Raw genomic sequence first — 210441 nt, 5'->3', positions numbered from 1 at the left:
AATAGTATAATCAAGGTATGTTTATATTTGATGAATGAAATAGTAACGCAAAAAAAAATATATATTTGTGTCTTATATTCCTGCCGAAGACTTTTATTTTACCTTTTCCTTCTACACAAGTTTGGCCAAGTAATAAGAATTTAGGGCTCTCAATTTTATTTTGACTTCTACAACAGTAAAGCTACGAGGCCATGTTTGGTATCGTTTTCGTATAAATTCGCAGTACCAAATTTAGTTAAGGTATCACATTGACACCATTCCGAAGTAAAAACATATAAACTTATTAAAATACTTTCTTTTAAACTCCTCTTCACGCTTAAACTGCTGAACAGTTTTAATTTAAATTTGGTACACATATATTTTGAGTCCCGAGACAGGATATAATAAGTTATCTCAAAAATCATCCTTTAAAGGTGTGAAATGAGGTGTAGGGGGGAATTCAGAATTGACTTCTTGAAGTTAATACTGTTTAAGTTTAGGTTTGAAGTCATGTTTTTTCATCATTTTTAACTAAATCAAAGATGTAGACCATCCCAAATTTCATATAAATCGGTTCAGCGGTTATTGATTTCCCGTACAAATTTCCACGCCACTTTTCACACCTTCAAAAGATGATTTTGGTTATAAGATCTATCCTATGTCCTGTTCCGGGACGCAAACTATTTCTATACCAAATTTCAACGAAATCGGTTCAGCGGTTAAGCGTCAAGAAGAGTTTCAAAAAAACCGGCCAAGTGCGAGTCGGACTCGCGTATTAAGGGTTCCGTACATTAAGTCCGACTCGCGCTTGACTGCACATTTCTAATAGGTTTTCCTGTCATCTATAGGTAAAGAACTATTTTGTGTATTCTGACGGACATACATACAGACGCACGAGTGATCCTATAAGGGTTCCGTTTTTTCCTTTTGAGGTACGGAACCCTAAAAAGATTTATTTTTATTTTGTGGAATGGTGTCAATGTGATATCTTAAATGGATTCAGCACCCCAGATTTATACGAAAACGATACCAAACACGTAGGCCGATACCTTCACTGATATAGATATATCAAGATAAAATTGAGAGCCCTAAATAAACTTTCAAGAGCGGATATCTCAAAAACTATTCAACATATCGAAAAAATTGACTGAATAAACTTGTAACAAATTAAATTATAGATGGTCAAGCAAATCTTGTCAGTAGAAAAAGGCGCGAAATTCAAATTTTCTATGGGATGATATCCTTTCGCGCCTACATTTTTCAAATTTGCCGCCTTTTTCTACTGACAAGATCTGCGGGCTTAGCAAGGTTATATCATATTGCGCGTGGAATCTACTGTCGTCTTTTAACGATAGTCGTATTTTTATCGTTTTGCTGAACATGGTTACGGGCTACGATAAGAATACCACGTCGATATCGTATAAAGTTATCCACTATCATTCGTAAGTGACCACGATTGTCTATGCCTAGAGTTTATGAAAAATCCATTTAATGCCTGGCTTTATTAAAATGTCGGACGTGTGTCGGACGATGTTTGAAAACGAATAGTTAGTTTTATTACTACACTTCCAAATTGAAAAATGTTTAAATGAGTGACAGCTTTATACAAATTGACTTACATTATAACATGCACGGATAATCGTGTTTTCTCAACTGACAATTCACTTGACATTGACAAGCATCGCGTACGCGCATGATTCAGTGAATTTAGTGAAAATACAAACCAAGTCGAAGAAAAATACTGATTTGCTGTGTAAACTAAAGGAAATGCCACCCAAAATGTAAGTTTCTTATTTATAGAAAAATTTCGTTTCGTTTGATCATTAACTGGTTTTGTCATGAATATGTTTAATTTCAGTCGATGCTTCGGCGCACAAGAAAATGCTAGCCAAATATATAACTCAGCATCCCCTGTTCGCCTACACCTACAGGGAGATTCATGAGCCTCTCGGAACCCAGAGATACAAAATGCAATGGTGCAGCATGTGCACACAAGTTCTAAGATCTAGAAGAAAGGATTGAAGATGTAAGTACACCTTTCTTAAACTAAAATCATGAAAAGTTTATGGTGCCTTTTAATATTATTGACACTTAATATCTATTTCTTCTCATTCTATCTATTATGTTCTACTAAGTGACAAAAGTTTGTTAAAAACCTGTTCTATCACTACTATAATTGCAGGAAGTTGATTTGGCAACAATGATGGGTTAAGAGTTACACTACAACACTACCTATGCATACATTTATTCACACTGCATAAAAAGTGCATACTTAAGGGTTCTAACAAATATTAAAATCTTTGAAACCCGTAGACCTCACTTTAAAAACTTATATATTTTTTTACTCTGTTTGTATATTCTAGAAGCTGGTTTTGTAGCAAGAATAAAAGTTTATTGAAAAAGAAAAAGACACACTTTATGCCATAAATCTAAGACATAAAGATAAAATATTATTAATAAGTATTTAGTTTTTATGCCCGTTCCGGATGTGAACTCACGCTCACTTAAACTGTAAGTCCTTCCTCTTCATAACCGTTTTATGTATGATTGTTTTGCCGTTCAGGCAACCTATCTATGGAATGCACTCCCTCTACCTGTAAGACAAGCCCCAAGAAAATTTGTTTTTTATCTGCTAAATGTCTCGTCTAGTGTCTATCATCCCATATACATATTAGTACATTTATTTTTATAACATATATGTATGTTTATGTTAGTATGTATATCTAAGATATACCTACTGCATTTGCTTTTTGATTGGTTTTTGCACCAACCTTTAGTATTTATATGTGACGTCCCACGGGTAAAGGTACCTTATGGCGGTTGGCGCTTACGCTATTAACTATTAACGCCGCTCCAATATTATTGCGGCGCTATGCGACGTAAGCGCCAGCCGCCATAAGGTACCTTTTGCCGTGGAACGTCACATATTTGTTTCTATGGTTGACTAGTAGGTGATAGATAATGCCTTTTGGCATTAAGTTCGCCATTTTTACGTAATTCTGTATTTTTGTGCAATAAAGTTTATAAATTAAATAAATAAAGTAGCCATACCCACAAGTAACTTACAAATTCCCTGCAAGAGTTAGGCCGGCGCCCCACTGCTGCGCACGCTATGTACACGACCCACGTTCCTATACAAAATTTCGTGGGCTTGCCCACGGTTTGTATTAAAACGTGGGCCGTGGATGTAGCGTGCGCAGCAGTGGGGCGCCGGCCTTATTCAATACAAATAAATTGTATTAGTACCTATTCTACTAAGATTATAAAATAATATAATACCTACTCGTACAATATTCTTACTTATAACATGTAGGTAATATAGGAATACTAGGAACAGTTATGTTAGCACTAAAGCTGGCCATATACATTTGACAGCTAAGTTTGACCCACTTCCCGATTTCCGATTGAGCTGAAATTTTGCATACATAACAATATGTAAATCGGATGACAATTGCAATATTATGATGACATGGAGCTGATCTGATGATGGAGACATGAGGTGGCCATGGGAACACTGTGATAAAACAACGCAAACTAATTGTGCTTGGTGTTGTTAGAATGGACTCATGGAGTATTAGTTGCCTGTTGAAAGAAATGTACAGTCAGCGATAAAAGCTTGTACCAAAAATTATATTTTTGCCAAAAACTTATTTATATTGTTAGGGCTTGGGAGTAGAAGCTGGTTTCTTTACTGCTGGCAGCTGGAATATTTTTTTTGTGTTTGGTAAAGTGGTCTATTGTACCTATACCTGACTATGGGAATGATTTTAGCAGCCTATGTATGTGTGTGGGTATGTTTGTGTCGTATATTACCCTAGCATAGAATATCTGAGATACATTTTGATAAATAAGGTGTTCGTTGGTTTGTTTTATGACGCAAGTGGTACAGAACTACACTTGATACATAATACAACTTTAATAACGGATAAATAATTACTAGAACAAAATTCAATTTATTTTCAATCGATAATTTGGACAACTGTAACAAAAAAATCCCCCTGGCTTAAAAACGAGAGCTTTCTAAAAGTGACATTAATTTCACATAATTTGCCAATGAACCGCTGTAAGTACTAGCCTGCGCCTGACCTCATCTAATATAATTTGTTTCTGTTTCAGTCATAACATATTGGAGGCTTGAAAGTGCACATACCCATAGATTGGACGTTAAGCTCAACGAGACCATGCGATGCATCTCAGGCACTATCCGATCTACAACCGCCACTGGCTGCCGGCATTGAGTCACATTGCCCCTCCTCACATCCGACGACTCAAGGCGTTGAAGAGGGAGGCTGAGAATATCACGAATAACCCCACAATGCCTGTCCACGAGGAATTCTGCCGCCCGACTGCCCGCCGACCCTGTGCTACAGCTGGGAGCCTGAGCAGCTTTAATATTTCGGATAGGTGGATAGCGGAATGGTCAGCTTCGGCAGCTCGGAGTTGCTGTATATCTGACCCAACTAAAAAACCAAAAGGGTTTGACCTTCCTCGGAAAATCTGGTGCCGCCTGAGAACCGGACATGGCCGCTGCAATTCAGCCACATGGAGATAGACGGCTTTCCCACTTTGCGAATGCAGAATGCAGACCACTTAGCATATCTTCCAACGCTGCCCACTCCACTCCTCCTCCACTCCTGGGCCTGTTGAGGACCTGAAGACCGTGACACCTGACTTGATTGCTTGGCTTGGCAACCTCAAGGCTACACTCTGAATGCCCTCATCAGTTTATGATATGAAATGAAATCACTTTATTGGAGCATTCCACGAGCTGTCCCGTACAAACGCATTTTATTTCCTGTGTTGCGACTTTTTTTTTCGCCATTTAAAGCAAGCGATTAATTTTCCGTGCATGTTTGACCATTTGTCATAGAAAAGGAAACTCTTATACCTGCAAATCTCCAGAAAATCTGCATTTCTACGGGACAAACGGTAGACAATTGCATGGAATGCTCCATTGCCAAAACATGATAAGTTGATGGTAGAAAAAATATTAGGAATACAAACCATATACCTACATATAAATTCTATGTTAAGTATGTACTAAGTTATTCTAGGTTAAGTACTAACTTATTGTCTACTCTATACATAGGTAATTACATTTAGCAAGACATGTTGGCCGTGGGTACCAAGCTCAGCATGTGCTAGACTAGCGTCCAGCGCTGGTTTTCAGTTTGGCCCCTTTTTGTTGGAGGTCTGAGAGGAATGTTGATCTTTTCTGCGCCGTTAAGCATTCTATTTATATTGGAAACGAAACTTATTGACGTTGGAGGGGGCACGTGCCCCGGGCGCCGTCCAAGGGGGGGCGCCAAAATGAGCTAAAGACTACCTCTCCGCCTTGCCAAAGGCAGCAGGGAAACTTTTGTCAGTCGTATTTACCACCACTGTGAAGTGTGAAATGCGGATGGTAATCTGGCCCACAGCGCAAAAGAGAAAGACGATCTTTTAGGAACTCTTTTTGCATCGAACTCGACCTTGAAAGACGACGGTAGCGCCCTACCGCCCACCATCCCGTAGTGTGAATACTCTATGCCAGAAACTTCTATCAAGCAGAGGGATATTCGGCGGGAGTTGCTATGCTTTCGTTTTATAAGGCGAGCGGGCCAAGTGCTTCAGAGTTGTGTCCAGTGTTAGCGCGTCTTACGTTAGGGGTCTCCTGTCGAAGTTACCATCTTATGGAATGTCCAATAGACTACCTATTATGCAAGTGGATCGCTAGCCCTTTGTCCGGCAGCCGCATATGAGCCGTAGTTGACGGAACCTGCTTCAATAGCTGCTGCTGCATATCTGTGACATGTTGTCTATCGACGACATTCATCGATATGTGGACTACTGAGGCTTCCTATACAGGATGGCTAAAAAATAACTACATTCCCGTTGCCAGGGAGGTTTTGGGATTATACTGAGTAACTTTTGCTACGGGACCAACCTCGAAATCGCGAAAAAAATAGTTTACCCTCCCATAGAAATTGGACCAGCCAAAATGTATGAAACAGCCAAATTTTTTTTCGCGACTTAGGGGTTGGTCCCATTTCGTTTCGGAGTGGGGGGGGGGGGAGGCGCAAATTTGGTGCCTGCCCCGGGCGCCATATGACGTTCCTGGTACAAAAGCTGTTCATACTTCATAGTAATCCAGCGATAAAGCTGCTGGCATGATGGGCACTTTCACACCGGGTACGGCAGCCAATGATTTGTTTGTACACCTACATTTAATGTGTAAATAAACTTTGTTTAATTAATTGGCAATAGTTGTTTTATTTACCCATTTATAATATTCTCTCTAGCACAGAGCCGAAATTGTTAACTTATCTATAGAGTTTAGTAAACAAAAAAGACTTGACAACACCACAAGTGACGAGAATTGTCATTCTTGTATCTACCTAAATGGAATTTAACATAGTTTTTAATATTCAACATTAGTTATTGGCGTATTGAGTCTGACCGCAGTTATAGTCACTAAAGTAGACTTATTAGCATAATAGAGCATTTAGGAATATTCTTATTTGACCTTTTCACCGCCAGACTCACTAGACGCGTCGTTAAGACGCGTCTTTTCATACAAACGTAGTCCACATTTTTCTCTCTGGATAATAACATTAAATATTTTGATACAATTTGTTGTATATCATATCAACATCAACTACAGCCATGCCCCTACGTTTGTTCTTTTTTTTTTAATTTTTAATTATTATAAGAGTTAGAAGCATTTAAAAATTTGTATGTAATCTGTCTTCCGCTCCTAATTTTTACAATAATCAAAAATTCGAACGTAGGGGCATAGCTATATGGTTAATATACATTAAATTATGTAAAAATATTTTCCATAATGTCAATATCCAGAGAGGAAAATGAGGACTACGTTTGTATGGAGAAGCGGAAGCGGCCATCTCCCTTTCCTCTTAAGTAAGAACGTGCCTAAAATGTTTTTATTACCTATGCTTTCATTGTACTATACTGCATATGAGTCGGATTTTACATTAAGAAGCTATAATATCACAAATTTTGTACGCATAAGGCTAAAATGAAAAATAAGAATAAGTGACACCTACATTGAAGCATGCCCGGGAATGGTGTTCTGTGTGAAGATTATCCGTCTTGAATGTTTACTAGTCTCTACTTGTATAGAAATATAGGTAAATTAGGTAGGTATTTGTGTGATAGTAAAACATAGTAATAGGCGAAATATGTATTTATTAAGCTTATTAAGAGCCGGTTTTGTGCATGCTTGCATGCTTAGGAAGTTTTTTAGGAGCGTCTTCTCTAATTTTTCCCTTGATCCACGAGAAGTTTTCTGGAAGAAAAAGAAGGAAATAAGTAAAAGTAGGTTCATGTGGCAGCGATGGAGTAAGTATTTTCACATGAGTGCAGTCTAGTTCACTCAAGATATATACTAAACAATCGCCAGGAATAATATCCATTAAACAAGGCAGCACATTAGAACTAGGTGCCTTAGTTAAACCTAATAAGTATTGCATTCCCAGATTATATATCCCAGAGATAACTACTTATCATACATAACTGTCAAACAATGGGTAGGTACATATCTCAATGCATAATACAGCCGCACTCATACTTATTCAAAAAAGGAAAAGTTACTAAGACAGTCCTTGTGGAAAGTCACAGTTTTTTATGTCTAATACTTAATTCAGTGCTCAAAAGAACTTACCTTCTGTTTACAGCATCTACAAACTGCTCGAGGTTCAGGCTTACAGTAGTGTGGCCAATCCAGTCAGTAGTGCTCCAATGGACAAGCCATGATCTTGACTAGTCCCACGTTGGTACTTAATTGCCATCAGCTAGCAGGTGTAACTGTTACACACCAGCAGCTGCTGCTGCTGCTGGTGGTGTAGGTGTGCTGCTGGTGTGGTGTATACTGTTAGAACCTAAAACAAATAAGTACCTAATTACAGTACCGGCCAATAATATATCACCTCCATGCTTTTACGGTATAACTTTTTTTTATATTTGTGAGTGACTTCCACAGCTTTAGGTAGTTTAGTAGTATTCCTTGTCCAGTGATGAGAAAAATTGGTCTATGTAATGATTTTTTCATAGAGGTTTTTTGTTTTAATGTATGGTCAACTTCATTATTTTTAAAGAGCTTTTTTAGTAATATGCTGAGTCTCTTATTGTAGTTCACAGTATTTCAGTATTCATAATATCTTATACCTTTAAACGAGCAATTCTTGTATATTTATTTATTTATATGTATATATATTTCGGGGATATCGGAAACGGCTCCAACGATTTCGATGAAATTTGCTATATGGGGGTTTTCGGGGGCGAAAAATCAATCTAGCTAGGTCTCATCTCTGGAAAAACATGCATATTTATATAAAATGACTAGTAAAATATGAAATCTACAAACTAACCTACTACAAGTTCATACAAAAACACACAAAGGTGATATGTTATTGACCGGTACTGTAAATCTAATTTTGTCAAGTAGATTTTCCCCCTGGAGGTTAGGATATGAATGTTGAAGTAAATAGTAGCTTAAGTAACCTCTGTTAGTAGGTTAGTAGCATAAGTAAGACAGTACATATAATAATGAGGCCGGTACCTAGTATTGAAGAGTTTAGTAGCATTGTCATTAAGACGTCTGTTTTACATAGAATCAATGATTTCAAATATAATAGGGTCTATGCATAGAATACATATTAACTTTATAAGAAACACTGCAATTTTATAGCTTTACCTTTGAGATGTTTTGGTAGGTAACCCATCACCGTTTTGAAGCTCGGCGTTAAATTCGGCACATAAGTAAATGCACTGCACACTCCTTACGCACTCTGTAAATATGCCGAAACTCTTCGTCCGTCATATTAAATGGGCTGCAAGTGTTTCTTAAAGCTGTTTACGATATTTTTCTTCAACAGCAGCCGCGAGTAGGAATAATAAAATTTGACTTCCCTGCGAAGAAAATATTGACAATATTATATACAGCGGAACATTGTAACTAATAACTCTCAATATAATCATAGAAAAACTGATATTTACCTGTAATTTATACCTTAAAATATGATTATTCACTACTTTTGCTTTCACGACAAGGCTTATCGTCATCTAAGAAGCACGTAGTTAAAATTAACTAAGTTGAACTGTCAAAATGGGACAATCTGTCAAATTATCCACATCTTATCCAACGACCATGTTATGCAAATTGTCTTCTATCATCTACCGCTGTCAAATGTGGATAACTCCATATATCGTCTGCAACCATAGTATGGATGATAAAACCGACGATAACGGCCGTTTTATCCACACCTATTGCGTGATAACTACCTTGTCGTACAACCTTGCTAAGCCCGCTGCTTGACCCAGTATAACTTTCATTTTGTATAAGTGGCCATGTCGCTGAGATGCATAGTTTCCGAGATATAATCGAAAAACCGGGCAAGTGCGAGTTGGACTCGCGCACGAAGGGTTCCATACCATAATGCAAAAAACGGCAAATAAAAAACGGTCACCCATCCAAGTACTGACCCCGCCCGACGTTGCTTAACTTCGGTCAAAAATCACGTTTGTTGTATGGGAGCCCCACTTAAATTTTTATTTTATTCTGTTTTTAGTATTTGTTGTTATAGCGGCAACAGAAATACATCATCTGTGAAAATTTCAACTGTCTAGCTATCACGGTTCGTGAGATACAGCCTGGTGACACACAGACGGACGGACGGACGGATGGACGGACGGACGGACGGACGGACGGACAGCGGAGTCTTAGTAATAGGGTCCCGTTTACCCTTTGGGTACGGAACCCTAAAAACCGGAAAATGGGACCTTCAAAGCCCCCTCTCTCCCCCCCACTCAAGGGCTACGGCCGGGGACTTTTGATATGTTCACCTCCTAACTTGTCAAACCGAGTTACGGAGTCAAAAATTGTGTTCCGAGCATTTCCCTCTACAACTTTTGGAGCATTCGTTGCCTGACCTAAGTAGCTTATTGAATTTCTTTAAAAACTTTTCTGTAAAAGGTTGACGGGTGTTGGGTGTTTATATGGTTTCGGTCGATTATTATCATTTGCATTGCCCATGATGACTTACTAGAATTACGAGCACACGCTACACTAATAGTAGTTTGACAAACCTTGGTTTTCAAGAGGTATTTTATATTGACATTTGCTGTCACAAATTTGCTGTCAGATTTAGTCGCAAACCGCACGCAAAGTGCACACAAATGTGTCGACACCTTGTTACGGAAAAGTGTAGACACGGCGACGACACTTTGTTTCGAAACAATTCTAGACACATTGTGTGGACTCTGTTACGACACATCTGACATTTAGTTACCACTTTGTGATTCTGCGACTGGAATGGTTATATGGGGTTAATCTCAATACAATTTCGCGTTTTAAGGTGGAAATTCTATGGAGATGACATTTGTCACCGTACCTAATCTGTTTGAAAAATGGTATAGGTGTACCCTATTGTCGTACTTGGTCTTTTCTACTACTTATGTCTATTTCTGCATCTCAAGCACAGCCTTAAAATTAGCTTGTAATTTTAGTACTTTGACAAAGTTTCAGTTTGAGTTTAGTTTTAATTGAAAAGTACGTAGTTATAAGTCAATGCAATATTTAACTATGTGTACGTAAAATGTTCCAATCAACTCGTTTTATGAGCTAAGATTTGAACATACAGACTTATAAAATACTCTATAATTTGCAGCTTTAAAGGTGTTACCGCATTTATCAATTCGAATCGGCTTGAACAAATTGAAACTCTTGAAACTTCAATACGTTAACTGGCTCTGGGTTCCGTCGTTCAAACGGAAACAAAACAAATGATGTTTTTAGTAACGTGTTCTTATCCTCATAACACTCATAAGACTCACGGTCCAGACTATATAGGTAGCAAGTTCGATGAAATTTAATAAATTTTCAATGAAAATAAAGTTTTATTATCGTTCAATTTTTAAACATATCAAAATGAACACTATTTCCTCCACACTGTAGGTTCAAATCCACTGGCAAAAGTGCCAAATTTTGGATTTCTTGGGCTGGACCTTAGGAGGTTATCACATGCACATAGAGCTCTATTTATCCAGAAATAGAGCTTTTTCTTGACGGCCTAGGCCAATTTTGACTTAATAAATACGGTGACACCTGTTGGCGCAATAACTTCTCAACATTTATGACGACCCACGGGTAAAGGTACCTTAACGCGGTTGGCGCTTACGCTATTATTAACGCCGCTCCAATAATATTGCGGTGCTTTGCGACGTAAGCGCCAACCGCCATAAGGTACCTTTTTCCTGTGGAACATCACATTTTACATGCTACTCAAAAGTACTAAAATTTCAAGCCCTTGAAGTCTTAACCTACGAAGATACTTAATTTATATTGTCTTACCTTTTACATTTAGCAAAATTATGAATTTGTATAATGGTTTATCCTTATTGTTTTATCTAGATTTGTTAAATCATTCTCAGAGTGATAGTAGTACTTCGTCTGTGTTATGTAAACAATGTACAATAATACAATAAATATATTTGTGATATTAAAATTTGTTTTATTGTGTCCACGACATTTTTGTAAAGTTGTGCAAATCTTCTTAGATGTAGTTACTGAAACAATGAATAAATACTAAATACTTTTTTGGCACAGATCACTTTTAACAAATTTGCCAATTTCATCAGAAAACAAATTGATGCCAATCTAATCTAGGGTCCACACAATATACACAATTTAATCACCAATATTATGTTAAAACACTCGGTGATATTTTTTTTAACTGACAATTCACCGTACGGTGTCCTTACTTACCTTCCCAGAAATGTACAGAAAATTGTCAGTGTCAGATGTCAATTGTCAAGCCAGTAAAATAGACCTGGAAGTAATTAAATGACAAAATGATGTTTAATTAGTCTCACCTCCATTTACTAGCAATTTAAGTCCAGTTTCGATTTAATCCTCGCCTGGAATTGCAGTATCCCCCTCAATGCGGTTAAATCTTTCTGCACTCTAACGGCTGTGTCTCTAACCCGGTAAGCCTTTTGTTTAACAGCTTCTTTCCAATAACCTTGATAGAAGGATACAATTTTATTTAATAATTATGGCTCGCAAAATTATAGTAAACGCCCCTATGATTGACGTGGTACCAATACTAATAAATATCAATATAACTTGCGACCCGGCGGCTTCGCACGGGTTTCACAAAACCTTAACAAATTACACATCTAAACCTTCCTCAAGAATCACTCTATTTCAAGGTGAAAACCGCATGAAAATGTGTTCAGTAGTTTTTGAGTTTATCGCAATCATACATACCTACACACAAACAGACAAACGCGTCGGGGGACTTTGTTTTATAATGTGTAACATAGTGATTCTAAACTGAAATAAATGTCATATACTAAGAAAAAGTGACCTGCCGCGATAGCAGAGGACGCTGGTTCGATTCCAGCCTGGGGCACTGGAGGCCTTGGTCACTTTTTCTTAGTATATGACATTTATTTCAGTTTATAATTTATATAGTAGTGTTTCTACTTGATAAAAAAACAAATTAAAATATTTTCTGAAAAATAATTTAATTTGTTCAAATACTTCATAGTATAGTGATTCTAATAAGAAAAATACGATATCAATGTTTGTTAGTTTTAAAAAGGTATATTGTATTAATTTAATAACAAAGTTTGAAATAAAGAAGTTTACTAAGTACCCATGTGAATAATTAACAGGTAAATACGTACGAGACTCGTCAGTAGGGATTACGGCGAAGCTAAATAAAAGTGTGTAAAAAAATACATACCCGATACCATTGCAATTAATAACATAACAATTGATATGAATAAAATCTTCATGATCGTGAATGAGTGAGTGAAGTGAGTGAACAAATAAAAGTTAATTATCTTGAAATTATGCAGCAATAAATACATGCGAACAAATTGATTATTAGATTGATCTGGGGTTACATTTAGCGGCTATTTAATTATGTACCTAATTAATTTTAATTTAACCGCGGCTTAGGAGAAATTTCGCACGCTCCGATGCCACCAAATCGTTACCAGTGGTAACAACTAGAAAAAAATCCCACTTAGTCACTTTGGCGGTAGTACTTTTGTCAGTAAATATATATAACATTAAAATATTTTATTTTCAACAACTGGCAATAAAAAATCCCACTAGCTACCACCAATAATAATTACTCAGATTTTTGAAGTGGTTATAACCACTGGGGAAATGTGGGAACCAAATCCCATTTGTTATCACTGGTGACAACTTGGTGGTAATGGTAACTAGTAGGAATAACCCAGGTTTTCTCGAGAGACTACAGTATGGAATTCTTCAGTAAAGGAGTATACCTTCAGGCTTTTAAACTGTTGCAGAAATTACAGGCGTCCATATAACCGCTTACCATCAGGCTAGCCGTAGGCTTATTTGGCACAGACATGGTTTAATGTGGAATGGGACAATCGTTTTGCAATGCACAGCACATATAACAGTGATTTCTAAAAACCAATACAAGCTTTTATTTCAGACTGTTATATTTTCTTCCTATAGGTAACTAATGTTCTTCGAGACAATTTTAATATCATCAAGCACAATTAGGTTGCGTTGTTTTATCCACGGGTCGGAAACCGGTATTTGCTCCATACAAAAATACCGGTATTATTACGTTCGTTTTCGTTCTTTGGTTTATTATTTCATTTTTAGTGGGACAATCTAATAATACGAAGTTGTTACCTAAATACATAATTCAGTCCTACGTACAAAGCATATAATAATTCAAAATATTGGGCTATTTCGGGGTTCTAAAAAAAATACCGGTTCCGAGCCCTGGTTTTATCACAGAGTGCCTATGGCCGCTTCCTGTCTCCATCGTCAGATCAGCTCAATGGTAGGATTAATATTTGTCACCTGACTTACATATGTATGCAAAATTTCAGCTCAATCAGAAACCGGGAAGTGGGTATTTTAACTTGTAAAAATAGGTAAGGACGTAAAGTGTGACGGGTTTTTGTAAAGATGCAAAAAACACGCAAAACAAAAGCGCAAATTAATTTATTTGTCGCCCTTCTTGTTGTTTATCCTTGTATTCTGTTCCAACAACATAAAATTGCATGTTTCGAATCGAATCTCCTTAGATGGCTTTACTGAAACAATAAAAAAATAGGTAGAGTGAGACTACAAGGAGTTACAAACTAACATATATATACAATAATAAAAATCTTAAATGATAAAAAAAAAAACATTTTCGTGACGGAGTTTTCTGTTGCGGCGTCACCTGCTCTGGTGTAGGATTCGGCAGATTCCCACGACCATAACTATGTGACCAGACTGGAACATGGGAAAAGATTATTTCACGAAAGGATCTCAAGTAAATTCAGAGGGCTGTACCTGGGACTACGTTTCTATGAGAAATCCGCCCTCCACTATCCGCTTAAAGGATGGTTCACGCTAGACCGGGCCGAGGTGTCCGACATATAATTTTCCATGACGGCTGATCGGTGATCACGTGGTGCTTTCCATGGAAAACAAAGCCCCGGAAGCTCCGGCCCGGCCACCAAAGAGAATATAATCACTACGTTTTAAGAGTTCCATACTAGCGACTTGATTGGTCTGTGTATATGTTTGGTTATCCAATCATTACCAACATGTACGACAAGGAACTGTCAAAGAACAATAGTACCAACATAACATACTTAAATAGTGTAGTATGCTACACGCTTGCGAATTTTATCGATATCGATAAATTGGGGAGGGTTGAAACATGGGCCACTGTCAACAAATTTCGTACTCGAAATCAGGTTAGAATCGAGTATATTTAAGTCGTATGTTATATAGTGTTCTTTGAGTGTACTAATACATGGTTGGACTTAAATGTGAACACGACTTTTATTTGTTAAAATAAAAATATGTAAAATGATTTTTTTTAATAATTTAATATAATTAATTTAAAATACATCCCGACGGTTCGACGGTCCACAGGTAACAGAGGAAAATGTGTGTTCACCTGATTAAATGTTTTTTTTTTTTATATATATTATATTCTTGAATAATAAAATTAAGTCTTCAATTACAACTTATTTGACCCACTGCCTGCATCTGAAAACATTTAATAAATAAAACAGACACACATACATTTTCTTATATTTTAGGTTAAATTCTTAAATAATAGGGAATATTACGCAAAACTCTGCCTAGGTAGCGCCACTAACACTATCTGTCACAATCTGGGGGTCTACCGCGAAACAAGAAAATCGAAATTTCGTTATCTAACCTCTCTATCACTCTTGCGTATTCGAGCGATAAAGAGGCAGATAACTAAATTTCGATTTTCGCGTTTCCGGTAGGCCCTTGTTAACAAACCACCTTGATGCATCAATGTCAGAATTTATAGTCTGTGAAAACTTGTCAAAAATCAGTTTAAGGCAGAGTATGTATAAGTTAGTCTATGAATTTTCTAGAGTCGGTAGTGCTGCACTCTGGCGGCAGAACATTGCAGTAATATCCCCTATTACTAGATTCCAAAAATATATAATATAATGTCCATTCCATTAATACACAGACGATAGATAATTTTCCACTAAAAATATTCGGAGAAATAATTATAGTCATGTTGTATGCTAGTTACCAGGAAATTCACTCATTTTATTTTATTCACTATTTACATTGATAAAAAAATAGGCTGTAGTCGATATCGATACTTCGTATCGATACTTGTAGTACATCCCTAGTTCACAATGAAAGTGGATATGAAATATCTAATTTTCGATGTGTTTATAGCCTGCTACACCAAAATAAGGCTAAAAGTATCTAAAGCAATACTTACCGGTCTTCATGTAATGGAAATTGCGCCATAAACTTCCTTTTTTGCGATTTTCGCGAGTGTATCAATTTCCACATATTTCGCACTGAAACAACTTAGTTTTCGGTGCCATTTAAACAAAATCTATAGACTCACTGTATGTTCTTATCACGTTTGACTGTTTTGGAAAATAACGAAGGCTTTTAAAAATAATTTGCAAGAAATACGTAAGTAAAACCTACGAACCGCCATGACAAGCAACAAAGCAATGTGGCTGATATGACAGATGAATAGCACTGACGTTTTATTTTGTTTTTTTTGGCTATGGCTAGGTCACTATAGTCCATACAAAACCTTTCTTCGTTCCTAGTTGCGTCAGCCTGCCGGCCACGGCCCGGTCTAGCATGAGTCATCCATAACGTTTCAATACTTTCAATAATCTCACCTCGAATTACGAACAACTTAAATCCAGTTTAGCTTTATTGCGATCCTGAAATTTTAGTATCTCCCTCAATGACAATAAATTTTGGTTCACTCTTTCGCATGTTGCTTTAACCTGCGTTGCCTTTACTTTGAGGTCGCTTTCCCAGTCACCTAGTTAACAAATATAAATATGTATAGCATGGCTCGGAACCGGTTCTTTTTCATACAAAAAATACCGGTATTATTACGTTCTTGTTCGTTCTTTGGTTTATTATTTAATTTTTAATGGGACGATATTATAATATGAAGTTGATAGGTACCTAAAACATGAGATTCAATCCTACGTAAAGAGGATAAAATAATTAAAAGTATTGTGATATTTCGGGTTTTTTCAAAAAAACCGGTTTCGAGCCCTGGTATATGATGTGAGTCTGTGCGGAAAGAGAAGAGTCATGGAATGTATTGGGGCCCCATTTCATAATTTTTGACTGGAACTTTGACAGCAACACATTTGTATGCGAGGGTGCTAAGCAAGTAGTTTTGCTAACTGTATAATTGGCACTAAGTTTGGTATTTGTACATTTTCTTTGCGCAATAAATTATTAAACTAATGAATTAACTAATTGGTAAATAAATGAAAACTAGTAAGGTTTTTACGCACCCATACCATACTATTGAAATTGTCAAAACAAAGGTCATTAATATAAATAAATTCTTCATAATGACTGTAAACAAATGCCTTCAAAGTAAGTGCACCGTGAACAAAGTCTTCCACAGAGCACAAAAAAAAGAGAATTAATCATACTTATAGCAAAAATTCACATACATCAGTGCGGATAAATTGATTATTAGATTGATTTGGGGTTACATTCAGCGGCAATTAGCGATAATACTTAATTTGAATTTACTGCGTAGTTTTATCAACTCCTCGTCCAATTACACACACACACACACACACACACAAAGACACATTACCAGAAGTCGAAAAGCGTCTGCTATTTTATATGTTACATGACATGCACCAGCCCACAAACCCGGGGTTAACCGTAACCGTTAACCCAGAGTCAAATTGTACTGATAAACATGGTTACTCCAGGTTTAACCGGTTAACCCCGGGTTATTGGGATGGTGCAAGTGTTGGAAGGTTACAGTTACAAAGTTACAGAAAAATAGCACACCTTTTTTAACTCTGCAGATAGTATTTTTATACTCTGGTAAACCCACCGAAATTTAAAATGGAAAGACAAACCTAGCTTCGCGCCTACATTTTTAAATTTGCCACCTTTTTCTACTAACTGAATTAATCACTTGCCAAACTATATTTAAGCGTTATATTTTCCTTTGGAATTATGCCTAAAACTTAAAAAATGTTGTTGTGCATAAAGGGTATCCTGACAGGTGTTAATAATGCACACAAATTTGAAGCGGAATGTCATTTATTTAATGTTGTTGTATCATATATATTATGTTGAAGTACGAGGTTCTAGGCATGTCCAATTATGTTAAATGTAAGTAGAAAATGTAGAAATATTCGCCGCAATCGGGTGAGTCGCGACAGCTCAGTTAGTAGAGCGGTAGGCTTGTGATTAGAACAGCAAGTTAAAATCTCACCCAAGCGCTAATACTCGTCGTACGCCCAGTATCTTAGCTTTTTTGATTTCTGCTTTGTGCTAAGTTTTCTCGGTATACATATTTGGTTTGTGCCTGTGGCTAATTTTCTCAGTCTTTTGCGATTCTGATTGAGTTTCTTGATGCACTCGTCGACTTTACTCTCGGTGGCATTGTGGTACTGCATCGTTTTCAACAGCGCTGCAACGTCGGCCTCTATGTCTACGAAGGCTAGGCGAACCTCCTCGAGACCTTGTTGAAGCTGAGCTGGAATAATAATAAAAATACTTGATCCACCCAAACACCAGAATAAATAATAGTACTAGGTACAGAAGGTTCACTCTCTAACAAAACGCTTATATTACGACAGATATGACCGCAAGCTGGCGCAAGCCTGAGCAGGCGTCCGTTCCGTAGCGGTGCGCGGCAACTACTACTGCTAGACACCAAAATTAGTGTGGGCCGCATGTACTTGTAGCGACGCGACGAAATCGCGGAGTGAGCCACGCCTGGTAATGTACCTACACTGTACAGTAGCGTCTATATAAAGTACCCTTACCACGAATTTCACACTGACATGTTCGATAGCGAAAGCGTTAAAACAAATGCAGTGCATCTCGCTGGCACCATGTCAGTACGAGGGAGGTGCAATGTCAGTTAGTTTACGCATTCGCTAGCGAGTATATCAGTGTCAAACTCATGGAGAGGGTATTAGAGTATTACAGCGCGATTCGAGAAATGAATTAGAGATTCACTAGATATGAAATAGTAAAGATATGTGACGTTCCACGGCAAAAGGTACCTTATGGCGACTGGCGCTTACGTCGCATAGTTTTTTCGAATATATTAAAGAAGTCAGTCGCTGGCGACAGACACGTATGTATAATTCAAGTAAAATAAGAAAGGGAAGTTTCAGTTGTTTACCTTTATTGCATGCTGAAATCAATAAACATATAATTACATCACATGAGATACATTCTTATATGAATGGTGAAGGTAAGGAAAACAATCTCCATGTATCAAAAAGTGTTCTTCAAAAAACCTTAAATAGGTGACGCTACAATACCTGCATCATATTTGATAAAAATATTCAAATCACTGACAGCGCACTTTCGGCTCGATTCGAAAAATGAATTAGATTTCTACTAGACTTCAACAAGTTACGATACGGATAATTTAAAGATATTTGTAAGACAGATATGTCAAATTTGACGTTTCCGCGATTCTGGAGGTCCTCTTGAACGATTTCGACAAGTTATGACTTAGATATCCAAGTCACATCTAGTCGATATCTAATGTAGATCTAGTTGATCTCTAAATCGTCTCAAGATCTTGTGATTATCTCGAAATCCGAATAGGCCTGTTTATTCCGTCAATAACGGCTACTTACTCTAGCCTAGCGCTGCTCGGGAGAGATTTGGAACTATTATTTAGAGCTGACTGCTGGACACTTTTACAACTGTTCTACTATAGGAGATATCACTCCTTTTACTCTATACTCCATGCATTCTTATTTCTAAAGTTTTTTTATTATTTCTCTTAAAAGAGATTCTAGGGGTAGATAAGATATTAAAACTTTGAGAAACTTCGCTAAGATACTATATGAAAAACAAGTAGGCATAATAATTTACCATCTCCATAATGAAATAGCAGAGTTATCAATAAAATTATACAGCATCGCATTTTTACTGTAACGAGTTTCACAAACTCGGAAAAAATGCGATTCAACTGCTTTTACAAAACGCAAATAATTTCTCACCATCAGCAAAATTTCTAAAGCCATTAATAATTACGTTAATTGCGAAATGTTTGCTATAATTATGATTTAATTGCAACAAGGTTTGGAAATAATGAAATACTAGACTCGATCGGCGTACTTTTAAAGTTAACAATAATTAAGGTCGCTTGCAAAGCTTGGTTATTTCATTTTAGTAAAAAACATTTATATTTGTGACGTTATATATTAAAAGGGACGTTATTGTCGATGGCGCTTACGCCATTATTAACGATGCTCCGATATAAATACAATGCCGCGCGACGCTGTGCGGCGTAAGCGCCATCGACAATAAGGCCCCTTTTCATAGATAATGCCCCATTTAATTATTCTAAACGTAAAGTTAAGTCAGGGATACACTAGGGAACAAATCTAGCGACACGTTGCTGGCTCAATATTACATAGTTCTATGTTACATTTTCAAGATAGTTGAAATTCGACGTAATGTCACTATGACAATGTTTAAATTTCAGTTCGATAAAAGTGAAACATAGAACCCTGTAATATTGGGCCAGCGATGTCTGGCGAGCTTTAAAGATTTTCGGAGCTGGCTTTATTCACCCGTCATTACCATATTAGGTAATAGTAGGTAGGTATTGGTAGGTACATATATAGCCGTCACTTCAAAAAAATATGTATGTGTGTATGTATGTATGTTCAAGAGTGACGCATGAAACGACAAAGATAAAAAAAGAGTTTCTGCCCGCGACTTTGTCCGCGTGGACTGATGTTTTTCACGATAAAAACTAGTAGGTACTCCAATTAACTCTATAAGTATCAAATTTCAACCATTAGTTCAGATTGGACCTTTCGTTCCGACCTATAGTTGCCGCCGCCACCGCCGCCGGTCGCTCAATGTTACATAAAGAGCTAACAGATTCGTATTTATGATAATATGTGACGTGCCATGGAAAAAGGTACCTTATGGCCGGCGCTTACGTCGCATAGCGCCGCAATAATATTGGAGCAGCGTTAATAATAGCGTAAGCGCCAACCGCCATAAGGTACCTTTACCCGTGGGACGTCACATATATTTGGATTGCTATATTAAGCGGATGGGGTAGGAAGTAGAATGTAGAGACGTAAGGATAGAAGAACCAGTAAATAAATAACATAAAACTACGGCATATATCAATATTTATTAATGTTTTTTTAAACACCAAAATAAAGTAAGGCAACTTTTAAATAATTTTTTTATTTGGTATTTTCTAAACCCCACGAAGTATCCAAATAATATCAAACGCTCCAATGGAAATTGCTTTGCTTGTAAAACAAAGTATTTAAAAGGGGTGTACCGTCCATGGTTTTTTCCCATAAGTTTTATATTCGTCCTGAAGCATTTCCTCCTCTTTTGAACATTTCTTACTTGTAAGTTTTTTCATTAATTTCTTAGGTCGATTCAGACAGTGCTCTAGTTTTCCGTTATTGTAGATCTGGTTGGGTATGATGTCCATGAGGTCTTTTATAGTTGTTTCTAGTGTTCTGACCATCAAGACAGCTTCATCGACCTGTGGTTTGTATTCTGGATAAAGAAGTATTAAATTAGTATAGTCACAGGCCCGTGCAGCCCAGCATACAAAATAATAGCCGAGGAAGTTTGAATATAGTTGGTTTTTAAATTAGGTTGAATTTAATTTGTTCGAAATTTTTACGAGATAAATGAAATGCTACCTTCTTTGTTTTTAATGAAGCCCAATGTATATACATGTCACCGTAAAATTGTAAAAAGCGTTAGTTTATAATCTAACTAGCGAGATTGTAAACTGTCGAAAGATTGTGTACCGTAACTTAGTGATTACAATTTTACGGATTGTTTTTCGGTAGATTATAATCTATCGACAAGAAACCGTAAAATTGTGAACTGACACACGAGGAAACGCACCTCGCACGCTGATTGGTCGGTCTTACAGTAGCCCGTTCTGTGTCCATAGAGTTAAGAATCAAACACGGGTGTCTGTCATATTAATAAAATACGCTTCAAATATTGTGATATCAAGTACCTATGTATTTGTTATTAAGAAGAGAATCAATAATTCTGATATTATTTAAGAAAACATAGTAACATAATAATAAAATCAGAAACGTCACTTTCTCGTGAAACAAAAAACATACACAATAATAATAAGAGAGTTGGTCAGGGTCTCCGGCGTGTCTTCGTTGGTCGGAGTGGACCTCAAAGGGACCCGCAGGACTCTCAGCTCTGGCTTGCCTTCATTGGCCGTCCAGAAAGGAGTCGCTAGAGCTATATGCTCCAGGGGTGGAAGTGAAAGATGCATAAGACGCGAGTTGGCACAGTGGCTGGTAACAGCCACTGGGTAGAAAGCTGCGCACACCTCTCGACACCCCTGAGCCGCTCACACCGATGTTTCCCCTGACCGTCTTTACGATGGCGCATCAGGTGCCCATCTAACGAGTGGCGAGTCATCGCCTGCCTCGATAGCTTGTGCAAGCAGTGTTATGGCAGGTGTCCAGACTTCTTTGCAATAGCCCAGTCTTTTTTCCACCCAAACTTAAACCATAGACTCTGTCCATATTCTCTACAATAGCTTACAATGCCTGCTGAAACCGGTTCACGGGTATCTATTGATGTACCCGTGAATGGGTTGCAGCAGGCGTTCTATATGACATCAAATCTCTCCAAACGGCCTCTACGTGTTGGATCTATATCCCCACGCACGCCTTATAAATGACCGGGCTCGAAAGACCCGAGTGTTTTAAAACGGAGATACAAATAATAATTCACCCGATATACGTCCCACTGCTGGGCACGGACCTCCACTCATGCGCGAGAAGGCTTGGGCTATCGTCCCCACGCTAGCCCGATGCGGATTGGGGACTTCACATACACCTACCATTTCCCCACGATGTTTTCCTTCACCGAAAAGCTAGTGGTGAATATCAAATGATAATTCGTACATAAGTTCCGAAAAACTCATTGGTACGGGCCAGGATTTGAACCGGCGACCTTCGGATTGAAAGTCGGATGTCATATCCACTCGGCCACCACCGCTACAACAATACGATATAGAATCGTAAACGTTACATTCTTAATCTTAAGTTAAGGATGACTCTGTTAGAAAACTGAATCTTGTATGTACACCCTTATAATACCAACCAATGAATGTACGCATGTGTGAATGAAACCTTATGTTCTTTAGTCTATGTCGCTACTCTATTTGCTCTCTCTCTTTGATTTCGGCTGCGTTGATGGTCGGACGCGTAAGCTTTGGCTCCCATAATTGTATTAACATATATTATTTACTAGATAATAAAGTTCATGTGCATTGTGCGAACAGTGAGTATTCTTTCTCCACCGCCCTGCTGCTGCGGAACCTCGTATCCGCGTAATAGGTTCTGGGCACAGTCACGATTGATATATATTCACTGTTCGCCATCACGCCATCCACACGTGGGTCATCATCCTATGATCGCCGGTAAGCGCATTCATCATGGTCGAGGTGAATCAAAACCAACCTCTCAGCTACTCCAACCATTCGATAGAAAAGCTACGTGGCTCGGAAAACTACCAGACATGGAAGTACCAGATCAGGATGCTGCTGACCCTGGACGGTTTGTGGGAGACTGTGGAAGGGACGGACGTTGACCCTTCGCACGTTAAACGAGCATTGGCTCGCATCGGCCTCAGCGTTTCGACCGCGTGCCTACAACACATCAGAAAGGCGACGACCGCTAAAGAAGCGTGGGATAACCTAAAAACTGTTTTTGAAAACAAAGGTTTGTACAGGCGCGTGCTGCTATTGCGGCAGCTGCATCGTATAGAGTACAAGCAATATAACTGCATGTCCCGTTACCTGGAAGCGGTGATGTCGCTCGTTCATCAATTGGCGGATATTGACAAGAACATAGAAGATAAAGAAGTGGTGGAACTTCTCCTTAGCGGACTGCCAGACGAATACGACGCGCTGGTAAGCAACCTCGAGACTGCAAATATCGCCGACACCAACCTCACCGCTGATATGGTGAGATCTCGCCTTCTTCAAGAAGAATCGAGGAAAATGGAAGGATCTTCCTGTGTAGATGAAGCCGCCCTGTTCTCCAAGGCAAGAAACACAGTACCCAGACAACAAAAACAGGTTACTTGTCACTACTGCGGAAAATCAGGCCATATAAAAAGCAAGTGCTTCAAATATAGGAAGGACAAGGTGAAGAATCGGTCGCTTCTGGCTACCGAGTCATCGAAAGCCTTTTTTGTGAAGAAGTCATCCTTTTACCTGGACTCTGGATGCTCCAATCATCTTTGCAACGACAAGACAATCCTGAAGGACTACAAGGAGCTGCCGGGCGAAGGAAGTAAAGTGACTTTGGCCAACGATGACTCTATATCGGCTGAAGGCGTCGGGGAACTGCCAGTGGGAGGCGTCATCGATAAACTTAATAAGGTATTATATGTTCCAAACTTGACCGCTAATTTATTATCTGTTAGTAAATTGTGTGATGTAGGCTATACTGTAGTTTTTACCAAAGAGAAATGTAATATATACAATAGTTGTAAAATTCATGGCAACCCTATTACCTCAGCATTTAATAGGAACGGTTTATATGAATGGGATGGGTGTAGTCAAGGAAAAGGAACTTCGCAAGAAGTGCACTCTTCCATGTTTTTGCATAATAGGCAAGATACACAGAGTGCTAATGTAGCTGTTTCTTCTCTGCCGGTTCAACTTCTGCATTCCCGTTTAGGTCACCTCAGCTTTAAAAGCATGTGTACTCTAAGGGATGATCCTGCAACTGGTATACAATTTCAGGAAACTTCTGGTGCGAAGTGTGAGACCTGTCTGCTTGGGAAGCAAGTTGCCTTGCCGTATCCCGTGGGCGAGGCTACACGTGCACACGTACCTTTGCAACTAGTGCATAGCGATGTAGCAGGTCCGTTTCAAGAAGACAGCATTGGAGGTGCGAGGTTCATGGTTACCATGACTGATGACTACACCAGGAAGTCACACATCTTCCTCATGCGTCATAAATCCGAGGTAATTAAACATTTTATTACTTACAAGAATTTAGTAGAAAAACAATTAGGATTGCCAATTAAAACTCTTCGGACAGATTTTGGGTCTGAATATTGTAACAAAAGTTTTGCTGATTTTCTTAGAAGAGAAGGTATTGTTCATCAGAAGAGTGTTCCTTACTGCCATCAGCAGTGTGATGTTGCTGAGAGACTGAATAGGACTCTTCTTGACAAGGCTAGATGTATGTTATATGAAGCTGGTCTCAGCAAGTGTTTTTGGGGTGAAGCAGTTATGACTGCTGCATACTTAAAGAATAGGAGTCCAACAAGTGCATTGTCGGGACGTACCCCTGAAGAGCTCTGGACAGGTTCTACACCAGACCTCAGGCATCTTCACGTCTTTGGCTGCATTGCCTATTCCTTAATACCTAAAGAAAATCGTCGCAAACTTGATCCTAGAAGCAAACCTTATATTTTTGTTGGTTACAGTGAAACGACAAAAGGCTATAGGCTTTTGGATCCGTTGAACCCTAAGAAAGTGATCTTGTCTCGAAATGTTGTGTTTTTAGAAGATAAATTTTACAACAATTTAGATAAATTAAGTTTTAACCAATCTGACAATGAGAATATATTTTATGAATTTGAATTTATTTCTAATGATAATGATAAATCTAGTCATAATAATATTGGAATTCCTAATAAAAATAATGAGAATCTAAATAAGAATAATGTAATTGAAATCCCTAGTCAATGTAATGAAAATCTAGTCTCTAGTGAAACTGATGTGGATTCAATGTCTATTCAAAGTGAGCAAATTCCAATCTGCAACCCAGGAAGCGAAAAACAAATGTGTACTCAAAAACCTAATGATTCTTCCATGGTGTTTTCAGATTCGGAGGAATTCTGTACCGGAAGCGAGAATGAGGAGCCAGGCTGCTCTACTTCGGGCTCAGGTGACTCGTCGAGCGAGTCTGTAGTGCTGTCGCCGCGACCGTCACATTCAGGGGAAGCCCGGCCCCCAGCTGATGCGCCGGCTATACATTCCTCGCGTCCCGTACGTACTACAAGGTCACAAAAACCCAAAAGGTATGCTGATTACACGTCAGACTACTCCATGGTAGCGCACGATGCTGCGTCTGTCCACAGCCTAGACATACCCTTATCGTATAAGGATGCTGTCACTGGTCCCCTTAGTGCAGAATGGTCTGCCGCAATGAAATGTGAGTTTGACTCTCTTATAGCTAATAAAGTTTGGAGATTAGTTGATAGGCCACATAATACGAACGTAATAAAGTCTAAATGGGTATATAAAATCAAAACAGATGCATTGGGTAACTTTGATAAATTTAAAGCGCGTCTTGTTGCCATGGGTTATACACAAGTCCCTGGTGTGGACTATAAAGACACATTTTCACCAGTTGTAAGACATAGTACAATGAGAATATTGTTTGCTTTAGCTTGTGAGTATGATTTAAGCATAGATCACATTGATGTGACCACAGCTTTTCTCAATGGAGACCTTGAGGAAACCATTTATATGGAGCTTCCACCAGGTTTTAATAATAACCATAAAAATAAAGTTTGTTTGTTACAAAAAGGGATCTATGGTCTTAAACAAGCTAGTAGAATTTGGAATAACAAAGTAAATAAATTACTGTGTGAAAATGGGTTTGTTCAAAGTAAACATGAACCTTGTATCTATATAAGTAAAGATAAAAATAGTTTAATAGTAGTAGCGCTTTATGTAGACGACTTTTACATTTTCTCGAATAACGAATCCTGTAAAAATAATCTTTTTAATTTACTACAGAGTGAATTTCATTGTAAGAATTTAGGAAATTTAAAAAGTTGTCTGGGCATCAATGTTGTAAGGGAGGGAAATGTATTAAAGTTAGATCAAAGCGACTATATTATGAAAGTACTCAAGCGGTTTAATATGGAAAATTGTAAACCTGTCTCTACACCTATGTCTGTAGGATGTAAATTTGAATCTGAAGGAGAAAATTTATGTGATGAAACTTATAATTACAGAGAACTTATTGGTTCCTTGATGTACTTAGCTGTTTGTACCAGGCCAGACATAGCATATGCTTGTAGCCATTTAAGTCAGTATAATTCAAAGTTTAATAAAAGTCATTGGCTTGCAGCAAAACGGATTTTAAGGTATTTAGCGGGAACAATTAACTATTCCTTATATTTCATAAAGAGTAGAGAATTGAATTTAATTGCATATGCTGATGCCGACTGGGCTAATGATGTAGATAGACGCTCTTATACTGGTTTTGTAATAAAGTTAGGCTCGAATTGTATACATTGGGAATCACGCAAACAGCGTTGTGTAGCACTCAGTTCTACTGAAAGTGAATTTATTTCAATTAATGATGTATGTAAAGACCTATGTTTCATCAAAAATATTTTGTTTGAAATTTTACATGTGAAACCTAACATCACTGTGTTCAATGACAATCAGAGTGCGCACAAGCTTTTACTTTGTAAAGAATATTCACATAAACGTACCAAACACATAGATGTACGGTATCACCATATAAAAGATTTGGTACATAATAATATGTTAACTGTAAAATACTTACCAACAGAAGTAATGATAGCCGATGTACTTACCAAACCGCTGAGTCTTTATAAACATTCCAAATTTATTCAAAGCATGAATATAAAGTTAAATGAGTAGGCATGTTTGCATTATGTGCATGTAAAATCATTATATAATCGTTTATATTGTTTACAAATGTACATGTGCAATCGTAAAAATAGCATGCATTCTTTCTTCACTCAGTCCATGTTTGTGTCTCGTGAAAGCATGTTATTATACGAATGTGTATATGGATAGAGTTAGTCTCTACTTAAGGCAAGCATTATTGTAAATGTTAACTAATATAATTGATATTATATTAAGTTCAAGCCTTTTATCAGGGATGTGCCAATACACATTGACAACATATGTTAGTTTTGTATAGTGTTCTGTGTACTTATGTTGTGTTTAAGCATGAGACATTTGGTCTTATAAGTGTGAGGGGAAGTGTTAGAAAACTGAATCTTGTATGTACACCCTTATAATACCAACCAATGAATGTACGCATGTGTGAATGAAACCTTATGTTCTTTAGTCTATGTCGCTACTCTATTTGCTCTCTCTCTTTGATTTCGGCTGCGTTGATGGTCGGACGCGTAAGCTTTGGCTCCCATAATTGTATTAACATATATTATTTACTAGATAATAAAGTTCATGTGCATTGTGCGAACAGTGAGTATTCTTTCTCCACCGCCCTGCTGCTGCGGAACCTCGTATCCGCGTAATAGACTCACGCTAAACCAGGCCGGGGTCGGGCCGGAGCTTCCGGCACCTCGTTTTCCATGGAAAGCACCACGTGATCAGTGATCACCGATCAGCCGTCATAGAAAATGACATGTCGGACGCCTCGGAAATACAACTAAATATAAAATTAAAAATCAGAAACCCAGCAATATTTCCCCTCTTTTTTATCATTTGAACTGCACTTCTTTGGTTAAACACAGATGAATTTTACTTCACCATTCAGCAACAATGTCATGTAGGTAACTAATTTTAAAGTTTTTAGAACATACGAAATCAATTTAAAGTAATCAAAACACTGTTTGTTTGCATTCGACAACAGTGGGCGCAGCACGGTTCCATTTTTATCGTCTATCACTATGCGCGTCCCTTTCGCACTTACGGACTTGTTAGAACGTGACAGGCATGGTGACAAGGGATAAAAACGCGACCGTGCTAAGCCGCCAGATCTATGTATTTATCGACACTAAAATATGGCGGCGCGCAGCTCACAACGTTCAACCAATCAGCGCTTGAGGCGCGTTCCTTCGTACGCCAGTTCACAATATGACGGTTTCACTTCGATAGATTATAATCTAACGAAAAATAAAGCGTTAAATTGTAAGCAGCATGTTAAGGTACACAAATTTTCGACAGTTTACAATCTCGCTAGTTAGATTATAAACTAACGGTTTTTACAATTTAACGGTGACATACATCCTAATGTACATTGGACGGCACGAAAAAAAAATTGAGCTTAATATGAGTAATATAATTAGGTACCTTTACTGCATCCTGAAAAAGTTGATAGTGTTAGAGCAAAAAAAAAGTCTGCAAAGATTTTGATAGCACACGCAGTGCAAGTGTTATTTGAAGCTTCTTTGAAATTATAACGTATACATAACATTGCAAACAATGCCTGTGCTATCAAAATCGTTGCAGATTTCTCTTGGTCTAACTCTAGATGTAAGGCGATGTTTATAAAAAAAAAACAGTAATAAAGGCAAGTAAAGTTACAGTCAGTTGTATCAGGTTGTATCAATGATACTTCAAGCCAAATTCAATTTAAACAAATATTCGAATTAAGTACCTATTTATTTATTACTGTCAGCATTAAATACGAGTAAGTACAAGCAATTTTCTCTACAATCGTTTTTATTACTTTGGAAGTTCTTAAAATACTGGTATCGAGAAGTATCTTCTATATTTTACTTAATACGAAATATGTGGCTTTCCATCACAGAAGGGTCCTTATGCATCAAGTGCAATAAGGTCTTTTTTATCTGAAACTCCATCAGAAATTCTGATAAAAAGGTCCTTATTGCACATGCATTAGGTCCATTCTCTAATAGAAAGCCACATTATGTTTTATGTAATGTAATGCCATAACAAACCAAATATTTATTTACCATTGCTGAAATGAACTATAGTACAACACAAAATTAGGTGTATTATAAGAGAGCGACGCATCTTTGATGGAGCACTTCTGCTTTCTCAATTAAACAATTACAAAGCTAGTTCCGAGATTGTGTTCAAATTAATTACTTGGTGAAAATCACTTATTAATTACAAGTACCTACTAACTCGATTAACTCTTACTTCTTAGTATTTAGTTCCGTAGGTATGGTTGTGCACAAATCACGCGAGGTGTTTTCGGCTACTTTTTGACCCCCCTCCCCCTTGGTGATATTTGGTGAGGTTTTTGGCTACCCTCTCCCCCCACATAACCTCTCGTGTATTTTTTTGAAATTCTATCCGACCGGTCAAGGCCACACGCGCTCTAAAATTTCGTAAAATAGACTCGCTGTTTTGAAGTTTGGAGTGGAGATTTAATACAATATCGATATTTAATACCATGTCTGTACGTAGGTACAAGTTGTACATAATTATTACTGTTCGGGTTCGGGTTCGAATCCTGGTAAGGGCATTTATTTGTATGATGATACAGATATTTGTTCCTGAGTCATGGTTGTTTTCTATGTATTTAAGTATTTATATATTATACTAGCTGTGCCCGCGGCTCCGCCCGCGTGTAATTCGGTCTGTGTCAGTAAGCGGCTAATTTCTAATCCTAATTTCTCTCCCTCTCCCCTGGAGGCGGAACTAAGTTGACATATGGATATGCTAGAGGACTGAAGTCCAGATAAAATATTTTACAATCTGAGGTACCACTAAATAAAACTACACTCCAAAATCAATAGTTTTATTCGCCCTTATTCAAATTTTACACGTGATTTAAACTTAGAGAATATAACCAAACGGAGTGGTCATTAACAGGCGTTCCCCTCTGTCGAAAATAGGCGACCAATGGTCAACCGACGTTTATCTGACATGGCTATAATGTTTACGTTACGTAGGTACACATTTGATGTGCCCCTCCCCCGCAAAAAACGCCAGACTATTTTGTACCGAAAATTATAGACATGGCGTCTCCATTGGTTATATTCTCTAAGGATTTAAACGACAGAGTAGTAGGTGTATATCGGACGATACAGTAAGGTATACGCGCGCGAGCGAAAGCGAAGCGGCCTGCCTGGCTAGAGCGCCACTTATCGTGGTCTTCTTCAGACTCCTGAGGAAGACCACGTGCCCCTTGTAACCTCAATGCGTTGCGAAACTTTCGCGAATGATTCGATTATTTTCGGGAAGGCATGGTAATGCGTATAAAATGCGAGTCCCAAATCGTTTGACTCCGCAAACGACCAGTGCCGGATTAAGATATTTTGATGCCCCAAGTATTTCTAGACCATGGTGCCCCCTCTGCCTAGGGTCATCAAGATTACATTGAAATTTTTAGGTAAATTGAGTGACGTTTATTGCTGCATTTCAGCTGAGAATGGAAATCAGTTATGTGACGTCCAGGCTCCGTTGTGTACTGGGTGATCAAATGAAACAACTGTTATTGCTCGTGCACTCCGCCAGCCACCCGCCTGCCATGACACTTCTCCACGGAGTGAAGCTAGCGGGTAGTTGCGTCGTACTGTTTATTGTGTAATCGTCACATCTCTCCCTTTTTATAATGATTTATTTATTTTACTTATATATTTATCATGCAACAATAGTTCAGTTTATCGTATTATCTTATACTCGCTAGGTTAATTTATTTTTCCAATCTAGGTATACTACCACCGGTTCGGAAAGGTTAACCTCAGACCCGAGAAGAACCGGCGTAAGAAACTCGGCGAGGTGTGGATGTATTCATTTTACAACAGTTAAATAATAAATATTTTCCAACACTAGCAAGCCTTTAAATCTGTAAAACTATTATTTTACTTTTACAATTTCTTCTTAGGTGTCAGTCCCTCTCCTTCTCCTATTTGCAGTTTTGAGTTTTTTATTCAATTGCTTATAACTCAAAGATTTACTTTAAACGCCTTAATTACTACATTTTCCTTTTGATGCTTACATATTTCCAGGTATTTTCATTAGCATACAATATAATATTTGCCTAATTAATACCTATTTCATGATTTAGGTACAATAACATTGTAAGCTTGCCAAGCGTCTTGGACATTAGTTACTTATTGGCAATAACTGATTGACTCTGTTTTACTAGTCTTGTATGATGTTAATATATAATTATAATGCAATTTAAAATACTTGAAGATAATCCAAGGTCAAATAAAGTAGGAATGTTACATTCGTTGTAGAGGTACCACGTCAAGTATGATTAGTTTTACTTGTGAATAGGTTAAGCAAACAATAATCTATATAAATAAATTTATATATTATTAATTTGTTAGGTACCTACTAAGATTTACCTGCCTATTTGACCATTATTATTATTAATTGCATTGCATACATATCTAATTATCGTTCTTTAATTATAATACTTGAATAATATAATCTTGACATCAATTAATCCAAATATTTATTTTATTCATTTTATTGCTCAAAAAGTAACACAGCAAATATAATATCGAATGTAATATTATTCTAGCAACTTACTTATGCGATTCTTCGATTATGATTCTTCATAATTACAATTTATGTTATGAAAATAACGTAACACTTTACTAATTGAAAGCTGATTTTTCAATTGAATTGTGACCAGTAAGTATTGTATTATTATTTCCACAATAATTACTGTCAGACTGTCACATAAATATTATTATTTGTACTTATACACTTTTCTTCGGTTTATTTCAATTACTTGCAACATATTTTATAAACCTGAAACATAGGTATACACCTTGTATGTCTGCTTCCTATATCCTGCCATTGGTAAGTATGTCATTTAATTTCAATAAACATCTTCCAACGAACCAATGGAATTCCATTATTCTAACCATGATCCCATGAAATACTGAGTACATCAGAGTACAGTTCGAATGTTTAGGTCCTTTACCATTTTATCGTTACGTTTAACGTTTCTAAATGATAAGACCTAGGTTTTTGGTCTTTTGAGTCTTAGTGCTCAATTAGTACAATAAATGTGTACTCTTGGGTAGATCAATGAAGTGATTCAAGCTACAACTTTAATCTACTAGTTTTACTTAATTTGTTAGCCTCACAAATTAAACATCAGGCAAACTGTCATTGAGAGCGATCAAAATCACGGTTAATTCGAATACTTATTGTTTTTATTTTATAATGTGTAGGTACCTACACACAGTATTTAGTTATTTGTTTCTGTTTTGATTTAATGTATCGGTTCTGAGACTATGTATAATTTCTAATGTATGTATTGTCTCAACCGCATACCTAAGCGTTTTGGCATCCTTAATTATTGTAAGTTTATGCATGTGACTGAAATAAGGAAATATATTTTCCGGTAAAATGCCTTTTTAATTACACTTAATTATAATTAGTCATCACATCACACACATCACTCGTCTTCATCTGAGTAGGTGTACCTACTACCTAGGTAGTTAAAAAGGGACTTCCTCATCTACACTGTTAACCGACAAAAATCGTATGTCTATTTACAAGACATTAGGTTAACTGCTGGTCACTAGAGTTTTTCTGTTAGTACCTTAGTCATGGTTGCCTTGGGTATAGTTTCGTAGTTTAGTTAAGTAAGCAGTGCTTCCTCACCGTGTAAGGCTCCCCGCATCGCCACTTCAGTTTTTACAGCATTGACTTTAGGTACTACATGACATGATGTATTATGACAGGCCCAGCATCTATTTACGTACCTGTTGTACTTGGGTTTGTAATTGAGCAAACAGGGCAAACCTGATTATTATTCTATAGAATCATGTATTCCGGCTCTAAAATAGATAGGAATTGGGATTTATTATATGAAATCTGGGTCATATACGATTTTGAAGAATTGTATATCCTCATCTATTTATGGGTTTTATTTGGGCAGTTTAGGCATGCCTCTGTGTTCCACAATTTCCACGGCTACTTACGCAGAATGCATTATTAATCTTATCCTGGTCACCTGCTTGTTTCTCTTAAACTATAATTTAACCTGTCTTCTAACTGTTCCAACAGGATTGCTACAACAATCTTTAACCGGAATACCGTCTAAGTCGTCGTATAATATATTTTTATATATACTTTGTTCGTTTTTATTTAAGCTGATACAGTAAGTTCTTACCCATACGAACATCTGCAAAATACAGTAAATTTATGATACGGGTATAGGTTAGAAGAAGATTAAATTGTAATACTTTACAGGAAATGTTTTCCAACCGGCGTATTTTTTTTTTTGTATAATTGAAATCTATCCTGAATCTACATTAGTAGATATGCCTATTGATGTGCCCGAGGCCATCCATCTATACCTACGCCTTAAGTTAACTGGAACAGTAGGCAGAGGCACTAAACTGCTTATTATATAATTTCGAATTCAATAAATACATTACATAATAGGAGGTCACTCTATACTAACATAATGTCAATTTATGACTATTTTGCCTCCCTATTAAGTTTTGGTGGGCTAAAGAATCCGTCTAATGGTGGTATCTAGGACATTTTGGATGACCTAAAACAAGATACTATCGTTAGTACCAACCAACACTATATCGCGTCAGTTTACTTTTAAGTACTATGTTGTACTAATTTGGACGACCTATAACAAAAGGTCCTATCGTTAGTACCAACCACCACTATCGCGTCTACTAGACTAGTTAATAGGTACATTTGACTCTTTTGGTTTGTTAGTACCAGTTGAACATTCAACTTACTAATTATTCTCTGTTTGTATCGTAGGTAAGTGTTATGATTTCGCTTATAATTTCTTTTGTTTTGCTAGTACTAGTTGAACATTCAACCTACTACTTATTTATTTTGCTAGTACCAGTTGAAAGTTCCAACCTACTGATTATTTGTTTTGCTAGTACCAGTTGAAAGTTCCAACCCACTAATTATTTGTTTTGCTAGTACCAGTTGAAAGTTCCAACCTACTTATTATTTGTTTTGCTAGTACCAGTTGAAAGTTCCAACCTACTAATTATTTGATTTGCTAGCAACAGTTGAACAATCAACCTACTAATTATTTGTTTTGCTAGTACCAGTTGAACAATCAACCTACTAATTATTTGTTTTGCTAGTACCAGTTGAACATTTCAACCTACTAATTATTTGTTTTGCTAGTACCAGTTGAACGTTTCAACCTACTAATTATTTGTTTTGCTAGTACCGGTTGAAAGATTCAACCTACTACTTATTTGTTTTGCTAGTACCAGTTGAACGTTTCAACCTACTCATTATTTGTTTTGCTAGTACCAGTTGAACGTTTCAACCTACTAATTATTTGTTTTGCTAGTACCGGTTGAAAGATTCAACCTACTAATTATTTGTTTTGCTAGTACCAGTTGAACATTTCAACCTACTAATTATTTGTTTTGCTAGTACTGGTTGAAAGTTGCAACCTACTAATTATTTGTTTTGCTAGTACTGGTTGAAAGTTTCAACCTACTAATTATTTGTTTTGCTAGTACTGGTTGAAAGTTTCAACCTACTAATTATTTGTTTTGCTAGTACTGGTTGAAAGTTTCAACCTACTAATTATTTGTTTTGCTAGTACTGGTTGAAAGTTTCAACCTACTAATTATTTGTTTTGCTAGTACTGGTTGAAAGTTTCAACCTACTAATTATTTGTTTTGCTAGTACTGGTTGAAAGTTTCAACCTACTAATTATTTGTTTTGCTAGTACCGGTTGAACGTTTCAACCTACTAATTATTACTTACTGCAGCATAGATGTGATGTACAGTTTACTTCTTGTAATTTATTTTCTTGTTAGTCCGACTCCGACTTACTACTCAATTCATTTGATGCTGAGTTTACGTGTCTACTCCTACAGTAAAACAATAACAAAGCCCTCGGCATTCATCAGTCTAAGTACGCTATCTATAGTTCTTGACTCACTTGACATCGTAACGGTCCTTGATAATTTAACTGGTCCGTTACTTGCTAGCATTGTTTATTATCATAAACAGCACATACCTATGAATATATAAATACATGTTAAGTCGACACTAAGTTAACATCGATTCATACCCATATCGTGCTATAAATAGCATTTCAATTGATTATAACTGGTTATTTTAACCGAACAATATTTCTTTTAGGACATAAGGTCGTTAAAATGTATACAACTATACCGACTTAATATGCAGGTTTCTCTATACGTTCCCTCATGTAAAAATATCTTAGTATTTAATTACACGACTAAATAGGTCGGTATATTTTAAGTATGAACGGTAAATACACAACTCATAATAATCATGATTTCCGCGAAGGTAGTTTGATTATTTACCCTTTATATCATATGAATTCTAATATACGATTTTGAGTCAGAAAATAAACCATGTACCATCTGTATTTGTAACACGCAAACCATCAGCATATTCGTTTCTGTCATTTCATGGCCAATACGTCGGTGCCACATCATAGGAATAATGTAACATGAGTACATTATTTTTTGTAGTGACCCCAATTATTGATCCATCCTGCATCGATTACACCTTTGGATTTACATTTGGCAACCAGGCTCACGCACAGTAGCCATTGTCAAAGAGTTAGTGTAATAAGCACGCGTATATTTCCTCTTTGCTTAGTAAACATTCCTCCCGAGCCACATACCATCAATTATTTACTCAATAATAGTTGTAAAGTCAACCACTGTTCTTATGTAAACAGTCGACAAAATCAACTGTGCATATACATAATTGTTTTTATTAACATTGATTGTAAACAAAACTATAAAATTAGGTATAGGTACTAGATCTACGTTTTTCCAGTAATATTTAAATTCTGCATTAGTTCCTTTAATACTCCTCTTACGTGAGTTTGGAATTTCATAACCTACTTACGTAAGTACCGCCCAACAAAATCGTTGCGGTTTTAATATTTTCGCATTATGTACAACCGTACGTCACTCGTTACACTGAATATCACCTCGCCCAAAATTTTGTATTAAGTACCTGCATACAATCGGCAGCTCGGGAGGAAATGGACAAATACGGTAGCTATTAGGTTAGGATTTCCATACCTTAGGTTTGTTTTTTTTTTTTTCCGCCACCGTTACCTTTCCTTTCCTTAATTTTTTTTTGTAGTATTTTACCCTCGTCGCCATCTGTGACGTCCAGGCTCCGTTGTGTACTGGGTGATCAAATGAAACAACTGTTATTGCTCGTGCACTCCGCCAGCCACCCGCCTGCCATGACACTTCTCCACGGAGTGAAGCTAGCGGGTAGTTGCGTCGTACTGTTTATTGTGTAATCGTCACAAGTTACATCATTTTATCACGAAAATTGACAGTGCCGCAGCAGTAAAGTTGCAACAGGGTACCTAATGCTGCTGCAGTCGCCACCCAAATGTCACCTTTATCATAATCATCCTAGAATGATATTGAAAACGCGAGCGAAGCGAGCGCGAAAATTTTTCGATATAAAAACGCAATTTGATAGACAGTTGTACATTTTTACTTTTAGTATGGAAATCATTCACATCATTTTATCACCGACCGCGAAAATTGTTCGATATAAAAAAAAACGCAATTCGATAGACAGTTGTACATTTTTACTTTTAGGATGGAAATCAGTCACATCATTATATCACTGTCGATTGAATGTCACCTTTACCATATGTTAGAAAGTTATTGAAAACGCGAGCGAAGCGAGCGGGAAAATTTTTCGATATTAAAAACGGATTTTGATAGACACTTGTACATTTTTACTTTTAGTATGGAAATCAGTCACATCATTTTATCACGAAAATTGACAGTGCCGCAGCAGTAACGTTGCAACAGAGTACCTAATGCTGCTGCAGTCGCCATCCGAATGTCACCTTTATCATATCTCAGAAAGGTATAGAAAACGCGAGCGAAGCAAGCGCGACAATTTTTCCATATAAAAAAACGCAATTTGACAGACAGTTGTACATTTTTACTTTTAGTGTGGAAATCAGTCACATCATTTTATCACAAAAATTGACAGTGCTGCAGCATTAACGTTGCAGCGGAGTAATGCTGCTGCAGTCGCCAACCGAATGTCATTTGCTGCAGTGGCCATTATTAAGTGCCTAAGGAGGCGATACGTATGAATATGGATTTGATATGGATGCGATATAATTACGAATAGGTATAATTCATGACGGTGAAAATAAATAATTTTAAATAATTTTATGCAATTATACGCGTGTTGATGTGTGTTTATTTTACCACTACCAACCACTACGTAACTATGTAAACTCATTTTTAGTTTTCTTGGTTACTTAATGTTTACTCAGCTCCCCAAAAGATGGCACTGTGCAATGAGGGGCAATTAATTTACTGTCGTTTAATTTTGTTGTATTATTAAATCAACACAATTATTCAATTAAATTTGTTGATATCCGTACGATTGATTGAAATTTTAGAAGAGGGGTCTTCTAAACTTAGAGTTAATTTGGCAAAATCCTTCCTCGGTGGCTTATTTATGTCACACCGTATTAAATTCAGCGCCATCTGTTAGTTTACCAGGGTACTCTATAGTGTTAGCAAATATTTGAAAAAAGTTTGCCCCTCCTTCCTAAGTAGCGCCATACGATTCAGGGGCAAACTTAAGTCAATCAAGTGTTGTGGCTACGCCCCCTTTTAGGGGTTGAATTTTTATAGCCTATAACCTGGCCGGGGATTTTCTCGACAGATTAGTATAGTTTTCATCAAAATCCGTTCAGCCGTTTTCACGTGATGCGCGTTCAAATAAACAGACAAACAGATAAACAGATAAACAGAAAAACAGACAAAAATTCTAAAAACTGTTGGAACGTGTTCTGTTATCAATTCTAAGTATCCCCAGCCAACTTTTTTTCAAATATCTTCCATGTACAGACTTTCGACCCTCTTCAGCTTTATTATATGTATAGATAGAAGATAGATAGATATATCGTTGTCTGAGTACCCACAACACAAGCTATTTCTTGAGCTTACTGTGGGGCTTAGTCAATTTGTGTAAAAATTTAATGTCCTTAATATTTATTTATTTTTATTTATTTATTATTTTCACCCACCCTTATTTTTTAATGAATTTCACCATTGATACTCGTAAGGGGATTTGACAACAGCAAAAAGGAGAAAAGTGTTTTTGCGACATAGGGTAATTCGTCAATTGCTAGCCACTGTTTAACACATTCACTGCCCCCGACGCACATGTGCGTTCACCGTCATACAAGTTTGTTCCTAGGCCACGCCCCCTGGCAGTGAATGCGTTAATAATAACGTTATATTCACATAAAAACAGAATTCATTTTAGTATAAGGTTGCTAGTTATTGAAGGGCGGCCAGTCATTGAAACCTTAACCCTTTATAAGGCAGAGACGATTTGGAAACCACTTAGTTAATAAACATTTACGGAGAAGAACATCCTCTTTTTTATTTAACTATAATGGTATTATATAGCGAATATATCAGGCTTTCTTTCCTCATTCATACTTTTTCGGTCAGTATTTAATTTTAGTGTAATTAATTAATCTATAGTATGTGGTCAATTTATGCACTATGCCTGTCAAAGGAAGCAAGCTATCGTCATTGTTTCCATTATACTATTAAAAATATACACGTCGCTGTATCTAATAATTTGAATTATAGCTCTTGCAATTCACGATGGCGAGTGGCGAGACTCTTATTGGTATGATGACAAGGTCTAAATCCACTCTCCATCGTGAATTGCAACGGGCCACAGGTTATAATTTTTTCAGTGATATTCGTATATTAATCCTACCCACTACAAGATACACAATAATGTTCGATTTACCGTATGTAGTCAATTAAACGCCAGTCTGTACAGAGCACCTTATGTTTGTTATGTCAATGTCAGTGAATAGGTGTATTGGAAACAGATCATCTGAAAACACAAGTGCACTAACAGGCAGAGTGCATATATTGACCACATGTTTTTCTTAATGATTTAGTTTTGTTTTGCCGTAGATGTGTTCCCCAGTGCATTACAAACATGGTAGTGTATTTAACTTTCACGTAGCATATCTGTAGAACTGGGGCCTTATAAAGGGTTAACTAAAAATGAATTCTATTCTATTCACCTATTTATAGCAGAATTCATTTTAGTATATAATATATACGGACCATGTGCCACACTACCTTCATTTATGGGCAGTAAAGTCGTGTGTACATATTTTTAGTATCTTGTCCATGTTTATAAATACCTAATATTATAATACCTTGACTGTTATAGTACCCATTGGTCTTCTCTTCCCAGAGTGACTCAAGCCTACGTCACACAGTCGTCAGTTTACATTGCCGTTTTATATAGCGCTATCGCATATTATCATATAGCGCTGTCGCATGATGACGTAGGCTTGTGTCAGTCACGTGACCACGAAAAGACGGGAAGAGAGTAGGCGGAGTATATTATTATACCATGATAGTACAGTCAACGGTAAAAATATGGGTGTACCTACAAATCATTTCAAAAATATGTCCCATAACTCTTATGTCAGTGAATTAAGAACTATGGGACATATTTTTGAGTAAGTTGTCTACACCCATATTTTTACCGTTGACTGTACCTATGAGCGGTATCGGCAGGCTGCAATCCTTGGTGTTTGTTTTGTTATAATAATGCATGTTTTTAAATAATTTGAAATACCTAGATTTTGCGATTAAAAATGGATAGTTACGAATAAAAATATTTGAATAAATAATTCATTTTATTTTGGCCCGCTTTTGTTATTCCACGTGTAAGAAGTATCTACGACTGATATCTTTTGTAAGTCTGGAGGTAGTTCTTCCATCACGGTCGTCGGTATTTTATCTGAAACAAAAAAAAAAACTTAGAACGTCAAATCATATTGAGATGAAAGTTATTCACCCTGTATATATACAGGGTGAAATTGTTATCTCTGACCATACTCTGAAAGCCACCCCTCATACACATAATATTATCCACATATTAGGTCACACTGAACAACTTTTACTATGGGGCCATACCTCGAAACGCGAAAAAATATCAACTGTTCTATAGAAAACATTGTTTCTGATTCAACGAAATGTATGAAACAGCAGATTATTTTTCGAGATTTCGGGGTTGGCCCTATAGTAGAAATTGTATGACCTACATCCCTCAGAGAATAAGAACCCTTAAGTACAATCACGCTCCGTGATTCTTACGCCATTTAGGGTTCTAGCTAAATTGGACATCCCATAGCGCAAGTATGAAACAACCAATTTAGCTAGGACAATAGATGGCGTAACAACAGGTCATAACAGGTCATGGACTTTTTAACAAACATCTTTTTATAACAAGAGTCACAGACCCCTATGCCGTGGATGTATGGAGAAAGAAGAAACAGCCTCTCACGTGGTGTTGGAATGCAGCGGATTGGTCCCATACAGAGCAAAACATCTCGGATCCCCGAGAGACCTCCCCGAGGTCCTACTCAACATCATAGGTTTGATAGGATTCCTCGAGGAGCTGGGCTGGCAAGACTAGTCCACCCCCTATCACGCAAAATAGGCGCAAGACGTCGAGTTGCGGAAAATCGCCCGAACTACAAATACTTACAAAAATACAATGGCGTAACAATCGCGGAGCGTGATTGTACATATAAATAAAACCTCACGTACCGTTGCATTCGAATTTCATTCTGTGCCACTCGATAGTTTCCTGAGAAAACGCATAGACTCCAATCCTGCCCCCTTTAATAGTTTTATCGAAGACGTTTCCAGAGTCCACTATGAGCTTGCCGAGTCTGAACACCTTTATACGGATGAGGCCGATGTGGGGCCGGTGAATGAGCTGCCAGGAATATATTAGCAAGTGCTTCCAGCCTTGTTTGTCTGGGTCTTGCCAAAGGAGTTTCACCTGTTAATGACATTGACACAGAATAAATAATACTTAGTACTAGGTATAGAAGGTTCACTCTCTAACAAAACGCGTCTATTACGGCAGATATGACCGCAAGGTGGCGCAAGCGAGCAGGCGTCCGTTCCGTAGCGGTGCGCGAATGCAAGCCAATCGTGCAGTCCAACGCAACTAGTTGCGACCAATCGCAATCAACAATCATTCTCATCGACCAATCGCGTTGTGCTATTCCACTGTTGCTCACCAAATGAGAATGTTCGGTCGGAATTATATGAACGGGCGTATCTTTAGTTTTGAAATCGTTGGTTAATGAGAAGATTGAGTTTTAATAGCGCTATATATAAATTAAGTATATTGCTGTTATAACACATGGAGAGTATGGAAGACAGGATAAGGAGGTGCTAGATTGAATAGAATAGGTGGAAATATTATTATATTCGTAAATACAAACATAATAAAATACATATAATGAGAAAAACGTACAAAGAAGATAGTGCGACGAACTGCTTTTATCTCAGCACTAGCGACCCGCCCCGTCTTCCCACGAGTATAAAACCTTAACAAATTATACACCAAAACCTTCCTCAAGAATCACTCTATTGCTAAGTGAATGAAAACTGATGATTTGAGTTTATCGCGAACATACATACACACAAACAGACAGACGCGGCGGGGGACATTGTTTTATAAGGTGTACCTAATGATGTTGCATTTTCGGGAAACGGGGTGACACTCGTACTTGTGATTCCGTATTTATCCCGCTCACAATGAGGCTTTCAAATTAGCTAACGCAGCGTACTACGTGGGCGAGCTCGATGCGAACGCGAACGCCTTGGGCCCGCCGCGTTCGCGAGTTGTTCGCTTATATAAGACACAGCGTAAAATGTTTGATAATAACCTGATCTTTAACCGACTCGGTACTGTAAAGCGCGTTCCTCAGATAGGCGCCGGGGCCCGTCGACGAGTTGACCAGCTTAATATGCAGCCCCGCATCTGCTTTCACCACGGAAGGCCAGCCTATCCAGTACTTCTCTGATTTCGCTTTCCATGACACTAAGTAAAATTGACTGTTGCTGCGATAGCTGAAATAAAAGGTATGTTAGTCTACTTTCTTTGGTACCGTCTATACGTCTCCGGTCACTATAGTAAGACATTAGAACTCGCATAAATATAACCATAACCAGACATAGAAGTTATTGTGGCAAAATAAAGTGATTGACAAAATGAAATTGACAACATGTCTGTTATCGATGTTACCTTAACTTTATCATAGATATTTATAACACTGTATAATAATATAATAATATATTGTCAGTAATTTACAGCAAATAGAAGTTACATCTTTTAATTATCAATCTGTGACAGACTTATCGATAACAGATTTATCGATGTTTTATTTTCTCAAACACTCGTTTAAGCCACAATAACTTCTATGTCTGACCATAACATTACGTTTCATCTACTAGTGAAAGATCGTCTTAAGCCAATTCATATTAACATTTTGATATCAAAATAATGTCAGAATAAAGTAATGTAATATCATTACTCCGCGGGTCTCGTTCGTTCGGGCTTCGTGGGTCGTGGGTTCGTGAGATTCTTCGTGAGTTCGTGGGTTCGTGAGATTCTTCGTGGGTTCGTGGGTTCGTGAGATTCTTCGTGGGTTCGTGGGTACGAGCGAAGGTTAATCCATGATTATATTATGTAATATAAAATTGTTCCCAAATACTTTTTATATATTTGGTATATCTTACCCGAATACAATTCCTATAAAGTCATTGTCATGTTTATTCCTGACAACAACGTTTCCAGAGAAGTCAAGGCCTGCGTAGGCCTTGCACCCCACCACGAGGCCGGCGTCGGCCCGTATTTTTGACGTTATCTTCTTGCCTCCGCCGTACACCATCCACACAGGGGACCCGTCTTCTATGAAGTCTGGATGCAAATCTACTTTCATGTAGTCTCTGAAAGTTCAACTGATGAAAATACATTGACATAAGGACGGGAAAGATTCCACGATTGGCTTGAATTCGTGTGCATGACACCGCTATACTGGCCCCATTCTTATTGCCCGTAAGACCTGTCCTTAGATATATGTCAATGACTACATGAATGTTCGGCACGATTTTATATCGAGAAATTGTGTTGTTATGCTCATTCCCTTATGTCTTCTTCTTCTAGACAGACAATAAGGACTTTACATTCAAACTAGATCCCTGGACTACCTAACAGCTTATCAAGTTATAACTTATCACTGTAAATTTTAGCGCAAGCAAATATGTGTCACTTAACTTCAAACTCGGGTAAAGGATGACTCACGTTAGACCGGGCCGTGTCCAGGCCAGTGCTTCCGGAGCTTACTTTTCTATGACATGACAGGCGATTACGTGATGCTTTCCATAGAAAACAATGCGCCGGAAGCTCCGGGCCGGACGCGGCCCGGTCTAACGTGAGTCATCCTTAAATCCATTCGACACTCTCAGCAAATATCAACCCTATTACCTTTTTTTAATACCAAAATCGCATAATCTGACAGATGGATTTACCAAGTTTGAAGTTAAGCGACTCATGGGACATTTGTAGTAGATTTTTATGCATCTAATGGTAATGAATTATGGTATAGACACATCATACTGACGAACTAGATATCGTTTCGTTGCTAACGTTGGTGCAGGCATCTGGCACTTCGATAGCAGTTTCTTGGTCTTCGTCGTCTGGACATATATCTACGTCTATTCTTTCCACGTCTGCAAAAAAAATAACACCTAGAGTCTGTGCGGAAAGAGAAGAGTCGTGGAATGTAAGCCAGCCCATACATTTTACGACTCTTTTCTTTCCGCACAGACTATAGGAATGATGACGCAATTTTATAACAAAGTCAACACAACAATATTATAACAAAATCCATACTTCAAGGTAGCTTCAAGTTGATCGTGAAGTCATTCATATTTTACTGCGAACTGCAAAATGTAAAGCGCAAGCAAGGCGGCCAATTTTTAGTTCAAACATGTGTTAAATATGAAGAGGGCTCATATAGAGCCAGCGTCTTGGGAGAATCTCGCCAACTGGAATCATTGGAGGCATAACATATTATGCAGAAGCTGTTGGGCTAGCACATGATTAGCGTGATAGTATCTCGCGGCGAGATAGACTACCCGTCCCTCTTTGATTAACATAGATAAAGACGTCAATCATGTGCTAAGGTCTAGAGGTGCGTTAGTTTGAGGCTGTGCGGCGTACCGAACTCGACGAGGTAAAAGCCAGACCACCTGTGGCATTTACAATAACATCGGAGGCGTGACCTACAGCGAGTGTGTTATGTCAGTCACCAGAGTGCACACCAACAGCTCTCAGCTGTAAATCGCAGTCGCTGTGGCATAAAACAGCCAGGGAGGGGATAGTACCTACCACCATTATCTTCGTTCGATTGTGACGGATCGGTGGTGGTAGCTTGTGTAGTGGTAGTGGTACTCTTCGTAGTGGTACTCTTCGTAGTGGTACTCTTCGTAGTGGTACCCTTAGTAGTGGGCCTCTCGATGCGGGGTTTACTAGTTAACCGCGGCATTTTTGGTGTAGATTTCGGCCTCGTACGTCTTGACGGCCATGTTACGTCAACTGTTGGTTTTGGCGTTCGAGGTCTTCGGTAGTGGCCTGGCCAAAAATCACTTTCTGAAAATAGTTTAAATAACCACCCGGATTAAACAACCAATGTTAATTTATATCATATAAATCAGTTTTTTCAAACTGTGGGTCGCGACCCCCAGGGGGGTCGCGGCACTTGTCCAAGGGGGTCGCGAAGCTCGGCTTTGAAAGAAACTTATGGAAAGCAGATTTCATTTTATTTAACTTAGAAATAATCCAATCCTTTAAAATTTAATGGTCGTTAACGTACATATCAATAAAACAAATCATTATTAGATAGATAAACTGTATTTATTAAACAGTTAAATAAGTTAAGATCTGTTAGCCCAGACAAATTAGATTTTTTCCAGGAATTAACTCCCAGCAAGCTGGAAATCGTCTTAATACCTTCACTTGGTTCTAAATTAGTGTAAGAGTTTGCTCCATTCTGGAGCTTTTTTTTACCAGTGTCTGATCCACAACAACCTTGCTGGTAGTGACATTAATTTTGACGGTAGGTTCCTTCTACATCGAGTGGTTTTGTCAATCCAAGGTAAAATGTATCTCCCAAGGCTTCCAAAATTTATCCACACCTCCTGGGATGGAGCAAACACAGATTATTCGCATTTAGGACCAAATGAAGGTATTAAAATGATTTCCAGCTTGCTGGGACTTAATTCCTCAGAACGCTTTTTTGGACCTCCTGATCCGTGATAGTTGGACAGTTTAAATTTTCACAGATGATGAATTTCTGTTGCCGCTATAACAACAAATACCAAAAACGGAATATACTTAATAAATATTTAAGTGGGGCTCCCATACAACAAACGTGATTTTTTTGCTAGTCCGACTCGCACTTAGCCGGTTTTTTTTTGTTTTGATATTGACCATTGATGAAAACGTCAGCTCGCATAAATATGAAGTAGCAAATGGGATCAAAACTTTAAGGACTCCTTTTGCTAGATGGGAATATATAGCCATTCTTTTAACCCAGAACGCATCAGTCGAGACGGATACAAACTCCAATTTTAGCATTCTATCAGCTGCAAGTTCCAAAATGTTTCTTTCACTGTGGCGTCGAAATCGGCCAGCTCAACGGATTATTCAAAAAAGTATTTAAAATCGGTCATTTTCCATCACCAGTGTTTCATTTGAGAAATAACGACGTTCACGGAGTTATCTGATGATATACCTTGAATTATTTTAGCCATGCAAAGGAAAGAATCAAACTGCATGGGTACTGTGTAAAGATGTTGTCCATAACTCAAATCTTTATTTACTCAATAATATGTAAGTCGTTTATATACGGATTTTTGCTCCCGTGATAAAAATAAAATACCATCCTATAAAAATAAATATAGAGTGCGTTCCAAAACGTATATGTAGTTACTCGTACATAAGTGAATGATAGAAAGGTGCGTTCCAAACCCTGGTCTGTGGTTCCAAATTTGTTAGAGTCTGTGCGGAAAGAGAAGAGCCGCAGAATGTATGGGATCCCATACATTTCACTACTCTTCTCTTTCCGCACAGACTCTATATACATAGATAGAAAAACGTAGAAACGGGGTTTGGGGGGGTTGCGAAAAATTTTGTGGTCATAAAGGGCCGTGACACCATAAACTTTGAAAAACACTGATATAAATGACTGACTTGAGATATATTCAGACATAGGAATCCGCGGGACAAATTGTCAAAGAGCCAACGGGAGTGGTCATTTCTCCATACAAACGTACTCCTCGTTTTCCTCCGTGGTTTTTGAATCTAGAGCAATGATTTTTTCAACACAGATTAATATTGTCAATATCTGTGTCGGACTGTTTTGCTTTTTTTGATATTTTTGTTTTTTAAGGCGCTAGCCCTTCAAAAATGGCCAAAATGGCCTAATTGACTATGCCGCAATGAGAGGCGTGGCATTCAAAACTGATATCAATTAGCCAAAAAAGCAAAACGGTCCGACACAGATAATTTCATAATCATTTAGATTTCCAAATTTGGTTACGATTAGTTAAGTTTTGGAGGAGGAAACAGAGGAGCACGAAACCTCGATTTTTGAGATTTTTACGCAGGATTTTTCGCCTTGTCCTTATCGCACTACTTTTAGGTGCCGCTTCCGTTAGCGAGACGGGTATATTTACCTAAAATATTTAAAACTCAGCTCCTGTTTCGTCTTAAAGACTATTATGTTTGTGCACTTATGCTACTAATTACAACAAAATTTAGGCTGTTTTAAAACGATTACGCAATTAAAAACGAATTTTTAACTATTTTGTTGTAATTAGTACCATAAGTTCACAAACATAAAGTCTTAATTCACAATTTGCCCCGCGGATTCCTTATATGTCTGGATATATTCAAAGGAACATTTTCAGTTTGACTGGTTTTTGCTGAAAGGATTATGAAAAGTATTTAATTATCACTAATTTTATAACGGATATATTGATATTTTTTTCATCTATTTGAGGAAAAATGTATATGCCGTATGAATCTATTAATTTATGTACCTATTAGTCTATTGATTTTGTAAGAAGTATATAGGTAAATAATAATATGTGACGTCCCACGGTCAAAGGTACCTTATGGCGGGTATGGAGTTATGCATACCCCAGTAATCTACAATAAATAAGCTATCGATAACACAAAAGATCAACCTTCTAGGTTGCGTAGTTACAGAGATATGATTTTTTGAAAATAATGTTGTGAAATTAGCAACTTTACGATAGAGAAGTTTTAAGTTTAGCCGCCTAAAAAACTATGTTCCTGAAGTAAGTTACATAGTTGACTACAAATAATAATACCTTATATATGTGAGATTAAAAAAATATTGCGACTTGTTCTGTAATGCAAATAGAAACTTTTGATATCGACTGATTTATGTGTATACTAGCCAATCTCTTGAAAATAAAGTTTTATTTCATTTTCACGATTGATTGCAATGAGCTCTCAAGATTTAAATTCTATCTATTAGAAAACGACACTGACAGACAGTTTAAGCAAAAAACAATACCGATTTAGAGGTGAAAATGTATTTTCTGTGTTTTTCATATAAAATCGCAAAATAGAATATTTTTACTTTTAATGTGACACACAATCAATTTTTCTGAGCACATATGAAAGAAATTCTGTCATTCAAATGAAATAAATCCTAAAACCCCAACTAAATACTATATTTAACCCCTTATGCCACTTTAAACTTACATAACAATAACAGTATTTGCTCCATACATTTACGAAAAGGTACCTTATGGAAATAAATCTAATAATACATCACTACAAAATATCAATCATATTACAGTTTATCTTTTATGAATAGAAAATATTAATTTACATTAAACTGCCCCAAATTTAATTAGTTCTTCGTCATAATAATCTTAAAAAAGACCAATAATTTGTATGTAATGAAAAGGTACCTTGTGATTAAGTTACATGATGAGGCATGATGATGATGGAACAGTTAGGATAAACTAATAATATTTTGGGGTTAAGATGGTATAAATCGTCTATTTCTTATCAATAATATATTTCGGTTGCTATTGAAGATAAGCGGCATTGAGGTTCAATGACCTCAGATATTCCATAAGGTAATGCGTCGGGTATTGGCATTTTTCAGCAAACCAATGGCTGATTTACTGCATGCGACCAAACCAAATGAAGATTATTCTAGTTAAGAAAGACTTGACGAGAGTAACTTTGGTATAATAGCAGGCTACTTGGATTTGTGATGTCGGTCTATGTACGGTTATAATATTTGCGAGGCGCCCCAACCAGAACTGAAATTATCAAATTAGTTTTGCAGAATGCTAATACAGTTCTCTACCAAACTTCTTTTCCCGTATTGACTAGTTTTTTTGGGAATTTTCAATCTTTTTTCCATAAGGTACCTTTTCTACTAAACTCTGAGACGACATTACTAGGCTTATAACTAACTTATAACAAAAATAAAAACAGGTAAACAAACGTTACGCATTAAGGTTTCAGATCACACAATAAAAAAAAATTGAGCATTTTTTCACCTCTTTACAAAACATTTCATATCTCCGAAACTAGAAACCCTCATAAGGTACCTTTTCCCGTGGAACGTCACATATACATACATACCATGTAACATACCGGCCAGAGCAACCTTATTCTTTGCATCTGAAAAATAATAACAATACTAATGTACACTTGTCTACTTCTACAATTCTGTAATAAGTTTAGGACGACTCACGTTAGACCGGGCCGTGACCAGGCCGGAGCTTCCGGCGCATCGTTTTCTATGGAAAGCATAACGTGGTCGCCTGTCATGTCGTAGAAAAGTAAGTGCCGGAAGCTTCGGCCCGGACACGGTAATTTATTGACAATGAAGTCAATAAAGACACATTAAACATAAATGTAATAAGAATTAATTGTCAATGGACAATGGTTGTCATTTATGTTTAAAGGGAGATGGCAGGACACCTAGACAAATATTGCGAAAAGTGGCGGAGGGGGTGTTGGCCAATAATGACAGGAAACAAGGGGTTCCCTTTGCCCAGCAGTGAAGCAATAAATATAGGCTAATAAATAAAAAAACTGTTCCTATTAAATTCTTAAGGCCCCAGTACACAGTAGCTAACGATGGGCCATGACATAACGATAGACAACTAATGGCCAGTCGTCCGTTATTGTATACCATTGCCCCCTGTACACAATGGCGATGGCTTGTAATGGACCATCCTTGACCACTGTGTACTGGGGCCTTAAAGTACCAACCCTTGTCCACGTCATGCAGCGCTTCTTTGACATCCTGATGGGGTCGGTTTCCATCCATTATGTACGGTGCTGAATCGTAGCACGAATGTCGCGAGACCAACTCTAGTCCTAGAAGAGTTATATAAATTATCTGGTTGTCGCTCTAACAAACGATAAGTGACAAATTAATGTATCATTGAACATGTGTCCATGCGGGACAATCAAAATGCCAATTAGATCAAAAAATTAAATTGCGACATTCTCATCTAGTGTCCACACGTAAATAAAATGTTTCTTAGATTTATGGTGACATTCGAGTGCTCAAAATTACAAAAATTTCACTCCAAACGCATGCCCTACTCATCTTGTTGTATCAGATTGTGCGTAAAAAGGGGGTATTACTGCAATGTTCTGCCACCAGAGTGCAGCACTAAGCCAGCTAGTAAACCATAGAGTAACTTATACATACTGTGCCTTAAACTGTTTTTTGACAAGTTTTCACAGACAATAAAATATGACATTGATGCGTCAAGGCGGTTTGTTAACAAGGGCCTACCGGGAAACGCGAAAGACGAAATTTAGTTATATGCCTCTTTATCGCTCGAATATGCAAGAGTGATACAGAGTTTAGATAACGAAATTACGATTTTCTTGTTTCGCGGTGAACCCCCAGATTGTGATGGATAGTGGCAGTGGCACCCCCTACGCAGAGTTTTGCGTAATATTCCCTATTTTCCCGTGTGAACAGGGTTGGAGTCTGTCTGTCTCCACGCACGCAATTGGAAGGGACATAATATATCCACAAGTAAAGCTTATTACTACTCCACAATCTGTCAAGAATGTACTTATACAATTAGGTAGGTATACCCACTATCAGCTGGATGCCGGCACTGGTACATCCGTATGTGGCATTCACTGAGGAAGGACCGGTAGATGCCGTGGTTGCAACGCGCGCACACCATATCGCTGGTTTTAGGACATTCGTCAGGGCACTCTTCTTTTTGACTTTTCATGTTTTCTGAGGCCAAACATAGAAACACGGCGCGATTCGGGAAATGAATTAGAGATTCACTAGATATGAAACAGTAAAGATATGTGACGTTCCACGGCAAAAGGTACCTTATGGCGGCCGCAATAATATTGTAGCGGCGTTAATAATAGCGTAAGCGCCAACCGCCATAAGGTACCTTTTGCCGTGGAAAGTCACATATCTTAATATTTCATATCTAGTGAATCTCTAATTCAATTCCCGAATCGCGCCGACAGTATCAAAAATTAAGATAGGTAATATAAACCCTTTGGAGGATATAACCAAATGAAGTAGCCATTAACAGGTGTTCCTCTCTGTCGGAACTCTATGACCAATGATCATACACATTGTATAGACTGACCTTTATCTAACATGGCTATTTTTACGTGAAAAAAATCCCCCGCAAAAATCGGCAGACTAGGTTAGTACAGAAAATTACAGACAATGCGTCTCCATGTGGTTATATCCTCCAAGTATAAACCGACTGTGGTACAAAAAGGTCAAACTTAATGCACAGTCAAGGAATTTGTACTCTACTTCGTACCTTGTCATAGACTACGACCACGCCAAGTTTGCACCGTAAAGCCAATACAATACAATACAATAGAAACCAATTTCCTTGACCCTTGACCTTACCAGAAAATACCTAGCAAGTATCTCAGAAATCATAATATATGAGTACGAATTTAACGTAAGTACTGGCGTAGCGTGAACTGCAATCTATAGACCGACCGCTTAAATGAGTCCTCGCCTGTGCGGTACGGGGGCGACGGGGTAGGACGACTAAGGGCGGCGGGGAAGGTGCGGGCGCCGTACGCCTGCCGCTCCCACCTTCCCCGCCGAGTGTGGCCCATAATTTCCGAAAATCATTTTTTCTTGGAGGCAATTACTCCGTTGCCATTTTTTCCCAGTGGAATTTCTTCGCTTTATTTTATTTTTCGTGGACATTTTTTCATAAACTAAATTTTCCCTTTCTCAATTTATTCCCTTTTTTTTTTAATCCCAGTAGTTAAAATAACCAGTAGGTTTTTTTTCACTAACTAAATATTCTCTATCTCCATATTTTCTCTTATTTTTAATGCTAGTGGTAAAAATAACCAGGTTTTTTTCAAATAGGTAGGTTAGGGTTGTTTTTTTCGATGACCCTAAAAACGAAACTGCTCCCTGAGATAGGTAGGTTAGGGGTTTTTTTTTTGACGACCCTAAAAACGAATCTACTCCCAGAGAGGGTTAGGGTTATTGGCTGACAGCGTTTGGGGCAATTTTTTTACTTGTAGTTTTTGAGATTATGTTTTAATTTTAGTGTTTTTGATATTTGTTGTATGTGAAATACCTACAAGTAACAAATATAATTAATACACTATTAACATACAGTAACAAGAAAATATTATTCTAGATATTTAAAAGAACGAAAATTATAAGGAAAAGATTAATTTAAAAATATTAAAATAGGCGATTGCGGAAAAAAACCATTGGGAAAATATGAGAACGGAGTAATTGCCACCGAGTATGAATGATTTCGGGAAATTATGGGCAACTCAAAATATGAGAACGGAGTAATTGCCTCGAAGAAAAAATGATTTTCGGAAATTATGGGCCACACTCTCCCCGCCACCCTTGAAGTTAGCAGAAAATACCTAGTAAGTAAGTATCTCACAACCATATGAGTACGAATTTAACGTAAGTACCGTCAGTGGCGTAGCGTGAACTGCAATCTAGCCGTGGGCGAAAACAACATCTGCGAGTTCCTTTACAATGTGTTTCCCCAAGGTTGGCTTTGCGAGGCCCGCTAAGTGCGAGGCCGTGGGCGAAGGCCTCATTCGCCCACGTCTAGCTACGCCACTGAGTACCGTTACCTTAACATCGTAATACACACGATCATATTATTAAGCGCAATAAGAGCGTATCACATATTTTTGCGGCATTCGTTGTGTAACATATTAAACCTACTAACTTAGTTATTAAGTCAAAATTGTTACTAACATCCTATAGATCATTGATCTGCAATATATGTTTTTTTTATTATTATCAGGTAAATGTACCTGTAACTTGGTAATCTTCCTCGACATTGTTTGCAACAGGAGCCTCTCTTTTCACTCTTATCGGGAGGGTACACTTTGACTTTTCAACACTTGACAGTTTAGCTTTTTCCCCTGAAAAAAATGTACTGCGTGTTAACCCTTTTACAAGCACATTAAAACTATGTTATTTAAGACCAATAATCAGATAACCTACTATATCCTAATATTAGTTTGACAATTAATTCAATAATTCACAGTCTAAATTCCAAATTAAACGTGTGGTAAGTACCTTGACGATGGGACTCTAGGTGGCGATTCACAGACTGTCTTAGCAGATTTATTACAAATTAAAAATAAATTTAAAGACATTGGGCTGGAATTAAATTTCAATAAATGTGAATTATATATTTCCGACAATGTAGATTCTTCTTCGGCATCCCAAATTATTCAAAGTTTTAATAACATCGCGCCATCCATCAAAAATATATCTAAAGACAGTCTACATCTTCTCGGAGCACCCATCTTCAATGAAGCCATCCCTCCTCTTCTGAGTAAATCTATTTCAAAATTTAGTGACTATTCGGACCGCCTTCTCAAAATTAGGAGTCATTCTGCACTGTTTATTCTAAAATTTTGTTTACTCATTCCAAAATTCACCTACCTGCTCCGCTGTTGTCCTATCTGGAAATACCCCCATCTACTCCGACCTCTTGATCTACTTTTAAAATCCCAAATTGAATCAATTTTGAACATCCGATTTAGCGAGCAGGCATGGACTCAAGCCACCACCACCGATAAGGTATGGTGGCTTGGGTATCCGCAAAATTTCAAGTGTTGCTTTGCCGGCATTCTTGGCCTCAATTCATAGCACCTCCGATCTCGCAGGTAATATTCTCAAAGCCTCTCCGGCTACAAACTGCGAGATCGCGTGCCTGGTTGAGGCCTCGAATGCTTGGCTAGCTGGACCGAATCAAAATTTTCCGTCTCGACCGAAGATACAAAGGACCTGGGATAACATAGCATCAGTCACTACTCTAAACTCACTTCTGGACACCGCGACAGGCAGGGACCGAGCGAGGCTTCTGGCATCATCTAGGCCAGATTCAGGTCAGTGGCTACACGCGTATCCCTCGCCTAACACCGGCACCTTTATATTAGACCCAGAGACGCTTCGCATAGCCGCTGGTCTCCGGCTGGGTGTTGCTGTCTGTGCCGACCACAACTGCGCTTCATGTGGATCTGAAGTGGATAGCCTCGGCCACCACGGGCTCGCCTGCTCTTCCGGTGGCGGCCGCCTGTCTCGCCATTCCGCCCTCAATGACATCCTGAGAAGGGCGCTCGTCAGTGCCGGCGTTCCCGCCGCTCTGGAGCCCCAAATAGTGCGGAACGACGGTAAGCGCCCTGACGGGATGTCATTGATTCCCTGGAAGATGGGTCGTGCGTTGGTATGGGACGCCACTTGCGCTGACACGCTAGCGGCGTCCTACGTCCCATCGACCTGCAGGCGTGCTGGCGCGGCGGCGGACACTCGGGAGCGTCAAAAGGTAGCCAAATACAGCTGTCTCGGCGCCCAATACGAATTCGTCGCATTTGGCGTCGAGACGCTTGGTTCGTGGGGCAGAGGCGCACAAATGCTCCACAAGGCGCTCGGGAAAAGGCTGAGGGAGGCAACGGGCGACCCCCGCGCGGGCAGCTTTCTCGCGCAGAGAATTGCCATCGCAATCCAGCGCGGGAATGCTGCCTGCGTGTTGGGCACCCTCCCGAAGGCACCAAATTTTGATAGGTATTTTTAATTTTTAGTTTTAGTTATTTTAATTGTAGTTAGTTTTAGTTTTATATTCCTGTTTATGTCTTTTAGTAATTTAAATTTATATTAATAAATTATTGACCCTAATATTCCTACTATATAGGACTGTCTAAATTGTAACAGACGGAGACAATCATACTTACTGTCTTTGTCTTACGCTAGTATTAGCACCCAAAGGAAAGGGATGAGTATATAATAGTTTTCTTTGTTCTTACTTACTCACAGATTGTGTTTGTCAGACTAAGGTACCGACAGTTCGCGGATTACTCACAGTTACCTACAGGCAATGATGGCCACTGACGTCTGTTGATCGTCTGATTATGGTCTTCACTAGAGATGCCACGAATATAAGGCAACTATTCGGTATGCGGCCTATTCGGCCACTTTGCCGAATATTCGGTATTCGGCCGAATGTTTCCTACTATTCGGCCGAATACTGAATATCTATTGCACCTACCTAAAAAGAAAAATTACATAAAATAATAACCAAAAACTTGGTCTATTTAGATAATATATAATGTATTCTTGGAAAGTAGTTTTGTTGATTACAAAATATTTTATTTTTATCATGGGTCTGATTTGATTAAATCTAATTACATTCATTAACGATTCATTAATTAAAAATATATCTTAGCAAACGTTGTGGTTTGACGGCGAACAGTTTTCATAATAATTGCGACTCAAAATGTTCGCATGTCATGCCGAATATTTGGTACGTATTCGGCCGAGAGAGGGGCCGAATATTCGATATTCGGAAAATTCACTATTCGGGGCATCTGTAGTCTTCACACAATCGTACATGCCTGTACTAGCCGTTCGCTTCAAGTTGGCCGTTTCCTCCCGGCCCGCTTCTCCCCCCCCCCCCCCCCCCCCCCTTCCTCCGACGCCGCCTTAAGCCCCTGCTACACGGCAGCCGACAAGCCTACTAACCGTCTGACCTAGGTCTGTCCTTGGTGTGTGGGTCCGTCTGAGTTGTCTGGCTAGACGGTGGCAAACCACAGTGTGTTCAGAACTCGCGGACAGACAACACGTATTGCAAGCGCACAAAATGGCCCCTAACCTTTCAGAAAGTTGGCGTGGCATTAGTACCTACTCAGTGGCGTATGGCCCTAAGGGCTGCGTATGCCACCCCTGGCGGATTGCATTTTGTTTTTCTTCCTTCACTTCTGGGGCGGCAAAACTTATTGGCCGGGGCGCCAAATTTCATAACCTACCTACTCATACTAGTGCAATGACAAAAAAATATGTTTTTGGCAAAAAAATAATATTTGGTACAAGCTTTTATAGCTGACTGTACTTTTCTTTCCAGAGGCATCTAATACTCGTCGAGACAATTCTAAAAACCCCAAACACAATTAGGTCGCGTTGTTCTATCACAGGGTTCCTATGGCCACCTCCTGTCTCCATCATCAGATCAGCTCTATGGTACCATAATAAGTAATGCATTGTCACCCGACTTATATATGTATGCAAATTTTCAGCTCCATCGGAAACTAGAAAGTGGGTCTAATTTAACTTGCAAGATTTGACCCATAAAAACATATTTACATACTTACATTAGGTATATTGCAAGTTAATAAAAAGTTTGTAAAAAAAGAAAAGGGTATATGAATGAAACGCTGGCTCAAAAAACGGCATTTGTTGAATCATTTCAACTTAATGAATTCGCTGGACTACGCTACGGGGACATACATAACTTTCTGAGAATGAAGAGGAAAGTATTTGATGAATTATTAGAAATGCTACTGAGTACCCATGGCATGGCTATTAACCACACGAGCGCACACGGCGCGTCCTTCAAGCGAAATGGCCTAGTGCGGTCGGCGTCGGGCGGCTACACGGTTCCGGACCGACCGCTCAGACCGCGGTCGCTGGCGCGCGCTCGCATGCCAAGGGCGTCCGGAGGTCAAACGAAATTTTGTTGGTAACAACTGTCTACACGGTCCGGGACAGACCAAGGCCACGCGGTTTGGGGGCTTGTCGGCTGCCGTGTAGCAGGGGCTTTATCCACAGCTTTACAACTACTTTTATTACTTAGGTACTTACATTTAATGCAATTGGGTCAAACAGATCACTGTGTTATGTCTTTCGTGTAGACATACACAAGAGTTAAGGGCTATAAAGGTTAATTTTCTTTAAATAAAAGGAGGACCTTTTCACGTGGATAACGGTTAAATAAGAAAATTAACCTTTATAGCCCTTAACTCTTGTGTATGTCTACAGGAAAGACATAACACAGTGATCTGTTTGACCCAATTACACAAATTATTAAATAAAGTAAGCATTAAAAAATAAAATACGAAATTATTTTTTGGCCACAGTAGGTACAGTCACCTGCAATAATATGTTACACAACAAAGGCCGCAAAAATATCTGACACGATCTTATTTGTAGAGCAATAAGAGCGTGTCACATATTTTTGCCGCCTTCGAAGAGGAACATATTATTGCGGGTGACTACTAGAAAGACGTAATTCTAATTTAGCGAAAAGAATCCATTCTCTAAAATTTCTCATTTAAGTAAATGAATGACTTTTCTTTTAGACAGAAAATCAAAATTCTTTTGACCGATTTGTGTGGTTTGGAATGTTTGGATCCTTTTCCCTAAATCATCATCATCATCTCAGCCATAAGACGTCCACTGCTGAACATAGGCCTCCCCCTTGGACCTCCATTCGACATGGATGTCCATCACAAGATGGACAGACGACCTTGTTAAGGCCGCCTGCATGCGGGTCGTTTCCAACCGGTTTCCCTAAATGACACCCTTTATTTATTGTACCGTGTCTTTGACTTTAATATGTAACGGTCGCCGACGGCCAACTTAAAGCGAACTTGCAGTACTCGCCCATCATGCATTGAGCCATTGTGTAAACGAGCCTAAACTATGCAAACAATCTTCCAAATGTGGTGCATAATTATTTTCTTTCGTACTTTCTCGGAAACGCATATTTGTCACGCTACTTCAGTAAACCTCAGTACTTTTTGTACCGAGACTGACTGCAATAGCAAGACACGTTCGTACGTTTCCGTGAAAATCGATGGAAAATATTTATGCACTACAACTGTAACAGCTATTTTTTAGACTTACCTACTTGACATTGGAAATCCATCATCGCGCATGCAAACATTGGAATATAAGTTGCTGGTCCTTGCAGCGGTTCCATTTTAACACAAAGTTCGGTTTGGTCCCTTTCTTCCTTCGAATCGCACCTATGGGGGCATTGCAGACTTTCCACTGTTGAACTAATAATATGAATGGCTATAAAAATAAATGAAGATCTGCGTCAAAATTTCCCTGAATTATATCATTATGAAAATATTTATATTATGTTTTTTGAAGTGAAAACTTCTTTAGCGGCGCTGTGCACTTTTTGTGATGGAGAAATAGTATATTGTACAACAAGGGCATAAAGTAACCTATTTTTACCCGAGGCAATTTTTTGGTCTGAGCGAAGCGAAGACCAAAATAGTAGACGAGGGTAAAAATGGACATTTATGCCCTTGTTGTACACTCTGCTTTTCACTTCGATTGCGAGGAAAATATACAAAAAATCAAATATTTTAGGTTATTTTAACGTATTTATTCAAGACTAAAGAAAATTGTTCTTGGGCCGGTCGGAGGTGCGGGGCAGGGCTGGCAGTTTGTATGGCAGAATTTGGACTTTATTGCTAAGTCAATAAGGGTCGTAATAGATAATTTTACTTTATGCTGTAGAGCATAAAATGCGATTTTATGTCGTCTACGCACGACATAAAGGTGCACTTTTTGAGCATGAGAAGTGAAAAAATGTTAAACTCGCGACAGGTCACGTGACCGACAGATTCGACAGATTGAAAATTCGTAAGACGGACACGAGACCTGATCGAAAAACTGTTACAATGTCATTGAGTTTTCACTTCTGCCGGCACTCCCGGAGTGCAACCCGTTGTTTTTTTATAAATATTTTATTGATCGAAGCGTTAGCGAAGGTGTTCGTCTTAAACTCGGGCATTTTGCTTTCGTATGTCCGGATGTTCTCCTCTACAGGTCGCAATTCTTAAATGATGCTCGTGAAATTTTGTGACCGGATTAAATAACAATAATTTACGATACAGTTTTTGTTTTTTTTTAACCCTTAAGCGCCACTTGCACCATTCTATTAACCCGGGGTTAACCGGTTTAACCTAAAGTTACCATGGTTAACAGTACAATTTGACACTGGGTTAACGGTTTAACCGGTTAACCCCGGTTTAGAAGGACGGTGCAAGTGGCGCTAAATGTATGATTTTTTCTTTTTGCCCGGAATTAATATATGTAATATCACATAATTGTTTGTCGATTCTAGGAAAAATAGTAAAAAAAAATATAACTTCGATTTTCACTGCGAAATCAGTGTTAGAAGTTGAATTGGCTAAATCAGTGGTGGGCAAACTTTTATTCATGGGGGGCCAGAAAGCTTAGGAAATTTAAGTGGAGGGTCAGAATTGTAGCCAAAATTTATTTTGATTTGCGATAATTGTGGGCCAAAGCCCTATACTAATTATTTCATAGGGCCGGCGGCGGGCCGGATAAAATCCATTGGCGGGCCGGAGATGGCCCGCGGGCCGTACTTTTCCCACCACTGGGCTAAATCATATTTATGTAAATATGTAATTTTCAGTAATAAGTAGATATATGAAATTTTTTACTTCCATTAGAAAGGTACACTATTTGTGATATACCTATGATAAAGTTTTTAAAATATAAAATAACTAGTAGTTCGCCCCGAACCGAGAACTCGCAGTTAACCAAAAATTATTATAGAGCGATTGACTTTGTTGCACCTATTTAGGTATCGTCATAAAATAGTAGAAAATAAATGAAAGCACCACTTTCTATGTAACTGTCACATTTTTGACGTAAAATGCTTACACATGGCAACAATTTAATATGGACATTTTTGAGTTCCATTTTATTTAATTTCTACTATTTTATGTCGCACTATAGGCGGCAATGGATCAAAAATCGCCTGGATTTATTGCAAGGTCTGTGGAGCCCTTGACTGATAGATTTAAGCAAAGAGTAGTATGTATAATATATAGGACAAAGAGAGCCCTCTCGTGGGACTTTTTTGCATCCATTTTGAAGTGCCATCTGTAATTCTTAACCAGAAATATCAACCTCAATATCAGGGGGGAGGGGCATAAATAGCGTCTGAGTATCTTGCGAACGTAAAAAACTTTGACTTTGAAGAAAGGCTTCAGGATATTTAATAATACACGAAAACAGATTCGGTACTTTTAACTTGACTGTTGATGTAAATAAATTACCTATCATACACGGCTGGAATAACACACAATTGATCACGAAACACAATTACACGCAGCAGGTTGTGAATCTACCCCCAAATATTTTTCTAAATTTTTTGGTAATAAAGTTCTCAGCAACTGTGATGGCGTATGAAAACTTTGTTTCTTTTAACATTGTAAGGCTGAAAGTATTTTCATTTATCTGAATTATCTCGTAGTACCTCTAGTACAGACAATAAATGGGGTGTTATAATATTTTGAGTTTTACATTACAAAGTTGTTTTTTGTGACAATCGCCTCCATGGCAACGATGGCCATAAATAATCTGTTCTAAAAGATGTTTTTTTGTTTGATCCATGCCCTGGATATAAGACTTTTAAGACATTCTGACGAAATAAAGTGAAGCCATATTAAAAAAAAGTTTAGCGTTAAGTAATATAGATGTCGCTATTTTTTCGAATAAAGTGCCTTATATACGACTGACCCTCCCCTGGATTTAAGTCATCATAGAAATCATAGAGATTAAAATAAACTGTATCTGTGCTAATCCGAAATATTTCCTGTCAAATGTCAAATACCTATATTATGTTTATATATTATTTTATTTTTATCTTGCTAATTATTTCAAAATGGTAAATTTAAAAACGATATTATAAAAGTGCGAACCGAGCACTGTGATCATCGAGCGCCAACAGGCTATAATTCACAATTATATGACCAAAACTGTGACTAGTAACGTAATTATTTGAATAATAGGTATACACATTCATGCCTCACTTTTTCACATTAACCGTTATCAAAATTTGACTGTAGTGTAATTAACAGCAAGTAAACACGTTTGTTTATTAAAACACAATGAAAAACTTAAAGAAATTGTAAGAAAAACATTAATTACGATTTTATAAAAATCCGTCAAAATCACTATCGCGCACGAAATTCACCCAAATTACAGGTGTCCACTCCCAGACGCACCTGCCGGGCTACTAAGGGAACTGCCATACAAAGACGAATGCTATAGCATCTGCGTCACAGAAAGGGGGGCCAATTTGGAGACGTCACAGGATAATTTTAAACTTCGATAAAACTATGTAATATGGCAGTACGCATTATTTGACTCTGGTGACTGGTAGAGGAAAAGTTGGTGAATAATATTATACTGTGGTTAAGCGGATTGATAAGCATTTCAACGAATAAATTTAAAACGAACAACGGATGCAATAGCATGCGCGTCACCAGGAGGAGTACAAAAACTGATGCTATGCAATCCGCGTCCGCGAACGTGTTATATGTAGTAGATATGTGTCACAATTGAACTTACTGAATAATAAGGATGTAAATAACATCATGTTAATAGATTTCAAAATAACAATTCAACATTACTGAGACTTGGAATTGCTAACATTCAGACTAAACAAAGCGACAATGCACAATCAAAATAATTGATTCAATAATTGAATTAACGGTTGGATTCAGTTTCGTATTAAGTTAATAATATTATGATTGCTGGTTATGCTATAAAATATTTTGTTGACCATAAGTTTAGATTTAAAGTCATTTGTACGTTGAACCTTACGATCATAGCGGGATTAAGGTGGTGGTACTGGTGCTCGACGCAGTCCCAGTACATGTCATCTTGAAACTTAAGTCATTATCAATAGAGGTGACAGCAGGGTGTCATTCATTAGGCATTAGCATGTCGACCACTAGTACCACTACCTTAATCTTGGTAAAGACATTATTTACAAATAGGTCAAGTGCATGGGGTTGGTATTTTTTGGGATATCTAAATTTAAATTTTATACTTTTATCTTATGCAATAGAACTGTACTGCTAGTGTAAATTTCATACGATAGCGTGATACGCGTTGCGTTAAGTCTCTTTTTCTGTGAGATTTTGAGTTTCCAAAACGTCCCGCTTGGCGCGCTGTTCAAATGCCCAAACAAAATGAGACTTAACGCAAACGCGTACGTCTGTCACGCTATACTATCATTGCTATCGAATGAAAGTAAAGGCTTCGTCACACAGGCGCGTTTTCCGGGCGGAGCGTGAGAGGGGCGCGCCGCTTTTACATATAAAACGCTTACGGCCCGCCCGGAAAACGCGCCTGTGTGACGGAGCCTTAACACTAGGGGTTCAGTTGTGTATATTACATAATTATCTTTTTTAGGTACTTTTTAAATATGGAGGTGAGGAGGTTGAGATTGAGGTGAGATTTGTATCATATTTTGACATTCCATTGTGTTTATTCTAATTTCAAAAACGGGACGGTCGTATAACCGAAGTTAGGATATCTATCTCTAGTAGAAGAAAGAAAACGGCATATAAAAATATATATGTATTAATCTATTCAACTTACACTATGCAAAGTTACTTACAATTCTTATTAATGAACACAAAAATATTCTGTACTTACAATACTTAAATGTAACTAAGTATGTTACCTATCCATACAAACACGGATAGTCTTTAAAATAACATACGCTACAGAGTAGCGTTATTGAGAAGAATGGCCTGAATCTTCTATATTTCCTTTTACAAGTAAGATAACGCTGGATAAAGGTATAAAAAGTACCTATAGTGTTAGTTTTAGTATTCAAGATTCATCTGAACGCATTACAAAATTTTATATTTTTGGTAGATTCGTAATTGTACACTTAAAAAGTGAGCGTCTCAAAATCGCTGTATAAAGCATTTTAGTCTACATTTAGAGTACTTACAAAAATCTGATTTCTCAGTGTGATTCAATGTCGGATCAGTCTATTACAATAGGTAGGTACTATTTAAACAGCGTCAAGAGAGAAACATGATTTCTAATTTGTGACGAGTTTAAACATAACGAGTACTGTAATAAATTACATCAGTAGGCGTATTAAGGATCGCTTTATCCACGTGATAAAATAACTGAGAAAGTGACGGACACCGTTTTATCAGGCTGTCACGTAGACAAAAACGACCATCATGTCCGTACAGAACTAGTCGACATATCTTGATATACTTAACATATTTTTAGTTCTTAGGGAAGAAGTTTGAATAAATTTAATCGGTTATTTTGTGAAAATGAAATATGAAACAAAAATTAAATACAATTTAATAAAAATAATGTTTTTAAAGTACACATTTTCAAATTTAAATGTAACATAAAAATAAAAATCTCAGAGCTAGTATTTAAGGATGTATGATGTTAATCGAACGAGCGTCTACGGTCAAATAGGCTGAGTTTCAGTCCTCGCTGCCTGAGGAAGGGGTCCCGTTGGGTGGTCGCGTTGCGTTGTCAGCAGTTTGCAGACTTTGTAGCTAACAATATTTTATTTACAGATATACAAAGTTGTGGTCTACCTCGAATTTCTCGTGAAGTCTTTGAGGCAACTCCGATACTATATTTGTTGGTATTTTATCTGTAACAACATACAAAAGAAATTATTAATGAGATATGAAAGAGACACATACGCGAAATCTGAAATTGTACATGTTTAAATTGTCAACTGTCAGATTTCGCGTCCACATCAAATCAACACTTAATTTTGATTCTATCAAATGTTGACTCGATCAACTGTGGATAATATCATTTGGTACAACCCAAACTCATCAATTGAAAAAATAATTAAACCAAAATCAACTTTGTTTTATTACTAATACTACGAGTAACGAGTATACGGTTTATAATGGCTCTGAACTCGGGGTGGTCCGGTTTGGTTTGGTTGTCGCCTAACGGTGGATTGCTACTTACCTAATGTCAAATTTAGACATTGTACGTATTCGAAAACTCACAATTTTTCCCGCATCAACGGGAGATCAACACGATACTTCAAACGTCGCTTGTCGAATACCCCTCAAGGTCGATAATCGAATAAACAAATGGCAATTTTGCATACTCTGAGATTTCCAGAGTTACATCGATGCATTGCATTGCATGCTATTCTCCCTTCAGCGGCCAACTACAAGTTGCCTTTAGTGTCGCGACTAACACTATTTATGTACAGTCAGCCAAGAAAGTGGTCTACCACTTTTCGACTCTATCATCTGATTAATAGAGTCGAAAAGTGGTAGACCACTTTCTTGGCTGACCATACAATATACACAATACGAGTACAAAAAGTCAGGCCAAATAATCATCTCCTGCAAAAAACATTCCAAACTTGCCTGTCCTCAGTGTCAGATTATTTACATTTCCAAAGTCAGTCACAAACTTGGCATGCTGGGATATCCTAACTAGGCGGATGCTAATAGACTGGTGGGCCACCTTCCATAGACAAGTGGTATTTATAACCGACCGGCAAGTTTTCAAAGTTGGTAACAATTCATGACATGCCTACCTACTCATAAACAAGGATGTCGAAAGTGGACCTCGGTCATTCTCAAAAAATATTTATGCGGTCTAATTGCCGCGACTCAATACAAAATGTATCAAAAGAGTCGTGGCAATAAGACGCAGCCGCAGACATATTCTCAGAGAATAACACATCTGAACTGCAATCTGTGAAACAAAGAGACAGAAAGACTCACCATTACATCTATACACGAGGTCCGACCAGATAATCATCTCCTGCGAGAAACAGAACACTCCAAGCCTGCCTCCCTTCAGCGTGAGATCGTATACGTTCCCAGAGTCGGCCACCAGTTGATCCTGCTCGTATATCTTGAGGCGGATTAGACCGATATTGGGTCGATGGATCACTCTCCAGCGGTACGCGGTCTTCTCCTTCCAGCCTTTGTTGCGTGAGTCTTTCCATAGCAGCTCCACCTAAAAAAGTTGTTGAATATTGTATAGTTGAGAATTATTTGAAATTTATTTCTGTTTACAGTCAGATACCTCTTCAGAGCAAGGAGGATCATCGCATAGGTAGAGAAAATGATGGAGAAATCCCAAAGAGTTAAGATATTTTACCCATATGTACGGTATAACGATAGCGACCTTTCCATGCGTCAATATCTGTATCTCATCCATATTATTACGTAGTGATTAGCGTTTGTCGTCCTAGCACATGATTGGCGCGACAGTATCTCGTGTCGAGATAGACTACCCGTCTTTTGCTAACTATGTTAATTAAAGAGGGACGGGTAGTCCATCTCGCCGCGAGATATCATGTGCTAGCCCGGCTCATATCAAAAGCCATTATTACCTGGTCCGGAGTAGACTCAGTATTCCAAAGCGCGTTCCTCAGAAATATTCCAGGGCCGGTCTTGGAGTTGACCAGTTTGAGTTGTATGCCGGGCTCGGCGACCGCGCGGAACGGCAACTTCTCCCAATACGTTTGGGTCTTCTTCTTCCACATTACTACGTAAAAGCGTTTGTTGTTCTGGTAACTGGAAATCATAAACCTTAAGTAATGTTGTTTGATTACTTGATTTGACAATGAATTCTAGGGATAAGAGATTCATAAAGGAATGAAATCGATAACATCACAGGAGAACAGTGGATTTAATTGGACCAAATATACGATATAATATAATGCAAATCATATGAGAATATCTTCTCATATAATTCTCATATCTGATTTTAAATTCGTTGGCCAGCTTTGGTAAGAAGTCATCATCTCTATGTAGGTATAAGAGAACGCGTAAAACTTTTGAGAAGAGCTAACTACTGAAGACATCAGTTCCAGCAAAGAGAATTGATTGGAATAGAGAAGACAAATCTAAGGAAAAAGCGTGCCCCTTAGTTTGACATCCAAAAGCCTACTGCCAAGCACATGATTTTCGCGACAGTATCACGCCGCGCGATAGACTACCCGTCTTTTTCTAACTGTATTAATTAAAGAGCCAATCGCCAATTATGTGCTAGCCCGACAGATGGCGCTATACTGCGCCATATGTTTTGCGGTCACTGAATTGTCAAGCGTCATCTTCTGACAATCAGAGTTACCCCAAAATGTATGGAGCTGTACAGTCAGCAGCAGAAAATGCTAGGCGGGCGAGGTGTTCAAAATTACCTTGACACGCTCTTATTCTCTTAACAATAAAGTCGCGTCAAGATCATTTTGAACACCTGGCCCGCTTAGCAACTTCTGCTGCTGACTGTACAGCGCCACCTCGTTTACCTGTCAAATTCTAATCACAAAATTGTCATAGATTTTATACATCTTACCCAAACAATGTATCTTTGGTTCCAAGAATTACAAGAGTACTTTTTATAGTACATTATTGTCGAGGCTCGGAAGTAGCTACTTGCAGGCTGAGGATTCGTTTTAAACGGACGACCTTGGGAGTCCGTTTAATTGAATCCGAAGCCAGCAAGTAGCCTTCCAGCCGAGTCATATATAGTGCTTTTCTCAAAAATGGTGCAAGAAATATAAATATCATAGAAATATTTTACAAAAGCAACTTTCTTACGTATATATTTTCACAGAAAAAAGTAGAAACAATTGAAAAAATTAGCTTTGCCGCCTTTTTATTTTTTTAATAAAAAAATAGAAGTGTATTTTTCTGCCGAAAATACGCCAACCTATTTGAGACAGCTAAATAGTCGCGGTACTAATCATCTGTTTGGCTGTTTAATGGGCCTGTGCCTTCATTTGATATGGCCATTTCAACTTTTAAAAAGTTTGGAACTCGACAAATAATGGAATTTGTATGCAACATTGCAGTCCCAAAATCGAGACTGCAATGTTTTTAACTTTTTAATTTTTGACTGACCATAAACTACGCGCTTCGCAACCTATTTTTTAAACGGCAAAGTCGACTTTGCCGTCCATTTTTGAGAAAAAGATTTTTACTGTCGTAACTATAGACAATAATAACAACATTCATACCCAAAGGTAAATCCAACGTAGTCATCATCTAACTTTGTGTCCACAAACAGGGTGCCTTCGAAATCCACCCCTCCAAATGTATCATAGCCGACTGCCAGCCCAGGATCCGAGTTTAAGGTCTGGATGATTTCGGCACCATCAGCCCTGAGCTCCCAGTTGGGGTCCTGTTGGGACTCGCCTTCAGGGTCCAGGCGGACGTGGAAGAATTGTCTGAAAATTAACTGATTTTGTTGGTCTGCACCGCACAATATAAAGTACAGCCTAGGCAACTCTACCTCTCAAACAAGATTACGGGTTATAAGCCTTTATAAATAAAATACGACCTAAGTAGATATATGATTAATGTTTACCTGAAGTCGGTACGGTATATCTGGGAATTGTTGGGACAGTTGTCCTCCTCGTTGACAATGTTGTCTCCGTCGAAGTCATTTTCACATTTGTCACCAACTCCGTTACCTTAAAGGAACATAAATAAATATGGTTATTTATTTCTACTTGTGGACACGCTTCGTCCTTACCTATCTTACATTTTGACTATAAATATGTATTAATTAGAGATCAAATACTCGTTGTCCATATCCACAAGGGTTCTATTCCCAGTAGTTCAATGGGACTGATATATTTTTTTATATTAACCATAAATATCTTTTCTGCTCTCCGGCTGGAAAGCGTCAACTTTCGGCCCTTTGCGATAAACGAAGTTGCCTTTTTCCGACTCGGTCGAACAGAAAAAAGTATGCAAACCTCGAGCAGTTAAAAAGAAAGCCTCAGACTAGACGTTTTACTGAGACATTTCTTACTTTATGTACTACTAATGTTTACAGAATTATTACTATTTTCCATTTTTTTTAACTATATAATTTTTCTTGGCCAGCACCATCACCATCCATCATGAGATGGTGCTGGCCGGGGTGCAGGCAGGCCGAAAAGGAGATGGCGGGACGACTTGAACGTATTTTATCCGGAATGGCGGGAAACTACAAACGATCGAGGCCTTTGCCCAGCAGTGGGACACTAAATTAGGCTATCAAATATATTTCTTCTTACCGTTGCTATCTATTTGGTCTCTATTAGCGATCAGCGGGCAGTTGTCGTCGATGTCCCGGATGCTGTCGTTGTCGTCGTCGTCATCGCAAGCGTTGCCTTTGCCGTCGTTGTCGTTGTCCTGCTGGTCGCTGTTCGGTAGGTTCGGACAGTTGTCTAAACCGTCTTGCACGCCGTCACTAGACACAAAACAAAACAGGGGATCTCATTGGCCTTGCGACTCGGTTAAATGCGTTTTTTTTTTCAGAGGCCGTTTGACATAGATAGGTAAAATTTGGAACAATTATGTTTTAAAGAAGTCCATTTATAGGTATCCTTAAGATCCTCTTGATGCAGGGAATCAAGACAATACTCACGAGTCTCTATCAACGTCGCTGTCGCAAGAGTCGCCGACGCCATCCTTGTCAGAGTCTTCTTGAGAAGGGTTCGGGACATGGGGGCAGTTGTCGCAAACGTCTCCAATTTGGTCCTGGTCCATATCTTCTTGAAGAGGGTTGTACTTCTTAGGGCAGTTGTCAATTTGGTTGGCGATACCTGATTTGTACAAAAAGTAAGTTTAGTAGCTTTGAACCTTTACTTTACTAGTTAGTACCTTTGTTTTAAATACTCTGGAAATATCAAACAACCAACCAACCAATCAACCAAGCAACCATCCAACCAACCAACCAACCAAACCAACTTTTCAAATTATGACATTTATGACCAATCTAAGGGGATTACGTTTCTTAGAGCCATGAAGTGCATGGCTCCAGCTAATGCAGTAGGTATAATCATACTCTTAACGGGTCAAAATGGATGATTGCAACTATTGCAAGTTATCGAGTGAATATTCCTGATAATTCTGATCTATTTTGTGTTCAGTTCGGAAGAGTAAAAACAGCACAACATTACCTACTCATGAGTTAACTGACTAACTAAAACAAATATAAGGAAATTAACACAACCTTATGTTACTCGTACCATCGTTATCAATGTCAGGGTCGCATAGATCGCCAAGTCCATCACGATCTGTGTCTTCTTGGTCTGGATTATACAGCCGAGGGCAGTTGTCACAGGCGTCACCAAACTGATCGGTTCGGTCTTCGTCACGATTCATCTGGTCCGGATTGTATTTGAGCCAGCAGTTATCCTAAGAGGAATATAAGTAAAATTTTAGGTTATTCATTTTTTTTTTTTCAGAAAATAGGTACACTGTCATATAAGGCAAGCACTATAATACCCAAACAGAAAAACAGCAAAACTTAATGCACGAAAAAGCCACTGACAAGGACCAAGTACGCTTCTTGGGACTCTATTTCCTCAGATACCTCTATAGGCCTCTGGCGACTCTTTTCTTTGGAGACACCTTTGAATACAAGTAACGCATGGTATCTGCTAAGATTCAGTAGATTCTATGAATATGGTGAATAAAATGTTCAAATTAGCATAGTGTCTACAGCATTAAGGATGACTCACGCTAGACCGGGCCGTGCCCGGACCGGGGCGGGCCGGAGCGAGCCGACACAGGGGCTGTCAGGAGCGCCACCGTGACCGGGCCGTTCCGGGACCGGGGCGTCAGGGCCACCCGACACTAGTTTATTACATTAACACTAGTGCTGTCCGAGCAATGTCCGAGCCTCTAGTGTTTGTAGAAACTCGAGTCTCTTGAGTCTGAATTTGAAGAACAGATCGTTTTCACAAGACTGCGCTTAAAAATCTTCTCCCGAGTCGAGTCCTTTGTAGTCTTTTTTAAGAGCAACTCAAAAGAACTCGAGCCTCCAAATAAAGACTCCGTGAACAATTTTATAGGTTTTTCCTGTATAACAGTAAAGAAATTAAGGGTTAGTGTATGATTTATGTATGTATCTAATCTACAAGTTATACATAAAGACAATGCATTTCGACATTTTTAGTAAAAAAAACGAGAGTCCTCTGAAAAGTACTCAAGTCTCTACAAGAGACTTGGGTCTCTCTCTAGTTGAAAAGAACTCGAGTTTTAACTTAATTATAAGAGTCTGAAAAACTAAGTAGTCTTCAAGCAGAGGACTGAAAGGACTCGAGTCCTACCCAACACTATCCGAGCCGACCGGGACGTCCGAGCTGACTGTTCATGACAAATGTCATAATAACTGTCAATCAGATTGAAAAAAATGGTTCGATCGGAAGTAAGCGGATATGGAAAATAAAATCAAAATATTGGCCCTGGCTGCCTTAATGACTAATGAAGAGGCTACTGCATACTCTAGGTAATGGGGCGTACATCCACTTTGGTCGACACGTTCGGAAAAATGAGAATACACAACATGATGTAAAGAGCTTTATTTACATATGACCCAAGACTTTTTCGAAGCCGTTCACGACAGAATTAAACAACGTTTGGTAAAACAAAAACAAGATTTCAGAAACCAATATCCAGCAGTCACCGTCTGGTTCTCTGCTTAAGGTAAGATAGGCAACTTACCTACAAATAAATATGTGGGTCAAACAGATCACTGTGTTATGTCTTTCCTGTAGACATACACGAGAGTTAAGGGCTATAAAGGCTAATTTTCTTATTTCACCCTTATCCACGTGAAAAGGTCCTCCTTTTATTTAAAGAACTATGATAAAATCATTACTTACATGCATACAAGCTGTTAACTATTGCCCACAGGAGAGAAAACTAGTGTGTTCGCGCGAACAGTACATTTTTCTCTCCTGTGGGCAATAGTTAACAGCTTGTGGGCATGTAAGTAATGATATTATCATAGTTCTCTAAATAAAAGGAGGACCTTTTCATGTGGATAAGGGTTAAATAAGAAAATTAGCCTTTATAGCCCTTAACTCTCGTGTATGTCTACAGGAAAGACATAACACAGTGATCTTTTTGACCCATGTATAATCATGTGCCGAAGCATATTAAGCTATTAAGAGGAAAGGGAATGACCGGTTCTCCATACAAACATATTTCCCGTTTTCCTCACTGGATATTGATATTATTATGTCCGTCTGTCTGTCTGTCCATATGTCACAGCTATTTTACTCAAAAAGTATAAGATAACGAATTTGGAAAGTAGGTATATTTTGTAAGCCACTACTTAGTTTAGAAGTTCAAATGTATATAATAATTTAATATCTTTTTAGGCACTCCGTACCAGTGACTATATTCTCTTTGCTCCTTACATGTAACAAAATAGGTATTGTGATACAATGAATGGTATTATAAACAATTTTTTTTTTCATGTATGTACCATGGACATTCCTCGATGGCACCAAGTTGCAACCGGAAAGCGATGATCAGATGATCACTCGGCAAATCAAGACTGTAGCAGCCACATCTAAGGAGATTATGAATACCTATTCAATAATAGTTTATTTTTTGCTGTTTGATATGTAAAAATGCACGTCAATAAGATGGCAAAATGTTGTTAAGACTACGTCGACCGTCCAATTGCACTCTCATTGGGGGAATTAGGTTTTCTAATAAATACAAGGCAAATACACCAAACTTATAACACCTCCAGAGTCCGCAGCAGCAACCAGGACTCCTAGACTGCCTAGGGATCAGGCTATGGGATTCGTGTCATACTCCACAGAAGAACCACCTTATAGACCGCGGGCCAGGAGCAAATATCGTCAGTCATCGCCTCCCGCTTCATACTTTGTGATAGTTTAGATGCTATGCTATGCTATCATGAATTACTAGTAAGACCATTGGGAACTTTGTACCCAGTAGACTTACCAGTGAAACAAAACTCCCAATAGTCCTTGATAGACATTTTTAGGTAGCGTGATGAATGCTGTTCATGCCATACCTTTATGTTCATAAAAGTTCGAACATAAAAAGTGGCTGCATTTGGAGTGTTCCAGGGTGACGGCAGGAAACACGGAATACTATAATAAGGTAATATTATAACTGGCAGGAAGCCAATGTTTTTTTATTAACAGGTTGATGAGTATGTACTTTCGAATGGCATGAGTCCCCTCTCGCTACATCATCATCATTTCACGACCGGTCTGGCCTTAGTGACCCTGCCTTAGTGAAGCCGATGATCCCGGGTTCGAATCCCGGTAAGGGGATTTATTTATGTGATGAACACAGATATTTGTTCCTGAGTCATGGCTGTTTTCTATGTATGTATCAGCCGCGAAATCTTACTATCAGTAAGACTATTGGGAAGGAAATTCCCAGGAACTGGTAAAACTACTGGGAATGGCCGTACCTAGCAGAATTGTAATTTAATATTGTTAGGTACACATGCAGTATGCCGTGGTTTGATACTTCAATACTTCAGGGCTATAACCGCGAACCACTTCGTTAATCTATTTGCCTCTCTATCACTTATATATATTTGTGCGAAAGAGAGGCTCATAGATGAATTTTTTATTTGGGATATTTAGCGGTCCCCCTGACACGTTCCACGTCTTAGGATGGTATTCCATCTATTCAATTTCTTTGCCCAATGTGTATTGAGGCTCATATTAAGCTTAATGAGAGAGTGAGACGCAATGACATTGGACAAAGAAATTGGACAGGATGGTGGAATACCACCCATAGTCATTAATAGAGTCTGGCTAGCCAAAAATTGTTGACAGATATTTCGTTATTGTATCACTAATTGTCTATGATTTAAAAAAAAAGCTAAAAGTCAGTTGTCAATTTATGTCATTCATTCAAATTGTTTATTTCAAATAATATTAATAATGTCTATACTGAGTGAGGTTCGCAAACTATTATTTAAGCTCTTAAATAATTACGACAATGTGCGAAGTCGACATGTAGCGTTGTATAACGAAAAACTGCAATGTTTACAACTCCTAAACAAATGTAAACAAATTAGGAGGTTGGTGCTCTATAAATATTTTGATACTTAGCATTTAGCATATTTGGCATAGTACTTATGTATTTTTTGGTGATGGATTAATATTACGGTATTATCGAGCTAGGTCTTATTTAAACTACATTTCATTTTTCGCCTTGTTACAATGGTATATGGTGAGAAAGTGTTAACATATGTGTTTATTGTTGACTGATGGTTGACTGTACTTTACATAGTGGTAGAAATTATGTGAGCTGCTTTGAGTGCACGTCAACGTATATTTAACTTATATCCTTAAGTACCCTACGTGTTCACAGAAAATCAAAAATATTTTCTAGTATCAAAACTATAATTCCTTCTACACAAAGTGTGACCAGCCCAAGATTTTTTGAATTTCCCGCCAAACATTTGTGTAATATTTCAGTAGCCAGACTCTATACTTAAGAACAATAAAATATACGAAGAGTTTTATTGTATTATTTCAGTAGTTAGTGCCTTTGGGTAATTTTAGGCAGGAAATAGGGAATATTACGCAAAATTCTGCGTAGGGGGCGTTACTAGCACTAACCCCAGGACCTACTGCAAAACACGAAAATAAGAATTTCGATATCTGTCTCTCTGCATATCGACGGAGAGGCAGATAACGAACTTTCGATTATCGCGTTTCGCGGCAGGCAGTTTGTAAACAAATCACCTTGATGCATCAATGTCATAGTGAAAAGTTGACAAAAAACTGTTTAGCCCGCTCCACACTCGTGTGGGAATCGCGGCGCAAAGCCATACATTACTCTATGGTTTACAATACATGCTAGTGCTGCATTCTGGCAACACTTAAACTAACCACCACAACTATAGTCAGACCGTGAAAAGTCTGCAGCGGATTTGATAGGCCACGCAGTGCGAGTGTCATTTTAAACGTCAAACTTCTATGAAATTATGACGTATGAATAACACTTACACTGCGTGGGTTATCAAATCCGCTGCAGACTTTTATTGGTGCGACTCTAAACACAAAGCCTAAACATAGCCTATACATACAATAACCAAGTTCTGGTCTCAACTGAAATATGATATATGTTTGTACTCTGTGCAGGCAGATTTATAGAAGATCAGTTGAACTCTAAATTAATGAATAAAAATGTTTTTTATAGTTTGTCAAAGGGCTGTCTCATTTCAAACATAGAGAGAATCATACTATCTTTGTCTTACACTAGTACTAGCACCCAAAAGAAAAGGACGAGTATAGTTTTTTTGTTCTTATTTACTGACAAATTTGGTTTGACTAACTATAGATATGTTATTGATATATATATTTCTATGAACTTCGTACGAAATAAAAAGTATCTAAGTAATAAGTGGGAATGTGAGAAAAAACTAGTATCTTAATATTCATTATACACCTACAACTACATGCTCATTATTGAATCAGTTTTACAAGCAGTAACATGAATAGGTGTCTCATTTAATATAATCCGACTAAATTATATTTCAGCAACACCTCCATATTTCACAAAATGAATCAAGACATTATCCAACCTATATAATCTTGACGTATATTATATCAAAGACGCCTGTACCTAATATAAACCGACCAAGTAACGAATTAGCTATACCATCATATTTAACAAACAAATTTATGACGTTTTGCAACCTTCTTATTTTGGCAAATATATTCCGACACAGCCGGGCATGTATATTGTGAAGGGTGGTATTCCATCTGTCCAATCTTGGTCCAATGTGTATTTGCGTCTAACATTTTGCTTAATGAGAGAGTGAGACGCAATGCATATTGGACAAAGATCTTAAACAAGTAGAATACCACCCGAAGAGAAAAATTGAGTCTCCGGGCTGTCAGGAGCCTCCGTGACGTCAGGGCTATGACGCCAAGTACCTAATATAAACCGACCAAGTAACGAATTAGCTATACCATCATATTTAACAAACAAATTTATGACGTTTTGCAACCTTCTTATTTTGGCAAATATATTCCGACACAGCCGGGCATGTATATTGTGAAGGGTGGTATTCCATCTGTCCAATCTTGGTCCAATGTGTATTTGCGGCTCACATTTTGCTTAATGAGAGAGTGAGACGCAATGCATATTGGACAAAAATCTTAAACAAGTAGAATACCACCCGAAGAGAAAAATTGAGTCTCCGGGTTGTCACGGGCCTCCGGGACGTCAGGGCTATGACCGGGCCGGGCCCGCACCGTGCCACGTCCGGGCCCCGGTGATCACGTGATGCTCTCCATAGAAAACGAAGCTCCGGAAGCTCCGGCCCGGCCACGGCCCGGTCTAGCGTGAGTCATCCTTTACGCAGAAACTTACAGGATTATTATTAATGCCATCACCGTCCGCGTCAGGGTCGCACGAGTCTCCTAAGCCGTCTCCATCCGCATCCCCTTGTCCCGAGTTGGCAACGTGTGGACAGTTGTCAGCTTTGCAACGAGTCTCCGAACAGTTGAGTTGTTGGTCTGGATAACCGTCCAGATCTGAATCCCGTCCGCAGACGGTTCCGTTGCCGGTGTAACCCATCTAAAAATAAAAACTAGAACTGTAGATATTGTCACAGTATTCCACTACTGGGCAAAAGCCTTTCCCCTAGATCTATATACATGACTCCCGTTGTTGCACTTTTTCCGGCCAGCTACTACGGAAGGCGTCAAGTAATCCCGTCATCTTCGTCTGGGCCTGCCCTGTCCGCTCAAGCCCACCTATTCGGATTCTTACGGCAGACGGGTCAGTCCCACTTCAACCTGGCAGTCTTCTCTCTGTAAGTCACATATAAGTGTTTTTATCATCATTGGCCACAGCATCTTGACAGATGATTGTTGCAGCGACAGTTTATTAAATAGAGGCTTGTGCGCCGTCGGAGATCGGAGGTGCAGCACAAGCACACACACACACACACACGCATACGCGTTTCACCTGCGATCTTTGTGGCAGGAAGTGGTTTTTAAAACAATCAAAATTGCAGATACTTACGGCGCACACACACTTCTGTCCGTAGCCGCAAACAGCGTTGAACTGCCGACAATAGTTGACGTCGCAGTGCGGGATGTGGAAATCAGAGTCATAGCATGAGATGCTTGTGTTCACGTAGTAGTTCCCTCCGCATGGCACGCATGTAAACGAACCCTAGAATGTAAGACATTGTTAAGGTACCTACTGGTATATTAATATATCTACGTGGAATAGGGACCGTGCGCGTTGGAGGGTCTGCCATCTTGTGGGCAGAATCGGAAACATATGTGCACATGTACACTGCCAAAGCAAGTGCTACCATCTACCGTTCTCGTCGGTTTGTTTCCTTGTGCATAGTAGGGTCTGCCATTTTGTGGGCTACATCGGAAGCATAAACGACACATTTACGCCTCGCGCCAAAAATCTGACGGCTCCTATGCTGCCCCCTATAGTTCATGCACGAGGCCTATAACATTGTAGACCGGCCAACGTATTGATAAAAAGTCGTCCTCTGACGGGTAAACCTTTCGAAATTCTTACAACCATCTCCCGAGCCTTGTTAACTTAACTGATGTAGCTTTACAAGACACTTTCTTTTAGAATGTGTTCTTTAGCATGTCTTTAGCATGATCATCATTCAAGAAAATTTTATCCTTACCGGCGTATTAACACACAGCCTCCCCCTCTGACAATTCGACCGTCCCTCCGCGCACTCGTCAATATCCTCGCAACGTTCGTTCCTGCGCTCGTCGCCCACGCCCCTCCAGCCCTGGCTGCCGGTGTACCCGTACGGGCACGGGCCGCATTCGAAGCCCCCGTCGAAGTTGCGACAGGAGACTAGTTCGTCACAGGGGCGGATCAGATCGCATTCGTCCATGTCGACACAGGAGTGGCCTAGGAGGATAAAAGGAAACATTATAATTATTAAACACACGATTAAGTAAGTAGGTACGTAAAAGAGCTGAGCAGTGAGAACGTTAGGAAAGTATTTATTGTCATCCATAACTTAATCATTGTTCTTTTCGTAACGCGGACGATTTTTCTGCACAGCTGGTCATCTGCCTCATAAAGTCAAAAACTAATATCATCGAAGTTACAATCTAGATAGTGTTGGTGATCAATTACTTACCATTCCACTCATACCCCCTGCTGCAGCTCTCACACTCGTAGAATGGGCTCTCTCTAAGAGGGCTGCACCGCCTCTCGCCACACGGTCTCCGTGTGTCGCAGAGGTTCTCGCATCGCTGGCTGTCAGCTGTAACGTAGTAGGTACATTTATAATAAAAATAAATGTGTCTCTTGCGGTAAATGCGTCTTTTGAAGGTATCTCCGAAACGCAATATATTATAACAATTATAGCCATCTGCATTAAAAGTTCAGTGACCACACTTCGAACAGAGAGGGTTGGAATAGTTCTAAAATGTTCCGTTTGTGGTTACGCCCATTGGTCACTCATTTCAAATCATGACAGAGGAAAAATAAAGTAGTCCATGCTACAGCTCTCGCACTCATAGAACGGGCTCTCTGTAAGAGAGCTGCACCGTCTGTCACTGCACGGTCTCCCTATATCGCGTGCTCGCAGCGCTGGACGTCTACGTTGCCAGAGCAGAGGCCCCAACAACATCACTCATCTCTAGTCATGACTCACCATTCCACTCATACCCCCTGCTGCAGCTCTCGCACTCGTAGAATGGGCTCTCTCTAAGACGGCTGCACCGTCTCTTGCCGCACGGTCTCCGTGTGTTGCAGACGTGCTCGCAGCGTTGGCCGTCTCCGTCGTAACCGCTAGGACAGACGTCGCAACGGGGGCCGGCGGTGGTTTCTTGGCATTGGACTCCTATATTGATGCAATGAAAAAAACTTGTCAGTTTCTCTTAAGCTTGTCAAAAGGTTTAATTTCACAAGCTTTTTCCTAGTCATAATAGTCAGATGGTAAACTGAGCATTATATATTCCACTAAAAATAGAAATTTTAACATTATCCTCAAATATTTCGCTGTTATTGGTCCAAACGCTAGCTGATTTTATAAGTACCTATTTTTATATAATTTTCTACATATTCTGGTACGACCCGACAAAATAACTCTTGTTTTATTAGCTCTAAAGTATGATTCTCTAATCAATGACATTCCATTTTACTTAAATAAAGAACGTAAGCAAAAGGCTGTGGCTGTGGCCTTTGACTAGTCTTCGTGAAGAGCCTAACAAACATTTATCCAGCAATGATAATTTCAGTTGATATTATAATGATGAATCTCCTATATCCTCAGCAACTGAGAATGCAACTAAAATCGGACCCAGAAAAGTCTGCAGCGAATTCGATAGCCCACCAAGTGCAAATGTTATTTCTACGTCATAATTTCATAGAAGTTTGACGTTTAAAATAACACTTGCACTGCGTGGGCTATCAAATCCGCTGCAGACTTTTCTTGGTCCGAATCTAACCTTCAAAACACTTGATCTGTGAACACGACCTTCTGTAGCACTGCACGCCGTTCCCGTGGTAACCAGGCGGACATGGCCCGCAGCGGTATCCGCCGCCGGGCAAGTCTTGACAAGGCACGCCTAGAAGTAAACTTAGGTAAAAAAAAATCGTTTTCTAGAAGTAAACAAGGTAAGCAATACACCATTGATATAATGTTTGTGTTTTTTAAACCTGTAATTGAACACATATATTTCCATAGTTTTGTTTATATTTTAAATATTGCCTATATTGTTTGGGTATCTTTCAGCCAGAACTATAGTATGTAGATTCATTTTGGCCTGGACTGACACTGGAACTTATAGCTGTGCTTCACTATTCAATTAATAACAGTGTCCTTCCACTATTCAATTAATAACATGGATAAATTTACGTCCTTCGAAGCAGGGTTTGAAACTGCACGCGGTGTGGCAAGTTCGTCCGTCGCTGGTCTGACGACCAGGGCATCGAGCACACCGGGAACTTTCCGCCGTGTCCGTGCAATATTCATCCAATCGGTTAATACACTGTTAATGACTTACGTCTTTCAAAGCAAGGATTGGGGTTGCAGGCGGTGTGGCAAGTTCGTCCGTCGCTGGTCTGACGACCAGGGCATCTAGCGCACCGGAAACCTTCCGCCGTGTCCGTGCAATATTCATCCAATCGGTTAATACACTGTTAATGACTTACGTCTTTCAAAGCAAGGGTTGGGGTTTCAGGTGCTGTGGCAAGTTCGTCCGTCGCTGGTCTGACGGCCAGGGCAGCAGGGCACCGAGCACACCGGAAACCTTCCGCCGTGTCCGTGCAATATTCATCAATCGGTTAATTCACTGTCAATTACTTACGTCTTTGAAAGCAAGGGTTGGGGTTGCAGGCGGTGTGGCAAGTTCGTCCGTCGCTGGTCTGACGACCAGGGCACCGAGCGCACCGGAAACCTTCCGCCGTGTCCATGCAATATTCACCTAAAGTATTTAAAAATGGTTACAAAACTATGCGTTTCACTTTTTTGTGATGTGAAAGGTTAAAATATAAATTGAAGGGAATTATGGAATAAATGAATACTTAAACGAAATAACTAAAGCATCAAAGGCATAATTTTTACTTCCCGTTCTTATTCACCACCAACATTTTAAGTAAAATTTAAAAACATCGTTCCAAAGATTTTCATTCTACACCAGCAAAGCAGTTTTCTTCTATATTTTGCAGGGTCTTTTTCTCTAGGCGTTGTGTGTTGATCGAGGTGCGTTTGTGCTGCGTATTCCTTACCATTACTGCACGGTCGCCTATCGCAGGTGACGGGTCGGCATCGGCGCCCGTCGGCCTCCGTGCCGGGCGGGCAGGGCCCGCAATCTATGCCTGTGGCGGTGATCCGGCAATCCACTCCTGCCATGTAAAATCAATAAGGATTCAAACAGGTTAGGAGTGTTCGGGTAATTTCAAATACATCATGATGTCGGGTGGTTCCGTTCACTCATCATATAGACTCCATTTTCGTAATTACTCGAATAAAGTAAATGGAGGGTTTTTTGGTAGATTGCGTGCGAAGACTTATCCTCTAATAATGGTCCCTAATATGACGGTTCTATCAAGAACAGTTTTGAATAATTCACGGTTAGTTTCACTAGACTTATATCGACCGAGACATAATGCATGTGACTGCGTCGAAACATCGGGAGGTCGAAAACAATACTATTACGGTCCATATCCCGGTCGATATAAGTCTGTTGGTTCTATCAAGTATCTTTTGGTTGAGCTTAATTAAAAAATAAATGATGAAATATGTTTTTACCGTAGGTATTTTGTTCCATTTCAAACGAACTAGCTGACCCGGTGAACTTCGTATCACCTATCTATATTATGTCTCCTTTTGGCACGTCACGGATTAGCTTGACCCCGCACGCTCTGAATTTTCCGTACGGAATGACATGTGCAAGCGAGACAGCACCATGCATTTGTAGAGCGACGTCCCGTTCCCACCTGTCATTCCGTGCGGAAACCGAATGAAAATTCCAAACGTCTGCGGCCAGGCCTAAGAAAAATAAAATTGTTCTAGATATAATCCCTCTCAACCCCCCTATTAAAAAACAAAAATTCGCTCCCGAAGCAAATTTTCAACCGTTTCTTCACCATAAATTGGGGATTAATACAAACTTAAAATGAAAGGCATTTTAACCCTTAGGGAATACATTTCTAAAAACGCTGAAATCACTTTCTTTTTTCTAAAATAACGATTCGCTCCATACAAACTTTTAATCCCCGTTTCACCACCTTGGGGGTGAATTTTTAAAAACGATGGAATTACTTTTCTTGAATTCTAATATCTCATATGCTGTTGTACAAAGTTTCAAGTTCCGAGCTCAAAATAAAACTTGAACACCATACAAACTTTCATCCCCTTATAACCCCCTTTAGGGGTTAAATTTCCAAAAAAGAAGAGAATAAGTAGAACCTTTATAAGAAGTTTCTAAGCATTTGAAATGGATTACAACTTTCAATCCCTTTTTAACCCTTTTAGGGGATGAAATTTTAAAAACGCTGAAATTAGTTTGCTTCTATTTTTATAAAATACCTTTTAAAGAAGTCTCAAGTTCCTAGCTTATAATAAAATCCCATACAAACTTTCATCTCCGTTTTAACCTTTCAAAATCGGTTCTTATTACAAATGTAACCTGGTGTGCAAATGTCAACTTTCGAGCATTTGTAGTTTCGGCTCTGCATTTGCATTGATCAGTCAGTCAGTGGATTTAACGCTGCATTTTAGGGTTCCGTACCCGAAGGGATAAAACGGGACCCTATTACTAAGACTCCGTCTATCTGTTCGTCTGTCTGTCTGTCTGTCTGTCTGTCTCATGAACCGTGATAGCTAGATTAGCTAGACTAAATTTTCACAGATGCTGTATTTCTGTTGCCGCTATAACAACAAACAGAATAAAATAAATATTTAAGTGGGGTCCCATACAACAAACGTGATTTTTTGCCGTTTATTGCGTAATGGTACGGAACCCTTTGCGCGCGAGTCTGACTCTTACTTGGCCGGTTTTTTATTGGTTCAAACATGAAGAGGACTCATATAGAGCCAACGTCGTGGGAGAATCTCGCCAGCTGTCGCCATTGGAGGCATATCGTATTATGCAGAACCCGTCCCTCTTTAATTAACATAGTAAGAAAAAGACGGGTAGTCTATCTCGCCGCGAGATACTGTCGCGTCAATCGTGTGCTAAGGTCTACAGGTGCGTTAGTTTGAGGCCGTGCGGCGTACAGAACTCGACGCTACGAGAGTACGAGCTAAAAGCCAGACCACCTGTGGCATTTACAATAACATCGGAGGAGTGCTGACTGCAGCGAGTGTAGGACATTCGCTGCTAAAATTGGCTATGTCAGTCACCAGAGAGCACACCAACAGCTCTCAGCTGTAAAGCCCTTGCTACACGGTCGCCGACAAGCCTTCTAACCGTCTGACCTTGGTCTGTCCTTGGTCAGTTTTGGTCAAATTTTGTTGGAAACAACTGTCTACACGGTCCGGGACGGACCAAGGCCACGCGGTCTGAAGGCTTGTTGGCGACCGTGTAGCAAGGGCTTAAATCGCAGTCGCTGTGGCAGGTTATGTAAAATTGCTAATGGTTGCTGTGACAAAGCGGATATGCACTATGACCCACTAAATAAATTTATAATATCTGTCCGAAAATATTTCCTAAAACATAAATAATTAGAAAATAAGTTTAAATTTAGAATTTCTTTAGTTGTTTACTTATATATGTTTTGCATGCGGTGTTTACCTGTAAGTGATTGTGACATCACTCCCTAACATGTATTAGCTTGTACGTTTTAAATGTATCGATGTCAACAATTGTTGATGAACCTTAATAAAATAAAATAAATAAATAAATAATAAAACGGCTAGGGAGGGGATAGTACATACCACCATTATCTTCGTTCGATTGTAGCCGTTTCGGTATCGTTTGTCTTGGCGGCCATGGTACGTAAACTGTTGGTTTTGGCGTTCGAGGTTTTCGGTGGTAGCCCGACCAAAAGTTGCTGTCTGAAAATAGTTAGTTTAAATAACCACCCGGATTAAACAACCAACGTTAATTTATATCATATAAATGACTGACTTGAGATATATTCAAAGGAACATTTTCAGTTTAACCGGTTTTTGCTGAAAGGATTATGAAATGTATTTAATTATCACTAATTTTATAACGGGTATAATGATAATTTTTTCATATATTTTAGGAAAAATGTATATGCCGTATGAATCTATTAATTTATGTAGGTACCTATTAGTCTATTGGTTTTGTAAGAAGTAAATAAAAATGTACATACCTTGTAACATACCGAACAGAGCATCCTTATTCTTTGCATCTGAAAAATAATAACAATACTAATGTACACTTTTCTACTTCTTCATTTCTGTAATAAGGATGAATCACGTTAGACCGGGCCGTGTCCGGGCCGGAGCTTCCGACGCATCGTTTTCTATGGAAAGCATCACGTGGTCGCCTGTCATGTCATAGAAAAGTAAGCGCCGGAAGCTTCGGCCCGGACACGGTAATTTATTGACTTGATTGACAATGAAGTCAATAAAAACATAAATGTAATGAGAATTAATTGTCAATGGACAATGGTTGTCTTTCATGTTTGGGAGATGGCGGGACACCTAGACAAATATTATGAAAAGTGGCGGAGGGGGCATTGACCAATAATGACAGGAAAAAAGGGGCTCCTTTTGCCCAGCAGTGGGACAGTGAATAGGCTAATAAATAAAAGACAGTTTCTATTAAATTCTTAAGGCCCCAGTACACAGCAGCTAACGATGGGCCATGCCAAAAAACCGACAACTTCCCGATTGCGTAACACGATAGACAACTGATGGCCAGTCGTCCGCCATTGTATACCATTGCCCCCTTACACAATGGTCGGACGGCTTGTCATGGACCATCCTTGACCACTGTGATGTACTGGGGCGTTAAAGTTATAGGTACCAACCCTTGTGAACGTCGACGTCATGCAGCGCTTCTTGGACATCCTGGGGTCGGTTTCCATCCATTATGTACGGTGCTGAACCGTAGCACGAATGTCGCGAGACCAACTCTAGTCCTAGAAGAGTTAGATATATTAACTGGTTGTCTCTCTAACAAACAATATGTGACAAATTAATGGATCATTGAACATGTGTCCATGCGGAACAATCAAAATTAAATTGCGGCATTCTCATCTAGTGTCCACACGTAAATGTTTTTTAGATTTATTAGATATTCGAGGGATCAAAATTACAAAAAATTCACCTCAAACGAGCGCACGCCCTAATACTCACCTTGTTTTATCAGATTGTGCGTAAAATTGTCCCGTATGGACAGGGTTGGAGTCTGTCTGTCTCCACGCACGGGAATTGGAAGGGACATAATATGTCCACAAGTAAAGGCGTGTCCAGGCGGGGCCAAATTTCCTCAATCCGATTAAATTGTCCGATCCAATCAGGCCGTGCGGAAGCAAACGCCAATTTGGCTCGCCGAATTCAACCGCCGATTATGACCGATATTACCGATAAAATTCGGTGCGGACGTAAGAATACCGACTTGTAACACTAGTAAATACGCGATTAAGTTTCGTTTTTCAATTTAAAAATGTTTAATGATCGTGAAAGTTTAAACCAGTGTTTTGTAACACTAGTATTCACGTTTGAGGGCATTTTTTTAATTTAGAACGCTCAAATATCACCATAAATTTAATATTGGTGAACGTGGCCAAATTGGCTTTTGCGTTCGCATCACCTGATTTGATCGGACAATTTAATCAGATTGGCGAAAAATTGTTTCCGTCTGGACAGGCCTTAAAGCTTATTACTACTCCACAATCTGTCAAGAATGTACACAAGTAAACCCACTATCGGCTGGATGGCGGCACTGGTACATCCGTATGTGGCATTCACTGAGGAAGGACCGGTAGATGCCGTGGTTGCAACGCGCGCACACCATTTCGCTGGTTTTAGGACATTCGACGGGGCACTCTTTTTTTTGACTTTTCATGGTTTCTGAGGCCAAACAGACACAGTGTCAAAAATTAAGATATAAACCCACGGAGGATATAACCAATCGGAGTACCCATTAACAGGCGTGCCTCTATGCAGACCTAGAGCGGCAAGATTTTTAGGGGCGGCAGCAAGGCGGCAGTCTATAGATGGGTGCTGAGAAAGGGGCGGGTAGTATGTACTACAGGGCCTGGGGCCTAGGGCGGCCAACACAGCAAGTCCGCCACTGACTCTATGACCAATGATCATACACATTGTATAGACTGACGTTTATACATGACTATTTTTACGTGACGTGCTGCTCCCCCGCAAAAATCGGCAGACTGTTTCCACAGAAAATTACAGACAAGGCATCTCCATTTGGTTATACCCTATAAATCAAAACACGACTGTGGTACAAAAAAGTCAAAATGTATGTACACTCAAGGAATTTGTACTCTACTTAATCATACTACTATGACCACGCCAAGTTTGCACCGTAAAGCCAATACAATACAATAGACGCCAGTCATGGCAAAACAAGGATCGTACAAAAACAAAATGTAACACCTATATATACGCTTGTTTGAAGCAAATAAACATTCATTCATTCATTCATTCATTCATTGATTCATTCATTAGAAACCAATTTCCTTAACCCTTGTCCTTAGCAGAAAATACCTAGCAAGTATCTCACAATCATATGAGTACGAATTTAACGTAAGTACCGTCAGTGGCGTAGCGTGAACTGCAATCTAGCCGTGGGCGAAAACAACATCTGCGAGTCCCTTTTCAATCTGCTTTCCCAAAGTCATAAAGGTTGGCTTTGCGAGGCCCGCTAAGTGCGAGGCCGTGGGCGAAGGCCCCATTCGCCTACGCCACGCCTAATAGCTACGCCACTGAGTACCGTTACCTAAACATCGTAATACACACGATCATATTATAAAATCAATAAGAGCGTATCACATATTTTTGCGGCATTCGTTGTGTAACATATTATACCTACTAACTTAGTTATTAAGTCAAAATTGTTACTAACATCCTATGGATCATTGATCTGCAATATATGTTTTTTTTTATTATAGGTAAATGTACCTGTAACTTGGTAATCTTCCTCGACATTGTTTGCAACGGGAGCCTCTCTTTTCACTCTTATCGGGAGGGTACACTTTGACTTTTCAACACTTGACAGTTTAGCTTTTTCCCCTGAAAAAAATGTACTGCGTGTTAACCCTTTTAACATTACATTAATTAAGACCAATAATCAGATAGCTACATTCGTATTTGTCACACTACTTAAGTCGGCAGTACTTTTTGTACCGAGACTGACTGAAATAGCAAGACACGTTCGTACGTTTCCGTGAAAATACGATGGAAAATAATAAAATTATGCACCCCAGTTGTAGGGCCATTTTATTTAAAGTTGTCCTAATAGGAGAAAAAAAGTGTCCCGAGGTTTTTTCCCCATTCCGTTACCATTTTTTCATAGACTTTGTATGGCGGTTTCGGAATGGAAAGATCGAAAAATGTATGGAAATCTTGGGACACTTTTTTTCTCCTATTAGGATAGAAAGAGCTCATGATTCTGAGTAGAAATAACATAACGAATCCCAATTTTGAAAAAAAAAGTGTAGGGGACAATTTTAAATAAAATGGCCCAACTGTAACAGCTATTTTTGAGACTTACCTACTTGACATTTGAAATCCATCATCGCGCATGCAAACATTTGAATATAAGTTGCTGATCCATTCAGCGGTTCTATTTTAACACAATGTTCGGTTGGGTTCAATTCTTCCTTCGAATCGCACGTATGGGGGCATTGTAGACTTTCCACTGTTGAACTTATAATATGAATGGCTATAAAATAAATGGAGATCTGCGTCAAGATTTCCCTGAATTATATCATTATCAAAACATGTTTTCTTTTTTAAATATTTTATTGACCGAAGCGTTAGCGAAGGTCTCCGTTTTAACTCGGGCATTTTGCTTTCGTATGTCCGGATGTTCTCCTCTACGGGTCGCAATTCTTAACCGATTCCCGTGAAATTAGGTGACCGGATTCTATGATATTTTTTTTTACTATCCGATTTTTGTTTTTTTTTTCAATACTTATGCGGATATTGGCATAAGGGTCTTAAGCGCCAATAGCGTCTATGGGGTATCGTCTTGGGTCGTCCCATTCGTTTTTCGTCAAGTTCTTAAATTAATCCTATTGTGCTTTCGTCACCCATTCTACATTCTTCACAATCGTCGGTGGCTTTCAATGTAGAATGAGTGACAAAAGCAGAATAGGACTAATTTAAGAACTTGACCAAAAACGAATGGGACGACCCAATACGATACCGTCTATGGCGCTTAAAACCATTGTGAGTACACTGTGATAACGACTCATGAGTTGGGCAATTACTTACTAAAGGCAAAAAGAATAGATAGTATAGAGGGGTCCTGTCATTATTATGTATTGTAAATTTTGTAGGCACTGTAAATTTACTGCCATCTATCGACACACGACTAAAACTCAAAATGAAAACGTATATAGTTATCAAAAAATGTATACATATATATGGATAAATGATTTTATTATTTTTATATCATTTTGATCCATGTTCATTCACTGATATCCATGTGTTAAAATTGTTAAATATGAAACGGTGTCGTCACGCCATCTAGCCGAGGATAGGCTAAAGGTGTGTGCGGCATCTATTCGAGAATGACTTTTACTTGAATTTTGAGGCACGTTTTTTCCTTAGACTTTATTCGTCTTATACGAAGTTACATAGTTACATATGTCTTTGCTAAAGGTGTGACTCGTGAAACGTCATAAGTAACAGAAACAAAAATAGTACCTTATAATTAAGCTTGTATTCAACACCAAATAAACTATAGGGTACGTATTTGACTAATTCCTAGTCAAATCAGTTTCTTTTTTGGAACTGTCAAAACGATTTTGCTACTATGGAATTGATATGAAACAATCAAAATGTGACGTCACAATCAAATTACCTACTCTTTATAGTTTTATACGGGTTTTAAAATATAAATTGTGTCTAAAAATAACTGCTGTCTACGTTTTTCTATTAATCTTCAGGTGCTTTATTTCATACATGGTGTATAATAATTTATTTTAAATACAGTTAAATACCCTATTCTATTATATTCTATTCTATTTTAAAATAATTGCACTTACTGAATAATAAGGACGTAAATAATATCATGTTAATAGATATCAAAATAACAATTTAACATTACTGAGACTTGGAATTGCTAACTAAGCAAAGCGACGATGCACATGAAAATAATGGATTTAATAATTGAATTAACGGTTGGCTTCAGTTTCGTATTAACTTATAATGTTGTGATTGCTCGTTATGCTATAAAATATTTTGTTGGAATTGTTGGCCAAAAGTTTGGTTTTAATGTCATTTCGTTGAACCTTACGATCATAGCGGGATTAATCTTGGCAAGGAAATTATTTTCAAATAGGACAAGTGCATGGGGTTGGTATTTTTTGGGATATCTAACTTATTTTTATCGTATTCGATAGAACTGTACCGCTAGTGTAGATTTCAATGGCGTGACGTAACGTACGCGTTTGCGTCAAGTAAGTATATTTTTGTGTAAGATTTTGAGTTTTCAAAACGTCCCGCTTGGCGCGCTGTTCAAATACCCAATCAAAATGAGACTTAACGTAAACGCGTACATCCGTCACAGGTTCAGTTGTGTTCAGTGCAGTACGGTTACCATCAGTTTGTCACTGACATAAACGCCGTCGAGAACGTAATTTACTTTCTATACATCTCGCTCGCACTCGCATATTAGTGCAAACGGGACGTATAGAAAGTAAATTACGTTCTCGACGGCGTTTATGTCAGTGACAAACTGATGGTAACCGTACAGGGTTCAGTACGGTTACCATCAGTTTGTCACTGACATAAACGCCGTCGAGAACGTAATTTACTTTCTATACATCTCGCTCGCACTCGCTTATTAGTGCAAACGGGACGTATAGAAAGTAAATTACGTTCTCGACGGCGTTTATGTCAGTGACAAACTGATGGTAACCATACAGTACGGTTACCATCAGTTTATCACTGACATAAACGCCGTCGAGAACGTAATTGACCGGAGCGTAGCGAAGGTCTAAGTTTCGACTGGAGCATTTTGCTTTTGTATGTCCGGATGTTCTCCTCTACAGGTCGCAATTCTTAACCGAATCTCATGAAATTTTGTGACTGGATTCTATGTCTAAATATTTTTTTTTTGTCCGTCCGGTTTTTTGAATTTTTTTAAAATGGCGGAGTCGTGATAGCTCGCGCCTAAACAAATAGTGGTATCGGTACCATACGAGTGTTTTCTTTTTGAGATATGTTTATAGATTAAATGGCCAAAAATTCAGAAAATTTATTTCGCTGGTTTCGGAGGTATTCAGATATTTAATTTTAACTAATTTTAATTTGAGAAGGAGTAGCTAAATTTCGTCAACCCATCTAAGAACTATTTGGCTCAGTTTGTAAACGTTCGCTTTTTCTGTTTGCACACAGGGTCTGGGTTCGATACCCAGTAATTGTATGCTGGGATAATTATAACTTTTTGTATTTTTTTACACATAAATTTCGTATTGTTTTTTTTTAATTTACTATATTTAAAGCTCCATGTTATTTAAAGCTCTGCTCGCGAGGTCTACAGCTCACAGAGCCACTAGTTTACTTTCTATACATCTCGCTCGCACTCGCATATTAGTGCAAACGGGATGTATAGACAGTAAATTACGTTCTCGACGGCGTTTATGTCAGTGACAAACTGATGGTAACCGTACAGTTGTGTATATTACATAGGTAATTATCTTTTTCCTAGATGCTTTTTAAATACGGAGGTGAGGAGGTTGAGATTGTGGTCAGATTTGAATCATATTTTGACATTCCATTGTGTTTATTCTCATTTTAAAAACGAGACGGTCGTATAACCGAAGTTAGGATATCTATCTCTAGTTGATATAAGAAAACAAAATAGCGTATAAAAATATATATATTACTATTCAACTTACACTATGCAAAGTTACTTACAATTCTTATTAATGAACACAAAAATATTCTGTACTTACAATATTTAAATGTAACTAAGTAGGTATGTTACCTATCCTTACAAACACGGATAGTTTTTAAAATAACATACTCAGGAGTAACGTAACGCTGGACGAAGGTACAAAAAATTGTGTTAGTTTTAGTTTCAAGATTCATCTGAACGCATTACAAAATTTTATATTTTTGGTAGATTCGTTATGCTACACTTAAACAGTGAGCGTCTCCAAATCGCTGTATAAATCATTTTAGTCTACATTTAGAGATTTAAAAAAATCAAATGTCTCAGAGTGATTCAATGTCAGATCAGTCTATTACAATAGGTACTATTTAAACAGCGTCAAGGGAGAAACATGATTTCTAATTTGTGACGAGTTTAAGCATTACGAGTACTGTAATAAATTACATCAGTAGGCGTACGGATCGCTTTATCCACGTGATAAAATAACTGTCACTTTTTAACTCCGCGGGATAGAAAGTGACGGACACCGTTTTATCACGCTGTCATGTAGACAAAAACGACCATCATGTCCGTACAGAACTAGACGACATATCTTAATATAACATGTTTTATTTACAGATATACAAAGTCGTGGTCTACCTCGAATTTCTCGTGAAGTCGTTGAGGCAACTCCGATACTATATTTGTTGGTATTTTATCTGTAACAACATACAAAATAAATTAGTATGAGATACGAAAGAGACACAAATGCGAAATCTGACAGTTGTACATGTCGAAATTGGACATGTACAACTGTGAGATTTCGCGTCCACATCAAATCAATACTTTATTTTGATTCTATCAAATGTAATGCACATAGCATGTTCTATGTAATGTATGTGTGTATGTATGTAATGTGTAATGTTGATAACCGATCGGTAAGGTTTCAAAGTTGGTAACAATTCATGACATGCCTACCTACTCATAAATAAGGATGTCGAAGACCTTACGAAGACAGAGGAACAGAAAACCTAAACATCAATGTGCGGATGCGACTGGGACACAAGGTGACAGAAAGACTCACCATTACATCTATAGACGAGGTCCGACCAGATAATCATCTCCTGCGAGAAACAGAACACTCCAAGCCTGCCTCCCTTCAGCGTGAGATCGTAGACGTTCCCAGAGTCGGCCACCAGTTGATCCTGCTCGTATATCTTGAGGCGGATCAGACCGATCTTAGGCCGGTGAATCACTCTCCAACGGTAAGCAGTCTTCTCCTCCCAGCCTTTGTTGCGTGAGTCTTTCCACAGCAGCTCCACCTAAAAAGATGTTGAGTATTGAGTATAATAAGCATAGTTAATATAATTACTGTTTACTGAAAAGTCAGATACTTACCTCTACAGAGCAAGGAAGATCATCGCAGGGGAATCCCAAAGAGTTGACATATTTTACCCATATGTACGGTATAGCGATAGCGACCATTGCAGTAGCGACCAGAGCAGACGCATGGGTCAATATCTGTATCTCATCCATATTATTACGTAGTAATTAACGTTTGTCGTCCTAGCACATGATTAACGTGACAGTATCTCGCGGCGAGATACACTACCCATATTTTTCTATGTTAATTAAAGAGGAACGGGTAGTCTATCTCGCCGCGAGATATCATGTGCTAGCCCGGCTGATATCAAAAGCCATTACCTGGTCCGGAGTAGACTCAGTATTCCAAAGCGCGTTCCTCAGGATTCTTCCAGGGCCGGTCTTGGAGTTGACGAGTTTGAGTTGTATGCCGGGCTCGGCGACCGCACGGAATGGCGACGTCTGCCAATACGTTTGGGTCTTCCTCTTCCACATTACTACGTAGAAGCGTTTGTTGTTCTGGTAACTGGAAATCATAAACGCTTAAGTAATGTTGTTTGATTTGACAATGAATTCAATGGATAAGAGATTCATAAAGGAACGAAATCGATAACATCACAGGAGAGCGGTGGATTTAATTGGACCAAACATACGATATAATATAATGCAAAATATATGAGAAGATATGATTTTAAATTCGTTGGCCGGCTTTGGTAAGAAGCCATCATCTCTTATGGATAAGAGAACGCGTAAAACTTTTGAGAAGAGCTAACCACTGAAGACATCAGTACCAGCAAAGAGAATTGATTGTAATAGAGAAGACAAATCTAAGGAAAAAACGTGCCCCTTAGTTTGACATCCAAAAGCCTACTGCCAAGCACATGATTTTCGCGACAGTATCTCGCCGCGCGATATACTACCCGTCTTTTTCTAACTGTATTAATTAAAGAGGGACGGGTAGTGTAATATCTCGCGGCGAGAGACTGTCGCGCCAATTATGTGCTAGCCCGACAGATGGCGCTATACTGCGCCATATGTTTTGCGGTCACTGAATTGTCAAGCGTCATCTTCTGACAATCAGAGTTACCCCAAAATGTATGGAGCTGTACAGCGCCACCTCGTTTACCTGTCAAATTCGAAGAACAAAATTATCTTAGATTTTATACATCTTACCCAATCAATGTATCTTTTGTTCCAGGAATTAAAAGAGTACTTTTTAAAGATTTTTACTGTTGTAAGTATAAACAATAATAACAACATTCATACCCAAAGATAAATCCAACGTAGTCATCATCTATCTGTGTGTCCACAAACAGGGTGCCTTCGAAATCCACCCCTCCAAATCTATCATAGCCAACTGCCAGCCCAGGATCCGAGTTTAAGGTCTGGATGATTTCGGCACCATCGGCCCTGAGCTCCCAGTTGGGGTCCTGTTGGGACTCGCCTTCTGGGTCCAGGCGGACGTGGAAGAATTGTCTGAAAATTAACTCATTTTGTTTGTCTGCACTGCACAATCCAAAGTACAGCCTAGGCAACTCTACCTCTCAAACAAGATTACGGGTTATAAGCCTTTATAAATAAAATACGACCTGAGTAGGTATGTGATTAATGTTTACCTGAAGTCGGTACGGTATATCTGTGAATTGTTAGGACAGTTGTCCTTCTCGTTGACAACGTTGTCTCCGTCGAAGTCGTTTTCACATTTGTCACCAACTCCGTTACCTTAAAGTTAAAGGAACATAAATAAATATGGTTATTTATTTCTACTTGTGGACACGCTTCGTCTTCATTCATTTTGACTATAAATACGTATTAATTAGAGATCAAATACTCGTTGTCCAAATCCACAAGGGTTCTATTCCCAGTCGCTCAATGGGACTTATATTTTATTTTGTATTAACTATGCCCTCCAGCCGGAAAACGTCAACTTTCGGCCCTTTGGGCTAAACGAAGTTGCCTTTTTCCGACTCCGTTGAACAGAAAAATAGTATGCAAATCTCGAGCAGTAAATAAGAAAGTATCAGACAACACGTTGTACTCAGACATCTCTTACTTTATGTAATATACATTAGTATACAAAATTATCACTATTTTCCATTCTTTTTTAGCACCATAAATTTTCTTGGCCAGCACCGTCACCATCCATCATGAGATTGTGCAGGCAGGCCGAAAAGAAGATGTCGGTACGATTTGAACGCATTTTATCCGAATTGGCGGAAAACTACAAACTACAGGGTTGAGTGGAGGAAACGAGGGGAGGCCTTTGCCCAGCAGTGGGACACTAAATTAGGCTATAAAAAATGTTTTCTTACCGTTGCTATCTATTTGGTCTCTATTAGCGATCAGCGGGCAGTTATCGTCAATGTCCCGGATGCCGTCATTGTCGTCGTCGTCGTCGCAGGCGTTGCCCTTGCCGTCGTTGTCGTTGTCCTGCTGGTCGCTGTTCGGTAGGTTCGGACAGTTGTCTAAACCGTCTTGCACGCCGTCACTAGACACAAAACAGGGGATCTCATCGGTCTTGCGAATCGGTTAAATGCGTTTTTCTCAGAGGCCGTTTGACATAGATAATTAAAACTTGGGACAGTTATAGCAATTACAGCAGTCCATTTATAGGTATCCTTAAGATCCTCTTGATGCAGGGAATCAAGACAACTACTCACAAGTCTCTATCAACGTCGCTGTCGCAAGAGTCGCCGACGCCATCCTTGTCAGAGTCGTCTTGAGAAGGGTTCCGGACACGAGGGCAGTTGTCGCAAACATCTCCAATTTGGTCCTGGTCCATATCTTCTTGGAGAGGGTTGTACTTCTTAGGGCAGTTGTCAATTTGGTTTGCGATACCTGATTTGTACAAAAAGTAAGTTTAGTAGCTTTTAACCTTTAATTTACTAGTTAGTAGGTACCTTTGTTTTAAATACTCTGGGAATATCAACCAATCAACCAATCAACCAACCAACCATCCAACCAACCAACCAACCAAACCAACTTTTCAAATTATGATATTTATACCCAATCTAAGGGGATTACGTTTCTTAGAGCCATGAAGTGCATGGCTCCAGCTAATGCAGTAGGTATACCCTTAACGGGTCAAAATGGATGATTGCAACTATTGCAAGTTATCGAGTGAATATTCCTGATAATTCTGATCTATTTTGTCTTCGGTTCGGAAGAGTAAAGACAGCACAACATTACCTACTCATGAGGTAACTGACTAACTAAAATAAATATAAGGAAATTAACACAACCTTATGTTATTCTTACCATCGTTATCAATGTCAGGGTCGCATAGATCTCCAAGTCCATCGCGATCTGTGTCCTCCTGGTCTGGATTATACAGTCGCGGGCAGTTATCACAAGCATCACCAAACTGATCGCTTCGGTCTTCGTCGCGATTCATCTGGTCCGGATTGTATTTGAGCCAGCAGTTATCCTAAGAGGAATATAAGTAAAATTTTAGGTTATTCATTTTTTTCAGAATTAGGTACACTGTCATATAAGGCAAGCACTAGTTTACCCAAACAGAAAAACAGTAAAACTTAATGCACAAAAAAGCCACTGACATGGACCAAGTTCTTGGGACCCTATTTCCTCAGATACTAACACCTTCAAGGAGCACAATTTCTGAGGCCTCTGGCGACTCTTTTCTTTGGAGACACCTTTGAATACAAGTAACGTATGGTATCTGCTAAGATTCAGTAGATTCTATGATGATTAATAAAATGTTCAAATAAGCATATAGGTCTACAGCATTAAGCAGAAACTTACAGGATTATTATTAATGCCATCACCGTCCGCGTCAGGGTCGCACGAGTCTCCTAAGCCGTCTCCATCCGCATCCTCTTGTCCCGAGTTGGCAACGTGTGGACAGTTGTCAGCTTTGCAACGAGTCTCCGGACAGTTGAGTTGTTGGTCTGGATAACCGTCCAGATCTGAATCCCGTCCGCAGACGGTTCCGTTGCCGGTGTAACCCATCTAAAAATAAAAACTACAACTGTAGATATTGTCACAGTATTCCACTACTGGGCAAAAGGCTTTCCTCTAGATCTACATGACTCCCGTTGTTGCACTTTTTCCGGCCAGCTGCTACGGAAGGCGTCAAGTAATCCCGTCATCTTCGTCTGGGCCTGCCCTGTCCGCGCAAGCCCACATCATTGGCCACAGCATCTTGACAGATGATTGTTGCAGCGACAGTTTATTAAATAGAGGTCTGTGTGCCGTCGGAGATCGGAGGTGCAGCACACATACACACGCATACGTTTCACCTGCGATCTTTGTGGCAGGAAGTGTCGTGCTGTGATTGGACTTTACAGCCATAGGAAAAGTGTTTTCAAAACAATCAAAATTGCAGATACTTACGGCACACACACACTTCTGTCCATAGCCGCAAACAGCGTTGAACTGCCGACAATAGTTGACGTCGCAGCGCTGGATGAGGAAATCAGAATCGTAGCACGAGCTGCTTGTGTTCACGTAGTAGTTCCCTCCGCATGGCACGCATGTAAATGAACCCTAGAATACAAGACAATGTTAAGGTACTGGTATATATTAATTGTCATATTACTGATATATTAATGTCTACGTGGAATAACATTGTAGACCGGCCAACGTATTGACTAAAAGTTATCCTCTGGCGGTAAAACCGTCCGAAATTCCTATTACAACCATCTCTCGCGCCTTGTTATTTTAACTGATGTAGCTTTAAGACACTTTCTTTTATAATGAGTTCTTTAGCATTAGCATTCATTCAAGAAGAATTGATCCTTACCGGCGTATTAACACACAGCCTCCCCCTCTGACAATTCGACCGGCCCTCCGCGCACTCGTCAATATCCTCGCAACGTTCGTTCCTGCGCTCGTCGCCCGCGCCCCTCCAGCCCTGGCTGCCGGTGTACCCGTAAGGGCACGGGCCGCATTCGAATCCCCCGTCGAAATTGCGACAGGAAACTAGTTCGTCACAGGGGCGGATCAGATCGCATTCGTCCATGTCGACGCAGGAGTGGCCTAGGAGAATAACAGGAAACATTATAATTATTCAACACACGATTAAGTACGTAACAGAGCTGAGCAGTTAGAACAGTGAGTAGTCATTTAATTTCTACTGTTCTTTTTGTACTCGTAACGCGGACGATATTTTCTGCACAGCTAGTCATTTGCCTCTTAAAGTCAAAAACAAACTAATATCATCGACGTTACAATCTAGACGGGATATCAGATGGTGTTGGTGATCAATTATTTACCATTCCACTCATACCCCCTGCTGCAACTCTCGCACTCGTAGAAAGGGCTCTCTCTAAGAGGGCTGCACCGTCTCTCGCCGCACGGTCTGCGTGTGTCGCAGAGGTTCTCGCACCGCTGGCTGTCAGCTGTAACGTAGTCCTTTATTTTTACTTTTTAAAATATTTTTGAATAAGGTCAACCGGGATAAATGCGTCTCTTGCGGTAAATGCGTCTTTTGAAGATATCTCCGAAATGCAACATATTATTAACTATTATAGGCTATAGCCGACTGCATTAAAAGTTCAGTGGCCACATTTCGAATAGAGAGGGTTGCAATAGTTCTAAAATGTTCCGTTTATGGTTACGCCCATTATGACATAGTGGAAATAAAGTAATCCATTCATATCATCTGCTGCAGCTCTCCCACTCATAGAAAGGGCTCTCTGTAAGAAAGCTGCACCGTCTGTCACTGCACGGTCTCCGTACATCGGAGACGTGCTCGCAGCGCTGTCCGTCTACGTTACCAGAGCAGGGCCCCCAACAACATCACTCATCTCTAGTCATGACTCACCATTCCACTCATACCCCCTGCTGCAGCTCTCGCACTCGTAGAATGGGCTCTCTCTAAGAGGGCTGCACCGTCTCTCGCCACACGGTCTCCTTGTGTCACAGACGTGCTCGCAGCGTTGGCCGTCTCCGTCGTAACCGCTAGGGCAGGCGTCGCAACGGGGGCCGGCGGTGGTTTCTTGGCATTGTACTCCTATAACAAGTATGTTGATGCAATGAGAAAAACTTGTCAGTCTCTCTTAATAAGCTTGTCAAAAGGATTAATTTCACCTCGGCTCAAGATTTTTTCTAGTCATAATAATCAGATGGTAACCTGAGCATTATAAATTCCATTTAAATAGAAGTGGTAAAGTTATCCTCACTCACTTATTTTCCACTTATTTAAGAGCCACGCTGTCATTGAAGCAATCGCTATTTGAATTTTTAAGTATTTTTATTTAATATTCTACATATTCTGATACGACCCGACTAGGGATTGCAATCCGGTCCGGCGGATCCGGTAATCCGGCCGGATCCGGCAAATTTCTCAAGATACCGGATCCGGCAAAATTCACCTGATCCGGTCTCGGATCCGGTAAAGAGAATTAAAGCGCTAAAATATAAAATAACAGCTTAAAACACTGCTAAAATTTTAAAGTTCTCGCCAATATTCGAATGTTCTCGCTCGCAAACAGCAACACAAAAACTTGTTTGATAATTGACGCCAGTCTTCTAGCCGACGAAATATGTGTCGTCGTAGCGTTGAGATTTCCGTGCACCGTAAGTACTGGATTGGTTTATATTCAATTTAATGTGTTGTTACATTGTAATTTAATGTACATGTTCTTTCGTTTTACTTTGTACAAACCATTATAGCCCAGTTATAATAAGTGTTACTGCATTTAAAATTAATGAATAAATATTTATAAAACTTCAGCAGTTAAGTTAAATGTTTTGTCGAATTAAAAGTAATTAGAGGAATATATGTTGACTTTTGATGACCGGTCTGACCTAGTGGGTAGTGACCCTGCCTGTGAAGCCGCGATCCTAGGTTCGAATCCTGGTAAGGACATTTATTTGTGTGATGAGCACTGATATTTGTTCCTGAGTCATGGTTGTTTTCTATGTATTTAAGTATTTGTATATTATGTATATCGTTGTCTGAGTACCAACAACACAAGCTTTCTTGAGCTTACCGTGGGGCTTAGTCAATTTGTGTAAAAATGTCCTATAATATTAATTGTCCTATTTTTTAATTTATTATTATTATTTATATGTTATTTTGTTATTATTATGCTACTAAATAAAGCGGGAAAATGTAGTAGTAGTAGTAGTAAACACTTTATTGCAGAAAACAAGTACATAACACAGAGAGAATACAGTAAATGTGTATAAAGGCGAACTTATCCCGTTAAAAATGTTAAATGTTTTGTGTGAATACTTAAATATTTTAATGTATACTTGTATAGGTATGCACATTCATTGATTTTGTTTACTCAAACTAAAATGGTTGAATTGAAAGCACCTTTTTGTGGGAAATGTGGGTTGGGCTATAGATATTTTAAGAGAAAAAAAAGATTTCATTTGTGAGATTGATTATTGTAATAAGACTTAAATAAATAAATAAGGGGGAGGCCTATGTTCAGCAGTGGACGTCTTATGGCTGAGATGATGATGATGAAATAAATAATAAATAAATAAATATTATAATACATTCTTACACAGATTGACTAAGTCCCACAGTAAGGTCAAGAAGGCTTGTGTTGTGGGTACTCAAACAACGATATATATAATATATAAATACTTAAATACATAGAAAACAACCAAGACTCAGAAAGAAATATCTGTGTCATCACACAAATAAATGCCCTTACTGGGATTCGAACCCAGGACCATCGGCTTCACAGGCAGGGTCACTACCCACTAGTAGACCGGTCGTTAAAACTTAGTGGCTAGGGGTTAAGACTTAGTGGTAAAGTATTAAAAACGTTGACATTTTAAACTTAAAACAGCCGATTTATTAATCCATTAAAAATATCCTTAACTTCGCATATTAACGCTAAAAAACATAATAAAATACGTGACTTGATGAAATTTTTATCCGCAATACCAATCCGGCCGGATCCGGCCGGATCCGCCGGATTCAGGCCAAAATCCGGCCGGATTGAAGCCAAAATCCGGCCGGATCCGGCCGGATTCAAAACCAGACCGGATTGCAATCCCTAGACCCGACAAAATAACTCTTGTCTTATTAGTTTATAATTCTCGAATTGACTTTCCGTTATTACCCCCTTTTACTCCAATAAAGGACATAAGGTGGTGATACTAGTGCTCGATATGCTAATGGCCAATAGATGACACCCTGCTGTCACCTCTATTAACAATGACTTAAGTTTCAAGATGAGATGTACTGGGACCGCGTCGAGCACCAGTACCACCACCTTAATCAAAAGGCCTTGACTTGGCCTTTGACTTGTCTTCATGAAGAGCCTAACAAACATTTATCCAGCAATGATTATTTCAGTTGAACGATGAATCTCCTATATCCTCAGCAACTGACAATGCAACTAACCTTCAAAACACTTGATCTGCGAACACGACCTCCTGTAGCACTGCACGCCGTTCCCGTGGTAACCAGGCGGACATGGCCCGCAGCGGTATCCGCCGTCGGGCAAGTCTTGACAAGGCACGCCTAGAAGTAAACTTAGGTAGGTAAATATCGTTTTCTAGAAGTAAACAAGGTAAGCAATACACCATTGCTATGTTCGTGTTTTTAAAATCTGCAATTGAAAAACATTTCCACAGTTTTCTTTCGAAAAATCAATAATTGTATTTTACATACTGCCTATATTTTTGGGGTATCTTGCAGCCAGAAGTATAGTAGTTGCACTCAATTCGGCCTGGACTGACACTGGAACTTACAGTTGTGCTTATCCTTCCACTATTCAATTAATAACATGGATAAACTTAGGTACTCCTCCGAAGCAGAGATTGAAACTGCAGGCGGTGTGGCAAGTTCGTCCGTCGCTGGTCTGACGACCAGGGCATCTAGCGCATCGGAAACCTTCCGCCGTGTCCGTGCAATATTCATCCAATCGGTTAATACACTGTCAATGACTTACGTCTTTCAAAGCAAGGATTGGGGTTGCAGGCGGTGTGGCAAGTTCGTCCGTCGCTGGTCTGACGACCAGGGCATCTAGCGCACCGGAAACCTTCCGCCGTGTCCGTGCAATATTCACCTAAAGTATTTAAAAATGGTTACAAAACTATGCGTTTCACTTTTTTGTGATGAGTGAAAAGTTAAATACAAATTGAAATTAAATACAATTTCATGGAATATAAATGAAGACTAAGATTCTTAAACGAAATATGTAAAAATTCAAAAGCACATTCATCGTTAGCTACACGGATATTTTTACTTCTTAAACCAACCAACACCCTTTTTTTCACCCCCAACATTTAAAAAAATTAAAACATCGCTCCTAGGATTTTAATTCTACACCAGCAAAGCAGTTGTCTTCTAAATTTTGCAGGGTCTTCTTCTCTAGGCGTTGTAGGTGTTGTAGGCGTTGTGGGTTGATCGATGTGCGTTTGAGCTGCGTATTCCTTACCATTACTGCAAGGTCGCCTGTCGCAGGTGACGGGTCGGCAGCGGCGCCCGTCGCCCTCCGTGCCGGGCGGGCAGGGCCCGCAAGCTATGCCTGTGGCGGTGTTCCGGCAATCCACTCCTGCCATGTAAAATCAATAAGGCTTCAAACAGGTTAAGAAGTATTTGGGCCATTTCAAATACATTATGATGTCGGGTGGTTCCGTTCACGCATCATATAGACTCCATTTTCGTTATTACTCGAATAAAGTAAATGGAGGGTTTTTGGTACATTGCGTGCGAAGACTTATCCTCTAATAATGGTCCCTAATATGACGGTTCTATCAAGAACAGTTTTGAATAATTCGCGGTTAGTTTCCCTAGACTTATATCGACCGGGACAAAATGCATGTGACTGCGTCGAAATATCGGGAGGTCAAAAACAATACTATCACGGTCCATATCCCGGTCAATATAAGTCTAGTGGTTTAAAAAAAAACGAAGTGCGAGTCGGACTCGCGTTCCAAGGGTTCCGTACATAAGTTCGACTCACGCTTGACTGCACATTTCTAATAGGTTTTCCTGTCATCTATAGGTAAAGTACTATTTAGTGTATTTTTTTCAAAATTTTAGGCCCAGTAGTTTCAGAGATAAAGGGGTGGGGGGGGGGGGGAATGGTCGGACAGACAGACAGACGCACGAGTGATCCTATAAGGGTTCCGTTTTTTCCTTTTGAGGTACGGAACTCTAATAATTGATGAAATATGTTTTTACCGTAGGTATTTTGTTACATTTCTAAATACTTAAACGAATGTTCTAAACTTCCAAAAAATGTCTACAAACATTTCATGTGACAGATACTCCATAAAAAAAAATAACTGAAATAGGGACCATCGTTCGATGCGAGAAGTATAAAGAGCTTTCATACGAGATCTTCACCTACTTTAATACTTTTAGGGTTCCGTACCTCTAAAGGAAAAACGGAACCCTTATAGGATCACTCGTGCGTCTGTCTGTCTGTCCGACCAGGCATTCCCCCCCTTTATCTCTGAATCTACTGGGTCTAAAATTTTGAAAAAAATGCACAAAATAGTACTTTACCTATAGATGACAAGAAAACCTATTAGAAATGTGCAGTCAAGCGTGAGTCGGACTTATGTACGGAACCCTTGGAACGTGAGTCCGATTCGCACTTGACCGGTTTTTGATGTCATTAAACGTGCAAGGAAAACTCATCTACGAAATGGGTAAAGTTGTGTAATCCTTAGATACCTATATTTGATGAACTCTCACGGCTCGCAGTTTATGGTCACATAATACACACTTGGTCACTGCAGCACAGTGCTTCATTTTGCTCGTCAAATCATGATCATAAAACTATAGAGCAAATGAAATTCTTTTATTAACCCCTCGAGTACCGCGAGGCGATATCGCGCCATTGCACACGTAATTTCGTACAAAATGTATAAAAAGCCAAATATCCCTGGGACAGTGTAAAGGATGACTCACGTTAGATCGAGCCGTGTCCGGGTCGGAGCTTCCGGAGCTTACTTTTTTATGGCATGACAGGCGTTCACGTGAAGCTTTCCATAGAAAACGATGCACCGGAAGGTCTAACGTGAGTCATCCTTAAAACTGAAGACGCCGGTTCGAATCCGGCCTCACTCATTAAGGTACAAGTTCTCGTCACTCACGTCAGCGTGTCGAGCACTGGGACGTTTCCCTTAAATAATTAATAAAATTTTGTTCTTGTCTACATCAATAAAATAGATTAGAGTATGTGCGGAAAGAGAAGAGTCGTAGAATGTATTGGAACCCATACATTTCACGACTCTTCTATTTCCGCACAGACTATAATACCTAAATAATGTAGTCTTAGTGAATCACGGCTGTTAATATGCTTTAGGATATGGCCAAGTAAATACTACATTTCAGTTGCCAAACCTTTCATGAGTAAATTATTACCTCTCACTCAATCAAGCGCGTCCAAAACAATTTGAGGTCGCAATTCGAAGGGACAAATTCAAATTTGCCTACGGAGTTACCGGCCCCACTATATTTGTGACCATACATATTCATGAACTCAGGCTAATCAAGCAACTTCACGTTATTCGTAACAATTTTACGTGGGCAAAAGTACGAGTAACTCTGTAGGCAGATTCTGTAGAGGTGAAATGAAACGCGTTGTGATAAGCGAATTGTTTAATAACACCCACACAATTACATTAAGTTGCTTGATTACCTTTGTATCCTTACAGTGGGCTCATAAAATGTGGAGCAGAACTGAGAACATTGTTATTTTGAACTAAAAACTCCTAAATTTTTGAAGTTTTCACTCAAAAGTGCTCAACATTTTCGTGAGCCGACTGTAACCGTGAAGATAAATTTGAAATAAGAACTAAGAAGCAAACTGAAGAAAACACAAACATTACTTATTACAAGAAATAAAAAAGTTAAGTACAAATATAGTTCTAGGTACGATTACTAGGAATAGTAGGAATGAAGCCCTCGTTTAATGAAATTTCTCGGAGCACTTTGATCTTTTTTAAAAAATTTAATACCTAACTTTTTTTAAACTTCCTTTTAACTTTAACAGACTCGACAGACACTATTTTAAGCAAACGCTACCGGGTCAACATTAGGACATACTTAGGTTAATTTTGGTCCTTCTTTCTTTGCACTTGATCGACAATGGAGTCAATGGATAATTAATGAACACGCAAACGCAATACCTCAAAAACATAAAAAAACAATAGAGCATCACAATTATATGTCCAAGTTGGTGGAATAATGATTTGGTTTCAAACTCTAAGCTCGGAGTGAGCTATTTTTATAGATACCTAGCTGAGTCTAAACTTCATCTAACCACAATAGCAAAAGCTTGTTGCACCACGTACCTACAGTCGCCATCAAATATATGGGAGCTGCTAAGGTGTCTCGCCTCTATTGTCAAGGCGTTAGAGTGCGTGTTCAGATATTTTTGAGCACCTGGACCGCTCCGATATATCTGACGGCGACTGTACCATGAAAGAACTGACTAACGTTAAATACTGAGAGAGCCGTATTTTTTTATGCAAGCTTAAGGACTACAATGATGTTGACAGATGGTTATGTGAACTTATGTGCGGTGCCAGTGGCACAGAACCAGGTGGGACGGTGGTCCCTTAATGTTAAAACTATGATGCAGTTGAAACTGCAGACATAAAATTTGAGGACATTATGAAAGAAAAAAGAAAATCCTTTATGAAGACAATGAAGAAGTATTAACCGCGGTAGCAGGAGGAGTCGGTGCAGCGCTCAACCGTCGGTGTGGGCTGGCGATGGCAGCACTCCCGCAGCTGTCGGTTCAGACTGTCGATGGTGCCCTTCTGGTCTGCGATCTCGTTGCGTAGCTTGTTTATCGTCTGGGAGAGGAGTTCTAGCTGGCGGATCACACGGTCTGAAAAGAATGTGATACTCGAAATTAAACTTTCGTGAGACATATTTTAACCTCGTACTAACCCAGGGCAATTTTGGCGCTTCTGAATTTGGTACTTTCTTTTATTTCTATATGACTTCAAAACTCGAATTTAATTTGTACTTGTACAAGTACACGGGGACATACGAGGTTAAACTGTTTAAACGACAACAGTTTCACTCACTTGAATTTTTAGTCGCTATTGGTGACATGTTTCGGGCCCGTCGGGGGTCCTTCCTCAGTGAGTCAGTCAGTGAAATTCAAGTGAGTGAAACCGTTGTCGTCTCAACAGAATGTGATACTGTTTAGGAATAGTGAGGTATTTAGGATGGCCGCTTCAGGATGGTTACCCTCGGTCCAAAATGTACCTGACGAAATAACATCAGTGCAGCCAATTACCTACATTGGCTAATGAAGACATTTGTGTCAGATACGATTCGGGATGGTACTTTAACTTTACTTTAATTAGTGGGTAAGGGTGACAAAAGACATGTGTGTGTGTGTCATTGGTATGTGTACAACCCATAAGTGCCGAAACCTATTGCTGATTTGTTTAAAATGTATCTTATGATAGTTTGATTTGCTTTAGTTATTATGACCTGGCGTTGCCTTGCCTCCCGGTTGCTTGTTTCCGGTTGGAGCGACTATAGGCTCTTAGAAAAATGTGCCTAGTACACTGTTTTATAATGAATAAGCTCTCTAAGCTATTTAAATGACCTTGGTCCTGTGGATCTCCTCATTCGACTTATAAAGATACTTACTTATTAAGAGACTTAGATTAGATTTTTATTATTGTATATATATGTTAGTTAGTAAGGTATGTATGTATCTATGGGCCTTAGTAGCCTGAAAATAAATGCTTTGATTGATTGATAAATGTCTTGCCATCAGTAGGTATTTGCTTCTTGTTTTCCAATGTACTGATTTCCATACCTATGTATAATGACTTACGTTATTCCCTATTCATTAATATCTGATCTAACTGAACTAAATCTCTTACCATCACAATCAATATCAGTAGACGGTATGTCCCCCCTCGGTGGGCCAGGGGTAGGCAGCACGCCGTTGTCGATGGCGTTGGCCCTGTAGTCGTCCCCCAGCATGTCGTCCAAGTGTCGCACATCCACCATGTCGGAGTTATCGACACTGACTAGGGGGTTGTCGGGGTTGCAGTTGAGCGCGTCGAGAGCTGCGCGTTCGTTGCCGTAGATTTCTACTGGGGCGTTTTCTTCGTGGTACTATAAATGGAAATATACAGTTGTTATTAAAATATTAAACGCCAATAGAATGAAGAATTAAAGTTCAAGGAAACCAGAGTGAATATAGTAGTGGATCAAAAACTTGCAAAGACTATAGACAACGGACAGATGAAACTGAAGAAAAGCAACAGATGAGTACCTAAACTTGTCTATGTGTGACATCCGAATAGTCTTTCTGTGGTCTTTGTATACCTACCTATTAGGAGACTCCACCTTCTTGATTTTTTTTATTTTATTGGTATATTTATTATACTTTTATTTTATTTTATTGGTATCATTCTCTCGTTCACGGGAGTTGAGGGGATCAAGGGGAGAGGCCTCTCCCCAGCAGTGGGACACTATAACGGGCTATGAAAAAAAATTGGTATTCTGTTTGTCTGCAAGTATCTGAGGATAATGATGTCATAGATTAGTCAAAATACTCTTAGTTTTTAAGCCACTAACTCCAGATTATCGATCACCATGGAGAAGGGCATTCCCAGGAGGACTAAATCATCATCATCATCATCATATCAGCCAGAGGACGTCCACTACTGGACATAGGCCTCCTCCAAAGAGGGCCACAATGACCGGTCTTGCGCCACCCGCATCCAGCGGACTCCCGCGACCTTTACCAGGTCATCAGTCCACCTGAACTAAATAATACTCACCAATCTACACTTGTCATTCGCAAGCAGCGTCAACAGATCGTATCTCCCAGGCAGTGCATGATGATGCAGAGGTTTGCAGCCCACTAGGAGCTTCACTTGGTTCGGAGACACTACAAGAGTCAGGACGCTCTTGGTGTCTGAGCCTAGAAGCCAGGACACCGACTTCAGGTGACCGCCATATAGGCTCTCTAGTGAAACTGAAATATGAAGAAAATATTGCGATCAAAAGACATTACCAATATTATCTAGCAGATCGTCAAGTAAGATTCATCGACAGTAGAAATTTCAAGTACGGCTAGGATGTTTAAACCCTCCCCTTTGTAATTTCATTAAATAAGGTACCTTATATCTAACAATTGTATTATTATTGTCCCTAATAGAGTTAGACCAAGAAAAGTCTGCAGCGATTTTGATAGCCCGCGCAGTGCAAGTGTTATTTATACGTCATAAATTTATAGAAGTTTTACGTTTAAAATAACACTTGCACTGCGTGGGCTATCAAAATCGCTGCAGATTTTTCTTGGTCTAACTCTAGCTCTTGTAAGCACTTTATAAATGAGCGAGAGAGCTTGATCGCCTCGCTCTTTTATTTTATTTTTATTCATATGTGAAATCAGCTCCAAAGCAAGCAGCGAAGGCATAAGAATGAAGTGTGGTTGTAACCTCACTAAAAACCTTAATCAGGAATCATGATTCAGTCTCCTTCACCTTTACCCAGCTCCCTATAATTAAGAAATAAAATTGACAATAATGTTATTACTCACCCTTATGGCTCTTCCTGTTGTAATAGAGCGAGACGGAATCATCGTCCTCGCCCTTCACATGCAGTAAGTCTGCCCTCCTGATTCCTTTGGCGTGTGGTCGGAGGACGATGGCTACTTCCCCGCCGCTCTGCGCCGATAATGCTGCAGCAATCGCGTTGTTTGTGGCCTCTGGAATATGAAATAGGTTCATAAACACCCGAATTAAAATACATACATACATATAAACACGCCTATGCCCCGGAGGTGTAGGCAGAAACCACGGATTTCCACTTACTACGATCCTGACATACCTCTTTCGCTTCATTCACTCTCATAACATTCCTCATACACGCTCGCCGGTTTAGGGTGCTCTTGACCTGGCCTTTCTTCAGGATTTCCCCAATCTGATTAAAATACACCCGAAAAATTTCAACAGGGAAGACAGGTACAAATTATCGTCAACTTGGGGACCAGTGATTCAGAAGTTGAAACCAAGGGATCTATCTTCAAGGTTTGTCCGGCTTTTTATTTCTTTCCGTTTGTTGATGATTGCCATGTTGGCTTGCCCTGGTTTACGGTATAATTTGCGGATTGTTCGCCCTCTACACAACAATCTACATATAAGGGCTCATTTAGACGATGCGAGCACTCGCATGCGAGTTTCATTACATTGCGGGTTTTGATCGGTCGGTTGAATTGGACGTAACCAACAGTCCGCAATGTAACTAAAATCGCATGCGAGTTCGCGCGCCGTCTAAATCAGCCTTAATTCAGCATTCCAACATAACTGGGCTCTTTAGATTTGCCGTATTGACAGGTTAGCGCCGTGATGCGTCAACATCGCATGTCCCACCAGGAAGACCGTAGAAGGGAGGCGCTAGTTTTTGCGCGCACCGTTACGCGTCGTACGCGCACCTTTAATTGCAACTTACGGGATTCGAGAGCAAATACGTGCGGTACTGTTAGCTTTTATTTTAATTGATCAGCTGGTGGATAAACTGGTCAGAGGAAGTACCTTTATTATGTAACAACTCCATATAAAAAATGTGAACAGTATTGGAGAATAATACCAACAGCATAAACTTCCGCTAGGCTAATTAAGAACTTTGGTCAAAACCGAAAGATTTCCGAGACAACAATATACTGGGTGTCCTTCTGAATCCCTAATAACGTTTCTCCTAGTCACTTGCCCTAACTGGTTGGTCCTAATGGGCACATGCCCTAACGATCAATTTAGGTTAGTACTGCGACCCTCGCGAAAACGAACTACTGCCAGAAAAGTGGGGTAGGTTAGGTTAGAACTGCGACCCTCGCAAAAACGAACCGCTACCAGAAAAGTAGGTTAGGTTAGGTTTAGTGTTAGGACAACTGATCATTATGACAAACAATATTAGGGAATGCAAAGATAGGCCTCTACCTATTCTCTTTACAAGTTGCACCAAAAAGCTACACGATGAAATGAAGATGTCTTGATAGCTTTTTAGTATGTTATTTCCTGTACCTATTTCAGTCGTAGCTTTCGATTGTTCTCCTTATTTCAGTATTACAAAGAATCGTCAACATCGTTACCCATAACCAGCAATTATGGCCAAAATCAAAATGATCTACACACGCTCTTATTCTCTGAACAACAAACCTGTTTTGATATCATAATCACCTTAATCGCTTCTAGCTACTTTTGCTTCTGTTCTGACTTTATACGATTTCTTTCGTATAGAGCCCCACTGCTGCGCACGCTATGTACACGACCCACGTTCCTATACAAAATTTCGTGGGCTTGCCCACGGTTTGTATTAAAACGTGGGCCGTGGATGTAGCGTGCGCAGCAGTGGGGCTCCGGCCTCAATAAAAATATCTACCCAATAACAGATCCCTTTGTTTGACATAATTATTGAAAGTCATAATGTAATGATTGTCAGATTATCATTAGTCTTAATCAGTGATCGTACATTTTCCAGCATTTTTGGTGCAGCAGAGTGGTGTTAGATAAGATAAAGATAAAAGATATTTATTCGTGACGTTCACAAAACTTGAAATTATTTATACCAATTGCGTCAACACCACTCCGCTGCACCAAATCGATTCGCGTGGTGTTAACGGAATTGGTATAGATAATTTCAGCTGAAATGGTAAATTAAGGTTAATATCAACGTAATAAACGCTAATTAATCATTAGGGTTGAAATTATTTATACCAATTCCGTTAACAACACTTCGTGCACCAAAAGTGCTGGAAAATGTACGATCACTGGTCATAATACTGAAACCTTTAACTTTTCAGGATTTTCGTAAGGTTATCGTTAGGTTAGGTCTTGTTTTAATTATGGCAATCCTGAAAAGTTGCGTGTTTCTGAGAAAAACCAAATTATGACTAACGAAAATGCGGACAAACAATACATTATGACTTAAAACTGTATGGGAAACAATAGAGACCCATCCAATAAGACTCAATTAACTAACCAAGCGATTGAAGTCCCGATTATAACCACTATGTAATGAATGATCTAACAGCAAAGAAACTGAATAAAGGAACGAAGCCGCGCTGAGTCTGTGAGCACAAATAGCGGCAGCGACTTGTCCCTAGAGAATGCCCTCAACAAATCCTGGTACCTACTAATAAGTCATAATGTAATGATTGTCAGATTATCATTAGTCATAATTCTGACACCGTGAACTTTTCAGGAATTTCGTAATGTTATCCTATAGATAGTATAGATAGGTTAGATTAGGTTTGTTTTAAGGCAATCCTGAAAAGTTACGCGTTTCTGAGAAAAACCAAATTATGACTAACGAAAATGCGGACAGACAATACAATTATGACTTAAAATTTTATGGGAAACAATAGAGATCCATCCAATAAGACTCAATTAATTCTCCTAGCGATTGAAGTCCATATTATAAGAGTACTATTGATCTAACGGCAAGGAAAACTGAATAAAGGAACGAAGCCGCGCTGAGTCAGTGAGCACAAATAGCGGCAGCGACTTGTCCCTAGAGAATGCCCTCAACAAATCCTGGTAGTAATAAGTTGTGGGGAATCGACCTAATTATGTTGTTTCTTACTTATCTTTCTTTCGTGTTATGATTTTTGTTTTTATATTTTGATCTGAGGGTATAAATAAATACAAATGGAGTTTTTCCGAATATTACAGAAATTAGGTAAGTTATTGTAATTTATTCACATTATAGAGATAGAGGGTAGAGCCTTCCTGGTATATCGGAGTAAACAAGTTGGTCAAAAATGCCTGATCATGCACGTGTGCCCATTTAAATTAAGTAGAACCGTATTCAGAGGGCCCATCGTGAAAATGGAAAATCTAAATTGCGTTATCCGCCTCTCTATCACTCTTGCTTATTCGAGGGAACTGTAGGGCTTCACATTCTCTATATCTTAGAGCATATTTTTCACTTCAATATAACCCAATGACAACTATACCTACCTATAGAGGAAGTTGGTGTTAATTAACTATACCTACCGGCTACCTAACAATACGGCACTAAGTCCCTGCTACTCTGTAACAGCTGCTTTCGACTCGAAATACACTATTTTACTCGTCCAAGCACCAGAATTTTAATTTATTCCACGTAATATAATATTCAAATAAGTTTAAGACTGCAAGCAGCGCTATATTTGGTAAAGCTTGCCCACGCTTAGTTCTCCTTTCGTGCCGATTCTCTCGCTTTATATGGAGACAGCTTTAAGCACGTTAATATTATGATTACGATCGTAACGTCATACCTACAGTTGTTGATATGCAACGAACGAATGTTTAGTAGGTAGGTGTACATATTTATATAGTATGTATTTGAGAGTAAGAGTGCCAGAGTCGATTATACTCAGTGCTAAAATATGCTTAAGAATGTATGTCACTAATTAGAAGGATAAGTTCTGTACCTCAAACCTCAAAACAGAATTATTTTATAATTTGTAGATAGAAAGTTTTAAAGCCATTTAAGAAAATAAGCGTAAATTGACCGTTCTCTTATTTCCGAAACCACTGTGGCTAAAATGAAGAAAGGTTTTTCCACCTGTATGTAGATGACGGCCAAACTTATAAGAATGCCAAGAGTGAGTTGATTTTATAAATAAAAATGAAAGAACTTTGTAAAAAATATTGTGATATTATACATAGCCCTTGGGGTACGAGTCCATCTTGCATAATTTTTATTATTGAATATTACTGTCATCAACTCATCTCACAAAAATAAAAACTGCTATATTCGTTAAGAAACTTCCAAAATTTTAAATCGTTGTACAAAACCTGGTCCTTCCTCTCATGCAATTTCTCCCCTACATATTGTGGAGGTCGGTAAATGTAGTTTATTATGGTTATTATGGCTTCGTTCATCTGCACCTGTTGCCACTCGATATCCGGAACCCCAAACGATCAGTTTTCATGTCTACACAATACGGCACATTTGCCAATAATAGCATAATCTATGATCAGGTCAATTTATCTTTGCAAATCGGCATTTTCTTGGCATTTACATTACATGGTACGAAAATTGGGTAGGTAATGGGATCTATTGACACGTTCCATCGTCAACAATGTAAGTTAGAAGCTGGGGTAGGTATGTTTGCATTAGACACACATAGTTTTACTAGTCGTAGTAAACCATCAGTCTCAAACAATAACCATCAAATATGTATAGCGCGCCGTAGATTATGACTATTAATTTAAGCAAGTGTTGTTGTGTGCCGCAGAAACACATTTAACAGAATTTTGTTGTGTGTATGTATGAATAAACAGCAATTTTAATTCTTAACATTCGAGAAGAGAAGAATGAACATTTTATCGGTTAGTTCAAAAAGAACCAAGGTCAGTGCGAAACTTTAAATCCAATTAGCTCTGCACCTCGATGTGCTAATAAGTCTAATAACACCTTAATTCCGTGTTAGGTCATCGCTTGGGTGCATTACCGTTAACACATGATACTATTTTTAGATATTACACATAATCATGCGTGAATTTCTTTACAAAACTTAAAATGTGTTTGCATTTTATTTGATAGATAACATCACATAACAGGAGTATTTATGGCGTAATAAGGTCATAAATAGACAAAACTGCAACACTGCGACTATGTTGTATCTATTAATGTTGCTAGAGCTCCTGAGAGCTGGAAACGCACTGTCCCTAAGTATGTATATGTATGTATGTATATATTTATGTAAAGGGTCGGCAACGCGTTTGTGACTCTGACATTGCTGGAGATGAAAGCATCCTCAAGCTGGGGCCAAATTCGACTATTCGACCTACAACTGTCAGATTTTGCGTCCACATCAAATCAACACTTGATTTTGATTATATCTAGTGTTGATCCGATCAACTGTGGATAATATCATTTGGTACAACCCAAACTCATTAATTGAAAAAATAATAAAACCAAAATCAACTTTGTTTTATTACTATATGGTTTATTTATTTATTTATAATGGATCTGAACTCGGGGTTCGGTTTTGTTTGGTTGTCCCCTAACTGTGGATTACTAATGTCAATTTTAGACATTGTACATACCTATTCGAAAACTCACAATTTTTCCCACATCAACGGGAGATCAACACGATACGTCAAAGGTCGCTTGTCGAATACCTCTTCAGTACGGTTACCATCAGTTTGTCACTGGCATAAACGCCGTCGAGAACGTAATTTACTTTCTATACATCCCGTTTGCACTAATATGCGAGTGCGAGCGAGATGTATAGAAAGTAAATTACGTTCTCGACGGCGTTTATGTCAGTGACAAACTGATGGTAACCGTACAGGGGTATCCGTTAACTATTGGGCGGGTCTTGCGCTTGTTTCCCACCGTCGTTCTTATCGGATCTTAGCACGAAATAGAGTTAATATTATGGCGTTTGCTTTCAAAGCTGTTTTGAAACCTAAAATACATCAATCCAGGCCAAAACTCGTTTGTGGGCAAGGTATAAGTATTACCTTTAGTCCTAACTCTTAAATAAGTATGTTGTTAGCCGTAAATCTCGACGCGTGGGCGAACGCAGTGATTCGATGATGTCATATTGCAATACGCATAAAATGTGACACACTTTGTTTTCTTGTTAATTAAATGGGATCATACCTTTTTACATTTAAGGATAACTCTGGTATAAATATAGGTGAAATTAAAATAGACGTGCACTCTTTTAATCACTACATCTTATAAAACAAAGTCCCCGGCGCGTCTGTCTGTTTGTATGTTCGCGAGAAACTCAAAAACTACTGAACGGATTTTCACACGGTTTTCACCTATCAATTGAGTGATTCTTGAGGAATGTTAAGGTTTATAATTTGTTAAGGTTTACCCGTGCGAAGCCGGGGCAGGTCGCTAGTTAATTACAATCCAGTCCAAAGAAAAGATAGGCAAGTAGGTATAAAGTTAAATGTTATGCTCGCTACTCTCTATAGGCTCGATACTATCACTGTTAAAATACATACACGGTGTAACATGAGGAAACCGAATAATTTTAACCACGCATTTCTGAGGTCAAAAGAAGGAAAAAATGTAATATGAGTTTAGGTCAATTTCGCCAATAAAAACATTTTTTTTTGTTTTGTTTTTTAAATTTTTTGAATGTATTTGTACATAAAAAATAAATGTTATTGGTAAACTTAAATTTTTTTTTCGTAAAACCTACTTTTTGCATAGTGTTACTTGTCACTTTTTGACATCTATCAATAAGGATATTTAGACTACGTCCCATAGCAGCAACATCACCATCAAAAAGGCCTTCTACACTATGTAACAATAAAAACTTGTTTTTATTTAAATTAATATTATCTCTGAAACTAGGCGAATTTCAAAAAAGTTTATAGGACATTTTTGTCTCTAAATATGATCAGGAATACGCTGTTAAAATTATTCGGTTTCCTCATGTTACACCGTGTATAGGTAATATTAGTCCTGTATAATTGCACGTCCAAATGTGAAATAAAAATAGGGAATACATACACTCGAAAAACAAGAACCCTTCTTCCCGCGCTAGTAGGTAAAAAGTACATAACTTAAAGTGAGCAGCAAAATAAGAAATGTCAGGAAGAAAATTCAGGTTTTTTTCTTTTCTTAAATATGAGCCAACACTTATGACTTTGCATAATGTGTCATGAGACTCATGAGTAAGAATTCATATTAAGTACTCACTCGAACTAAATGCGTATGTAATGCTTCTTATATACCTACTCATTATAATTTACCAAAATTTAATCACTTATACAGCAACTGTCTTGTCCATATAACAAACATCTGCTGAGCGAGTTAATTTTTAATAACCAGCCTGGCGTAATTTGGTAAAACAATCAGACATTTAATAAAGTTATGATCGCGAAGTATAAGCTTCACCAGATGTTATTTCATTAGTCTACTAGCCCCTATTTTGTTAAACATGAAATAAAGAATGCTGCACAAACTGATGTAAGTACCTACTTAAAGATTTAATTAGAACTGATGCGTGTGGCGTACCGTAAATTGGGGTGAGTAGGGAGAAAACTGACATTCAAACCTCTATAACATTTTATTTTTACATATGTAAACTGACTGTAATAAATGTTCTGGACGTTTGTATTTCAGTTTATTTGTGATTTTGGGTAGTTCCATTTCATAACTTTACCGATAAACACAAAATCCCTCCTAACCCCACCTCGTAGTTGGGGTGAGATGGGATTTCATACCAAAGGTGATTTTGAAACGTTGTTGAATCGATTTTTTTTATTATGAATATTACTATAGCTCCATTTGTAATGGGAATACATTATTTAGGTAGCAGTAGCCTTTAAAAACCATCTCACCCCCCTGTCATACCTTCTCTCCCCATTCATAAGCCGACTCTCCTCGCAATCCCTACTCACCCCATTTTACGGTATCTAAGTATTACTATTTTAAACATACATACTAAGTATACGAATATGATATTAATTATTGTGCGTCTCTAGCTAATGGTCTACGTAAGTTATGGTTTCTTGGATTACAATAGGGTATTATACTGTATTTAAAATAAATTATTTTACAGCATGCATGAAATAAAGCACCAGATAATTATTAGAAAAACACAGATAGGAGTTATTTTTAAACACAAGTTCTATTTAATAAATCGGAGAGAAATATAAAAAGTAGGTGAGTTGACCGCAGAGTTGGGCAAAAATTAACTTGAATAAGAATAAGAATAAAAACAGAAATTTTATTCTTATTCAAATCGATTTGAATTAGAATAATTCTTGCACTAGTTATTTTAGAATAAAATTAAGGTGAATAAATCATGTGACTTTTATTTTAAATGTGGAATAAAAAACAGAATAATTATTCTAGAAGTGGGACTATTCTAAATAAGGTTTTATTCAATTAAAATGTTATTTAGAATTAAGTTAATTTTTGTAGTAACAATCGGTTATATTTTGTAAGTTGATTTTCACCCTTCTATTTAAAAGTCGGATTGAATTGATATTTTTTACTTTAGTTTAGGTACAGTACACATTGAAGAGTTTCGCTATACACTATCTAGTTCTATCATCCGATCAGGGTGCTTAGCCAATATGCCAAACGTTAACGGTCCGTAGAGTTGCGTATAGTCTCTCTCTATCACTCTTACATATTAGTGCGATAGAGAGACAGATAGCGTTTCGTTGTCGTAGCACAAACGATTGGCATGTTGGCTACGCACCCAAGGTGCCTAGCCAAGATGACAATTTTTCTTTTTAATTTAATAACCAAATCATTAGGTAAATTTAGCTGTTCTGGGGGCCTAGCCAAGATGCCAATCGCTTGTGCTCCGACAACGAAGCACTTTCTGTCTCTATCACTCTTACATATTAGTGCGATAGAGAGACAGAGACAGCGTTTCGTTCTCGTAGCGGCGCACTCAAGGTGCCTAGCCAAGATGCCAATTTTTGTCTTTAAATTAATAACCAAATCTTTGGGTACAATTTAGCTGTTCTAGGGGCCTAGCCAATATGCCAATAGCTTGCGCTCCAACAACGAAGGGCTTTCTGTCTCTATCACTCTTACATATTAGTGCGATAGAGGGACAGAGAGAGTGTTTCATTGTCGTAGCGCAAACGATTGGCATGTTGGCTACGCACCCAAGGTGCCTAGCCAAGATGACAATTTTTCTTTTTAATTTAATAACTAAATCATAAGGTAAATTTACCTGTTCTGGGGGCCTAGCCAATATGCCAATCGCTTGTGCTCCGACATCGAAGCACTTTTGGTCTCTATCACTCTTACATATTAGACCGATAGAGACAGAGATAGCGTTTCGCTCTGGTAGCGCAAACGATTAGCATGTTGGCCACGCACCCAAGGTGCCTAGCCAAGATGACAATTTTTGTTTTTAATTTAATAACCAAATCATTAGGTATAAGTAATGTAGCTGTTCTGGGGGCCTTGCCAACATGCCAATCGATTGCGCTACTACAACGAAACGGTATCTGTCTCTCTATCGCACTAATATGTAAAAGTGATAGAGGCAGAAAGCGCTTCGTTGTTGGAGCGCAAGCGATTGGCATGTTGGCTAGGCCCCCAGAACTGCTAAATTGTATCCAAAGATTTGGTTATTAAATTAAAAACAAAAATTGTCATCTTGGCTAGGCACCTTGGGTGCGTAGCCAACATGCCAATCGTTTGCGCTACTACAACGAAACGGTATCTGTCTCTCTATCGCACTAATATGTAAGAGTGATAGAGGCAGAAAGCGCTTCGTTATTGGAGCGCAAGCGATTGGCATGTTGGCTAGGCCCCCAGAACTGCTAAATTGAACCTAATGATTTGGTTAGTAAATTAAAAATAATACGGTTACTAAAACTATGCGACAGTCAATTTGTAAGATTTTATTCCATAAAATGGGTATAAATTAGACAAGAGACCAACTACTATTACATCTACCTAACTATACGTAATTAGTACCTATACGGTACCCAGACCACATTTTTATTCGAGGAATATTATTTCGAATAAAAATCATGATTATATTTATTTGATTAAGAATATGTTATTCTCATTCAATTTTTTCTCATACGAATTATTCCCGACTAAAATTATTTGAATATTTTTGACGGGAATAAAATCGAGATGATTTTATTCCTACAAATTCTTATTCAAATAATGATTTTATTCTTGAATGCCCAACACTGGTTGACCGTGACGTCACGATGTAATGTTTCATATAAATTCCATATTGGCAAATCGTTTTGACAGTTCTAAAAAAGTAACTGATTTGACTAGTAGGAAAATACCTTATTCAAATAACTTAGAAATTGGGATTTTGTATTATTTTCAGTAATGATGAGTAGTTCTGCTTTCTACTCATTTAATATTTATTGAATCATCTTTTTAATTGAAAAAAAAAACACAATAAGCAAGTACATATATAATTGTAGAGGTAACAGGTAAACATAAAATTTAAGAAACCAACGCAATTAAACGGATTAACCTAATTTTAATACAAAATTAAACATGTCTAAAAACCACAGCTTGAAAACCTGCTTTCAACTTTTAAAAAAACGCCTTCATCTCGTTGTGTACTCGTTTAAGAGCTACAGTGCCACTGACAGACACAAGCATATAATGGTCAAACTCACATCACCCCTACTTTAGCAACGTGTGCGATGACATGTTTTTTTATTAAATTTCAGACACTAAAACGAGAGTAAGGATGTAGCGTTAAACCAAGAAAAGTCTGCAGCGATTTTGATAGCCCACGCAGCGCAAGTGTTATTTATACGTCATAATTTCACAGAAGTTTGACGTTTAAAATAACACTTGCACTGCGTGGGCTATCAAAATCGCTGCAGACTTTTGTCGGTCTAACTCTACCTATCAGGTATACTATCCAATATGACTGGTTTGGAATGGGGTTGGCAACTGTCAAAGGTTTGCCTAGATGGCGCCATCATAGCTTGCCCCTTTTTCTATGAGATTTGGCTTAAAGAGCTGGCATCCAGGGTATTAAAAAAACAAAAATTTGACACAATTCTAGGGATTGACGGGGCAAGCTATGATGGCGCCATCTGCTAAAAACTTCCACCGGCCAACCCCATTAAAATGATAGTTGGATTAGGCACTGTATAGTAGAATGGCCAATCGAACTGCCAGCTTAGTATTAGGATATATAAATAGCATCTCTTGTCTAATGTCCAGACATCGTAAATTTTATAGCATTTTCGGTACAGCGGAGTGATGTTAACGGAATTGGTATAAACAATTTCAACCCTAATGATTAATTAGCGTTAATTACGTTAATATTAACCTTAATTTACCATTTCAGTTGGAATTATCTATATACCAATTCCGTTAACACCACTCCGCTGCACCAAAAATTCTATAAAATTTACGATGTCTGCTAATGTCTGTGTATGATAAGGATCGGCATGGAGCCATCTTTTTGCTTTTTATTCGAAAACAATTTTTTGTGCTCTATACAGCATAACCGTGGTTTGAACGCACAATTTTTGACCAGCATGACCACCACACACATAATATGAAAGACCGAAAAGCTGGCGACTTCCTCGCACAATGTATCAGCATTGCGATACAGCGTGGAAATATCGCCAGCATCCTTGGTACAATGCCTCAAGGGCCTATTTTAGATTTAAGCTAGTTATTAATTTAGTTTAGTACCCACCGTACAGGGATCGGAACCGGTTTTATGGAAAAACTTAGAAATAATCATAGTTTTCGACTTATTGTTTGCAACTCGAAACACAGGACTCAGTTGTGTATTTAGTTGTATTTAGGTTACGACTTCGTATTATTAGATTGCCCTATTAGGAATGAAATAACTAACAAAGAACGAAAAAATACCGTTTTCGTTCCCATACAAAAAATACCGGTATCCGATCCGGTACCGTGGTACCGTAAGGTAAACGTACTGGTGCTCGACGCGGTCCCAGTACATGTCATCTTGAAACCTAAGTCATTGATGTCAATAGAGCACTAATAGTACGTTTACCTTATGGAAGGTAAATTAGCTTGAGCTCAGTATTCAAGCAGATTGATTTGCATCAGTACAATTACAAGTATTGCGTACGTATAAGATCCCACTCGCCCATTGCGCTTGCGCAAGTGATGTCACTTGCCCAATACGGCAGTGCCATCTGTCCAGTGACCCACTCAAGTTATCGTAGGGCCGACTTATCAAGTGCGAACTTGAACTAAAAATGGTTAGGTAAAATTTATTCATCAAAAATGTAAAATTTAAAATCATTTATTTACATACAATATATACAGTGGTACTACTAAACGAAATTACCGTCTATAAACGATAAACTACCGTCTAATTTAAGTTTATTCTTTGTTGTAGTTTCCCTCTTATTGTATGACTGTATTTTGTAATCTGTGTTGAAGTGCGTGTTGTCACTCGTTTAGTTTTAGTTTTAGTTTAGGTGTAGATTATTAGTTTTAAGTCAGGTACCCACTGAAAATCAGCGTCATGGCTTGCCGTGGCATTATGCTGAGTGGGGATCCTGTTTAGCATCTAATTAGTTTGTGTAACCTGTTTTGTGTGTTATTACCCAGATGTTAAATAAATGTATTTCTTCTTCTTCTTCTTCTTAAATTATTAACTAGCTTAAATCTAAAATAGGCCCCTGAGGCATTAATTGTACCAAGGATTCTGGCGGCATTTCCTCGCTGTATCGCAATGCTGATACGTTGTGCGAGGCAGCCGCCAGCTCTTCGGTCACCAGTTACGTTAACCAGACGCTTCGCGATTTCTGCAAACAACTTATGCGCGCTGGGACTCCATGGACCTAGAGTTTCAACTCTAAATGTAAAATTATAAAAAAAAACAGAATGAGCAACAACAAAAACATGGCGCTAGTGCAGAGTGGGGGTAGACACGGGCTAGGTAGGGCTGCACCGTCATAGAGACCGAAGAAATGTTGGATGGGTTTGAATTTGTGCCGTGTCCCACGGATACTACTACAAATATATAATTTTGGTTTATAGGTTACTTTAATAAAGTAAATGTCTATTGAAGTTATATAGGTAATTAGAAGTTGAGTCAAGCGACATTTTAAAAACTGGACAAGTGCGAGTCGGACTCGCCCACCGAGGATTCCGTAATTTTTAGTTTTTTGTTGTTGTAGCGGCAACAGAAATACATACATCATCTGTGAAAATTTCTACTAATGAAACTTTCTATTGTGAAACTGTCTAACTAATGAGTAATATCAATATCCTAATATCAGTAACAATATCTGGGAGCACGAGCTTTGCTCGGAAAACATATATATGTTAACTAGACTAGACTAGACTTAGAGTCGCATTAGTAGTAGAGTTTGACTCTATAAATTTATATTTTGTAAATTATCTTATTCGATTTACTATATCTTTTATCTACATTTATGTTACTACATATATAATTTTCAATGCACTCCAATAATACATTTAAGAATATCTCACAGATCGAGAATAAACTACATATTTCATATATGTGCCCTGAATAAATTACAATAAATAAATAATGAAACAGAACATACCACATTCAGCGCATAGCATCTGAACAGCCTGAAGGTCTTAAAACAACGAATCCGAGCCCTATGAGGCGATTCGTCTACAGAAGTAATTGGCTAACATTACATTGCGAATATGATGTAAGTACTAGCAGAGACCAGACAACGAAATAGCAGAGAGGTACAGTAAATCTCCTGTACTGACATGATAGTAGATAGGTACAGTAAATCGGTGCCCGAGCAAATCGGTGGTGGCCGAGTGGATATGACGTCCGACTTTCGATCCGGAGGTCGCGGGTTCAAATCCTGGCTCGTACCAATAAGTTTTTCGGAACTTACATACGAAATATCATTTGATATTTACCACTAGCTTTTCGGTGAAGGAAAACATCGTGAGGAAACCTGCATACATCTGCGAAGAAATTCAAAGGTGTATGTGAAGTCCCCAATCCGCATTGGGCTAGCGTGGGGACTATAGCCCAAGCCCTCTCGCGCATGAGGGGAGGCCTGTGCCCAGCAGTGGGACGTATATAGGCTGAAATTATTATTTATATATTTTATTATACAGTAAATCTCCTGTACTGACATGATAGTTGCACTTTTTAACCCCCGACGCAAAAAGAGGCGTGTTATACGTTTTGACGCCAATATGTCTATCTGTCATCGTAGCTCTCCAATGGATGGACCGATTTCGATTCGGTTTTTTTTACGTGAAAGCGAGTTTTTGCTTTTGTTTTTGGCATACCGTAGCATAGCGTAGGGGGTTTCTATTTTTTTTATTTTGATAGTTCTATTAACTATTGTGTCATGTGTCACTCTCGCACTTACTAGGAACAGTAGGTACTTGCTAGAAAAAGAAGGCCACGATGACAGCGGCGCTTGAGGTTTTTTGCCGTTGCTGAAGAAGAAGTGACAATTATATACACTATACACGCCATATACTTGGGACATATCAACGCAAAAAGAAAATGGAGCCTTATCCTCTATTATAGATGTGACTTTTGGGTAAAGAAAATACTAATTAGTACCTACATTTGTGGTAGCAATGAGTATTATCAAAAAATGGTACATCACAGCGTCTGTCCGCAATTTTGTCTGCGTAAAATGCTGATTTCCGCGGGACCATAACCCTCTCCATACCAATTTCATCTAAATCGGTTAAATGTTTTAAGAGTAAAGAGGCAACAAACAGTAACTTTTGCATTTATATTGTATGTAAGTAGGGATTATAATCAGTTTCTTCTCATGGGAGTTTTCGACCAGTCCTCATTTTTTACATGTCTCTGGTCCTAGTGAACACGTAAAAATATTTAGGTGCTCGTCAATTCAGGCTAAGTTTCCAAGATTTACTTCGGTCTTAGATGTAATTTATAGGTCTCCATTAGGCGACCTTAACGGCTAAGTACGACATGAATTCATAAAATTTAACCTCTTAAGTCCCCGTGTACAGTCGCCATCAGATATATCGGAGCGGCCAAGGTGTTCACAATATCTGAACACGCGCTCTAACGCCCTGACAATAGAGGCGTGTTCCGATATTTGTGAGCACCTTGGCCGCTCCGATATATCTGATGGCGACTGTACTTGTACAAGTACAAATTAAATTCGAGGTCTGAAATATAGAAATAAAAGAAAGTTCCAAATTCAAAAGCGCCAAAATTGCCCTGGATTTTACGAGGTTAATTCGGGTACTGTAATTAAATACCTATTCAGGATGATTACCCGACCGGCAAAGGAACATGGATCTACATGTATAACTAATTCTTTGCTATTGCCTACATTCTAGGCTGTTGGCCAATTTATAATATACAGGGTGTCCCAGAAATCGACGTCAAGCCGTAAACGGATGATAGACCAAGTCATAACAGTTATCATAAAAATACAAAAAAAAATCCAACTTATGTTCTTTAAAAATTATGGTAAATTTAAAAAATCACAAAAAAATCCACACCCTGTAATGGTTCTTTAACTCTTGTTACTACAAATTCCATAATTTATTCTATTTTTTTTATTATTATATTATGTAATCTTGAATAATGCTTCTGTAGATTTTTGCCTAAAATTTAAAGCCAACTGCTATTACTTGGAAGAAAATTACACTTTATCAAAACCAAATTATTTAAATTTACTGTTTCGCCCAACTTTAACTGACTGTACTGAAAAAAAATGTACTACGCTAGTTTGGCAAGTAACGTTAAAAACTGGCGCGTTTAATAAGGATTGCAAAATGGTATAACACTTGCTAGATTACGTTTTAAATAATTGGTCAATATTTTTTTTGTAAATAGCCCCAGTTTTTCACAAAATTTCCATACTTCCTTAAAATGACTTTAGCTTACCTAAAGCTTTGCTCAACGCCGTTTCTTAGTTTGATAGAGACGGGAAGAGTCATTTTGGAGTGTGAGCGAGATAAGAAATCAAATTTCCACGTAATTTAAGAGCAAGGTCATGATATTGACTCAATCTTTTTACTTTAATTTAGGACCAGTTTTCTCATTAAATAAAACACAAATTATCAGATTTGAATTATTATTTTTAGTTCAAACTGCCTTCCTTCAAAAGACACAGAGAAGACCCTCGATTCTTAGAGAAAATTTTATGGACCGATGAGTCAACATTTAAAAAAGATGGCTACATGAGTTTGCACAATTTGCACGAGGTGCATGTAGAAAATCCAAATTTGATGAGGCAAGATAAGTCACAGTATCGATTTAAAGTAAACATGTGGACCGGGATACTAAATGGCAGAATAATTGGACCTTTTGAGCTGCCACAGATTTTGAATGGACAAGTTTATTTGGATTTACGTCAAAATACTTTACCAGATTTATTAGAAGTCGTGTCACTGAACATTTACAGAGAAATCTGGTTCCAGCAAGATGGCTGCCCAGCGCACTATGCCCGTTTAGTAAGAGAACATCTTGATGAAGAATACCCGCTCAGGTGAATAGGGCGCGCTGGGACAGTCTTGTGGCCACCCCGTTCGCCTGATTTAAATCCCCTAGATTTTTTTTACTGGGGAGCGGTTAAAGAGAAAGTGTACTCAAAAACAATTGAGAATTTAGCTGAGCTGCGGGAAAGAATTGTAAATAGGGGAAGATTTGCCCGGAAAATAACCCGATTTTTTTAAGAAGATGTCGTGCGTGCATTGCCGCTGAAGGAAGGCAGTTTGAACATTTATTGTAAAAAAATTAATTCGAATCTGATAATTTGTTTTTTATTAAATAAAATCTAATGAGAAAACTGGTTCTAAATTAAAGTAAAAAGATTGAGTCAATTTTCATAACCTTGCTCTTAAATTACGTGGTAATTTGATTTCTTATCTCGCTCACACTCCAAAATTACTCTTCCCGTCTCTATCAAACTAAGAATCGGCGTTGAGCAAAGCTTTAGGTAAGCTAAAGTCATTTTAAGGAAGTATGGACATTTTGTGAAAAACTGGGGTTATTTACAAAAAAAAATTGACCAATTACTTAAAACGTAATCTAGCAAGTGTTATACCATTTTGGAATCCTTATTAAACGCGCCAGTTTTTAACGTTACTTGCCAAACTAGCGTAGTAAAATTTTTTTTCAGTACAGTCAGTTAAACTTGGGCGAAACAGTAAATTTAAATAATTTGGTTTTGAAGAAGTGTAATTTTCTTCCAAGTAATAGCAGTTGGCTTTAAATTTTAGGCAAAAATCTACAGAAGCATTATTCAAGCTTACATAATAATAATAAAATTTGAATAAATTATGGAATTTGTAGTAACAAGAGTTAAAGAACCATTACAGGGTGTGGATTTTTTAGTGAATTTTTAAAGTGACCATAATTTTTAAAGAACGTGAGTTGGTTTTTTTTTGTATTTTTATGATAACTGTTATGACTTGGTCTATCATCCGTTTACGGCTTGACGTCGATTTCTGGGACACCCTGTATATAATATGAGGTAGAAAAGACTGCAGAGATTTTGACAGCACACACAGTGCAGGGGGGCATTTTTGAATTACGAACGCTCGATTTCGTCACTCGAACATCGGTGGAAAACGGCGAAATGCTAAGTTTTGAAATACGAGCGATAGAAATTGGGAATCTAGTGGTATTGACCACTGGTTTTCAATTTTATTAGTTGAATTTAAATACCTAGTAGAGGAGATATTATTGAACGAAATACTTAAGGGGCCCACTGATTAACAGTCCGCCGGACGGTATCGGCCTGTCAGTTGTTCGGAACTGTCAAATTTTTGTTCTAACTGACAGGCCGATACCGTCCGGCGGACTGTTAATCAGTGGGCCCCTTTACACGAAATCAAGTGGTCAAAATTCAAAAATTGGCCCCCAGGTCAAACTTCTATGAAATTATGACGTACAAATAACAATTTATGGCAATTTATTTTGCGTGTGTTGTCAAAATCTCTGCATTAATTTTCTTGGCCTAACTCTATCATGACATTTGTCCTAGGTGTAGGAGTGACAAAGGGTATATTATACCTTTCATATTATGTGAAAGGCTGATAAGATTGATAAAATTCTTATCAATCTTATCAGCTTAACAGCTGTTGGTTTTTTAATATTCTTTAATTCGGTTTGTTTATTGTCATAACGGTGCTTTAGGAAGTTCAGAGTGTTCAGACATCACGATATCAGGTTCAGGCAACTGAAGTGGTAAATATTAAAAACAGAAGTTCAAGTAAGTACATCAAGTTGCGAACATTTAAAAAATGTGGATAAGTTCTTTTTGTAAAATTTCACATGAAATAAATGAAGCTTATAAGCCTACTTTAGGTACCTAACGTATAACATGAGGGCAGTTTGCAACATGTTTATCATACCTGTCAGGTTAAGCTCTAAAGGGGCCCACTGATTAACAGTCCGCCGGACGGTATCGGCCTGTCAGTTGTTCGGAACTGTCAAAAATTTGTTCTAACTGACAGGCCGATACCGTCCGGCGGACTGTTAATCAGTGGGCCCCTTACGGGTTTACGTTAATTAATGAGACCGCCAGTTAAAATTAACGGGGTTTATATGTGACGGTAGTCACACAAATAAGCTCAGGTTAAATGTCAATCAACCACCCTCGTTAGCTGTGTTTGATTCAGAGGCGCCATTCTGATAGCAAGACGACCACGAGTGAAAAAAAATCATAATATATACAGGGTGATTTCTGGGTCTTGATCTAAAACCACTTTTTATGACTCTGTAAATGATCCACATTACCATAAGTATGGTAGTATTTGATTCAAAGGTAATTAGTTTTTTTTTTCTTATTTCTCAAGTAAGATTTATCTTATACTAAGTACCTAATCATTTTCACACGCACTTTTGGCATACGCTGTACGGAAAGGAAAGCGACAAGACGTCACCAGGGGTGCGAACTCCTCCCTTCGGGCAAACTCGGCTCCGCTCGGCTCGGCATTGCTCCGAGCAATTATTAGGGTTGACTACTAGTATTATATGATCTGTGGGGTTGACACAACTTGACGTCCCTTTGCGCGCACGACCACAGATAAGACAAGTAATGACCTGAATTTTGACCCTAAATAGCCGAAAGTCCCTGAACCGCTGTCGAACTTCGGTTTTGAAGGAAGATTCCTTTCTGTACGGTAGTAATCTTATTCTGTGCTATTGGATGGTTCCCGCACGTCTCCCGTCATCTCTGTCAGTGGAAAAGCCTTATGCTGACGCTATAGACACTCTTAACCAATTTCACTTAAAGTACCTCTAGATCACATTATAGTATGAATTACCTCAGGTGATTTTTTCGGGCTCGGGCCCTAATCTTCTAAACAAAAGGTATTGTTTCCTTTATGCAGTGGTTACACTACTTACTGGTCAATGCACCGTCATAATGAACGGGGACAAGTCCGTTTAAAAAGCAAATTTACCATTCTAATTATATGGTTCAAATTCATGAACAGCCCATTCGGAGATAACACGTTTTGTTATCTCCAAAAACAAGACCACCCTGATTGTTCTCTGAATGAGCTGTCACATGAATTTGAACCTTAATACTATCACGATAGTTGCTTTTTAAACGACATGGTGGCTTTGGCACGTGCTGTAGAACGCTCTTAAAAGAAATAAAGGCTTTTTCACCACACCAGCTCGGAAAGGCTTACTTTGCACTTCAAAAACTGATAGCAAAGTTGCATTTTATTCACATGTGAGGCAAAGTAATCAAATGCAAATTTTGAGTTGTTTTCTTATGTTTGCTGGTAGAATTGACTTTTATAACACTTTAAACTCTCGCGTTTTGTACACATATTTCACGAACGAATCACTGGATTGAGCTACATAAACCCAAAGTCCTCTCCAACGAGCGACACTATTATCCGCGGATCGTGAGAGAGGCGATTGAAATTAAAAAACACCCTAAAAATTTCAATCGTGAGGACGGGTACAAATTATCGTCTACTTGGGGACCAGTGATTCAAATGTTGAAACCAGCGGATATATCTTCGGACCAGTGTACGGATACTGTGAGTGTTGCGTGTCGTGCCGTGGACAATAAACATTAAACTTTAACGGGTAGCTGCAATTTCTTTGTCTACCCCGAACATTTTTATCAACTAATTTCGGGTAGTTTAGTGGTGTTTTATTAATATCTCCTAATTGACTTTTAAATGATGATTTTGGATGATAAATATTTAAAAACATTTATTTGGATTTGATATGGTTTGATTTTGTTTGATATTTTACATTAAATATTTGCTTCGGGTTGGTATGGTGAAAAATGTTGTGTTTCACTCGGAGGCAAATTTTGTTTAACCCTCGTGCTTTGAAACCCTCGCAACGCTCAAGATTCCATTTTCGAACCACTCGCTACGCTCGTGGTTCAACTTTGGGATCTTTCGCTTGCTCGGGTATCAATATTAGCACGAGCAGTTAAACAACAACTTTGCCCCCTTGTAAAACAAATAACTATTGTTTAACGGATTAGGGCCCGAGCCCGAAAAAATCATCTGAGATAATTCATACTATACACAGTTCAGAATAAAATTCGCCCAAGCTCTCACAATCAAAGAGAACCCGTTCAGCAGCCGAATTTGGTTAACCACGCCAAACAAACCGCTCCTAATCTATTTGATATGGTTAGTTGGCGTACAGACTACGTGACACGTTTTGGTGTTTATTTCACGGATAGAATTTAAGTTAAGGGACCGGGGGCCCGTTTCTCAAAAGCTTGTAACGTGTAATACAAGCGGATGTCACGCTTTTGACAGCTTTAGTTAGAAAGGGACTTCCACTTGTGTTACAAGTTACAAGCTTTTGAGAAACGGGCCCAGGACTCCGTGACGTTTTTAGTTCGCTATTTTCATAATTTTCCCGTTGTCGAAGTTACAGATGAGCTTAATTGTTTTCCTTCGTATTTTCTCGGAAGAGTTCGTATTTGTCAGGCTAATTCAGTCAACTTCAGTACTTTTTGTACCGAGACTGACTGAAATAGCAAGACACGTTCGTACGTTTCCATGAAAATACGATGGAAAATAATAATGCACTACATCTGTACCCCAATGCACTTTAGTTCAAAGAATTATTAGAAAGGAACTTCCAAACCGGAAAATTGTCACGGATGAAAAGGTGATAACATAAGAAAAATCACTTAAATAAAAATCAAGATGACGAGTAAAGTCAAATAACCATGCTTCCGTTAATGTGCAGTCCTGTCCTGATCTATTTCCAGCGGGTCGCACTAATGACCACGTAAATAGTGTGGCTAAATCAGGACTTTCCGATTTAAACGGACGGTTAGCTGTAGAGCGACAGAGCAAGTGGCGTTTTGACCTGATGCATAATTTCAATAACCGGTGAAATTATGTCTTACAGTGACACTGGACCATTTGGACCGAAATGTTCTGCAATTACAGCAAGATTAATTATACAGTACGCGAGAAGCACGGGCGACTGACATCATTTATATATCACGATGTACCTAAGTTACAATTGGCCTCCAGCATGTTGGCACGATTAAACGGATCTATTTTTATTATTATTTTATAATCTTATAAAATAGGTACCTTGATTTTTTTACTACATACCTAAACGCCACTTGCAGCATCCCACTAACCCGGGGTTAACCGGTTAAACCGTTAACCCAGTGTCAAATTATACTGGTAAACATGGTAACTTCAGGGTTAACCGGTTAACTCCGGGTTAGTGGGATGGTGCTAGTGGCCCTAACATGAGTAAAAAGTTAATGACTTACCTTTGTCCATGGTGAGTGCGTGCGCAGCCACAACTAGGCCAATAAGGATCGAGGCCCTCATGGCTGGAGACGCCATGATTACCTGCGAAAAATTTACAAATTTTAGCCGAAGAAGGTTTTTAGGCTTTTAAGCTCAAGTGGGATTGGGTGGGACATGTCTGCCGTATGCACCTGGATCGGTGGGCTAAACTGGCTACTGAATGGACACTGCGGACTAGCCGGGGCAGAAGCAGACCAAAAAAGAGATGGCGGGATGATCTCGACGCTTTTGCAGCGACTTGCGGGAGCTGACCAAACCATGATGAGTGGCGGAAGAAAGGGGAGGCCTTTGCCCAGCCATGGGACACAACATAGGCTATTAAAAAAAAAGTTTTTAGGACTTCCGAGGGAATAAAATTGGAAATTTCAGCATTCTCATTGCAATTACAGGTTATGAATTTGACTTAATTGACTTGTATTTATTTGTTATCTGGATTTGTTAGTGACGTCCCTGGTTGAAGAAGATCAAATTCGTAACCTGTTATTATAATCACTATGGGTACGCTTGGAGAATATAACCAAACAATACGCCTCCGAGTCTCAACTTGAATGAAGTCATGTACCTACCTACCCAGAAAAACTGAAGAACATCATGATCAATGATCAGATTACCTCTTCCGACTTTATAATTAATTTCCAATTCAATGCTAAGACCCACATGGAACAAGGCGTTTTATGATCAGCTTACGAGTCAAATAAGCAATACTTTTGCAGAGAAGGACCATTCTATCAGAATTTCTGTTGGAATTTCAGATAAACAGGATCTTATATTGCACTTAAATTGAAGTAAGACCCTTCTATGATGGAACGCCAAATATATATATGTTACATCATAGTTCGTTTTCTAGCTTGGCTATTACAACATACAATATGAAAATATAAAGTTTCGCACAATTAGTCTTTATTAAATTTATCTCAATAGCGGTCACTATCAGCTGTTAAGAAATAGGTAGTTCATTGGCCTTTTCAAATAGTTCGTTGAGATATTCAAGTTTTGAAGACTTGTTTATATGTTTTGAATAGATAAGTATAAAATGTTGATGTCGTGACTTATCGTGAATTTGTACCAAGAATGCTTGTTACGACTCATAGTCTAATAAAACATGGTCTTCCATTCCCAGAGTGACACGGGCCTACGTCACAACAACATGGCCGCTATATATAGCGCTATCGCATATTATCATATAGCGCTGTCGCATGATGACGTAGGCCCGTGTCAGTTAGGTGACCTAGAAAAGACGGGAATGGAGTATCAGGCGGAGTATATTATTATACCATGTTACGACTTAAATACACTGAATAATAATTAAAACTAGTCTCTCTGCTTAGAATTTCCACAAAAATTGACCTGTTTTAACTGTTCCCGTTGTGTGTAAATTAAAATTAGCCGACCAATATTGCAACACCAAACACACCAACATTGATGTTATGGAACACCAAAACAAACTGAGTTTAATAACAAATGTAAAATTAAATTAAGACTACCTTCCTAAACAGATGTTTTCTCGAATTACATATGTATTTAATGATTTTAAACAACAAAAATAACAATATAGGGTAATTCGTCAATAACTGGCCACCTTTAAAAATGAATTCTATTCATTCTATTCAGTTATTGAAAGTATTGAAACCATATACTAAAATGAATTAATAAATTAAGGTTATACTATATATAGAATTATTTTTAGATTAAGGTGACCCACAATCTCTCTGCTTGCCTTAAGGTTGACTGGTAGAGAATGCTTTTGGCATTAATTCCGCCTTTTGTACGATAAGTTTTCTTTTGTGCAATAAAGTTTAAATAAATAAGGTGGCCAGTTATTAACCAGTGGCTAGTTATTGACGATTTATTCTATTTATTTCAAGAAATCAACATTACAAGAGAACCAATACAATGATCCCCAAACTAATAGGCTCAGGCTGTGTCGTGGGAATCTAAATTTCAGAGAAGTACGTACTTATCGAAATTTTGCGGCTCTTATTACCGAAGTATAATCATTGCCAAAAGATACAATTTATTATAATAATTATAATACAATGTTGCAAAACGGAGGCAACGTTTTGATTAGACCTCGCTTATCTGCTCTAAAAAAATAGCGACTTCCAAATATATAAGTAATAAGTATATAGGTATGTTAATGATAACGCGAAATGAATGTGTATGGCTTCAATCGGTTTGGGGGGGGGGGAGCAACTATTTCTTATTTATTTATTTATTTCGTCCCATCAGCCGGAAAAAATTAGCTGCAAAGTTTACACAGGAAGGAAAAAAAATAATGGGCCCTGGATGGGAGTGCATTTTATTCACAGGGGACATTCTATTTTTTTTAAGAAATATGTATAACTGCATTCTAAGATATTATTTTTAATTCGCTAAGTCACACACGGAAAACGAACCAGCTAGAAATTTAAAAAAAATCACTATTTTATTCCACTATGCAGTTTATGCTAAGTTCAAAATGTTTTCAAGAAATATTACGTCTTACACTCGCCTATTATCGTACAAAATATTCATAAAATCGAATATTTAGTTTTCTTTTATAATTTTGAGTCTGTTCGAATTACCGGGCGAGACAAGCAAATTACAAAAAAATTTTTGAATGCAGTTTTGTTTATTTTTAAAATTTTAAAAGAATGTTTCGTTTAAGTAAAATGATAAGCTTATTTTACTTAAGGTTTTAAGGTACTTTCCCTCAAGGGCGCATACATTTTTTCCACTCTGTAGGTATATGCTTGGCAAGATTACTCATTGTGGGTTATATTTTACTACAAGGGCACGTTTAGTTAATTTCAATGAGATAAAACCTGGATTTAACCTTTAATATGTATGTGGTGGTCAATATGCTGTATAGAAAAAAAATCGTGTGCTACTCTGCAGCGGCGCCACCATAATGAATACCAATGAATTATATGATGAAATGATGTACCTAAAAGGTACATCATGTACGTATAATGTTTATGGCTGTACCTGTGATAGGAAACGAAATAATCGGCATTGAAAGTGGCGCCGCTGGGGAGCATACTCCCCAGCGGCGCCACACAGTACTCATAGATAGAAATGATATTAGCTATTTTTTTCTTATGTAAATTGATGTACTAATGCTGCTGATTACGTACCTATTGAAAAAAAGAATTATTTTGCATTGATTAGTGATTTTATTTACATTTTAATTCCGCGTTCCACCTAAACGGTATGAATTGTAAGAGAGGCGCGCGGGTGAGCGAGATGGAGATATAAATTCTTACCGCGGGACCGCGCTCCCGCGGCCCGTTCCGATTTTCAATGATAATAGTTATTTGTTTTACAAGGGGGCAAAGTTGTTGTTTAACCGCTCGTGCTAATATTGATACCCGAGCAAGCGAAAGATTCCAAAATTGAACCACGAGCGTAGCGAGTGGTTCGAAAAATGGAATCTTGAGCGTTGCGAGGGTTTTAAAGCACGAGGGTTAAACAAAATTTGTCTCCGAGTGAAACACAAAATTTTTCACCTCACCAACCCGAAGCAAATATTAAATGTTAAATACCGTCATTATAGCCAACTTTGCCACCAGGGGAAACTTTGCCCAAAACGACAATTTTAAACATTAAATAATAGGTTAAATTATTAAATATTTAAAGGAAATAGGTTAAATTTGTGACAAAACTATATACCAAACATATGCTCAACTATGCAATCGCGGTAACCGAAGACAATACATATTATAATACGTAAGGTATAAGTTAACAACTCAAAATTTGCATTAGGTAATTTAATTTTCACCACACCAGCTCGGAAAGACTTACTTTGCACTTCAAAAACGGATAGCAAAGTTGCACTTTGCTATCAGTAATTCACATGTGAGGCAAAGTAATCAAATGCAAATTTTGAGTTGTTTTCTTATGTTTACTGGTAGAATTGACTTTTAAATGATGATTTTGGATGATAAATATTTAATAACATTAATTTGAAATTGATTTGATTTTGTTTGATACCGTCATTATAGCCAACTTTGCCCGCTTTTTTTGAAAAACCACGAATTTCTCAAAAAAAAAATATAACACGTCATATTACTTTTTTTGCTCAGCACGTCCATAGTGATCAAACGCATCAGTTTAATTGAAGAAAATTTTTAAATCATGTTTTTACCCACTTTTTTTGGCGTTTTAGAGGGCGGGCAAAGATATCCGCGATTTGCGCCAACATTGCCCACGTCAATTTGGTGTTCAAATACAGCTCGTATGTATGATGATGATGTCTAAAGGGGCCCACTTATTAACAGTCCGCCGGACGGTATCGGCCTGTCAGTCGTTCGGAACTGTCAAAATTTTGTTCTAACTGACAGGCCGATACCGTCCGGTGGACTGTTAATCAGTGGGCCCCTTAAGGATTATTTAATGGTTTTGGGCAATCGTACCGTTCCCTGTTAATAACTTAGCGATAAGTGTAATAACTTTTGAATTGGTGCGCAATGTTGCCTACCCGTTTTTGGCCATTTCCATACAAGACTCACCTAAGCATTTTACAAAGGCTAAGGTTGTCACTTTAGAGAAAACCTGTAGTTTAATGGACTAAAATATGAGTTTTGCTGTAGTTTTCATGCGTTAAAGGGATAAAACATCTAAATAAAGGATAATAAGACCAATCAAATACAGTAAGTATATAATTATAAACTTGTGTACAAAACATAACTTCGCTTACTTGCGAAGTTGGGTAAATTTGTCAAAAGTGACAACCCTAAGCCGTTTTAAGTGGTGGGCAATGTTGGCATCCATAGGTCTGTAAATTACCGGATTACATTGCCCACCGCCAAAACTTTTGTGTCTTTAGGCCTTTTTAGATTAAACCTCAATGGACATAATCTATGCTTCATGTTTTATAACTGAAACTCGGAAATATTTGACAGTGTTCTCATTTTTTTTTCTACTTGCATTCATTTTTCAACAAGTTTTGCCCTCCGAAATATACCCTATATTTGACAACTCGCTGAAAATTCCCAAGTCAATTTGAGCATATGTTTGGTATATAGTTTTGTCACAAATTTAACCTATTTCCTTTAAATATTTAATAATTTAACCTATTATTTAATGTTTAAAATTGTCGTTTTGGGCAAAGTTTCCCCTGGTGGCAAAGTTGGCTATAATGACGGTATTTAACATTTAATATTTGCTTCGGGTTGGTGAGGTGAAAAATTTTGTGTTTCACTCGGAGACAAATTTTGTTTAACCCTCGTGCTTTAAAACCCTCGCAACGCTCAAGATTCCATTTTTCGAACCACTCGCTACGCTCGTGGTTCAATTTTGGAATCTTTCGCTTGCTCGGGTATCAATATTAGCACGAGCGGTTAAACAACAACTTTGCCCCCTTGTAAAACAAATAACTATTATCATTGAAAATCGGAACGGGCCGCGGGAGCGCGGTCCCGCGGTAAGAATTTATATCTCCATCTCGCTCACCCGCGCGCCTCTCTTACAATTCATACCGTTTAGGTGGAACGCGGAATTCAAATGTAAATAAAATCACTAATCAATGCAAAATAATTCTTTTTTTCAATAGGTACGTAATCAGCAGCATTAGTACATCAATTTACATAAGAAAAAAATAGCTAATATCATTTCTATCTATGAGTACTGTGTGGCGCCGCGGGGGAGTATGCTCCCCAGCGGCGCCACTTTCAATGCCGATTATTTCGTTTCCTATCACAGGTACAGCCATAAACATTATACGTACATGATGTACCTTTTAGGTACATCATTTCATCATATAATTCATTGGTATTCATTATGGTGGCGCCGCTGCAGAGTAGCACACAAAAAATCGTTCTAAAATAATGCGAAAAAATCCTTATCATACGTATCTACACAAACAAGAGGTTAAAGCACTCTTTAAGAACTTTCGAACCCGGGACCTCCTGCTTCGTAGGCAGAGTCTCTACCGACTAGTTTAGGAAACCGTTATTATTTCACAATTTTCCCATTATTGTGAAATAATTATTTCAAACCATTTTATTGGCCAAAATTTAAACTTACCGGTACCTACTGATATCGAGCACAGTCCGCGCGCACACTCGTTTCGCGGTTACCGACTCGTGCGCACAAGCGGAGCGCGCTTCGACTGTCCACTGACTGACGCGCGCACCACATGCCGCCTTATTTGGGTCATACTGGCTGGAAAACAAAACTCCTAATTTATTATTTTGGTTGCGAATAGGTATATCACAAGGAATAGTTATTTACGATACAAGTGCGGAAAAGAGGAAATTCGAAACAAGTGGCGATAAATTGACACGAGTTGCGAATTACCTATTCGCACGTGTATCGTACAACGTTTTACAGTACATAAGGCCCTTTAAACTTTTGAGATACGCACGAAAAGTGCTTTTTTACGCACTAGTGCGGGAAAATTGGACCATATGTAATGTAAAATTATTATGGGTGATTTCAAAAAATTAAATTTAAATAAGCTGATTTAGGATTAAGAAAATATTCCATAGAGCTCCTTAGCCTCAACGCCGCTACTAATTTTTGGGAAGATTATTTTTGTGGAAGACTTAATTTGTATACTAGCTACTAACCTACTATAGTCAAACCCACCCACTTTGTGAGGAGAAAGAGGCGCGAAAGAAAAATAACTCATAAAATCATTGGCGAAATTTACCGCCTTTTTGTACTGACAAAGTGGGTGTGCCAGAGAGAGAGAGAGTGGGTTTTACCATGATATTACCACATGTTGGTATAGGTTGGTATTGGTTTACCTGTTGTATTAGATATCTTTCGCAAAAAACGATCCCGATGTCAGAATTTATGACATAAAATATCATAAATACACTCACTATCACTGTCACTGTCATTAAAAATACGTAAGAAAACAAAATTAATCTCAACACAACATCACAATAAAACTTTTCAGTAAAATAAATAACAAAAAAAGTGAAATAAAAGAAGAACGAAAATGCTAAAAAAAAAATATTTTGAACTTGGCGCGCTATGCTAGTTGCCTTGCCAGCATTGAAAAATGGTAATTTAATAATTAATATTATTTTATGGTAATAATTGTAACTAATGAAAATTAATTAAACAAATATAGTCATTTTCCGTAGGAACAGAAATCAATAAAATTTATAATTTTAATTATTTCATCCCATTCTCTCTTGTGTATGTTAAAAAAGAACAACTAGATCTGGCAATAAAATTCTAGATTGGCTATAGTCGTTAATTTTTTTTTTTCAAGTTTGAGTGATTTGTCTGCAATCGTAAATGTCATAGCATTTTTGAGCTCAATATTATACCAGAATGGCAGAAAATAGAGAAGAAATTTTAGCAAACTTCCAGGTGAATACGCTATTTATATCTAAATACACAATAATCAGTGAGCAAAACTTGACTATGTTGGTTGTGATCAGGTTATGTGATTAACAACAACAGTGACTGTGAATTATTCTTTATCTCTTTGTGCTTTTCTCGTTTTCCAATAATTTTCAATTGTTATTTACCTATTATTATCCTTATAATGCTTGCTTTCGGTAGTGTACGATTGAAAATCTGACAGAAGTAAGTTTGTGGTGAAATGCTACATTTTTCTTGTTTTCCAGAATCGTAACGAAAATTCACGTTACTGGTTGTTTCCACAAGGTTGATTTGCTCGTAACTGCGTATCGTAATTATAGTTAACATATCTTTAAGGCAACATGCTTGTTTTGCACATTTCCTGATAACTTCCTTTGTGTTCTTTGTTGTGGTTTACATATTTGTTTGTTTGTAGGGAATTACAGCAATAGAAGATGTTGCAGAGGCGATATATCACTTGGACGAGGCAAATTGGGACTTACTTGTAAGTAAATGTTTATTTATATGTGCAATTCTCAAATAAGAACTATTATAAATAGTGGCATTAGCAGGATTATAGCCTTATAAACATAATTGTTTGATAAAATAGCAGTAATTTATCTATGAAACATTTGTGACACTAGTTACTGTTCTTCTTCTTCAGTCGGTCCCTCAATGCTGAGGATTGTGACATCATGTCCTTCTGTTGAAGACCAGGTTCCTCCATAGGGTTCTATTCCTTGCCAAGCGCATGGCCTGGTGCAGTTTTAATTGCATGGTGTCTCGCAGGTCCTACAATAATCCTCATAGACACTTCTTCAGCAACAGAGTGGTCAAAGCTTGGAACAAACTCCTAGAGGTAAATAAAGAGAATAATAATAAAAACGTAACAATTCTTTTTCATTCCAGTCAGCCATCAACAGAGTGATGCCGCAGGACAGCAGCCGGCCAGCGCGAGGTGACAACAACGACGTGGACGTCGAGATGATCGACGACGACATATCTGTGATAACCCCAAAAACACGCCCACCCGGTATGTATACTCCCAACCAACCATTGGTAGGTACAGTCGCCATCAGATATATCGGAGCAGCCAAAGTGTTCACAATATCTGAACACGCACACTAACGCCCTGACAATAGAGGCATGTTCAGATATTTAATTTATTACCACTCATTGCGAATTTTCTACTTTCCGCACTTGTATCATAATGTACTGTTAGTTCTAGGTTTACTAGGAAATGTTTAGGTAAATATTTTCGAAAATATTTGACCTGAAAGTAGTAGAACGTGTCTGTATATGCCCTAATCTATAGGACCTTCTGTGCCTTAAGGTGGTATTCCACCTGTCCAATTTATTGGTCCAATGTGTATTTGCATCTCAAATTTAACTCAATGAGAGAGTGAGACGCAATAACATTGGACCTAGAAATTAGACAGGTTGAATACCATACTTAACTAATTTTTTGGTATTTATCTTTTATTCCAGATCGAGAAGACAGTAGCCAAGCTTCAACATCATCGCCTAGAAATAGTTACACTAGTTTGGTAGAGCTGCAAGTACACTATAACAATAAGATGCATGATATCAAAATGTCTGGAGCAGCCACTGTCAGTAAGTATTTTCGTAATTGTATTATTTTGTATTGGTATTCCACCTGACCAATTTCTTGGTCCAATGTGTATTTTGTCTCACATTTTGCTTAATGAGAGAGTGAGACGCAATAACATTGTCCCAAGATATTGGACAGATGAAATACCACCTTCAATACAGTCATGTTGTAATAAATTCAATTTTAACTGTTTTTTTTTTCAGTTTTGTCACTGATCTTATTAGCTCTATCTCATTTTCTGTCAGTTATCTGAAAAAATAATTTTGTATGGGATAAAAAAAATCTTGCAATTGTTATTGCACCATTCTGTCACCATGCATAATTTATGTATCCATGCCAAATTGCAGCTTTTTAACACGATCACGGAGAAACTGCGGACAGACGGACATGGCGAAACTATAAGAGTTTCTAATACCTAATAATAAGTTTCTAATTAAGTGAATTTTTAATATTATCATTGTTTACCGCGATAGTTATTCATTAAAACTATTTAAACCCCCATCACCCGTTTGAGTAACCCGTTGACACTAACGCTGTAAAGAGTTCGAAACTTTGGGATGTATTTTAAATTCATTACACAATATTATAATTGATAATTAGCAACTCTGTAAATGCCATACGAATAAATAAATTACACACGATATAATCCGTTTAAGTAGTTTATTTCATAAGTGATTTTTGTCTATGTTAAACGCTAACGAGTAGGTTTTACGCTAAACCAAATGTAAGAATATATATTTTTTTGTAGTTTGCTAATATTTATTCAAAATAATAATATATACCTAATATTATAATTATTTATGAATATTTATTCAAATGTTTTACTTGTTCACAGATGACTTAAAGAAGCGGTTAGAATCGGTCTGCGGAGTCCCAGTGTGCCGGCAACAGATCTCCGGGCTGGGCGGGTCTCGGGCAACCTCAAGCGCTGCGTTAGGAGGGCTCGGTCTGCAGCCCAACACTGTGTTGCGGCTCAAACAAGCAGATGAACTCATGCCGGATGATGAGTAAGTTTTGTGAATTCGTAAAACATTACATTCCATTCCGCATACCGGAAATCTATACGAGAGTTCAATAACCGGGTGGACGAAAACCGAATCTATAGGTATTTTGCGACGGTTAGTAAATTGTGTAGTTTTTTTTTTATATGTAAGTAAACACCCAAAATATATAGTCAAGAGCCGCCTCTTGGCATGTTCTTTCCGTGTACCTTTCACTTAGAGTTGAATGACTTTAGTTTGTCCAGGGACTGTTTCATTTCAAACATAGACAGAGATAATCATACTCTCTTTGTTTTACGCTACTACTAACACCCAAATGAAAGGGACGGGTATATAGTTCTTTTGTACTCATTTACTGACAAATTTGTTTTACCAGACTTTAATTAAATGTAAATGACTTGTTCTTTTCAGAGTGGCGGAACGTCTGACCAACACCTACGTGTTGCACGTGACGCACGAAGACGTCAGCAAAGACTACACGCTCAAGTATCCCGGCACAAAGACGGTGCGAGAAGTGAAGAACGACATATTCTCACTCACTGACATACCCGTCAGACATCAGGTGAGTCCCAATACATCGTGTACTGTATTCTAACTTACTCCTAAGACCGAAAATATTGATGTGGATTAGGTACATACTGAAATAATCTTCCATCATTTACTTTTCTATTAAGGTAGCAAAATTTTACTTTGCTCCCAGTCGTTTTCATAATTTTAACTACACAGTTACACAATCATACGTCTACGAGTGTTATAGCTAACACACTGTTATTTTAGCTAGCGTTTACACACGCATTTGCTTCGCCATTCCTCTTGTCACTCGTATGAACGTGTAACTGCGAGGCAACAGCCTCGGATATGCTGCAGAAAAGTTTAATTAACAAAATGGTGGAGGAATAGAAACGTGTTCGCGTGGCAAATTCCCGCCGCGGGCTATTGAATCGTAAGAAATATGTAATTTTGAAACAATTTTTTCTCGTACAGGTGTGGACGGGATGGCCGGTGGTGACGGGGCTGGATGACACGGTTCTAGCCATGGTGGGGCTCGACATGCCGCAGCACGAACTTGCCGTGAAGCGCGGACCCACTAAGGAATATAAGCGGGTAATTACACTTTTCTCAAACAATAGTGATTTGGATATTTGAAGTGAAAACTTCTTTAGCGGCGCTGTGCATTTTTTGTGATGGGGAAAAAATGTTAAACTCACGACAGGTCACTTGACCGTAAGATTCGTAAGACGTAAGACGGACACGTGACCTGATCGAAAAACTGTTACAATGTCATTGAGTTTTCACTTCTGCCGGCACTCCCGGAGTGCAACCCGTTGTTTTTTTTCATAGCATTATAGCATCTACTCGAGCGGAACTTACTGATGAAAATCACAATATTAAACCATTATAAACTGTTTTTTTTTATGTCAATTACTTTGACTTATATCGACCGGGAACCGTGATTACCTTTTGTATTGTTTTCGAGCTAACGATATTTCGACACAGTTATAGTTCGTAGCTTTCTAATAGAGCCCGACGGCTAATCCTATTGTCTATTGTTAAGTAAAACCGCACGTGCTACTTACCTGCAAAAAAGGGTCTTAATTATTCTATTGGCACCTGAGCGCGGGCAAGTCCAACGCTCAAAAAACCAGTGTAGGTGCGCTCTCCGATAACGCGCCTTTGTTACGCATCTCGATGACACATTTTAGACTGGTTCTGTAGCGTTCGACTCGCCGGCACTCAGTAACCGAAGTACTGAGTGCCGGCGAGTTGAACGGACCACACACATCGTAACAAAATATTTATCCATTAGTTCACTTTGAATCTTATTGCAATTTCCATAGGAGTTGTAATTCAATTACCTGGGTAAAGTGAACGAACGATTTTTTTATGCAGGTGGTTGTGGCACGTGCGGTTTTACTTAACAATAGACAATAGGATTAGCCGTCGGGTTCTATTAGAAAGCTACGAACTATACATGCATCTTGTTCACGGGTAACGCGACCAGATCAACGAGTGTGAACGCGGTCCGGTGGTAACGTTGAAAGCGAACGCAGCAACTTTGACACCCACCCGCTATCATCAGTTACCCGTGAACAACATGCATGTAACTGCGTCGAAATATCAGGAGCTCGAAAATAATGCGAAAGCTGATCACGGTTCATATCCCGGTCGATATAAGTCTAGTGAAACTAATCGTGAATCATTCAAAACTTCGCAGATAGTTGTGGAGAGTTCGGACAGTGAAAACAGTTCCGTGGAAGAGATAGAAGACAGCGGTGACGGATTCACATGCGAAGACGACATGTTTGTCGAACTAGTTAACTCGGAGAGACTGCGTCCCCTTAGTAAGAGCTTTTTATTTTATATGAAAACATGTGTTTTAGCGCATCTGGCGGCCTAGCCAAGGTGACGACCGCTTGCGCCGTCGAATCGCTTTGTGTCTCTCTATCACTCTTCCATATTAGTGTGTCAGTGACAATTGCGTTTCGTTCGCTACGTAGCGTTAGCGAATACGCACACCGGGTCCACACTGAGCGACTACTCGCTCGCTCGCTATTGGCATGTTGTCTACGGGACCTGATCCGCTTATGACTATATTATCTATAAAAATGCAACGTTCTACACAGTGTACTACTCAAAAGTGGTTGTTACAAGGCCTACTTGATTAAATAACTTTTTGAGTTGACTTGTTCGGCGTCTACCGAGGATTAAACCTAACTAATTCTGACGCCGTAGTGTTTATAGAATGTACCTTTTTTTCTGGAGGCCTATCCCAGATAACAATCGTTTCCAGAAAACGAAACTAAACGCTATTGTCTCTCTATCACTTCCATATTAGTGCGATAGAGACCGATAGCGTTTCGTTTCTCTGCGAACAATTGTCATCTTGGCCCCTGATCCTGCACGCACCTCACCTGCAATAATATGATACTCTTCGAAAACCGCAAAAATACGTGACACGCTCTTATAGCTTTGCAAATAAGATCGTGTCAGATATTTTTGCGGCCTTCGTTGTATAACATTATTGCAGGTGACTGTACGACGTCAACCTCGGACCGCAGCCTAATATTTGTTCTCGTTGTAGTGTCAGAGCACGTGGAAGACGAGGCGCTAGGCTGCATCGAGTTCGCGGAGCGCTTCCGCGCGCGCTACGGGCCCAACACGCCGCACTTCTTCGAGGGCACGCTCCAGGACGCCATCAAGGAGTCCTGTCTCCAGCCGGCACGCGAGGTAGCCTCCTTAATCACTACACCTTATCACAGAATAAATAATAGTACTAGGTACAGAAGACTCACTCTCTAACAAAACGTGTCTGTTACGATCAGGACAGATATGGCCGCTAGGTGGCGACAGCTTATGGCTAGCCACCAAAATTGGTGTGGAACGGATGTACTTTTAGCAATCTGTAACAAAGCAGCGAAATCGCGAAGTGAGCCACGCCTGACCTTATAAAACATAGTACCCCGCCGCGCCTGTCTGTTTGTGTGTATGTATGTATGTTCGCGATAAACTCAAAAAGTACTGAACGGATTTTCTTTCGGTTTTCAATAGAGTATGATTCTTGAGGCAGGTTTAGGTGTACTAATTTGTTAAGATTTTGTGTAACCAGTGCGTAGCCGGGGCGGGTCGCTAGAAGAAAAAGAGGCGCTCAGATATTGATTTTAACACGATTGGACAAAAAATAAAGAAATTTAAGATGGCGGCCGACATTTAGATTTATTTATTTCATTATATGAAATTACAATATAAATATTCATAACTAATCTATACGAATTTATATTATGATCGTCAAGTAGCACCTTGAACCATTATTTGCATATTTAGGGGACTTAATATTTACCTACTTAGTTTATTATCACCTTGAATCGAAATTATGTCAAGTTACGAATGATTAAAAATCTAAAGCTACTTAAAAAAAATATTTGTTCATATGTTCAGTAAAAATCCTTAAACATCTTTTTTAAAGTATTTTGACAGTCCTGACCCTCGAGCGCATCCATGGACCATAGACAGCAGCGGGCGCAGCATAGTCACATTTTTATCGCATGTCACTTTCGCACTTACATACTTGTTAGAACGTGACAGGCATGGTGACAAACGATAAAAATGCTACCGCCGCATATTATACACATTTTAAACATTTAAATGTTGTTTACAGCGAAAACTCTTAGGGGTATATCTGCACCACGAACAATCCGTACTGGCCAACGTGTTCTGCGCTCAACTACTCGGCTGCGAGACCGTTCTACACACGCTCAACCACAACTTCGTACTCTATGGATGGGACCTTACGGACCCCGATAATAACAACATGTATGTACACTATAAATAAGACAACTTAGACACTTTTCGCGTACTTTAGCATTGTATGAAACAGCCAAAGCTTAAAAGAAGAAGCTAAAGAAAAGCCAGGTCAAGAGCACCCTAAACTGGCGAGCGTGTATGAGGAATGTTATGAAAGTGAAGGAAGCGAAAGAGGTATGTCAGGATCGTAGCAAGTGGAAATCCGTGGTCTCTGCCTACCCCTCTAGGAAATAGGCGTGATTGTATGTATGCATGAAACAACCAATATTTTTTATTGATTTCAGGGTTGGTCCCGTAGTAGAAGTTGCTCAGTATGACCTATACCTAATACCTATATTCATCTCACAAAATAAGTATTGCAGGTTATTAGGCAGGCAAGAAATTAGTCGCAGTGCGTTCTAAGTCTTACACACCAGCACCTCGGGGCTCTGCAACTTAGAAACCATTCAAGAGGACAAAAAAAGGATTTAGTCTTATTTGCGTCTTGGCGAATTTTCCGTTTAAAATACTTTTTTATGGTGTAACAATTATATTGTTGTATACAGGTTACTGAACTCCGTGGCCAACGCGCTAGGTCCCGTAGCCAGCATGACGATCCGCAGCATCCCCGTGGAGAGACTACCCGCGCTGGTCATCATCATGCGAGTACGCTCCAACACCGAGATATACTCCGTCATCAACGGTGAGTGATGTACCGGTTACTGAACTCCGTGGCCAACGCGCTATGTCCCGTGGCCAGCATGACCATCCACAGCATCCCCGTGGAGAGACTACCCGCGCTGGTCATCATTATGCGTGTACGCTCCAACACGGAGATATACTCCGTCATCAACGGTGAGTGATGTACAGGTTACTGAACTCCGTGGACAACGCGCTAGGTCCCGTAGCCAGCATGACAATCCGCAGCATCCCCGTGGAGAGACTACCCGCGCTGGTCATCATCATGCGAGTACGCTCCAACACCGAGATATACTCCGTAATCAACGGTGAGTGATGTACAGGTTACTGAACTCCGTGGACAACGCACTAGGTCCCGTGGCCAGCATGACGATCCGCAGCATCCCCGTGGAGAGACTACCCGCGCTGGTCATCATCATGCGAGTACGCTCCAACACGGAGATATACTCCGTCATCAACGGTGAGTAATGTACAGGTTACTGAACTCCGTGGCCAACGCGCTATGTCCCGTGGCCAGCATGACGATCCGCAGCATTCCCGTGGAGCGACTACCCGCGCTGGTCATCATCATGCGAGTATGCTCCAACACGGAGATATACTCCGTCATCAACGGTGAGTGATGTACCGGTTACTGAACTCCGTGGCCAACGCGCTATGTCCCGTGGCCAGCATGACGATCCGCAGCATTCCCGTGGAGCGACTACCCGCGCTGGTCATCATCATGCGAGTATGCTCCAACACGGAGATATACTCCGTCATCAACGGTGAGTGATGTACCGGTTACTGAACTCCGTGGCCAACGCGCTATGTCCCGTGGCCAGCATGACGATCCGCAGCATCCCCGTGGAGAGACTACCCGCGCTGGTCATCATCATGCGAGTACGCTCCAACACGGAGATATACTCCGTCATCAACGGTGAGTTACATAGTTTTGCTCAACAAGCCTAAAATTAATATTGTATATACAGATGTCACTCACAATCTCACACAATTATTTCCTAATCCTCTCTATCACTCTTGCCTATTCGATCGATAGAGAGGCAGATAACGAAATTTCGATTTTTCGCGTTTCGCGGTAGGCCACCTGTAAACAAACCGCCTTGATGCATTAATGTCATTGTGAAAACTTGTCAAAAAACTGTTATGTATAAGTTACTCTATGGTTTACTTAACAACATAGTGCTGCACTCTGGCGGCAGAACATGGCATAATACTCCCTATTGAAAACCAAATTTTTATCGTATAATCTTTGCAGGCAACGTAGGCGTCTCAGAGCTAGTAGGCGGCCTAGTAGAAGCGTTGGAACGATTCGCAGCTCAACGAGACGAGGACGCAAGATTAGAAAGAGAACGCGATGCCCGCCAGCGAGTCAAGTCAGAACAGGACGAGGCATATCAAGCCAGTCTCGAGGCCGACAGGTATAGTTATCTTTTTTACTAGAACGGCAGAAGTTTCAAAGAACGGATTCACGACTCGTTCTGAACGAAATAAAGGTTTAAATTATCCCCCTTTCCTGCAATGGACAAAAAAAAACTAGAATTTATTTTTCTTATCCCAAAAGTGTTATAAATCAAAATATTGTCTTCGGTTACCGCGATAGTTAATCGTGATATAAAACTATTGAAACGGATTATATCGCGTATATTGAATTCACACTACATCCCGACGTTTTCGACGTTACGAACGCTGTAAAGGGTTCGAAACGTCGGGATGTAGTATTTTCTTTTTTTTTATCTGATTTTTATAGAGGCTTTGGACACTCTAGGTGAACATGTCAGCCTCATGGGTGCTTTCATAGTTCCCTACTCAGGGGAGAGATCAATAAAGTGGTATACACTGATTGCATTATCAGATAAAGGTTCTGCCAACCAACAATTGATCTGTCCATTGTGCATGGAACCCAAACTACCAAAAATTCTTTTTCTCAAATCCGAATTCCGGACGCAGTCCAACAACACGTGAGACAAGTCATCAGTCCTCTGACAGACTAGACACAGAGGTGACGGTTTAACACCCATCATGCACAGAAACTTATTTGGACTCGGAAAGCTGAGACTAACACTTTTCTTGCGAGATTGGCAGAATCAAACCAGGGTATCCACAAGGGTCTAGCTTGGATTGTTCTGTACCAGATTCCTACACACCTTGATAAAGCTTGTTCTCCAAAATGGTATTCCCATTTTTGTAGGGATGTAGTATGAATTTAATATTACGCGATATAATCCGTTTCAATAGTTTTATTTTACTGATAAAGTTAAATTAATGTTGTAATTACGTTCATGTTTTCAGAGCCAAAGAACAAATGAAAAAGCAGCAGGAACTAGAGAGAAATCAGGAATTAGAAAGAGCAGAGTCTGAAAGACAAATGGAAGAAGCGAAAAAGGAGGTAAGTTACGACAAAATAACCAAAAGATGCGCCAACTGATTATTATTATAGTATTTTTTTTGTATTAAGCCCCGTCTCCATATCGCGCGGCAACCTAGCGAACATTGGCTCGCGCCGTAGCCGCGCGCGATGGATACCGGGCTGGCTCGCGACCCAACTCGATCATTGGCGCGCTCGAACGTGCCGCGCATAGAACCATTTATTGTCGGTTTTTCGACGCGCGGCAAAGGAATGTTCGCGCGCAGTTGGGACGGATGTGTATACAGGGTGTTTGGTACATCGTTTGCCAAATTAAAACGGCAGATAGGTTGAGTCATTTGCTATCTGCTAATGCCTAGAAAAAAAAATTGGCCATGTTCTTTTTTACTACTGCTCAAGTAAAAATTTTAAATTTACGAAAAACTGGCATAGAGCTGAAAAAAAAAGGTGCGCAAAATTAAAAGTTTCTAGGCCTGGGAAGATAGCAAATGACTCGACCTATCTGCCGTTTCAATTTGGCAAACGATGTACCAAACACCCTGTATATTTCAGTTGGCTCGCTGAACATAGAGGTTCAAGATGTTACCACGAACTCCTCGGTCGTTTCATATCGTCAAAATATCTGTATGATTAATTATGAACCTTAACACATTGGCATAACATTCAATTTGAATCGCAGGCGGACCGCGCCAGCGCAATGGCGCGCGTGCCGGCCGAGCCCGCCGAGGGCGCGGCCGACGTCACGCGGATCAGGATCCGCCTCCCCCCTCCACACGACACCTGTCTCGAGCGTCGCTTCCACGGTCACGACACGCTCACGGTAAGCAAATGTGTATCTTATACCTATCTAAATAGAGTAGATTTTATCAATAATTTAAATGAACGGATTAAATTGTCGCGGCCGTGTCTAGATTGCAAGGGAAAATCTCATGAATGAATTATTTGGTCATTCTTTTTTTTTATACCACATCGGTGGCAAACAAGCATACGGCCCGCCTGATGGTAAGCAGTCACCGTAGCCTAACTCAGTTTAACTTAACACTTTACTCACTTTTTTTGGCGATTTAGGGTTCCATACCCAAAGGTTAAAAACGGTACCCTATTGCTAAGACTCCACTGTCCGTCTGTCTGTCTATCACCAGGCTGTACCTCATTAGCCGTGATAACTAGACAGATGAAGTTTTCTGTTGCCGCTATAACAAAAAATACTAATAAATATATACCTACATACAAACATGAATGCTGAAAACTACACTCTTTTTTTTTGGGCAGTCGTGTAAAAAAGTACGGAACCCTCGGTGGGCAAGTTCGACTCTCACTTGTCCGGTTTTTTTGGTCACTTCAGTTGCCAAGAAGATTGAAGGAAAATTACATACTTCTTGTGATAAAACCTAATGTTGTTTTTCTCTTCAGGTATTATTTGACTTCCTCGCATCAAAAGGTTTTCCGAAAGAAAGCTATAAAGTGATCTCTAGCTGGCCTAGGAGAGACGTAAGTTATGGTCTTTACTTTTCCATATATATACTCTGTCAAGCCATTATGTACGAAATTTCATTTGATATTTACCAGTCGCTTTTCGGTGAAGGAAAACATCGTGAGGAAACCGGACTAATCCCAATACGGCCTAGCTTACCCTCTGGGTTGGAAGGTTAGATGGCAGTAGTTGTAAAAACTAGTGCCCACGCCAATTCCTGGAATTAGTTGTCAAGCGGACCCCACGCTCCCATGAGCCGTGACAAAATGCCGGGATTACGCGAGGAGTAGAAAAGAAAGAAAAGTAGTAGAAATAGTAGAAAAGAGCAGCAAATTTAAAAAATGTAGGCGCAAAGGGTTATCGTCCCATATAAAATTTGAATTTCGCGCCCTTTTCTACTGACAAACTTGCTTGGCCGGCTATATATCGTCGTTGCGCTTACCAAATCTGATATGTGCGAGATTTTAATCTAATGAATTAATACCTTATGTATTTTGTTGCTAGGTGACTATTTGTCAATCAAAAATCGAGCACATATCAGCTTTGGAAAGCGCAACGACGATATGATTCAATAGCTTATGGCTCTACAAGTAAGATCGTGTCAGATATTTTTGCGGCCTTCGTTGTGTAACACATTATTGCAGGTGACTGTATATTTATTCACAATCTAAACGCAAATTCTATCTAACACTTTAAACTCTCGCGTTTTGTACACATATTTAATTACACAAACGGGTCTACCGCGATCACAGAATAAATAATAGTACTAGGTACAGAAGACTCAAACCGCGTCTGTTACGATCAGGACAGATATGGCCGCTAGGTGGCGACAGCGCCACGCGCGGCTTATGGCTAGCCGCCAAAATTGGTGTGGAACGGATGTACCTGTTGCAAAGCGACGAAATCGCGGAGTGAGCCACGCCTGCCGCGATATAATTTCATTGTTTTTACCTTAAATTCCGAGACGTTTCAGCTAAGTTGCACCAGTTGTGGTGTGGTCACGGGAAGACAAATGCAAATTCTATCGTTTTGACGTGTGAAAAACAGTTCAGGTTTTTTTTTGTTGCAGTTAACAATGGAATCTCACAGCAGCACACTAAAGGCGATGAAACTGTTCCCGCAGGAGACGCTTATGCTCGAGGAACGGTGAAGACATACACACATACACAATTATACATATACATACAGTACCAGCACACATCCGCGCAACTTTGTACTACCAGGGGCCACTGAAGCATGGAGCGGAGCTTTAATACAGACTTTCATATAGAACTTGTACAACTAATGACCAGAGGGCCTACCGCGAACAACGTTCGACGTGTTGCTTCTCTGTCGCACTTGTAAATTCGTACGTAAGTGTGACAGGGAGCAACGCGTCCATCTACCACCAACTCGACTCTGTTTGACAATTTAAACCTTATTGCAAAGACATAAGGTCCGTCAAAGCACGAAGAATTCGTACTTTGACCCGCCATTTCCTATCTCTATTACACGCGGATACTTCTGTTTCGCTCGCACAGTGGCACTGACCACCGGCATCGTAGGCGGGACAGCAATACGTATAATTAAGGGCGTGCGATAGAGATGGAAGGTCAGGTCAAAGCACGATTCTATTTGCTTAGCGTCCTTACTTTAGATATGCATCTCTGGCAGTAAACATTACTATGGGTGGTATAATGGTATTCCACCTGTCCAATGTCAGTGCGTCTCACTCTCTCATTAAGGCAAAATGTGAGATGCAATATGCAATACACGTTGGACAAAGAATATGGATAGATGAAATACCACCCTAGCATACTCTTACAAAATACTTGTTTCAAGGAGACTTCACCTTTTTAAATAATTCTATTACTTTTTATATTACGTCTTAGGTTGGTACAGTCGACGTCATACATGTGTTTACATTTTTCGCCTTATTACAAAGGCATAAGGCAAAAGTGTAAACATATCTTTGACGTCGACTGTACTTGGTAGTCCACCTGTCGCATTTCTTTGTCCAATGTGTATTTGCATCTCACATATTTTGCTTAGTGAGAGAGTGAGACGCAATGCACATTGGACCAAGATAGTGGACAGGTGGAATACCAATCTTAGTATATGGCCATTATACAGGGTGTCTCATTTAAATCGGTCAGTATGGGAAAGTCTGAAACTATAAGACATACGAAGATCTGTTCTTAGGAACCATGACATCGATTTTAATAAGAATAAAAACTGCATTCATACATTTAAAAAAAACCTGTACTCAGCTCGGGAATCGAACCCGGTTGTTTTGAAAAAAATAAACTTACACTATTACTTAAATGTACACAATGTTGAGTCTTATTCCTTGTTCATATATTCCAAAATGTATACATATTAGACATGACTATGACTGGTTAGACGTATAGTATAGACAGCTTGCAAACTGAGGTCCTTTATTATGCTTATATTCTTGACTATGAAAAAAATGCTATTTTCATCTTGGCCATGCAAACGTTTATGAAGAAAATAGTATTTTTCCTCTTTTAAAGTATTTTCAGAAAGTCCATTCCTAAACCGACATGATAGTATTCTAACGAAAGCTCAACTCATTCAGCGAAAAATAATTTACTTTTGTGGGAATATCTGACATTAACCAAACAATATTTAGGCTGCGCTTCCACCCTCTTCCACCAAGGTGATCCGATGTGCGAGGATGCGATGTGAGTTTTTGTTGAGAACCAATAGAATAACTGCACGCTGAGCGTGGAAGACAAATGAAGTGATTCTATTGGTTTTTAACAAACACATCCCTCGCTACGCATCCTCGCACATCTGTGGTGAAAACGCAGCCTAATCTCAACCTCACTGTCAATTTAATTTTTTTATTGTTAACTATTTTCAACACAAACAATTTCAAGATTCTCCTCATGGTAAAGATCTATTGCAACTGAAACATTGCCATATATTAATCGTTGCCTGTGACTGGCTTTACTAAAGGGGCCCACAGATTACCAGTCTGCCGGACGATATCGGCCTGTCAGTTAAACGCAATATTTGACAGCTCCGAACAACTGACAGGCTGATATCGTCCGGCGGACTGGTAATCTGTGGGCCCCTAGATACACGATTATCATATAGATTTTACATTTTGACACGACACTCTATGATAGTTTAGTTCTTTATAAATCGGTATTTTATATCATTGACGCTTAAGATCAGATATATTTATTTTCAAGTTGTTTTCGCAAGTTGACACGAATTATAAATGTACATATGCGAGAAAAAAAGATGATTATTGTTTTGATACCAAGGTGTGATCAGTCGCGGTCAGAAAATTCTTTGTAAAAATGTTTTTAAGACGCTAAATTTGTGCGTTATCAAAAACGACAATACATATAATTGGGCAATATCAAATACCCGATTAACCAAACCGAACACAGCCGCATTTTCCTAAATGTGACGTTTCCAACCAAAAGGTACAACATTGTCGGCTGTCGATAAGGTTGATTTCAAATTGAAGCTATATGGAAATAGCGCCTTATTGAGAACCGACAATAAGTACCCTTTTGGTTGAAAATGGCACACATATTTATTTTGTATCTCTTAATACCCTCCAAAGGCCCACCGTACAAAAAAGTGCCAGTTGAATTTGAAATCAATAGTGAAGGGGATATGTTTGAATTTCTTTTGTTTTGATAATCGAACGTAAAAGAAATACAACTTTGTTCCAATGGAAAACGGTTCAAATTACATTGAGGTATTTAGTACTACATGTATAAAGGTTTCACATTGTCCGATCCGGTATCGGATGTAGGACCCTACATCTGCTTAGTCAGAGCGGGGGGGCGCCCGGTCGGCGTCTTTAGCGGTTACGCACACTACAACACGCATTATGCCTACAGTCAGCGGCAGAACTTGCTAAGCGGGCCAGGTGTTCAAAATGATCTTAACGCGACTTTATTGTTAAGAGAATAAGAGCGTGTCCAGGTAATTTTGAACACCTAGCCCGCTTAGCAACTTCTGCTGCTGACTACACGTAGGTACGCACACAAACAAATATTATCGGTCCCATAGCTGACGGGGGGCTCCGACATGGCTGAATTAATCTGAAGCGCCTTTCCGATATCGGAGCTCGAAAGGCGCATATGACAAAAACAGCTGCAGGGGAGTGCCATTGGCATTAAATCCGCCTTTTTTGCGATATTTATAGTTTTTTTAGTAATAATGATTTGTTAAATGCATAAATAAATACAGAGAAACACATATATCTTATATTTTACTTCCTTCCGACATATCGGATCGGACTATGTGAAATGCTCTTACGCTTTTATTGTATATGTTTGTTACTATGAGTGAAGTAATTATAATTGATTTGTAAATAAATAGGCGTTGTCAGTACAGAAACGTGGGTTTTTGTTTTATCTATGTTTAATTTGTGTCCGACCCTCGTATTACCCAGAATAGGGTCATTGTGCTAGTTTCCGTCCAGCTGTAGTTTTCGCCCACATGACGAAATTTGAATGTAATTATAAATCTACCTTGAAGCACAAATTTGGACTTATTGCAAACTAAATAATAGATCTATCTACATAAAAATGACATTTCGCAAGTAGTAAAATGAAATATATTATTCGCTACGCCGTCAAGTGGACGAAAACTAGCGCAATGACTCTATAAGATTGGAGTTACTCTAAACTGACCTTTTAAATATACTTTAACACTTTCGGTGCCGTGCGCCCCGTTTCCAGTACAAAATGAACACATACGTGTTCTTGGCAGTGAATGTGTTAAGGTTTTTTGGATTGTATTTTTATTCAAAATTATCTACAAGGGTCGAACGCAGTTAAACTATTAAATATTTAGCTTTTGGTAAGTAAACTTCAATCTTTTCCACTACAGGGCATTATAAATATCAAAGCTTTGTTAAAACCATTATTTTAGTTTCCGTACGATTACGAAGTACTATAGTTTAAGTTTTGGTCAAAGAAAACTGACTTCAAATCTAGATGGGACAATAAGCCCTTAGGGCCACCACACACTAGCGTCTTGAGCGTCGGCGTCTAGTCAGCGCTACGGAAAATGGCGTCGCTGCGCAGTTGCGCCAAAGTTGCGTCGAGCAGCAGCCATAGAGTTTGACTAGACGCCAACGCTCGGGAGACGCTAGCGTCGGGTGGCTCTAAGGTACCAAATTATGCTTTTAGTTAAATTTATTGTTTAAAATATAGAATAATGTCATCAACTTTAAAAGTTGTAATTTTAGCCGGTTCCGTGATGCCTGATGTATCGTGTTTGAACTACATTGCGGCTAAACCTAAGAGCCAGAGATGTAATGAAATAGTTATAGTTATTTATATTGACGTATAATTTCAGGACTGGCCTTACGGGCAATAATAATGGGGCATGAATGGGGCCAGTACACCGGTGTGAACTAGTTGCACGATTGGCTTGAATTCGTGAGTGACACCGCTGAACTAGTACCATTTTTAGTGCCCGTAAGGCCCGTCCTGAGATATACGTCAATGTTTATTTACGATACAAGTGCGAAATGCGAAAAATAGGAAATACGCAACGAGTGGCGAATTTTAAAACACGACCGAAGGGAGTTATACTTGTCTTTGTGAAGTTTACATAAGGTTTAACGTCAATAGACTTGCGGTAAAGGTTCCGTGAAATTGTGGCTTAACGTCATAAAATGCGCGAGTTAAAGACGAACTTTTACGTCGTCTATATACAGGCTAGTTGGGCCCAGCACTTGGAACCATACTAAAAGCCCCCTTCACACTCGTGCGCGAATCGCGCGCCGACTTGCGTACGAGTGTGGACCGGGCTTAACACTTGGACTGTAAACTCAAACAGGAAAAAATGCATTAGACCCTAGGTTGTACAGAGTTTTCATAACATTTAATAATAAGACGTATGAAAATGTATTGCATTTTTATATCATTGCCAGAATATATCCACTCTATTGTGAAAGTAAAACAAACCGTCAGAAAAGATGTAGAAGCAAATTTCAAAACAATCTTTTAAAAATATAAGCTTGCTAACTACGCCATCTATGATAGTCGAAACACATTCGCTTTTTGTACCATTTCATTTCCTAGGACGTAATTTTTACTCCTGCGTTGTCATTGATTGACCAAAAATAATTAGAATGTCTATGGTTTTGTAAATACACCAATGGGAATCGAGGACAACAAAAACGCGCGAAAAAATACGCCTTTGGAAATGTCATAAAATATTCCCGCATACCTTTTCTACAAATCGGAAAACGCCTGTAAACAGTGCTTCACTGTTTTATATTTATATAAATTAGCTTAACATAATTTATGATAACGGATAGCAAGATTTTGGATACCTATTTATAATTTTTCACGACGCAAGTGGAAACTGTAATGTGAGGTTCTGAAGTTATGTACCCAAATAAATAATGCGATGGAAGACGATATTGTGCTTTATTTCATTTTGTCAACTATAACATCTATAAGGGCCACATGCACCATTCACTATCTCGGGGTTAACCGATTAAACCTAGGGTTACCATGGTTACCAGTACAATTTGACACTGGGTTTAACGGCTTAACCTCGGGTTAGTGGGATGGTGCAAGTGGCACTAACCTATTCAAGAGGCGAACAACCTATAGTTCCTATAGCGATGCCACACCGTTACGTACATAGTAGTACGTATGGTTCGTTTTTTTTAGCATTAGAAAGATCTTCGCAGAAGTAAGCTTGTGGTTCCAAATCCGGCACTTTTAGCGGTAATAATTTGAAGTAAATTATATGTATTGACCATGCTACATTAGATAATTCAATAATTATTAACAATTAAAGAGCCTGATAAAAACTGCACGCTTGCTTCTGTGAAGTTCTTTCTAATGCTAAAAAAACGAACTTGAACGGCGGAGGCGCGGCGTGAAATTTTGTATCACGGCGGTGTAGGTAATCCGCTAGCTAGTGGACCAATGCACCATTACAATATCTGCTAGCGTGTAGCTCTAAACTCGAAGCATGCGCAGCTAACAGGCGGTTCCTATCTCTATCGCACCCGCATAATTATAATATTGATGTCCCGCTGATAAAGCTGGTGGTCAATGCCACTGTGCGACTACCCGTACTTTACTTGTAAATGTCCTACTGTCTACATCAGCGAAATATAAAGGCCGCGCTCAGTGTCTAAACTGTATCCTCTTCCACTGCAGCCTATAGACCACTAGCTCGGCCATGAACACTATAGTCGCCGCGAGCACGCCCAGACACAGCAGCAACAATGGCGTCGTGAATTCACGGAGCGTCACGTTGAATATGCTGGAGTCAGGAGTTCGTACGCAGAGCGGCTTCGGCTCATCCCAGATGGTTTTTAGGCGCTGCATCAGACCAGATTCGGCCATCTTGCGGATCCTGTGAATAATCTTATTTGAAAAAGGCATTTAGGGGTGAAGCTTATTATTAAGGCTACCTGTGCACTGGAGCGGAGCGAGGCAGAAAATCCTTCAATATCATAAAACCCCGCTCCTCTGCGCTATTGGTGGATTTTTATCAAGCACACCGCGCCGCTCCAGTAGGCAGGCAACCGAAAGCCTCGCTTGAGTTGCGCTAATTAGACGCGCAAACAAAGCTGCTTGCGTAATGCATGAGCGGAACATAGAGTAATCTGGACGCACCTTTATTTGCACGCTGTTTATTGGCCATCAACATCATATAGTAACTTAAGTATATTAAAATAACGGTTTTAAACACGCCCATTTCGAACTATAGCTTCATTAACCCCCTCGGAGCTAGCACATGTGGTTGTGGACTATACTTCACCTTCAAATAGACTTGTAAGACTTACCCATAACTAAAATGCTTGATATACGGCGAGCCCTTCTTCATGACAGCAAACATGGTCTGCGGCGGGAACAGCTCCACCTCCTGCAGCTCGCAGATCTCCCGTTCGGTGAACGTCTGCCTGGTGATAACAATACAGTCCATATGCAGTGGCGGATTTGCCCCCTAAGGCCCAGTAGGCCCGGGCCTAGGGCGGCAAATTGTGACAAAAAATGTCGCTGATTATTATTACAAGAAATGGCTTAAAATAAAATGTAATCAATATGATGGGTGCTTGGAAAGGGGCGGCTATAGGGCCTGGGGCCTAGGGCGGCAAAGATCATATGTGCAGTCAGCAGCAGAAGTTAGGTACTATGGCTGCGTGTCCACCAAAGCTATGCGAGGATGGGCATTTCTATTTCAAATTGTACCCCCAACTTGCATTTTAGATTTTGGAATTTATATATTATTTCCACTCAGAATCACGAGCCCTTTCGACCTAATATGTAGAAGAAGAAAAAGAGTCCCCAAAATTTCATACAGATTTTTGTTGTCCGTTTATTATTTGTACTCCATTTCGGGTTTCACGGGCCTATAAATCCCGGTCTTTTGATAGGCTTGCGTGGGGATATAGATCCAACACGTAGAGGCCCCTTGGAGAGCTTTAATGTCATGTAGAACGCCTGCTGGAACCCGTTCACAGGCGCAACAATAGACACCCATGAACCGGTCGCAGCAGGCATTGGGACTATTGTAGAAAAAGTGAACAGTATACCTAGTCTATGGATTGAAGTTTGGGTGGACAATGAGACTGGGCTATTGTAAAGAGGTCCGGACACCTGCCATAACAATGTTAACACCGTCATCGAGGCAGGCGGTGACTCGCCGCTGACTAGATGGGCCCCTGAAACTGCCGTCGTAAAGACGACCAGGAGCAACATCGGTGTGAGCGGCTCAGGGGTGTCGAGAGGTGTGCGCCGCTTTCTACCCAGTGGCTGTTACCAGCCACTGTGCCAACTCGCGTCTTTACTCCAGTAAAGATACGCTTACGTTAAACATTAATTAGTAATAGGCAATTTTTTTTTATTCCTGTTCTTTAGATCATTTTAAGATACTTTATTTTCGAATCCAAAAAACTTTCTGTCCGGAAGTAGGTAAAAAAAAATAGTTAAAAAAAAGAGCCGTTCTTGTTTGTTAAAAATAGTAATAGTATTTTTAGTTCGTAAACGTGCCGAAAATAATATTTATAATGAGTCGACAATGGAATCAGTCAAAATATTAACACGGAAAATAACTCATTCAATAAATGGCGGGGCCTCACGGATATACGTCGTGACTTGATATAAAAAAAAAGTAATAATTAGGTCTTTGATTGAATTACCATAAAACTACCTCATTAAGCTATTTATCCGAGAATCCGACATCAATATGATTTGTATCACTTGTATATATATTTACGCCTTAAACATGCTAGAAAAAATGGTTATAGATATAATTTCTTGCAGACTTTGTTCTGATAACGTTCAAAGTGATATTCAATACATAATCACACAAAAATATGGTCAATGTAATAAATATGTGCATTTTATCAAATTCGCTAAATGAAACTACCAAATTTGAACTCTTTGCGCTAATGCTAAGGATTACATTTCCTTGCGGCGCGCGGGGACAGTTTCAATGCGGGCGGTGGCGGGAGTTCGTGCCAAGGACGCGTGGATAGTATGTAGGTAAGTATGTACTTACCTACAAGTTGCTACAAGTGACAGGCCAATTCGAACGTGCGCGGGCGTCTCGCTCGCACCAAATATTTGTGCGGCCAAGTCTGAGCAAAATGAACGCGCGCGTGAATGATAGCTGATTAAAAATAACTGATATCATATCCAATATTATTGGTTGATGTTCAAATTATATTCGTAATTATATACGTCAATTATGACCCACTACAAAAATAAAAATTGCGCATGACTATCTATCGTTCTTATTTAATTTCAGAATGGCATAGTGTGGAGTGGCATTATAAAAGGAATACTTATTATCGTAGTCATTTGACAGTTTTGGTGACACTTCCACATTCTGTCACAGCGAAGTGTGTAGGCCCACTCTTTTTCGCGAAATTCAAATTTTCTATGAGACAATAACCCTTCACGCCTAAGCGTCTGTAGACTTTTTTTTTCAACAAACGTATTATATTGACTATTTCGTGCTCTTTCAATTCATAGTTTACGTTCCATAATAAGTATAACATAGTAAGTTCCATAATAAGTATAACATAGTATAATAAGAGTCGACGTGAAATATATGTTTACTCTTTTGCACCTTACTCCTTTGCAATAAGGCGAAAAGTACGGCTTTAAAATGACAGCGTTTTACACAAAAATAAAACGCTAATTAAATAACTTACCATATTCGGAACCTAAGAATAAATAATATTGAGAGTGGCAACACTGTTGTAGGGGGCTATTCATAAATTTAAGTCATTTCAAATTTGGGGGGGGGGTCTGGACATCGGATGATGATAGCATGACGCAGGTGGAAACGGTGTCATTCGAAGCATGATTTTTTGATGATTTATGGGGGGGGGGGGGGGGCGACAAAAATCGTCAAAAATAGATGACGTCATGTATGGACAGCCCCTAGGTCGTATTGTCTTTTTCTTCCCACACTCCTACCACACAGGCAGGTTGCTTTGTCAGTTATACAAGACTAATTTTCAAGTCATTGTCTCAATATCATACATATTTGCACCATGCAGGATTAAAAATTTAGGTTCCGAATAGAGATGCACCGGATATTCGGTTACTATCCGGTATCCTATCTCGCCCTTATTTTAATATCCGGACGGATACCGGATACTAAAATAAGGGTACTAAATAACTATGCTTGATATCGGAATATAATCGTACTCGATTATTATTTTAAAACAATTTAAACGTTCCATTCACTAGCTCGCGCACTAATTTCGTACCTAGTGATAGACCTATATACCGCGCGAAAGTTCATTACGAAACAGGCCAAAACTTCCACAATGCGCACCTGAAAAACCTGAATATTTCCGCCGGCCGAATATTCGGCGGCTGAATACTGAATATTCGGCCTATGGTCAGGCCGTACCTCCCGTATCCTGTATGCGGCCAAACAACTATCCGTTGCATCTGTAGTTCCGAATATGATAAGTTATTTAATTAGCGTTTTATTTTTGTGTGAATGCTGTCATTAAACAGCTGTACCGATATTCGGAACCTAAGAATAATATTGAAACATGTTTGTTATCGCCTGGTGGTGGGAAGACGCCAAACCAATGTGATTATACATATCCTATGATATACTTATTATGTGTATGTAATATAATTATATTATGAGTGTTTAATTAATAATGTAGTACGTACACCCTTTATTGTAACACCTGTGAGGAGAGAGATATTTAGTAAAGTATACAATTTGATAGGTACATTTTGTAAAATTAACATTTATTGTATTTATTTATTAATTCAAATAACAAATTGCACCTTACAGCTAATGCCAAAGCAGCACAATTTGGAACACATTAACAACATAAAGCATTTTTAACATTATTTATAACAATACAATATACAGCTAAGACACATGTATTCATTATGGTATGCTACTCTTAGACATCTCTCTTTCTAATATCCTCTTGCACTTTCACATCACTATTCCGGATCGTTTTTATTTGCTAGATAATTTAACGGACAACTATAGTACATTGTAGGAGAGGACGGAAAACCGCTAAAAGATGGACGAGTGAGTTTGAGGGCCGACACGTTGGTGGAGGCCCTCGAATAATACGACTCCATCTTTAGCGTTTCCGGCCGAGGCATTACATAGTGCTTTTCACGACTACTGCGAGGAAATAAGGAAACATTTGGATAACTATAAGTACTAGCCCGCGATTTCTCTGGTAGCAAATTACTAGCCACTGCCTGTGCTGTCTCTTGAATTTCGGTAGGCGTCAGCGTAAGAATATCATTTTCTTCACTAGAAGAACTCATTTTTATAGCGAGCGTAGATACGTGTTTCTTATATTTTATAGTACTATCCAATTCAGTGAGAATTTTCCGATCCCGCCTTTTTTCTTTTTTATCACATTTAAGAGGCGTTTTTATGTTGTTTGCTTCAAACGGACTCTAAACTTAGAAGCGTTTTTGCTAAAAAAACCACCAACAGCTACAAAAGTAAAAAACGCCTTAAGCGTGAATCGAATGAACTGACTGAATGAATGAATAGTTTGACATTTCGTTTTTTTTAAACAAGAAATTGGTCCTATAAATAACCTAAATTTATTTTTGAAGGAAAAAGTTGCGCCAAAAAAGACCTTTTATTGATTTTTATGTTTAATTTATACTCATTGCTGTAGCGAACTGTCACCAATGACAGATGATGATAATAATGAAACATTGTACACTCGCGTGCAAAAGTATTGCATCACTTTGCATTTTTTCGTCCGCATCCAATATATTTGTAAACTGGTTCATTTTGCTAAATTATTTTAATGTAATCATGTTCCTTGAAGTTTTAGCTTTACGAAAAGTAAAAAAACATGGAAATCGGCCCAGTATTTTTCAAATTATCGGCATTTTCCCGATTTGTGAGCGGTTTCACGTTATCACGCGCACGAGTTGCGTTACCCTTGACCCTTATAAAACGGGGGTAGAGAAGGGGTTGTTATCAGTCACTTATCAGAAGTCGATCGTTACATATCTCCGCGTATTTTCCCGTGAAAAAGACCTGGAAAAATGGAAACCACTGAAGCTGAAGTCCGCCAAATCATCCAGCCCCTGCAAGCGGGGCGTAGCCAACGTTCAGTAGCTGCCGAGCTGAATTTAAGCCAATCTGCAGTTTGCAGAGTTTACCAGAGGTTCCAGGGGACTGGATCCTTTACTTCAAGACCAAGAAGCGGCCGCAGAGAGTGTACATCAGAGAGGGACGACCGCTTCTTTGTCACAACATCTCTCCGAGATCGACACCAGACCAGCATTGCCATCCAGCAGCGTCTGCGTGAGGTACGAGGAGTGGCTGCCAGTGAGTAGACAATAAGAAGAAGACTTAAGAAAGCGAACTTGACACCCAGGAGGCCCGCAGCGGTGCCCAGATTGCTGGCGCGACACCGTACAGCCTAAAGAGAGTTTACTGAAAATCACAAGGACTGGACCATTGAGCAATGAACCCCAGTTCTCTTCTTGAAAGAGTGCAGAATGTGTTTGAATGGATGTGACCGAAAAGGAAGAGTCTACAGAAGGCCAGAAGAACAGTTCGCTCAATGTTTCTTCTCCGAAAGGGTCGCCTATGGCGGTGGATACGTAATGTTCTGGGGCGGCATTTCCTACGACGGGCGGACAGAACTGGTTTTCGTGCCTGGCGGGGGCCGTGACAGTGGATTGACCGCTGCCAAGTACATCACTGATATCCTGGAGGAACATGTTGTTCCTTATGCCGGTATTTTTGATGAGGGGTTCATCCTAATGCAGGATAATGTCCCGTGTCATACCGCTAGGGCCACCGCAGCCTACCTTCTCGAAGTGGGCATCGACACAATGGACTGGCCAGCGATGAGCCCGGACCTTAACCCCATTGAACACGTGTGGGACTACCTAAAAAGGAGGGTTCGAAAGCGGAATCCTGCCCTGGTCAATGTTGAGGAGTTGAAGGGACCCTTGCTGGAGGAGTGGGACGCTATTCCTCATGATCACATTAGAAAATTAATTATGTCTATGAAAAACCACTTGGTTTGTGAAAGGAGGCCTGTAGGTGGCAATACCAAGTATTAATTTAATAATAATAAACGATATTGTATTAAAAAAATGACTTTTATTCTCAAGTTTCCGGATTTATTTTTGGAGCATTATGCGACTACTTTCAGTTTTATGATTTTTTATAGTCTTCAGATTCAAAATTTCATTGAATTTACCATTTTTCTAATGCGTTATATTATAAGCTTTCAGTTGATACCAAAATTTTCAGAATCGGGTATAGAATTACAAAGATATTGGGTGCGGACGAAAAAATGCAAAGTGATGCAATACTTTTGCACGCGAGTGTAGTAGTGGTGGTTCAAGTGCTACAGCTATTGCCTACTTTCCAGCTTGGTTTTAGACCATCTATTGCCACATTTCCGAACAGTGGCGTGAAAAATTTAATTATTTATTTCACACCAGCTCGGAAAGGCTTACTTTGCACTTCAAAGACTGAGAGCAAAGTTTCATTTTATTCACAAGTGAGGCAAAGGAATCAAATGCAAATTTTGAGTTGTTTTCTTATGTTTGCTGGTAGAATTGACTTTTAAATCATAAATATTTAATAAAATTCATTTGTATTTGATTTTGTATGATATTTTTACATTTAATATTTGCTTCGGGTTGGTGTGGTGAAACATTTTGTGTTTCACTTGGGGCAAATTTTGTTTAACCCTCGTGCTTTGAAACCCTCGCAACGCTCAAGATTCCATGTTTCGAATGTTTTACTTGCTCAAGTATCAATATTAGCACGAGCGGTTAAACAACAACTTTGCCCCCTTGTAAAATAAATAACTATTTCAATATAGTCAGCTAAACTGAGGTACAAATTCAAAAACTCACCAGCAGTTTAGCTTCACGACCTTCCAGATGGAAAAACAGCATGCCAATGACTTGAAAATTTGCCTTGTATAACTGACAAAGCAACCTGCCTGTGTGGTGGGAGTGTAGGAGCGAGGGACGTATATGCTAGAAAAGGGCAATACGACCTACGATAGTGTTGCCACTCTCAATTAGAAATGCAATGGATAGTTGTTTGGTCGGATACCGGATATTCGGCCCGACCGTCGGCCAAATATTCGGTATCTGACCGCCGAATCTTCGGCCGGCGGAACAATAAAAAAAATAAAAAATCATTTATTTCAGACCTTGGTTCATACACTTACACCAAAAAACTAATTAACTACAAACTAAATTTAACAATACCTACATTTCGGTTTTTAGGTGCGCATTGTGCAGGTTTTAACCTGTTTCGTGGTGAACATTGGCGCGGACTCATTTCTATGTTCGAAATGAGTAGGTACCTTACCTACGCGTGCAAGTGAGTGGATGTTTAAATTGTTTTGAAATAATAAACGAGTAATGTACAATATGACCGTGACTGTTTCTTAAATCCAATTTGTTTACTCTGAAATCAAGCAAAGTTACTATCCGGTATCCGGCCGGGTATATTATTCTGAGGTTCCAAATATCGGTACAGTTGTTTAATTGTTGCTTAATTTGGAGATTGACCCCAATTTCATTTCTGATCAAATCGGTCGATTTGATCATCCCGTCTGGACTTCACTTAACAGCCGTAACACATTACCGCGCCGTTCAGGGTCACGGTGCGCCAAACCATAGCCTGATGTCATGTAGGTATGTATAATGTACTTAGTCCAAAATTATGTTATTTACTAATTATGTTATTTATATGCATTAAACGTTAAATCTGAACCAATTCGATTACTATTCTATAGTGAAACACATTCAGCTTGACTAGAAAAAGCGCGGCAAATTTAAAACATGTATAGCGTTAGGTTTCAATAGCGCTCAGAGACCTGACTTTTATCTCGATATCGTAATTTTCTAGCGACAAATCCATTATCTATACAAAACTGTCGCACAAATGTTATCGCTTGTATATCGTGGTACAGGATAGGATGGAGCCATATACTTTACTACTTGCTTGCAAGTATCGTAATTAAACAGTGCTAAGTAGTTAAATACGCGCAATGTATTTTTATGTCATAAATAATGTATTTATTTAATGTTAATTTAGTATTAATTATAGTATGTATATTGTTTTATCCACAAATATGAATAATTGTAGTTAATTTACCAATAAAACATAATTTATACGGCCACAAATAAAATATTAAATGCTTCTAAAGTCTGTTTGTTATTTCTACATGGAAACGAAGTCATTTCAAATTATAAAAACATTAACTGAACACCTTATTGCCGCCTGCAGTCACCGCTCGCCGCTCAGCTATCCGCTGTCGTTAATACCACGGCCTTACGTTTTATGACACTGAGTCGCGTCAGGGGAGCGACACGGTTCGGTGCGCTTGCGTTCAGTCGAGTTTTGGAATATTACTGCAAATTTTTGTTGTTTGTTAATTTGTTGGTTATTGTTGTTTGTTAATTTGTTGGTTGTGGTGTCGACTTTTATTGCCCTAGTCGCCAAATGATGTTACTAGTGAAATTTTAACCGACACCACACGGTAAAAATAAGTTTAACAATAATTACTTAATTAAAAATCGAATAAAAACGGTATTTCTAATGCATAACTTATATTTTTTGCTATTCAATTAAAGAGTACTAACAAAATCCTAACTCAATTAATTAGTGCAAATATTTTAAGGTTTGCGATTCCTGCTCGGCCTTGCGTCGCAAGGTGCCCGGTACCACTGTATTGCAGCATTAACTAGAAATGCTTACTTTGGGGAACATTAGCAACTGTCGTTTTTGATAATTACATTTTAGTGGTGAGGGGTGGTACTTAAATGACCGCTATTGAAACCTAAAGTTTAAACTTATAGGCGCGAAGATTTGATTTCCCTAAGAAAATTTTAATTTCGCGTCTTTTTCTGCTATCAAATTGGGTGTGTGTCAGTATAATAGCCCTATATAATTGGCCTATTATTGTATTAAATTTAACGCGCACGCAAAGACGGAAAGCCTGCAATTACGTAAAATTTACTTTCTTATTTACAGCACTCTTGCCCAGATTAAAGCTGATAATTAGTTCGAATCTAGTCTCCCATATTTTTTACGTTCACTGGTACATATGTTTTGACCGAGTAAATAGTAAACAAGGCCTGTTCACTTCCTAAGAAAGTTATGTCCCCAAATAATTGCGCATGTATGCGCCTGAAGCTTCTATGTGTGCTTTGGCCTCCTAGAAAAAGTTGCCAGTAATCAAAATAAAAACATTTTTCTACAGCAACATTGCTCCCAACTAAGATTTAAATTTTCACGAATTTTTTACGTTATTAATCATAAAACGGGACTTAAAACACTTAAAACTTAACTACGCGCGATTAAGTTTTATAATGAAGATTTGCTTTCAACTGTCTTTATCAATGTTCATAAAATATACGGAGGGTAGGTACCTCTACCCACCATAATAAAAAAATATATTTGTCAATGACTCTGTCCAACTGCTGTGGTTAAAGTTCATAACGAAAATTTTATTTATTAAGTCTTTAAATAATAAATACAACGTAGCGGTACTACCACTTAAGACTCTGTAAGTCTGTACTTACATGGATTACAGCAATGCACATAGAAAATGTGCTAAATGCGGAGCAACGGCTGTTGAAGATATTATACATATTTGAGTGAAATTCATAGCTTTAGTGGGTTCAGAAGGAACCGCGTCATAACACATCTAGAAAGCGTATTAATTAACCGTAAAGAAATGTATGAATACAAGTTGGAAATCTGTGAAAAATGCCGTGTGTAAAGTGTAGTGTATCTGTGTGTGTAAAGTGTAATAGGTAGGCATGCCTAAAGTTTTCAATACTGAAAACTTTGTGAATGCGCTTTATTAATGTCTATTTTTTTATTAAGTTGTCAGGGTTTAATTTTCAGTGTATATTTCTATATGTAAAACATTTTTCAATAAATAAAATAATACAATGTTATAAACATAAATATGCCTTTTATTTAAATCAATTGATAATACCACAAACAAGGGGTAATATTTGCATCTTTCATATATTTCGTGATATGAAGATAACAAATTATGTTTATCAACAGAATTACTACCTATACCTACCAATACCCGCCAGGCTAAACCGGTTGTCAACTTTAGTTCCATTGGTACACAACGACGGCGCCACTAGTATAAACGTATAAACGGTTGGGGACATTTTTTTGTATGGAGTTACCGTTCTTCTCCTAGTGAGTATTATATTCTTTGATAGTAAATATACTAAATACTTTTTTAAATATTCGCGCTCGGGGCGATGGAAGTTTCATCGTTCCGTCGCCCCGCTCCATGCAACGACCAATCGCGTTAGCTCGCTGGCTCGTGCGCGGCAACTTTAAAGCAACGATAACGTTTTTGATGGTTTTTTGTGTTACGAATCATATTTCAAGCCGATTTTTACAGTATTCGATGAAGGAGAACTCATAATAAAAATCCCATATGATATTGATCTATTACCATTTTTAACCAGGCAATTAATGCACAACCCCATAAAACCTCCCATACGGTATTATTTAGTGTACGATTATATTGCAACGCTTGTACTTATTGTAATTTGGAAATAATGAGAGAAAAAATAGCCTATTACCATTTTTGAGGACGGAAATATACTGAATTTAATAATAACCGTAGGTTACTTACTTTAAATGTAGGATACAGAATTATTTTTTGTGTGATTCATGCTTAATGTCATAAAGCAAATATATCTCTATGAGTATAAATTTAAAAAATGTTATTAATATTTTTTACAAACTTTCTGTGATTTTTTATATTTTTAATTTTTTTTTTAAATACCTAAATGTAATATATTTATTTGGATTATGTGTCGACGTAATCACTAGATTTATTATCTGTCCCATACACCGAAAATTTCAGCTATTACTAATTATTTCCATTCCGCCATACTAGCCGAGCGTACCTTTCTTGGCCTACTTATGCATCTTTCACTTCCACCCCTGGAGCATATTATAGCTCTAGCGACTCCTCTCTGGACGGCCAATGAAGGCAAGCCAGAGCTGAGAGTCCTGCGGGTCCCCTTGGGGTCCACTCCGACCGACGAAGACACGCCGGAGACGGAGACCCTGACCGACTCTCGGGAGCACTCGGGTCCGTGGGGTCGTTACTCCCCAACAGCTCGCCACAAGCTGCCCTTGTTGTCCGTTTTATTATTACGGTCATAGAATTCTATTGAAAAGCGTAACCAAACTGACCAAAACTTTTGGGGATACGTTTTTTCTCAGTAAAAATAGAAAAATCTCATGATTCTGAGTAGAAATAATATAAAACTTCACAATTCTAACACAAAAAATTTTGGTAGGTACAACTTTAAATAGAAATGCGCGGATGCGTATCGAGCGATGTGTTTGTCGTGAACCAATAGAAACACTTCATCAACCTATCCTCGCTCAGCGCAGCTCTAGTGGAAACAACTCGGTTTTTGTACCTACCTACACAAAACAAATGAAGGGTGTGAGCGAGGAATGTGTTACGAGATACGGACGCGAGCGAAAAACATTAAAAAACTCCGCTGCCGCCTCACCGCACCCCGCTCACTTATTTGAAAAGAGCCCGCTACACACCATCGCTACGCATCCTCGCACCGCTCAGCTACGTCGCACATTTCTGGTGGAAACATTCACATCATTCCACATCCTCGCGCATTTCTAGTGAAAGCATTCACATCGTTCCACATCCTCGCACAGCTTCTTCTTCTTGGCTGGCGCGGCGCGCCGCCAGTGCAGCACAAGACCGCACTGGCAGGGTCGCCATGTGAGGTGGGACGTTGAAATGATACTACTTGCTCGGAGTATACATAGATCGATATTGTCTAAAATAACATAAGTAGCAGCTTTTATAGTGGAGCGGTATATACGTGTGAGGGTAAGGCGTAGCTCATACCACAGGTGGAAAGGGGTGAGGGACGCAATCTAAGTTTACCTGATGATGGGGTAAGAGAAGGCGGTGTCGGCATGGTACGCGTAGCCCCCTTGCTTGACCAATGCCATGCCGCGGTCAGGGGGGAGGAAATTGGGGCGAGGGGAGGAGGCGATCTTGCGGGAGTACAGCTTCAATGCTATGGGGTCGGTGGTGCGCTGAAATTAATTTGTAATATTAGGATCGAATGATTTTTTAAGAATTTGTTTTACAGTAAGGCTGATAAGTATATCAGTGAAAATCTAACGTTATGTAGCTCTCTATCACTCTTGCATATTCGAGCGATAGATACACAGATACCTAATAAAATTTCTGCTCAGATTTAATAATATTGGCTACAATGTTACGCCATACGATTCAATATTGATGGTGTAGCCCCCGTCAGCTGTTGGATCGATAATATTTGTTTGTGTGCGTACGTGTAGGCATATTGCTTGTTGTAGTGTGCGCAGGGCCGTCTTAAACTATGCTGGGGCCCTGGGGCACATAAGAATTTGGGTCCCTTTTGGAAAGTAAAGAAAGCTAATCAAACTAACGTTTTTCTACTATGATCTTCTATTTATTATGGGTAATCAATCAAATGTACTGTTACTGTCTGTCCTTCGGGGCCTCCTGAGGATGGGGGCCCTGAGGCACGGGCCCCGTGTGCCCTTATGGTAAAGACGGTACTATCACTAGACCGCTAAAGACGGCGCCCGGGCGCGCCCCCACGGCCTGACTACGCGGATGTAGGATCCGCGTAGTCAGGCCGATATCGGATCGGACAATGTGAAAACGCTCTAAGTGTGAATGATATTATTGATGTTATACGTGTCGCCAACCCTGAAATAATCCTTGTTGTAGAGCACATCCTCAACGCCCGCCTTCAGCTTACTCCCTAGCAGGTCCTCCAGCGAGCGGATGGTGACAGGCGGCGCCCGCAGCAGGGTCGACACCACCAGCGCGTTGTAGTACTGGTACACGAACAGCGAGAACAGGAAAGAAGAGAACAGCACGAGGCGTACGGAGCTCGCGCGAAGGTTTACGGTCATTCCTGGGATTTAGAAGAAGACGCTTAGAATATTGCTTGAAACTATTATAACACTTTTATTAATTAATGTATAAATACGGATAGGCTGTATCAGGGACATTGCTGCAATGGTTTACGAGAAACGTGGTGTAAACAACTATTGCAAAGGCCGAAGGGCGAGTACCACAGGGCCGAAGGGCCGATGCGTCCGGGAAGTTAGTACTTAAACAAAGAACAATTAGTACAAGTGTCTAAATGTGATGGCTGCGTCCGACAGGTGCATGCTTCCTGCAATTTTCAGAAATGTCTTAACTGCGAGGATCGAAGGCCTAACTCCAGGTGGGGCCAAAGGCCCGAAGCGACTGGGAGCGGCACGCCCACGCGCAAGGCCGAAGGCCGAACTACAGAGCTACGGGAGGTTAATATTAGTGCTTAAACTCAGAACAATAGTACAAGTGACTAAGTATAAATCACTTAAAGATGATATTTACTGGGTGATTTTAGGAGTAGGTAAGCTAGGTTTACCATAGGTATCACTGGTATCAGCAAAAAATGTTCGATAACTTTTCTACGACAAACCTTACCCTGTTGACACACCGCACTCCAAATCGACAGCAGCGCAAGACTCGCCGATAAGTCCCCATCATCTCCTGCCGTCCTTGTCACTCTCAGCTTTATCAGCACGCACAAGAGCGAGCCAGCAAACACTAGGAATGCTATGATGCAGAGCCATACGTTGTTGGAGAGCGGGCGGGTGTAGATTGTCAAGAAACCGCCGGGGTGTTTTGGGTGACGAAAGATGAAGCATGGCCTAGGAAGGAAATAATTGTAAGTAGTTGAATTTATTATAATGTAGGGTGACGGCACCAGTAATGGACAAGAACCAATTATGGACATTTTTTTTCCGTAAACTCGAAATTTTTAAGAAACAGACACTATAGGTATTTTTAAACTAACAACACTACATATGTTCAGGTAACTGATGGCCATAAATAACCAGTAAAGATCATCAATGGTGGGCTAATACCCCAAACCCCGGCCCGCGACGCGTTCCAATCCGGCCCGCCGACACCCAAAGCGTCCGGCCCGCGGGAGCCAGGCTCCATTGGTTCAGCCCTAACAGCAGCAACCGGATAACCCTCCGGCGCTGACAGTGGCCCGCGCGAAAGTTTCTGAAGCGCAATATGGCCCTCAGGTAGTTTGGAGACCCCTGGGCTAATATAAGGCATTACACCTTTGGGTCCACTACTGCATACTGCATGTCCATGATTGGTGCCGTGACCTTAATGACTTTGAGCGCTATAGGGTCTGCAATAGCCAATAACCTGGATTGGCTTAAGTTTAGGATTCCGTTCATTGAGCCATATTATACACCCTTCAATAGGTAATAGAGTTAGACCAAGAAAAGTCTGCAGCGATTTTGATAGCCCACGCAGTGCAACTGTTATTTATACCTCATAATTTCATAGAAGTTTGACGTTTAAAATAACACTTGCACTGCGTGGGCTATCAAAATCGTTGCAGACTTTTCTTAGTCTAACTCTACATAATAGACGCTAGGTTAATAGATACTAATCTTAAAAGGACGTAAAGAGGTTGATAGTGAGGGATAGAACTTCAATTCTTATACCTATCATAATGAAGAATTTAAGCAACATAAAAAAAAGAAATATAAATTTATAAAATACTTAGATGGCCAGGTAGCAGTGACGTAGTGTATGAACTTGGCCCGGTCGGCCCGGATGAAGACCGGCGTGCCGCCGACGTCAGTCTCGCCTCTCTGCAGCGTGCCCACCATGCCATCGAAGCTGCCGTTGGTCACGTAGCCCCAGGAGTTCGTCCGTTGGACTATCAAGCTAAAATTAACGCCATACTTTTAACTAAGTACTTATACTCGTAAGTAGGTATATGCACCTAAGTGACCTAAGGACAAATGGAAGAGAAAAGAAAGATAAAGTTAAAAGACAATTACAAACATGTACCATCACGCTCCGCGATTGTTGCGGCATTTAGGGTCCTAGCTAAATTGGTTTTGTTCAATACTTAGGTACGCTATAGAATTTCCAATTTAGCAAGAACCCTAAATGGCATAACAATCCCGTGTACCAGTGCCTGTAGGTACCTACATGTAACGTAAAGACAACAAAAACAGAGAAATAGAACATTAAGTGCGCATAACGAAATGGACCCAACTCAGCATAATATATGCTAGCTAGGTATGATACCAGCGATGGTCTTCAGTAAGAAAACCCTGCAAGATGGACTAACATCACCAACGATCTGGTTAAGATTACAGAGAACCTGATGAAAGTTGCGTGAGGGCAGCACACAACCTAGTAGACGGGTTGACGGGTAAAGTAATGATGATGCCCAATCGAGTAGTTAACAGTACCTGCCTAAGGTAAAATAAAACAGAGTCAGTCCTTCAAAGTGTACCAGGGGTCAAGTAGAAAGCAGCAATTCTAAATTAAAAGCTCAGGCACATGGTGAAATAAGAGGCACTTTTCCCCATACGTCCTTTCTTCAGCCACGAAAACAGTAAAGATTCGACTGCATGCCTTTCCACTGAGGTGGAGACCAATAGCATTGGTTGATTCCTCTTATCTCCGAGTTTTATTTTCTACTTACCTGAAGTTATACATTTCTCTCAAATAATTCAAAAGCGTGAAATATTTCAGCTTATGCAATGAGTCCACCTCTGGCTTCAAGCGGCTGATGTACTCCTCAAACGTCTGGTGGCCAATGCCGTGCGTCACAACCACCGCACTTCTCAACACAATGCCATCCAGATTCGTTCTTCTGTGCCCCTTCATACACAATTTATAATACCAGTAACCCATTGGCTCGACGTGGTAACGCCCGTTTGTGAAAAACCCGGTATTGTAAACTTCGAAAATATCATAGGAATTTTCTTGCCGAGAAATTATGGCAACATCAGAATCGACTTCTATTGGATATCTGGATAAAGCTTCGGATGTAGAAGATACGTCGTCGGTAAAAATAAGCCATGAGTATAGAGATTTTTTGAATAAGTTATAATCGAAATGCTCAAAGACTTGTGTCCAGTTTTGGCAGGATGTATTTAGAACTATCCCAACTCTGCTATCATTTGTTGGTTTGAGATGTGAAGTATTGCTATTCATCTTGATACTTGAAAATCGGAGGTCTATTTTCTTTAGATGTTTTTGCAGACAAATTGCATTTTCTGGTTTTGAACAATGAAATATTGTTCCAAAATACAAATTCTTATATTTAAAGACATCTCTAATCAGATCGATTTCCGCTGTTGAGAGTATGGTAAGAACACTGTATGCTGTTAAGTTCATGATCGCATTTAGAGATTGAACTAAAATGGCTGCTACAAACCTATCATAAATAATTCCCCGTGATAACCAGATGACAAGAAAATTACATCTGATTGCTGACTGTCGCATATTACTGTCAGTAGGCTATTTGCATACAAAAAGACTGGTGAACTATGGTGTAATTTAAAATAAAAAATGGATTTGGCCAAAATATTTTAATAAATACTAACACTAGCAGTCAAAAATATGTTAAGTACAGAAAAAAAAATTATATTGCAAAAACATCTTGGAAAGGAAAATGAGCTTTTTCTGGCACAAGAAGGTCAGCCAAAAAGCAAACAGTGCCAGCTGTGCCTTCATATAATGTCTCCGGGTTATCGGGGACCCTGGCATCAGACATGAACTGATCTGAATTCATAAAGTCAGCAAAAGCTTTAGCTCTATGCAAATATTTAGCATCATTTGTCAATCTGTACAGCAGCAGGAAAACATAGCCATTGCCAGCGACTCCATGGCAAATTCCAGGGCCTTTCATCAGCAAGCCTTTGTTCCATACATTTTCCCCAGCTCTTATACAAGCATTCAAATACTCCTGATTGTTGAACACGAGGAATGCCTTAGCCATAAGGTAGATGACACCGGGAGCACCGTGGCACCAGTGAACCAGCTTGTGCTCTTTTTGCTCCAGTTCCTCCATGCAAGTCGGCCAGTTACCATCCTTAGACTGAATAGAAGCCATAAAATCGACTGTACATTTAATGTCTTTGGCTGATGCCTCATCACTCTCCAGATACCCAGGCACAGTCAGCAGCATCTGCAGTATAAAACTGATACCATGAGCAGCACCCAGGTACTCCGTACTGTAGTAATGGTACATCAAGGGACATGGACTCCTGTGTTTTTTAGCATACTCCCTGCCAGACTCCACAATAACTTTGCAAATATTGTGCATTTCTTCCTCAGACAACACTTGCGTTTTCATTTCACTGGCCATCCACAAAGCCCCAGCCAGATAGCCCGAACGTCCAACAAAGAACTCATCGCCACCACATTTCAAGAAATTTGGATTCATTAATGTGTTATAAAATTGTCTGTAGTAGTTGATCATGTCCATGTAGGATTGGTCGCCTACACTATGCTTGATCACGCTGGCCAAAGCGTAAGTTCCGGCATCGCCAAGTAGAAAAGAGGTTTTATCCAGAGTGGGATTTTGTAATGCAACACTTAAATATTCATGGGCTTTCTCGCGATATGATGCCCTATTTTCTGCTAGCTTGTCGTTTTTGGATAAGTGGTAGAACATGTAGGCGACGCCGGCGATACCCACGTAAAGGCCTCCATCTACATGCTTGGGAAGAGGCGGCAGTCTCTTCAAAATGGTACCGATATGCTCGTCTATCTGTGGACGAACATTCTCCTCGGTAATAGGCACTTCAGCGCCTTCCGTAAAGTCTTTCAGCGTATTTGGAAAATATCTGACCATAGCTAAGTTGAGGCCAGATGTACGTTTCATAAAACGGACTAAATGGCTTTTAATATTGAATCGCTTCAGAATGTTTGGTATATTCATACAGAAATCTTGAGTTCCAATTGCCTCCGAACTGCAGATATTTAAAAAAATCTTGTAACTTATTTGACAACTACTTCTTTCTTCATGCTTCCTTCATCCATTTATTATTTTCTTCTGTATTTTGATGTTTGTTTTGTAGTGTTTTGTTTTATTTCCATTTTATTTCACTATTTTGACTTTTGACATTTCTCTACTGTACTTTGAAGCTGTTTAGGCTGAATATAAAAACGCTGTTATCTTCATCACATTAAAATGTGTTAAAAAAATGGTTAGCACGCAAGATTTACCTAATGGTTTTAATTATCTTATAAAATAACAAATTATACTTGCATACTACACGTATAACAAATATAATAACCCAATCTAGCTAGTATTATAAGTAAGTAACGGCCTCAGGTAAGTACAGTCACAATCAAAACCCTAGAGATACTAGCCACACCTTTGATGCATCTATTAGCTAAACCCATAGTCTAATAAAACATGGTCTTCTATTCCCAGAGTGACACAGGCCTACGTCACAATAACATGGCCGCTATATATAGCGCTATCGCATATTATCATATAGCGCTGTCGCATGATGACGTAGGCTTGTGTCAGTTAGGTGACCTAGAAAAGACGGGAATGGAGTACCAGGCGGAGTATATTATTATACCATGGCTAAACCTACCTTCTACATTCTAGATCATAGCCACTCGCAAACTTGGTAATTGCAACTCATCGAAATTCAATGGAAATTCGTTAAAATCGATCCAAGGTCGTTGAAACTGTAGCTAAGCAACGAGTTGATATGTTGATGAAATGGACCAAAAATGCCTTTTCGTATAGACTTATTTTTACCAAAACAAAATCAATGGGGCCAATTTATTCTAGTCCTATACAAGTGTTTAATACATACTTAACACATACCTATTATAGTTAAATACTAATGCCTATCACATTCAGTCGTGGAAACGTGAGTGTTTTATATCGTGACAATCTTATGGTGTACAAATAATGAGCTAAGGAAAATAATATGTAATTTAATTACATTATTTTCCTTAGCTCATCTACGGGGGATTTTCTGTTCAAAGGAGATAACGCGCTACGACGTAGTGCTACGAGATTAGCTTTGCAGTGGTTTAAGTTAATTGCAGATTTTTTTTAAATATATTAACAGTTTAAGGATCCCAATTCGTTTCATTATCCACAAATTAAATTAAATATATTAAAAATTAATAATATTCTTGGTATTATATAGATTTAATAGTCATGGTTTAGCCAATCGCACGTATGCTTCCTCAATAGGGTGTAGGTGCCAATTATTGACTTTATGTCCTAAGTGAGGTGTAAGCCTTCGGCTGGGAGAAGGTGGTGTATGAGTGATACACGCAACGGTTGGATATCAATTGTATTTTTATAATAAAATGTGCGGTTTATATAGGAAAGCATTTCCTTTGTTCTTTACACTAGGTCTAAAGTACAAGGTTGAAGAAAATGTAACATTATTTTTATGTTTGCAATATCGGATTACATGGTATCATATTAAATTCGGAAATGAACAATTAATTTATTAAATCGATTCGCGGTGGGTGGTCTCAGCTGTGTGTGAGTCACTCCATGCTACACGTCCTTCCCTTTTTTTGAGACAAACATACATTATTATGTCTGTTTTTGTCTTTACATTATCATGTGTGTTTTTTTTTTTTTTACTTATGCCTATGGGCTACATTAATACATCATACATGTAAATGATATGAGATTATACATGTTGAAATCATAGTTTGCTATAGGTACTTAATACCTACGTTTACACAAAATTAAATTTTCTCTGGTTAACTTATGTCTATAGATGGCTTATACAATGTAGTATGGCGCTAAAATTACGTTTTTTATACAATCCTTATTATTGAGTTATGGTTATCTAGACGTGTCGGTATGATACCATGATACATGGCGGGTTTGTTTATTTTCTCTGGTCCTTATGCGGTTGGGAGTCCTATTGTCTGTGTTGTTATGATGTTTGTTCGTTATTTGACTCTATTTCAATACTGGAGATAGCACTTTCGTATTTGGGATGCTATCTGATTCTATAAGTTTAGTGTTTAAGGTTCGCTCTTTTTTATAAAAAATTAAAATAAATGTAATACATTACATTACATTATGTTGTGTACATTTCCTTCAACTTTTTTTTCTTTTAAACAAAAATAGTACATTTACAGAACTATTTTTGGTTTACTAGTATATGTACTTAATTTTAGGGTATACATTGGTTCTTAAAAAAATAGACAAGTCTTACTGCTACCTAGGTACATAATTTGCTTACATGCCTATTTATAACATTACATTTGTAAGATAGCTATTGAATGCAATGTTGCACTAACATGTGTTTATCTTTACCTACATGTTATGCGTTATAGGACACTCTTTTACTTATGGTTCCTTATTAGGATGGTGGTATGTGCTCAGATCTTAGGTTTTCTGTTACATTATTATCTTGGATTTATTTATCCACTTTCTTACATTCGGGTGGAACTGTCCTATCATTAATTATGTCCCTGTATTTGGTGTACAAAGTTTAATCTGGATGCATGTTTTTAAATTAAAACAAATATTATTTTACTACAGGTAAGGAAGATAGCATTTCGCACCCGAGGTCGTTCAGCTCAGTCCCTCGATGCTGGCGCGTCGCGAGACCCGGCCGCGGGCGGCGAACGCCTGTTCCTCCAAATACGACCAGCACTTGCAGACCATAGGGCGCATATACACCGCTCCAACACTTTGCTTACAGGGTATATTAACCTATTTGTTAATAGGGAGTATTACTGCAATGTTCTGCCGCCAGAGTGATAGCACTAATTTGTTTAGTAAACTTATACATACTACGCCTTAAACAGTTTTTGACAAGTTTTTACTATGACATTGATGCATCAAGGCGGTTTTTTTACAGGTGGCCTACCGTGAAACGCGAAAATCGAAATTTCGTTAGTGACGCCCTCTACGCAGAGTTTGCGTAATACTCATTCCCTATAATATACATGGATGTCTCATCGTTTCGTCTTGTGTTGAGGCGCGAAATATGACCTTGATAAACGTCATAAATATTCTCGTTAAATTAGTTGCACCTAGGACCTAGGATGTGTCTAACTATAGCATGATAATGTAAAATATTTTGATACTTGCAGCGGTGATGGCATCACCAAAGACGACAGCAAGGATGACTCGATCGATCTGCAAGCTATTGGAGAAGGAAAGGTTCAGCTCTCACGGACGCCACAGGAAAAAGACAGACTGCCTGATAGAATAACTCTTGATAGGTTAGTACCAAGATATGATTTCATTGGTTTTACCTTAAATTCCGACGTTTCAGCTGAGTTGCACCAGCTGCGCGGTAGACCCGTGTAATTAAATGTGTGTACAGTCAACTGTAAAAATATGGGTGTACAAATCATCTCAAAAATATGTCCCATAAGTCTTATCTTATGTCAGTGAATTAAGAATTATAGGACAGATTTTTGAGTAAGTTGTCTACACCCATATTTTTACAGTTGACTGTACAAAACGCGAGAGTTTAAAATGTTAGGTTAATCTAATTTAGGAATTATCGTGAAGAATGGTACAAATTTTAAAATGTTTCTGACTTTCCAGAAGTTAAATCTTGATACAAGACGAATCATAAAATGGTGTAGCTAAATATTATTTTGATTATCGTTTTGTTTGACATATTCGTTAGGTAACCCAACCTATTATGGACATGAAAACTAAATGTTATTTGCCAGTATTTTTTATCTAGATGTGGCACGCCATGTTACCTATGCCCTCCTTACTTTTTAGAACCACGAACATCTAGCTTTCACTAGGAATTCTCGCTTCAGCAAGTGTAGGTTCTTACTGAGTTCCTTTTTAACTCTTTGAACGCATACATTTTATTAAAATGCATGAAGGTTTATATTATACAGTAACCGTGCGCGTCTTTGGTGGTCAAAAGAACAAAATTAAACTTCTGTTTTCAGACGGGGCTTATCTTCTATCCCACATATAGTCGGCGAGCCGGGGCTAAGGCTTCTGTCTTTGCAACACAACCTCATCAACAGCTTATCGGGTTTAGCTCCTTTAGATTTAGGGAAACTGGTATTCCTTGACGTGTATGATAATCAGATCGACAAGATAACTTCCTTGGAAAGACTTTTTAGTTTAAGGGTTCTGCTCATGGGGAAAAACAGGTACGAACTCGCTAGTATAAATAAGTTATAAGTAGTTTTTATAAAAAAATATTCATTTTTATATAAAGTGTAATTACTTTCAGGATAAAGAGGATAGAAGGTCTAGTTAATCTCGTAAAATTAGAAGTTTTAGATTTACACGGAAATAGAATAAGTAGAGTAAATGGGCTATCAAACTTGTCCGAGCTTAAGGTGCTCAATCTGGCCGGGAACCAAATAAAATGTATTGGACAAACTGATCTTCAGGGTTTAGTCTCTCTTCGAGAACTCAATTTGAAAAGGAATCGACTGAGAAAACTATTAGGATTTCAGAACACGCCGCAACTGCAAAAGCTTTATCTTGGGAACAATGATTTACAGAGGTAAATAAACACCAGTAACTTTCTTGTTTTACTTTAATTTGCTTCATTAGTTATTAGTTAGTTGTCAAGCGGACCCCAGGCTCCCATCAGCCGTGGCAAGGCAAAATGCCGTTATAACGCGAGGAAGATGAAATTAATCAGTAACATTATTTATTTCAGTGTTGAAGACGTTTCAACATTAGCAGAAACGACGACTCTAATTGAAGTATCTTTGGATGGGAATCCAGTAGCTTTAGGAGGCGATTGCACACCCTTCCTCGTTTCTTATCTACCAAATCTTTTAACTTTAACCAACATGCACGTTACTGAGCAGGTAAGTCTAACATTATACCAGATTGTATTGTATAGTCACCACACGGGATTGTTATGCCATTTAGGGTTCTTGCTAAATTGGAAATTCTATAGCGTAAGTATTGAACCACCAATTTAGCTAGGACACTAAATGGCGCAACAATCGCGGAGCATGATGGTAAGTACATATGTTCAATGAAATAAAGTAAAGTATTTAAGATTGGTAATATAATGACTGTGTAAAATTAGGTACGGAGAGCAGCAATGGCTTGGAGAAGCAACAAGGAGGCCGCCCATGCTGCCTACTGCGCTCTCGGTGGTTCGGCCCAGCAGGCTGCGAGGCGTGATCAAATTATCAACAATGCACGAACCAACTGGGAACTGCTCAGGTTTGGTCGATAATTTCCATGGCACTATTAATATCACATTCATTAACGGATCAAAAACACCTTTGCGTGCACGGGGGTGTCATTAGTTTATCATTAGCGGTTAGTCTTATCTGCTCGCTACTGCCTGACGGCTGTGGGAAATTTTATCAAACTATAGTAAAAGCACCTACCGAAAAACACTTTTTGTTGATTTTCAGGTCGGAGAATAAATGCTTTAACAATGTTACTAGTCCGACAAAAAATGTAGATTTAGAAAAAGAATTTGTGCTAGAAGCATCAGCAGCGATAGTTCCACAAAACGAAAGTACACGAACCGTTTATATGGCGGCATTACCGGATGTTGTAGTGCTGTTGCCACAAGGAGAAAATGAGGACTCCGATTCTAAGAATACTAATGAAACAAATACGAAGCCAACTTCCGATCCACCAAAATCACCATCGCCTATGCGCAAGCTACAAAGAAGTTCAACCGCAAAGAAAGCCCCTGAAAAACGCGTTAATTTCTCTGACAGAAGTGCCTCTCAAGACACCGATGCGTCTCATTCAACCTCAACGAGCAGTGACTTGAGGCTTCCACCAATACTCCTACCCATTATATCATCTTTAGAAAACGTAAGGCTTGCCGATGGGACAGAACCAGTTCTGAAGAGATGGGAAAGTATATCTAGTGTAGATCCCGTCATCGATTCTTCATTTAGTTCACTACCTACATCATCTACAGATAGTGACGACGATAGTAATAAAAGACAAATTAAAAGAATTCCTACAGCGGTTCGACGTAGAGCAAATTTTGGTACAATGCGATCTAAATCTGTGTGTGATCCTGAAAGCCGGAGAATCAAAACCAAAAATTCGGACATGTGCGAAAATGCTAGTAACATTTCGTGCAGTACAAATGTCGGTTCAGTTCAGTCTTCGACGTCAGGAAGTGATCAGAATAGTAGGATTCTAAGGCGAGAGGGATCTGTAAATAGCAGGCTAAGTAATAGAACAGTCAGAAGTGCAACGATGGCGAGGAGAAGTGAACGAGCGTCATCAGCTTCGGGCAATCGGGCATCAACTGCTCGGGCAAAATCGGGAAAGAGTTTGGCCATTTTAAAATCGTCTGAACCAGTGCCGAAGCCGATGCCAGCATCTAAAGATAGGGAACAAGGTCAGTACCTATAGAAAAGTAGTACCTACAGGAAAATGTATCTAGACAATTAGTTAGAAAACATAAAGAAAAGACCAGGCTGTTCTACATTTTTGGTACCTATTGAACCAATGTCGCCTTTAAAATAACCCTCCTTTCGGCAGTCAGGTAACATGGTGATATAAGATATTACAATTTACAATCTCAACGGTGCTACGAATACTATATTTTGCTGTTGCTGAATTGATCTTTTAAATAAGTTTTTAAAAAAACCTACTTTGCTACGTTAAACTTTCAGGAGTGGATTACTTAGTGGAAGTGGGTGACGGAGTGGTGAGCGCTTGGGGTGCTGGTGCAGTGCGTCGACTGGCGAGAGATTGGGACTGGGAGCGAGCGAGGACAGTGACTCGTGCCGCCTTCCATTACGTACACTTCAACGCTGTATCACAGTCTCTCCCGGAATTAAAAACGAAGTAAGACCATTTAAATAATTATGTTGAATTTTACACAAGTATACGACTTGACTGATGGGAAGCGGGCTACAGCTAATATTTTTGGACCTGGTATGCAGAAATATATCTCCTTTTTTCAGCATTATCTAAACATTTGGAGTGATGTGGCTCTGAAATAAGTTAAAAGTGTTTATTATTGGAGAAACTCTACCGTTTTTCTTGTATCACTTGTAAACTCACTACACTGAGTCATTAACGATTTCCAAAATGATCTCTATTGTAGAAATACTCTCACCCGTTTTATCATTTTCTGTCTAATTCAGGTTCCCAAACGTGACACACGTATCAGTCCGGGCGACAGGCCTGCAATGGCTCGGTCAACTGCATGCCTTGGCCGAGTTGCGGGGACTCACCGGGCTGACGGTGTTGCCAGAAGGCAACCCCATACACGCAAAGATATGGCGAGAGTACGCCATTTATAGGCTTGGCCATTGGGGATTGAAGGAAATCAACGATGAACCGGTAATTTTCATATTGTCATTAATTTGGTCTTCTAGTGCAACGACTGTAAGTATAGAGGTAGTGTGACGTCAATGTGGTTTTTATCTGTATATACCCTAATCTCAGACTATACCTACTCGATTCTCCTCGCGATAATTCGCATAGCTTTAGAAGTCTAGATTAGCCAAGCCATTGAAGTCCTAAGTTGCTTTAGTCTGACTTTGTCGACTTGTGCTTTAAGTATTTTGTTTGTGAATATTACGAGATAACTGTGACTGGAATTTTAGCATACCCTATTAACGCCCGACTTTCTATCCTATTATTAAATTGTAATATCTTCTATTATCTTGTGTTCCAAGACTTCCAAGCATTCCCTCAAAACTAACAAAAAAAGGAATGTGTTGTATTATCGCCCGCACTGTTAACTGTACATATATATAATAGTGACACACTATGGTGCATGAAATAAAGGCGAAATTGCGTTTCTTTGTAAAGAATAAAGTTTTATTTTAAAACCGAACTAAATACATCTTATCTTCTACAATATTTGTTTGAAATATAAAGTAATTTACCTGTAAAGAATAAAGAAACAACATTTAAAGCCTCTATTCTAGGGTTTTGTTATTTCTTTTACATAAAATCAATCTTAATCTATTTCATAGTATTCAATATTTTTTCCTATGATGGATGTCAATGTCTTAAATGTTATTCATGACACTTGATAAAGTCTATGGCTAAAGCGGCTAGCCGCATAAAGGTTAACATTAAGAAAATAGGTATTACTATTTTCTTTACATCTCCCTCCTAGAGAAAAAAAATTGCATAGGAGAAAACAATCACGCAATTTTTAATTCAGGTACTAAGTACCACTGGAGACAATTTTGTAATGTGGTAAAGGTTAGATTCCAGTTTCTTGTGTCCTGCATCAACTTCATAGATGGAGCTTGATATTTTTCTTAGAATCTTAAATGGTCCAATTCTTAATTCATCCATCTTCTTCCTATTCAGTCTATTCCCATTTTCTACATAGACCATGTGTCCCATTTCAAAAGTGTGTTCTTTTCTATGCCGATCAAATTTTTCTTTATTATATTTGTGAGATCTTATTGTGTTTTCGTAGGCTAATTTTCTGTCTCTTTTCAGGTCTTCTTTTGAACATTTTGATTTTAATTCAAATGGTAAAATATTTACGTTTTCACCTTCCAAAAGGTATTTTGGAGTAAATTTCGTGACAGTGTGTTCTGTTTCATTATATTTTTCTAGACATTTCTGTGCAGTAGTTGTCCAGGCTGTTTTCTTATCATCTTCATTAATTGTACATCTTATTTTATTGACTAAAGTTTGATTTAGCCTTTCATTAAGACCATTAGAGAATGGCGCATCTACAGCCGTAAAAACCATTTTTATATATTTACTCTTTAGGTAATCTTTAAATTCTTTAGAATTTATGCCGGGGTATTGATCTGTTAATACCATATCAATATTATAACTCTGTGTCACATAAGTTATCAGTTTAATAAAATCACTAGAGTTTTGATTTTTTGATGTCAAAATATATGCATATCTCGTGAAATGATCAACTAGAAGATGTAAATATTTTTTTGTTGACCGTGATCCTCCAAAGCCTCCAATGGTATCAATAGATACTATTTCAAACGGGCGTGTTGCTGGACCCAAATGTGACAATAAGCCATATTTTGACTTTCTCCTTGATTTGTTCTTTATACATATTTCACATTCATCACACATTTTTTTAATATTTGTGAATATATTTCTCGCTGTATAAAATGGTGTTATTTTATTTATCATCTGGCTTCTTCCAATGTGGCAGTAAGTATTGTGAACATCTTTGATGAGAGCTTTGCTAAGTGCTTCAGATAGTATGATTTTATTTCTATTTTTGTTCTTTTTGTAATAAATTGTGTTTTCCAATATCGCGTTTGTTTTTCCATTTTGTAGGTCTTGATTTTTATATTGATCATTTTTTATATCTTCTAGTGTTATTAAATTTACTACTTTCAAAAAGTCATCATTATTTTCATATGTTTCTAGTACTGGATTTCTGCTTAAGCAGTCTGCCTCTTGATTAGATTGTCCAGGATTGTATTTTATTTGAAAATTATATTGGGAAAGATAATAAGTCAAATCACCAAGTTCCTCATCAGTTCTAGCCTTGATGTTCATATTTTCCAATGGTTTATGATCGGAGTATACCACAAATTCTTTTCCCATAAGCCAGTGCTGCCAATACTTAACAGCTTCTTTTATTGCAAGACATTCTAGATATATGCCTTTTTCCTTTTTTGAGTCTCAGTTAGTTTCTTCGAGAAGTATGCCACGGGCTTACTGTCTCCGTTTTTATCTACTTGTTTCAAAACCGCTCCAACTCCGTCGATACTAGCATCTGTGTATATATTCATTGGCAGTTCAGGATCAAATATCTTCAGAATCGGTTTTGAACATAGCATACTTTTTATTTTTTCAAAAGATTCTTGGCATGCTGGCGACCATATAAATTTCACATCTTTTCGTAGTAAATTGTGTAACGGATCCAGAATAATTGCGCTATGTGGTATAAATTTATGATGAAAATTAACTTTTCCTAGAAATTGGCGTATATTTTTTCTTGTTTTCGGAACTGGAAAATCCCTCACTGCGGTTAAGTAGTCTTTAAGTGGTCTGACTGAATTGTTCTTGATTATATGACCGAGATATTTAGCATGGTTGTTTGCAAAACTACATTTAGAGAACTTAAGTCTAAATCCTTCTCTTAGTATTGCCTCGAGTAGTCTAGATATATGTTGTATGTGTTCATTGAAAGTTTTCGAAAAAATTAAGATGTCATCTATAAAATTTACCGCAAAATCAGAAAGCTTATGTTTTCTAATGATATTGCTCAATATTCTTTGGAAAATTGCTGAAGCAGTCTTTAAACCAAACGGAAGGCACGTCCATTGAAAATGGCCTTCTTGGGTAACAAATGCAGTTTTGTATCTATCTTGAATTTTCAAAGGTATTGACCAAAAAGCGGAATTTACGTCGAAAGTAGAAAAGTACTTACAGTTTACAGTTTTTACCATTAAATCCTCAATCAGCGGGAATGGTTGTGACTGTGGAACGACGATTTTGTTTAACTCTCTAAAATCTATGCATAACCTTGTTCGTTTTCCATCTTCTTTTTTATATGCCAAAGTCACCGGGGCAGCAAACGGGCTATAAGATTCTTCAATTAATTTGTTCTTTAGTAGTTTCGATATTTGTCCTTCTATTTCTTTTCTATCTTCTGTGTTGCATCTATATGGACGTTTGCTACAGTACTTGTCCACCATCAAGTCTATATGAGCTTCATAATCACGTACAGTGCCAATGTCATATTTATCCTTAGCAAAGACTGATTTATATTTTTCAATTAACTTGTCAATCTCTCTTTGTTGATATGAATCTAGATGGTTTACTGACATTTCAAATTCATCTGAATTAATATGTTCGTTAAAATTTATTTCATATCTGATTTTAATCTCTTTATTTAGTAATATCTCCGTACAAGTAATATCGTCATCTTCGTCACCCAGTACATCAGGAATATTGACGTTAGATACATTTGAAGAATTACTTATCAACTCTTCTTTTTCTATATTCTCTCCATTCAGGAACTTCTTTTTATCTTCTGGACTATTATATTGTAAAATGTTCAATTCATCATCTTGCATTAATTTGAATTTTTTTATACAATCCAAACCTATTAGAAAATCATAAGGAAGATTTTCTATGACGAAAATATCCATATTTGACTCAATTTTATATATTTTTATTTTGAGTGTTATTATACCTTTTGTTTTCTTCGCACCATTAATAGTATTCAAGTTTGCTGTTTCTATATCAGTTGTCTTTTCTTTATCTTTTATCTTTAATAATTTAGAATTTATCAATGACACATTCGAACCTGGGTCATAAATCCCAGACACTTTTAATGTATCATTTAACAGCAACTTTACTTTTATTAATGGTGGTACTTCTAGTTTTTTGGATTCTGCTCATTCAGCTCAACTTCCAATTCTGAGTTATTCACACTTTTCACAATTGCTTTTTGATTTTTCCGTTTAAACCAGCATTTATCTTCGGGATGGTAGCGTGTCCCTTTGTTTTCAGTTATACAAACATGGCATGGCTTTTTTTCTTCAACTTTCTTGGATTTCATATCTGGAGATGTAGGATTTTTTTTATCATATTTATTCTTTCCAACCATGTGTTCCAATTTTCCTAGTTCATTATATAAGTCCTCCGTCTGTTGCAAAGTTTCACGATCAATTTTATCCGCTACATAATTAGGCAGACCAAGTGCTATAAGGTCGATCAGTGTTCCAGTATCGGTTGATTTTCTTATTTCCAGTAACAGTTTTTCTTTCTTTAAGGCATACTCAAGTAACGAACCTGCCTGATATTTAAAGGTAAGAGCATATCTAATGGGTGACCATCCTTTGTTTGCAAACGTCTCACAGAAGTTTTTCTCCCATTTACTCCACTCAGATTCTACAGTAAATTTCAATAGCATACAACTGTACCAATCAACACTGGAGTACTCCAAGAAGTTTTTTAAAATTTCAATTTTTTTCCTATCTTCAACAATTTGGAAACGTTCACATTCTTTGTTAAAATCTTGTATCCACTGGTAAGCATTTGAGTTTCGCCCGGAAAATTTGTTAATCATGAAATCCTTTGCAATTTTCCCTAAATTCTGTGTTTCAGACTTCTTCTGTTTTTCGTCAAGCAATTTTTCTAAAATTTTTTCCAATGTTTCATTTGAACCGCTTGGCATAGATTCAACATTTGTTTCTGAAATTTCTTCCAAATAAATATCATTACACTGTATGTTTTCCTCCTCATCCAAGTATACTTTTGATATCTCTTCTGTCAAAGTTATCCAAATTTTTCTTGTTTGATGCCTTTTAGTTAACGATTTCCGTATTTTCGCAAAGTTGGAAGTATTTATTATAGCTGGATGCATTTGCACAGGCTGGTGTTCCGGTGGTAATCCAAAAATCTGCCCACCGGGTGTAGCGATTGATGTTATACACAAAACGTTTGATTTTCCATCTGCCGCAGGTTTTACAGCAAAATCAAATCTTAACTTTTCCATATTTCTTGAAATATTTGCAGAAAATGTTGTTTTATAATAGTGACGCACTATGGTGCATGAAATAAAGGCGAAATTGCGTTTCTCTGTAAAGAATAAAGTTTTATTTTAAAACCGAACTAAATACATCTTATCTTCTACAATATTTGTTTGAAATATAAAGTAATTTACCTGTAAAGAATAAAGAAACAACATTTAAAGCCTCTATTCTAGGGTTTTGTTATTTCTTTTACATAAAATCAATCTTAATCTATTTCATAGTATTCAATATTTTTTCCTATGATGGATGTCAATGTCTTAAATGTTATTCATGACACTTGATAAAGTCTATGGCTAAAGCGGCTAGCCGCATAAAGGGTAACATTAAGAAAATAGGTATTACTATTTTCTTTACATATATATGCCTGTAATAAAATCCACCGATGTACAGTTAGGAGGGTAGCTGTTTGTATGATAACATATACCTTTTTATAATACATTAAATTACAAGCAGGTGACAGAAGAAGAAACAAAGGAAGCCAACATCACATACAACGGTCTCAGTGACTTAGTGTTGCGAGCACTACCTGATGCCCCGCTTCAGCCACTGTTAGCGCGATTGGGAAGGAGTGGAAACAGCACCGTCAGTGCCAAGGCATGGTTGAGGGCCGCGGATCCGGCCTTGCGGGATGTCATTGCTAAAGAAGCGCTGCAGTTTAAGAAAGGACATGTTTCACAGGTAATCGTGCACTCGGTCGTGAAGTCGGTTACAACTGTAGTCTAATTTACAATAACCGCGCCATAAATACTTATCGAGCATAAGCACCTCTTCATTAGACAGTTAAAATCATCCTTTCTTTTCGTTTCACTGTAATCGGTTTAAAATCGAGCAAAACAGTATAGGAGGTCTTATCTTGAAGATGGATTATTCCAGAGGACCGTTGAGTTCTTACTGTTCTTAGTTAGATTAATGTGGAGAAGACCAGTATATAACATTTATTGCAGGTAGGACCGTCATGTTATAGGACAGGAACTCGCGTATTTGTATGTGTACGTCGCTTCAGACACAGTCAGAAAGGAAGAATTTCACTCTTTCTGCTGTACCGACTTTCTGCCTTCTCTATGTGGAGCAAAGTATGTTAACGCAGGAATTAAAAGCGACGAAAGTGCTTGTAGACGGTCTTCCCTTTTAGGTCTGCCCCACATTGAGCTTAATTTTGTTTTGTTTAAAGGAGGACATGAGTTGGCGAGTCCGCGGGCGGGGTCAGCTATCCCACGCCATAGATCTGGCTTGTGGCGCGGCGCAGCGTTTGCGAGCTTTAGAACTACAATGGCCTATGATCCTCGTCGAGATGATCGAGGAGGCGCTCACAGATTTCTCTAATATGGAGGCGCATGTCAAGGAACAGATGCGTATGATTATGGAAACATTGTGAGAGCCTTAAAAACATTTTGAAGCCATTATATTACTTAGGGTGGTATTCCACTGTCCAATATATTGGTCCAATGTCATTGCGTCTCACTCTCTCATTAAGCGAAATGTGAGACAAAATACACATTGGACAAAGAAATTGGACAGGTGGAATACCACCCTAAGCGTTACGAATGGACCACGCTTAGTATTATCTTATGGCTCCTCTACACGATGGCCCAGCGCCGGCCACTCCAAGGGACGCAGCCTGAACTTGCTCCCTCTAACGCATTAATGCGTCCCTTGGAGTGGCCGGCGCTGGCCCATCGTGTAGAGGAGCCATTAAGTAATTTCTCGCCTAGTCACCCATTAGGGCCATTAGTTGACTAGGGCCCGATTACAGGTCCTTTGTTTTACCTAGTTTTCATTGGCAATCAGTATTTTAGAACGATAAGATTGTTTGTATTATAGAATATAATTAAATACTAGTGGTAGAATGTACCTACTTATAGATAGATCAATTTTCAGAACTGAACTTGTCGATTTTCGACCTTGCTCAATATACAACGCATTAAATTTCACTAGTTTGAACGCTTTAGTAATCGATTCCATTTCTTTGACAAATAAGGCCATTTTTGTATAAAGTTCACAACACAAATATTATTTGTGTTCATCACACGAATTTATAAAAATCTAAAGTAAAAATGTGCCTCCGGCTTTTTGTACAATAATAATATAAATAAATAGTAGTTACTATGACTAGAACTTAAAATGTAAATGAATTTTAAATATATATTAGTCTTTTTAACCTTGTATTTTTATTGCAATATCGGTAAATTGTGTCCGGCCTATCTACACCAACATACTTTGATATAAAATTTGAGTGTTGTGACTTTTGAAATATGTTCTGGAGTTTTCAACCACTTGTGGTGCCAATTACAGAGCATTTTACCCTAGTAAGGGATTAAAGCTTTAACAGACGGGCGTACCGAACCGCAACCATAGTCCGGTCTGAGGCCTGTTCGACCGTGTGCACTGTGCAAGTGCGGCGTGCGTTCGTTAAGGACGCAGTTATCAGTGAGAGGGAAAAAGAGATGTGCTGACCTGACTAAGGTCGCGATCCGGTACGACCGCCTGTTACGGCCTATGATCGTTCGTAGCAATTTCTAGTAATGTATAGCGGCATTTTAAAACCACATAATTATATAAACGTATAGCCTGACAAGTTCTTTTTTAGCCCTGATATAATGTCGCTACAAACAGCTTACATATAGCAACAATACGTGTACGTCATGAATAGTCGGGACAGTGTGTATTGGCATCGTGCAAGAGCGAGTGAGGTATACAATTATGTACATGTGAGTTGTAGAAGTATGTTTCCCAATCGAAACCCAATCGAAAGAGCATGTTTAGTTGATAATTAAGTATGAATAACCTATCCGCCATAATTTGATTCTAAATATTCGACCTCCGTATATATATTTACCAGATTCAGTCACTCGTGGTGGTAATGGCTCATTCTTATAATAAATATTTTTGATTATAGCACTAAAGACGCCTTAAATGAGAAAAATAATAATTTAATAATTAATATTCATATTTAGTACAAAACTAACCAGTTTATTACAAACTCACTATGAAAATCAGTACCCGTCATGTCAACAAATAATTTCACAACATTGTTTAATGGAATGCTACTGAATCCCGTATCCTTTTTCTGTCGCAAGTATTTTAATGTATTTTAAATTATTTGTTTAGCATCGGTGTGAATTTTTTTGGGCATTTTTTGAATGAATGAATGAATGAAAACATTTATTTTCAGGCAACTATTGGCCCATAGATAAATACCTTAAAACTAGCATACATATTATTACAAAATATATCTTAAAACTAAAAACACAATTATGGCTGCGATGCAGTTCGCAACCCCGCAGTGTCAGGGAGCCGGCCGCGGAACCGCCGGAACTTGACACCCTTCGGCCAAAACTCCTCCTTGGTGAAGGTCGCTAGATGTTCAGTCGGAACGCTCAGCACAAAAGAATTTTGATTGCAAAATCTATTATTATCCTGAAATATTTACAATTATTTTCGATTTGTTTACATCGGTGACATTCAATGACTTTCAATGTCGGATGTCAAACAAAATAATTGCCATTAAAATAAATTAGTTCCATCGAAAATCCGCAACGTGGCGAGGGCTAAAAAGGAACTTGTTAGGCTTTACATGAATATTAGTAGTAGTAGTAGTAGACTCTTTATTGTACAAAAAGACACATTAAAAATAACATACAATTAGTAAGAAGTACAAAGGCGAACTTATCCCTTTGAGGAATCTCTTCCAGTCATACGTAAATAAATCGAAGTCAAAAATTACTCTTTAATTTTATATCAATATCAAAGATCAATATCGCTTTGCATCTCATCATTTTCTCACATCCGTCGTTTTAAACTATTACTCAAACATCACAGTTATATCTGTTGTCACAGGGTTGTCAAAAACGTCAAACAAACTTCAAATTCAAATGTCATTATGTCAATGTCGTAAACACGTGTGGTGTGCAGTTTTATTTTATAGAAATTTCTTAAATAAAACCCATAAAATGAAGCCCAAGTCAAAGAAAAATGTGAAACCGTTGTTATCAGACAAAATCGCCGATGCATTGACGATAAAACCGCGTGCGGACATAGAAGACGACCATGTTTTTGGCACAAAACCTCACACCGTTTCGCGAGCCGACTTGAGCTCATCTGAGAGCGAGGACGACGCCGCTATTAGTGACTTTCGGAAAAGGAATGTTAATTTACTAAGTGAGATAAGTAAAAAGTACGAAGGCCAAGTGGTAACCAGGAAAGATCTTGATAAAAATACCTCCGAAAGCGAGCTCGAGAGTGACTCTGACGGTGGCGACGATGGCGGATTCCAGTCAAACCTGGCCTCACTCGCGAGTAAATTTATTCAAGAAGATTCCGATGGTTCGGATGAGGAACAGCGTGACAGCCAAAATGCTAAAAAGTCATCAGATTCAGATGTAAGCTCAGGCGGTGAGAGTGACGACTATAGTATTACCCAGCGTCAGAAAGGGACAGACAGCGATCAGTCTGACGATGATGATGATGAAGATGGAGAAGGTTACGACATCAGTCAAATGGAGGAGCCGGTAAAAGAGGAATTTGAGCATATGAAAAAACAGAATGTTTCCGAGGAGGCAAAGAAAGGCGCTTGTGTCAGAAACCAGCTATTAGTTTGGGAAGGCTTGCTAGAAATGAGGATACACCTGCAACGGTGCATGAGTACAGCCAACCAGATGCCATTTCCAGAGGTTCATAAGGATTTGAGGCAAAACAATGAGTTTGCCGAGGCCTGCAGTGCTGCGACTAGCAATATTGCTAGTGTCTTAGATAAGTAAGTATTAACAATGCAATGTGTCTACTTTAACCTCCAGACACTCAGAAGCAGTTGTAGTGTTTTGAATTTAGAACTCTTGGTTAAGGTGTCAACTGCAGCTTCATTACTGTTATTATAGTCTGACAAAAAAGAGTAGAAATTAAAAAGTGGCAATACCTGTAGTGTTGTCCCTTTCAAATCAGTCTATATAAGAAAACAGGACGACACTACAGTATTACCACTTTTTAATTTCGACTGTTTTTTGTCAGACACTGATAGATACTGTATCATATTTAATTCGAAATACTGATTAAATCTTCTCTCTTTTCAGGTTCTTATCCCTACAAAGCATGCTACTAAAAGGTTTTCCTGAAACTAAAGCACTCTCCACAAAGAAACAGGCTACAGAAACTGTTGAAAAGAAAGAAGAAAGTGACGAGGAAATACCCAGCGACACTGACAATGAAGAAATACCATCAGACACAGAAGAAGAAGATAATACACCGGTTGAAGATAAATCTCCAAAGAAAACAAGCAAAGAACAGCCACAGAAGAAACGTAAACTAACTGACTATGAAAGCGAACTGGCCGTAGCCCACAAAGTGTTTAAACCATTCAGAGATTCCACTATCCAAAAGTGGAATGAAAAGACCCGTTTGGCTACCGCTAATAACATCAAAAACGCGCCAACAAACACTATCCTACAGCAAATATCTTATATCCTATCAGATAGAAATAAATTAGTTAAACGCACACAGCTGAAGCGCTCAGAATACGATATTATTGGACACAAAAAGCAGAATGATTTAGAAAATGAGGAAGCTAATGGAGAGAATCCAGTTACGAAGGACAGGAAAGATGACGATGAATACATAACTGAAATATTTGACGATAGTGACTTCTACCATCAGTTACTCCGAGAGCTTATCGAGTGTAAATCTGCGGACATATTGGACCCCGTCCAGCTCAGTCGGCAATGGATAGCTCTGCAGCAGATGAGAAGCAAAATGAAGCGGAAAGTTGATACGAAGGCTACAAAAGGACGGAAGATCAAGTATGTTGTACATAACCAACTGGTTAACTACATGGCACCGGAGAAATGTACCACATGGACTGATGAGAGCACCAACGAACTGTACAGCTCGCTGTTTGGGAAGATGTTTGAATATAATAATGTAGGATTGAATGCTAACTTAGAGAATGGATGGAAAATAAAAGAATAATTAAACATTTATTCTGTCTTGTTACTAAACTATTAATGCACAGCATCGCGCCAACTAATTACGTTAGGGTTGTATTCCACCTATCCAGTTTCTTTTCACCACACCACCAGCTCGGAAAGACTTACTTTGCACTTCAAAAACGGATAGCTAAGTTGCACTTTGCTATTAGTAATTCACATGTGAGGCAAAGTAATCAAATGCAAATTTTGAGTTGTTTTCTTATGTTTGCTGGTAGAATTGACTTTTAAATGATGATTTTGGATGATAAATATTTAATAACATTCATTTGAATTTCATTTGGTTCGATTTTGTTTGATATTTTACATTTAATATTTGCTTCGGGTTGGTGTGGTGAAAAATTTTGTGTTTGACTTGGGGGCAAAATTTGTTTAACCCTCGTGCTTTGAAACCCTCGCAACGCTCAAGATTCCATTTTTCGAACCACTCGCTACGCTCATGGTTCAATTTTGGAATCTTTCGCTTGCTCGAGTATCAATATTAGCACGAGCGGTTAAACAACAACTTTGCCCCCTTGTAAAACAAATAACTATTGTTCAATGAGGTGGAATACCACCCTTAAATACCTACATACGAGGGGTGTTCAATAAAAAGTGAGAATGAGTATGTTATATACAACTTTTATTAAATGTTATTTTATTTTTCGACATTGTCACCTTTTAGCATAATACACTTAGTATATCTTTTTTCTAAACTTAAAATTCCATTTCTAAATAGGTTTCATCTTGAGTACTTAAAAAATCTTGTACTGCAGCGACTACCGCGTCGTCGTCTTCAAATTTCTTGCCTCTTAGGTATTCCTTCAATCTCGGAAATAGGTAGAAATCACTAGGGGCGAGGTCTGGTGAATACGGAGAACCCAGCATCACGTATCGCAGCCATTGCAACGGCGGACTTGTGTGCCGGTGCATTGTCCTGATGGAACAACACAATTTTCGAGAGTTTACCTCGCCGTTTTTCACCGATCTCATTGCGCAATGTTGCTATTTGTTTGGCATATAAAGTGCCCGTAATAGTGGCTCCATGCTCGAGATACTCAATCATTACGACCCCTTTACCATCCCAAAAACAGAGCCCATGACCTTACCAGCAGATGGGCCCACCTTGAATTTCTTCGGAGTTGGAGATGATGGCCTTTTCCATATTAGACTGCAGTTTCGTTTCAGGGTCGTAATGAATGGAGCCATGTTTCGTCCATTGTTATAAATCGCGCCAAAAAAAGTTCCCGGTCTTGCTGTATCAGGTCCAAAGTTTCTTGACAAATCTCGACTCTAGTTTGTTTTTGCGTGTCAGTAAGCATTCTGGGTACCCAACGCGGTGATACCTTTTTCATACCCAAGCCACAGTATAATAAATAGTACTAACGTACAGTATGGACACTCCCTGCCTCCCGTTGAAAGTGCCGCCCACCCGCTCTCGGTTACCTCTCAGTTACCGGCTGGCAAGGACGCGACGACGCGGTGCGCAGAGCGGAGGCCACGTAAAATATTAAACAAATATTTACAAATCCTTTTGTAATGGGCGTGTGTTGTGCTGTGTACGGTTGTTTGAGCTCTATAAACGACAAAACTAAAAGAAAGTTCCACAGATTCCCATTGTATGAATCAAGGCAAGTACATACCCAGTTATTTTTAAAGTGTTTTATGTTTTAGTAGAATACCAACTTTGTACTTATGTTTAGTATTTCTTTTACCCTATCTGTTTTAGACCTAAACCTATCACATCACACTGAAAACAACACAATATCTATATGAACAAAAAATCATGTTTTCAACTTTATACGTAATATTTTGGTGGCCTGAATTTCCTTACAAAAATTTTGTTACTTCGTTTATACTAATTCAAAATAGGAAACTATTGTATAAATCGAGCTTAGATACCCACCTTACATTACAGCATAATGATTCTTATTTCTTCCTAATTCGCGCAATGAGCTTTGGGTCATTGAGGTCATCGAACTTGTCAACAAAATGGCGGGAACCCTAGCACGTCTTATTTCACTCACACAAGCATGGTACGCGTTCACCTACACGAGCTTAGACTGTGTGCGTAGGAACGCGTTTGTTTCATACATTTGGTCGCCAGTGTCCGGGGTGTGCCCAAGCGTTCATGTAAAATATTATGCACGCTCCCCGTTGAAATCTTTACATTTTCAGCAATAAAATGAACCGTGACACGACGATCCGCCAAAACTAAGTTTTCGACTTTTTTCACAATTTCTTCAGTTACTGCTGTAGTAGGCATCCGGAGCGGGGGTCATCCATGGTCGATGTTCTTCCATGTCTAAATTCGGTGCACCAACGTGCTGCTGTCGAATACGGAGGAGCATTAGACCTTAAAGTGTCCCGTAAATCTAAATTGACTTGGTCCGTAGAAACATTTTTCAAACAAGTATTTGATAACGGCGCGCAGTTCAATTTTCTCCATTTTCGCTAACGTACTCGATAGCGTCGCAAAGAAATCGCCGTATTTTTTTTTTAAACAAAAAACAGTTAAGTAAGTTTTTTTTTCATAGCAATCAGCTAGGTAGATTAGCTTTACCGGCCAGTATTTACTTTCCTAATATTTAAAGAGTTTGTATCTCATTCTCATTATATATTGAACGCCCCTCGTACATCCGTTCAATCCGTTGCTTATTCATCTATACTGTCTATACTCTGTGCAGTTAGATGGTTCATTTAAATAACCTAATTTATAAACTCAGCGCAGCGTTAAATTAAATCCAAATTAGATACTAGCGGCCCAATTCGAACCATGCTTCTAAGAAGTCACTGCGGTTATGCGGTACGATATTTTTCATATTTTTGGTCGAAGTAATGTCACCTTTGATACTGACACATCGGTATCGTACCGCAGTGAGCCCTTAAGTGGATTCCAGACGGGGTGATCAAATCGACCGATTTGATCAGAAATGAAATTGGCTTCAATTTCCAATTTAATCACCAATTTTAGATTTATGGTGATATTAGAGCGTCACTGATTGGTATTCTTGTGTCCGCACTCCATTTTATCGGTAATAATCGGCGAGCCAAATTGGCGTTTGCGTCCGCACGGCCTGATTCGATCGGACAATTTAATCAGATTGGCGAAAAATTGACTCGTCTGGACACGCCTTTAGAAGCATTGTTCGAATTGGGCAGACTAAAGCGGTATTACAAAGAGAATAGGAGCTTTGTTATTTCAATAAGTGTCTATCTTGCTGCTCGATAAAATGGTCGATCGGTAATGTTCGTCTACGCTAACTTTGAACCAACTGAAATATAACAAGGTGAAGCAGTACCGTATTTACCATAAGGGCACACGGGGCCCGTGCCCAAGGGCCCCAGCCCCCCATCCTCAGGGGCCCTCAGAAGATCATAGTAGAAAAATGTTAGTTTAATTCGCTTTCTTTACTTTCCAAAAGGGGCCCCAAATTCTTGAGTGCTGGGCACAGTATTACAAATTAAAGATATCTTATTGATACTGTTTTAACACCCCCTGGGACTGATTAAAATAACCGACTTGGTTTCACATTACATCTCAAAACTTTTTTGTAGTAGAAGCGTTGCGAGACTTGCACCTTTTTACATGTAATGTTTTTGATGGGATCTCATCTCTTTTTGTAGGCAGTCCTTCTTTTCGGGTACTTACACCTATACTATATATACACATATCATAACTAAACACATCTTCATTCACACTCACATCGTAGTGTACCTTTACTTTACCTACTATTTGTAGGAACTGCAACAGTAACTTTGTAATAGCATATATTTATATGGAATTACAAACTTACTTATGCAGTTCTTAGATCTTTAAAACGTGACTGATATTGCAATATTTTTAGGTTTTCTATGGCTTGATAAGCTGAAAACTACTTATGTTTAAAATTTGATGCTTGTGGGTATGCTAGAAGTACCTTAGAATTGTGATGATCGGTGAGTGAGCGAATGAGTGAGTGTGTCAGTGTCGAAACTAAGGAACTTTGACGTACAATAATTCTTAAAACTACAAGTTCAGATTTGATGTTTTTGAGAATATATCTAAAGCATGTTAAGCCCTATATGTAACTGAAAATTCAGGGTTCTAGCTTCAGCGAGCACAAAATAACAGGCCGTCGAAAATGGCCTGAATCGCTTCGAGAAAAGGATATAGTTACGGCCGTGCCTCTTTGTTTTGCTCGACTTGGCGGGGGCACTGCCGTGCCCCAGATCTTGACTCTGCACTTCAAAATAGCGAGTCTATTCAACGAAAATAGAAAAATAAACAATATTTTCTATATACAATACTATTTATCTTAAAATTAGGTCGAATGAAAAAAAATCAAAAAAATACACGTTAGGTTGGGGGGGGGGGAGGGGGGTAGCCAAAAACCTCACCAAATATCACCAAGGGGGAGGAGGGGTCAAAAAGTAGCCGAAAACACCTCGCGTGATTTGTGCACAACCCCTAAACGCTTTCTCGCTGTCAGTTGATAGCTGCATTGAACTGGCAAACGCTTACAAACAATCACAAGCACGCAAAGCCGCATGATAAACAAACTACGACTTATTAGCGTGTTTATTAGGATGACAAAAATCTTGTTAATAATTTAAAGATGAAATGTTGTTTGCGAGCCGCGCGATAACCCCGCGGTCGGGCGATACGCGGGCCAGAGGTCCCGATTCGTACCTATTGCACTCCACTAGTGCTCAAGGGTGCTTACATTGGGACACGTAACATCTCGAAAATACATGTGTAACACTTGAATATACTTACCTCAGTTAGACTGTGGAAACATGAATTAATACAATACTTACACAACAAAGCGCGCAGTCGAAAACGAATGCCTATACCTAGCCTATAGGTATAGTATAGGCCATATATGCCTAGGTAGGTAGCATAGCAGTTCCATTGCATATTCTACTTGGCCTTCTCTAACTAAGGCTTGCAAATAAAAACAGATTTTAGCATCGCTATTTTGAATTGACATACGACCAACATACGACACTAACAATCTTCTGTAGGTACTTGTCCGGGTCGGGTTAGGACAGTACGTAGCGTCAATATATTTTACTTGTTGGGCCAGCAATGTACGATGAATTCTTATTGTCAGGACGCAAGCGATCCTGCGACGCTCTCCTAACGGCAAAAAGGGTGGCGCCGCAGGGGATGTTAGTGGGTATTCTCCTCCCTTTGGCTAGCATAGCATAGCACCGAGGGTTGCATTAAAAAAAATCGTTTCAAGGGTTCCGTACATTAAGTCCGACTCACGCTTGACTGCACATTTCTAATAGGTTTTCCTGTCATCTATAGGTAAAGAACTATTTTGTGTATTACACTGATTTAAACTTTCACGATTATTAAACATTATCAAACTACACAACGAATGTAGCAAATGTAAGCGGCAACGAATATCGACAGTCGATAAATCGAATATCGTTAGTGTTGTGTGTCGACAGAGTAACATCCCTAGTGCGCAAAACGTTCAAACTGATAAACAAGACCAAGTGTGGGTAGTTCGAAAAACTCGCGCGGCTAGAAGATGTTGATGTCAACTTGAGCCAGTCTTCTCCGAGACCACGGGGAGAACGCCGTCCTCGAAACGTCGGGGGTAAATCTTAAAACTTAAATACGCGATAGATAATATTTTGTGTATTTTTTTCAAAATTTTAGACACTGTAGTTTCGGATATAAAGGGGGGGGGATGGTAATTTTTTGACCTATGTATTAAAAAAATATAAAAAATATATATTTTAAATAATCAAGATGAGCTCTTCATTTGATATATATCATAACAATATATAGTTTGAAAAACTTTATTTTTTAACTCTCATTTACCCCCCAAACGTGGGTCACTAATTTTCGGTAAGGTTTTTTAGTAGCGGTGCCGTTATATAGCGGCTGTCTCCATACTTAATAATACGGCTAAATATGGATGTCTTATTATTTGTATGGAGACGGCCGCTATATGACGGCACCGCTATTTTTTTGATATATATTAGGTAGTAATATGTACCAATGTAATACCACCACCTACTACCTGAACATGAAGTATCTAACTAATTTAAAAGACGTCTACCTAAGACGGCAATGATTTACCTATAATTTATCAGTGATATCGAAAATTACTCACGAGATCACATCGTGCTATTCACATGCGGGTTGAGTAACCAATTAACCATAAAGTAAATAAACACATTTATTTGATTGAGTACAAAGGGTAAACAGCGGGTCTTGGCCGAGTGGTTGACGTCCGGCTTTCAGCCCGGAGGTCACTCACGGGTTCAAATCCTACTCGTAGAGTCTGTGCGGAAAGAGAACAGTCGTGGAATGTATGGGGCCCAATACATTCCACGACTCTTCTCTTTCCGAACAGACTCTACCAATGACTTTTTCGGAACTTAAGTAAGAACGTAAATATTCCTTATTGCACCAATAATTATACATTATACATACATGTAAAACTACAAAGAAATTTTAAAGGGCGGAATCTGAATGCACGGGGAATATACAATTTGATATTTAAGGCCGTTCCCTGAGCCAGAAATGTAAAAATACCCCAATAATTATCCTATTTTTCTAAGAAACGGTGATAGTTGTAGACGTGGGAAAAATAAATATAATTCTTGATTATATTATCTTTAATAACACAGCTTTCGATACACGATTCATAACACTTCGCTCGATACAATTTATTCCCAAAGTAACCTCCAATTCGAATTTATACTCCAACTTTACTCGTTTCTTTACTATGTGACACTATGAAACAAAAAAAGGAGAAAAATCAATCATAATTATAATAGTAATTTGACAGCTTTAGAATTTCGATAATTTGAGGCAATATTTTTAAAATAAATAAACATCGACTAATTCTATCGTAACAAAATATCGATTTACGGCCTGCAACTCTGTCTCCGTCCCTCTTTCGAAATGAGACAGTGATGGCTGAGCGCTCGTGCCAGACGGACCTGTACTACGTGTCTCCAAAACAAATATAAGATTTTACAGGACTTTCATTGTAAATATATATTATATAGTGTCACTTATAAAAACTGTGCTGTGTTGTGTGAAGGAAAACATCGTGAGGAAACCTAATACATCTGCGACGAAATTCAAAAACTTTTGCGGCTCTTTAAGCTCCCTTAAACTGGTGATTTATACTGCAGTTGGCTCTTCTTCTTAAAATTTTGCAGATCCCTAGGCTAGGAGGATGAGATAGCGACACCGACATCGACAGATCGACACCTGCAACTTCCGGGTAGTCACATGCGGGTTTCTGGATCTTTAAAAACCTGTGCACTCCTTTCTTAAGGAACCCTCATTGAAGTCCCTTGAGAATATCCGTAGATGCCTAAAATGAAAGGGAATTCCTTGTACCTACTACCGGAAGCTCTCCGGCGTTCGGCATTCCGCGTGTTATTCCTTTGAGAAACTAAAATTTCTCTAAGATCAAATAGCGACCGCTTGAATTTGGTAAGTTTTAACCGAAATTTGGATTTGATTTTATTTTAAAAGACAAATCTTAGGCAAAACCAAAAAAATAGTTTCTTGGTTGGTACCTATCACTACACCGTCTAAAACTAAGTAGGTACATACCCCGCCGTGTCTGTCTGTTTCTGTGTATGTATGTTCGCGTTAAATTCAAAAACTGCTAAACGGATTTTCATGCGGTTTTCACCTATCAATAGTGATTCTTGAGGAAGGTTTAAGTGTATAATTTGTTCAGGTTGGTTTTGTGTAACCCGTGCGAAGCCGCGGCGGGTCGCTAGTATACCTCTAAGTTCAACAGTTGCCTACTTGTCTTCTTCATTTGTCTACGTATAGGCAAGTAGTTGCTTAAATCCCCAGGATCCCAGGTCAAATTTCTGTAGCAACTTGGTTCACTGCGTTGAGTTTTCCTTGACTTGTAATATAGTTTCAAACACGAAATACTCGTCGCTTGGGATTCGAGCAATTGCTACTAGTGTTGGCAGGAACTCGAGTCCTTTGACTCAGACTCAAAGACTCGGCGCTTAAAAAACTGCTAAGTCTTAAGTACCGAGTCGAGTCCTTTGTCGAGTCTTTTTTAAGAGCAACTCCAAAAGACTCACGCCTCCGAATAAAGACTCCGTCATCAATTGTAAGGGTTTTTCCTAAATAAACGTAAAAATAAATTAGGCGTTATTGTCTGATTTGTGTATCCACAAATTTTATATAAAGACAATTTCGATTTTGTTTGTAAAAAAAATCGAGAGATCTCTGAAAAGGAGCCGAGTCTCTATAAAAGACTCGGGTTTCTAAGAAGTTGAATAGAACTCGAGTTTAGACCAATTTTAAAATTCTGAAAAGTTGAGTCAAGTCTTGAAGCAGAGGACCCAAAGGACTCGAGTCCTAACCAACACTATTGCTACGGGTTACGGGAATATCACTTCATTCCAGTCTTCAAAACGTTGTACGATACACGTGCGAATAGGTAATTCGCAACTCGTGTCGATTTAAAAACACTCCCTTCGGTCGTGTTTTAATTTATCGGTAAGGTTGAGCCTAGCTGGTAATAGTTGGAAATTATAGGGAATATTTGGCAAAGCTCTGCGTAGGTGGCACCTTTGTGGCACATACAGTAAACAAACCATATTGACACATCACACGTCACGTCAATCACATGGCCTACCGCGAAACAAGAAAATCGAAATTTCGTTATCTAATCTCTCTATCACTCTTGCATATTCGAGCGATAAAGAGGCAGATAACTAAATTTCGATTTTCGCGTTTACCGGTAGGCCCTTGTTAACAAACCGCCTTGATGCATCAATATCATATTTTATTGTCTGTGAAAACTTGTCAAAAAACAGTTTAAGGCACAGTATGTATAAGTTAGTCTATGAATTTACTGAGTCGGTAGTGCTGCACTCTGGCGGCAGAACATTGCAGTAATATACCCTATTAATCACATTGCGTTCTAATCCCACGTCAAAATAAACTACTTAAAAGTCTTAAAACTTAGAACATAAGTATTATGTCCATTTATGAACAATATAAATATAATTATTGTTTTTTACTAATAGACGAATCCACTTCCACTGCATCGGGGGCATTGGGGCTAGTAGGTACCTACACTACTAGGTATACATATAATATAACACATAAATGATAAATTGAAATAGATTTCAAAAAGTGACCTACAGGCCTATTCGGATTTCGAGATAATAACAAGATCTTGAGACGATTTAGAGATCAACTAGATCTACACTAGATATCGACTAAGTAGATGTGACTTGGATATCTAAGTCATAACTTGTCGAAATCGTTCAAGAGGACCTCCAGAATCGCGGAAACGTCAAATTTGACATATCTATCTTACAAATATCTTTAAATTATCCGTATCGTAACTTGTTGAAGTCTAGTAGAAATCTAATTCATTTTCCGAATCGAGCCGCAAGTCCTCCAATGCCCAGGGTGGGATCGAACTAGCGTCTTTTGCATTCGCGGCAGACTTTCAGATTTGGAAATATTTGCAATCAACCCTTTGACCGTTAAAGACGTCAACGGACCGGCCCGCCCAATATCAACCTTAACACATTCATTGCCACTATGTGCTACGGGTTACGCTCGTAGCACGTAGCCACGGTTTCGCCGTATGGAACGCGTAGTCGCTACGAACAGTGTACCCGACAGCCGGGTTCTTGGCCCTGAATGTGTTAACACATTCATTGCCACTAAGTGCTACGGGTTACGCTCGTAGCGCGTAGCCAAGTTTTCGCCGTATGTAGCGCGTAGTCGCTACGAACAGTGTACCCGACTGTCGGGTTCTTGGCCCTGAATGTGTTAAGCATTCCGACAAGGTTCACGATGACGTGACGCATGATAGTCGTGGCGTTCAAAGGATTAAGAAGATTATTAATCCTTACTCATCGCTGTGTTAAGTAAACTATGCGACTAGGTATGTACAGTCGCCATCAGATATATCGGAGCGGCCAAGGTGCTCACAAATATCGGAACACGCCTCTATTGTCAGGGCGTTAGAGCGCGTGTTCAGATATTGTGAACACCTTAGCCGCTCCGATATATCTGATGGCGACTGTACATACCTACACTTATGTAACTTGTTTGTAATTAAAAACTAAGCAAATTAAATTAATCGCAACTGCAAAGAGCAAAACAATTTTCGAACTTCGGAACCGTAATAATTATCTTGACAAATACTACGGAATTTGTAATATTGTATTTGATGGAAAACTCAGTAGGTAATTGAAGCGCGGGATTCGAGATTTTGTAATTATGATGATCACAATAAAGCAACCTACTTCTAGATTATTAGGTTAGTGCCTATTGTAAAAATACTTCTTCTTCTGCCTGGATCTTATCCCATTTACTTGGGGTTGGCCTTCCCTGTCCTTTCTTTCCACTTCGCACGATTCAGTGCCATCTTTGAGTCTAACTTTAAAGAATTCAGGTCTCTTTGGACCGTCGTCCACCAGGTGGACCAGGTGGTGGGTTTACCTATTGTAAAAATACTAATCCCTATATATTTTTAATTAAGAAATGAACTCTAGCGACTAAACGGTGACTGCCTCAGGGCCCGATTCGGATTTTGAAATAGACATCTATTAAATATCTTTTAGACATCACCAAGATACGATAACGATATCTTTAAGATCTAACCTGTCAAATTTGACATTTGCGCGATTCTGGAGATACTCTTGAACGATTTCCACAGAATATGTCTTAGAGATCCAATTCACATCTAATAGATATCTTACTCTATCTGACGTAAAAGTGACATTGGTTGCCCGAATTGCGCTGCAAAAGAGAACTACTTGATATCTAAACTATAACGTATCTAGAATGGATCTAGTACGTGTCGTCTCTTGTGAATATCTTGAAGGTCGAATACGGCAGTTAGTCTTTAATTCAATTAGGTACTAAATCCCCGTTGGCTCAGCGACCCAAAATGAGACTTGGCCTCCGACACAAGACAGCGCCACTTTTCTCGGTCCTGTGCGACCTCTTGCCATATTAATACATATAAAGCAAAGACATAATTATGTAACTTCGTATAAGATGAATAAAGTCTAAGGAAAAAACGTGCCTCGGAAATCAAGAAAAAGTCATTCTCGGATAGATGGCGCACACACCTTTGGCCTATGCTCGGCTAGATGGCGTGACGACACCGTTTCATATTTAACAATTTTATCACATAGATATCAGTGAATGAACATGGGTCAAAATGATATAAAAATAATAGAATCATGTATCCATATATAAACATTTTTTTGATAACTTTATACGTTTTCATTTTGAGTTTTAATCGTGTGTCGATAGATGGCAGTAAATTTACTGTGACTACAAAATTTACTATGACAGGACCCCTCTATACTATCTATTCTCTTTGCTATAAAGCAATAAATAATTCCTATAAGTATAATTAATTCCTATTAAGCATACATGCGAAAGTAACTTTGTATCTCTGTCTGCTATCTCTCTATGTTTAAACTTTTAAACCGCTGTAATTTGGTATGGCGATAGAGTTAGACCAAGATAACTGCAGTGATTTTGATATCCCAGACTGCAAGAGTTATATTAAACGTTAATTATTTTTATGTTTCAAATATCAAATTTTATTCAGCAAATAGGCCACAAGGGCACTTTTACACGTCAACATTGAATTTACATACAAGCAAAAATAATAACAACACATTAAGAGCGCTCTTACAAGAAAAGTCGAAATAATGCAAAATTGATGATACTAGTCGACGAAATTCAGGACTTTGCGCTCATTATTAGAAACAATGAGTACTTGCTCCAGTAAAAGCGTCTTATTATCTTTATAAATATCGTTGTAAATATTAGAAAAAGGACTTATTAAATTAGTAATGATTTTTTTTCTGATGGTCGTTTCCGAAAAACCCCGTGAAGCACTGAATGGCGAGCTCTTATTTGGAAATGTTGAGTATTTTACTCTGCTAAACCTGGCTATTTTGTATTACTAATACCCTGTACTTTAGGCATATCAAACTATATTTTTCCTACATACCTTTGAGAAAGAGAAAATCAAAGTAAAACGAACTCGATTTTCTCTCCGAAACAAGTGTCAATTCCTACGAAAATCTACTTAATATCGAAGTCATTTTCATACTCAAGCAATCTGCAACGTTTGCTTATACTGTTGGTATACATTAGTGTTTATGAAATTCTACTATAATTTTTTGGCAATTTTTTGAAAACTACTCTATATTACCGATGACGCGCGCTGCGCCAGCTCAGTGCCGCGGCAGAGCTTGTAGAGGCAGGACGTGTGTCGGTCGGCTCCGCACATTTTCAACGGCGACGACGAGGTTTTTTATCATTGTGTGCGGCGGGCGCCGTGTAAAACGCTATACTGTGTGCGTGTAAACCGCAACGAGAGACTTTGATCCTAGCACTGTTTTTATAGTATTATAATTTATAATGGTACAGTTTAATAAACTACCGGACAGGATTAAAAATATTTGAAACGACCTGACATTCTATATGTATTTATTTGACTCAAGATAGTACTCAGGGTCTGATGATGGAGCCGGAAGGTGGTCACCGGTACCAATCAACCATGCAACTAAACCACTTCGTGTTTAGGCTCGTTTTATTCATCTCAACAAGATCTTTGACACAAGATAGTACTCAGGGTCTGATGATGGAGCCGGAAGGTGGTCACCGGTACCAATCAACCATGCAACTAAACCACTTCGTGTTTGGGCTCGTTTGATTCGGCTCAACAAGATCTTTGACTTAAGATAGTACTCAGGGTCTGATGATGGAGCCGGAAGGTGGTCACCAGTACCAATCAACAATGCAACTAAACCACTTCGTGTTTAGGCTCGTTTTATTCGTCTCAACAAGATCTTTGACTTAAGATAGTACTCAGGGTCTGATGATGGAGCCGGAAGGTGGTCACCGGTACCAATCAACCATGCAACTAAACCACTTCGTGTTTGGGCTCGTTTGATTCGTCTCAACAAGATCTTTGGCACAAGATAATACTCAGGGTCTGATGATGGAGCCGGAAGGTGGTCACCGGTACCAATCAACCATGCAACTAAACCACTTCGTGTTTAGGCTCGTTTGATTCGTCTCAACAAGATCTTTGACACAAGATAGTACTCAGGGTCTGATGATGGAGCCGGCAGGTGGTCACCGGTACCAATCAACCATGCAACTAAACCACTTCGTGTTTAGGCTCGTTTGATTCGTCTCAACAAGACCTTGGACACAAGATAGTACTCAGGATCTGATGATGGAGCTGGAAGGTGGCCACGGGTACCAGTCTACCATGTAACTGAACCACTTCGTGTTTGGGCTCGTTTGATTTGTCGCAACAAGATCTTTGACACAAGGTAGTACTGAGGGTCTGATGATGGATCCGGAAGGTGGTGACCGGTACCAATCAACCATGCAACTAAACCACTTCGTGTTTGGCTTCGTTCGATTCGTCGCAACAAGATCTTTCTTTGACACAAGTTAGTACTCAGGGTCTGATGATGGAGCTGGACTGTGGCCACGGGTACCAGTCTACCATGTAACTGAACCACTTCGTGTTTGGGCTCGTTTGATTTGTCGCAACAAGATGTTTGACACAAGGTAGTACTGAGGGTCTGATGATGGATCCGGAAGGTGGTCACCGGTACCAATCAACCATGCAACTAAACCACTTCGTGTTTGGCTTCGTTCGATTCGTCGCAACAAGATCTTTGACACAAGTTAGTACTCAGGGTCTGATGATGGAGCTGGACTGTGGCCACGGGTACCAGTCTACCATGTAACTGAACTACTTCGTGTTTGGGCTCGTTTGATTCGTCGCAATAAGATGTTTGACACAAGATACTACTCAGGGTCTGATGATGGAGCTGATGATGATAGACAGGTACCCGTCGCCACCTTCGCGCTCCATCATCAGACCCTGAGTACTACCTTGTGTCAAAGATCTTGTTGAGATGAATAAAACGTGCCTAAACACGAAGTGGTTTAGTTGCATGGTTGATTGGTACCGGTGACCACCTTCCGGCTCCAACATCAGACCCTGAGTACTATCTTGTGTCAAAGATCTTGTTGAAACGAATAAAACGAGCCTAAACACGAAGTGGTTTAGTTGCATGGTTGATTGGTACCGGTGACCACCTTCCAGCTCCATCATCAGACTCTGAGTATCACCTAGTGTCAAAGATCTTGTTGAGACGAATCAAACGAGCCCAAACACGAAGTTGTTTAGTTACATGATAGACTGGTACCCGTGGCCACCTTCCAGCTCCATCATCAGACCCTGTGTATCTTCAGTGTCAAAGATCTTGTTGAGACGAATCAAACGAGCCTAATCATGTTACTACATGGTTGATTGGTATCCGTGACCACCTTAATCATCATCAGATCCTCAGTACCAGTTCGTTTTTAAACCCTCGTTGATACAAACTTTACAACCTATAGGTACCAAATGCAATGACGAAACATGTAAATAAGCGAGTAGGTACCTATAATTTCTTTCGAGTAATATACCTTCATAAGTACGAGTATGGGGCTATTCATAAATTACGTCGTTTCAAATGGGAGGAGTGGGGGGGGGGTCTGGACATCGGATGATGGTAACATGACGTAGGAGGAAACAGATTCATCCGAAGCTTGATTTTTGGATGATTTGAGGGGTGGGGAAGGTCAAAAATCGTCAAAAATAGATGACGTAATTTATGAACAGCCCCTATGTACATTTGCACTGCATTTAGTATTTTCGTACTTACCAAATAACAGTTTTAGAACTTTAAAAGTTAAGTACAGTTAGTGTTGTTATGGTTGATTTCAATATGCTTCGCGAAGGATCAAGAATGTTTAATCCATCATTGTAGTGCGAGTGTGGTAGAAGGGATCGGCATACTGAGCTCGCACGGCCTGCCGCAGCGCGTAAAATACCTAAACTCGCTCAACGCCGAAATGTAATAGCGCTCTTAACAATTTTATAAAATACAACTAACAATTCAAACTAACGTATTACAATTACTTAGAGATGTATATGGTATCTTAATGTCGAATTACATAAAAAAATAGAGATATAAAACACAAAAAAAAATCTATAATATTTAGAGGTGTAAATGTCTCTAGGTGTCAGAACTATAAGATTATATAGTTTATCAAATTATCATTAGAGATGTATAGGGTCTCCAAGAGTCAATATCCTGTATAATTAACACATTCATTAAGAGAAAAGAAACATACGAGAGCAGAATGAAGCGTCTCACTGTAATTAATTAATAAAAATAAAGTTACTAAGTATAATAGCTCGTGTAAGCTTAAACAGACCAATCTCCACAAACAGTATATTATATTATGTGTTATTCTTATTTCTAGTAATAAAAATCTATTAAACGTCAAACTTCTATAGAAATTAGTAGAGATGCACCGGATATTCGGTTACTATCCGGTATCCGGCCTATCCGGCCACTATTTTAATATGGATACCGGATAGTAGCCTAGTATCCGGCCGGATACAGTAGGTATACCTAGGGGCTATTCATAAATTACGTCATTTCAAATTAGGGGGGGGGGGGTCTAGACATCGGATGATGGTAGCATGAAGAAGGAGGAAACGAGGTCATTCGAAGCATGATTTTTTGATGATTTTAGGGGGGGGGGGGGTCAAAATCGGCAAAAATCGATGACGTAATTTATGGACAGCCCCCTAGTAACATTGCTTGATTTTGGAGTAAACAAAATTGGAATAAGAAACAGTCACGGTCATAATCGTATATATATGTTTATTATTTTAAAACAATTTAAACATTCCACTCACTTGCACGCGCACTGATTTCAAACCTAGAAATGAGTGCGCGCGAACGTTCACTACGAAACAGGTCAAAACCTGCACAATGCGCACCTGAAAAACCGAAATGTACCTAGATATAGTTCCGCCGGCCGAATTTTCGGCGGCCGGATACCAAATATTCGGCCAATGGTCAGGCCGAATATCCGGTATCCGGCCAAACAACTATCCGTTGCATCTCTAGAAATTAGTACCTATTCCAAGTGAAGCAGTTTACTTACTCACGTTTTACTAAGTGCTAGAAATAATATTATTTTGACCTTAACTCTAACGTAACCTGTGAACCTAACTTATCATGATTGCTGATCTCATCTGTCAGACTGGGAAATAATTTCTGCTATTATTGCATATGCTATTATAATAAAATAATTTAGCTTGTATACGTCCCACTGCAGATCACATGCGTCCTCTCAAAGTTGTTTTTCGGTACGGGGAAAACATCGAGATTACGATTAGGTAGGTAAGCCTGGAGGAAAGGGGACGACCGGTGTTCCATACAAACATTTATAATACAAGGTGTAACAAAAATAATGGGGATCCGTTTAAGGGCATATTCGGTATCGTGTTCTGACTAGGAACAGATTTTTTTTAATTAGCCTGTAGGAGTGTCCCACTGCTGGGCAAAGGCCTCCCCTCTTTAACGCCATTTGGCCCTATCCGATCCGATGCCCCCTCCCGCCACTCTTTACAAAATGTGTCAAGGTCGTCCCGGTGCCATCTCCGTTTTGGTCTTCCTCTGCCCCGAGATCTGTCCCGGGAAAAGTAGAAAAAACATTTTTTTGATGCGAACATTTTTTGACCTTTGATTGAATGGGGGGTTGGCTGACTTGGACGACTTGCCCCGTAGATAAAAACGCGTCAAAAATTTTTTTCTTCTACATTATTGTAATCAGAACACAATTCCGAATATGCTCACTATTTTTGTTACAGCCTGTAGAGAAAAATATTTTTATAAAATTAGATGTTTATTGTTCTGTAACTGAAGATGTTCTTAAATTAGACTTATACTTACGTCTAAATGTAAATGGAGACCGCAGGAGTTTGATTTGTTATTCTCGTTATGGTGGTATAATTTATTACCCCTACTTATTCTAATTAAACGTATTGAATTGTGTTTCTTCGAATACTGTGTACTGTGATGATAACCAAGCATATTACAGGTTTAAAATTATGATACCAATGTGATATTTTATCGCTGTTCCTCGTTCTCACTGATAAAGTACTTATATAAGAACGCTTAGCAAGAGGAGTTCCGTAAATAGGGAGTATTACTGCAATGTTCTGCCCCCAGAGTGCAGCACTAATTTGTTTAGTAAACCATAGAGTAACTTATACATACTAGGCCATAAACAGTTTTTTGACAAGTTTTCACTATGACATTGATGCACCAAGGCGGTTTGTTTACAGGTGCCCTACCGAGAAACGCGAAAATCGGGATTTCTTTATCTGCCTCTCTATCGATCGAATAAGCAAGAGTGATAGAGAGGCAGAAAGGGGTTGTGCACAAATCACGCGAGGTGTTTTCGGCTACTTTTTGACCCCCCCTCCCCCTTGGTGATATTTGGTGAGGTTTTTGGCGACCCCCCTCCCCCCACACAACCTCACGTGTATTTTTTTGAAATTTTTTCATTCGACCTCATTTTAAGATAAATAGTATTGTATATAGAAAATCTTGTTTATTTTTCTATTTTCATTAAATAGACTCGCTATTTTGAACTGTAGAGTGAAGATTTATGTTTAACGAAACCGAGAAAAAGTAGATATACTCATGTGGTAGGTTTTTTTCTTAGTTTCGTTCACTGTAGAAAAATACACGTGAGGTCTCCTTATACCCCCCCTCCCCCAACGTGATCTATCGTAATTTTTTCGTGACCCCCCCACCCCCTATCGAACCTCGCGGGATTTGTGCACAAGCCCAAACCGAACTTTCGATTGTGTGATGTGATTGACGTAGTGACGCATGATGATGTCAATGAGGTTTGTTTACTGTACGTGCTAGCAGTGGCGTAGCTAGGGGGGGGCGGCGGGGGCGGCCCGCCCCGGGTGTCACCCATTTAGGGGGTGACACCCGACCGTGAAGATCAGTAGTGCCATCAATAAAAATTCGTAAAACTGTGGCAGATTGCACAACCGCCATTAAGGAAATAATATACAACATGCCCACGAGGAACCCGAGAGATTTTGACAGAATATTCCTGATCATATTTAAAGACTAAAATGTCCTATAAACTGTTTTGGAATTCGCCTAGTTTCATAGTCCAGTACCACCAGCATAGCAATGTACAAATTGCAGAACATTCCCAAAAAGCGGAAACGTTATCGAGAATATTCTCAGAACATGGAAATTATTGTTCCGCCATCTTGGATTTTTTCAAAAAAAAATTTTTTGTCATAGGTATCTAGAGGCCTCTATCTCCCGCCATGCCAAATCTCAGCGCGCTCGCACCAACTTGAAAAAATTAAAAAAAAACTCGGCCATTTTGTTTTTTTTTTAATGCAGTTTGTTTTGTCTCGGGGCCCTCTATGACATTTGGTCGAGCACCCCCCACCTATCACGCACCGTTTAAAAGTTGCCATACAAAATAAAAGTGGCCAGTTTTCCCGCAATTGTAGTATTTTTCCAAAAAAAACAATTTTTCATAGGTATTTAGGAGACCCCGAGATTCCGTGGCCAAAATTTCAGCGCGCTAGTGCAAACTTGAAAAAATTAAAAAAAAAAGTCGGCCATATTGAAAAAAAAAAACATGGCGGCGTCAAAAACTACCAGGGTCTCTCTATGACATTTGGTCGAGCACCCCCCACCTAGGTCTGACCGTTTGGCCGGGCCGTCATACATTTTTCTGACCGGAAGCGGTAGACCAAAAGTCGGAATTTTCTGGGGGTAAGGATACTACACCTAAACTATCGTGAATATTCATGGTATAAACTACGATAAATAAATAAATTCTCGTTCTCAAGAACATTCTCAGAAGTTACCGAGAAATTCTCATGTGGAAAGTTTCGCAACTTTGGAAAGTTTTTTTTTTAATTATGTGATTATTTCTGTAATTGACAAAAAAAAGTTAAAATTATTTTTGGGTGACAGTTTTACAAATTATAGCATTTACATTTTATGTACAAAAAATCGAAAAACGAGAAATTCTCATGTGGAAAGTTTCGCAAATTTGGAAAGTTTTTTTTTTAATTGTGTGATTATTTCTGTAATTGACAAAAAAAAGTAAAAATGATTTTTGGGTGTCAGTTTTACAAATTATAGCATTTACATTTTATGTACAAAAAATCGAAAAACAATTTTATTTTGGCGAAATTGACGTAAACTCTTTTAGTATTTTTTCCTTATTTTGGCCTCAGAAATGCATGGTTAAAATCTCTCGGGGTTCCTGGTATGTAACAATAATATGTTGGTGCCTCGTAGGTTTTTTTATTCAGAAAGTTTTTTTTATTATTGATTATTTCTGTAATTGAGAAGCTATGTCACTATTTCTAATTGGGTGACTCTGAACTATTTGAAATTCATTGTGAAATAGGATTTTACAGAATCTCTTTGAAATCGCGCACTTGGCAAAAAAAAGTTTTTTTTTTTTAACGTAAATTATTTGTATATCTTTTCACGGGACAATGATGACTCGGACCTTTGGGAGGCGTGCGCGGAGCCCAGGCCAACACGTAGATGCCCTTATGACACTTATGAAATGTGGGTTACACCGAGCGGATGCTGTCCTTGTCCGTGTCATAGAACGCGCGCAGAGGCAACACCCGCCAGGGTGTGGACTATTGAGAGTTCATGGAATCTAAAATGAAAGCGATGGAGTAAATTGTGAGCTATGGAATATTAAACGTAATTTTATAATTGTAAAATATTAAACATATTTTACAATTTTGATTGTATTTTGGGGTGACACCCACAATTTCCGCCCCGGGTGCCACCCATGCTAGCTACGCCACTGCGTGCTAGTGGTGCCACCTACGCAGAGCTTTGCCTAATATTCCCTATTCGTACGTTGTCCCGCCTGTTCCTTTCTCTATCGCTCCATGATGGTTCTATACATTAGTAATAATAGATTAAAAATGTAATAATAGTTCAATAATAGAACATTCAACTTTTAAAGCGCAAAGCGGTAGAAATTTTACTGGTATCTGTGAAATACTTACCAAAAATACCCCTAATTTTCCCTTATGTCTCATGATTGTTGCCGTTACTATGTATGATATTAAAAAAAGTTGAATACGCTTCAAACCCAATGTTACGATAACGTAGCTCAGCGTGGCTCGCCACCACATGGCTATAAGGCTGTATTCTTCCTCAAGAGTAGCGGTATCTGATGACATCGCGCCGGCGTAGTTGTGAGTAACTAATGCATGTTTAAATTAATTTTATATCAAGCAGAACCGTCTGCGAACGATGCTAAGCTTAGAATAAACTAACAGTGGAAAAAATACTGTTTTGGGTGAGACTTGAACTCACGACGCTGGGTAAATTACACTGGAAACTTAATACATGTATGTAAAGCCTCGATTATCCGAACCAATTGGGATTGGGACCGACCGAGACTTAGTTCGGATAGTCCAAAATTCGTATTAAATCGAAATGTGGGTTTTATGGTGCAAAATCAAGCAAAAACAACACCTATTGACATAAAAACAGGACAGTATATTAAAATTTGATCTACATAAATTTTAAACGTAAAAATACAAAACACCTGGAAAAATTCTAGCCTGTTCTACACATTTCTTTTAATACACTGGATTCCGGAGTTTGTGGCGACGGGTACCTCTATCCTGCCGTCGTGTGATCCGGATCAGGTTGACGTTCGCTGCTTGTCAAAGGAAATCGTGGCCCTAAAAACAAGATTAGCGGAAGTTATTTCTAAGTTTGAAGCTAGCCTAGTCACTATTGCCGAATTACGCAACGAAATCATTAGTTTGCGAAATGCTCCAATTCAGTCGGCAGCTTCAAATTTCAAGAGCGATCATCGACCTGACACTCGTGTCGAGTCGGTTAGTTTGCGTGTTGTTGACACAATAAAATGTGCCGCACGCGCCGCTGCACCGCACCGCCCGCGCACCCCCCGCGCGTGCGACCGCCCGCTATCACCTCGAAGT

General features: G+C 38.8%; 8 protein-coding genes and 3 long non-coding RNA genes across 14 annotated transcripts; 4 read left to right on the top strand and 7 right to left on the bottom strand.

Annotated features, from left to right (window-relative positions):
* The first annotated feature begins 1312 nt into the window (after positions 1-1312).
* Positions 1313-4467, top strand: LOC134797911 (uncharacterized). Its single transcript, XR_010145131.1, has 3 exons — positions 1313-1760; positions 1838-2005; positions 4096-4467. It is a non-coding gene; the product is annotated as an uncharacterized LOC134797911 (long non-coding RNA).
* A 6980-nt stretch (positions 4468-11447) lies between these two features.
* LOC134797910 (uncharacterized) lies at positions 11448-12886 on the bottom strand. The gene is made up of 3 exons (XR_010145130.1): positions 12729-12886; positions 11851-11999; positions 11448-11544 (listed from the first exon to the last, which is right to left on the bottom strand). It is a non-coding gene; the product is annotated as an uncharacterized LOC134797910 (long non-coding RNA).
* Positions 12887-20659: 7773 nt separating this feature from the next.
* On the bottom strand, positions 20660-29399 carry LOC134797909 (uncharacterized). Its single transcript, XR_010145129.1, has 3 exons — positions 29222-29399; positions 28596-28607; positions 20660-21055 (listed from the first exon to the last, which is right to left on the bottom strand). It is a non-coding gene; the product is annotated as an uncharacterized LOC134797909 (long non-coding RNA).
* Positions 29400-39877: 10478 nt separating this feature from the next.
* Positions 39878-60967, bottom strand: LOC134797908 (uncharacterized). Its single transcript, XM_063770254.1, has 12 exons — positions 60844-60967; positions 57346-57516; positions 52470-52580; positions 50269-50415; positions 49419-49526; positions 48783-48821; positions 44475-44735; positions 43705-43813; positions 42821-43030; positions 41968-42151; positions 40832-41069; positions 39878-40019 (listed from the first exon to the last, which is right to left on the bottom strand). Exons 1-12 carry the CDS (start codon positions 60869-60871, stop codon positions 39916-39918), a joined length of 1710 nt encoding a protein of 569 aa, XP_063626324.1. The 5' UTR covers positions 60872-60967; the 3' UTR covers positions 39878-39915.
* An 878-nt stretch (positions 60968-61845) lies between these two features.
* LOC134798374 (cartilage oligomeric matrix protein-like) lies at positions 61846-86819 on the bottom strand. The gene is made up of 23 exons (XM_063770790.1): positions 86718-86819; positions 85217-85387; positions 84625-84735; positions 83407-83553; positions 82509-82619; positions 81846-81884; positions 81442-81561; positions 78789-78905; positions 78368-78484; positions 77507-77626; positions 76711-76899; positions 76192-76317; positions 75721-75956; positions 75084-75236; positions 74427-74633; positions 68279-68447; positions 67675-67852; positions 67322-67497; positions 66625-66730; positions 66275-66484; positions 64646-64829; positions 64029-64266; positions 61846-62920 (listed from the first exon to the last, which is right to left on the bottom strand). Exons 1-23 carry the CDS (start codon positions 86743-86745, stop codon positions 62835-62837), a joined length of 3339 nt encoding a protein of 1112 aa, XP_063626860.1. The 5' UTR covers positions 86746-86819; the 3' UTR covers positions 61846-62834.
* Positions 86820-89133: 2314 nt separating this feature from the next.
* On the bottom strand, positions 89134-127097 carry LOC134798373 (cartilage oligomeric matrix protein-like). 2 transcript variants are annotated; one of them, XM_063770787.1, is made up of 21 exons: positions 126995-127097; positions 105388-105555; positions 104624-104820; positions 103715-103952; positions 102526-102696; positions 99283-99399; positions 98794-98910; positions 98244-98363; positions 95697-95885; positions 95146-95271; positions 94674-94909; positions 94265-94417; positions 93674-93880; positions 93170-93338; positions 92572-92749; positions 92224-92399; positions 91528-91633; positions 91178-91387; positions 90254-90437; positions 89634-89871; positions 89134-89268 (listed from the first exon to the last, which is right to left on the bottom strand). In XM_063770787.1, the coding sequence occupies exons 1-21, from the start codon at positions 127068-127070 to the stop codon at positions 89183-89185; spliced, it is 3462 nt and encodes a 1153-aa protein (XP_063626857.1). In that variant the 5' UTR covers positions 127071-127097; the 3' UTR covers positions 89134-89182. The 2 variants fall into 2 exon arrangements, with proteins under 2 accessions (XP_063626857.1, XP_063626859.1); XM_063770789.1 differs by lacking the exon at positions 95146-95271 and having other exon boundaries at positions 89135-89268.
* A 7109-nt stretch (positions 127098-134206) lies between these two features.
* Positions 134207-147013, top strand: LOC134798369 (FAS-associated factor 1). Its single transcript, XM_063770783.1, has 16 exons — positions 134207-134342; positions 134773-134841; positions 135246-135369; positions 135825-135950; positions 136784-136955; positions 137361-137511; positions 137934-138053; positions 139165-139291; positions 140032-140177; positions 141106-141260; positions 141797-141933; positions 143185-143347; positions 144219-144315; positions 144974-145114; positions 145708-145785; positions 146838-147013. Exons 1-16 carry the CDS (start codon positions 134304-134306, stop codon positions 146916-146918), a joined length of 1926 nt encoding a protein of 641 aa, XP_063626853.1. The 5' UTR covers positions 134207-134303; the 3' UTR covers positions 146919-147013.
* Positions 147014-152404: 5391 nt separating this feature from the next.
* On the bottom strand, positions 152405-169643 carry LOC134798370 (ionotropic receptor 75a-like). 2 transcript variants are annotated; one of them, XM_063770784.1, is made up of 7 exons: positions 168838-169643; positions 167898-168065; positions 166794-167020; positions 166022-166233; positions 165204-165358; positions 153564-153680; positions 152405-153130 (listed from the first exon to the last, which is right to left on the bottom strand). In XM_063770784.1, exons 1-7 carry the CDS (start codon positions 169641-169643, stop codon positions 152899-152901), a joined length of 1917 nt encoding a protein of 638 aa, XP_063626854.1. In that variant the 3' UTR covers positions 152405-152898. The 2 variants fall into 2 exon arrangements, with proteins under 2 accessions (XP_063626854.1, XP_063626855.1); XM_063770785.1 differs by lacking the exon at positions 153564-153680.
* Positions 169644-169775: 132 nt separating this feature from the next.
* Positions 169776-171241, bottom strand: LOC134798372 (lanC-like protein 3). The gene has a single exon (XM_063770786.1). The coding sequence runs from the start codon at positions 171082-171084 to the stop codon at positions 169783-169785; it is 1302 nt and encodes a 433-aa protein (XP_063626856.1). The 5' UTR covers positions 171085-171241; the 3' UTR covers positions 169776-169782.
* Positions 171242-171796: 555 nt separating this feature from the next.
* On the top strand, positions 171797-185135 carry LOC134798368 (leucine-rich repeat-containing protein 49). 2 transcript variants are annotated; one of them, XM_063770782.1, is made up of 12 exons: positions 171797-172036; positions 173689-173852; positions 174246-174377; positions 175074-175283; positions 175367-175645; positions 175805-175958; positions 176186-176325; positions 176523-177478; positions 177756-177930; positions 178233-178431; positions 184038-184262; positions 184756-185135. In XM_063770782.1, the coding sequence occupies exons 1-12, from the start codon at positions 172010-172012 to the stop codon at positions 184957-184959; spliced, it is 2865 nt and encodes a 954-aa protein (XP_063626852.1). In that variant the 5' UTR covers positions 171797-172009; the 3' UTR covers positions 184960-185135. The 2 variants fall into 2 exon arrangements, with proteins under 2 accessions (XP_063626852.1, XP_063626851.1); XM_063770781.1 differs by having other exon boundaries at positions 184035-184262.
* A 2335-nt stretch (positions 185136-187470) lies between these two features.
* Positions 187471-189551, top strand: LOC134798367 (protein AATF). The gene is made up of 2 exons (XM_063770780.1): positions 187471-188337; positions 188651-189551. Exons 1-2 carry the CDS (start codon positions 187535-187537, stop codon positions 189540-189542), a joined length of 1695 nt encoding a protein of 564 aa, XP_063626850.1. The 5' UTR covers positions 187471-187534; the 3' UTR covers positions 189543-189551.
* Positions 189552-210441: the final 20890 nt, after the last annotated feature.

The sequence above is a fragment of the Cydia splendana genome, chromosome 16 (genome assembly GCF_910591565.1).
Source record: "Cydia splendana chromosome 16, ilCydSple1.2, whole genome shotgun sequence".
NCBI lineage: Eukaryota > Metazoa > Arthropoda > Insecta > Lepidoptera > Tortricidae > Cydia > Cydia splendana.
Note: the sequence above shows the minus strand (reverse complement) of the source record. Positions and strands in the feature narration are given on the sequence as shown.

Bases quoted from the DNA above. Each gene is read 5' to 3' on its own strand.
- LOC134797908 (XM_063770254.1), bottom strand. From the start codon at position 60,871: ATGATGTTATTTACATCCTTATTATTCA. The intron at 52,581-57,345 runs GTAAGTCTAAAA...CATTTTTTTCAG, and splicing joins GGATTTCCAATGTCAAGTAG to GGGAAAAAGCTAAACTGTCA. The intron at 43,814-44,474 runs GTAGGTACTATC...TTTTTTTTGCAG, and splicing joins ATCGAACGAAGATAATGGTG to ACGTGGAAAGAATAGACGTA.
- LOC134798374 (XM_063770790.1), bottom strand. From the start codon at position 86,745: ATGATATTATTTACGTCCTTATTATTCA. The intron at 76,900-77,506 runs GTTAGATTCGGA...GCATCAATATAG, and splicing joins ACAGATCAAGTGTTTTGAAG to GAGTCCAATGCCAAGAAACC. The intron at 75,957-76,191 runs GTAAGTAATTGA...TTATCCTCCTAG, and splicing joins CAGGGGGTATGAGTGGAATG to GCCACTCCTGTGTCGACATG.
- LOC134798373 (XM_063770787.1), bottom strand. From the start codon at position 127,070: ATGGCGTCTCCAGCCATGAGGGCCTCGATCCTTATTGGCCTAGTTGTG. The intron at 92,400-92,571 runs GTGAGTAGTTGT...TTTTGTGTCTAG, and splicing joins AGCGACGTTGATAGAGACTT to TGACGGCGTGCAAGACGGTT. The intron at 91,388-91,527 runs GTAAACATTAAT...GTTAATTTTCAG, and splicing joins ATATACCGTACCGACTTCAG to ACAATTCTTCCACGTCCGCC.
- LOC134798369 (XM_063770783.1), top strand. From the start codon at position 134,304: ATGGCAGAAAATAGAGAAGAAATTTTAGCAAACTTCCAG. The intron at 139,292-140,031 runs GTAAGAGCTTTT...TTCTCGTTGTAG, and splicing joins GGAGAGACTGCGTCCCCTTA to TGTCAGAGCACGTGGAAGAC. The intron at 145,786-146,837 runs GTAAGTTATGGT...TTTTTGTTGCAG, and splicing joins CTAGCTGGCCTAGGAGAGAC to TTAACAATGGAATCTCACAG.
- LOC134798370 (XM_063770784.1), bottom strand. From the start codon at position 169,643: ATGCGACAGTCAGCAATCAGATGTAATTTTCTTGTCATCTGGTTATCA. The intron at 165,359-166,021 runs GTTGGCGACACG...AATTAATTTCAG, and splicing joins ACAACAAGGATTATTTCAGG to CGCACCACCGACCCCATAGC. The intron at 153,131-153,563 runs GTAAGTCTTACA...GATTATTCACAG, and splicing joins ATCAAGCATTTTAGTTATGG to GATCCGCAAGATGGCCGAAT.
- LOC134798372 (XM_063770786.1), bottom strand. From the start codon at position 171,084: ATGAATATACCAAACATTCTGAAGCGATTCAATATTAAAAGCCATTTA.
- LOC134798368 (XM_063770781.1), top strand. From the start codon at position 172,010: ATGCCTATCACATTCAGTCGTGGAAAC. The intron at 178,432-184,034 runs GTAATTTTCATA...TTAAATTACAAG, and splicing joins AGGAAATCAACGATGAACCG to CAGGTGACAGAAGAAGAAAC. The intron at 184,263-184,755 runs GTAATCGTGCAC...TTTTGTTTAAAG, and splicing joins AGAAAGGACATGTTTCACAG to GAGGACATGAGTTGGCGAGT.
- LOC134798367 (XM_063770780.1), top strand. From the start codon at position 187,535: ATGAAGCCCAAGTCAAAGAAAAATGTGAAACCGTTGTTATCAGACAAA. The intron at 188,338-188,650 runs GTAAGTATTAAC...CTCTCTTTTCAG, and splicing joins ATTGCTAGTGTCTTAGATAA to GTTCTTATCCCTACAAAGCA.